The 273,123-nt window shown below is 43.7% G+C and overlaps 1 protein-coding gene across 1 annotated transcript; it reads left to right on the plus strand.

Moving 5' to 3' along the window:
* Window positions 1–28,478: 28,478 nt before the first annotated feature.
* igsf11 (immunoglobulin superfamily member 11) lies at window positions 28,479–217,697 on the plus strand. Its single transcript, XM_055644554.1, has 7 exons — window positions 28,479–28,806; window positions 147,860–148,023; window positions 165,220–165,427; window positions 187,025–187,180; window positions 198,728–198,850; window positions 203,578–203,725; window positions 209,601–217,697. The coding sequence occupies exons 1-7, from the start codon at window positions 28,743–28,745 to the stop codon at window positions 210,022–210,024; spliced, it is 1,287 nt and encodes a 428-aa protein (XP_055500529.1). The 5' UTR covers window positions 28,479–28,742; the 3' UTR covers window positions 210,025–217,697.
* The last annotated feature ends 55,426 nt before the right edge of the window (window positions 217,698–273,123 follow it).

The raw sequence follows: 273,123 nt of genomic DNA on the forward strand, positions 1-273,123 counted from the left end.
GCATGGTCTATTACATAAAGTTGTTGAAGATTTCAAGGACATGTGTCAGGTGCTGACGAGCATTGAGTTGCCTTCAACCCCGACCGTGATGCGTTCACATGGAGGGTTGTGAGTAGATGGTACGAGCTGCCAGAGGAGGGAGGTGAGGCAGGTACTATAACAACCTTTAAAAGACATTTGGACGGGTATAAGGATAGGAAAGGTTTAGAGGGATATGGGCTAAACACAAGGAGGTGGGGGATTTGTGAGGATGGTACATCTTGGTTGGTATGGCAAGTTGGGCCGAAGGCACTGTTTCCGCGCTGTATGACTCGCAGCTCTTTTGCATTGTGTAGGAAGGAACTGCAAATGCTGGTTTAAACCAAAGATAGACACAAAAAGCTGGTGAAATTAAGCGGGTCAGGCAGCATCTCTAGAGAAAAGGAACAGGTGACGTTTCGGGTCGAGACCCTTCTTCAGACTTTACTATTGTTGCTTTAACGTACGAGGGCAGCATAATTGGGTAAATAAGCCGTGGGCAGTCAGACCAGCAGGGCAAGCTGGTAGGAGAAGGAACTAGAGGTGGAGAAGACCTCCGAGTGTCGACCTGGCTAGACAAAGTTGCTGATGACCTCCACCGCTGCTCCATCACTCCGTGAAGCTGCAGGCTGTATCCGGTCCACCTGCTCGGCCACTTTGAATAATTATATTTAAGTAATTCTATTTAAATTGAGCAGCACAGTAGCACAGTTGGAGGAGGTTTAGTTTAATTTAGAGATACAGCGCGGGAACAGGCCTTTCGGCCCACTGAGTCCGCACCGACCAGCGATCCCATTAGCATTATCCTACACACTCTGGGGACAATTTACACATACATCAAGCCAATTAACCTACATACCTGTACGTCTTTGGAGTGTGGGAGGAAACCGAAGATCTCGGAGAAAACCCACGCGGTCACGGGGAGAACGTAAAACTCCGTCCAGACAGCACCCGTCGTCGGGTTCGAACCCGGGTCTCTGGCACTGCAACTCTACCGCTGCCCCACCGTGGCAGCCCACATGCTTCAGCTGGTGCTTCATATTCAGTGAATCCATTATTGTGTGTATGGAGTTCATCCTGGGATTGCATGGGCTTCCCCAGTTGCTCTGGTTTCCTCACACATCTTAAATATGTATTGGTTAATTGGCCAGAGGGCAGAAACAAGGAACTACAGATTTATTGAAAATGAGAGGAGTCAAAAGAGAAGTTGTTGAAGGGCGAGGACAAGTTTTGGCAGGTACAGGGAAAATTGATTGGGTCTCTGAAGAAGAACCTTGAAGGGCATTGAGACCTTCCTGCTGGGGGATGGAAGTGTAAATGGACTGGAAGTCCATGGTAAAGATAAGGCGATGGGGGCCCAGAAATTTAAAGTATCAAAGATTTGAAGAGTGTGTTAGGCCCTTGAAAGTCCGAAGAAGGGTCCCAACCTGAAACCATGTTTTCCAGAGATGCTGCCTGACCCGCTGAATTACTCCAGCACTTTATGGCCTTTTGGGTTAATTGGCCATCTGAATTGTCCTGAGTACATTGGCGAGTACATATCATCGCCCAGAGTGACATCATTGCTACATTGAATAAATATATTAAAATTAATCAGGAGAAATAAATGGGCAAGGTAAAGAAGGGTAAAGATAACCACAATTCCTTGAATGAGATTTTTAAAATGGCTGCTTATAAATTAGTATCATTAAAATGGTGATATTATGGGCATAAATTAGATTAATGAAAGTACTAATGTAATTAGCATAAATTAAATTAATTAAAGCACTGATATCATTACCATAGATTGCACTTATTAAAATGTAATTATTTTGGATATTGCGGAAGTCAAGCTGCGTGTGACGCTATTAAAAGCCTTGATTGTGACTGTTTTGTGTCATCTTGTGTGAAAAAAAATCTTCATTATTTCCTGATGTGAATGGCCACCAACCTTCAGAAAGGACACCATCAGGCATCAGAACCAAGCTTATTGGACACTGACTTCATGATGCACAGCAGGCAAATGGAAAGTGAAAAGAAATGACAGCTAAAATGACTAAACATGCTATGAAAATTAATTTCCAGACCCTTAATTTTGCCACGCAATCCTGTTTTTGATTGCTGTGGAGGTTTTGCTTTTTAGATCTGCTTAACCTTGTTCCCTCTTGCACTTTATAAATACGTTAAAACCTCCACTATCTAACACAACATACAGGGACCATGGTTTTTGTCCTGCAAGAAAACCATAATTTCTTCCACTTCAGAAATATTCAGCCTTTAGTTGTGGATAATATGTTATAATATAACTGATGCCAAAACCACAAATAGATATTTTCCAATAACTGTACTAATTGGGATTAAAACTCCACTGTTGGAATTTTATTTCCTAGAACTGTAGGATATTGCAGATTGCAATGTTAGTTAAAGCCATGGCTTTCAATGTTCAAAAGCTTGTGATTCCATGTTCCAGTTAAAACTTTGAGCATTAAAAACTAGACAGATCCTTCGATGTAGCCTGCTCTTCCAAAGATGTGTTTTTCAAATGAAATGTTAAGTCAAGGCCTTGACTGCAATCTCAGAAAGACATAGAATATTAGAAGAGGAGATGCAGGCGAACCTCTGTCGCACCTGGAACAACTGCTTGGGTCCTTGAATGGAGTCTAGGGGGGAGGTAAAACGACACGTGTAGCATCCCTTGCGGTTGCAAGGGAAAGTGCCTAGGGAGGGGCTGGTACGGGTAAGAAGGGAAGAATTGACCAGGGAGTTACGGAGGGAGCGGTCTTTGCGGAAAGCAGACGGGGGGGGAGATGGGAAGATGTGGCGAGTGGTGGGGTCACGTTGGAGGTGGCGAAAATGACGTAGGATTATTTGTTGTATGTGACGGCTAGTGGGGTGAAAGGTGAGGACTAGCGGGACTCTGCCCTTGTTGCAAGTGGGGGGGTGGGAGAGAGAGCAGTGTTGCGGGGTATTGAAGAGACTCTGGTGCGAGCCTCATCTATGGTATGGGAGGGGAACCCCCGTTCCCTGAAGAATGAAGAAATTTCCGATGCCCTTGTGTGGAACACCTCACCTGGGAGCAGATGCGGCATACAACGGAGGAATTGGGATTAGGGGATGGCGTCCTTACAGGAAGCAGGGTGGGAAGAAGTGTAGTCTCGATAGCCATGGGAGTCAGTGGGTTTATAGTGGATGTCAGTCAAAAGTCTAGCACCTGCGATGGAGATAGTGAGGTCAAGAAATGGTAGGGAAGTGTCGGAAATGGTCCAGGTGTATTTGAGTGCCGGATGGAAGTTAGTGGCGAAGTTGATGAAGTTAGTGAGTTGTGTGTGGGTGCAGGGGGTAGCACCAATGCAATCGTCGTTTCGGCCCGAAACGTTGCCTATTTCCTTCTCTCCATAGATGCTGCCACACCCACTGAGTTTCTCCAGCAACTTTGTCTACCTTCGATTCTCCAGCATCTGCAATTCCTTCTTGAACATCCACACAATGGCCAATGTCTAACAGATTCACACCTCTCTCGCACAATTGTACATTCAATTTTATTCAACTGCTGGGCAATCGTTCTATTCAATTGCTCAGTTCGATCACTGTAGTCAATCGCTCTGTTCAATTGTTCTACTCAATTACCCTTCACTCAACTTTCTTATCAATTTGATCTTATTCACAATCACCCATTCAACTTCCAGCCTGTAAACAAAGAACCTTCAGTCTCCCAAGCTGAGGTGCTTAATATTCAAATATTCTCAGTGGCAGTAATCTCTCCCACTCAGAACACTTTGAATTAACAAAGACAAATAAACCTGAACCACGCAAGCAAAACTATTCTCAATCAAGAAACTATTCCCCCAATTATAAGTAGAGAAAGGCACACCCTAATATAAACGACAAGCATTCACTTATTCTGACAATCACACGCTCTAATAAATCCTCCTCGTGGTGTACTCAGTCAACGGAAGGATCCCTCCCCCGACACAGCGATCGAACCACCATGAATCGGACTATATCAATACTGATTTAAACAAATCCCATATATTCCATTTAAACGCACTTTTACCCCAATTATCCAACACCCAAAATCCTTAAGCACACCCAGTCAGCCCAAGTAGCGGTTCGCGATCTTAACACACTCCCAATATGTTTTACACACAACAAAATATTTATCTACAATACACTATAGCCACAACACACTAGCACACAATTCACAAACACTTGATTTCAATTCCGCATCGCACTGTTATCACCAGTGAACCTCTCCCTCTGATATCGAAGATTTTCCCCTTCCCAGGGTACTCTTTGCTGAGGGTTACTACTTCTTAATTGACAACTTTTCCCCTTCAGATACTTTCCTCCTTCCTAGGGTACTTTTTCCCATCCAGTTACTTTTCACCAAAAAATCAGGTTGCCATCTCTCAGTTACTCTTCTCTATCAGGTACTAATCAACAATCGATCAGAAGGTTAGTACTCACGGTTGATCAGCCGCTATTCGGAATCGATCTCAAACACGCTATACAAACTTCTAAGTTCTATATACACAGAAGGCGAATTCTGCCGTACAGGTCAGAACTTCAATATGAAATTCTGTATTTAGGTACTTTAATTCTACAAATTTAAGTTTGCTCTGATGGACCAATTAGCTTTGGTGCGTACCACTCAACGTACGCGGGTTCAAATTCAAATTTACTCGAACAATGAAATCTCGAATGGACTAGAGTAATCCCAGCCAATCTATGCTCTAGCCACTGAGTCTTTATGAGAGTCCTCCCCCGTCTTTTCAGAGTTTTAGATATCTCACACAGGCGTGGCCTCTAACCAACCTAGGCTCACCCCGTCAAAAGGGCCTGTTCCTTATCACCTGCTTGGCACCAGGTGTCAGCGCCTATCCTCTTCACGCTGACAGTCGATGCCGATTTTCGGTATGCACCTCTTCAATCAGCGCTCCCAGCAACAACAGGTCAAATGCTTCACCGCTTAGCACGTATACAAGACTTGTTTTTCAATATCCCGTCAATCGGATACCAATTCTGGGTATGGCTTTTAACCCAAATCTGACAAAGAATTATGTCGTGAGGGCTGCCTTTTATAGGTCCCCGAACCTTGAGGGGCCGAACTACACTGCAAGATGCAAACCACTGGTTAGCCACAAAAATAAGATGGCCAAGAAGTTACACTTTGCCAAGAAGTACTTAAAAGAGCAACCACAGTTCTGTAAATAGGTCTTGTGGAAGATTAACTTATATCAAAGTGATGGCAAGAGCAAAGTATGGAGGAGCGAAGGAACTGCCCAAGATCCAAAGTATACTACTCCACCTGTGAAACATGGTGGTGGGGGTGTTATGGCCTGGGCATGTATGGCTGCTGAAGGTACTGGCTCACATCTTCACTGATAGTAGTAGCATACTGAATTTTGAAGTATATAGACACATCCTATCTGCTTCAAACAAATGCCTCAAAACTCATTGGCCGGCGGTTCATTCTACAGCAAGACAATGATCCCAAACATACTGCTAAAGCAACCAAGGAGTGTTTCAAAGCTAAAAAATGGTCAATTCTTGAGTGGCATCACCAGATCTGAACCCAATTGAGCATGCCTTTTATATGCTGAAGAGAAAACTGAAGGGAACTAGCCCCCAAAACAAGCATAAGCTAAAGATGGCTGCAATACCTCCGAAGGCCCGACCTCCGGAGATTCGGAAGCTGCAACTGCGGGTCTGGCGGACGGCGGCACCGGGAGCCCGCGGGTCCCTGGAGGGAGACCGCTTTTCAGGGCTCCTGCAACGGCGACTTCTCCCGCCCGAGTTGCGGGGGCGAAGAGCTCCTGGAGCGGGGCCAAACATCACCGCCCCGCGCCTTGGAATGGCCGCGGGACTCTGCGTAGCGCAGCCGGGGGCTCTAACACAAGACCCGGTGTGCGATCCAAAATTACCCGTCGTGGCTTTAATGGCCGCGGGACAATCGCCATCGCCAGCCGGGGGCTTTGACTTTGACTCTGACATCGTGGGGGGGAGAGTGCAGTGGAGAGATAAGTGTTTTTGGCCTTCCATCACAGCGATGTGATGGATGTTTATGTAAATTATGTTGTGTCTTGGGTCTATTTGTTTGTAATGTATGGCTGCAGAAACGGCATTTCGTTTGGACCTCAAGGGGTCCAAATGACAATTAAATTGAATCTTGAATCTTGATCTTGAATCTTGAATACAGGCTTGGCAGAGGATCACCAGAGAAGACACCAAGCAACTGGCGATGTCCATGAATCACAGACTTCAAGCAGTTATTGCATGCAAAGGATATGCAACAAAATACTAAACATGACGACTTTCATTTACATTACATTGCTGTGTCCCAAACATTATGGTGCCCTGAAATGGGGGGACTCTGTGTAAACACTGCTGTCATTTCTCAATGGTGAATCCAAAATGTATAACAATGGCCTTTATTAAAATCTGACAACGTGCACTTTAACCACACGTGATTTTTTCTATTACAAAGCTCAAATTGTGGAGTACAGAGACAAATAAATAATATTTGGTCTTTGCCCCAAATATTATGGAGGGCACTGTAGAACACAGCAAGGAACACACAACTTGAAAAATGTAATTCACTTCCTTCAAACCTGTCTTAAGGAATCAAATGGATGATGAATTACTTGTATTTTAACTCCATCCACATGTTGATTCAGTCCAAACACCTGTTCCAGATTCCCTTTATGCTCCCACATTACCCACAACAACCTGGATTTGTTTGTTATTCCAACCTATTCGGGAGTCTCCCACAATAGGATATAATTTATATCTATCAATCTCATCATAATTGATTTTCTGAAACGCTTCAATCGGGCTAATTAAAATTAATGATTGGAAATTGTAGTTTATGATTTCCTTCTCTGCACTATTGTCAGGCCAATTTTTACACTCGGAAGAAAACCCACAAGATTTTAAAATCAATGCAACATAGTTTAACTGATAAAAGGAATGTAAAAAAAGGCCACTTAAAAATACACGCCACAAGAAAATGCAGATGCTTGTTGACAAAAATAGACACAAAGTGCTGGAGTAACTCAGTGGGTCAGGCAGAGCATGGACAGGTGACGTTTCAGGTTGGGTCCCTTCTTCAGTTTAATTGATGCCTATTGATTAATACAAATATTATTGGAGTTTATCCCCTTTGAACTACCCATGCATTGCACTTTGCACAATTTTGTGGGTTAAAAAAAAAAATGGTCTCCCTGTGAACTTTGTACAGGTTTTTTTGCAGAGCGATTTAGTGATATGCTTTATGCAAACGGGAGACTTCAATATAAACTAGATAATAACCAATTCATTAACATTCAACTCACTCGCTTAGATTTTATTTTTAATTAATTCCTGACTTATGGAGTTAATGTGTCATTCAGTTCACCATAAGCCCCATAGAACACAAGCCCCTAGTCTTGACAATCAATGTTCAATGCTGTGTATCATTGACAATCAATGAGTGTAGGAAGGAACTACAGATGCTGGTTTACACCGTAAATAGACACAAATTGCTGGAGTAACTCAGCGGGACAGGCAGCATCCCTGGATAGAAGGAATGGGTGATGTTTTGGGTCGAGACCCTTCATCTGAGTTGTATGCTCTCAACTGGACCTGCATGAAAGGTGCTCCAAGTGACCTCTGGTGGTAAAAATGTGGAGGTACAATTGTGTGTGGCAAAGATTGGGCTCATTTGAGAAGTTGAATGCTGCGATCATCTTACTGTTCAACTTCTCTGAACCTGCACGGTCAGTCCTTGAGAGGAAGAGGAATACGAGTAAAATTACGATGGCTAACATTTTTAAGTTAGACATAGAATAGAGAATATGTAGTGTGTTAATCACATTCCACGTTTCAGCTCAAATCTATATAGAAGTATGTAGGAAGGAACTGTAGATGCTGGTTTACACCGAATATGAACACAAAAAGCTGGAGTAACAGTGTGACAGGCAGCATCTCTGGAGAGAAGGAATGGATGACGTTTCGGGTCGAATCTAAAGAAGGGTCTCAACCCGAAACGTCACCCATTCGTTCCCTCCAGAGATGCTGCCTGGCCCACTGAATTACTCCAGCATATTATATCTATATAGAAGTAAATACAGAAATAATTAGAGTTGCTGCAGCTCCAAAAGAAACATAATGTATGTTTGTATCTGTCCCTCATGACACGGTTAGTTCCTTATTTCAGCATGGGGAATAGAAGAAGATTTTGGGTTGTGTGATTGTTAGTTTTATGTAGAGAAGGTGAAAGGGGGAAAATAACAGGAGAATCAGAGGGTAAATCTCCTTGGCTTCTCTGGCATGTTCTGAGAGAAAGATGTCAGCTTACGGCTTTGGTGGTGAGAATGGTACAGATCTCCACAGTTTGGTTTTGGGCCAGAAGCTTGTTGGCTCCAACACGTTATTCAGGTTTGAATACATTAGGCCAGAGTTCCATTCAATGAATGTATAGTGAGCCTATGGTTTACCCAGCAGATAGCCCTTTCACATGAGGGACAGCACTTAAAGCTGCCCGTAAGGCTACTGAAGTAACAAGCCACTGTTCCATTGCCAGAGATACTGCCCTATGGATTAAATGCAAGATCACAATTTTGTGGCCTGTTTCTGGTGATTGCTAAAAATTACCATATACTCTGAGAAAAGTCTGATGATCTGGAGACATGGGTACAAGTCCCATCATTGTTTATTGGGAACTTGAACTCTATTGTGAAAATCATCTGGAATTTAAAAGAAAATAGTTCAGTCACATCTATTGATAAGTTGGGAGGTGGGGGTGGGGTGGGTCTCGTGTCTTCATCCGGTCTGGTTTACACATGAATCTAGAACTAATATCTAAATAACCTTCTGAAATAGTCATTCAGTTATATCAAAACGGTTACGTCTAAATCATCTAAGAAAGCAAAGGCACTGGTGCATCTTCGTTGTGACTCCATCTATGTGCTTGGCCCAGGACAGATCATCTGAATTATTAACACCCAGGATTTTGAAACTGCTTATGCCCCTGTCCCACTTAGGAAACCTGAACGGAAACCTCTGGAGACTTTGCGCCCCACCCAAGGTTTCCGTGCGGTTCCCAGAGGCTGCAGATGGTTGCTGGAGGTTGCAGGTAGTGGAAGCGGGTAGGGAGACTGGCAAAAACCTCCGGGAACCGCACGGAAACCTTGGTTGGGGCGCAAAGTCACCGGCGGTTTCCGTTCAGGCTTCCTAAGTGGGACAGGGGCATAACTCTCTCCACCACTGACTCATTGTGGTCTCCCTTCTCCATTCTAAAGTCAATGATTAGTTCCTTTGCCGTATTGACGATGAGCAAGAGCTTGTTGTTGCTACACCATTCAACCAGGATTAGTTTAGTTTAGTTTAGTTTAAAGATACAGCCCACCAAGTCCGTGCCGACCAGTGATCCCTGCACACCAACTCTGTCCTACACACACTAGGGACAATTTACAATTTTATCGAAGCTGATTAATCTCCAAACCTGTACGTCCGTGGAGAAACCAGAGCACCCGGTGAAAATCCACGCAGGTCACGGGGAGAACATACAAACTCCGTATAGACAGCACCTGTAGTCAGGATCAAACCCGGGTCTCTGGCAAGGCAGCAACTCTACCGCTGCACCACCATGCCACCCTGGTGTTCTATCTCTCTCCTGTACGCTGACTCACAACCACCCGTGATTCAGCCAACAACGGTGGCGTTATCGGCAAACTTATAGATGGCAGTGAAGCTGTGCTCAGCCATACAGTCATGGGTGGTAAAGGGAGTGGAGCAGAGGTAACGCATGCAACCATAGATTATGAAAGAATACTGGCAGGGAACATAAAAACTGACTGCAAAAGCTTTTATAGATATGTGAAGAGAAAAAGATTAGTTAAAACAAATGTTGGTCCCTTGCAGTCAGAAACGGGTGAATTGATCATGGGGAACAAGGACATGGCAGACCAATTGAATAACTACTTTGGTTCTGTCTTCACTAAGGAAGACATAAATAATCTGCCGGAAATAGCAGGGGACCGGGGGTCAAATGAGATGGGGGAACTGAGTGAAATCCAGGTTAGCCGGGAAGTAGTGTTAGGTAAATTGAATGGATTAAAGGCCGATAAATCCCCAGGGCCAGATAGGCTGCATCCCAGAGTACTTAAGGAAGTAGCCCCAGAAATAGTGGATGCATTACTGAGAATTTTTCAAAACTCTTCAGATTCTGGAGTAGTTCCTGAGGATTGGAGGGTAGCTAATGTAACCCCACTTTTTAAAAAGGGAGGGAGAGAGAAAACAGGGAATTCCAGACCAATTAGTCTAACGTCGGTAGTGGGGAAACTGCTAGAATCAGTTATTAAAGATGGGATAGCAGCACATTTGGAAAGTGGTGAAATCATTGGACAAAGTCAACATGGATTTATGAAAGGTAAATCATGTCTGACGAATCTTATAGAATTTTTCGAGGATGTACCTAGTAGAGTGGATAAGGGAGAACTAGTGGATGTGTTATATCTGGACTTTCAGAAGGCATTCGACAAGGTTCCACATAAGAGATTAGTATACAAACTTAAAGCACACGGTATTGGGGGTTCAGTATTGATGTGGATAGAGAACTGGTTGGCAGACAGGAAGCAAAGAGTAGGAGTGAACGGGTCCTTTTCACAATGGCAGGCAGTGACTAGTGGGGTACCGCAAGGCTCAGTTCTGGGACCCCAGCTATTTACGATATATATTAATGATTTGGATGAGGGAATTGAATGTAACATCTCGAAGTTTGCGGATGACACGAAGCTGGGGGGCAGTGTTAGCTGTGAGGAGGATGCTAGGAGGCTGCAAGGTGACTTGGTTATGCTGGGTGAGTGGGCAAATGTATGGCAGATGCAGTATAATGTGGATAAATGTGAGGTTATCCACTTTGGTGGCAAAAACAGGAAAGTAGATTATTATCTGAATGGTGGCCGATTAGGAAAGGGGGAGATGCAACGAGACCTGGGTGTCATGGTACACCAGTCATTAAAAGTAGGCATGCAGGTGCAGCAGGCAGTGAAGAAGGCGAATGGTATGTTAGCATTCATAGCAAAACGATTTGAATATAGGAGCAGGGAGGTTCTACTGCAGTTGTACAGGGTCTTGGTGAGACCACACCTGGAGTATTGCGTACAGTTTTGGTCTCCTAATCTGAGGAAAGACATTCTTGCCACAGAGGGAGTACAGAGAAGGTTCACCAGACTGATTCCTGGGATGTCAGGACTTTCATATGAAGAAAGACTGGATAGACTCGGTTTGTACTCGCTAAAATTTAGAAGATTGAGGGGGGATCTTATAGAAACTTACAAAATTCTTAAGGGGTTGGACAGGCTAAATGCAGGAAGATTGTTCCCGATGTTGGGGAGTCCAGAACAAGGGGTCATAGTTTAAGGATAAGGGGGAAATCTTTTAGGACCGAGATGAGGAAAACTTTTTTCACACAGAGAGTGGTGAATCTCTGGAATTCTCTGCCGCAGAAGGTAGTTGAGGCCAGTTCATTGGCTATATTTAAGAGGGAGTTAGATGTGGCCCTTGTGGCTAAAGGGATCAGGGGGTATGGAAAGAAGGCAGGAACAGGATACTGAGTTGGATGATCATTGAATGGCGGTGCAGGCTCGAAGGGCCGAATGGCTTACTCCTGCACCTATTTTCTATGCTTCTATGTTTCTATGTTGAGGGGCACCCGTCTCAATGGTATGTGGGATGCGATGTTGTTACCCATCCACACTGATTGAGGTCTGCCGATGAAGAATCCAGTGGCAACAGGAGGCACAGAGGCTCAGGTCTTGGATCTTGGTGGTGAGTTTGGAGGAGGTGATTGTGTTCAACATTATGCAGAAGTCAATGAACAGCAGCCTGATGTACATGCTCCTGTTATCTAGATAGTCCGGAGCAGAATGGACCAACGTGTGTTTCTTGGACAGAGACTGTCTAAAAATGACATGGTCCTCAGAGTCTTTTACAACACAAGGGACATTGGATGTAAGAGCAAGGAAGTTGTGCCGCAGCTTTATAGGACTTTAGTCAGGCCGCAGTTGGAGATTTGGGTGCAGTTTTGGTTGCCCCATTGCAGGAAGGATGTGGGACAGCATCTGCTATTGACCTGTTCTGATATTAGGCAAATCTAAGTTGATCCAGGTTTTCTTTGAGCCTAAACCAACCTTTGAAAGCATCTCATAATGAAGGATACACAGAAAAGCTGGAGAAACTCAGCGGGTGCAGCAGCATCTATGGAGCGAAGGAAATAGGCAACGTTTCGGGCCGAAACCCTTCTTCAGACTAATGAAGGATGTTAGTGCTACCAGACAGACGTCACTGAGGCAGGTCACCAGCTCTTCTTGGGCACCAGAACAGTGCAGACAAGCATCCGTAGTCAGGATTGAACCCGGTCTCTGGCGCTGTAAGGCAGCAGCTCAACTGCTACACCACCGTGCAGCCCACATGGAGATGATGGGGAGCTGCTTCTTGAACTACCGCTGTCCTTGAGGTGTAGTTATACCCCTAATGCTCTTAGAGAGGAAGATCCAGGATTTTGAGCCAGTGAGTGTAAAATGACTTACTGCACACACAAGTCTTTTACTGTAACTATTTATTTAGGTAACTGTTTATCACTATGCTGTAGCTGTCCGTGGTCATCACTGGAGCTAGAGAGCGAGCTAGAGGTGGGGACACTACAATTATACTGGAGACAATGGGGAGTGGTTAGTAATACAGGAGGTCACTATGGTTAAAGGAACATGCACTGATCTACATCCTTCCTCTTGGAAACAAAAGCGTGGCAGGTACTATACAGAGTGACCACGGCTCATACGCTACGAACACCAACCGCACCGGCAACAGTACAATACTATGCGAGTTCCCCGTAGCGGACAGGCGGCCTGACCAGCCGGCCAGAGCGGGTGCGTAAACCGCCCTCCTCCTCATCGTCGGGAACAGAAGGGACGGCAGCCGGGGGATGGGCAGGGGAGGCGGGCGGAGGAGAATGCGGGGCTGCGGGTGGAGAAACAGGCTTGGCAGGGGAGGGAGGTTTTGCGGGCGATGCTGGCTTGACAGGCGAGGCAGGGGAACGGGCGGACAGTTGTGAGGGTAGGGTGCGTGGCATGCGAGGTGTAGACGGGGCGTGAGGGGCAACGGGAGGTCGAGAAGAGATGGGGGGGTGAGAAGGATCCGCGGGAGGCGGAGCGGGCTCATTCACAAGGAGTAAGTGCTGGCGGGAGCGACGGTAGATAGCCCCCTCGTAGTCGACGAAGTAGGAGCGCGGAGAACCGGCGTCGCCGACTACGACGGCCAGGCGGTAGTGGCCAGTGGGGGATTGCATCCGGACAACCTGCCCCGGGAGCAGACGTGGAAGTAGCCGGGCAGATTTGTCGAAGGAGCGCTTCTGGGTGTCCTGTTTTTTGGCAATGCGCTCAGTGACAGTGGCAGGATTTTGTACGGAGGGCTTGAGGGACTGCTGGGAGACCGGCAGGGGAGGTCTGGTGGTGCGAGACATAAGGCGCTGGGCAGGGGAACCGAGCGCAGGGTCGCGGGAAATGTTGCGGAGGTTAAGCAGGGCAAGGTGGAAATCGGCACGGAACAGGCGGCAGTGTTCAAGCAGCTCCTTGGCGCTACGTACGGCCCGCTCAGCAAGTCCGTTGCTTTGAGGAAACTCGGGGCTGCTGGTGATGTGGTGAAAGTTCCAACGGGCAGCAAAGGTCTTGAACTCGTCGCTGGAGAATTGGCTGCCGTTGTCGGACCGGAGGGTCACCGGGGAGCCGAAGGTGGAGATGTGGCGGCGAAGTTTCCCGATGACGGCGGCAGAGGTGATGGAGGTCAGCTGGTCGACCTCGAACCAGCTGGAATAGGAGTCCACGAGGACCAGGAAGTGCTTTCCGCGCCACTCAAAGAGGTCAGTGGCAACGGCCATCCATGGGAGCTCTGGAGCCGGCGGCTGCAGGAGAGGCTGGCGCTGCTGATGGGGGTGCAGGGTGTTGCAGGCAGCGCAGGCGGAGACCCTGTCACGGATGTCCTGAGCCATGCCAGGCCAGTAGAATTGGCTTTGGGCATGGGATAGAGTAGCCTCCACCCCAGGGTGGCCGCTGGGAGCAGCCTGGAAATAATGATCCCGGAGTGCGGCAGGCACCACGACTTTGTGACCCTTTACCACCACGCCGGCGTGAAGCACCAGTTCGTCGCGAACGAGGAAATATGGTGCAGCGCCAGCAGGCAGTTCGGAGCGACGGTCAGGCCAACCACGGCGGATAACGTCCGCAAGTTGTTGCAGGGCAGGATCATCAGCAGTGTGTTGCACCAGGGACTGCATCTGCTGTGAAGGAACAATGTTGACGTTTAGTACCAGAAGGTCGGAGGATTCGTACGGGTGGCGGACAACGGAAGGCAGCGGAGCACGAGACAGGGTGTCAGCTACAAACATGTCTTTGCCCTTACGGTAGACGATCTGGAACGTGAAACGTTGGAGCTGCAGCATCATGCGCTGCAACCGGGAAGAAGCAACATGGATAGGTTTATTCAGGATTGTCACCAACGGCTGGTGGTCAGTCTCGATGGTGAAAGAGTTGCCGAGGATGTAGTCTTTAAACTTGGAGCAAGCGAAGACCACGGCAAGCAGCTCTTTTTCAATCTGGGCATAGCGCTGCTCGGCAGGGGTCATGGTGCGAGAAGCGTAGGAGACGGGCAGCTGAAGGTTGTCATAAAGCTGCAGACAAGCGGCACCGAGACCAAACTTGGAGGCATCGCAAGTGAGGATAATGGGTCGGTGCAGGTCGAAAAATTTCAAAGTCGGGGTAGCGGCAAGCTTCAACTTCAGAGTCACGAAAGCCGACTGGTGGTGCGGGAGCCAGACCCACGCGGAGTCCTTTTTGATTAGTTCCCGCAGGGGGGCACTCAGTTCACTGAGGTCGGGTATGAACTTACCCAGGTAATTGACCATGCCCAGGAAGCGCTGCAGGCCAGGGACGTCGGTAGGAGCGGGCATGTCAGTGACCGCTGACGTTTTCTGGATGTCGGGCTTGAGACCCCCTGCCGTGAAGACTTGGCCAACGTAAGTGACTTCCGGGACCCGGAATCGGCATTTCTTCGGGTTCAGCTTGAGGTTTATCACCCGCGCCCTGTCCAGGACTTTGCGGAGGTTCAGGTCGTGCTCAGCGACGTCCCTCCCGTACACCAGAATGTCATCCACGATGATGGCGCACGGTAAGCCGGCAAACAGCTGCTCCATGGTGCACTGGAAAACCTCGCTGGCAGAGTTGATTCCAAACGGCATGCGGAGGAAACGGAACCGGCTGAAGGGAGTGCTGAAAGTGGTGAGGAATGAGGAGCGTTCGTCCAGAGGGATTTGCCAGAAGGAGCTCTTGGCGTCTAGGACTGAAAAGACAGTAGCAGGGCCGACCTGTGCAGCAACGTCCTCTACCGTCCGCATGGGGTAGTGGGGGCGCTTGATGGCAAGGTTGAGGTCCTTGGGGTTAATGCAGATCCGGATCTCGCTTTTGTCCTTCTTGGCTGCGACGACCATGGTGGAGACCCACCTGGTGGGAGCGCTCACCTCCTTGAGGATGCCCATGGTCACCATATCGCGCAGAGTAGACTCCACGCGGCCCTTCATGGCAAAGGAGACGCGGTGTGCCGGCCGAATCACCGGGTCGACGCTCGGGTCGACAACAATCTTATAGTCGCAGGGCAGTTTGCCCAGAACGTCATCAAAGCGGTCGGGGTATTCGGTAAGTGGGTCCATGGGAGCCTGCACTAGGTGAATGCTGTGGTGGAATGAGACGCGGGGTTGCGTCGCGTAGTCAGGCGACCGGCTTGACCGGTGAAGTTAATGTCCTGGGGAGCCTGTCTGGACACGGTACCAACGGCTTCGGACATGCGTGCAGCATACATAGCATCCCGCAGTGTCAGATCGGGTTTCACTAAGAGCTGCTCACGCAGTCTATCGTTGCGGAGACCATTGACCAGGACGTCCCTAATTAATTCGTCAGGGGTGATTGTGTCAAGGCGGCAGCGCTGAGCCAGGTGATGCAAGGCGGCAATGTAAGTGCCGACAGGCTCGCCTGGCAGCTGCTGCCTCTGGAAGAATTTGAAGCGTTCGATGATGTTGTTGGTGGGTATATCACAGAGGGCAGCGAACTTATTAAGGAGACATACCGGGTCGTTGCGGTCCTCTCCGGCGGCGAAATGGAACGATGCATACTGATCCATAGCTGCAGGTCCCGCGAGGTTAAGCAATAGGTGAGCCTGTACAGCAGGAGTGGCATCAGGATGGGCGATAGCAATGTAATGCTCGTAATCGCGCTGGAACACGGTCCAGCGATGGACAATGTCCGTGTCGAACACCAACGTGTCTGGTCGACGACAGTGGTGGGACATGATAAAAGGAACGGAGGGAAGGACTGGGAGAAAGAAATAATAAAATAAAAACCGATGAACAGGAGACGCAAGTCTACCGCTGTGACACCATGTAAAATGACTTACTGCACACACAAGTCTTTTACTGTAACTATTTATTTAGGTAACTGTTTATCACTATGCTGTAGCTGTCCGTGGTCATCACTGGAGCTAGAGAGCGAGCTAGAGGTGGGGACACTACAATTATACTGGAGACAATGGGGAGTGGTTAGTAATACGGGAGGTCACTATGGTTAAAGGAACATGCACTGATCTACAGTGAGATATAAGATTTATGATACAGAACAGGCCATTGCTGGAAATTTGAAATAAAAGAGGATGCTGGAAAATGCCAAGTAGACCAGGAGAGAAGAGAGAAGGGAAGAACACAGAGTTAATGTTATAGGTTGAACTTTGATTTTTAATCAGACCTGGCTTTTTCTTGTACAAACTAGAAATCTGATTTATTTTTCAGTACAATGTTGAGTCCTGAAGTCTGCCGTGTACTTGGCTTGAAAAGCAGGTACTTTTCCTCATGACGACATTAGTTCTCTCGTTAGATTGGCTGGCACTTCTGGAAAAGAGCTGCAGGAAATGCGATCAGTTTAACTTGGCGTCATGTTCAGCACAAAGATTGTGGGCCAAAGGGCCAGTTCCTGAGCTGTACTCTTCTATGTACTGTTCAATGATACGTTGCCCATCCCTTCCCTCTGTACTGAGTTAGTTCAGCAGTTTGTGTTTTGTTCAAGATTCCAGCATCTTGGTGGTTGATCATGTTTATGACTAGTGTAGATGAGGCATCTTGGTCGGCAAAGGCAAGTTGTGCCGTAGGGCCTGTATCCATGCTATATGACTATAACTGTGGTTCTATATCCATAAAATATGTTTCTGCAGAGGCAGCAGTACATCTCTAAATTTGTGCAGCAGAGGGCAGTGTGTGAACCTAGAAGGGGTTTCAGGTGTTCCTGCATGGCTGAATTCATTTTTCTAGGTTTCAAGGTCAGTTTATTGTCACATGTACCAATTACGGTACAGTGACATTTGAGTTAATTCATTAAAATCTTTCATAATCTCCTCGCATTTATCTAGTTTTAATTCTTGCGGAACAGCAAATTAATGACACTTTAAATAAAATGCTGTATGAATAATTTTCAAAAGGCAGAGTAAATAAATGTTCAGTGCAACTTCTCTTATTTCGAGGCTTATGTTCAATTTAAGTTATCAAGTGTACTGCAGGTTGAAAATTAGAGCATCTTTATATAACTTAGAAATGATGGCTTGTGGTTTTAACATGGAACTGCTTGTTTTATGATACGATACTATACGATAAAACTTTATTCATCTCTGGAGGGAAATTGGTCACGGGATTTTGGGGCTTGGCCTTTGTCTGTTTTTGTGGCAACATTAGCCCATTTAAAATAAGTGGATTAATATGTCTGGCAAAAGAGGAGAGCGTAGGTTGACTCATGGGTGCATCAAATGCTTGCATGCAAACAACATCAATTATTGCAAGGCAAAGTGACAACTTTATCAACAAGAACTGGTCTTCTAAACTTTCCGACTTGATAAAGGTTACGTTCCGTGAACCCTTACAGTGTATAGGTGAGATTTAACGAAAGTTAGATTCACCATCACCATCCCCATCCCCATCCCCATCCCCTGCCCGAAATGGCTCACTGAGAATATTAAGTGTCTCAGTGGTGTCCGGTGGTTCCGAGGCACTTCCTGTGGTATGTAGACTTCTGGGTAAGCAACACCACCATTGCTAGCTTGTTTCCGATGTCAACTTAAGTGGTCATGCAGTATTGTGGAAATAGCAAATTGTCTTGACTACACTTAAGTCTACGTACAGAATTGTTGACATTAGTGCGATTTTACACAAGTTGCGTATTGCCTAAATTGGGGAGTGTCTGTAGTTCTTTTTCTTATCTCATACTTCGACGGAGATGCAAATATTTTCCATGTTGTATCTCCGTCCACACTGCGGCCTAACATCGAGGAGTTGGCAGCCTTTGCTGGAGGCCGACTTTTGAGAACTCGGATGCCTACGGGACTAACATCACAGAGCCCGTGATCCGTTTGCCAGGGATGGACTTCGGAGCTCCAACCGTGGGTGCTTGTGGACTTTAACATCACGGAGCCCGCGGTCTCTGGTCAGAGACCGACATCAGGAACTCCAAGCCGCAGGAGTTTCGACTGCCTCGACGCGGGTGTTTCGCTCGCCCCGACGCAGGAGTTTCGTCCGTCAGCTGCAGGAGCTTTGATCATCCCGACGGATGTTTGACTGCCCCAACAGCGGGAGAAATAAAGAGGAAGTTAATTGGACTTTTTTGCCGTCCATCACGGTGAGGAATCTTCTGTGGTGGATGTTTATGTTAACTTTTATGTATTTGTGTGCCTTGTTGCTTTTTTTTTGTATGGTTGTATGGTAATTCACATATTACTGCACCTAAATTGGTGCATATGACAATAAAAGACCTTTGGCCTTTGAGATCCAGCCAACGCTGTCTCATTAACTGTGCTGGAGACCGGATATATTGGTTGCCCTCTCCCCTCCCTGATGGACATCTACACCTCCCGCTGCCTTAGCAGGGCAAAGAAGATCACCAAAGACAGCTCCCATCCTGCGTTTGGACTGTTCGACCTGCTGCCCTCTGGAAGGCGCTATAGGTGCATCAAATCCAGGACAAACAGACTCAGGAATAGCTGCTTCCCGAGAATTATATCTACCATAAATTCAAATTCACACATGCACTGACTACACCGCCCAACACGGACTTCCATCTGTATATATGTATATATGTATGTAGCGCCGTAGAATTTGTGCACCTATCCCCCCCCCCCCATCTCCCTTCTGTTTTGTTTTTCTGTTTCTTGTTTTTTGTGTAAAATTGTATGTATGCACTGAGTACGAGCAGCTTTCAGTTTCACTGTACATGTATAGTGACAATAAATGGCATATCATCATATATTGCGAGAGTCCTCATAAAAATCTCCCCCACCTCTACTTTCAGTCTGAAGAAGGGTTCCGACCCAAAACATCACATGTTACTTTTCTCCAGAGATGTTGCCTGTCTCGTTGAGTTACACCAGCATTTTCTGTGTATCTTCAGTATAAACTAGCATCTGCACTTCCTTTCGACATAGTGAAGCAACAGTCTGGCATTGTAGTGCCTGCAGAATTATGGTTGTTGATCAACATCCCACCAGTTTTGTATCATGAACCATTTATGCGTTGTCCCATTAGCGGGACAGGTCTGAGATGGCTCTCTGATGGTACAAGGTCAGGAAGACCACACCTTTAAGCTCTCAATATTGGCAGGACTCTTGAGACATTTTATAACATTAGTCCAAACATAAAGCCAACTGTCCTCAACATAGCCCAGCTGATCACCACTTGCCATCCACCACAAGTTGATTAACGATTTCTCCTTCACATAGAATAACATTTGAAGGAAGGGCAGAGAATGAGAATGAGATTTAATATATCTGCGTGGGGTCGTCAATGCTTGCACTATGAGTGATTAGACAGCACAACTAATGACAGAGTTGTACAAAATGAAACTAGCATGAAAGTTGTTATATCCCTGGAGTGATGGACCATTGTATGTCATTGTAACCATAAAGTCATTACCAATGGCTTTAGTTTGCTCTGATGCCTCACAAATAATGAGAGCGTTTTTCCATTGACTTTAATTTTACAAGGGTTCCTTACCCAGATCTACCTCGGCACCAAATCCCCCCACAACCCCCCCCCTCTCCCATATCAACTCCTGTTTGTCAGCTATAAAAACCTGGATGCAACATAATTTCCTCAAACTCAACAGCGATAAGACAGAATTCCTCCTCATAGGCTCCAAAGCCACACTCAGCAAAATCAATAACCCCACTCTCACCATCGACGGCACCACTGTCTCCCCATCTCCCTAGGCTCGCAACCTTGGCGTGATCTTTGATTCCACCCTCTCCCTTGAGCCTCACATCCACCATGTCATTAAAACCTTCTTTCATCTCCGCAACATCGCCAAACTCAGACCCTCTCTCACACCTCCCGCTGCTGAAAGACTCATCCATGCCTTCATCTCCTCCCGACTGGACTACTGCAACTCACTTCTCCTTGGCATCAGCTCCACCTACATCAGCCGACTCCAACTGGTCCAGAACGCAGCCGCCCGGCTCATCACCCACACCAAATCCTGGCATCACATCACCCCAGTCCTCAAACAACTTCACTGGCTTCCCATCTCCCACCGGATCAACTTCAAAATCCTGATCCTCACCTACAATGCCCTCCACCATCTAGCCCCCCCATATCTCACTGACCTCCTCTCCCCCTACCAACCCTCACGGTCCCTCAGATCCACATCAGCCGGTCTCCTCTCCATCCGCAAGTCCAACCTCCGCAGTTTTGGGGACAGAGCCTTCTCCAGGGCAGCTCCCAGGCTCTGGAACTCCCTCCCCCAACTGATCCACAATTCCGTGTCCCTCACCATCTTCCAGTCCCACCTCAAGACCCATCTCTTCACCTCTGCCTATCCTTAGCCCCACGTCCCCCTCCCTTTTCATCTGTGCATGAATTGCCTCATATTGTGTTTTGTATTGAATTCTGTCTTTACTTTGTGTACTAGTCATGTCTCTATTATTTATTTCATTCCCCTTACATGTTTTTCCTCTACCTGCTAAATTTTTGTAAGATAGTCCTTGAGACTCTTGAAAGGCGCCCATAAATAAAATGTATTATTATTATTATTATTATTACTGCCACCAGCAGGCTTGGGGACCCGACGTGGGCGGACCGCCATCAGGTGGCGGAGGGAGGGGGGTGGAAGAACAAAGGAGGAACCGGCAGGGGGTGCTTTGTACCTTTGTCAGCGCCTTTTATGTGGTGACTATTTGCATATATGCAAGTGAAGAATTCCACTGTGCCTTGTCACGTGTTACAATAAAGTATTCCATTCCATCCCATCGGGCAATCTCTGCCGATATATCAAAGGTAGTTAATCTCAAACCTACGTCTGGAATTCAACTCCTTTGTCCATGTTCCGCCCAAGACTGGCGAGCTCTCTGCATAAGTTCATAAAAAAGTTCATAAGTCGTAGGAGTAATATTTAGGCCATTCGGCCCACCGTAGCTACTCCTCCATTCAATATACATTTCCCTCTCAACCCCATCCTGCTGTTTCTTCCTAGAACCCTTGACACCCCTACTGATACAGTTGCTGCTTATGCCATGGAGTTCCTCCAGCACTTGTTTTTTTACTCAATTTTACAGCATCTTCAGCCTCTTGTGTCTGCCTCCAACCTTCCCTTGCTGCAATCACTAAGGATAACCACAGTGTTGTTGAGCATTGTTTCTGGGAGTTTCAGGACTCAGGCCTAGATATACAGAAAGAATGGTACAATTGTGACTTAGACGAAAAACTGCAGCTATTGCCATTCTCATGAGCCTCAGGAAGCCGGGGGCTTCTGTAAATTGGGTGTACAGAACACCATTTGCTTTCATTCTTTCTCTCTTTATTTATCGCACTCTGGTATGCCGGCAGATGCAGATGCAACGGGCCATAACTTGTGAATATCTTCCTGTATAAGGATGTTTTCTGCAAGTTTTCTATAATTTCTCCTCATCCCTGAGATTTGTAGAGATCGGAAAGATAATGATGAGCGTTTTGCGTTCAAATTAGTCCTTCAGTGCTGGAAGGGAAAATAAATGTTTTCTCCCTTCTCCAGAATGTACACATCTAGTAACTAGATTCAATTAAAATATTGTATTTTATATAACATCCCTAATTTAGCTTGCTTTTAACATTCATAACACGGCCTGCCAATATTACCTTTCTTCAGCTGCATTTTTAAATGAGCTGATCCTGTGCCTATTGTTAGTTTTCTCTGGTAGACTGTTTTTTCTGCACTTAGAAATCTAAACTGTTAAACTTTAATGCCTTTTCATGGGTCATTTAATATTGCTTCTTTACATTCCCTTGAAATAGTTGAAGGGCCTTGAAACCATTTTGAAAATCTTCACCACGTCTTTCATCACCAAAGCCTTTTATTTTGAAACAAATTGTCTCGATAAATACTCTGTGAACAGAACCATCTTAAATTGCATTGAGATATTGGCTAGTCATGTAGAATCTTAATAGTATGCCACCCCAACGATGAACATGTCTTAGAAAAACAGAGCTGTCAGTTTGTGGGAGATTTAGTACAATAAAATGTTGTACTGATAGGAGTACGACAAAGGCTTGGTACACAATGTCCTCATCCATAAGGCTGTCTGGCTGCTTGTTCTTATCCTATGCTGAAGGTCACTAATTCAAAAATAGTTCTTTGTTTGGTTGACACCACCTGCTAGTCTGAGTCAAGATAGCCATTAAAATTGAATATTTAGAGCATCTAAGAACTTAAGCTCCTTTGTTAAGCCAGATCTTCCTTATAAGTTCCCACCTGGAAATTGCTGCCAAACGTACAGTCTCGGCGTACTCCGTCAAAAATTAACAAGCACCATCGCAGGTATTTTCAATTTGGGGGAGGGAGCGGTGGTCAGTAAAGGGCCTGTCCCACTTGGGCGTAATTTGCTGGTAGCGACTGTCGCGCGACTGTCGCACGAAAATCGTCTAACAGTACGACAGTTGCGCGTTAAGTACTCTTGAGGGCCCTGCTTCATTTGGGAGCCATTTGCGATGTCGTTCGTACTTAGTCTGATCTCTGTGACAAGGATTTTCTCTGTGAAATTCAAAGATACTATGGTGAAAATTTTTCAAAAGTACATGCGCTTTATACCCGGGTGGTCACGTGGTGCGGCGCTCAAATGAAGCACAAATCGCACGCCAGCGGCGTACGGGCAGCACATGGTTACGGACGTTGACGCACGGTGCCACATAATAAATTAGCATAGGCAAGAGGATTTCAGTATAGGAGTAGAGAGGTTCTTCTGCAGTTGTATAGGGTTCTGGTAAGACCACCTCTGGAGTATTGCGTACAGTTTTGGCCTCCTAATTTGAGGAAGGACATCCTTGTGATTGAGGCAGTGCAGAGTAGGTTCACGAGATTGATCCCTGGGATGGCGGGACTGTCATATGAGGAAAGATTGAAAAGACTAGGCTTGCATTCACTGGAGTTTAGAAGGATGAGGGGGATCTTATAGAAACATATATAATTATAAAAGGACTGGACAAGCTAGATGCAGGAAAAATGTTCCCAATGTTGGGCGAGTCCAGAACCAAAGGCCACAATCTTAGAATAAAGGGGAGGCCATTTAAGACTGAGGTGAGAAAAAAAATTTTCACGAAGAGAGTTGTGAATTTGTGGAATTCCCTACTACTGAGGGCAGTGGAGGCCAAATCACTGGATGGATTTAAGAGAGAGTTAGATAGAGCTCTAGGGGCTAGTGTAGTCAAGTGATATGGGGAGGAGGCAGGCACCGGTTATTGATTGGGGATGATCAGCCATGATCGCAATGAATGGCGGTGCTGGCTCGAAGGGCCGAATGGCGGAATGGCCTCCTCCTGCACCTATTTTCTATGTTTCAATGCAATGTCCGTGCATCACCGTGCGTAACCATGCGTCACCACGCGCTACATGTACGGCATCAGTACGTCAGCGTGCGTAAGGGATACATCACGCAGGTGGTGCTCAAGGATTTTGAGCACTGCAAAATCCTGGGGCGCCGCGCATTACCTCGCGTCACTGCAAACGCCACCATGCCTTAGGAGCTGCAATGGAGTAATTGAGCGAGTCAGGCAGCATCTCTGGAGAACATGGATTTAACACACTCCCTCTCTTTTCTCCCCAAACTGCCCCATTTCCTTCCACCCCTTCCCTCCCTTGGTGGCCCACCTGGACTCCCATCTATTTCTCCCCTCTGCACAACCCTTCCCTGCTGCTATATTCCTACCCACAGCTACACAATCCTCTTCAAACCTTTCTTACATCTATAGTTCTTATCTCTGGCCTTTGTTTCCACCCACCTGTGTTTCAATGAATCCCCCTCGCCAGTGTCAACCTATTACATATCACCCTTTGTCCTGCCTCTCCCCTTTTTCAGCTTTCTTCCACACAGCCCCTCCCCACAACCAGTCCAAAGAAGGCTTTTGACCCAAAATGTCACCTATCCGTGTCCTCCAGATGCTGCCTGACCTGCTGAGTTACTCCAGCACTTTGTGTCCTTTTGTGTATTACCAGCATCTGCAGTTGTTTTTTTCTACATCGATAGGTGACATTTTGGGTCGGCACCCTTCTTCCGACTGAAGCTTTTATGTCAAGCTTTTCAATGTTAATTCTTCAGATGTGTTCTGTCAACATTGTATTGTTAGTTAGTTCATTTATTGTCATGTCTACAGAGATGCAATGAAATGCTTGATATACATCAGATCATACTATTCATGATCCTCTTCTGGGACAGCACTCAGAGAGTCACACAATTTGGCAGTCTCAAGTCTCCAAAGAGTCTGATCTTGGCCCAGGGAGATACATGTACAGTTTCTTAATTTCACACATTAAGGTACAGTGTCCTGGTACTTTTTTGTCATTTCTCAACTTGAAAATTCTGGGAAGAATCAAAGGGTCAGACAGCACCTGCGGAGAGAAGTAGAGTAAATGTTTCAGGTTATGATCTTTTGTTGGATCTGGGAATAGTTTGAAAGTTTTAAGTTGCAGAGAGGAGTTGGGCAGTGGATTAATGGTTTATTTTATTTATTGTCATGTGTGCCTAGCTACGGTGCAAAGCTTTTGTTGCGTGCTAACCAAGTAGTGGAATGACAATGCATGATTACAATCAAGCTATCCACACTGTGCAGAAATATGATAAAGGGAAGAACGTTTAGTGCAATGTAAAGCCAGTAGATACCGATCAAAGATAGTTCTTCCGATAGTAGTTCCCTCCAATAGTAACCGTGAGCAATAGAACAGAGCAGTTGTGAAAACCTAAAATAGATTTGCTGGAAATATCCAATGTAAGAAGTAAGGGATAGACACAAAATGTTGGACTAACTCTGCGGGAAAGGCAGCATCATGGAGAGAAGGAATGGGTGACGTTTCGGGTCGAGACCATTCTTCAGACTGATGTCAGGGGAGGGGGGTGGGACAAAGATAGAATGTAGTCGGAGACAGTAAGACTGGTGGGAGAACTGGGAAGGGGAGGGGATGAAGAGGGAAAGCAAGGGCAATCTAAAGTTAGAGAAGTCAATGTTCATACCGCTGGGGTGTAAGCTGCCCAAGCGAAATATGAGGTGCTGTTCCTCCAATTTGCGCTGGGCCTCACTCTGACAATGGAGGAGGCCCAGGTCAGATTGGGAATGGGAGGGGGAATGGGGGGGGAAGAAGGGATCTGTCTGGCCCAGCACTATATATGTGATAGATACACATGACAGCTTCAGGAAATGTGCTCCATCTACCTATATCTCTACTTAGACTGGATATATTGTCCAGAGATATTTTCACACATTATCCTTCCATATCTCTAGTCTCCCTCTCCCCTGACTCTCTGATGAAGGGTCTCGACCCAAAAGTCACCCATTCCTCCTCTCTAGAGATGCTGCCTGTCCCGCTGAGTTACTCCAACATTTTGTGTCTATCTTCGGTGTAAACCAACATCTGCAGCTCCTACACAAGGCTGTAGTTGTATTTGAAGGAGCTGTGGAAAGGGGAACGGTTGGCAAGGATAGAAGAGCTGGCCCTAGATTCATGGAGGGCACAATTCCTTCGGAATGCTTAGAGTAGTTCTTCTTAGCACTCACTTATTCCACCTTGCGGTTGCAGCCCCTAGACTGTGGAACAGCATCCCCTTTCCCATCAGAACTGCCCCCTCCATCAACTATTTTAAGTCAAGACTAAAGACTTATCTATACTCCCAAGCCATTCCTGACGTCCTCTGAGTGAGGGCTACATGTATATATGTATGTAGTTTGTTTTGTTGTGCTATTCTTATAACAAATGTAAAGCACTTTGGCCAATGAGAGTTGTTTTTTAAATGTACTATATAAATAAATGTGACTTGACTTGACCTATCTGCCAATCAAATTCCCCTCCCTTGTCTGTATCCACCTATCATTTTGTCCAGTCTTTGTCCCATCCCCACCTAACTTTCTCCCCCTATTCCAATCAGTCTGAAGAAGGGTTCCGACCCAAAGTACCGTTTATCCATTTCCCTTTACAGATTCCGCCTGACCTCCTGAGTTTCTCCAACACTTTGTGTTTTCCTGGTAACATATTCTTCGTATGACAGAAAGTACCTAAACTACAATTTTCATTTGTGTAGGAAGGAACTGCAGATGCTGGTTTAAACCAAAGATAGACACAAAATGCTGGAGCATCTCAGCGGGAGAAGGAATGGGTCGTAGGAAAGAACTGCAGATGCTGGTTCTTCTCATTCCTTCTCCAGGGACGCTGCCTGTCCCGCTGAGTTACTCCAACATTTTGTGTCTATCTACAATTTTCATTTTCCTCATTCAAAAGAAGCTGTTTGAATTCAGTGAAGATTCACAGAGAACCCACTTGTCTACAAAAGGCATCTGTATATTTCCATTTCTGCATTTCTCAACTCTGTTGATCCCGACCATTGTAACAAAAAATCCAAATTATGAATTTTCAAGGCAACCAGGTTATCTTGAAATAGATGCAGCATCTATTTTGACTATAACACATGGACATTTCTGAGTCTGACATAGTGATGCCGTCTGAAAAAGAAACTTTATTTTTTTCTGCAATAACTATCGTTTAACTTTTTAACAAATCACATCAACTCAATGTGCAAAACTCGGGGTTGCCGGGGTTGTTTTTGTATTCCATGCATTTCAAGGCTAAAAATATATATAAATCTAGGTCACAAAGACTTGTTCCACCCTGGTAATCTTACTGCTCTTGTCAAACAGACGATACAGAAGATTGCAAATGTGCACCACTGGCCTCAGGAGCAGCTTCTGCACCTCTGCTATCAGGCTTCTGAACGGTCCTTCCATAAGCTAGGGCACCGCTCATTGTGAACACTAGTCTGTCTCTGGAATTATTGCACGACAAACATGAGAAATATATTCTCTACCTTTTTCCTTTGCTCTATCTATTGAACGTGAGTTTGGTTTGATTCTGTCTGCATATATTATTATCTGAATTGATTGGATAACTTGAAAAACAAAGCTTTTCACTGTACCTCAGTACACATTTAGATTATGGTTTATTATTGTCATGTGTACCGAGGTACAGTGAAAAGCTTTGTTTTGCATGTTATTCAATCAGATCAAATAATACTAGACATAAATACAAGATACAAAGTGCTGGATAACTCAACGGGTTGGGCAACGTCTCTGCAGAACATGGATAGGTGACTTTTTTGGTTGGGACCCGTCTTCAGATCGATTGTCGGGGCGGAAGAAAGCTGGAAGAGAGGAGGGGGAGGGCAAAGCCTGGCGAGTGGATACAGGTGAGGGTTTTGTTTTGATAGGCGGATAGTTGGACAAAGGCCAGAGATGAAGATAAAAGGAGTGAGATAAAGATAAAAGGAGTGAGATAAGGATAGAAAAGTTACGAATTGTGAAGCCAGAGGAAGGAATGTAGGTGGAAGTAGAATGGAAAGGGAGTAGAAAAATGGGTGCTAGTCCATTTGGGGCACAAGGAAGGGGGGTGGGGGGTGGGTGGCAATGGTGGGGAAAGTAGGTTTGGTACATAAAATTTACAAATTCAATGTTATTGTTTTGTCAACCAATATCTGCAGTTCCTTGAAGGAGCAAAGAACTGCGGATGCTGGTTAATACACAAAAGGATGCAAAGTGCTGGAGTAACTCAGCAGAACAGGCAGCATCCCTGAAGAACATAGATAGGCGATGTTTTGGGTTAAAGTCTGAAGAAGGATCTCGATATAAAACATCACCTATCCATGTTATCCAGTGATGCTGCCTGACCCAATGAGTTGCTCCGGCACCTTGTATATCTGTAGTCCCCTTGCTTTTCTCTGCAATCAAGTCAAACCCAAGAACACCAGGGAGAGGAAAAGGGAAGATAACGTGTGCAGAATATAGTTTTCAGCATTGTTGAATAAACCTAAACCTCTCCCAGCCCCGCAATGCACATTTCAGTGCATTTGACAAAGTTGCACCCGATGCCTGTTTTGATTCCTAGAGGGCGCTGACTGTGAGGGGCGGGCGAGCGTCAATCACGACAATCAAAGGCATCGCCGGGGTCTGCTGTGCAAAGTCAGCCGAGCAATGGTTGCAACGTTGCGGTATTAACTGTGAGCAAGCCGAGGGTGGCGCAGCAAGGCGAACACCTTGCATCCCCTCCCCTTCAGTGCACCCACTCTGCTACTTGAGCCTTCCATTCACCCCTTCACTTCTTTTTGCTTCCCAATCGCCCTGTCCTGAGATGGTGCTGAAACGGGCTGTCTGGAAGTTGTGCTTTGCCTGTCTCTGTACACTTTGCTTTCAAGGTAAGCAAGACTAGCTGTTCTTTTTTAAAGTGCAAGCCAGTGCCACCTCTCAAGACTGTAAAATGATTTAATGACTCGATAGAAGTGGCGAGCAAAGTTGACAAAAACAATGCAAGTGAAATCTTTCTTCATGTTCTGGTTATTTAATTGACCCATTAAAAAAAAAATTAAAGCAACAATTTGAACGGTGGCTGTTATTTACTTCATGTTTATTTCGAGTTGGTGAATATCACTTTTGTTACCAGCTGGGCCAGTGACTATCTACCTCAATAGGAGTGAGCTACTGGTCTGGGTGCCCATCGCTAGAGCGAGGTGCGAATCTTATCTGGAGCGCCATCGGACAATAATATTTGCAGGATTAGTAAAATATTTTGGCTTAGATTCAACGAAAATTCAATGTAAACTACATGCAATGATAAATAGGAGGCACGGTGCCCGCAATTTGCAAGATTGTTTAGAGGTGATCGAAGCAAAGAAAACAACGTCACGACTGATACTTAGGAAAATTGACCAAATAAAAAAGATAATTGAGAAGAAAATGATCTGTAGAGATCTGATTGTCAGTAATTTTGACTCTGACAAAACTCTGATTATTAATAACCAAATTATTTGTTATTTGCACTTTATCATTGTATTTATTCATTTGTGTATATATTTTTAATATAGTATATGGATGCATTGACCTGTTTTGTAGTAAATGCCTATTATGTTCTGTGTGCTGAAGCAAAGCAAGAATTTCATTGTCCTATCAGGGACACATGACAATAAACTCATTTGAACTTGAACTTGAATTTTCAATTGCAATATTGGAATTTCCAATTGAGTTAATTTTGCTTCATTCCAGTAGCTGACATACAAGCGTGGAGAGGCAGGAAAAACATCTTGTGGAGCTACCTTTTAAATGTTGGTAATAGAAGGACAGTAAAAAGTGAAATAAACAATGAGCATATGAAATAACTTTATTATTTTAGTTTACCAAAGTAGTGTGAGGGGAGCTTGCACTAATTTAGAGTTTTTGATGATCTGAATTATTAGACTCCAAAATGTTACTCAATCTCAGCAAGCATCTTTGCATGTTCTTTCAGATTTTGCACAAGTCTGACAAACTGTCTACGGCGAGTAAGATGTTTCATTTTTTTCTTTGGCAAATTACCAATTGTCTTTGAACTTTGTAGTTGTGACATTGGAACCGAATAGTGTGTTTTGACTTATCTTAGATAATGTTAGAGGCACGTTGCCTCTTCCCTTCGCTCCATAGATGCTGCTGCACCCGCTGAGTTTCTCCAGTACTTTTGTCTACCTTCGATTTTCCAGCATCTGCAGTTCCTTCTTAAATATCTTAAATTTGTTGTTTTGTAATATTCAGTAATGTGACTGCAGGTCTGTGGAGCAAAGAGGTGATTTAGATAAAATGGAGCAGACTTGAATGAGGGAAAAACATTTACTAGGTCAGATGCATTACATGTTTCATTTAGTGGAGACAGTGTGTTACACTTTTGCAGTGGAGCACATAACACAGTTACTACTATAGTTATTAATCTGCAGATTCAGTGACTGAAAGTGAACTTCTGTCACAGTGCGATCAACAGTGGTCATTAGAGTGCTAACTAATACCATATTAAAGTGCTTCATAGCAACGTACAAAGCATTTGTGATAAAGCTGGTTAATAGCTGGCAAAAATGGATAAATGCATTTATTACATTCACCATTCCTGAGTGCAGAATGATCAAACGGAAGAAAATATTAGCTTTAAGAAAGGACGTGCAAAATAGGCGGAAAAAATGATTGGCTTAACCCTACTTAATAAAGGATGAGATAACCAATTGTGTGAAATATGCTTAGCTCAGTACAGATAGAATAATAAAGGACAGGGTATACTGAGAATAATTTTAGATACCCTGATAATAATTGTAATGTTGGGTGATGTATAAATTATCAAGTTTGAGATAAATATAAGAAGGGTAGTACAGAAAATGACAGAAGATATCAGTCATACAAATTGGCTAAATTAAATTGACAAATCTAGTTTGGACGATAAATTTACGGAATCCATGTGCAACAGTTTGGCTCGAAGAGTGGGCTGCTTTATAATGAAGCCTGGGACTGCTGGCCAGCAAGAGTGCTTGTTTCAGCATGATCCATTCATCTACTGCTATGGACTGTGGCACGTTAGTATTTAAAGCACTATGTGAGATGATACTGGATCTAACCCCCCCCCCCCCCCCCACTTCCCAACCGGACAGCACTGAATCCAGCAAGCGCTCCATGAAGTGCTGTAGTGTAGGGTGGATACACCCTGTAACCGTCCTTCAGTTTTACACTGATCATGATAGATGTATTGTGCATGGCCCCGTTCATTTGAATAGTTCATGGAGTCAAAAAGTACTGGAAACGCTCAGCGGGCCAGGCAGCATCTATGGAAATGTAACCCGAGTTTCCATAGCAGTGGTTGAATGGACTTACATTTTAGGTCTAAAGGGCCTGTCCCACGAGCATGCGACTGCATGCGGCAAGCGAGACCAAACCGGAAGCGGGGGCCGTGCGGGGGTCGAGTGATCCCCGTACAGGGCCGGTCCCACCAGCATGCGGCGAGCGCGACCAAACCGGAAGCGGGGACAGCGCGGAGGTTGAGTGAGTGACGTGAAGTTCGAGCGAAGTCCGCGGGAAGTTTGCGCGTGACGTACAGGGGCGTCAAGATGCTGCGTCCGGCGTTGAGATGCTACGTATGCCCGTCGAGGCGGTGCATACGGCGTTGAGGCGGCTGCGGGCCGGCAGGCCGTTGCCACGCGGAATTTTTGAACACTATCAGTTTTTCGGAGTCCCGTGCGATGTCGGGACCAGCTCCGCACAACTCCATATGGCTCCGGCGATCGAAATAGGACCGGCCGTACGGCTCAAGGGACCACGTTAGGTCGTGCTTGCTGCATGCAGTCGCATGCTCGTGGGACAGGCCCTTAAGTCCTCAAAGCATCTTGGTCCTAAAACATTGACATTGATTCTATTTCTATAAATGCTGCCTAACCTGCTGAATGTTTCCAGCATTTGCTGCTTTTATTTCAGATTTACAGCATATGCAGTTTAAAAAAAAATCCTTCCCTTAAAGGTGATAGGGTTTTTTTAGCTTGATTTTTCTAATACATTTATATTTCATAATTTCAATAAGTTTTTTAAATATTTTTTAATATTTTACTTTAAATGATGATGTTTCAATGTGTGATGGGACAGAGGAAAAAACTATTTTTTTCAGAGACGTGCCGGCACCTGTCATAGTTGCAGCAGGTGGCTGAAAATGTTCAATATGTTGCAAATCCAGCGGTGACCAGCAAAAGGTACGACTCATTGGGCGACTACTCACGACCATACAGGCTTCACCCCGCGACATGTCGTGTAAGTGGGACAAGCCCTTAAGTAAGTCGACTGACTTGGCAAATGAAATTCCTCGTATGTTGCAAAACGTACTTGGCTAATAAAGTATTATTGTATTGAACTGGTACCCCTTCCACATATTACCCTTCAATGGCAGATCTCTTTGAGAATATGGATAACATGCAAGCACTGTATCTCAGTGCACGTGACAACAATAAACTAAACTAACAATCCTCTTACAATGAAAGCCAACCCATAGTTTATCTTTCTGAAGAGGGATTAAATAGAATAAGAGTAAATTAGCCAGAAACAAAGTATATTGTTTAAAAACCAATAAGTAATTAATAAGACGATTAGTGGACTTTAGCAAGACATTAGGAATTATTAGTGTTTGAAACACTAAGTGGTGTGCTCTGTGTCCAATGTAGCTCTTGGTGTTAACATACCTATATACAAGCAAATAGGCATTTGTATGGTGTATTTGTACATTGTAAGGGGGTTGATTGTAAGGGGGTTGAGTTTAAGAATTAGCCTTGCTGCATTTGAGTGAGACCACACTACTGTATCCAAGAAGGAGACGTTTTGGTCCAATGCTGTCTGTCCCGCTGAGTTACGCTAGCATTTTGTGTCTATCAACAAGGAGATGGTCTTCGTATGTGTCACTTAACTGCTTCCTGGATTGAAGTAGAGGCTGGATTTGTATTCTCCAAATCTTAGGAATTTTCAATGTGATTTAGATGTCATAGTCTCAGGGTAATAGGTGAAGGACTGAGCTAGAGATTCGTCCATCGAATGAATGTGAATCTTTGGAATCCTTTACCCCAGAGAGCAGTCTTTGCTCAGTTGACGCATTGTCAGGGGCGAGTGACGCACACCTTTTAAGACCGTGTTTTTCAGTCGAATAGTTTTACATTTTATACACTTAAAAAAAAAAAAATTACATTCTTTAAGGTTACAGCATATCTGAGCATTTTATTACTGTGGTTAGAAAATTGTTTTGTAAGTATTAAAGAGTAGTTTTAAACCAGTACAATTTAATCACCACCCCTATTTGCTGCTTGAGGTATATTGTGTATATGTCATTGAAAGTGGCCAGCCAGAAACAAAATGTCATGGTTTGTGATGGACACTTTTCTTTGTCTAGTGTCTAATAGAGAGAAAGAGATAAAAAGCAAACTACTGGAGGAACTCGGCGTGTCTAACAACATCTGCTGAGGGAAATAAATTGTCAACTACAGTTCAAATTGGCCAGAAACTGGTCAACCCAGTCAAATGGTTGTAGAATTGAAGTGCAAATTGCACCCAGTGCAATTTTTTTTAAAGAGAGAGGAAATCATAAATAAAGGTAATTCTACCCGTTGAGTTCATGCTGGCTCCCTGATTACACTGCTTCTTCCAGCTGCTCTGCAATTATTATCCTGCAACTTATTTCTTTTTGTAAAGGTGTCCTAAAATGTATTTTTGTTTGTTTTTAAATTGGTTATGGCAGGCAATGAATTAGATTCTAATTAAAAATGCTAATTGTTTTTTGTAATAAATCCATAATCAGTTGTATTCGTCAAACTGTTCTAAGATACATAGAATTATGTTCTTTTTAATGGATTTTTTTTGTGCTGAGCTGACCTTTTCTAACGCATTGCACTGGTTCATGTCCTGATTTCCTTCCAAAATGGCAGGTAAATGCTGGGATCACTGCCCCTTGGGTATGCACTGTCACTCACAATTTGGATTTGACTTTTTCTATCTCTGGTTACGATTTTTCTAGACAATCAATCTAAAGATCAAGCATCTTGTGCGGGTGTCCTGAAGAATTTGCAACATTTGCATGGGCTTCTCGATTCATCACATGAATAGCAAACATTTCTGATGATTTGTGGAATAATTAGTGTGCAAACTAGAATATTTTTCCCTTTCCGGGTTTTATCAGAAAACTCACTTCACTGAATAATTTTCACTGGGATGGGCCATGCATAGATGTTTTGGGTTTTGAGAGATGTCATAGCAACATAGGAATAGGTAGTTCTATCACTTGAGCTTGTTCCACCATTCATTAAAGTTTTGGGTGAAGATATCTCTACTTCACTTCTCTGCCACTTTTATCCCCATAGCTAATGATAAAAATGCCATTGCATGGCGATCTAACTGATGATCTTATAGAGGTGTATAAGATCATGAGAGCAATTGATGGGGTAAATGCAGAGGCTTTTACCTAGATATGGGGAAATCAAGAACCAGAAAACATGCGTTCAAGGTGAGGGGGGGAAGATTTAATAGAAACCTGAGGGGCAACTTTTTTGTACAAAGGATGGAAGGTATATGGAACAAGCTGCCGGAGGAGGTGGTTAAGGCAGGTACAATCACAGCATTTAAAAGACAATTGGACAGGTACATGGATAGGATAGGTTTAGGGGGATATGGGCAAAATGCTGGCCAGTGGGACGTGCAGATAGGGCTTGTTGGTCAGCGTGGGAATGTTGGACTGTAAGGCCTGTTCCTACACTGTATGACTATGCCAATTGACTTATCGTTCATTTGAAGTAATGAGCTTAAGATATTTTCTTATCAAGTTTAAGTTCAAGTTCATCATCATATTGTCATAAGTCCGGGGAAGTAGAGGTACAATTATAAAAATATGGCGCACACGCACACGCGCACACACACAACTTGTATGAAATCCAAAAAGAAAGATGGGCATTAGTCCAAAAACCAAATTAGTAAAACAAGTCAAGAAAAGTGTATTCGTCACATACGCATACGAAATATGCAGTTCAATGAAAAGTCTATGGTAGTGCAAGAGGTAGGTTATGGTGTTCAGTTGTCGAGGTTGGATTCATATGTAGGTTGGTTCACAATTCTGATATTTGTAGAGAAAGTAGCTTTTCCTGACCCTGGTGGTTTAGGAAAGTGATTTAAAGTGATTTCTAATGTGATTTCTAATGTGAAAAGTGATTTCTAACGTCCTACCATTTTAAAGATGTTTATCCTTGTTCTGTATGTGACAGAAAATATTTTAACACAAGATAGTTTCTTTCAACTGAAACTAAATTGGTTCTAAAGCTAAATGGTGAATATTCTTTTCTTTAATTACACAATTACAACCTTGAATGAAGACTTCTGTAGGAGATGATGGTCTATCCCAATCGAAATTGTTTTTCTTAAGTTATGTAGTAGGGCGCATTACTGATTGTGTCGGGAAATATCTCGTTGCGTTGTTACCGTCTTTGTTCCATCAGTCTGTACTTGACTACAGTCCAAAGCTTTGAATAAAATATGTTTTGGTATATTTGTTTTGTTTCATTCACTGAAATGACTGCCTTTCAACAATGACAACCATCCTTCTTTTGTGCAAACATGATTTCAACCACTGGCAAGCTTTCCCTGATTCTGACTGACTTCTGACTCGCTTAGATTTGTCGAGACCTCACCCGACCAAAATCCTTCAGTGTGTCATGTCCAACCACTCTTTCTTCATTCACGTCTTTCAAAGTTTAATGTTATTGTCCTAGTTGACCCTAGTCTGCAAACCAGTTGTTTCTGTTGTACGGTTCATTAAACTGGTACGATTACGTTTAAAGAATTTATGTTCATATGCACGGAATGGAACGATATTGCGCACATGCAGGCAATCTCGAGCACATTTCAGGCACATGCTTAAGTTGATCACGTGTTTGGAAGGGACATTATTGGCTGAAGGGCCAGTTCTTGTGCTTACTGTTCTAATTTTATAAACTAAGGCTTGATCATGCTAATTATCAGTGAAGGAAATATAATAAATAAAACAGCTGTTTTCATAGCAGTTATCAAAAGGAAACCTTCAGTTGTCTGTAGAAAAGTTCTGTTAGATACTTAACTTTTAAATATTTTCTTTAAATTTTAATCGACAACAATAATCTAAAGGATGTTCCATATTAATGTAACGTTATGCTCTATATACGCAATCACTAAGGCACGGATGCAAGATATCTATATAATATATAGATTGATATATATCAATATGATATGCATATAATGTATATTAAATTGAGGCATGCTTGGAACACACAGTCAGAACCCTTTTCCCAGTTTGGAGATGTCCAACACTAGGGGGCATAGCTATAAGGTGGTGGGGGGGAAGTTTAATGGAGATGTGAGGGGCAATTTTAGTTTTACACAGATTGGTGGGTGCCTGCAACGCATTGTCGGTGTGTTGGTGGAAGCAGATACGATAGTGGTGTTTAAAAAGCTTTTGGATAGGCTCATGGAAGTGCAAGGGCTAGAGGGACATGGATCATGTACAGGGAGATTAGATAAATTTAACATGGCATAATGTTTGGCACCCAAAGTGCCCGTTCCTGTGCTGCACTGTTCTATGTTCTATATATTTATTGTGATTATAGAGTTATACAGCATGGAAACGGGTCCTCCAGCCTAAATCATCCATGCCAACCTAGATGCCCATCGGAGCTTGGCCAATTTGGCCGTGTTTGGTCCATATTGGTGTAAACCTTCTCTATGCATGGACATGTCCAAGTATACACAAAATGCTGGAGTAACTCAGCGGGTGGAGGCAGCATTTCTGGAGAGAAGGAATGGGCAACGTTTTGGGTCAAGACCCTTCTTCAGACTGACTGGAATCAGTGTTTGGCAAATTCCTATTCGGGTTAAATGGTGAGACTTGGTGTTCTGAAGGCAGTTTGTTTGGGTGAACTCAAACTTAAAGGCCCTGCAGAAGAGGGAATATCAATTGCCAGACATTAATTGCATGAGTGATTTTGCTTGTCAATCATGCATCTCTCTCAAGAACCATACAGCTCCACGCTTTTAAAAATCATTGTTATCTTGTATTGGTGAGAATTGTGTGACACAAAATGCAATTTATTTCTCAAATGTATGTTGTCTCTCTAGAGTGAAATTGGGAAGAAATAGTTTATCACCCGGCACTGGGGACTCTTTAAATTATGAGTACAAATAATAGTTAAAGTAAACTCTCTATCTTTGCACTTTCCAGAATAAGAGAAATTTCCGATTTAAAAAATAGGACGTGCATGGTAAATGGTAGGGAATTGAAGAATACAGTTGAACAGAGGGATCTGGGTATAACCGTGCATAGTTCCTTGAAGGTGGAATCTCATATAGATAGGGTGGTAAAGAAAGCTTTTGGTATGCTAGCCTTTATAAATCAGAGCATTGAGTATAGAAGCTGGGATGTAATGTTAAAATTGTACAAGGCATTGGTGAGACCAAATCTGGAGTACGGTGTACAATTTTGGTCGCCCAATTATAGGAAGGATGTCAACAAAATAGAGAGAGTACAGAGGAGATTTACTAAAATGTTGCCTGGGTTTCAACAACTAAGTTACAGAGATAGGTTGAATAAGTTAGGTCTTTATTCTCTGGAGCACAGAAGGTTAAGGGGGGACTTAATAGAGGTCTTTAAAATGATGAGAGGGATAGACGGAGTTGATGTGGACAAGCTTTTCCCTTTGAGAATAGGGAAGATTCAAACAAGAGGACATGACTTCAGAATTAAGGGACAGAAGTTTAGGGGTAATATGAGGGGGAACTTCTTTACTCAGAGAGTGGTTGCGGTGTGGAATGAGCTTCCAGTGGAAGTGGTGGAGGCAGGTTCATTGGTATCATTTAAAAATAAATTGGATAGGCATATGGATGAGAAGGGAATGGAGGGTTATGGTACGAGTGCAGGCAGGTGGGACTGAGGGGAAAAAAAATAAAAAATTGTTCGGCACGGACTTGTAGGGCCGAGATGGCCTGTTTCCGTACTGTAATTGTTATATGGTTATTGCTGATGTAATATTTGGATCCACATTGATATAGCTTTTATCATTAAATTTGTCATGTTGATGTCACAGCACCACATTGGGAGACGGTTGTGAGCTGGGAATACTAGACTACTGGGTAGAGATCAATACAGGCCGACTGCTTTTATTCTGCGTGTTCGTGAGCCAGCAAAGACGATATTCCTCCATTACATATGGGATGCTTTTTCACTTAATCCTTTAGAAAATAAAGGTTTTGCTGCTTGGACTTTGGCAGCAAGAAGATGTTCTGCATCTCGTAACAAGGAACTGCAGGTGCAGGTTTATACCAAAGAAAGACACAAAATGCTGGAGTTACTCACCAGATCAGGCAATGTCTTTGAAGGATATGGATTGGTGATGCTTTGGGTTGGGGTCCTTCTTTCAGATCGATTGCAGGAGGAGAAATGGGGGCAGGGTGGGAGAGAAAACTGGAAAAAATGAGGGGCAAACATGGTCGGTGTTAGGTGAACATAGGAGAGGGTTTTTATTTTTTGGATCTGCAAATTGTTGGACAATGAATGGTCAGAGATGAAAAGGCAGGTGTGAGGAGCTTCTGAATCTCCTCATTTAAGGCTGTTGTTTTTATTTTAATGCCTAGAATTTGCCCAGTGGCTTGGATTGCCGATGCAGTTAGGCCACTGATCGTGATTTATTAGATTCCCTTGCGAAAGAATGAAACCATTATTCATAGCTAACTGCTATCTATTAAATATGTGTGCTACATTGTTAAAATTCAGAATAGTTTTCAGATGCCTACAATTGAGTGTTAATGGAATTTCATGCCTTGGCTAAATTAGGGAGAGAGGAGAGATGTTATCTGGTTAGAAGTGTATGAAGAGTTAATGATAAAGACTGGCCAAAATAGTCTGCTTTAACTTGTGAACTTGATGAGGCATGGAATTTAATCAGTCAGAAAATAGGCTGTTCTTCATAGAGCACGACCCGAATAATGGGAATCGTTTAAATCCCACAGTGTAAAGATTTTCTTTAATGAAAATTTTATTGCCTATCTTTAAACAGTTAGTGCAATCCTCAGTTTGAAGAGATTCTCATCCCCTCTCCAATGGGAGTACTGTGAGATACTTCTTTGCTGTTCCCCCTCAGTGATTTCTGCTGCTCTTCTGCTCATTGACCTATTACCTGCCAAGCTCTTTCCTGCCTCTCCCTTTCTCCCCCCCCCCCCCCCCTTCAACAATCAGTCTGAAGAAGGGTTCCGACCCGAACCCTCAACTATCCATGCTCTCCAGAGATGCTCAGAGGGGGTTTTGCGTCCTTTTGTATAAACCAGCATCTGTAGTTCTTTGTCTCCACAGTGTAGTCGTTGCAATTTATTGAACATCAAGTAGTCAGTTGCCTTTTGAAGCAACAATAAATGTGTAAACAATAAAAAGTTTCGCAACCTCCTCTCTAACTGTCCCCCATCTGTGATCCCTCCTGCCCTCCAACTGTACGACCACATCCTTACAACTGCATCCTGGGGGCATGAACATCGAATTCTCCCAATTTTGTTAGTCCTTGCTGTCTCCTCCCCTTCCTCAGTCCCCCTGCTGTCTCCTCCCATCCCCCAGCCTTCGGGCTCCTCCTCCTTTTTCCTTTCTTGTCCCCGCCCGCCCCCGATCAGTCTGAAGCAAAGATCTTATAGCGAAGCAAGATGGATTACTCTCACGCAAACGTGAGGTACGCTCATGGGCGGATTCATGGGTGATTATAGGACACATTTTAGCAACCTGACTCCGCCATCTTGTTCCGCCATCTTGTTCCGCTTTCTTGCTCCCGCCTTCTTGCTTCCGGCCAAAGATTGGATCCGCAGCGGGGAGAAGGAGTGCGGGGCCCGGGGCAGCGGGGAGAGAGAGTGCGGGGCAGCGGGGAGAGGGAGTGCGGGGCAGGGGCAGCGGGGAGAGAAAGTGCGGGGCCCGGGGCAGCGGGGAGAGAGAGTGCGGGGCCCGGGGAAGGAGCTGGGAGAGGGCAGAGGAGAAGGAGTGCGGGGGGCCGGGGAGAGAGCGGGGAGAGAGAGTGCGGGTTCCGGGGCAGCGGGGAGAGAGAGAGTGCGGGGTCTGGGGCAGCGGGGAGAGAGAGTGCCCCCAAGACAATGTTTCTTATTTAATGTCCCTTGTCTAGTCTGAAATAAAGTTCATTATTGGATTAGAAGAAATATAATTGTGTGTGTTATATACATTTATATAATTTTCATGTATGTGTGTTTATAAACATTTTATTCCTTAACAAGAATCAACAGAATTATGAACTAACAGAATTATGAATCTAACCCTATAATCACGCACAAAAAGTCCCCCCCTGTCAAATCACCCTGCGAGTCGGGCCGGTTCCGGTTACTACAAAATCAACTCAAACACTGTGAGCCATTTAAAAAGAAATAATTTAAAAAACATTAAAAAAGACAATTACCAGAATCAAATTTTATTCTTGACAAGAAGTTTGAACTGACATATTTATGAATCTGACCCACACAAACTGTTGCCTCGCAACATTGATTACAGTGCGAGTCGGTTCGGGTTAGGTAGGCTCAGGTTGCTAAAATGGGCGTGGAAAAATGCCCATGATCCCCTCCATAGTGTACTACACGTCAGTCCATTGCATTTAGCAGGAATAGCCTATCTTGCTTCGCTATAAGGTCTTTGGTCTGAAGAAGGGTTTCGGCCCGAAACGTTGCCTATTTCCTTCGCTCCATAGATGCTGCTGCACCCGCTGAGTTTCTCCAGCTTTTTTGTGTAACCTTCGATTCTCCAGCATCTGCAGTTCCTTCTTAAACAATAAATGTGGCTGCTTTTTCCAATTGGGGAACACATTTTTTTTTTCTATAGAAAGAAGCTAATATGTTGGGATCTTTGGGTGAAAGTGAACCCAGAGTGAGATTTGAGTGGGACTAAATTATAACAGTGCATTGTGAACTATGAATAGAAAATTATAAGGATCTCATCCATTTTAATGCTTTGCCGTCTATCTGGCCTTTGTCTCACTGAATATACATATTTGTTCTCCTTTGGCAAGAATGTAATTTACATCTCACACTGCTCAGTGGAATGGTTGATGTTCGAACCAGAATGTGTCGAGTAAGTGCAACAGTCTCGAGCACATTTCAAACGAGTCTTGTACATTTGTTTTATAAGCTCTCTGCCAGCTTTTGACATGCACTGTAAACTGGGCAGAAGACGCACAATAAAAGTGTTGAGTTATAGCTGCAGGTTTGCTGCTTTGAGCGTGCCCCGGGGAGTTAGCAACATCAGTAGTATTTTAGTTTACTGATGAGATGTTTGTAAATGTAAACGGTTTCATTATTTTCTCCAGGGACAACGAGAAAGGGCAAGATAGCTCTAAGGTTTGATTGAGTGCAGGCCTCCCTAAATTCAGTGGCGCCATAAACTGCAGACACATTGCACTATAAGCATCTTCAGCCAACTCCACTGCTTTTCTAAATTTCCGCCTTTCTATGTCACCAACATGCAGATTTGTGTGACCAGCAGCCGCATATAATGCACATGGATATCGGGCTTCTGAATGAATGAATACGTTTATTGGCCAAGTATTCACATACAAGGAATTTGTCTTGGTGCTCTCCCTGCAAGTGACAACACCATAAAGTGACAGTTAGGAATGACACATAAAACATTAAACATTAATAATAAAACATTATTGATTAACTTAATACCTGTATATTGGATAATACCTGTATATTGTATCAATATTCCAATTTACCCCCAGCAAAGCAAGCATCAGTCTGGGTACTTGTGAGAAAAGACCACCCCCTTACTTGTGGGAAACCATGTTTTGGCATCTGACCCCATGTTTAATTTGGGCGGCACAGTGGCGCAGCAGTAGAGTTGTTGCATTACAGTGCCAGAGACCTGGGTTTGATCCTGACCACTGGTGCTGTCTGTATGGAGTTTGTACATTCTCCCCGTGAGCGCATAGGTTTTCTCCGGGGGCTCCGGTTTTCTCCATACTCAAACGACGGACAGGTTTGGAGGTTAATTTGGCTTTGGTTGAAAATTGTAAGTTGTTCCGAGTGTGTAGGATAGTGCTAATGTACGGGATGATCGCTGATCGGCGTGGACTCTATGGAACGAAGGACCTGTCTACGGGTTGTATCTCTAAACTAAATTAAACTAAACTAGAGAAATGGGTATCTAGAATTAAAATCTTGTGAGGAATCGGAGCTTTGCTAAAGTTGTAGGCCTTGTACTGTGAGCCATTCCAGTGATTAGATTCTGCCCTGAACCCACCAGAGCAGATGAAATATTTCCTGATCACGGTTCTGCGCTGGTGACTGGAGTATTAAAGTGCTTATAGTTTAATGCTTCAGATAAGAAACTTCCTTGGTTCAGGAGAAGGGTTACAGTCTCTTTGGTCATATCGGGGATTTTCTACTTCAGTGAAAACTAACGAATAAGCTTGCTGGAGTGTTACTGCACCATTTAAAAAAAAATTAAAATGGTGTAACAGTTCTAGTATTTATTTACTATACACAAAGGTTTTTAAGGTTTAGTTTAAAATTACAGTGCGGATCAGGCCCTTTGGCCCAACTTGTCCGTGCCGACTAGCGATCCCCGTACACTAGCACTATCCTACACACTAGGGACAATTTACAATCTTTACCAAAGCCAATTAACTTATAAACTTGTACGTCTTTGGAGTGTGGGAGGAAACTGGAGCCTTGTGAACCCACGTGGTCACCAGGAGAACGTACAAAATCCGTACAGACAGCACCCGTAGTCAGGAGCAATCCCGGGTCTCTGGTGCTGGAAGGCAGCATCTCCACCGCTGGGTCACCGTGCTGCCCTAATTTTGAGTTGCAGAGCTTGTTATTATTGTTTGCTTCATTTTTGCGGTCAAAATGTTTTTCACGCGTTTCAGTAACAGTTGACATTATCTGTAGGCATAAAACAGTTTCCTCTGTTTCATGGACACTGTAGCAAAGTGCAGAATGAGTTTGCATAGTGACTACAATCAGGGTTGCTCATTGTAGTTAACAATTTGTTTAAGAAGGAACTGTAGATGCTGGAAAATCGAATGCAGACAAAAATGGTGGTGAAACTCAGTGGGTGAGGCAGCATCTATGGAACGAAGAAAATAGGCAACGTTTCGGATCGAGACCCTCTCGACCCGAAACGTTGCCCATTTCCTTCGCTCCATAGATGCTGCCTCACCCGCTGAGTTTCTCCACCATTTTTGTCTACCTTCGTAGTTAACAACTTTGTACGAGTGATCATTATAAAATCAGTGCTGAAGTTTACATTTGACTGCCTAATTACAGTTTGGCCTCTGGCTGTTTTCCCAACTACTCCATTCTGTTCTCCACATGAACAGTCACCAAAATCCTATACGACCACACTTGAGTTTGCTTTTCTATTTATTTCTCTTCTTCAACATTTCTAATCCGTTCTTTTGTATTGACACGGTGTCTGCTGCATTCACTAACTGTAGGCAATCATTTTATTAGCCTCGTAAATGTGCAAAATAGGACCTGCTCTGCTCTCTTTCGCAGCCTTTAATCGCCACATAATTCAACTTTGCATGCCATTTGAAACTAAAAATAGCTTTCAATGCCATCGCATTTTGAAATGTAATAATGGAGATCTTTATTGTTTCATTAGTTGGAGCAAAATTATAAATGTTGCAAATATACTGTCTGGAAATGCAAATGCGCTCAGCTCTTGGATTCTGTTTGCCTTCAGTGTGCTCCCAGCAAATACAGGTACACAACCTTTTATCCGAAAGCCTTGGGACCAGACACTTCTCGGATTTCGGAATTTTTCGGATTTCGGAATGGAAGATTTTTAGCGTAGATTAGGTAGGTAGCGGGCGGCTTGAAAAGTCTGGAGCGGCTGCCTCCTCCCCGGAGACCAGGGAATCATTGTAAGTCATTGCTTAAATGTTAGTCAGTTAGTTTGGAGGGATTTTATGTGGTGGGGGGGGGGGAAACTTTAATTCTTAGTCCCCTACCTAGGCGGGGAGCGGGCAATGACTTACTGGGTCGGCGTGCAGTAAGCTCTGGAGTGCTGTGGCCGCCGACCCCCAACATCGCGGAGCTGGGGCTGCAGGCGTCCGGCCGCGGGCGGCGCCGGTTGGTGCTCCGACCCCGGCGAACTCTACCCCTGGCTGTGCGGCGCTCCAAATTTAGCGTGACCCGTGGCCGGACGCCCGCAGCCCCAGCTCCGCGATGTTGGGAGTCGGCGGCCACAGCGCTCCGGAGCTTACTGCACGGCGACCCGGTAAGGCATTGCCCTCTCCCCGCCTCTCCGACCAGGTAGGGGACTAAGAATTAAAGTTCCCCCCTTCACCCCCCTTAACATAAAAGCCCTCCAAACTAACTGACTAACATTTAAGCAATGATTTACAGATGTTTATGTGTCTCCCTGGTCTCCGGGGATGAGGGATGAGGCAGCCGCTACAGTAGTACAGACCTGGGTTGACCGTGGGTCGTTTCGGGTCAAGTTTGGCGCCAAACGCGAGCTTTGGTGTGCAGACGACATCCTGGAAAAAATGTCCAGCGTTCGGAGTTTTCGGTTTCCGGAACACCGGATAAAAGGTTGTGCACCTGTACTGCTCTATTTCTTACTCGTGTTTTCCATCTAATCCAATCTTTTCTGAAAATTATGTAGAAACGAGGAACTGCAGAAGCTGGTTAATGTACAAAGTGCTTGAGTAACTCTGCAGGTGAGGCAGTATCTCTGGTGAATGTGGATAGGTGACATTTCAGGTCAGGACCCTGAAAGGTCCATGTGCGCCAATCCATGTTTTACAGTGATGCTACCTGACATGCTCGGTCCTGACCAGGAAAGTCACCTCTCCATGTTCTTCAAAGATGCTCCCCAACCTGATGAGTTACTCCAGCACCTTGTGCCCTTTTATGAACATTGTTTCTCATTATTTTAAGCTGTTTATATTGATTTCTCATTTAAATTGGTAGAATCGCTTACCTCCTTCCACGCTTGCCCCTCCCCAAAATGTTATGTTGGCCCCACTTTGGTAGTGCTGTAACCTGCCTTGGTTTTGCTGGTTCATCCATCTCTGAATGGGTTCCAGTGCCTGAAGCGGTGACCACCTTTCCTCCTGCACTGTCTCTGCGCCCCACTTTCATCTGTTCCATTTTCATGTTGCTCTGTATGGTACACCACTGTGATACACCAGAGTCTTTCACCTATGGAGGAACTGCTTTTTAAACTTAATCTTTCTCCTTTAACCTCTGTTAGCAGGTCCCTGGCCTACTCTCTTTCTATCCATGATGCTGATGTCAGCATGAATTATGTTCTCTAGCTGTTCTCTCTCCCTCCTTGCTCTGAGTTTCTTATAGCCGCTTAGTTACATCCTTCAACTTTGCATTTGTGAGGCTAGATACTATCATACACTACAATTAAGCAGAAATATCTGTCCGCACTCTTTACTTTTGAACCCCCAACAATTATAGCTTTGTTGATGACTGTTCCTTGTCCAAACCAAGCCATGTGTCAAGTTTTTGGCTGTGTACTCTGTAGTGTAATGATCATCTACTCCTGAGCTGAGCAGCTGTTAAAGTTCATGATGTACTTGGAAGCACGGCATACTGCCTGCATGGTTGTCCTAGTCGCCATCCTACATCTATACTGCCACTTCCGCAGAAGGTTGAGGAGATTCGGCACGTCACTGAATACTTCATCAACCCTTTACAGGTGTGTGGCATATTGATTGGTTGCATCATAGCCTGGTTTAGCAACCCGGACACCCAGAAATGAAGGAAGCTGCAGAAAGTGGTGGACATTTTTCATAGTCCATCACGGGCACTGATCTCCCCACCATCAAATGAATCTGCAGGAAATGCTGCCTCAAAAGCAGTGAGGCAGCATTCATGCTCGCGATCCCTCTCCTCTCTCCCCCACTATTTATTTAGTTGAATTTTGTTTTATTAATTTGGTAACTAAGCTTATTTGGTAAAGTTACTTTTAAAGTCAATCCTTTTTAACAAATGGAAGACACCATTTTCTGTGAATAATGCCCTGGTGGTGTCTGGGACTCAGCACCGTTTCTTAGCTTACAGATCTATTTTTTGACCATTAAGGTATTCTGACAGCTGGGCCAAGGGCTGTTTAGTGTGTCTTGATGTGAAATGCGATTCCCAATTTGGGGAAACCAGTTGGTTTATATTTAGAATGCATTGGGTTACTGTACATTGCAGTGAGGCGGAAATACCAGTCAGAGAAATTCTTTTGAAATATTTAGTTTCCTCCTTGGATAAGTGTATGATTGATCTTGATACCCATCGTGCCAGAGTGCATGCATGGTATGGGATGTTCGGATTGTGTATTCGTATCCGAATGTATCACATTATCTCCAGTTTGAGATATGGATGGTTTCTTATTTATGTATCTGGGACCAAGAGACTGTCATTCGGTTAATATAACTGAACTCATTAACAATGGGATTTAATTTGCACCATTAGTCAAAACATGCTTTTCATTCCACCCTCGTCGTTCAAAGGCATGTAGTTTCATTAGGGGCAGGTGCTGGTCGTAAAATGTGCTGAGTTCCATCTCCCCACATCTTTCTTTCTGCAATGAAAAGTGGCAGACAAATGAAGGGTGCGTAGAAATGTCTTGAGTCAGGCGCTGAATTTCGCATTCTTTTGGTGATCTTTGTTCCTGATACTAATCTTGTCTAGAGAAAATGGCTATGCTTTTAATCCCACTGGTCAACCTGCTGCATAGTTGTAATTCTGAGCTCCAGAGAAAGATCTTGAGGTGGGAGTGCATTTTGTGCTTGGAGACCAATGATCCAAACGGGTTTCCAGGGTTCAGATCAGTGACGGAGAAAGAAAATGTCAATCGTGTAAAGTTAAAGATGAAATGTCTATTAAAACAGCAGCAAAACAACAATAAAACTATGAGTCTCACAAGCTTCCATCACATGTCGGGACCTTGTGTTAATGAAGGCTTGGCTTGGTGAACTCGAGGGTCCTTGTATTGTTTCAGAATCTAATCTGCAGAGGCCCAATGGCGCAGTGGTAGAGTTGCTGCCTTATGGGTCTGTCCCACTGTACGAGCTAATTCAAGAGCTCTCTCGAGTTTCCCCTGACTCAAACTCGGAGAATTACGGTAATGGCAGCTCGTAGGTACTCGGGGCTCTCGTGGGCATTTTTCAACATGTTGAAAAATCTTCACGAGCTTACTGCGTTTCCCGAGTATCTGTCGTTAGTGTTGCGAGCCACTAAGAGACTTTGCGAGCTCTGACGTCCCCGCAATGTACATTCTACGTGCTTGCCATGAGTTAGATTTTCTTTTAAAATACGGGAGAGCTCTTGAATTAGCTCATACAGTGGGACAGCCCCATTACAGTGCCAGAGACCCGGGTTCAATCCTGACTACGGGGGCTGTCTAAACGGAATAGTATGTTCTCCCTGTGACAAGTTTTCTCTGGATGCTCCGGTTTTCTCCCACAGGGTGATCGCTGGTCGGCATGGACTCGTGAGAAGAAGGGCCTGTTTCCATGCTGTATCTCTAAAGTCTAGAGAGCATGCAATGGAGCTACAATTTGTAATAAATATAAATTAATTGAATGTAAACGTACATGGATTGGTTAGTAAGTTTGCAGATAATATCAAGATCAGAGGTTGCAGACTGAGAGCAAAGCTATCAAAGTAAACAGTGGGATGCAGAAATGGGCGGAGAAATGGCAGATGGAGTTCAATCAGGTAAAGTATGAGGTGTTCCAAGTGAAATTTGTGTTACACGTTTGAGATGAGAGGGGCAATGTTTAACATGATTGCATCTGAACAGGTGTACTGGCATTCTGGCAGGCAGATTTGCCACTGCAACACAGGAGGTTTTAAACTAAATAAGGGGGGGGTGTCAAATGGCATAGTCAAGGACGGAGTTAAAGGGAAATGGAGTAAAGGGATGGTTAATGACCCCAGAATTAACGGGAAAGAAAGCTCACAAAGGGATAGGAGAGTATGGTTAAGTGTAGTAGGAATCGATGTGAATGGTGAGATGTGTAAGGAATTAAAAGTATTGTATTTGAATGCGTGAAGTATAAGAAGTAAAGTAGATGAGCTTGAGGCTCAGATAGAGGTTGGTAGATGACATTGTGGGGATTACCGAGCCGTGGCTGCAGGAGAATCCGGTCTGGGAACTTAATATTCAGGGTTATACATCCTATAGAAAGGACAGGTAGGTGGGCAGGCGCGGGGGGGGGGGGGGGCGGGGTGGCTCTTGTGAGGGATGGAATTCAGTCCCTTGCGAGGGATGGCATAGGGACTGCCGAGGTCGAGTCACTGTGTATTGAGTTGAGGAATTGCAAAGGCAAGAAGACACTAATTGGTGTTATCTACATACCCCTAAATAGTAGTCTGGATGTAGGGTGTAAGTTGCAGCAGGAGTTAAAACTGGCATGTAACAAAGATAATTCCACTGTGGTGATGGGGGAATTTCAATATGCAGGTAGACTGGGAAAGTCAGGTTGGTTCAGGACCCCAAGAAAGAGAGTTTGTAGAGTGCCTCCGAGATGGATTCTTAGAGCAGCTTGTAATGGAGCCAACCAGAGACAAGGCAATTCTGGATTTAGTGTTGTCCAATGAACCAAATTTGATAAGGGAACTCGAGGTAAAGGAACCGCTTTGAGGTGATCATAATATGGTTAGTTTTAATCTGCAATTTGAGAAGGTTAAATCAGAAGTGGCAGTGATGCAGCTGAACAAAGGGGGTTTATTGGGGTGTGAGAGAGGAGCTGGCCAAGGTCAACTGGAAAGGGATACTAGCAGGAATGATGGTGGAACAGCAATGGCAGGAATTTCTGGGCATAATCCGGAAGACACAGGATCATTTCATTCCAAAAAGGAAGAAAGATTCTAAGGGGAGTAGGAGGCAACCGTGGCTGACAAGAGAAGTTAGGGATAGAATAAAATGAAAAGAAAAGATGTATAATACAGCAAAGAGTAGCCAGAAGCCAGAGGATTGGGAAACTTTCATGGGACAACAGAAGGAAACAAAACGGGCTGATAAGATGAAGTACAAACGGAAGCTGGCCAGGAATATAAAGAAGGACAGTAAAAGCTTCTTTAGATATGTTAAGGGGAAAAAGAGTAGCAAGGTTAAATGTGGGTCCCTTGAAGGCAGACGCGGTTGAAATTATTATGGGGAATAAGGAAATGGCAGAAGAGTTGAACAGATACTTCGGATCTGTCTTCACTAAGGAAGACACAAACAATCTCCCAGAAGTACTGGAGGACAGATGATCTAAGGGGGTTGAGGAACTGAAAGATATTTTCATTAGACGAAAAATAGTATTGGGTAGGTTAATCGGACTGAAGGATGGGGCCTGATGGATGATAAATCCCCGGGGCCTGATGGAATGCATCCCAGGGTCCTCAGGGAGGTGGCTCTAGAAATAGTGGACGCATTGGTGATCATTTTCCAATGTTCAATAGATTCAGGATCAGTTCCTGTGGATTGGAGGATAGTTAATATTATCCCACTTTTCAAGAAAGGAGCGAAAGAGAAAACAGGGAATTACGGACCAGTTAGCCTGACTTCGGTGGTGGGAAAGATGCTGGTCAATTATTAAAGAGGTAATAATGGGGCATTTGGATAGCAGTAAAAGGATTAGTCCAAGTCAGCATGAATTTATGAAAGGAAAATCATGCTTGACTAATCTTCTGGAGTTTTTTGAGGATGTGACAAGCAAAATGGATGAAGGGGAGCCAGTGGGTGTAATGTATCTAGACTTTCAGAAAGCCTTTAATAAGGTCCCGCACAGGAGACTGGTGACTAAAATTAGAGCACATGGTATTGGGGGTAGGGTGTTGACATGGATAAAAAATTGGTTGGCAGACCGGAAGCAAAGAGTAGGAGTGAAAGGGTCCTTTTCCGAATGACAGGCAGTGGCAAGGGGAGTGCCACAAGGCTCGGTGATGGGGCCGCAACTGTTTACCATATATATTAATGATTTAGAAGAGGGAATTGGGAGCAACACTAGGAAGTTTGCGGGTGGCGCAAAGCTGGGTGGCAGTGTGACCTGTTAAGAGGATGTTAGGAGGTTCATTGGGTGACCTGGACAGGTTGAGTGAGTGGGCAGATGCGTGGCAGATGCAGTATATCGATAAATGTGAGGTTATCCACTTTGGTGGCAAAAACAAGGGGCAGATTATTATCTCAATGGGGTTGAGTTAGGTCAGGGGGAGGTACAGCGAGTCCTGGGTGTCTTTGTACACCGGTCACTGAAAGTTGGCGTGCAGGTACAGCAGGCAATGAAGAAAGCTAATGGAATATTGGCCTTCATAACAAGAGGATTTCAGTATAGGAGTAGAGAGGTTCTTCTGCAGTTGTATAGGGCTCTGGTAAGACCACATCTGGAGTATTGCGTACAGTTTTTGTCTCCTAATTTGAGGAAGGACATTCTTGTGATTGAGGCAGTGCAGTGTAGGTTCACGAGATTGATCCCTGGGATGGCGGGACTGTCATATATCAGGAAAGATTGAAAAGACTAGGCTTGTATTCACTGGTGTTTAGAAGGATGAGGGGGATCTTATAGAAACATATAAAATTATATAAGGACTGGACAAGCTAGATGCAGGAAAAATGGTCCCAATGTTGAGTGAGTCCATAACCAGGGGCCACAGACTTGGTATAAAGGGGAGTCCATTTAAGGCTGAGGTGAGACAAAACATTTTCACCCAGAGAGTTGTGAATTTGTGGAATTCCCTGCCACAGAGGGCAGTGGAGGCCAAATCACTGGATGGATTTAAGAGAGAGTTAGATAGAGCTCTGGGGGCTAGTGGAATCAAGGGATATGGGGAGAAGTCAGGCGCGGGTTATTGATTGGGGACGATCAGCCATGATCGCAATGAATGGCGGTGCTGACTCGAGGGGCCGAATGGCCTGCTCCTGCACCTATTTTCTATGTTAATCCAGGCATCATTCTGGTAAACCTCTGCACCCTTTTCAAAGCCTCCACATCCGTCCTGAATTTGGGCTACCTGAATTGTATGCATTATTCCAAAAGTGACCCAACCAAAGTTTAAGTAAGCTGCATGATGATATTCCTTGTTTGCATAACACTCAAAAAGAGTAAATGGTTTGCATGGTAATGATGGATACAACAGTCAATACAGTGACAAAACAGCGAGGTGGTACATAGTGCAATAATGGAATAACTGAATGAGGTGGAATTTGCAGTGTGCAGTGCTGAATTTCATCAGGTGGTATTCATGCTCTTGGTAATTGAGAAGTTGGCAATTATATGTTTATGGTTTTACTCCCTGGAGAACGTGAAGCTAACCTTGATATGTTTCTTGGTTCATTTTCATGTGACCCTCAATCGGTCAAAGATTAAAGTATTCCAAAGTGTGCTTTGTAGAAATAAGCTTGTTACTTTTGTATTCTCGTTAGAATGGGAAACACTACTTTCATCTTAAGATAATTTTACCCCTTCAACAACAGCATCTGTTTCAGAAGCTGTTTCAAATGTATGTGTTGATTTTGGAGACATTCAAAATTGTTCCAAGGCACAGCTTGTAATGAACAGACTCCAAATTGTAACCAAATCGCTAGAAATATGGTCAAATGTACAGATGTGTAAAAGGGATATTATGTGTCTGCCTCTCATTTGACCTATATATAGTTGTAATTTTCTCCAGTGTGCATGGTTAAAGGCCATTTATAACGACTACATAAAAGAACACAAAGTGCTCAGAGGGTCAGGCAGCATCACTGGAGAACATGGATAAGTGATGTTTCGGGTCGGGATCATAAGTAAATGTTTTTTCTAATAAAAAGATCGCAATTAAATGCTTATTTCCTTTGCTAAAGTTATTTTGCCATATTTTGGCATTGGTGTCACTTCATTAGCTGGGAGTGTTTTTATTCTGTTCCAAACACTTCTAAAATGTCAAAAAAAAAGAAAAATATCATTTCCAAATGGACATTTTCCGTTTTCCTGTCTCCTTTGGTTTCGACCATCCAGGAAATTTGATGGTAGATTTTCAAATATGTTCTCTGTTATTTTAATTATTATTTTTGTATATTAAGTGATTACACATGGACTATAGTTTAGTTTACGGAGACATTATATTAACGTGCCCTTCTGCTCACCGGGTCCACGTTGACTATCACACTCGCACTAGTTCTATGTTGTCCCATTTCTCATACACACTCTACACACTCTAGGCAATTTACAGAGGTCAATTAACCTACAAACCTATTCTTCCTAGGGATGTGGGAAGGAACTGGAGCACCAGGAGAAAACCCAACCTTCACAGGTAAAACATATAAATTCCCGTACAGACAGCACCCATAGTCAGGATTGAACCTGGGTCTCTACTGCCATTGTGCGCCCCCACCCCCCCCCCCCGCAACTCCAATTCTGTTGCCACCTCCTCCCTGAAATTGCTCTTCCAGCCCCACTGTCTTTGGAGTGTAGGAGGAAACCAGAGCTCCAACGTTGTGCCAATGTGCCTCCTCCTGATCTTGAGATCTTCTGATCTTATAAAGGCAAATTATCTTTTGGGGAAAATCAATATATTTCCAGAACATTGAATGAGTTCAAATTCAGGGTAAAAATAGCAAAGCCAGTGTTCGAACGTTCCATTGACCACTGTAAAACATGTTGGAGCAGCTGCAAGGTATTTTGGACAAATGGGTGCTTCCACTTGTATTGTATTCTTGTATTCTTGTATTCAAATTTTATTGTCGTTGCCTCACTTTGAGACAACAAAATGAACGTACAGCAGTATCGTTAAAAAAAATCACAAGAAAAATAATAAAAATAAATAATAAATAAATAATAAAACATTAAAAAATAAAATTGAAATTGAATTAAAAATTTAACAAAAGCACAAACACAAAAAGTGTAAATAAATGGCACCCAGGTATTGCCTCCCCTCCGTGTTCATCCGTAGTCGGGGCCTGAGCACCTGCAGGCCCCGGGTATTTTGGACGCCGGGCTGGTGAAATGGGCATCTTCCACTTGAGTCTGTCAGCTCCCGATCCGCAGGTCGAGCTGGGCAGAGTCGCAGGACCCCGCGCTGTCCATCAGCGCCGCCCGCGTTGGGAGCTCTGCAAACCGCAGCTCCGTGATGTTGGTGCAGCAGGTCCAGCACTCCAGGCTCCAGACGGCGACCCCCGGTAAGGCATCGCCACCCCGCGAGTTCCAGGACTGTCCCGCCATGCTGTCCGGTCGTCCCGGCAGGAAAGGCCGCGCCAATCCAGGAAGGCCGCCGCTGTGGGGGGGGGGGGGGGGGAACGCGACTCGAATAATAGTCGCGTAAAAACATAAAAACACAAAAAAACACCAAAAAATACACTTTTAACATAACAAAATAAACAAAAAAACAAAAAGATACCGGGCTGTAGGTGGAGGCTGCTGGCACCAGCGCCACCGGAAGTACACTTGAGTTGTCTATCATTCAATATGATGAAAAGGAGTTAAAGAGCACAAGTACCTGAGGGAATTGTTGTTAAGGATGGAAAAAGTAATAAAAAAACATTTTTTAATTGTCAAAAAGAAATTGCTTTCAATCCTATTTTTGATTCTGAGTATAATGCAATGTGGCATGTAAGACTTCCTATTTTTTTTTAAAGTTTTTAGAGAAAGTGTTGAAACAGGCCCTTTGGCTCATTAAGTCTGCACTGACCAGCGATCCCATACACAAACGCTATCCTACACATTAGGAACGATTAAATTATTTTTACCAATGCCAATTAACCTACAAACCTGTGCGTCTTTGGAGCATGGGCGGAAACCGGAGCACCCGGCGGAAACCCACTGGGTCACGGGGAGAAAGTACAAACCCTGGACAAGCAGAACCCGTAGTCGGGATCAAACCCGGGTCTCCAGCGCTGTAAGGCAGCGACTCTACCTCTGTGCTAACCAAGGAGGGTTTTATTTTTTTAAGTTTCAGATGGAACATCGAACGTGGAAAAGTACAGCATGGAATCAGGCTCTTTGGCCCACAATGTCTTGGCTGAACTTAATACCATGTTAAACTAATCTCTTCAGCCTGAGCACGTGATCCAAACACCCCCCCCCCCCCCCCCCCCCCCACCCCCCTCCTTGCATAAATACTTTATACCAAGTTAAAAATCAAACATAATGAGCTTTTGAAGATAGACACCAAATGGTGCAGGAACTCAGCAGGTCAGGCAGCACCTCTGGAGAAAATGAAAGCAGATGTCTTGGGTCAGGACCCTCCTTCAGACCTTATTGTCCTTTTTAATTACATAATAATGATCTTTTGGCTGGTCACTTGGAGTGAACATTGACCGAAATAGCGCTTGCTCTGGTTAGTGGTTCCAAATGGGAAACACCCAGCGTTTCTGCCATTCTCATAAATGCAGTCATAAGGTCATATGTGATAGCAGAATTAGGCCATTTGCCCATCAAATCTACTCTGCCATTCAATCATGGCTGAACTATCTCTCTCTCTCTCTCCTAACTCTATTCTCCTGCCTTCTCCCCATAACACTTGACACCCATACCAATCAAGAATCTATCTTTGTCTTCAATATCCATTGAAATATCCATATCCAAGCCGCAGACATTGTGAAAGCACTGAGTCTGGAACTTGCTGATGTTTTTGAAAGTCTGAATCAATGACTGAACTGGAATTACCTCTTTGAACTATGCTGGTCAGGCCTAGCATGGGATTCATGACCCAACTATTTTAAATGGGGATTCTAGCTCTGCAAATTTGGAGGCAAGTTCGTTATTTTGCTTTAGATTAATGTTGTTAATTATCTCTTCAGTCTTTTTACATGCTTTTTACATGCTTCCCGCCTGCCTGCATTTGGCCCATATCCCTCTAAACCTACCCTATCCATGTACCTGTCTGAATGCTTCTTAAACGTTGTGATAGTTTAATTATTCACTTCGGCTTTGCATTTAAATGCCTCAGAATGCCAGATGCCATTGTTAAGATCCACGACTGCAACTGTAACAAAGGGCAATGGCCTGCTCTAAGCTTTGCTTTCTGCCGAAGGGCTTTAGTGGCAGCGCATCCACGCCCTGCTGCATGTCTCTGGAGCTCGATGTCGACTGAGGCAATGGGGATGAGGGTTTGACCCAATACATCCAGACTGGATAAGTCGGGTCTTTTAAAGACGGTGGGCGATGTGCATAGTTCAGCGCGGGCTAACCTAGTATGTGGATAATAACTCTTCGATGGACTTGTTCTGAATGGGGGAGACATGAAGTAACTATCGACCATGGAAAGTTGATGTCAAGAGAATATTCCAATTTTTCATGTAATTATGAAAACCTATCGTACTCTTCAACCCACCCTGTCCATGCTAGCTGAAAGCGACGTGAAGACTAATCTCACTTCTTGTCTCTTGGATTGTAGCTTTGTGTGTTAAGGCAAGTGAAATGGTACGTGTTAAAATGTGGTGATAATTTCAATTGTTGCTTTGGGCAAAGATAGACATAAAGTGCTGGAGTAACTCGGCGTGTCAGGCAGAATCTCTGTATGGAGAAAAAGGATAGGTGACATTTTGTCTGTGTTCGTACTGTCTTTCTGCTGACTGGTTAGCCTATAACAAAAAGCTTTTCACTGTTCCTCAGTACACGTGACAATAAAATGAACTAAATGGAACGAGTTGGGACGCTTCTCAAAAGAAACATGGAAAACAATTGTTTCTCTTGATCACACCTTCTCAAGCAACAATGGACCTACCAGGAAACACCCTGCCTGAGGTCATTTTTAGCTGGCTCTGATCTTGAAGAAACGATCTCCAGATATTCTCCCCCCCCCCCACCCCCTTCCAAACCCTACTTTCAGTCTGAAGAAGGGTCCCGACCCAAAAAGTCACACATCCCTTTTTTCCAGAGATGCTGCCTGACTCGCTGTGTTACTATAGCACTTTGTGTCTATCTTTGGTTAAAACCAGCATCTGCAGTTCTTTTGTGCACCTATTACCTTAAATCTTTACTCACTAATAATCGTGTATTCTGGCAAGGAAAAAATGTTCTGTCTCGATGCTTCATCATTTCATACATCGCCTCTTAATACTTGTAAACGTATAAAATGAAAAAAATACCAGTCTTCATAACTTCTCCATCCCTAAGGACATCTTGGTAGATCTCTGAACCCTCTGTAATGTTATCACATGCTTCCCACGTGAGAGCCTAAGCCAAACGGAAGATAATATAGCGTAACTTGCGGTTGCTGAGAGGTGTTCCTGGTTTTTAAATAAAACAGTGGTTTTCAATGTTTTTGTTTGGATTTCATCAATTTTGGAGTGAACAATGCGTAACAGCTATTTAATGTTTTCAGCGTTTGCTTGTTCCTATTTAATAGAACAGTGCATATATAATCTCACATAATATTTCACAATCTATAGTTAACAGACTACTGACCGACATCTACTACAAACCCACTGACTCCCATGGCTATCTGGACTACACTTCTTCCCACCCTGCTTCCTGTAAGGACTATCACCCCCCCAACTCCCAATTCCTCCGTCTACGCCGCATCTGCACCCAGGATGAGGTGTTCTAAACCAGGGCATCGGAGATGTCCTCATTCTTTAGGGAACGGGGATTCCCCTCTTCAACTATAGATGAGGCTCTCACCAGGGTCTCCTCTGGACTCCTCCCCCCCCCCCCCCCCCCCCCCCCCCCCCCCCCCCCCCCCCCCCCCCCCCCCCCCCCCCCCCCCCCCCCCCCCCCCCCCCCCCCCCACTCGTAATACCCTCATAAGGACTGAGCCCCCTTGTCCTCACCTTCCACCCCACCAGCCGTCACATACAACAGGTTATCCTCCGACATTTTCGCCAACTCCAACGGGATCCCACCACTGGCCACATCTTCCCATCTCCCCTTTCGGCTTTCTGCAGAGACCATTCCCTCCGTAACTCCTTGGTCAATTCGTCACTTCCCACTCAAACCACCCCCTCCCCTGGTACTTTCCCTTGCAACCACAGGAAATGATACACTTGTCGCTTTACCTCCACCCTTGACTCCATCCAAGGACCCAAGCAGTCTTTCCAGGTGAGGCAGAGGTTCACTTGCACCTCCTCCAAAGTCATCTATTGCATCCGCTGCTCTAGGTGTCAGCTGCTCTACATCGGTGAGGCCAAGCATAGGCTTGCAGATTGCTTTGCCCAACACCTCCGCTCGGTTTGCAATTACCAACCTGATATCCCGGTGGCCCAGCACTTCAACTTCCCCTCCCATTCCGAATCCGACATTTCTGTCCTGGGCCTCCACCATGTCCAGAGTAAGTCCCACCGCAAATTGGAGGAGCAGCACCTCATATTTCGCTTGGGTAGTTTACACCCCAGTGGTATGAACATTAACCCCTCCAATTTCAGGTATTCCTTGCTTTCCCCATCCTTCCTCTCCGCTTCACAGCTCTCCCACAGCCTACTGTCTCCGCTTCTTCCTTTCTTCTTCCCGCCTCCCCCAACTGCACATCAGTCTGAAGAAGGGTCTCAACCTGAAACGTCGCCTATTCCTTCGCTCCACAGATGCTGCCTCACCCGCTGAGTTTCTCCAGCATTTTTGTCTACTTTCACAATCTATAAATCGCTTGAGAAGACACAAGGTGCTAGAGTAACCCTGTAGGTCAGGCAGCATTCCTGGAGAACATGGAAACATCACCAATCCCCATTCTCCATTGATTCTGCCTGACCTGCTGAGTTACTTTGTGGCTATTTAGGAAAGCCACAACTGCAGTTCCTTGTTTCTGTCATAGACTGCTCATTTTGAGAGATATTAATGTTGATTGCTATATCGGTAAATCTGAATCAGTTTTGTTTTGCATTTCTTCTGCTGCCCTTTGTGAATGTATATGTGGTTGAACATGAATGTTCTGGATAGAAATTGGATCCTCTTATATGACAGGGTCTGGGATTGATGGGGAAGAGAGGGTGGTCTGGAAAGGTATTTTTTAAATCTGGGATTGTGCAAGCTGCAGTGCATTAAAAACTTCTGGGTAAAATCTATCACACTACATCAGAATCTGCTATGGATTCTGAACTTGATTGGTCTCCGAGTCTCCCTGTGTTCTGAACCTATGTTGCTCAATAAGGCAATCCTGTCCATATACATCAGACTCATTCTTTTCCCCTTACATCTGCATTATTGTGACATTTTAAACATACAAATCATTTCAGTTAAACAAATCTGTGCATTACATTTGCCTGATGGCAAATCTGGAATGGTGGACTGGAATGCCACGTTACATGCAATGGTTTTTTTCACTTGATGTGTAGGTCGATGGGTTGATATTTTCTTCTTTGCTAGCTGTAAGGAACATAGAGATACAGCACAGAAATAGGCCCTTCGGCCCAACTTGGACCATTTTCACAGGCCCCACCTGACCACACTTGGCTCGTACCCCTCCAAACCTTTCCTATCCATGTACCTGTCCAACTATCTTTTAAATGTTGTCATGATACCTGCCTCAACAACCCCTGCTGGCAGCTCATGCCACACACCCACCACCCACTGTGAGAAAAATTGCCCCTCGGCTCCCTATTAAATCTTTCTCCTCTCGCCTTAAACCCTATGTCCTCTGGTTCTTTATTCGCCTCTTCTGAGTATAAAGATTGTGCATTCACCCTGTCTATTACCCTCGTGGTCTTTTACGTCTCTGTAAGAACACCTCTCTGCTTCCTGTGCTGAAAGGCATAAAGTCCTATCCTGCCCAATTCTCCCTATAGCTCAGGCTCTCATGTCCTTGCAACATCCTCGTAAATCTTCTCTGCACTCTATAAGGTAATTGGGTAAATTATTTTACATGGCCCCAGTATAAATTTAATAAGGTGGTTTTGGTTTAGCACTGATTTTACATTAATATAATGTCAAAATTGCATCTCTGATGTTGCAAGAAAGGGATTACTTCACTATTAACAACCAGAATACCCTGGAACATGGTATTCATGGTATAGCAACCAGAATACTCCTGGAACACAGAACTGCACATGCTTTGTTTGCACAGAAGGACACAAAGTGCTGGAGTAACTCTGGAGAACATGGATAGATGACGTTTTGGATCAGGACCCTCCTGCAGCTATCCACGTTCTCCAGAGATGCTGCCTGATCCGCAGGGTTACTTCAGCACTCTGTGCCCTACCCTGCCGAATTAACCTCCAGATCTTACTGAAATATTTTGAATTGCACTTTGAGCTGCAACTGACACTGTTTGAAAGGTTGGGTGACAGTTGGGTAGCTGGGTTCTCAACCTTGATGTGGAGAGGAGATGAGTTGTGGGTTAGCTGGACTTCAGGGTGAAAGGTTGAGTGGCAATAATAAAACACTGGGGAGAAAGAGGTTACCTTGAGGATTGTGCTGTGTGAATCGTGTGTGGCACAGCGGTAGAGTTGTTGCCTTACAACATCAGGGTCCCGGGTTCGATCCTGACTATGGGTGCTGTCGGTACGGAGTTTATACGTTCTCCCTGTGACCGCATGGGTTTTCTCCGGTTTCCTCCCAAATTGGAAGGATGTGCAAATTTGTAGATTAATTGGCTTCTATAAATTGTACCTAGTGTGTAGGATAAAACTAATGTACGGGGGTGACCTCTGGTCAGTGCAGACTCGGTGGGCCGAAGGGTTTGTTTCCACGCTGTATCTCTAAAGTCATGGCAACTCACTCGTGCTCCTCCTGCCCAGAAACTGTTCTACAAATACTGTTCTGTCTGAGTTTTCCATTCAACTGCAATATTTCATATGACTGAGAGACTTGGATCATGAACCTTAAACTTCCAGTTTTAAACATTAAGCAGATCTAAAATCAAGCCAAGCAGTCGATGAAATATTTTATCTCAAGCCTACGTTTTGGAAATCTAGCTATTTCTCCTTTCCATTTTGCTGGTGCCAAACTGGGGAAACGGCAACCCATGCACTCTTTTGCAGTCAGTCGGCCAGTGCAAGTCATTTGGAATCGGACTTTCAGGTTGAAACAGTCAGTGTCACATTTGTCTTATTTGCAATTTTAATTTACTCTCTCTGGGTTAAAATTACAACCAAAGGGGCTTATGAACCGATGTAGGGCACTTTTTGGGCTTTAAATTTGGTCATGGACTAACATGCTACAGTAAACCACCGTTTGAATGGACGTCCTTGTAACTGATTTCAGTTGTAGGAGAAGGACCATCGACGGTCCACCCTTAACCTGCGCAGCTTCCAGGCCGAACCTTCTGCCACCACCGCTGGCCCACAGCTTCCTCAGCCGATTCCAGGCCGTGCCTGCCACCGCTCTCCACCAATCCTTGCCTGCACGCTGGCGGGCAGTGGGCCGCAACCGCTGACTCCGCCGATCCTCGCATTTTCCCCCTGCCACCAGCAGGCCAGGGCCGTCAACTCACTTGGTTTCCATGTCCAGTTCTGGAACGAGAGTGAAGAACGGTCTCAACCTGCTTATTGATAGGCCAGAGTGGAAGGGAGTTTTAATGTGTAATTAATGTGTTGTACTGGACCAGTTGTGCTTGATGATGTTCACCGAATTCACATGTCTGAAATGGAAAGAGATTGATTTCCCCATGCTAACTGCTCACTTTCCCCAAGTACTTCAAGTGAACTTTGATGCAACTACATCATTAGGAGAATCAGAACCCTGTGCTCCATAAATGTTTTCTCTGGTTCACCTCTCTCATTAACACAATTATCATAATCATATTTTATTAGCCAAGCATGTTTTGCAACATATGAGGAGTTTCATTTGCCATATACAGTCATACCAATAAAAAGCAACATAACACAAAATACATTTTACCATAAACATCCACCACACTATGATGGGAGGCTAAAAAAAGTTAAATCTCTTCCCTTCTTTGTTCTCCCGTGGTCGGGTGCCTCGAGCCTTCCATTGACGGGACAATCTTGGCTGCCGTGGCCGGCGGCATTTGGGCCCTCGCGTTGGGGCGATCAAGCTCCTGCATTCGGGGGATCCCAACTACACCGTGCCGGGCACTCGACCCCGGGTCGGGACTGGTCGAAACCTTCTGCGTCATCTGGAGCTCTACGGTCTCAACGCAAGACTGCGAGCTTCTTGATGGTGAAATCCGCAGGCGTTGGAGTGTCGATCCCAGGCAAGGGATCGGCTCTGATGGTAAGTCCAGGTCCCCGCTCAAAGTCGGGTCCCGAGCAAGGCATCCAGCTCCATGATGTTAGGCCACAGGGCGACCGGAGATACGATCCGTAAAACAATCGCATCTCCGGCAAGGAAACAGACCCCGACCCCCTCCCCCACCCCAACATAAAACAAACCAGAGAACATTAGCACAAACTTCAAGTCAAGTTTATTTGTCACATACACATACGAGATGTGCAGTGAAATGAAAGTGGCAATGCTCGTGGATTTTTGTGCTAAAGACAAACAACAAAACAACCAAACAAATTATAAACACAATCATAACACACATATTCTTTTACATAATAAATAATAGAAGGAAAAACGTTCTGTAGAGTTAGTCCCTGGTGAGATAGGCGTTTACAGTCCGAATTGCCTCTGGGAAGAAACTCCTTCTCAACCTCTCCGTTCTCACCGCATGGCAACGGAGGCGTTTGCCTGACCGTAGCAGCTGGAACAGTCCGTTGCAGGGGTGGAAGGGGTCTCTCATGATTTTGTTTGCTCTGGAGTTGCACCTCCTGTTGTATAGTTCCTGCAGGGGGGTGAGTGAAGTTCCCATAGTGCGTTCGGCCGAACGCACTACTCTCTGCAGAGCCTTCTTGTCCTTGGCAGAGCAATTCCCAAACCAGATGGTAATGTTACCGGACAAGATGCTTTCCACCACCGCTGCATAGAAGCACTGGAGGATCCTCGGAGACACTCTGAATTTCCTCAATTGCCTGAGGTGGTAAAGGCGCTGCCTTGCCTTACTCACGAGTGCTGAGGCGTTTTAAAACTTTAAAACTCTGAAACTTTTAAAACTTACTAGAGATAATAAAAAAAAGACAAATAGACAGACAGACTGTTGGTGAGGCAGCCATCATGCGGCGCCCCCTGGTGTTCTTTTGATTTCTACAGGCTACAGATATAACCTTGATTTAAATTGATTGCATATAAACAATGGTGTGATTCAATACTTAATCATCCCTTGGAGGACTTTGGTTTAGTGTAGTTTAGAGATACAAAGTGGAAACAGGCCCTCTGGCCCACCGAGTCTGCACCAACCAGCGATCCCTGCACATTAACATTACCTTACACACAATAGGGACAATTTACATGTATGCCAAGCCAATTAACCTGTGCGTCTTTGGAGTGTGGGAGGAAACCAAAGATCTCGGAGAAAACCCACGCAGGTCAACGGGAGCACGTACAAATTCCGTACACACAGCACCTGTGGTTGGGATCAAACCCGGGTCTCCGACGCTGTAAGTCAGCAACTCTACCGCTGCGCCACCGTGCTGACGACTTGAAGTATTGTGTGTTGCGGGGAATTTGGAGTCAACAAAGGGAAATGTGTTCAAATGTGTTAACGCTTGCAACTGTTATGCTTCATGCTGTATTGATACCAGATTTATGAGATTTTGGATTGAATGTAGGTTTGTACTTATTATGAAGAACACCTTTATTACTGACTGATCTTGTGCTTCTGAATAAATATTTAAATTCTGAAAGCTACTTTATGCCTGATTTCAGTTCATTCCAATCTTGTGACCGTTTCTAAGAATGCTTGTTATCTGCAGCTTGTGATCAAACAATCAACGATTTGTTGAGTGAACAGAGCGCCTGTATCTGGTTGGTCAGAATCTTCTTTTAAGCACAATTCTCTTCTTATCTTTTGACACCATTCTTCAAAGGAATGTTTTTCTTTTGCATCTCTTGAACAAATAGCAAAATAGGAAACCATTTGCAGAGATTAAGTGATACTGATTATCTGTACTGATTACTATGAGTGCTTTTCTTAATGCTAATTGTTCTAATGTAAACTCAGTGATTCTTTTGTTACATTGTGGGTTAATGTGGAAATAGAAAATTAAACCTCTGGTGTTGTCAGATGAGTTTGTTAACGTGGTCTACTTTAGCATATAAAAAATGCTGGAGTAACTCAGTGGGTCAGGCCACATCTCTGAGGAAAAGGAGATGTTTCGTGTTGAGACCCTCCATCAGACCTATAATGAAGGTTCTCAACCCGAAACTGGTCTGATGGAGGATCTCGACTGAAAACGTCATCTATTCCTTAGCTCCAGGGATGCTTCCTGACCTGCTGAGTTACTCCCAACATTTTTTGTCCATCTTCTGTGTAAACCTGCATCTGCTGTTCTTTATTACACTTGTTCATTATTTTGTTCGGACACTGCATATGAAAATGTGTAGGAAGAAGGGTTTTAACCTTAAACGTCACCTATTCCTTTTCTTCAGAGATGCTGCCTGACCCACTGAGTTACTCCAGCATTTGTGTCTGTCTTTTACTGCATAAGAAAACCTGTGGTTACTTAAATTTGAAACTCGGTAAACCCTCATTATTAGAGATCAGGAGGGAGGGAGGGAATGGTATCCGTTATTGCCGATTGTCTGCTATAACCGAGTGTAATACTGTAGATGGCATTTTGTGTGTGGAAACCCAACAATGACCTTTCGGCTGAGCAGGAACTGCAGTGACATGACAGAGATGCCATTTTTCAGCTGAAACATCAATGCAAAGCCGTACCTGCTCGAAGCCGCAAAGCTCCTGGATCTCAATACAACAATACAGGCGGTGATGGCAGGCATGGCCGAGGAAGTGGGAGGCGCAGGCTGGTGGTGAAGTTTGGTAGGTCTGTCCAAATTATAACCGGAATCCATTATAAAGAGGTCTTTAAAAATGAGGATTTACTGCAGTTGAACGTCAATGATGCTACATTTCACCACATTGGGCAAGTGTTTAATGTTAGCGGCAATGTTAGCAATGGTCTGGTTTGGTGCACAGAATGGCGGCACGGTGGCGCAACGGTAGAGCTGCTGCTTTACAGCGCCAGAGACCTGGGTTTGATCTTGACCAAGGGCGCTGTCTGTACGGAGTTTGCGTGATCGCCTGGGTTAACCCTCCGGTTTCCGACTACACCCAAAGACATAGAGTTAATTGGCTTCGGCAAAGATTGTAAATTGTCCCTAGTGTATAGGCCAGTGCTGGTGTGCTGGGATCGCTGGTCGATGAGAACTCGGTGGGCCAAAGGGCTTGCTTCCATGCTGTATCTCTAAATCAAATAAAACTAAGTGTTGCCATTTTATGGCTGAGTAACAGATGGCAAGGGTTGGACTTTGTGAATGCACCACTTAACTTAATGTATGCAATGTGATGAGTTGCATGTGCTCACCAGTAAAAGCTTCAATAATGAGCTGTCAACTCGGGCAAATTGATATCCTTAAGAAGTGCAAACATAGCAATGTTTTGAGAGCAAACTTTTATTACAGTCTTTGCTTTTGAGAGCCTGATGCAAGTTGAAAATGTAGATGGTTGTGCAGATGCAATCAATCTTAAGTAGGGTCCCGACCTGAAACGTCACTTCTCCAGAGATGCAGCAGGACCCGCTGAGTTACTTCAGCACTGTTTCTTTGATAACGTAGCATCTCCTGTGCCTTGTTATTGAAATTTGGTCAGTTTAATGGATGCTTCATGGATGTAATTATTTTGTATTGTAAGTTGCACAATCTAAATTTTGTAAACATGTGTGTTTTGGCCATCTTACTAAATAGAAAGAGACTCGACTGTAGGAATGTGTAGGAAGGAACTACAGATGCTAGTTTATGCCTAAGATGGACACACAATGTTGGAGTAACAGCAGGTCACGCAGCATTTCTGGAGAAAGGGAATAGATGACGTTTTGGATCAAAATGTGAAGATGTAAGTTTCAGTGTGACCCGAAATGTCCCCTATTCTTTTTCTCCAAAGATGCTGCCTGACCCGAGTTGATCCAGCATTTTGTGATGAAAGAATGGATCGACTGGGTATATATTCACTGGAATTTGGAAGGATGAGAGGAACTCTTACAGAAACATATACAATTCTTAAGGGATTGGACAGGCTAGTTGCAGGAAAAAGGTTCCCGATCTTGGGGGAGTCCAGAACCAGGGGTCACAGTTTAAGAATAAGGGGTAGGCCATTTAGGACTGAGATGAGGAAAAACATTTTCACCAAGAGGGTTGTGAATCTGTAGGATTCTTTGCCACAGAAGGCAGTGGAGGCCAATTCACAGGATGTTTTCAAGAGAATTAGATTTAGCTCTTAAGGCTAATGGAATCATGGGGAGAAAGCAGGAACGGGCTACTGATTTAGGATGATTAGCCCTGATAGTATTTAATGGCAGTTGGCTCGAAGGGCCGAATGGCCTAGTCCTGCACATATTTTCTATGTCTATCTCCAGATTAGGAATGCTGTGCAGTTATATTGTGGGCAGACGTGCAGAACATTGTTGAAAGGGCCATTGCTCAATTTAAGATCCAGCATTGCTGCATAGTTTTTTTTTTTTAGGTTGAACTCGTGAATGAAACTGGTTCTTTTGGTGAATTACTGAATCCTTTCTAAGTCAAGATGTACATTATTGTTGTGCAAGTGCCAAAAGGATCCTTGTTTCACAATTCGTACAATTTCCTTTTTGTTTATTTCTCTTCTTAAAAGACCCACCAGAGATTCGAAGAGAAACAGAAGGTGTAGGTTTTAAGAGAAATGGAAGCAGATTAGTCTGAGAAATGGCCACAACGTTCCCAGAGCCGCATTCCCTATCTGGCAATGCCACAGTGCAGTGCTTATGAAAAATTATTCAATTGACAGATAATGGGCCTGGCACCTGGAATGTTTCACATCTTCCACGACAGCATGATTTATAAAAGAGTCAGGAAACATTCTGAATTACAATGCAGCAAATTGTGGACATGTGAGGAAATAAACCATGGGGTAGCATCTCTGCTGGGCTTCTACTGGTGCTCTGTTTTCAGATGTAGTGTTTAGTTCAGAGATGCAGTGCAGAAAAGGGCCCTTCGGCCCACCGAGCCGTGATGACCAGCGATCGATCCCTGCACACTAAAAGCCCTGTCCCACGGTACGAGTTCATTCCAAGAGCTCTCCCGAGTTTGCCCTGAGTCGAACTCGGAGATTTACGGTAATGGCCACACGTCTGTACTCGGGGCTCTCGTGGGCATTTTTCAACATGTTGAAAAATCTTCATGAGTCTTCTCGTGCTTACCTGCCGTTAGCGAGTCTTCCCGAGTACCTGCGTTAGCGTTACGAGCCACTAAGAGACGTACCCAAGCTCCGACGTACCCGCTATGTTCAATCTCCGCGCTTACCACTAGTTTGACTTTTTTTTTAAACTCGGGAGAGCTCTTGGAATGAACTCGTACCGTGGGACAGGGCTATAACACTATATTACACACACACAAGGGACAATTTGCAATTTTACCAAGCCAATTATCCTGGAGAAGGGTCACGGGGAGAACGTACAAACCCCGTACAGACTGCACCCGTAGTCAGGATCAAACCCGAGTCCCTGGCACTGTAAGCCAGCAACTCTACCGCTGCACCAATGTTTCCCGAGGTTTATCGTGGTTTTTTTTTGGTGTTCAATTAACCACCAAACTTGCACATCTTTGGGATGTGGGAAGAAACTGGAGGTCCCAGAGGAAACCCACATAGTCATAGGGAGAATAGGTAGCTCCACAAGCATCGTCGGGTCAGTGGAGATGTGTACAAATGACCTGGATTACACAGCGTCATCCTGGATCCTCAAACCCTAAAACTTGCTGCATTTGCTCTTGCAACTGGGCTGGCGTTCACAAGAGTTGCACTTGACCTCTACGTTGCTGGGCTGCGAGGAGAAGCATTCCTTCAGGTTTCCATTCAATTGCTATCAGGTGACCATTGCACCCTCCTGGAGGCTTAATTTTGGCTGGCCTCGAATTCACAGTTGTACTCGGGAAGCCTGCCATCACTCACGAGTGAAAAATGATTGTTTGGACTAAGTACTGGCATGCCGCCAGCAACTGTGGATGCAAATCCCAACAAGAATCAGCATCTTAAAGAGCCGAGGACAGTAAAGGGCAGCGTACCGAGGGAGGTTTTGCTTGTGGGCCTCAACAAATTATCAACGTTATTCCCTTTACCACGTATCTCGACACTGGATGGCTCGATTGCGATCATGTATTGTCTTTCTGCTGACGGATTAGCTCGTGACAAAAGCATTTCACTCTTCCTTGGTATACGTTACAATAAACTAAACCCAAACTCAAAGATTGATGCTGCATTTACCACTTCCACAGTTAGCTCCAGCTTGCCCACTGGCTTGGCGCTTCCTGTGCCATTATGGAATATTTGTTTACACCTCCTTTAAGCAGATAATTTACTCCCAACATGTATGCATTTGATTTGGATATATCTGCATCTATAAAGCCACGTAATACTACCTGTCACAAATGTCAGCTGAAAGAGAGTGAGCACTCTGAAGGCGAGGGAGTTTGTTGAAGATGTCTCAACAAGATTGAATACGTTTTAAATTAGAGCTACTGTATATTAATTATCCGGTTAAATCTTCTATTAGAGAGGTATTATCATAGTCTTAGTCCTGTGCATAACCTTTCTGAGCTGATGTTTTTTTGCAGCTAACGTTCATCTCCAAATTTAAGAAAATTATTCATATCCGATTGCGTTTCAGAGCCACGAGTTAATAGGGGTCAAATGGTCAGAGATTTTTTTTGTTCCTAATAGTCCAGAACAGAACCAGTATTTGGCTTCAGAAAAGTGGGAGTGTCAGTGTTATGGATGAACAGAAGGCGCTCAGTGTGCAGGATAAATTGCCACTGCAGATTACTCTGCAATACAAAGCACTGCATCTAGTTTCTTTTGTGGTGAGATTCTCCCAGCATTGTGGATGGGCTGAAGTCGACCATCATTGTGTACAATCTTGTTGTTTTTTAGTTTTTAGAGGCCTTTTGGCCATTGAGTCATACAGCGTGGAAACAGACCCTTCGGCCCAACTTGCCCATGCCGACCAACATGTCTCATTTACACTAAATCCCACCTGCGTTTGGCCCTTATCCTTCTAAACCTGTCCCATCCATGTACTTATCTAAATGTTTCTTAAACCTACCTTCTCTGTACACCCACCACCCTTGTGTAATAAAAAAAGCTATGTCTCGGGTTCCTATTAAATCATTCCCCACTCACCTTAAACCTATGTCCACGCTGATCTGAACACATGAGTTCTTTGTTATCTCACTTTTGCATCCACTCCCTACATACTAGGGGAACATTTTAGAGGCCAATTAACCTATGTCTTTGACTCCGTACGTATTAGGGATGTGGGAGGAAACCCGAGGTCCCAGAGGAAACACGCGGTCAAAGGGAGAACGTGCAAACTCTGCATGGACAGCAGCTGAGGTCAAGATCGAACCCAGGTCTCTGGCTACTGTGCCGCTCTAACCATTCTAACCGCCCAAACTTTTCTCACATCATCTTCCAGCTGTGTGTACAGAAACAATCCTTGGACATCACATCACAGAGTTGGGCTTATTCCACATCTGCCATTTATAGAAATAAAATTGCAAGCAAGAAACAACACCCCACGTCATATCAACATCTCTGAAATTATGAAAATTAACAAACAGACCAAAGAAAACATAACACCGAAGATAGACACACAATGTTAATCTGAGGAAAGACATTCTTGCCGCCTAATCTGAGGAAAGACATTGTTACCATAGAGGGGAGTACAGAGAAGGTTCACCAGACTGATTCCTGGGATGTCAGGACTTTCATATGAAGAAAGACTGGATAGACTCGGCTTGTACTCGCTAGATTTTAGAAGATTGAGGGGGGATCTTATAGAAACTTACAAAATTATTAAGGGGTTGGACAGTCTAGATGCAGGAAGATTGTTCCCGATGTTGGGGAAGTCCAAAACAAGGGGTCACAGTTTAAGGATAAGGGAGAAATCTTTTAGGACCGAGATGAGAAAATAATTTTTCACACAGAGAGTGGTGAATCTCTGGTATTCTCTGCCACAGAATGTAGTTGAGGCCAGTTCATTGGCTATATTTAAGAGGGAGTTAGATGTGGCCCTTGTGGCTAAAGGGATCCGGGGGTATGGAGAGAAGGCAGGTACAGGATACTGAGTTGATGATCAGCCATGGTGATATTGAATGGCGGTGCAGGCTTGAAGGGCCGAATGGCCTACTCCTGCACCTATTTTCTATGTTTCTATGTTGGAGTCACTCAGCAGGTCAGGCAGCATCTCTTGAGAAAAGGAATAGGCGATGTTTCGGGTCGAAACACTTTTGCAGACCTAAACCCTCACATATTCCTTTTCTCCAAAGATGCTGCCTGACCCACTGAATTGCTTCAACATTGTGTGTCTATCTTCGGTGTAAACCTTCTTCCACAAAAAAGAAGAAAAAAAATCATTATTTAAAAATGCGTATTGTTACTAACAGCAGGAAGTTTTTCTGTGTCTATAATTAAACTAAAGCACATAGTATAAAGGATATCATGTTATAGGTTGAGATAATATTTAATTTAAGGGACAAATAATTCTCGTTGGATAATTATAGGGACATTTTGCACACACTTTGCGGAGGTGTTAAATTTGCTTTCTGCAACACTTTGCCCGTGGCGTGCTTTAATTGCCCTGCAATGTGATACATGGCATGTGGCTAAGTTCGGCGTGCTTGGGAGGAACAGGTGACCACCATCCCCAAAGCATTTGACTACAGGGAGTTTACTCATCGTCTGTCTGATCCATTGGCATGAAAGGAATCCCTTTTTACCTACATTCATATTTGAACATTGGATGAAAGAAATACTTCATCTTACTTACGTTCGTTTCTAAACTGGAGGAGAACAATGAAGGTTCAGAGGGATATGGGCCAAACGTGGGCAGATGGGACTAGTGTCGTTGGGGCACCTTGGTGGGCATGGGCAGGCTGGGCCAAAGGGCCTGTTTTCATGCTGTATGACTCCAAAAACACAACGTGCTGGAGTAACTGCGGCTCAGGCAGCATCCCTGTAGATCGTGGCTGGGTGACGTTTCAGGTCGGGATCCTTCTTCAGACTGAATGTAGGGGTGGGTGGAAAGGTGGCTGGAAGAGTGGAGGGGCAGGAGAAAAGCATAGCAGGTGATGGGGGAAACACAGACTAGGGGGTGGGTTGAGTGGGCATATGGTTGGATAAAGGCCAGAGATGAAGAGACACGAGGTGGAAGACAAGAGGATTGGGGAGTTGTAACCTTGTTTCCTTTCTCCCGCCTGCAATTGTGTTTTCTTCAAATTCGCTGAACAATCCTAATTTTCCGCAAGTGAGTGAAGTGCGAATTCTGTTAATTTTCTTCTCCAATTACTGATCGATTGCAGGGGATTGATTACTGGAGATTAATTGATTCCGAAAGTTCCACTGTGCCCATAGGAATGAGTATTTGAGAGACCAACACAATGAATTTGCACACAGGGCTGCGGGCATCCTCTGCCACGTGACAATTCTGTTCATGGCCGCATTTCTGACTTGCAGATTCTTTGGGTTGCGAGTAGATTTCAGGAAGAGGATGGATAATGATTAATAGTAAAAATAATACAAAATAATAATAGGTCTGAAGAAGAGTCCCAACCTCAAATGCCACCTTTCTATTTCCTCCGGAGATGCAGCCTGACCTGCCGAGTTGCTCCAGTGCTTTCTATCTATCTCGGGAAGATAACCCTGCTATGACCTGGTGTTCCTTTACCCACATTTCCAAAGATCTTATTTGAAAGATTCCCTTTTTCATATTGAGTGCAGTGTTAAATTTGAACACACAATGCCTTAAAAGCAAAGCAGGAAAGAGTGCCTTCGCGGGGAAAATCCAGGGACACAGGAGACACCAGGAGGATGTGGAAGGGAATCCAAACACTGACGGGGTACAAGGCAAGGCAGCAGGTAACCGACACGGACACTTCTCTCCCAGATGAACTGAACAACGTCTTTGCATGTTTTGATGCAGCAAATACCACACCCAAGGGGAGAACTAGCCCCTGCTTACAAACCAACCAGCCAGTCCTGACCATAGACTCAATGGACACACGGAGAATCCTGTCTAAGGTCAACCCGTGGAAAGCAGTCGGACCCGACAACATCCCAGGACGTGTGCTCAAGGAATGTGCTGAGGAGTTAGCAGATGTGCTAACAGACATCTTTAACATCTCCCTTAGTCAAGCCATTGTCCCCACATGCCTCAAAACTTCCACGATAATCCCCATAGCGAAGAAACCAGTGGTTGCCTGCCTAAATGACTATCGCCCTGTCGCCCTGACCCAATAATAATGAAGTGTTTTGAACGCCTGGTGAAACCCCACATTACTGCCAGCCTCCCCTCATCGTTAGACCCCCTCCAGTTTGCCTATCGCCCCAACCGTTCTACAGAGGATGCCATCTCTACCACGCTGCACACAGTACTCACGCATCTGGAAAACAAAAACACATACGCCAGAATCCTGTACATTGACTTCAGCTCAGCGTTTAACACCATCATCCCACAGAGACTTGTGGAGAAACTAACCCTGCTGGGCCTCAACACCACCCTGTGTCACTGGATCTTGGACTTTCTGACAGAGAGACCGCAGTCAGTCCGTGTTGGCAAGAACACTTCAGGCTCGATCACGCTGAGCACCGGCTCCCCTCAAGGCTGTGTGCTCAGCCCGCTGTTGTTCACATTGCTCACACGTGACTGTGCTGCTAGATTCAGGGACAATAAGATCATAAAATTCGTGGATGACACAACAGTGGTGGGACTCATCAGCGGAGATGACGAATCAATGTACAGGGAGGAAGTAAAACAACTAGTGGACTGGTGCGGCAAAAATAATCTAGAATTAAATGTCGACAAAACGAAGGAGATGGTTGTCGACTTCAGGAGGGCGCAGCCAAAGCATACACCCCTCAACATCAGTGGCACCACAGTGGAGAGAGTGGAGAGCATAAAGTTCCTCGGTGTGCAAATTACAGACAGCCTCACCTGGTCCAGGAACACCACTGGGACCGTCAAACGGGCCCATCAGCGACTGCACTTCCTGAGGAAACTAAAACAGGCCTCACTCCCCACCAACATCCTCAGGACTTTCTACAGGGGTACGGTGGAGTCTGTACTCACGTATAGCATAAATACGTGTAACTCCACCTGCAACTGATCGGAGAGGAAGGCTCTGCAGAGGGTAGTGAGGGGAGCAGAGAGGATCATTGGCGTCTCCCTACCCTCGGTACAAGAACTGTTCCAGAGCCGCTGTCTGAAAAAAGCTCAGAGAATTGCTAAGGACAAACGGCACCCCCTCCACATACCTGGATCTCCTGCCATCAGGCAAGAGATATCGAAGCACCAAAGCCCGGACTACAAGACTGCTAAACAACTTCCTGCCACAGGCTGTGAGGCTGCTAAACAGTCACTCTGTACTCACAGTTACTTGATTCTGCGGCTGGTACGGACACTTTAATAACTGGCACTGGCCACTCAAATCAGCTGCCCCGGACATTTTTATGATTGGTTTATTGTATTTTAACGTTGTGTTTTACCTGCTTTTAACTATTTATACTGTTCCATCAGGGACTGGATTGTTTTTAGTGTTATTATGCGTGAAATGTTTTAAATTTCATGTGCGATGCTCCGCTATTCCCTGGGAAACGTCTTTTCATTTTGCACTGTACAACTGTTGCTTGCAAGATGACAATAAAGGTTGATTGATTGTTCAAGTAAAATTTTGATTGAAGTATCAATTTGTCCAGCACTTAGTTTCTGCATCTTCTTCTTGCTTATACTGCCTGCCCGCTGAGTTAAAGAGTTCCCACGGTAGACTCACGAGACACTAAGGTAAACGCACGGGCCACTACGTTCTTAAAACGAGTTGAAATGTTTCAATTTTTAACTTCAGCAGTATATTTTACTCGCGGAAAACCTTAAACATGTTTGAATTTTTCCAAGAGTTAACAAGTTTCACGGGTACCTGCTGTTAGCGCCACGAGACGTTAAGTTGCGTCCACGAGTTCCGACGTTCCCGCTACGTTAATCGTACGTAATTACCACGAGTTAAATTTGTTTTGAACTCTGGGTACCTCGTGAGTCAACTCGCACCGTGAGATGGGTTTTATGGTGTGCACAGCCTAAAGTTGTAGGACAACTTGTTCTATTTGATTTTATTTGATTGTGCACGCCAGGTTGATTGCATTCGTTGAAACAGGGCGGACCACATGAAGGTTGCAATCTCCCACCCCAGCACTTAGCTGGTAGGTCGCTTATGAAACTCTTGAGATTGATGGGAAAGTATTCAACCACTCCTCGTTGCTTTCACTATTGTTTCTTGATTCAAAGCCAGAGTTTTTTTTTTCACCCTCAGAAAATAGTGCTATCTTTGAAGCTGTCCTCATGCCCTTGTGATTTCCTGACAAAGTCATCAGCCCCTCTCTACGTTGCTTCATAAAATGTTGTTATGGCTCATTCCTCATAAGATTGGTCCTGTAAGTAATTGATGCATCAGTGGCAGCATTATCCACAGGAATGCTCTCCGTGACACCCATTCAGAGCTTGAAACTTTGCGTCAATAAGACTTTGCATTATTTTTAACTGCTGTGTTTGGAAAGTAATGCAGAACAAAAGCACAATGAATTTCAGTGAAGTATGTTATTTTGTCTTTTAAAGTGATTTTGCTGCATAATCAGTGTGCAGTAAAGTTATCTTGTTGTGAATACTAGTTTCAACCCCCCCCCCTCCCCCGTGAACTTCTACTGCCTGCTCCACTGAACCCGCAATCAAATTATTCTCGCTGCTGTCATTACACTGCCACATGAGTTGCCATTAATTCTGCTCTAATTCACATTAAATTGCAGAGTAAACCGTTGCTATTTAATTTACATAAATACGAAGAGGCATATCAATTGGCCAGAGGAAGCAGCAAACAGGAGGACTGGGAGAAATGTAGAACTCAACAGAGGACAAAGGGGTTAATTAAGAGGGAGTAAAAAAAGCACGAAAGAAATCTTGCAGGGAATATAAAAACTGACTCTCAAAGCTTCTTTAGATATGTAAAAAGGAAAAGATTAGTGAAGCCAAATGTAGCTCCATTACAATCAGAGACGGGTTTAAAAGGGCATCAATAATACCGGTGCCCAAGAAGAGCAAGGTGACGTGCCTCAATGACTATCAACCAGTGGTACTAACGTCTGTGGTGATGAAGTGCTTTGAGAGGTTGGTTATGGCGCATATCAACTCCTACTTCGACAAGAACATCGACCCACTGCAGTTTGCTTACCGCCATCAAAGATCAACGGTGGATGCGATCTCACTGGCTCTCCACTCCGCACTGGACCACTTGGACAACAAAAACTCGTATGTCATTGACTACAGTTCGGCATTTAATACAATCATCCCCTCCAAGCAGGTTACCAAGTTCTCAGATCTGGGTCTCTGCGCATTCCTCTGCAATTTGATCCTCGACTTCCTCATCCACAGAACACAGTCTGCCTGTATTGGTGGAAATGTGTCATCCTCGACAACAATTAGCACGGGAGCACCTCAAGGCTGTGTGCTCAGCCCTCTGCTTTACTCACTCTATACTCATGACTGCGTAGCCGGACATAGTGCGAACTCCATCATCAAGTTCGCTGACGACACCACTGTTGTGGGACGAATCACTGATGCAGACAAGGGTCAAGAACTTCAAATTCCTGGGCGTGCACATTTGCGAAGATCTTTCCTGGTCCCAGCACACTGATGCAATCATAAAGAAAGCACATCAGCGCCTCTACTTCCTGAGAAGATTACGGAGAGTCGGTTTGTCAAAGAGGACTCTCTCGAACTTCTACAGGTGCACAGTGGAGAGCATGCTGACTGGTTGCATCGTGGCTTGGTTCGGAAACCTGAGGGTCCAGGAGCGGAAAAGGATGTAGAAAGTTGTAACCACTGCCCAGTCCATCATCGGCTCTGACCTCCCCACCATCGAAGGGGTCTATCGCAGTCGCTGCCTCAAAAAGGCAGCCAACATCATCAAGGACCCACACCATCCTGGCCACGCACTCATCTCTCTGCTACCATCGGGCAGAAGGTACAGGACCCTGAAATCTGTTACATCCAGGTTCAGGAACAACTTCTTCCTCGCAGCCGTCAGGCTACTAAACTCGCCAACAAACAGACTCTGAACTGTAACAGCCTATTGCACTTTATCTGCTTATTTATGTGTATATTGAACTGAACTGTTCTGTATTTTTGCTTTCAATACTGTTGTGCAGTATAATAATGCAGCAAGCAAGAATTTCATTGTCCTATCTGGGACACATGACAATAAACTCTCTTGACGACTTGAGGTGAATTTATAATGGAGAAACTAGGAAATGGCTGAACAGTTAAACAAGTATTTTGGTTGTGTCTTCCAAGTGAAGACAGAACCAATCTCTCAGAAATACTAGGAGACCGAGGATCTAGTGGGAGGGAGGAACTGAAGGAAATCCACATGTCAGGAAATGGTGTTTGGTAAACTGTTGGGACTGAAGGCAGAAAAATCCCCAGGGTCTGATGGTCTGCATCCCAGAATACTCAAGAAGGTGGCCCTAGAAATCGTGGATGCATTGATGATATTCCCCAGCTCTCTTGACTTTGACTACCTTCCAGTCCACAGGAACTGATCCAACGTGACTCCACTTTTTAAAGGAGGGAGAGAGAAAATGGGGAACTGTCGACCAGTTAGCCGTACATCGGTAGTGGGGAAGATGCTTGATCGATTATTAAAGATGTAATAGCAGCGCATTTGGAAAGCAGCGGATCAGTCGAAGTCAGCATGGATTTATGAAGGGGAAATCATGTTTGACTAATCTTCTGGAATATTTTGAGGATGTAACAAGTAGAATGGATAAGGGAGAGCCATTGGATGTGGTGTATCTGGACTTTTAAAAAGCCTTTGACAAGGTCCCACACGAGATTAGTGTGCAAAATTGGAGCACGTGGTATTGGGGGTAGGATATTGACACGGATAGAGAACTGGCTGGCAGACGGGAAGCAAAGACTAGGAAAAAAAAGGGGTCCTTTTCAGAATGGCAGGCAGTGATTAGTGGGGTGCCGCAAGGCTCTGTGCTGGGACCCCAGTTATTTACAATATTAACGATTTAGACGAGGGAATTAAATGTGACATCTCCAAGTTTGCAGACGACACAAAGCTGGGTGGCAGTGTGAGCTGCGATGAGGATGTTATGAGGCTGCAGGGTGACTTGGATAGGTTGGGTGGGCAGATGCAGTATAATGTGGATAAAGGTGAGGTTATCCACTTTGGTGGCAAGAACAGGAAGGCAGATTATTATCTGAATGGTGCCAGATTCGGAAAAGGGGAGGTGCAACGAGATCTGGGTGTGTTTGTACATCAGTCACTGAAAGTAAACATGCAGGTACAGCAGGCAGTGAAGAAAACTAATGGCATGTTGGCCTTCATTGCGAGAGAATTTGGGTTTAGGAGCAAGGAGGCCCTACTGCAGTTGTACAAGACCCTGGTGAGACTGCACCTGGAGTATTGTGTGCAATTTTCGTCTCCTGATTTGAGGAAGGACATTATTGCTATTGATGGAGTGCAGCATAGGTTCACCAGGTTAATTCCCAGGATGTCGACTCGTATGATGATAGAATGGGTCGACTGGGCTAGTATTCACTGGAATTTAGAATGAGAGGGGATCTTATTGAAACATATAAAATTCTTAAAGGATTGGACAGGCTAGATGGAGGAAAAATGTTCACGATGTTGGAGTCCAGAACCAGGGGTCACAGTTTAAGAATAAGGGGTAGACCATTTAGGACTGAGATGAGGAAACATTTTTTCACCCAGAGAGTTATGAATCTGTGGAATTCTCTGCCACAGAAGGCAGTGTTGGCCAATTCACTGGATGTTTTCAAGACAGAGTTAGATTTAGCTCTTGGGGCTAAACAAATCAAGGGATATGGGGGATAAAGCAGGAACAGGGTACTGATTTTAGATGATCAGCCATGATCATATTGAATGGCGGTGCTGGCTCGAAGGGCCGAATGGCCTCCTCCTGCACCTATTTTTTGTATGTTTCTATGTTTCTATAATAAATATTAGTCTTTTTATTTAAATTGCATTTTGTTTTAAATGTTTCATATTTGTTTTAATTCTGCAGTTAAACTGTTTGCTTCTTGGCACATGTTTTTAAAGGCATTCACTAATGTTTTCAGTTCAAGATGTACTCATTCGCACTCTAGACTCTATTTGACTCATTTGGATCTTTTTTCTCCCTTTTTTTTAAAAACAAAAATCCTGGACCTTTCTGCTCTTGAATATAATGCTCCACCAGCAAGCAATCAGGTCGGGGGGAGTTCCCCCCCCCGCAATGGCCGGATTTACGTATGGGGTTCATAGGCTTAAGCCTAGGGCCTCGACATCTAGGGGGGCCTCGGCAAGGCCGGATTTACCTATGGGCTTCGTAGGCTGAAACCTAGGGCCTCAAAATCTAGGGGGCCTCCGGCCAAGGTGTTTTTTTTTTTACCCAGAGTAAAAAAAAATCCAGAGAAAAAAAAAAAATGGTGCACTATCAGCGTTTCCACTTTGACGGAAATTACCCGAAATTCTGGTTCCACTAGAAGTTTTGGGGAAAGAAATTGCGACCATCGTAGCCTGCGTAGTTGGGGGAAGCTGGTGACACAGTAGCGACGCAAAATGACGCTGTCTCTCCGCGCATGCACAGTGGGCCCTGGGTGGGTTCAGATCTCCATTTGCACTCCACACAATCACCTCGATGCCTCGTGTCTACTCCAGGTAAGTAGTGGAATATTGTGTGCGGGAGTGCCCGTTTCTCCGGGCCAGGGGGCGGCTGCGGTGTCCGCGGCGCAGAGTCGGAGCCTCGCTGCGTGGGAGAGAGGGGGGAAAGGGGGTGTTGAGACAGGTGGAGCGAGAGGGGGAGGGAGAGGGGGAGAGGGGAAGGGGGATTATCTTTAGTGAAATTGCAAATTTAGGTAGGTTTTAGAGAAATTATGTTTTCTGCTCCATGTGAATAATATCAAACAAATATGAATTCCATAGTTTGCGACTCATTTTGCATCATTTTTAATGTGCGCACACTAACACAGTTGAACAGTAACAATCAAATCAACACACAAAACATTTTCTAAATTTTTTTTTAGTTTACTGTAAAACTTACATTATTTTATTTGCAGTGTTTGCATGTTCCTTTATAACATTTTACATAACATTTTACAGTACAACTTGATTATTAAAACAAGGACAGCTTCAATTCTTGATTAAGAAAAAATGTAAATCATCCCATTCCAACTACTCATTGCTCTTGACTCAACCAAAATAATTTCTGAAATATTGGTCATAAATTTGGTGCAAAAATGCTCCGAAATAAGGCTCAGAATGCACCAGGGAGCATCTAAAACCCCAGAGCTTCCAGGGCCCTTAAGCGGGCCGTGGACCCCGGCCGCAAGGGTCTTTGAGCTTCATACTTGTGATATGCGCTGCGTGCACTTATTTCACATTTTTTTGTAATCCTGCCATGCCAACCCCCTTTTTGAAAAGCTTCGTCGGGCCTGGTGTATAACATTTTTGACACAGTCATAGGCCTTTCTTACATATGCTGTCACAACGCACTGCAGTCTCTAAACAACGCCAGTAATTTTCCTTGCCCTCCTTTTCAGAATAATAGTGTTTTAAGCCGATAACTCGACACTAGCATTGGCAATAAATAAAAAGCGCAGCTTTCCAGCCATTATCTCATTGGCAACGCTCGGCTGCACATCGATGTCAATCTGGTGGACTCTTCCATCTTCCTCTCGTCGTGGAGGGGAGGGGTTGGGAGGGGCCTCACAAGTGGAATAGCCTTGGGCCTCTCTTCATCTAAATCCGGCCCTGCCCCCCGCCCCATGCTACCTGCTCCATGGTCGGATAGTCGGTGACTAAACTGCCTCCCCCACCTGGTTTGCCTGGTGAGGAGGGGGCTGTGGACCACCAGCAGGACCAAAAACAAGATCTGTTAAAGGGCAGATGAGCTAGTGAGCCAAGGGCCATCCACACTAGAGGTTGTGATCACAATCGACAAGGAATGATGATAAAGCACATACATCAAAATCCTGTACTTCTTGCGGCGGGAGTCCGCAGGAACTGGAGGACAGAGATGTGTGGTGCTTCCGTCACCGTTCCTGTTGGAAACCAGCACCATTGCGTCGCTAATTTTTTCAACGATGATGAATGAATGAAGGAAATCAACCTATGAAACCCCTTGAAGGTATTCTAGGTATTCTAGTTAGTCATCCTAAATCCATGTGTATATTTCCTTGTACTATATCCTTCCATAGCCACCTTGATCAGTCTGCAGCATTTAACGTGGTTGACTAGTCCACCCCAATGTCCTTGCCTACTTTGCTTCTGGCCAGTAGAGTGGTGCAGCTGGTCAAGCTGCTGCCTCACAGAGACGGGTTCAATCTTGAATTTCAGTTGGTGTCTGTGTGGGGTTTGCACATTCTCCCTGTGACCACGTGAGTTTCCACCCTCATCCCAAAGACGTGCGGATTTGTAGATTAATTGTAAATTGCCCCTGGTGTGCAGTGAGTGGATGAAAACATGGGATAACCTGGGATAATGGTCAATCATTCGAAAGCAAGGTTGCTGTTTCAAATTGAAATCAAGGACTGCTGTGTCCTTGTTTCACTGAGTGTGAGAGTGTCCATTTATTGCTGAACCCTTTGGCAAGGGGAGAAGCAGTGATGTCTGCTTTTTGACCATTGCATCAAGGTGCACTGTTGTAATGAACAAGCTCAATTCTACTCCTCTGATCTGGAATGGATATTCATCATTCAGACTGAATTTGACTGAATATTCAGGGGCGGCACGATGGCGCAGCGATAGAGTTGCTGCCTTGTAGCGCCAGAGAACTGGGTTTGATCCTGACTGCGGATGATGTCTGTACAGAGTTTGTGCGTTCTCCCCGTAACCGCGTGGGTTTTCTCCGGGTGCTCCGGTTTCCTTCCACACTCCAAAGATGTACAGGTTTGTAGGTCGGCTTCCGTAAATTGTCTGTAGTGTAAAGGGTAGTGCAGGTGTACAGGGTGATCTCTGGTAGGTGTGGACTCGGTGGGCCGAAGGGCTTGTTTCCACGCTATATCTCTATCTAAGTACCTGACCCATTGAGTTCCACCAACATGCCGTGTTCTACACAAAATTCAATCATCTGCAATTCCTTGTGTCTACATGATTTATATGAACGGGAGGTTGTTGGTCTGTGCAGACCCAGTGGGCTGAAAGCCCTGTTTCTGTTTTGTATCTCTCGGTGACTGTTTATATTAAATGGCAAGGCATTTAAAATTGCTTTTTTTTTTTAACAATTTCAGACTTGTAGATTAATTTTTAGGGTAATTAACTATCTGAAAAGCATTTTGTCTCAAATATTTCAATTTTAATGTAGCAAATATCCCAGCTCTACTTTCTGGGACAACATTCTAGCACACGCATGTTAGCCGAGGTCACTAGAGAAGGTATTTGATACCTTAATGTCCTGCCTTGTGTTCTTGATTGTGTGCAAGTCAAGTGACCTTGCAGGTTTCCATATTTCTGTCTGCCTTAGCAGCGTCTCATTGTTATCATTGCTGCAGTATGCGATGTCTTAGCAACGATAAGCTTATCTTGCTGTGTGATTCTTGTGGCTCAGCTGTTTTTGTTCACAAGGAGTAAAATATGTCCTTTTTTTCCCCTGTACATTTGCTTTCTGGTAAGGAGATGATGCAAAACATGGTGAGATCTTTAACCCTTTGGGATGCGCTTTTTGTAGCCGAGTCAAACTAGTTAGGAATCAATGATTTGCCTTGGTTTACTTGAAGTTACCCTGTGAGATGTTTTATTACTTAAGGTGCTCGGGCAGCTTCAAGTACTGACCCAATGATGATAAGAGTAAACAACTATAATCAAAGAGACAAAAGTGACTGCAGATGCTGTAATCTTGAGCGCCACTTGATTCTGTCTGGTATGCTGAGTTCCTCTAGTACTTTGTTTTTTTAACACAGATCAACGGTTTAATGCAGCTTCTTTTCACTTGGCTTCAACTAGCACAATGATATTCTAAGCTTGCACAGTCATGGACAGGACATTGCTTTTACAGCCAGCTATAATGTGTGTTCAGCTTGTCTTCATTAACCTGGTCTCAATGCTCTTTGAGTATAGAGCAAGTGATCTGTTCGCTGCTTCAAGACATTCCACCAAAACCCAGTGAATTTCAGAATGGCTGCAGTAATGTTAATCTGGTTTGGCTACTCCATGCCTGGATACCACTACCTTTTCTGCAGCGATACTGATATAAAAACAGGGTTACACAAAAAAGCTGGAGAAACTCAGAGGGTGCAGCAGCATCTATGGAGCGAAGGAAATAGGCAACGTTTCGGGCCGAAACCCTTCTTCAGACTGATCGGGGGCGGGGGTGGGCGGGGACAAGAAAGGGAAAAGGAGGAGGAGCCCGAAGGCTAGGGGATGGGAGGAGACAGCAGGGGGGCTGAGGAAGGGGAGGAGACAGCAAGGACTAACAAAATTGGGAGAATTCGATGTTCATGCCCCCCGGGATGCAGACTCCCCAAACGGAATATGAGGTGCTGTTCCTCCAATTTCCGGTGCTGCTCGCTGTGGCTATTTCCTTCGCTCCATAGATGCTGCTGCACCCGCTGAGTTTCTCCAGCTTTTTTGTGTAACCTTCGATTCTCCAGCATCTGCAGTTCCCTCTTAAACACTGATATAAAAACAGTTCTTGCCCCAGGGTTCCTTTGATCTATTAGATGTTTGCACAATATATCTTTTAATTTACCTATTTTGTTGTAAAGAATCAATCCCACTGTACTTTCACATTTGCAACGGTAAAGAATTTTGACTATGTTAACGTTAATACCACACTGGTCACAGGACAGCACGTTATTGCCTCGAACCAAATGACTTTTGACTATTAAATGCTCTTTGTCTAGTCACATGAGAGATGTGTGATGCAGCTGATCTTTATAATTCGGGCTTAATGAGACTTCATAAGGTGCCACAGTCATCATATAGGAAATGGTGCAGGAGTAGGCCATTCGCATTAGGTCATTCAGATCATGGCTGATCTATCAAGTCTATACTCCCCTTAGCCATTCAATATAGCATGAATGATCTACCCTCTTTTCCAGAGATTCTCTGTGTGAATCAAGTCTACTCTACCCATTCAATCATGGATGATCTATCTTTCCGCTCAACCCCATTCTCCTGCCTTCTCCCCATAACCCCTGACACCCATACTAATCCATAATCTGTTAATCTCTGCCTTAGAAATATCCATTGACGGCCTCCACAGCCGTCTGTGGCAATGAATTCCACAGATTCACCACCAATGACAAAATAAATTCCTCCTCATCTTTCTAGAGGTACGTCCTTTTATTCTGAGACTATGGCCTCTAGTCCTAGACTCTCCCACTAGTGGAAACATCCTCTCCACATCCACTCTATCCAGGCCAAAAGATTAGTAAATTATCCATGCTCCACAAGATAGATTTAATACCCAAGAGGTGGTTATCCTGGAAAGACCAGTTTATTTTCCACATTACTTGACCCACCCCGGTCATTCCTTCATCTCCCTACTTCCGTCCGGTAAAAGGTACAGAAGCTTGCAAGTACGCACCACCAAACAACTTCTTCTGAAGAAGGGCTTCGGCCCAAAAACGTTGCCTATTTCCTTCGCTCCATAGATGCTGCTGCACCAGCATTTTTGTGTACCTTCGATTTTCCAGCATCTGCAGTTCCTTCTTAAAAACTTCTTCACTTTCGTTATCAGGCTTCTGAATGGCTCTTCCATAAGCTAGGGTATTGTCAGATTCATTTTTTAGACTTTCGAGGTACAGCGTGGAAACAGGCCCTTCGGCCCACCGAGTCCACGCCTACCAGTGATCACCCCGTACACTAGCAGTATCCTACACACACTAGAGACAATTTACAATTTTACCTAAACCATTTAACATACAAACCAGTTGTGTTTGGAGTGTGGGAGGAAACCGGAGTGCCCAGAGAAAACCCAATCGGTCACATGGAGAATGTACAAATTACAGACAGCACCTGTAGTCAGGATCCAACCCGGGTCTCTGGTGCTGTACGGCAGCAACACGACTGCTCTGCCATTATGAATGAATGAATAAGTTTATGGACCAAGTATTCACATACAAGGAATTTGCCTTGGTGCTGCCCTCATAAGGCCACTCTGGCCAATTCTGGCCACTCTGCTGGTCATTTCTAGTTCTTGGTCCTCATTTCAGCATCAGGTTAATTGGTTTCTCAACGGTGTGTGCGTCCAGTGCATTAATAATTTACAATGCAGCTTTGTTCTTCTGAGTGAGGTTAGCCCATTGATATGGTGCTCTTTTCCAAGAACTGCTGCGTTCTCACATCTACTCTACCTCGGCTTCTAGTTGTGCATTTGTTTTAACCTAATGTGTTTTTGATTTGCCCAGTCATTTTTTTTTTCTCTCACTATCTTAGAATTTGTGTGTATTCATGTTTTTGTGTGTCTGTCTCAGTCCATGTACCTGTGATGCTGCTCCTAGCAACATTTACATGGTAACTGTGTTTGCCATACTTGTCCTTATGATAATAAATTGGACTTGGCACGTGAAGAATGGCTTTGTGAATTTTCCCAACACTGCAGTATCAGTCCACATGGTTCATTCACCACAAGCCATGATTCTGGGTGATCTTATCAAATGAACAAAAGCAGTCTGAAGATTTTTGCTTGCCTTTCCTCATTTGTGCTCGTGTGTTCGCTAGAGAACAAGGTCTCATACTGGTTAACTTAAAATTAAAACTTTCTTGGACAAGGACAGAGCATTTAAAAAAAAAAAAAAAAATTGATTGCTAGTTACGGCCTGGAAAGAGGCCCTTCGGCCCACTGAGTTCACAAGGGGTAAGAATCACCTATTCACACCAGTTGCATGCTACCTCACCTTTAGCATTCACTCCCTACACACTAGGCACAATTTACAGTGGGCAATCAACTTACACTTTGCCGCATGTCTTGGAAAATGGGAGGAAGCAGGAGTACCCGAGTACAAACGTACAATCTCCCCACAGATGGCACCCAGGCTCAGGATCGAACTGAGACCTCTGGCATTGTGAGATGGCAGCTCTACCTGCTGCACTGCTCAAAGACAAAATTATCGACCAGGTATTTTTAAATTATGTTTTCCTCACATAATTTAGAATGTGTTTGTGTGTGATTCTAGGCAATGTCTTCAATCACAATTTGATAATGTCTGCAGGTGCTATGTCCGAACTTTACTATTTAAAGTGAATTTAAAATTCTTGCCAGGATCTGATAAAGTCTAAGATGTAATTAATCCTAAAATTTGAACAATTTGAGCTTAATGGTACCAGTTATCACAACATTCTGTGTGTGCTGCAGCTGAATATAAAGCAGCAGCATTTTTAGCAATCTAATTTGAATATTTTGGTAATATTACTTTTACCCGTGCCATTATTTAGCTTGAAAGCAAATATATCTTCAAAATGACTGTGTCAACACATTCAAGTGATACTGAAGAATGAGAACCAGAGGACACGGGTTTAAGGTGAGGGGGGGAAGATTAAATGCGAACCTGAGGGGTAACATTTTGTACACAAAGGGTGGGGGCTGTAACGAACAAGCTGCCAGAGGAGGTAGTTGAGGCAGAAACCATCGCAACGTTTAAAAAAACTTTTAGACAGGTACATGGATAACATAGGTTGAGACGGATCTGGGGCATATTGGTCGGTGTGGGCAAGTTGGGCCAAAGGGCCTGTTTCCACACTCCATGACACTATGTAAGTATTGTCTGTGTATGCCAACTTCAGGTGGTGGTACTAATGGGTTAACTGCAGCTTGATTCAATTCATTTATAATCATTTGTCAAAAAAACTTCTTGGTGCAAATTGCTCAGAAATAATTTTTTGGCAATCAGCTTGAGTGTCACAATGTAATCTATCTCTCCAAAACAGTGGACCAAGTTTAAAAAAAAAAAAAACATGCTTATGTGCAAAGCAGAGCATTGTAGCTTGAGAGTTGCATTGTAATCCTCAGTTCCGTTTTCAAGTTTCATTTTCTAATCCCTCACCTCAGTAATTTGCTGATCAGTGAAGTCGATAGGATTCAAGTTGGCGTAGAATTGTGCTTCCTTCAAACGGAGTGAGCTCCAGGAGGCTTGTGTTTTCCATGTTGATATTTATTTTATTTGTCACATCCCTTCAAAGGGTGAGTGGCGAAAGTTGTGTAGAAAGGAATTGCAAATGCTGGTTAACACCGAGATAGACACAAAATGCTGGAGTAACTCAGCGGGGCAGGCAGCATCTCTGGATAGAAGGAATGGGTGATGTTTCGGGTCGAGACCCTTCTTCAGACTGAGAGTCGGGGGCTTTTCGGCATTTTGTGTTTATCTTTGACATGGAATCATGTTGGGTTTACAAAAAAAAGCTGGTCTACAGAAGACTAAGAAAACATGAAAGCATCAAAATTATTGCCTGTTGTATGATTATGTGTTTATAAGCCTGTTAGTAGGGGGTATTAATTGCTCTTTTTAAATAATTTAATCATGCTTTGGGGGGGGGGGGGAAATGATTTAATCTGGTTAAGGATATATTCTAATGTCATAGCTCTCTTATGGTGTGGAGGATAGATACATTTCTATTTGGATTATGTAGAGGGGGGTTTGTGTGTTCATCTGCACTCAAGATCTTGTTTTCCTATGGGAACCAATTGCCCTATTAATTGCAGCACGTACTGAGATAGCTCATTGAAAGAAAACTTGTCTAGCTGTGGTAAGGTTCTCAAACTACTTGGTTTATTTTGGCCTTGGTACACTGGGAAGAACCTCCAGTAAGAGCTTTTGCATTCGTCACTGACCCTGAAATAAACATATACTGTAGTAATTTATAAAATTTGCATTGCTATAATTACATATGGATTTTACAATTTCACAATAAAGCTCCAAGATTGTTTTTCTTAATTATGGATTGTGATAATTAATTATTGATTTATGCAGGCCTACAAGCTATTTACTCCCATTCACCAACTACTCCTTTTGCTATCTGTTTGTACAGAAATATTTGTACATCTCTTTTTCTGTCATTATATATTCATTTATCCAGCGACCTTGCTTTTCTTTGCATAATCTACATTCCAACTCTCATGTATTGGCATCTTTGTTCTAATTAAGTCAATTCTGCAGACTCTTTAATTCCTGGACTGTCTATTTGAATGTGACCTTTAAACTGACTTCTCTAGATTGGTTTAATCTCATTTAATCCTTTCCCAGTACATTGAGAACTTGGGTTATCCATAGTACAAACTTTCCCTTTTTCCTTTGAATCGCAGATTCAGTTAATAAGGCGTTCTGCATAATAACCAATGGCACAGTGGTAGAGTTACTGCCTTACAGCGCCAGAGACCCGGGTTTCATCCTGACTACGGGTGCTCTCTGTATGGAGTTTGTACATTGTCCCTGTGACCGTGTGGGTTTCCTCCGTGTGCTCTGGTTTCCTTCCACATTCCAAAGACATGCAGGTTAATTGCCTTCTGTAAATTGTCCCTAGTGTGTAGGGTAGAACTAGCATCACTGGTCAGCATGGGCCGAAGGGCATGTTTTCACACTATCATGAAGCTAACCAAAACTATATTCTGCATTCCTGCCTATTCACTCAGAAAAAGTTGTAGATGACAACTGAATTCTCAAAAACTTTTCTCATTAAATGTTTCCTGAGAAGCTAACAAGTGTGTGCATCCCCACAATTACTGGAGACTATGGACCATGATATTCCTGTAAAAAGACATGCTGGGCTATACTATAGTCGTCATCTTGCACTCACTGAACTATGAAGTGACCTTTGGAAATATATAATGAAGAAATCACCTGAAGTATCAAGTCTTGCCTGAATCGAATAAAAACTAACATTGGAACAGTTGTAACCCATTCAGCCTGATGGGAGATCATTTTTAATTTAAATGTCTTCCTGTCTTTTATTTTGTAACACTTAATAGTATTGTATGACAACATTCTATTAATCTTACTTTTGAGGTTTTCCTTTGATCCTGGCTCTTTACCTTTGTAGAGAGAAAGACTCAGAGTTCCACATATTTTAAAGAAGAAATTTTCTTTATCTTATTACTAGACTGCTTAAATTATTTGCTAAAAAAGCCACAGTGCTTGGGTAACTCAGCGGGCCAGGCAGCTTCCCTGGGGAACATGGAGAGGTGACGTTTCGGGACACGATCCTTCTATCCAAAACTATAGACCAAAACTATCATGGTTTTGGACTCTTTCAACAACGCCCTCTCAACCAATAAGAAAAATGCATCTCTTAACTTTTTTTTATCAACATAATGTCTCTAGTCTGAACCAGGGTTGAACCAGGGACTCTGGTGCTGTGAGGCAGTGGCTCTTGCAGCTGCATCACTCTGCTGCCAATGAGCAGTGGGAGGTTTCTTGTATTGTTCCATTGCACGAGTTGGATTTGTGGATTAATAATTTCCCAGTTTATTTCTCTTGCCCTTAAGTATTAGTGAGACAATGGTATTCTCCGATCCTAGCTTAAGTTCCTAAATTGAAAGAAGTTTTGAAGATTTTAACTGTACTTCTCTATTTCTTCGCAATCTTATTTTATTTTGATGATCAGCCATGATCATATTTAGTTGGATGATCAGCCATGATCATATTGAATGGTGGTGCAGGCTCGAAGGGCCGAATGGCCTACTCCTGCACCAATTGTCTATGTTTCTAATATCCTCTCTGGAAATCTTCAGATTGTGGTGACAGGTCAGACTTTCGATACTTTGTTTTTCAAAAAAAAAAGATCTGGGAGGAATTTCTGTATTGAATATTTAATTTGTTTATTTTATTGTCACGTGTACCGAGGTTCAGTGAAAAGCTTTTGTTGCGTGCTAGCCAGTCAGCAAAAAGACAATGCATGATTACAATTGAGCCATCAACAGTGTACAAATGCACAATAGAGGGAATAACATGAATAACATTTTGTGCAAGATAAAGTCCAGTAAAGTCCAATCAAAGATAGTTCGAGGGTCGCCAATGAGGTACATAGTTAGCCAGGACTGCTCTCTCGTTGTTGGAAGGGTTGTACAGTTGCCTGTTAACAGGTGTGAAGAAATTGTCTCTGAATCTTAAGGTGTGCGTTTTCACACTTCTTTACCTCTTGCCTGTTGGAAGAGGGAATGACTGGGATGTGACTCACTCTTGATTATGCTGGTGTCCTTGCCGAGGCAGCATGAGGTGTAAATGGTTTCAAGGGAGGTTGGTTTGTGAGATGGTCTGGGCTGCGTCCACAATTCTCTGCAATTTCTCGTGGTCGTGGATGGAGCTTGTTCCCAAACCATGTGTGATGCATCCTGATAAAATGCTTTATACCAGATTCAATTTTAATTCAATTTAATTGGCTCATCTGCAGAGACAACGAAATGCATACGGCTCATCTGCAGATGCTGGTAAGAAATAGAGGTGTTGGTGTGCTTTCAGGCCACTGCTTGACTGGTCCAAGATCAAAATGGGTGCTCCAGGCATGGTCTTGCTTTTCATTTATAGTTGCCTTTCTTGAATTTTGCTATTGTAGTGCAGGAAAGTAATTGTGTGTGAGGTGGACAGTTCAATAAAATACTTCCTATTTTTTATTTGAAAATTCAGCTGTGGTTGAACTGCATTATGCTAAAATAAATGTTATGGCCCTGAATTCCTTTGTGATTCTCATGCATATCATACCTTTGCACAGGATGTGCATTTTAACGTGGGTAAATGGCAAATTGTAGTTGGTGTTGTGCTAAAATCCTGCAAAATATCTTTTCAAGCTGACTTTCTTGCAGGGATCCCAGTTATTTTCAACGTCCAAGCGATCTTGCAATTAACGAACATTAACTGCTTTCAGCAGACACTGGAGGAGGTAAATAAACAATATTATTTAATCCTGCAGCGCATCTGTTTAGTAATTGCTCTTGAGAGTGAATGCACTATGTGCCGTGCCTATATATACCAAGTGGGTCAGTGTTTAATCTCCCTCTGTCTGTGCACTCGCTTAAGTTTTATCCTCCGAATCGCATTGGCACGACAACACAAATAGCAGGAAGTCTCGCCGACAACTGGTAGCCAGTTGGCCAACTTTACATTAGTTGCATTGTGTACAATGGATGAAATTTCTTCCATGTGATTTTAATGCATCGATTGTAGATACTTGACCTAGGTCATGAAGCGATGACCGACCAGAACCAACAAATAAGTTCACTGTGAGACCTAATTATAAAACTTAATTGAGTTACGAACAAGTTTTAAATTTGTACATTTCCCCATTGCTGGTCTGTAGTCTCTGGTAGCTACGTGTTCCTGTTTAAGCTGCTGCCTGACACAAGTTCAAGGGTCTATAGGTTGTAGGAGCACAATTTGACCATTTGACCCATCAAGTCCACTCAGCCATTAAATCATGGCTGATCTACCTTTTCCTCTCAACCCCATTCTCCTGCCATCTCCCCATAACCCCTGACACCCGTACTAATCAAGAATTATTTGATTTGTGCCTTAAAAATAACCCAATGACTTGGCCTCCACAGCAGTCTGTGGCAATGAATTCCAGAAATTCACCACCCTCTGACTAAAGAAATTCCTCCTCATCTCCTTTCTAAATGTACGTCCTTTTATAGCCTCTCGTCCTGGACGCTCCCACTTTTGGAAACATCCTCTCCACAGCCACTCTAACCACTTGACAGTTGACAAGCGCCTGACCCTACTGTTAAATAAGAGCTGGCCTAAAGAGAAAATAAAGCAATTATATGAATGGTAAACCACAGGATAGAGGACCCTATCTCTTTTTAGATAGAAACTCTTCTGACAAATGGGTGCAAGATGATAATGAATTGTTGCGAAATTTTAATTTCCTGTGGTCATTCTGAAAATGAATTGCAAGATTATGGTGCTACAGAATCTATATTTGTTCTGCACGTTCACTGTAAGAAGATTTGACAATAATGCTTATTAGATTTGATAATCAGCAATGGGCAGTTTGTGTTTTGAGGAAATGTTTCACAGATCAGACTTGTAGGTCGTTGATGAGGCAACTGTTTCACTGAACACTTGCGATCGGTCCGCCAAGGCTGGCTGGAGCACCTGGTTGCTAACCATTTTCATTCTCTTCCCATTCCCATGCTGACCTTTCTGTCCTGAGCCTCGTCCATTGTCAGATTGAGGCCACATATATACTGGAGGAATAGCACCTCGTATTCTACTTGAGGAGCTTACCATTTAACGGTATGAAATTTTCCAATTTCAGGGAACATCCCCCCCTCCTCCCCTTTTCCTCCCCCTCTCCTATGCTTCCTATGTACCCCACCCTGCTGTACACACATTCCTCTCACTCTCCAGTCCCTTTTCCCCAAAGCCCCTGGCCCTTTCACCTATATCCTGCTCTCTGGTTTTGCATTTAATTCCCGTTTGTGGCTCTTCTCTCCGTATCTGATGCCCTTTTGTCTCCTTGTCACCTCTATCTCATTTTATCTCTTTGTATTGTTTTCATCTAGGGCAACTGCCATCCACCCAACTACCAATCAACCCTGTGTCCACCTATCACTTGCCAGACTTTGTCTCTTCCCCCCCCCCCCCCCCCCCCCCCCTTATTTTTCCCAGCTTTCTCCCTCTTCCCCCTCAACCTCCCACCCCATTCACCCTAATACAATCAGTCTGGAGAAGGGCTTGTCCCAAAGCGTTACCTATCCATGTTCTTCAGAGATGCTACCCGACCCGCTGTGTTACTCCAGCACTTTGTGTTCCACACTAGATTGCGGCACCTGCAGTTTCTTGTGTCTCTAGTCTCGTATCTGCTGGAGTTTAGAAGTGTGGGAAGGGACTTGGTTAAAACATAAGATACTGAGGGTTCTTGATAGAGTGGATGCAGAGAGGAAGCTCCTGCACGGGGAAATCTAGAACTGGCAGAGACAGAAACTATTCTCCCTATTTAGGACAGAGATGAAACTTATATTCTCTTTCTAAGACTTTTGGGTCTTTGGAATTTCCCTAAAGGACAGTGAGTATTTTTAAGGTGGGGGAAGATAAATACTTGATATGGGGCTGAAACGTTACTGAAGACAGCTGGGAATGTTATGGTCTTCTGAATGACAGAGCAGGCTAGACGGATAAATGTCCTGCTCCTAATTCACATGACAGTGTATGTGTGGTTGAAACCGATCTTGCTTCTGGTCTTTGTTTACTTGGGGACATTTGGATTGTTTTTTTTGCCTCCAGACCTACAGACTCGCTGTAAAAAAAATTGTTAAGCAACCTGGAGGTTAATTTCACTCGCTGGAAAGATTTGAAAAGCGTTGCGCATCCAGCTATCTGCAGCCCATGGCTAATCCCATCCCTTATCTGTCACAAATTCAGGTACCTTGGGACATGAACCATGAGTTTTGTCTCAGTTGTGCCATAAATCTGAAACAAAGAAATTCTGCCATTCTCAAAATCAACAGCAATTACCTAAGATGAGGGAAGCAGATCTGACTCTGCATTTCGGAGCAATGTGGAATTTTAGATATTGAGGCAATGAGTTTAATTAATATTCATCTTTTAACATAGCAGACATAATTCAAGGTCTTCACTAGAACAATTTAATCTTAAATTTGAATGTTTTAATATAGAATGAATGAATATAGATTCTATTAAAACATTCATTGAGTAGGCTGGGTCTCTATTCCATGGAGCGCAGGAGGATGAGCGGAGGTCTTATAGAGGTATACACAATCATGAGAGGAATAGATCTGGTAGATGCACAGTCTTTTACCCAGAGTAGGGGAATCGAGGACATTGGTTCAAGGTGAGTAACTTTTTCAGATAAAGGGTGGTGGGTGTATGGAACAAAGTTGAGGCTGGGACTATCCCATCATTTAAGAAACAGTTAGACAGGTACATGGATAAGACAGGTTTGGAAGGATATGGACCAAGCGCAGGGCAAGTGGGACTAGTGCAGCTGGGACATTGTTGGCTGGTATGGGCGAGTTGTACAGAAGAGCTTGTTTCCACACTGTATCACTCTATGACTATGGTCCATTATGGTTTTGCAAGTAAAAATGTAATTGGTCTGTTTTTGATACATATGATCATTAAACACACCTTGACTGTCGGTCTCTGCGTGTGTCACTATTTCCCTTTGCACGCTCTCGCTCTTTCACACTCTCACTCTGTGCCAGAGACCTGGGTTTGACCCTGACCTCGGGTGCTGTCTGTATGGCGGTTGCACGTTCTTCTTATGAACGCGTGGGTTTCCTCTGGGTGCTCCGGTTCCCTCGCACATTCCAATAACGTGTGGGTTTGTAGGTTAACTGGTTGCTGTAAATTGCTCCTAATTATAAGGAGTGGGTGAGAAAGTGGGATAATGCCCCCTCCATCTACATTCCTTCCATTGGCTTTATAATCTGCAACTCTTCAATCCTTTGTTTCACACCCTATGTTTTTTTCATCTCCAAACATTTGCCTATCAAAACCTCCCCATCACCTGCGTTCACCTATTACCTGCCACACTATGTTCTGGTCCATCTCCCCATGTTCACCAGAGATACTGCCTGACCCGCTGAGTTGTCTTGACCAGCATCTGCAGTTCCTTGTTTCTATGTCTCTGAAGGAAATGCCGGTATCCATTGGAAGTGATGTCAATGTATCTGAAGTGAGAAATAAGAGAACTGCACCTATTCTAGGCCTCGTGGAAACCCTCACTGACCAATGTCACTGCCATTGAGAGACGTTTTAATCTGAAAGTTGCACAGAAAGACAATGTTGTAGTTTTGCTTTTTGACTTTTCATCTTTCTTTGGTACAAGAGCCAGAAGCTAACCAGTGGTCACCTCCAACACTCTCCTCTAATGCTCTATGTAAGCTCCATTCTCCACAGGGGCTCCAGCAGCAAGGTGTGGGTGAGTAGATGAGATTGAGACACCAGTAAAATGGGAAGTTACAAAGAAAGACTTGATATTTTTTATTCTGGTGGCTAGCCTGGTTACTGAGTGAGGAGCCAGTCCTTAATCACTTTGTTATTGTAAAGAGAAGTTTTTGATGCTTTCTGTTAAGTCCGATGCTTAGCCGGATTCTGTAAAATGACTTGGATAAACAAATGCTGATGTTTTCCAATATTATTATCAAAAATCCCAGAATTGTCTCTTGATGGACTGAGCAATCTGAAGAAACATGAAGTGTAGTCATAAGATAGACATAAAAAGCTGGAGTAACTCAGCATGTCAGACTGCATCTCTGGATTAAAGGAATAGGTGATGTTTCGGGTCGAGATCTATCTTCTTACACTTCTCCGGGTGGGGTATCTCAAGGTGTGCAGCATATGCTGGCAGAAAGAGCATGGTCCAAGGGCAGGACATTAGCAAACCTGAGGTTGCTGGATGATTTGCCTCAATAAATGGGGGGGAAATATTGAGCACCAAATTTCTGAAATTTTATGGGTAGGAATGAACGGCAGATGTTGGTTTACACCAAAGATAGACACAAAAAGCTGCAGTAACTCAGCGAGTCAGGCAGCATCTCTGGAGAAAAGGAATAGGTGATGTTTTGGGTCGAGGCACTCCTGAGATTTTATAATCTGTGTGGCCCATAAGTTCTGTCAATGGCGATATGTAGCAACAATTGTAAATTAAAAGGAGAAAATATACGCATGATATCGGGGAGAAACAAAGTGTACAGTAAATAATATCTGGCTTGTCATATAGTGCTTTTCATCATCAATCCTGTGGTCCAAATCCAAGAAATGTTCTTGCAGAGTCCTTCACCTTCCTCAATAATTCCCTTACAACACTCACTGCTAATTATGTTTGCTGACTTTAAAGTAACTGCATTGGCATAGGTTAAGTGCAAGTATTTTCTTCGAGTCTTAAATCAGGATGAAGATTTAAATTAAGTTGAATCCAAATTAATCCAAAAATCCAAATGAACCCATTTCAATCTATTTGTACAAGCCATTTAAATTCCAATTAATTAAATTTTAACTAGGATAATGACATTCAAGTTAATTCCTCAAGTTGGAGGTGATATTATTTACTTTGTAGATCGGGGTGAGAAGTGTGCAATAAAACTGCATTTATTTTGTTATAGCTCATAGTAACCAATCAAACATCAATCAGGGCAGCAGGGTGGTGTAAAGAAAGAGTTGCTGCCTTACAGCGCCAGAGACTATGGGTGCTTGTCTGTATGAAGCTTGTACGTTCTCCCCGTGACCTGCGTGGGTTTTCTCCCAGATCTTCGGTTTCCTCCCACACTCCAAAAACGTGCAGGTTTGTAGGTTAATTGGCTTGGTTATAGATGTAAAGTTATCTCCAGTGTGTGTAAGATAGTATTGGTGTGTGGGGATTGCTGGTTGGTATGGACTCGGTCGGCTGAAGGGCCTATTTCCACGCTGTATCTCTAAACTAAACTAAAGTTAAAGTAGCACAGTTTAATTGCATTAACTTCCTGTATCTTCAATGACTTGAGTCACCTCCATTTGAGGACTTCCTCATTATAGTTAGTAAGCTCCAAGTTCAGTTCCCCTATATCTCTCCCATCTGGCTTTACATATCACTCCTCTGCTCTCTTCTCCTATGTGACATCCCTTTGTCTCTTTTTTTTTCTCGTCTTTGTCCACCCCATCCATCTTCCCTGACCTGGACCTTAGACACAAAACGCTGGAGTAACTCAGCAGGGCAAGCAGCATCTCTGGAGAAAAAGGATAGGTGACGTTACGAGTCGGGACCCTTCCTCAGTTGCCGAAAACCTGCTATCCATGTCCTCTCGGGATTCTACCTGACCAATCGAGTTACGCCGACTAATTTTCTTCCATTGCCCAATGCATTTTCTTTTCAACAACAACCAGTTGTGTGTGTAGGCGAGTGTGAGACAGCTGGACATTTTATATCTGAAAAGGGATGAAACTTTCACCAGATTGCATGGAATGTACTGGAGGACCTTGGGCACGTCAAGGAGCCAATTTGAAGGTCAGTTGCTCGTTTGAAAAGCAGGGCTGTTTATTTTTCACCACCAGCAACTCCACAAACAGGTTGCACAGCAAACGAGAGTCATCCCACCTCGTCCGACCAGCTCTCGAATCTCAGCGAGATAAATTGACAAAACACAGAATAAAGGAGTTACTGTATTTATTTGGAGCGTCTCAGGAAACTATTGTACACTATTACAATTTATTATTTATTGCAATAGCTTTAATTGATACAAACGGAAGAAATTGTACGGGGTGTTTATGGAGGTAATGATCATAAATTAGTTGGCATTGAACAAGTCTGGTATGTGCTGCAGGCACGTGCTCTTTACAGCTGTGTGCTTTTAACTGCTGTGTAAATCAATTTTCAACAGCTATTTCATTTGTATGCAAATACCAGGTCTAACATTAACATAAATGTTAATTGTAATGTGGGGAAACAGTCATTTGGCTAAATTGTTAGTCCACAGCCAAGTAATATTTTTCTTGAAAACCTGACTTGCCGTATGTGGTGCAGCCACAATTTTGCTCGTAAATAAACATTTGCTGGTTTACATCTTTGGTTCTGGACACAGTGTTAATTATTCGTTCTCTATTCCAGGAGGCCTGATTTGCATCTGAATACCAGCTTTGTACCTTAGGCCTCCCACTGTTGTTGCTCAAATACAACAGCCTTGTGTTCCTCTGCGTGTTCAATGCCAGTGATGGCCCTCAGATGGTTTTATCTAATGACTTCGGACTAACTGAATGGGAGATGTCAAAGATCCCCGTTTTTCTTTCTTGTTTTGTCCTAGTTTTGTGAGAGTGGCAGTCCTGAAGAGGAGCTTTCTTTATTTTGCATCCAGTGACCGTACCAATGAGCTCCAATGTACCACGGAATGCAATCCAGGAGGGGCAAAGTGGTGATATTACATCCCGATGCTGGTTAAAACCTTCACACTGCTATTCTCAAGGTTGCAGGTTACTTTCTGGATTCTTCACAATCCCTCTGGATCAAAGATGACTTGTTTCCATTCTTGTTTTGTTGATTTCCAGTTGACTCAATGGCCAGTGAGGAAGCCACAGATTCTCCCAGAGTGGGACAGGTGGACGACCAAACCTGAGCTGTACCTGGCAGGGACATCTGGGACAGCCTCAAGGATACCATTGCCTATTTGCTGGATAGAGGGGTGGATGCCTGCCTGGTCAGCTTGGACCAGGAGTAGGCCTTTGACAGGATATTGCACACGTATATGATGGACGTGCTCTCTAAAATGGGCTTTGGGGAGGGAATCGGGAATTGTGTCCAACTGCCCTCCACTGATATCTGTAGTGCAGTCTAAAGCAGTGGGTGAAATTCAGATAACTTCCCCATCAGGTCTGGAGTCACACTAGGTTGCCCTGTCTTGTTTGTCTGTTGTGTAGAACCATTTGCCGAATCCACCAGTAAGGTTGGAAAAAGAGGAGGGGTGAATTTGCCAGGCAGTGGGGCACTTTGGGTTAAAACCTCCCTGTACATGGACAATGTTGCCGCCTTTTGCTTTGATCCAGCGTTGGTCTGGAGATTGATTAGCAACAGCAACCAGTTTGAGTCGGGAGCCAGAGTCAACCGCAGGAAGAGCGAGGCCATGCCCTTTGGCCTGACCCATCTTCTCTCCCCTTCACCTCAAGTCTGATTTCTTGAAGGTGCAGGGGATCTGGTTCAGGGCGGCCGAGGCATGTGACAAGAAATGGATGGATCAGATAGTCAAAGTCAGAAAAATTGGGTTAAATGTGGTCATCGGGTGTGAGGTCCTCCCAGGACTGCTGTAATTGGCCCTCGTCCCTATGCCTCAGCGATCATCCAGGCTGTCATCCAATTCATCTGGGGTTCAAGGATGGGGAAGGTCCGATGGGTCACGATGCACAAGTCAGCAAAAAATAGGGGCAAAGGCGTGCCCAACATCACCCTCACCCTGATGGCCATTATCATGTGTGGCTGCATCAGGCTGTGTGTAGAACCAAAGCACATGGGCATTGAGTGTCACACCTTTGACCACATGTCCAACACGCAGTGGTCAGCACGGAACATCCTAAAGGAATAGCAGGAAAAGAATTAGCTGGATCTAGTGATGTGGTTCACTGAGCAGAATGTCACACCTTCGCTCAGACCAACATGTCCAACACGCAGTGGTCAGCACGGAACATCTTAAAGGAATAGCAGGAAAAGAATTAGCTGGATCTAGTGATGTGGTTCACTGAGCAGAATGTCCATTGAAATGCCTCATCACTCAGAACTCGCCAACAAGCACCAAGACTTTGCTTGGCTGCATTGATGTCATCTCACTGCCAGCGCACGTGCCCTTGGGACAATTTTGGTCTTATTGTCAACAAAATAGGAGAGGAGACTGTTGCCCAGCAACTAAGTTACGCAGAGTGTGGTTAGGGCTTTATTCTTTGGAGAGACGATGCAAAGGATGAGAGGGATCCATATCAAGCTTTTTATTCTAAATTCAAACAAGAGGACAGATCCGTAACTTTACGCAGAGAGGCGGTGTGGAATGAGCTGGTCAACAGGTGGAGGCAGGTTCTGTTCGCATTGGATACATTTGGAGACTGACGTCAAGTGCTGCTCGAAGGTCATCAACTTGGTGAAAAATGCTCAAAACTGGTGGATCTTCCTGCAGGGTGAGAAGCCCTTCGGGGAATGTTGCCCGCTCCAGACTGCAGGAGTACCTGCTGAGAGACGCACTGAAGCTTGGTGCAGCCAGGTCTCTGGGGGTGGATCATGGTCTCGGGTCCTTCTGCAGTGTGACTTAAAGAGGCACGATCTGGTGGAAACACCCCTCAAACAATATCCTCAAGGGACATCAACAAAGGGAGCCACATGAGTGGGAAGTGTGCTGGGTATAAGGATAGTTTGTGAATGCAACCGAATATAGCACTAATTAATGTAGAAACGCTGAGAAGGATGGAAGATTTTTTGAACTGGTCTTGTTTTGTACATTTTTATTCGGAATACATTTTATTTTTTGGGAAAAGAAGGTGGATGGGCAGCTTGTGAGCTGCTTATGGTCCTTTTGCCTTTGTGCAGGGCATTCGGTTCCATCCAAAGCACAGACCACTGGTTCCTGACTTCATTGCTGAATACACCCATGCGCTCTGATGGTCAGTGGGTGGGTGGACATTTCCCAGGAGTGGGCAATGCTGCATTTCTTCAAGGAGGCTTTCAGATTCAGATTCAACTTTAATTGTCATTGTCAGTGTACAGTACAGAGACAACGAAATGCGACGAAGAGCGACATAGAGTATGATTTCAATAAATAAATCTATTTACATGCATACAGTCATAGTGTTTTTCCTGTGGGAGGAGTGTCCGGGGGGGTGATTGTCAGTCACCGAGGTACATTGAAAGGTTGGGAGAGACTGCGTCCGGAGCGAGAGAGATGAAGTAGTGGAGGGGGATCAGGATCAGAACATTGTTGAGGTGGAAAATGCAGGGCGAAGTGATAGAAACATAGAAAATAGGTGCAGGAGTAGGCCATTCGGCCCTTCGAGCCTGCACCGCCATTCAATATGATCATGGCTGATCATCCAACTCGGTATCCTGTTCCTGCCTTCTGTCCATACCCCCTGATCCCTTTAGCCACAAGGGCCATATCTAACTCCCTCTTAAATATAGCCAATGAACTGGCCTCAACTACCTTCTGCAGCAGAGAATTCCAGAGATTCACCACTCTCTGTGTGAAAAAAGTTTTCCTCGTCTCGGTCCTAAAAGATTTCCCCTTTATCCTTAAACTGTGACCCCTTGTCCTGGACTTCCCCAACATCGGGAACAATCTTCCTGCATCTAGCCTGTCCAACCCCTTAAGAATTTTGTACGTTTCTATAAGATCCCCCCTCAACCTTCTAAATTCTAGCGAGTACAAACTGAGTCTATCCAGTCTTTCTTCATATGAAAGTCCTGACATCCCAGGAATCAGTCTGGTGAACCTTCTCTGTACTCCCTCTATGGCAAGAATGTCTTTCCTCAGATTAGGAGACCAAAACTGTACGCAATACCCCAGGTGTGGTCTCACCAAGACCCTGTACAACTGCAGTAGAACCTCCCTGCTCCTATACTCAAATCCTTTTGCTATGAATGCTAACATACCATTCGCCTTCTTCACTGCCTGCTGCACCTGCATGCCTACTTTTAATGACTGGTGTACCATGACACCCAGGTCTCGTTGCATCTCCCCCTTTCCTAATCGGCCACCATTCGGATAATAATCTACTTTCCTGTTTTTGCCACCTGATGATGGTGGCGGGGGAAGTAATAAAGTCCTACAGCGTGCAAACATGCCCTTTGGCCCAACTTAGTCCATGCTGACGAGAGGTGTAAGGGAAATTTAAGGGTGTTGGAAAAAAAAAAATTGCATCCAGTTGTGGGTGAAAGTACAATCATTCGAGAAAAAGACTTAGTTGATGCTAAGATGCCTCGCATGTTTCTTGTAATTTTTTAAAAATCTTTTTTCCATGATAGAACTTCCGAAACCGTTGCCTAAACACACTGAGGAGAGGGCCAATATCTGTTAAAGATAGACACAAAAAGCTGGAGTAACTCAGTGGGTCTGGTAGCTTCTCTGGAGAAAAGGGACAGGTGATGTTTCGGCATGGGACCCTTGTTCAGACTCTGAAGTTTGAAGAAGGGTTCTGACCCGAAACATCACCTATTCCTTTTTTTTCCAGAGATACTGCTTGATGTGCTGAGTTACGTCAGCTTTTTGTGTCTATCTTCGGTGTAAACCAGCATTGCAGTTCCCTCCTTCACATCCAGTATCCGTCGTTAGCTTTCCCTGTGCCGCCTGGAAATTCTTTGTCTATCTAACTTTTCTTGTTGGAGCCCTGATTAGTCATGTGAACACTGTTATGTAGGCCAGGATTGTACTTACAGTCCCTGAATTGCTTTTGTTGTAATGTTGGCAGGACTGCAAGAATCTTGGAGATGCAGTGTAAAAAAGGAAAGGTTACAGAGGGTGGGTGGGGGAATGAGAGGTCCTGGACAGGAAAATGAATTTGAGGTTACTGAGGGGGTGGGGTGGACAATGCCGCTGCTCTGCAGTGGGTGGGAGAGGGAGCTGGAAGAGTAATTTAAGGGAGGAGGTGGCAACAGAATTGGAGGGAGTGGGACACTGATGCAGCGGTAGAGTTCCTGCCTTGCAGCCTTTTACAAATTTTGAGTAACAAGAATAGTTAACAAAAATGCCATGGCAGGCACTTTACATGCAAAGGAGGCAACCTAAGACTGTGGTAAGTAATAATCAGCAGAGAGACTGGACTGCCCTCTTTTTAGTTTGAGCTTAGTTTAGACGGGCTGCACAGTGGCACAACAGTAGAGTTAATACTTTACAGTGCCAGAGACCCGGGTTTGCTCCTCGCTGCAGGTGCTGTCTGTACGCAATTTGTACATTCTCCCGGTGACTGTATGGGTTTTCTCCGGGTGTTCCGGTTTCCTCTCGCATTCCAAAGACGTGCCAGTTTGGTAGGTTAATTGGCTTCTGTAAATTGATCTCCAATGTCTAGTGTGCGGGTGATCGTCAGTTGGCGCAGACTCGGCGAGGAGAAGGGCCTGTTCCCACGCTGTATCTTTAAACTAAATGAAACTAAAACTAAGAATTTGTGGACCAGATTCAAAGTGAAGCCAGTCATCTCCTCTAGTGGATGAACATGCAAGCGTTGGAGAGGAGCTTTCAGTTTTCGTTATGAAATACGAACCCTTGATGTGAAGGAAGGTGATTTGTAAGATGAAGATCACTGGAGTGTAGTTTTCTCTCACGAGCGCTGTTGAATCAGTGGCAAAGGCAGAGATTGAAGGCAAAATTCACCAATTTCAATACATCAATGCAGGCTTTGGTCAATTGTCGTGTGTTCTCCCAGTTTTGTGCCCCTGAGAGCTGGACTATTGACAACCTGGGCTACAGATCTCAGCAGCAAATAACGAGGGGAGAGTGCTTGTAATTATATATCATCAGCATTCACTCCCCAAAATCCTCAATTCACAGGAAGATACGATGCGATACGATGGCACTTTATTGTCAGACCGAGGTCTGAAATTTGTGTTTGCATACGGCCGTACAATAAAATAAAGAACACGACACAATAGAGTCCAACATAAACATCCCCACACAGCAGGGTCGAAATGTTTCCCACCGTGAGGGAAGGCACCAAAGTCAGTCATCTTCCTCTAATGTTCCAGATGTTCACCCGTGGTCGGGGCCTCCGGAGCCCTCTGCAGTTGCCGCTACGGGCGGCCTGCTGCTCAGGCCCACTCGCCGGGATGTTGGAACTCCGATGTCGGGACTGGAGGACATCTTCGGCGTTTTAGAGATACACGAGTCCACACAGACCAGCGATCAATGTACACAGATTCTATGCTGTCTCAATTTCGTGTGCTACACATGAGGGGCAATTTACAGTATCTAATTAACCTTCAAAACCTGCATGTCTTTGGAATGTGGAAGGAAACCAGAGAACCTGGAGAAAACCCATGTGGTCACAGGGAGAACGTGCAAACTCCACACAGGCAACACCCGAGGTCAGGATCGAACCTGGGACTCTGGTGCTGTGAGGCAGTAATTCTACTGCTGTTCCGACGGCATCTAGGACTGAGTTGGGTCGGGACTCTTCTTGAGTCTGAAGAAGGGTCTTAACCCACAATGTCACCCAGATTTTTTTTTTCTCCAGAGATGTTGCCTGACCCTCTGAGTTACTCCAGCAATATGTGTCTATCTTTGGTATAAACCAGCATCTGCAGTTCTTTGTTCCTATATATTGTGAGCTGAAGAGCCAGTTTCCACGCTGTGAGTCTAAACCAAACTAAACCTTCAGCCCATGCATTGGGCGAATGCAGAATTCCCAGTAATTGTCCACACATCCACTCCCTCTTCTGTGGATGACCGGGGTTCCCATTTTGGAGTCATCAGTTTCCTTCGGACCCACAAAGCTGGAGTGGAAACAGGACGTCCTTGAGCCCAAGGGACCGCTGAAGATGATGGCCAGCCCATCAAGGTTCTGTTGGTGAGTGGTCAATGAACTGGATGAGCAGCCAAGGGCATGTGTAACAAAAAGCAACTACCATTTCCATTGAACTACTTGGGTCAGTCTGAAGAAGGGTCTCGACCCGAAACGTCGCTCCATAGATGCTGCCTCACCCACTGAGTTTCTCCAGCATTTTTATCTGCCTTCGATTTTTCCAGCATTTGCAGTACTTTCTTAAGCATAGAAGTGTTACACGGTGTTACATGGAATAAGCATTTCTAGAGATAACAAAGAAATAAAGGGCACCAGCAAGGAGCCTGAGGAATGTCGACCACATCCAAGGAAGGCAGTAGGTGTGTGGACCCGATAGGTTGAAGGACCTGTTTCCACACTGTATCTGCAGTTCTTTCTTAAACATAGAAGTGTTACATGGTGTTTTCCAGCTACTCGATCAAACAAAGCACAACATTGAAAGGATTCGGGTCACTGGCTAAAAGCTTTATCAAAAAGGAGTTGTTTATCGAGCTCAAAGTAAAAAGTGAAGGGAAGGCCTTCACAGGTTTGGGTGGTGGGAGGGAGGGGATGGGGGGGGGGGGGGAAGTTGTAATTGCAGACCTCAGCAGCTGACATTGGGAGAGCAATATTTGAAGATGGTCTGCAGGGCCAAAATAGAAGAGCTCATGTATCCTGAATGTCCAAGTATCTTAAGGGCTGGCAGCAGTCCAAATGCAAGAGTACAGAGGGGGTTGAAAATACGTATGCGACTTTCAATGGGCAGCTAGCATAAGTTGGCAATACTGCTGAGTAGATGTGATTTGGAGCTGGTTAGGATGGGGGGGGGCAGCAGAAATTTGGATGACAGCCAATTGATATGTAGAATGTAAGGGAAACTGGGCCAAGAATGTGTTGGAATAAGCATTTCTAGAGATAACAAAGCAATAAAGTGCGCCAGAAGGGCAAGGAGCCTGAGGAACGTCTACCACATCCAAGGAAGGCAGCAGATGTGTGGAACCAATGGGCCGAAGGGCTTGTTTCCACACTGCATCTCAATTCTAAACAGCTAGATGAATTAAGGAGGGTGGATCAATACAAGGTTTTAGAGATGGAGTAGAGAGAGCTTATTGATGCCATGGATATGTGGATCCTTGCTGATCAGTTGGTCAGAACTTGCAAGAAGTTGACCACGGGATTGTGGATCTATCTTGAAGCTAATAAGATTGTTGCTGTCGACCTTACGGGGACTTCAAGATCCCGGACAGTTCCAGTGAGGCAGTGATGCACAATAGTTCCGACCTGCAAAGCCAGTCGGCATCTCTGGAGAAAAGGAACGGGTGATATTTCGCGTTACGACCCTTCTTCAGACTGAGAGTCAAGGGAGTGGGGAAACTAGAGATTTGAAAAGGTACAGAACAAATCAGTGTCTGCACCGAGGTTTTGGGAAAGATGGAGCCCACAATGGCCCATTATTGGCTGTGGATGAGGTGATAACGAAGGGATGTGAACAGTGAAACTAGCAGGATGACTAAGGTGGTGGAGGGACGGAGAGAGAGGGAAAGCAAGGGTTACTCGAAATTAGAGAAACCAATACTCATACCGCTGAGTTGTAAGCTGCCTAAGCAAAATATGAGATGCTGTTCCTCCAATTTGAGTGTGGCCTCATTCTGACAGTGGAGGAGGCCCAGGCCAGAAAGGTCTGTATGGGAAGGGGAGTTAAAATGTTTGGCAACTGGGAGATCGTGTAGGCCAGAGCAGTGATTGTCAGGAAGAGACTTTGCTTTGCAAGCTGGGAGCCATTGGCTAATGTAGTATGGAAGTGGCTGCAGTTTGGAGGTTTTTTTTCTTGCTGATGTAGTAACTTGTGACCAGTGCCTCGGGCAGACGCATCGGGTCCCAGATAAATTTAACTTCTTGTTGTTTCTCATGTCTTCCACAAATGTTTTTAGCAACAAGAGTCTTGGCTATTATTCCATTTAACTCCATGTATGCGGGACATGAAACACGGGCGCAACTTAACTCGATTAGATGCGACTGCCGTGCATGATTTTTCTTCCTCGAAGGGTTTTATAACAGAGGAATGCCTTGTGACTCGTGTTCTGAATTTTGTTTGTAAATCTGCTGTTATTTTGGGCTTGTTATCCAGACAAAGTCACTATTATATTGGTGGGGAGGGGGGGGCGAAGAAACAAAAAGCTTTTGTACACAAGGAGGGCATAAATAAAAGATCGTTGAGGCAGAGAGACAAATTGAAATGTGGGAAGTAAGAAAACGGAATTAAAAATCAAAGAAAAAGAACTAACATTTTGATTGAAATCTAGAACAATTTATTAATAAATAATTTTGATTTTGAACTTTTTGGATTCATGTTTATCCTTCAATTTAAATTTAATTAGATTGATTATCATCATGTAACTTGCTAAAATCTAATCAAGTCTTATCAGTGGCTTCTATTACTGAGGAGAACGGAGACGCAAGGAACTGCATTTTCTGGAATATTAAGCAAAACGCAAAGTGCTGGAGGAACTCGCAGGTCAGGCAGCATCTGTGGAAGGAATGGATAGATGGCCTTTCAGTTTGTGCCCCTTCTTCAGACTGGAAGAAATTATTAAGGAGAAAATTGGCCAACTTCTCGTGGACCTCCTTGAAACTAGTGAAAGGTCTGGATAGAGTGGATATGGAGAGGATGTTTCCACCTGTGGGAAAGTCTAGGACCAGAGGCTCTAGTCTCAGAATAAAAGGTTGTACCTTTAGAAAGGAGATGAGGAGGAATTTCTTAAAAGAGGGTGGTGAATCTGTGGAATTAATTGCCACAAAGCTCTGGAGGCCAAGTCAATGGATATTTTTAAGGCAATGATTGCTAGATTCTTGATCACAGAAACATAGAAAAAAAAGGTGCAGGAGTAGGCCATTCGACCCTTCGAGCCTGCACCGCCATTCAATATGATCATGGCTAATCATCTAAAATCAGTACCCTGTTCCTGCTATTTCCCTATATTCCCTGATTCCTTTAGCCCCAGGAGCTAAATTTAACTCAAAAACAGATGCAAATGTCAGGGGTTACGAGGAGAAGGCAGGAGAATGGGGTTGAGAGGGAAAGATAGATCAGCCATGATTGAATGGTGGAGTAGACTTGATGGGCTGAATGGCCTAATTCTGCTCCTACAACTTACGAATTTATTATGAAATCAGAGAGCATTGTGTCAGCGATCTTTCTTAACATAGTCTCAGAGCACTGCACAAACCATTAATTTTGTTGGCGCCAAAACGTAGCGACACTTGCGTACTTGTGGAAAGAGGGCGGTGCTGTAATGGCAGTGGCGCCTGCAATCCGTCTGTCCTTTTAAAAAAAAATGTTGTCCTGTTCAGGCACGGAAATCGCTATCAAAATATGGAGTGGACGGAGGGGGGGGGGACACAATTTTTTGGCACTGGCGGCTGCACGCGCGTGGCTTCGGAGGCTCAATCCAGCGCTAAATGCAACTCAACACTGCCTGTCTCGCCGGGTTAACCTACAGCCCTGCCTGGACTGACGGGAAATCAGAGCCGCTTCTCCACGCTGGCCATATTTCCCGCAAGGGGGCGGGGGGAGGAAAGATTCAATAGGAATCGGAGGGGCAATTTGTAAACTTTTTTACACAAAGGGTAGTGAGTATATGAAAGGAGCAGGCATTGAGCTAGGTACTATTGCAAAGTTAAAGAAACATTTAGACAGGTATATGGATAGGACAGGTTTAGAGGGATGTGGGCTAAACGCAGGCAGGCGGGACAAGTGTCGGCGGTACATGTTGGTCGGTGTGGGCATGTTGGGCTGAACGGCTTGTTTCCACTTTCTTTGACTCTAAGAAAAGTCAGACATGATAGGAAATGGCAGAAGGTGGGGTGGAAGGAAAGTGTTGGAATTTAAGGTCTGGAAACTAAATTAAATTGAGTTGCTTGCGTTATGGAAACAGATTGTGAGGTCAGAAAGACCAAAATTGGCCTTGGGACCGTGGTGAACAATCTGTATCTGTCCGAACAAATTAAGATGCATCAAAGTTCGTTGTCAGCGTTTCACATTTAAAAATTCCTTTTAACTTTTGATCCATCTGTTTTCTGAAACGTTTGTAGAGAACTCTTAAGATCGGTGCATAATTTGAGTTGCTTGATGAAAAGGTAAAAAATAAATAGTTGCGCTCAAATACAAGGATGTTGGGACAGCAGCTTCAGGATTTGATAATTGCATCAATATTTTGTCAGGAAACCAAGACTTCTTGAGTGCATTGACAAGGAAAGACACAAAATGCTGGAGTAACAAAGGCTCAGGCAGCATCAATGGAGGACATGGATAGGTGATGTTCCCCTTCCCACCAAAACCACCCCCTCCCCAGGTACTTTCCCCTGCAACCGCAGGAGATGTATTATCTGTCCTGTACCACCTCCCCTCCCTTCCATCCAGTGACCCAGTAGTTATCCCAGATGAGTCAGAAATTCACACGCATCTTCTCTAACCTCATCTACTGCATCCGGTGTTCCCAATGTGGCCTCCTGTACATTGGCGGGATTAAGCTTTGATGACCACTTCACTGAACAGTCAGTCTGAAGACAGGTCCTGATTCAAAATATCACCTATTCCAAGTTCTCCAGAGAAGCTGCCTGAGCTGCTGAGTTACTCTGGCATTTTGTGTCTTTATTTGGTAAACAAGCATCTGTAGTTCTTTGTTTCAACATTTTGAGTTCATTGGCAGATCTATTCCGTGAATGAGACCTCCAATTCACCTCGCAGACTTATTCGATGACCATGTCCACAGATCGGGTTTGGTTTCTGGTCTGTTGTGACATGGCTGATCTCCACCCGGTTGGACAGAGATGTTCTGTGTTTGGAGGTTATACTGGGAGATAACACATCAGTGGCATGGTGGTGCAGTGGTAGATCTGCTGCCTTACAGTGCCTGAGACTCGGGTTCTATCCTGACTATAGGTGCTGTCTGTACAGAGTTTGTATGTTCTCCCTGTGACTGTGTGGGCTTTCTCCGGGTGCTCCGGTTTCCTCTCACATTCCAAAGACATGCAGGTTTGTTGGTTAATTGGCTTCTGTAAATTATCCCTTGTGTGCAGGATGCGAAATTGGGATAACATAGAACTAATATACGGGTGATTGTTGGTCAGCGCAGACTAGGTTGTCCGAAGAGCCTGTTTCCACGCTGGATCCCTAAAACTAAAACTAAGCAGCCACGGGTCATTTACATTTCAGTGAATGATCAAAGATTCAACAGAGTGGAAGAAAATGATATGGACATGGTATCTTTTAACCAGCTTTGATGCTGCCAGACTCAGTGACACTATAATATTGCATGAGTTCTTTTCATCTCGCCATTGAGATATTGTAGGCAGTTCTTAATTAAGGAGTAACAGCAAAGTTTAAAGTTGTTGTAATCGTGTGTAACTGTTTGTTAAAAGGAGTAATATTGGAGGAGTAGGCTCAAAAATAATTTGTAATGAATTTATTTAATTGCATGAGCAATTGCTCGGGGCGGGGAGCGGATAGAAGAGAAACCGTTAGCCGATCCCTGTTTGATGATGGCCATTACCTATTTTGTTGCTTAAAACCATGTCAAAAATTGACCCAATTACATTTAACATGCAAGCATGCAAATGTTCACTGTCCTGTCTGCTCTGCATGATATACCCGGGAGGCTCTAATGAGGAAACTCACTTTATTTAAAGCTGTATCTTTTTTTTTCCATGTAATCCAGTTCAGAGGTTGCTCGGTTTCCTTCTGGGCCACAATAAAGCTAATTGTTAGTCACCCGCTTATAATTAGATTTAAAAAATAATAATTTTGGAACTTTTTGACAATTTGTCCCACATTCCAGATGGCTTCTGAAAAGCAAGAAGAGGGATTGAGAGGATTTAACTTTAAAGTTAGCAAAAAAGGAAATCTGAATACAGAGGGTTAAACCCTTTTACCACACGCACACACACTTTAAAGTTAAACCATAAATATATTGAAACCAAAATGTACATTCAACAGTGATGAATAAAATAAATGCATTGACCTCAAATGCACCCATATTTGTCACTGTTGTAAAATATTTGTGAAATCTTTTCAATACCTTCACACACACACACACACACACACACACACACACACACACACACACACACACACACACACACACACACCCACACACACACACACACACACTAAAGTATATTGTGGTCAAGATCGTTTAACATCAGAGATGCTGCCTGTCCCGCTGAGTTACTCCTGCATTTTATGTCTACCTTCCATTTAAACCAGCATCTGCAGTTCTTTCCTACACACCAAGTTTAATTATATTAGTTTAATGCATGCAGAGAATGCTGAGAATAAGCAGATGTTAACTTTACTATGAATGACAACTGTGAAATCATGAAAAAGTATAATTTCATTTTTTTATGAATATGCAGTACAGAGGAATCAATGTTTATTTGTTAAATTGTAATATTAGCTGGTGTTAGTTTTACTAGCATTGAGTGAATGTTACCGATTTTGTTACATTCTTTGGTTCTTGGATTTATCTTGCTAAACGCTATAATGGACGGCATTGCAACCAAATGAATTTAGTTGCACTATTGAAATCAATGCCTTGAATCTGTGGCTTAGCTTGCAGCTGCAATTGAATCTTAACTGTTAACAATTGAAACGATAGCTTCAAAGCCATGTATTGACTTTTGTCAGAACTTTATCAATGTAGCAATCTAGTGATGAGCGTACTAGCCTCAGTCTCGATTCAGTTGACAGTGGTACTTAATGAAGATAGTGTTGCATTTTCTACATAGGAATTCATAGCAACTGTTATTAATTACTCTGAGATCATTTTTTGCAGTAATTATTAGCTAGCACATTAAAGCATCAAAGATAACATTGATTTTTTTGCTAATGTTTCTTTTAACAGATAGTCAAGTGACATTTTGGGAGTGATTATTAGCTCTCAATGAGGAGCAGTGTTATAGCTTTAGTTCTAAGTATGCTGCTGATGATTACAGGCACCATGAGCATTTATTGCTGGTTCGTAAATGCCCTCAGGAAAATGGTCGTAAGCGATTGCTACTGTCCTTGTGGTCATTGTTCATCTGCAGTGTTATTGGGTTGGGATTTCAGTATGCAGATGCAGCAATGATGAAGAGAACAGTGATTTGTTTCCGAATCCAGAGTGGAATGTGACTTAGAAGGAAAACAGCAAGTGGCGAAGGTCTTGTCTTGATCTTGCTACTAATGCAATAATGTCCAGGTTCAGGAACAGCTTCCTCCGGACAACCATCAGGCCGTTGAACACCACAAACTCCGTCTAAGCTCTGAAATACTACCTACCCCTGGTTGCACTTGGGACTTTGGGCTTTATTTTATTTTTGCACTGTAATGGATTTTTTTCATTTATTGATTTTTTGGTTCATTATATTATAGTGTCATAAAGTCATACAGCATCGAAACTGGCCCATCGGCCCAACTTGACCAACATGTCTCGTCTACACAGTCCCATCTGCCTACATTTGCCCCATATTCCTCTAAACCTATCCTATCTATGTGCCTGTTTAAATGTTTCTTGAACGTTGCCATTGTACCTACCTCAACTACTTCCTCCGGTAGCCCGTTCCATACACCTGCCCCCCTTTGTGTTAAAAAAAAGTTGCCTTTCATGGAATAGAGTCCTAGCCTGCTTAAACTCTCCCTATAGCTCACGCATCAAGTCCTGGCAACGTCCTTGTAAATCTTTGCTGTACCCTTTCCAGGTTCACAATGTCTTTCATATAACATGGTAGCCAAAACTGAACACAATACTCAAAATGTGTCCTCACCAACATCATATAGAGCTGTAACATGAACTCCCAACATCCATACCAAATATGACTTATGAAACTGAGAAAACGTACACATACACAGCAAGAACGTACAAACACCATACAGACATCACCCATAGTCTGGATCGAACCCGGGTCTCTGGCACTGTAGGTCAGAAACTGTGCCACTCTATCTTACATTGAGTTATCCAGTCCCTGAATAGTGAAAACTATTGTTCCTGTGTTGGGGATAAAAGGCTTTAACCGGGCATTCAGATTAAATGCAGTCTTTTATTTCTGCATTTAATGTAAATAATGTTTTCTCGAGCTGTCCCCATGCCATGAATGAATCTCGGCAGACAGTTCTGTTGTGTCCTGTTTAATTTCAGTAAGAGGTAAAGCTGTTTGTTTCTAATGCTGGTTATTGCTGATGTTCATCGAGCTAGAAAATATTACACTGCAATAATTAGATGATAAAACAGCCAGGCAGAAATGGTCATGAACAAAGTGCAACCCTTTCATCTTTTCTCATTTAATGTGATGAAAGCTGAACTCCAGTGACTATGAATATCTGAGTGTTGATATTAGCAGCACATCGAGGCTATGCCGTACAGCCGATCTTCAATAGCGTTGTTGGTGGGCTTTGTGGGACTGTAGTTGTGCAGGAAACGGGGGAGTAATTCTGTGACATGGCTTTATGTTCACGGTTTGGATTTGAATGCTTGGTTAATAAACTTGTGGTTTTTGGAAGCTGTTTCACTGCAGTTCTAGATTCATTCTACATTGATGAACTGAGCCATAACGGACAGTGTGTTGTGATTATTTTAAATGCAGCCCAGAGCAGGAAGAGTAAGATAACGGTGGTTAATTTCATAGTTTGACATTCCTGGTTGAAGGTATGGAAAAGATTTCACAAATATTTTACAACACCAGTGACAAAATATGGGTGCATTTTAGGTTAATGCATTTATTTTATTCGTCACTTTTGAATGTACATTTTGGTTTCAATCCCTATCAACCAAAGGTCTGAGGAAAAGCTGAGGAATACCTGGGAAGCGGAGGAGAAAGTAGGGACTACCTGAAATTGGAGGTCAATGTTCATACAGCTGGGGTGTAAACTACCCAAGCAAAATATGGGGTGCTGCTCCTCCAATTTACAGTGGGCCTCACTCTGGCCATGGAGGAGGCCCAGGACAGAAAGGTTGGATTCGGAATGGGAGGGGGAGTTGAAGTGCTGAGCCACCGGGAGATCAGGTTGGTTATTCCGAACCGAGCGGAGGTGTTGGGCGAAGCGATTGCCAATCCTACGCTTGGTCTCACCGATGTAGGGCAGCTGACGCCTAGAGCAGCGGATGCAGTATATGAGGTTGGAGGAGGTGCAGGTGAACCTGCCGCACCTGGAAAGACTGCTTGGGTCCTTGAATGGAGTCAAGTGGGGAGGTAAAGCGACAAGTGTAGCTTTTCCTGCAGTTGCATGGGAAAGTGCCAGGAGAGGGGGTGGTTTGAGTGGGAAGGGACGAATTGACCAGGGAGTTACGGAGGGAGCGGTCTGTGCAGAAAGCTGACAGGGGAAGAGATGGAAAGTGGTGGGATCCCGTTGGTAGACAAAGCTGGAGAAAATCAGCGGGTGAGGCAGCATCTATGGAGCGAAGGAATAGGCAACATTTTGGGTCGAGACCCTTCTTCAGACTGATGTCGAGAGGGGTGGGGGGGGGGTAAAAAGGAATAGGCTGAGACAGTGGGCTGTGGGAGAGCTGGGAATGGGAGGGAAAGGAGGGAGAAAGCAAAGACTACCTGAAATTGGAGAAGCCAATGTTCATACCACTGGTGTGTAAACTACCCAAGCCAAATATGAGGTGCTGTTCCTCCAATTTGCTGTGGGCCTCACTCTGGCCATGGAGGAGGCCCAGGACAGAAAGGTCGGATTCGGAATGGGAGGGGGGAGTTGAAGTGCTGAGTCACCGGGAGATCAGGTTGGTTATTGCAAACCGGGTGGAGGTGTTGTGCGAGGCGATCGCCAAGCCTGCACTTGATCTCACCGAGGTTGATCATACGCTGAATAATCCAACCGGATTTTTGATTGGAAAAAGAGATAATAGAAAGTGCAAAAATTACAACGTGTAAAAAGAGTTGAGATACTGTATTATAATTTTGCAGCATGTCATTGTGGTATATATCATGTCTTGATTGGTGAATATGTTTAGTTTGCGACTTTATTTGAAGCAGAAATAATACGTGAATGCTTCATTGACCATAATTCCGACTGGTAACTACGCACTTCGTCCGAGCACATTATTGCACACGTCATGCAAGCCGTCTTAAATGACCACCTAAACTGTCTATATTTGGCAACCTAAAAAGCTGCCGAGGTTGCCCGGCTGGCAACAGGGAAAAAAAGTTAAGTGAGAGCCCTGCAAGGTAGAAACGTTATTGCCATTCATCATCATACTTTATTGATGTTTGTTTTATTTAATTTGTGCATAACTTTGATTGATGGAGATAAATTTACTTTTAATCTTGTATTGCTGAATTGAAGTTTTATAAAATATTAATGATTTAATATTTTCTGCCTAGTGACAGGAGATTAATTGATTTAAACCAGAACATAAATTGACATTTCGATCTGAATGCTGCATTAACTGTCGGGTATATTTTATGAATACAGATGCAAGTGAAATTATTAACACCCAGAAATTGTGTTGACCTGGTTCGAGTATTCCTGTTTCAGTGGATCAAAGGAGAAGTAAAAGCTAATTATGAAACTCAAAAGGTTCCACTTGAAAGAAAGTTGGAAAAGTTGAAATCCATGCAAATACAGCAGCATCAAATAATACAGGATTCGGTTCAAATTGACACTCAATTGAAACTTTTTTTTGAAGTGTGTCTCCTAAGGCTTCTATTATTTATATTGTTAAAGTACCAAACTTGTTTAGAGAGAAATTAATTCAAGCTTTGTTAACAGTGGTAACTTTGGTTGCATGAAGTAGGACAAATCCATTCCTGCCCGTCTGTCTTGATTGTCCACAAATGCTGGAAAGTGTCTTAGACAAGAGAACCTCCTTATTGTAAACATGTTCACTGATGCTGAGTTTGGGTTCTGCTAGGACCACTCGCCTCTACCTCACTGTAGTTCTTTTACAAACGTTGGCAAAGGAGCAGAACCGGATGGCGCCCGTAATGGCTGCCTCGCCAGCAGTCTGTCTTGTCCCTTCTCTGTTTTTATTATTTTAAGTATGTCTTGAATGTTTGTTTTATTGTCTCTTGGTATGTTTTATGTGGAGGGTAGGGGGTGATCGGGGGAAACTTTTTCCAGTCACTTACCTCGACAAAGATATGCTTTTTCTCCGTGTGGCGTCTCCGTGTGGCGTCTCCGTACCCCCCCCCCCCCCCGGCCTACAACGTGGAGTGGTGCGGCATGGACTTACCATGGCAGAACCTGGCATCTTTGGCCGAGGATCGCCAGTGCTGGAGCTCCGACCGCGGGGCCTGTGGACTTTAACACAGTGAAGCAGCGGTCTCCGGTAAGAAGCGGCCGTCTCGGGAGCTCCATGTGCGGATTGTTCCGATCCGTCCCAACGCCGGAGATTCGATCATCCCGACGAGAGGGCTCGAACATCGAACTGTCGGCAGCGGCACTGCGGAGGGTTCAAGGCACCGACCACCACGGGTGAACAAAGGAGGAAGATGACTGATCTTTAACGCCTTCCATCACAGTGAGGATGTGGATTTGGTGGATGTTTATGTTAAACCTCCACTGTGTGGATGTTTATGTTAAACTTTATTATGTGCTGTGTGTATTTTTGCGCTTTTACTTATTATGGCTGTGTGGTAACTCAAATTTCACTGTACCTTAATTGGTGCCTTAATTAAATTGAATCGTGAGAATTCAATTATACTTTATTGTCACATGTACCTAGGTACAGTGAAATTCTATGTTTTTGCACACAGAGTCGCCACATTTCTGGTGCCGACAAAGTTACACAAGTTCTCCTTAGATTTATAGATAGACACAAAATGCCAGATTAACTCAGCGGGGCAGGCAGCATCTCTGGAGAGAAGGAATGGGTTAGGTTTCGGGTCGAGACCATTTTTCACCAGAAACATCACCCATTCCTTCTCTCCAGAGATACTGCCTGCCCCGCTGAGTTAATCTGGCATTTTGTGTCTATCTTCGGTTTAAACCAGGATCTGCAGTTCCTTCCTACACTTTAGAGTCATGTTGGTCTCTCTTCGTTCTCAGTAGCCTCCCACTGGTGATATAAATGTGACTGGCCTTGAAATCATATCAGACCTTTTTAGTTGTTGGATGTGTCATTTAAGAGTGTCGTGTGCAATTGAAGCAAATCTGAATCGGAGGGTATCATCTACCCAATCAAAAGATGGTTGCGATTGTTGAAGGTCGGTCATTTCAGTTCAAGGACATTGCTTCAAGCAATGTCAGCTGCTTCATCAACGTCATCTCCTATTCCGTACAGCAGCTGTTCCACCTTCACCCTCCGCTGCACAGCACCTGGTTCCATCTGTCTTTTTTCCTCATTGTCTGTTTCCATCCATCACGAACCCTCCTTTTGTCTCGCAACTCTACCCTTCTCCCTCCCCCACCCTGCTCCATCTGCTCATCATCCTTTACCCCCTCCTTGGTCCACCTATCTTATCACCTGCTGGCCCCTGCCCCCTTCTTCCCTCTTCCCCCTCTCTACTTTACCCTCCCTCGCGCCCCTCTGTACTGACGCAGGGTTTCAACCCAAAACACTGGCAAATCCTTTTACCTTCAAGATGGACACAAAATACTGGAGCAGCTCAGCGGGACAGGCAGCATCTCTGGAGAGAAGGAATGGGTGAAGTTTTGGGTCGAGACCCTTCCGCAGACTGAGAGTCAGGGGAAAGGGAAACGAGATATAGACGACGATATAGAGAGATATAGAACAAAGAAATGAAAGATATGCAAACAAAGTAATGATGATCAAGGAAAAGGTCCATTGTTAGCTGTGGGCTGGGTGAAAACGAGTTATACTGACAATGAAACTCACCTGGATGGCAGTGAAACTAGTACCACGACTAGGGCACATGCACAGATGCTGCTTGACCCACTTGATTCTTCCGGCAGTCTCTTTTGTGCTCCCATTACATGGGGTGCTCCTTAATGATTGAATGTGCAACTTTTTTAATTGATAGTCATAGGGTCATATAATGTGGGAACAGGCCTTTCGGCCCAACCTGCCCGCACCGACCAACATGCCCCGTCGACACAAGTCCCACCTGCCCGCAATTGGTCCATTAACCCTCTAAACCTATCCTATCCATGTACTTGCCCAAATAATTATGTCTTATCAAGACCCAGACACCATTCAGGTATGGGCTATTATAGACGAAACAATGGCACTGTCCCTGATATTCATTGGCTTGATCCTCACTATAAATAAACAAGCATCATTCATTGATTGGATGCTTGGCAGAGCTAGTCGCACACACACACACACGCAAGATGCCGTGTTCTGCGGCTATTGATTTGCCACCTAATTTCCCATGGATTCAGGAATGATCTGGGTTCACTTCAATTTTGCAAACTTTAGTTTAGCTTATTATTGTCCGAAGTCCAGTGAAAAGATTTTGTTTGCATTCTATCCAGTCAAAGAAAAGAATGCCGGCCACAGATAAAGGATAAAGGGTACAAGTTTTTGTGCAAAAATATAACATTGAAGTCCGATTAAAATCTAGTTCAAAAGTCTTCAATGAAGTAGATGGGATGTCACTCTGTGTCCTTCAGTGTCATGGGTTGCTGCAGGAAAAGGCAGCCTCCATGTCCTGTTAATGGTCTGGAACAGAGATTGTCCTGGTCATATTGTCTGATAGACTGATTAAAGGTACTTCAAGGTCTCCAATGAGGTAGGTGGGATGTCTGGGCTGCTCTCCAGCTGGTGAGTGAACTGTTCAGTTACCTGATAACAGCTGGGAACAAACTGTCCTAGAATCTGGAGGTGTGCGTTTTCAGTTATGTACCTCTTGCCTGATGGTAGATTAGAGAATAGGGAGTGACGGGGGTGAGACCGGTCCTTGATTGTGCTGGTGGCCTTGCCATGGCAGCGTGAAGTGTAGATGGAGTCAATGGAAAAGAGGTTGGTTTGCGTGATGGTCGAGGCTGTGCCCACAACTCTGCATTTTCTTGCGTTTTGGATGGAGCTGCTCCCAACCCGATAAAATGCTGTGTATGGTGCGTCTGTAGAACTTAGTGAGGGGTGTTGGGGACATGCTGAACTTCCTAAGCCTTCTAAGGAAGTAGAGGCATTGGTGTGCTTTCTAAACCATTGCTTTGATGTGGCTGGTTCAGGACAAGTTGCTGGTGATATTTATTCTAAGGGATTTGAAGCATTTAACCATCTCTACTTTAGCTCCATCAATTTATATCGGGGTGTGTGTGCCGCTTTGCTTCCTGAATTTGATCACAAGCTCCTCTGTCTTGCTGACACTGAGGGAGAAGTTGTTGACTTGGAATATAGGAACATAGGAATGCAAGAAGTTGCAGAGAGTGGTGGACACTGCCTGGCCCGCCACAGGGACAATCTTCCCATGACTGAAAGCATCTGCATGAGCCGCTGCCTCCAGAAGGTGACATCTATCATCAAGGATGCCCACTATATATTGGGCCACGTCCTCTTCAACTTCTACAGTTGACAAGGTGGTGCAAAAGCCTGAAGTCCCACACTACCAGATGCAAGAGGAGCTACTTGCCTACAACTCTCAGGTTCTTGAACTGACATGTACAACCCTAATCCTATCTCGACAATGGCACATTGCGGATGACGTATGACACTACCATGGACTTCTTTCTAGTTGCGTTTTGCCCTTTGCCTTGTTTTTGAGCAGTTTCTTTTTGCATGTAAGATTTTCGTGTGTGATTTATGTATGGTTTGCTTGTAAGCTGAAGCTAAGCGTCTTCATGCAAGATTTCCATTGTAACTGTACCTCATCGTCCTTATGCATCTGATAATGAACTTGAATTGACCAGCCCTTTACACTATCCATGGAACAAACATGTCAGGCGGGTGCAAGAGTACCCTTCCACTTGCCTGGATATATGGATTACCAGAAGGTGGTCAACTTTAGAGATACTGCATGGAAACTGGCTTTTCTGCCCATCGACTCCGTGCTGACCAGTGATCACCCCATATCCTACACACCCGGGATAATGTACAATCTTTCCCGACGCCAATTAATCTTCAAAACCTGTACATTCTTGGAGTATGGGAGCAAACCGGAGCACCTGGTTTGCTCCCACGCATTGCTGGCACTCCACGCATTCACAGGGAGAACATTCAAACTCTGTACAGACAGTACCTGTAGTCGGGATTGAACCTGGGTCTCTGGCACTGTAAGGCAGCAGCTCTATCGCTGAGCCATGGTGTCGGCCAGAGGAGCACAACATTAAGCACCCTAAATATTCTCAAACTGGACTTTGTGATTGTAGTCTGCATCATGTCCCTTATTTGTACAATAGTGTCATTGTACTGGGTCAGTGCAGACTCGGTGGGCCAAATAACCTGTTTCTATAAAGTCTAAAGAATTGGGGATCATCTGCAATGGAGCTTTCAAAAAATAAGGAGCATATTTTCAGAAGTCTGTAACGCCTGTGGCGTATTCGTTCAGGTCCGTTGCCGAGTCCCTGAACATTGCCCAGTCTACAGTCCTGGAGTTGTTCCTCTGCCCCTCTCGACCAGCTCTGAACAATCCTCACCTCTGGGGGTGCAGGAAGAAGCAGAACTGCGGAATGGTCGGATTTACCGAAGTGAGGGCGAGGGATAGAGCGATAGGCATTCTTGATGGGGGTGTAGCAGTGGTCGAGGGTGTTTGGTCCTCTGGTGCAGCAGGAAATATGTTGGTGGAAGTTAGGGAGTGATTTCTTGAGGTTTGCTTTGTTGAAGTCCCCAGCTATGGTGGTAAACTCCCCTGGGTAAGACGTCTGGTGTTTGTTGACCACAGCGTGCAGCTCCTCCATTGCCAGAAGGACGTCTGCTTGGGGTGGGATGTAGATGATGTAGATGGAGGTGAATACCCTCGGTAGATAGAAGGGACGGCACTTCACAGCCAGATGTTCGAGGTGTGGAGAGCAGGAGTTGGACAGGACAGCCACGTCTGAGCTCCACGCAGTGTTGACCATGAGGTTGACCATTTCCCAGATGCCTGCATACGGTCCATACGGTGGATGGAGAACCCTTCAGGCTGGGTCTGGGGAGCTGGAGTGAGCCATGTCTCTGAAACAGAATACAGAGCATTCCCTCAGCTCCCTTTGGTAAAGCAGCCTTGCCCTAAAGTCCTCCACTTTATTTTCTATTGACTGTACGTTGGCCAGTAGGGTAGTTGGGAAAGGGGACCGAAGAAGGTACAAGAGCCTGAAATCTGCAACGTCCAGGTTCAGGAATATGTCTTCCCCACAGCCATCAGGCTATTAAACTCAACTCAAACAAAACTCTGATCATTAATAGCCCATTACACTTTGTGTGTGTGTGTGTGTGTGTGTGTGTGTGTGTGTGTGTGTGTGTGTGTGTGTGTGTGTGTGTGTGTGTGTGTGTGTGTGTGTGTGTGTGTGTGTGTGTGTGTGTTCATTAGTATATGGTAACATTGATCTGTTCTGTTCTGTATTTATTTATGCCTACTATATTCTGTTGTGCTGAAGCAAAGCAAGAATTTCATTGTCCTATCTGGAGACTCTCTTGAATCCTGTATCTTGAATCAAAGATGCAAGTTCAAGTGTTAGATCCATTGTGGCCTTTGTGTGCCTGCAATTCTCCAGAGCTATTCTCTGATGTAGTTATAAAACCCAAAATCACACTCTAAACAAGATCAAAAATGTTCACGTTATAGTAGGATTAGGCCATTCAGCCCATCAAGTCTACTCTGCTATTCAATCATGGTTGATCTCTGCCTCCTATTCCCATTTTATCCTATCCCTGACCAGCGACTTGTAGAGTCTCAGCATTACATCTCTGTTTGGGTATTCCAGTCCTCGTGATCTAAATGTTAGCATTGAATACAAGGTATTGCTAAGTATTCAGTTTTCCATCAACCCGTAAAACAATGAACCTGCGGGGGTATCCAGCAGGGTCAGCCAAGAACGAATGGGGGACCCTGTGAGGGGCCGTCGAGAGCGAAGGAGACCCGGCAGGAGGGTGTCTGCTGCCGTGTATGGCAGCAGGCAGAAGATAGGACTGTTTGTTGAATCTTTGTAATTTTGTCAGTGCCAGAAACGTGGTGACACTTGTGTACTGCCTAGGTGAGGTCTGCTGTATAATTTTACCGGGTTGTACACAAAACAAAGCATTTCACTGTACTGAGGTACATGTGATAATAAAGCATCACTGAATTTATTGCAGTCAGTTAAATTCCTGTTCATGGTTTTAGATTAAAATTGCTATAGCACAGTCACATGTGCACATCAATGCTGAAAATCTATGTCATTTTATTTTCGGACATGCTTGAAGCTGATTCTAAAATGATTGTTGGAATTGGGCTAAATAACCAAAATGTGGAACGGTGGGGAAATCTCAGGGTTTCTAGTTTTAGATTACCACTTGTTTTATTTAAGAGTTAATTTTATCTGTTCATTTCTAAATTTAGTTATGTCAGCCGAGTTTAGTTTTCATGGACATTCCTTGCGGAACTCTGAACAGATGGGAAATGATTATGTGAGCACAAGGCATTGTGTAGGAAGAATTTTAGCGTGATAATTTCAGAGGTGTGCGAGATACTAAAAATAGAACTTTTCTTTGCCGGGAGTGGAATGGAATTGTGACACAAAGCACAGATTAAATGGACACAAATTTAATTTGCTTCACTTAAATGGATCAAACAGCAAAATCATTTGAGTGGAACCAAATACAGAATCAAAGACATTGCAATTATATTTAAGACATTTTATTAAATTGGGATAGTATTTGAATTCTTGGCATATTTAAGCATATTTAATATGCTGTTTGTTTATGCGATGTAGAGATGAGATGTAGAGACAATGTGGAACTACAGTAGCAGCATGGTGGTGCAGCGGTAGAGTTACTGCCTTATTGTGCCTGAGACCCGTGATCGATCCTGACTACGGGTGCTGTCTGTACAAGTTTGTCCCCGTAATTGCGTGGGCTTTCTCTGGTTGCTCTGGATTCCTCCCACACTCCAAAGACGTACAGGTTTGTAGATTAATTGGCTTCAGTAAAGATTGTAAATTGTCCCTAGTGTGTAGGCTAGTGCTAGTGTATGGGGATCGCTGGTCGGTGTAGACTTGGCGGGACAACGGGCCAGTTTCCGCGCTGTATCTCTAAACTAAACTCAACTCAAAAACTAAACTTAGAATGAGCTGTTTAAATTAGCGATGCGTTGGTTTCAAACGGTCTCTCATATTAAAGCCTCCCTATCTGTACTGTTGCCACTTATAAACCCAGCATCGCATTCTGTTATTGACTTTACAAAACTTTTATTTAAGACGGCCAAAAACACTATTCATTTATTTATTTATCTATGTATTAATCTATTTATTTATCTATTCAAGTCAAGTCAAGTCAAGTTTATTTGTCACATACACATACGAGATGTGCAGTGAAATGAAAGTGGCAATGCTAGCGGAACAACAAAACAACCAAACAAATTATAAACACAATCATAACACACATATTATTTTACATAATAAATAATAGAAGGAAAAACGTTCTGTACAGTTAGTCTCTGGTGAGAAAGGCGTTTACAGTCCTAATTGCCTCTGGGAAGAAACTCCTTCTCAACCTCTCCGTTCTCACTGCATGGCAACGGAGGCGTTTGCCTGACCGTAGCGGCTGGAACAGTCTGTTGCAGGGGTGGAAGAGGTCTCTCATGATTTTGTTTGCTCTGGAGTTGCACCTCCTGTTGTATAGTTCCTGCAGGGGGGTGAGTGAAGTTCCCATAGTGCGTTCGGCCGAACGCACTACTCTCTGCAGAGCCTTCTTGTCCTTGGCAGAGCATTTATTTATTTAATGCAACAACACCATATTTATGAACTGTCCTGTTTGTGAAGGAAATGTTTCAGAGATTGATTCATCTAAAATTATAAATAGTGAAAAAAAAAAGTATTGCTGGGATGCTTTGTTGCTGAACTTCCAATGAAACTTGCAGAATCTGAGCAACAGAAGGCAATAAACTGTGACTATAAAAGACTTAAAGCTTGCAATCCAACATCTAGTAGTTTTTATATACGTTGTAGAGATATAGTGTGGAAACAGGCCCTTAGGTCCTGGATAGAGTCTGTGCCGACCAGTGATCCCCAAACACTAGTTCTATCCTTCAGACTAAGGACAATTTACAGAAGCCAATTAACTGACATACCTGCACATCTTTGGAATGATGGAGGAAACCGGAGCACCACACAGTCAAAGGGAGAATGTACCAACTCCATACAGACAAGCACCCTGGTCTCGTGCTATAAGGCAGCAACTTTACTGCAGTGCCACTGTACCACTATTAGATCAGCAGTATATATACCGTCATAAGTCTGTCAACGGTAAACACAAAATGCTGGAGTAACTCGGCAGGCCAGGCAGTATCTCTGAAGAGAAGGAATGTGTGATGTTTCTGGTCCGACTGAAGAACAGTCTCAACCCGAAACGTCACCCATTCCTTCTCTCTAAAGTTGCTGCCTGGCCTGCTGAGTTACTCCAGCATTTTGTGTCTATCTTCGGTTTAAACCAGCATCTGCACTTTCTTCCTAATCAGTCAACAGTGTTTAGAGGAGAGGATGGTGATGAATCAGGTAGTTAGGATTAAATTGCTACAATGTGTTCATCTCATTTTGTTTGACCCAGCGATGCAAAGATAATACTTAATGATATCTCCTTTAATTGATCCAGTTGTAGAATAATCAGGGCAAGGCCTGAACGTGGATGGATTGAATGCAGATATTTATGTTATAACAAGATAGTTGCGTTCTGAAGAAACATTCTGCTATAGAAAATGTTGTTATTAAAACAATTGTGTCAATGGAGAAAAATGGGTTTAGGGGCTAAACCGTTTCAAACTGGCAGGACTTTCAAAACTAAAGATATTTTCAATTGTAATATGTTTTTTATTGCTGTCAGCTAAAAATACTAACAGCTGTATGTTACATTATTGAACAGAGTATCATTGCACAAGTGTCAATAGAAATGCTATGTGCACATCTTTGGAATGTGGGAGGAAACCGGAGCACCCAGAGAAAACCCACGTGGTCACGGGGAGAAAGTACGAACTCCGTACAGACACAATCCCTTTGTCTCTAGCGCTGTAAAGGGCCTGTCCCACTTTCACGACCTCTGCCGAGCTTTCCCTTGACTTGTACTCGCAGCATGGTCGTTACGAGGTCGTAGATAAGCCGTGATGTTCGTCGTAGATACTCGTGGCATCAAGTAGGTCGGGGCGTTTTTCTAGCATGATGAAAAATGTCCACGAGTGAAAAAGGTTGTAAATTAGGTCGCAAAAGTGGGACAGGCCCTTTAGTCAGCAACTTTTTGTTATGAATTTTTCTATTGTAGCATCAGCTTGACAACTATCTTGTGTGAAAGATATCACAATAACATATAACATTCCACTGCACAATATTACAATGCCAATGTGATAAGATAAACAGTAACAGTTCACAGTAAAAGTGGCACAGGCAAATTTCCATTGTTATGGAGGCAAACATTCTCCTCTGATGGGCTACAGGGTTTTCTGCCATGACTGTTATAAATGCTCTCTCTGCCATTGTGTTGGTTGATGAAATGCATTTTATCTTCTCCAACTATACTTTGGCTGAAAACATTGTGGCATGCATGATAACTTTCTCATGTATTGAAATCATTTTGTAACTCCTGGAAATTAATAGAGATAAGATAAATTCCTATGAGTGCCTGCAGTGAATACTGATCGATCTAACTAATCAATGATGCCCACTGAGTTACTCCAGCATTGATGCCCCCTTAGTTACTCCAGCATTTTGTGACTATCTTCGGTGTAACCCAGCATCTGCAGTTCCCTCCTACACATAAACGCTGCCGTACGTGGAATTAATTGCCACAGAAGGGCGTGGATGCCAAGTCGTCGGATATTTTTAAGGCGCAGATCGACAGATTCTTGATTAGTATGGACGTCAAGGGTTATGGAGAGAAGGCAGGAGAATGAGGTTGAGAGGGAAAGATAGATCAGCCATGATTGAATGACGGAGTAGACTTGATGGGCCGAATGGCCTAATTCTGCTCTTATAACTTATGAACTTACATGGGTAAGGGCATTTTAGAAATTATACAAGTTAAATTTAATTAATAAAATATTTGTGCTCTCTAGTTTATTTCTCTTTTTTCTCCCATAAATCACTGATGAATTGTAATGCTGTTCATTTCAGGCTTCTGATTACCGTGCTATCAGTAACAAAATCATAAATGTTCCTTTGTTCTTTTCGTTCCAATTGTTTTAGTGCAATTGAATTAATTGATTGAAAGGCACAGCATGGAAAGAGGCCATGCCAATCATTGAACACCAGTACTCACTGGTTCTGTGTTCTCCCACTCCTCAACACTAAGGGCAATTTACAGAGGCCAGTTAGCCTTCAGTCCAATGTCTTTGTGAAGTGGGAGTAAACGGAGCACCCGGAGGAAACCCACGTGGTCACCGGGAGGATGTGCAAACTCCACACCGACAGCACCCGAGATCAGGATTGTATCTGGGTCTTTGGTGCTGTGAGGCAGCAGCTTTACCAGTTGCCCCACTTGGCTGCAAATGGATTGCAATGAATAATTCTGTGTGAATCATTGGGCCAAATTTTGAACACCTCATAGGTTGCATGTTAGTTTTCCCTCTTGATATTGCCAAGTTCCTCAACACTGCTAATTTTGTTTCATCTGAATTTATAAGCTTTAAAGTCATCTCTGTACTTTGGTAAATATTCTCTTGATCAGTAAGCGAATGTACACCTCAGGCAGGTTGGTATAAAATCAGTGAGATCAAGCTCTTGTATAAGACTCCTCGCCAAAGGCTGAGGAGCTCAGACTGATCATGACAATGGGGTTTTAACATCAGTTTTAATCACAGAAAATTAGCATAGAACTATTGGCTGTACTGAACAAAATTTATATTGATTGATGCATGCAAATCTCATTGCGTCTCTGTTACGCCACGGGTACAAGAATTGGAACCACACGGTGAATGATTGTGAATTCTTGACCTGAATGACAATGCATGAAGCCATGCTTAATGTCAAGAATAATTGCCCAGGATTAGTAAATGTGCTGATATTTCTTTGAAAGCTCACTTTGCTTACTAGTGTTGTACTACAATTTTAAGAAGGCTGCCCTCCTTTAGCTAACTGTTCCGATAGGAGTTTAACAGATGGTTTTATTCTGTTTTCAGAAACCAATACAGGTCCACCATAGTTTTTGTTCGACAACTGGTGGTCCACTCCTTCTCCTTTAATCCTGACAAAATCTCTTCCCCCCCCCCCCCCCCCCCCCCCTCCCCCAGACATCTCCCTGAAAATGTGACGTCCAGGCCGGATGAGACAGCTGATCTCGACCTAACCAGGACTTCCGCAGCCGATCGGCGGGTTGAATTTGTCCCCTGCAGTCTGAGCTCTGGAACTCCTGCCCGGCCGGAGCCGGCAGATCCGTTCCATAGCCGACTTCTGCGGTTGTCTCTGTGGACCGGCGTCTCGACCCCCAAAGGCCGTGATCTCAGTTAGTCTGGAAAAACAGATAATCCAGAAAGGCTCTGGAACCAGGATAAATTGGTGGTGAAATTGTATTATGAATGGTTGTTTCACCTTTTTAAGACTGAGTATCTTTTAATCGGGCATCTACTTTGTCTGAGCAACTGTGGGATTTCTGTGTCAGTATTGCAGAGAAATGTGTCAATTTTGTTACATAACAGCCTTTTTGTAGCTGTTGCTTCCAATCCACTGCTTTCCTCTGAGCTGGGAATCAGCAGCTATATTTATTGTCAAGAACAAATGCACTAAAAGCTCTTCTTTTATCACCCAACACATCCATCAATGTGGTGAATGTGAAATTTAATTCTGCAAGATGTGCAGTATTTTCTGCTGTAGGGACGAAAGATGTTGTCACAGTCATCGACAATTTGGTGGACAGCACATGTCAGCATTCATTGACAAGGATCAGTGCATCTTTGGCTTCGCTTGTCAGTACACTTGCACGATTCCTAAGCCTGTTTAGACACTACAAGCTGGGTCAACTCAGCGGGTTAGGCAGCATTTCTGGAGAACATGGATAGTTGACGTTTCGGGTCTCGACCCTTCTTCAGAAGAAGGGTCTCAACCCGAAAACATCACCAATTCCTTCTCTCCAGCGATGCTGTCTGTCCCGCTGAGTTACTCTGGCATTTTGTGTCTTTTTCAGTGTGTAATCTTGTTTCACTAGATAGGAACATTTCCACAGCTGACAGTGAATTGCCAGTCTGAATGGAATTGGGAACTGCCATTCATCATCTGAGGTCGGGACCTCTGTCTGAAGAAGGGTCTTGACACGAAATGTCACCCATTCCTTCTATCCAGAGATTCCGCCTGTCCCGCTGAGTTACTCCAGCTTTTTGTGTCTATCTTCGGTTTAAACCAGCATCTGCAGTTCTTTCCTACACAATTCCTAAGCCTGTTTACTGTTACCCTGGATTTTGGAGGAGAATGTTGCCACTTCTCTACATAACCAGTTCATGTCACTCATGTCACTCACTCCAGCATTTCTCCAGCATTTTTTTTTTTGTGTACCATAGATAGATGACAGTTTTGTTCAGGACCCCTCTTCTGGCAGTTATCGGATCAACCTGAAAAATGGTCCCAACCCGAGACATCGCCAATCATGTTCTCCAAAGATGCTGCCTGACGTTTTATGTTTAGTTTAGAGATACGGCGCGAAAACAGATCTTTCAGCGCACCAAGTTCACACCGACCCCGCACATTTACACTACATACACTAGGGACAATTTACACTTTTACCAAGCCAATTAGCCTGCAAACCTGTAGGTCTTTGGAGTGTGGGAGGATACCGAAGATCTCGGAGAAAACCCACACAGTCACGGGGAGAACGTACAAACTCCGTACTGACAGCTCCCGTAATCGGGATCAAACCTTCGTCTTATTCCAGCATTTTGTGTCCTTTTGTGTAAACCAGAAATTGCAGGTCCTTGTTTCAATGGATCTCTGGGTTTAATAAGAGAGCACAAAATCACTGCTGTGTCTGTACGTTTAAAGTGACAAATATGTACAATCACCCTGTACTGCTTGGTCACTCCAGTAACTGTGTTAAATCCCATGTTACATTGTACTGTATTGCTGATAATTGCAAAGCCAATCTTTTGTCAGTACTTCTCGGGAAGAGTAACTTATTGAGAACTCTTGTGGAAGATTGGTGTTTCTTTACAATCTTTATTTATGAAAGTGTATACTTTAGTAATTTTACATTCACTAAGCCAAGGAATAGATCCTTTGTGGCCAAGTGAGACGCTCAGTGCTCATGTTGAATTTAGTTAGCATCTTATTTTCTGATGTGCATCAGTGTTAGGACTGCATTGCACCTGGGCCTTAACAGATTGAGGCAAGATCCTTATCAGCATTGTTGTGCAGTGGGATTTTAGAGTCCCAAGTTCATAGCTCACTAAAGGTGGCAGCACAAGCGGATAGGGAAGCAATGAAGGTATGGAATGCTTCAGTGTTGGGCGATATTGAGCTTATGGAAGGTGAAGAATGGCAGGCCGACAAGTAATTTGGGAGATATCACGACTGGTTTTCAGTGGCAGAATTGCTGAAGAAGATCAGAGCTCGATAATGCTGAGATGAAAATATGTATTCTTGACGTTTGCCTAAATAAGTGGCTGGAAATGCACCTCTGGACCAAAGATGACACCCATGTTTGTAGATTCTATTTTGGCCACAGCTAGTTGCCAAGGGGTCAGTCATCAACAAACTGAGGCTAAGGCAAGGACCAAAGATGTCTATTTTGGTCTTCCCTTTCTCTAGTTTCTGGAAAGTTGTATTCATCCAGCACTGGATGTCGGCTAAGCAAGCTGATTAATTAAAGGAGGTGGGTTGGTGGGTGGGCAGAACTAGGGAGGTCATGTTGCAGTTGTATAAGACGTTGGTGACTGCATTTAGAATATTGTGTTCTGTTCTCAGCACTATGTGACAGGAAAGATATTGTCAAGCTTGAAAGGGTTCAGAGAAGATTTAGGAGGATGTTGCCAGGACTAGAGGGTGTGAGCTACAGGGAGAGGTTGAGTAGTCTGGGTCTCTATTCCTTGGAGCACAGGAGGATTCAGATTCAGATTCAACTTTAATTGTCATTGTCAGTGTACAGTACAGAGACAGCGAAATGCAGTTAGCATCTCCCTGGAAGAGCGACATAGAATATGATTTCAACAAATAAATCTATTTACATGTATACAGTCATAGTGCTTTTCCTGTGGGAGGAGTGTCCGGGGGGGGGGGGGGGGGTGATTGGCAGTCACTGAGGTACATTGTTGAGTAGTGTGACAGCCGCAGGGAAGAAGCTGTTCCTGAACCTGCTGGTCCGGCAATGGAGAGACCTATAGCGCCTCCTGGATGGTAGGAGGGTAAACAGTCCATGGTTGGGGTGAGAGCAGTCCTTGGCGATGCTGAGTGCCCTTCGCAGACAACGCTTGCTTTGGACATTCTCAATGGAGGGGAGCGAGGAACCGGTGATGCGTTGGGCAATTTTCACCACCCTCTGCAGTGCTTTCCGGTCGGAGACAGAGCAGTTGCCATGCCATACTGTGATACAGTTTGTAAGGATACTCTCGATGGTGCAGCGGTAGAAGTTCACCAGAATCTGAGGAGACGGATGGCCCTTCTTCAGTCTCCTCAGGAAGAAAAGACGCTGGTGAGCCTTCTTGACCAGAGTTGAGGTATTGTGGGTCCAAGAGAGGTCATCGGAGATGTTGAAAGGTAACTTTTTCACTCAAAGGGTGGTGGGTGTATGGAACAAGCTGCCAGAGGAGGTAGTCGTGGCCGGGACTATCCCAATGTATAAGAAACAATTAGACAGGTGCATTGATAGGAGGGATATGGACCAAACGCAGGCAGGTGGGACTAGTGTAGTTGGGACATGTTGGTCGGTGTGGGCAAGTTGGGCCGAAGGGCCTGTTTCCACACTATCACTCTATGACTATGACTCTATTTGGAACTAGGTGATATTTCACATCATTCAAGGCCTGACTACTCCTGTGGTCCAGCATGTTCTGAATCTGTAGTGCAGATCTATACTAATTAGCTAGGATCTGAGATCTGTACTCATCTGTAGTTATTAACCCTTGAGTGGAACTTTTGCGATCTCAGTGGACTTCAGGTGTGTGGAAACGTAATGAGCCTGAAGAGTTTTCAGAACCATTGTGTGAGTCGGGAAGTACCTATAATTAAAGAGAACATTTATTCTGTTCCGAAAGATGATCTGGGTAATTTCTTTAGTCAAACAATATTCCAATCCTTAAGCTGTCAGGCTAGACAGGTCCAACTGCAGTGGATTTACGGGTTTGACTAACAATTGGCAATGGAGTGCCTATGAGGTCCCTTCAAAGGAATTGTTTTTGAATGCAGTGGACCAATACGTATCTATAAAAAGAAAAGGTGATAAGCACCCCCAGATTCAGGAGTTTCCTCCCAGCTGTTATCGGGCAACTGAACCATCCTTCCACCAATTGGAGAGCAGTCCTGAGCTACTATCTACCTCATTGGAGACCCTTGGACTATCTTTGATTGGACTTTACTAGTTTTATCTTCTTTACGTTATTCCCCTTATGTATCTGCACACTGTGGATGGCTCGATTGTAATCATGTATAGTCTTTCCGCTGACTGGTTAGCACGACCAAAAGCTTTTCACTGTACTTGGGTACGTGTGACAATAAACTCAACTCAATCAATGCAGAATTGAGTGGGTTTTGGAGATAATGAATGAAAACATTGATTGTCTATGAAGGAAATGCTGCGCAAAAGAGATACCAAACCACTTACCTAAATTGTGAAAAGGCATTAGAATATTAAATGGAAATATAGGATTGAAACGGCTGCAAAAGGTTTATTTTCCTTTCTTTAAATATACCTTTCTTTAAATTTCCTTTCTTTGAATATTCTCTAAAGGTAAAATGAAACGTAATCCTGTTTCTATGAGGAATAGTTGCCATTTTTACTTATTATTATTATTATTATAAGGTAAAGGCTATGTATTTTGTTTTAATTAGATGTGTCCAATTGTGCATCATTATTTTACAAAGTGAAAACAAACAGCTAAGATTTGTAGCGATTTGTCAAAATTAATTGTGGTCGCAATTCACTCGTAGTAGAAATCTCCGTAGATCGGATGGATCTTTTCCGGCAATGACCTCCCTTGCATCAAAGATGTGCGTTGTCTTTTGCCCTGAATTAATCTGCACCATCTGCTGGATCTCTTGTCAGGCCCAAATGGGTCATCTGCTTCTCTTAGCTTTGCTCATTCACTGAAGCAGAAGCACATTGTTTATAATCTTAAATGGATTCTAGAAGATGTATTGGACAGCATTGCATTCATAAACTGTTCCATGAAAGCTGAAGGCTATGTTTTGCTGTCAGGCTGAATTATTTTAATGGTGGTTTTCTGTGTTGAAGGTGAAGATGACTTTTGATGAGGGTGATGAAGGTCTGCTTTTACCTGGCTCCAACCTAAGATGACGTTGTTTTATTTTGCTATGTCTCATTAGTTATCTTGTGGTGAATTCAAGTTAGTTCAATTAAAAGCAAAAAGTCGCAAGGAAGTGCAGATGCTGGAATCATGAGCAAACCACAGTGCTGGAGGAACTCAGTGGGTCGGGCAGCATCTGTGGAAGGAATAGTTAGGTGATATTTTTGGCCAGGATCTCCTTCGGACTAAATTGGGGGGGTGGTGGGGGGGGGGGGGGGGGGGGGGAGGAGAAGAGAGATGGGAGAGAATTAAAAGCAGTTTTGTAACGTGTTCGTTATTTTGCTTGCAGCCAAGATGAGACCATTTAAAGAATCTAATATATGTGCCAATTATATATTTGTAGGAGAAGCTGATATTGAGAAATCCAGTCTAGGTAAAAACGTTATCTCTCAGCACAGTGGCGCCGCCTGCCTAACAGCACCAGAGCCCCAGGTTCGATCCTGATTACAGATGTTGTCCGTACGGACATTGTACGCTCTCCCTGGGACGGTGTGGGTTTTCTCTAGGTGCTCCGGTTTCCTCCCACATTTCCAAATTTGTTAGGTTCATTGGCTTCCATAAATAAATTGCTCCTAGTGTGTAACATGCAAGATTAGGATAACATAAAGCTAGTGTACAGATGATCGTTTGTTGACTCGAACTCGTTGGGATGAAGGGCCTGTTTCCGTGCTGTATCTCTAAACTCTGAATTAACTAATTAAAAAATAAGCAGAAAATACCTCATATTGCAACTTTTCTTATTTGCTTAAGTTAACATACCAATGAAGATGAGCCTTGGTTAACAGTGGTGAAAATACATTGTTTACCCATTACACTAACATGTATGCACATCAAACCAGCAATATTATTTAGCTATTTGTATATTTTTCTTTAACGTAGCCAAATAAAAATCTTGTACGTTACATTATGCGCAAACAATTGTTTTGTTGATTGCAAATGTATTAAAGTGACACAATGTTACATTCCCTGTATTTAAAATTCTGTTTAAAGGAAAGTCATTTGGATCCTCTTTGTCCATCCCTTATATTTTAAATAATTACATCAAATCCCTTCTGTCTTTTCAATCTGATCTGCTTTCCTCCAGCATCATGCCATTAATTTCTGGGATTAACTATGCATCCTCTCTTAACCCTGACAAGAAATAAACATTCTTTTTTAAACAATAGATTAAAACTGCAAATACTATTCCATGTGTAGTTTTGCCAAGGCCATATGTCATTGTGATGACCCCTCTGACTTTACATGTTTGCATCTATGCTTTCCAAAAGTTGTATTTCTCCCATCCTTCCCTCTCACCGACCTCCAGCCAACCCCAAAGCCCTCTTCTGCATGTCCAGATATGCAGCACTGAAGCAGTTCAGGGAAGCTTACTGCATTGTGCCCCTCTTGAGATCACACCTTCCCCAGCCAACTGTGGGTCTACCAGGGCACCACCCAGCCTGAGGTCATTTGTAGTTGGCCTTGATTGGACCTGGTCGTTTCTTGCCTCCAGCACTTCACCTCCCCCTCCCCTACCCCACTCCCTACTTTAAGTGTAAGGAAAGATCCCGGCCCGAAATGTCACCCATCGTTTTTCTCCAGTGATTCTACTTGACCTGCTGAGGTACTTCAGCACTTCGTGTTCTTTCTCAGGGACGGCTCTTATTCCCCTTCATCAGAGTAGTTCACACTCTGAAGGGAGCTTGCCCCTCAGCTGGTTTTGTGCTCCAACTTCTTTTCTGCTTTGAGCTCATCACATGCAAAGTGTCAGGAGTACAGAATGATGATTTCAAATTAATTAATGATTGATTTTTGTCAGCTTCTCATCCCAGGGGCAAGGGCAGTCCTCTGATGCTGACTCTTTCTCTGCCCCATTGCTGTAATCATGACGTCAGCTTATATACATATATCAGGGCTGCCAACTCTCACGCTTTGAGCGTGACACTCACGCATTTCAGCTAATTCTCACGCCCTCACGCTGAAGACAGAATTCTCACACTGACAGGCTGTCTTCAGTCCCTGCACAGCAAAGATCCTATAGCGGAGCTATAGCAGAGCTATAGGAGCTTTGCTGCACAGTTTGTCTCAAGTTTGAGCCGCATGACAGCGCTCTGCATGGATTGGGGAAGCGCGTCGGTCCCGGGCAGCGGGTGTCAGCGCTTTTGTGAGCCGTCTGCGAGCGCTGCGCTTCCGGCTACCGTGGCAACCTTGCTCCCTCCCTCCCTCCTGTCCTTCAACTCGCACGGCAGTGCCCAGTGCCGCCAATCCACGCTACACCGTGCCCGCCAGCCCTGATATATACACTTGTATATATACACTTATATATGTACATATATACACACGCCACAATATTAGAAGTCAACAAATTTGGCATGCATTGCGACAACTGGTGGTGGCGCAGCAGTGCAGTTGCTGACTTGCAGCTGCAGAGACCCAGGTTCGATCATGACTCCGGGTGCTGTCTGTACGGAGATTGTACATTCTCCCTGTGACCGCATGGGTTTTCTCCGGGTGTTCCAGTCTCCTCCCACACTCCAAAGACGTACAGGTTTTGTAGGTTAATTGGCTATTGTAAATTATCCCTCGTCTTTAGACTTTAGAGATAGAGTGTGAAAAAAAAGGCCGTTCAGTCCACCGAGTCAGTGCCGACCAGTGATTACCCTGTACACTAGCACTATCCCACACACACCGGGACAATGTGTCTCATGGTGCTAATGTACGGGTGATAACTGGTCGGAGTGGCTTCTGGGTCTGCTTCTGAAGTTGAGTATTATGATTTTGACAAGAGACAATATGAATGCTGGATTATGGTTACAGGGATGCAACTTTTAATTCTCTCCATCAATCCTGGTGGTGTTTATTGCTTTCAATCAGATAAACTAAATTGCTTGTTGGGGAGGGGAGGGGGTCTAGATGAAATAAATGGGCAGGGAAGTGGCGAGTCCCATAAAAGGGACCTTGAGTATGTTTTCCATGCTCAAACGAGCATGTCCATAATTTAGCTTGACAGCGTGAAGAACAGCTTTGTGATGCATCTGACACGAAGCTACTGAATAAGGAGATTTCAATAAAAAATGTTGTTTAATAATTCTGCACATCCATAAGTTCCACAAAAGGCACAAGAAACTGCGGAGGCAGGAATATTGTGTAGAACTCAGTGGGTCAGGGAGCATCTCTGGAGGACATGGATGGGTGATGCTTCGGATCGGGACCTTCCAAAGGCAAGAGATTGCTGACTTTAGTCTGATTTGGCAGTGGTTTACTGTAACAGGAGCAGAAGTAGGCTATCCAACCGTACGAACTCACTGCACCATTGATTCAGATCTTGGCTGATAGTTTACCTTGGCATCATTTTCCAGGGCTGCTTTAACTCTCTTAATATCCAACAATCTATCTGTGTTTAGAATGAACACAGCGACTGAGCTTCCAAAACACCCGAGGTGGAGAATTCCAAAGCTTCACCATCCTTTGAGTGAAGAGTTCTCTCCTCATTGCCCGTAGAGGTTGCTTGCACTGTGACTATTTCCCCAGGATATAGTTTGCCTTTTAATTTGGGGTTCAAGTGCTTCCATTGAGGATAATCTGTTGAATGAACTGCACCTCAACTGTCCTCAGTCTGTGAAAACATCTTCCCTACATCTAGACTGCACGTTTTGATGGTTTCTCCGCTCCTTCCTGAAAACTCTAGGCAATATAGTCCCAGTCTCCTTGTTACCTTCTCATAGAGCAATCACAAAACCAGCCTAAATAATCTTTGCATTTTAATCTTTAATTTTAATTATTTTGCCATTTATTTAGTTACAAAGTTGGAACTTTTTCTTTCTTATTCTTTTTATCTGAAGAAATTTGATTGTTTTATGACATGGCTGTGGACATAGTCATAATGGTCCATAATGTTCATTTCTTTTTAACCTTTAGTTATAATGGTGGTATGCATAGCCTTTTCTAGATATGTAGGGTGGAAGAGCCTTATCTCAGGAAGAGCAGCTCAAAGGGGGGGCAGAAGGCTTCAGTCAGTACAGTCTGTGGGCCTGCTCCTGGAACATCATGGTGCTATCTCGGGCGGCACATTGGTGCAGCGGTAGAGTTGCTGCCTGACAGTGTCAGAGACCCGGGTTCGATCCTGTCTGTGCGGAGTTTGTACTTTCTCCCTGTAACCACGTGGGGTTTTCCCCGGTGCTCCGGTTTCCTCCCACACTCCAACGACATACAGATTTGTAGCTTCATTGGTTTTGGTAAAAATTGTAAATAGTAAAAAATATATCAATTGTAAATTGGCCTTGGTGTGTAGGACAGCGTTGGTGTGCGGGGATTGCTAGTCTGCACGGACTGGGTGGGCTGAAGGCCAGTTTCCGTGCCGTATCTCTAAACTAAGCTTTCGATAACACGTTAGCTACTGAGGAATGTTTCTCAACTATTTTTAAATGTCTCTGATGCAAGCAGAGCTTTTAAAATCCATTCCAATTGCTATAATCAAAAAGTACTTTCAAAATTTAAAGCCAACTTCCTTTTGGCATGGGGCTTTCATTTTGCCACAAGGAAAATGGATAAGGCCTTTGTCTTAGTTTTGTTTACTTTAGAGATACAGTAAGGAAACTCAGCCCAACGAGCCCACGCCAGCCATCGATTGCCCATTCATACTAGTTCTCCGCAGGAATGAACTGCAGATGCTGATTTAAACCGAAGATAGACACAGAAAGCTGGAGTAACTCAGCGGGCCAGGTAGCATCTCAGGAAACGAGGAATAGGCGACTTTTTGGGTCGGAACCCCTCTTCAGTGGTGGGTGGAGAGAAATAAACTGGTGAGAAAAGGCCAGAACATATCAGGGCTGTGAACATGGCTCTGGAAAGGTGGAGCCCATAATGGCCCATTGTTGGCTGGGGAAGGTGTGATAAGAAGAGGGATACAAACTGTGAAACTGGTAGGGCGCTTAAGGGGGGGGGGGGGGGGGGGGGGGGGGGGGGGGGGGGGGGGGGGGGGGGGGTACTGGACACGGGACACGGAGATAGGGGAAGGAGAGCACGAGTTAGTTGTCATTGGAGAAATCAAAATTTTTACAGCCTAGTTGTAAGCTGCCCAAGCGATATATGCACAAGCGAATTGGCTGATAGGTGATGGTTTCTGAATGAATCATTGCCTGCCAGTCAAGTGAGATTTGGCTCGGTGCAAGTTTGCCGTTTAACTTGTGGGGCTCAAGTGCTTCTGTTGAGGATAATCTGACAAATTAACCATTACGTTTTCTCAGAACATGTTAAAGTGGATAGTGCAAAGTCGTGGTAATTCTATCTAAACAGTCGGTTGCCTATTCGGCTGCCATTCACTTCAGCCCTAATTTTGACAAGGTTTGTAACGTATAAACAGATCATACACAGATGTTCTGGGAACCCAGCTTTGAAAGGCTGTAAACTCTCACTGGTCAGCGCCTAATGCAGACTTGATTCTATGTTGTCTGCTGCCCTCTGCCTCTCTCAAGATTCATAACGAGAGGATTGGAGTATAGAAGTCCTTCTGAGTTGTACAGGGCCCTGGTGAGACCACATCTGGAGTATTGTGTGCAGTTTTGGTCTCCTAATTTGAGGAAGAACTTTCTTGCTATTGTGGCAGTGCAGCGTAGGTTCACGAGGTTAATCCCCAGGATGGCTATATTTAATTGGCCAGTTCATTGGCTATATTTAAGAGGGAGTTAAATGTGGCACTTGTGGCTAAAGGGATCAGGGGGTATGGAGAGAAGGCAGGTACAGGATATTGAGTTGGATGATCAGCCATGATCGTATTGAATGGCGGTGCAGGCTCGAAGGGCCGAATGGCCTACTCCTGCACCTATTTTCTATGTTTCTAAGTTTCTATGTTTCTATGGCGGGACTGTCATATGAGGAAAGATTGGAAAGACTGGGCTTGTATTCACTAGAATTTAGAAGGATGAGGGGGATCTTATAGAAACACATAAAAATATAAAAGGACTGGATGCAGGAAAAATGTTCCCAATGTTGGGGGAGTCCAGAACCAGGGGCCTCCTCCTGCACCTATATTCTATGTTTCTATGTTACAACTGTGGACCATCTGTGTATGTTTCAGACAAAGCTGTTGATGTTTTTGAGCAATTGGGCTTAGATTTTGGCTTTACACAGAAGCGTAGAAATTGTTAACTGAGTTGTCAAGTGTGCAATTCCCTCAACTTTTATTTCTAATCGTTCGGCTTCATCAACAGCTGTTATTCGCTCTCAGAAAGCACATTGAATGCGTGCTGACTAGCAATCACCCGCACACTAGTTTATCCTGCACATTAGGGACAATTTACTGATGCTAATTAATCTACAAACCTGCATGTCTTTGAAATGTGTGAGGAAACCGGAGCTGCCAGAGAAACCCACGCAGTCACAGGAGATGGTACAGACACTGCAGAGACAGCACCCACAGTCAGGATCGAACTCGGTGGGGCTCTAGCGCTGAGAGGCACACATCTACTGCTGTGGGGCTGTAATGATGTAGTATAAGAACTATTGAATGATAAATTATGCATGTCTGTGCGAGCCTGCCTTGTGTAATCTAGGGCAGCATGCAGCTTCTGAACCTGTTCCAGACAGGATAAACCATGATCAGTCACAAGGTGAAAGGTCCATCTGTTTAACATTATCCTCAATCTCAAACACAATTGCTGCCTTGAATTGCATTTCCTTGATAGTAAGAGTTAAATGTTTTACTTTTATCCTTCACATTGTATTGTGATGAGTCTGAATTTGATACCTGGATTTAATTTACCTGTGATGTCTGCGTTTCATGTTAGTTATATTCATGTGTTAAATCACGGAAAATAAGTTTGCTCCAAATAGAACGTGAAGATTTGCTTTGATAGGGTCGTTACACTTGGAGACATGAGGGACTGCAGGTGCTGGAAGTTTGAGCAAAAGATAAAGTGCTGGAGGAACTGGAGTGGGTTAGGCAGTGTCTCGGGAAGCAATGGGCAGGCGATGTTTCAGGTCGGGACCTTTGTTCAAACTGGAAAGGAGACAAAATTGAAAAGGAGACAGAGTGGCGCAGCGGTAGAGTTCCTGTTTCACTGTGCCAGAGATCTGGGTTCGATCCTGACTACAGGTGTTGTCGGTAAGGAGTTTGTACGTTCTTCCTATAATGTGGGTTTTCTCCGGATGCTCCAGTTTCCTCCCACACTCCAAAAACGTGCAGGTTTATAGGTTAATTGGCATTTTGTTAAATAATAAATAGTCCCCAGTGTGTGTAGGATAGTGCTAGTATTGGAGTGATTACTGGTCGGCATGGAATTGTTGTGCCGAAGGGCCCGTTTCGATGCTGTTTGCCTCAAAAGGAGAGGCGGGGGCGGGGCAGAGTCTTGCAAGTGATGGGTGGATACAGGTGAGGGGGATTTGATTTGGCAGATAGGTGGAGTAAGTGCATTGGTTGGATGATAATAATAGCATAAATGTAGCAATACATGTTGGATTCATTATGTTTCCTTGTAAATGTTCGCAGTGAAATATTGATTCATTTTACATTGCTCTGCACTGCCACCTACATTTATAGTGTACTTTAACTGTGTCACATTCCTCTATGGGGTTCTGAAGGAACAGCCTCTGTGTCATTCCCCTCTACTTCCCCAGTACAGTCAAATTCTGATAGTCAGGCACCCGTAGGGCTTTGACAGTGATGGACCAGCAGATTTTCTGTCCCATTGGATGTTGCTCCGGTTGCTACTCGTTCACTTTTCACTTAGTTTTTTGCCTGCATCACGGAAGTGTGATAGATTTTCCTGTGAACTTGGTGGGTTCATAGGACACAGGCACTTGAAACATTAGCTCCAGATACAGAACTACCTCAGTTCCTGACCCCTGATGTTCCAGATCTCGACCCCCATCTCACTGTGTGGACCCTGGCCTCGCCGCCCTCTGGACCCCTCCTGGCTCACATGGACCACTGAGTGAGCACGAGGCCGAGCATTGCGATTTCCAAGCATTGAGATGTTGAATTATTGGACAGAAATTGAGGAACTCGGAGGGTTAAGCTGCATCTGCAGAGGCAGAAGACTAGTCGAAGTTTTGGATCCTGACACAGGGTGTTGACCAGAAACATCAACTATGCTGCTGCCTCCATACATGCTGCCTGACTGGTGTGTTCCTCCAGCAGTTTTGTTTCTATGCTCCAGATTACAGCATTGTAGTCTCTTGTATCTTTGTTATATTATTGTAATTTCATTATATTCTATCATTGGTCTTTTGGAAATATTTACCTGTATTGTATTGTGGATGTTATTGTATATTTTATTTTCATACTTCAACTATTTGCATGACCCTTTATATATTTATTTTCATTCTTTCCCCAATTAAATACCGGCTCAACAAACATTGCTGGTAAGTAACGATGAGTCAAGGTTCAAGAGGGAGATTGAAAGTCTGATTGAATTAATAGTGCCAGAACCACAATCCTGTTCTCAAAGCTAGCATGACCAAGGAGCTGATTGTTGACTTCAGGTGGGGTAAGACAGGGATAAACGGACCTGTCTTCATAGATGGGATGGCGGTGGACAGAGTCAACAGGTTCCTGGGCATGTGTATCTCTGAAGATCTGCCCTGAGTCTAGCACATAATTACCATCATAAAGAAAGACCATCAGGGGCTTTACTTACCCACTTAGAAGATGGAGGAGACTTGGTATGTCAACGAATACTCGATCCATTTCTGCAGGTGTGTAGTAAAGAGCATGTTGACTGGTTGCATCGCAGCCTGCTCATAAACTTTGTAATGGGACGGAGAGTTAAAATGGTAAGCAGCCGGTTTGTCCTGTATCCACCTATCACTCGCTGGACTTTGTCCTGCCCCCACATCATTTTCAGCTTTCTCCTCTCTACTACAATCGGTGTGAAGACTGGTCCCGACCCGAAACATCTCCAGAGACGCTGAGTCACTCCAGCACTTTGTGTCTTTTTTTTAGTTTTCTGGCCACAGCCAAAGCATTTCTAATTGTTTTTGAATTTCACAAGATTTTTTGCTCTGCACTATAGGATCTCTCATTTTATTTTATACTTTATTATTTTTCCACCTGTAGTTTTAGCATTTTCTGAGATGACTGTATTCCACCCAAAATATATTCACAATTCTCTTCAATTGATTTCTCCATTGATTGTCTGTCTTGAGTACTATTCTGTTTTTTTGAGGCAACTTATTATCCCCTTAAATAGCAACACTGAGGATTTTGATATAATGACAGAATTTGAGAACTCCTAACCAGAATAAACTATGAGACAGCCCTCAGAAAACTGTGGCAATGACCTGTCACCACCTTTCCGCTATCCTGGTTACTCTCCTTCCATTCTTTCTCACCACGGGGATGAAGAAGGGTCTCGACCCGAAACATCACCCATTCCTTTTCTCCAGAGATGCTGCCTGTCCCGCTGAGCCACTCCAGCATTTTGTGTCTACCTTCGATTTAAACCAGCATATGCAGTTCTTTCCTACACATGTAATCATTCTCTGTTTGTTTCAAGATTACTTCACAGTGTGGTTTAGTTTCAATGGGTTAGGAAATTGATAACTCAAATAATCATGGAACAAGTAAAAAAACATCAAGCACATTCCTTCCATTTGCCAGACCATCACACAAACCGACCTCCCATCCATTGACTCCATTGACAGCTCACACTGCCTCATCAAGACCACCAACAAAATCACTGACTAGTCTCACCCCAGTCACTCCCACTTCTCTCCTCTTCCATCAGGCAAGAGGTTTTCAACAGTGAAAATGCACACCTCCAGATTCAGGGACAGTTTCTTCCCAGCTACCATCAGGCAACTGAACCATCCTATCAACAACAGGTGAGCGGTCCCGAGCTAGTATCTACCTCATTGGAGACCCTCGTACTATCTTAATCGGACTTTATCTTGCACTAAATGTTATTCCCTTTATAATTTATCTGTACACTGTGAACATGGTTGTCACCTATCCTCTCTAATTGTGATCGAGGACCCAGCTGCAGAGGGGAGAACTGAATCCTAGAACAAGAAGTTTGTGAATGAGTTAGGTTGGAACGATGATGTTGAAGGCAGAGCTATAGTCAATAATAATAGTCTGAGGTAGGCGCACTCTTCATCCACATGTTCCAGGGATGAGGGTAGGGCCAGGGCAATGGTGTCTACCGTGGACTTGTTTAGGCTGTAAGCTAATGGCAGTGACTGGGTGGCTTATGTGCGCCATTACCAGTGTCAAAACGCACTGGAGGATGGTGGTTGGCAATGCCACTGGAAGTAGTCATTAAGGCAGGCTACCTTGTGTGCAATATTCCTTCTCTTTTCTCCATCCCCTGATTCTCTGTGCCTGAACAAGCAATTACAGTTATGATTTAGTTTCGTTCAGAGATACTGTGTGGAAACTGGCCCTTCGGCCCATCGAGTCTGCGCGACCAGCAATCACCAATGCAATAGTTCTGAGATTACTCTTCGGACTGAAGAAGGGCCTCGACCCGAAACATCACCTATTCCTTTCCTCCAGTGATGCCGCCTGACCCGCTGTTACTCCAGCATTCTGTGTCTATCTTCGGTGTAAACCAGCATCTGCAGTTCCTTCCTACACAGCTCTGAGATTAGTTAATCTTGTTGATCCTATTTTTCTCTCTCCACCTCTCCCTCCCTCCCACCCTCCCTCCATCCTCTCCCGCTTAAACTGCTTTGTGCTCCAGGGCTTTCTGTTTTTGTTTTGGATAAATGAGGATTTAGACAGAGGATTATAGACTGGCATTATGAATGTATCTCTCAGTTTCCCAGAGAGGTGATGTCATTATGATGAGTTGGTTGCAGATTAGTGCTCGTGGTGCTGTCACAGACCGTAAGAGCAGAGGCTGGAGTCTCATTTATATAATTAAAACAGAAGGCAAAATATCATTTATTGAAATATTCAAGTGTTGAATTGACGGCACATTTATTTTTGGGGTTAGAAAGTATGATGAGAATGAATTGGCCTAGCATTAAGTTCAATTAAACAATTAAAAAAAAAAAACAGTGACAATTCTACAGTTTTTATTCAAGTGGGTAATTCATAGGTCCTTGTACTTTGGTTCAGTTCAAATGATTTCTTTGACTTTTCTGGAAAACTGGTTAACTGCACCGCTTTTGGAGAAACCTTGAATAACTAACTGTGGGCAACATTAGGATGTTCATGTTAAAATCAGAGTTTGTATTGGGGATAAATAAGTTACATCAATGTTAATGATATCCAACAAAGGTTTAGTTTAGTTTATTGTCATGTGTACCGAGGTAAAATGAAAAGCTTTTTGTTGCATGCTATCCAGTCAGTGGAAAGACTGTACATGATTACAATCGAGCGGTCCACAGTACACAGATAGAGGACAAAGGTACTTTATTAAGTATAAAGTTTATTAAAAATAATGTATAGAGCATGGTAAAGTCTGATTAAAGATAGTCTGAGGGTCTTTACTGAGGTAGATGGTAGCTCAGGACCACGCTCTAGTTGTTGATAGGATGGTTCAGTTGCCTGATGACAGCTGGGACGATACTGTCCCTGAATCTGGAGGCGTGCGTTTTCACTGTTGAAAACCTCTTGCGTGATGCGAAAAGAGATAGTGGGACTCATCCTTTGTTTATGTTGTTGGCCTTGCTGAGGCAGTGTGAAGTGTAGATGGAGACAAAGGAAGGGAGGTTGGTTTGTGTGCTGGTCTGGGCTGCCCCCATAATACTCTGCAATTTCTCGTGGTCTTAGGTGGAGTTGTTCCCAAACCTGATGTGATGCATTTCGATAAAATGCTTTCTACGACCAACGCATCTGTAGAAGTTGGTGAGAATTGCAGGGTACATGCCGGATTTTCATAGCCTTGTAAAGATGTCGGGGTGTTGGTGTGCTTTTTGGCAATTGGTTTCATATGGGTGGTCGAGGACAAGTTGCTGGTGACATTAATCCCCGGAACTTAAATTTCAAACATTACTACTTTGGCGCACCAATGCACGCCCGGGTACATGTACTCTAGAATTTACAACTGTTCCAAGACTAATCAGGCCCCAAAATGCATTTCTGAAAAAGCACAATGGAAGCCAGGGCTGTTTGGGAACGTGAATAGTTCAGTGCTGACCTTCCTCGTAAATTTTGAAAGAGTTTCTGTCCCTTAATGTGGCTTGTGAGAGGACTGCTAGATCCGAATCTTTCTCACCCACAATCTGCCGAGATATTGACAGATTGATGTACCCAATTAAGCAGGTTCATTAAGCTATCGTTTGCAGTGACAGCTTTTGGAGTCCTGGCCCGATCCTCTGAAGAAGACTCCAGTTTATTTCCTTCAGCCACATTTGGGAAAATTGAGCAATAGACTGGCATGTGTCCCAGGCCCTTTCCCATCCCTCCACCTGGCATTCCCTGGTCTGCTCACTATGGTGAGTATCTGATGTGCATCTCTTTGAAGAGTCCTTTTCTGCAGGGTCCGTTCCCAACATCACTCGGCAGCCGATTCTGGTACCATGTTGCAAAAAATATGTCTAAATGCTTCAATTTAAGTTAAAAGACTTTCTAACAGTGCGCCCAACAGGCCCAAAATGAAATGTCACAAGATCTGATATTTCTACAAGAGAAGCTTTAACTTGCTCTTTCAATGGTGCTTTTATTGTCATTGTGCAAAGTGCCAACACAGTCAACTTATTTTTTCCTTACAAACAAACCAGTAGATTATTGCCCCGATTAGCAAGTGTATAGAAATAGTCTACTGAGCTCGCATGCAAGAGGCGCCATGTTTTGGCACCATTTTCAAAGTCCATGCTCCAGTTCTTATGAGCGGTGCCCGTTCTAGGCCAACCCCAGGCTTTTGCAGGCCTCCAGCCACCACCTTCCTTGGACGTCACGTCCCTCTCTTCGCCTGTCCTCCTTTGTACCCCGGGGGTGGTTCGACCCTGGTTCCCTCTCCTCTCCCACCTGCCTCGCTCCTCGCCCGTGGTTGTCCCCGGCTCCCTCCTCCCGGTTTCTTGTCCTGGGTGAACGAGCAGGGGCCGGCTCTGCGGGCTCCCCCTTCCAGGCCGGGGATCCGCTGGGTCCAACTAGCAGATCCTGGGAGCCCTCAAACACGAAAGGCCTCTGAGTGTCTGAGTCCTCGTCTAGCATTCAACCCATAAAAAGTTCATTATGTCTACCCCACAGTGGACATTGGACTTTATCTAGAGTACGATACGTTACAATAAAACTTTATTTATCCCAAGAGGAGGGAAGAGACAGCAGCCCTAAGATTTTTGCCTCCATCACAGTGAGGAGGTGCTTGGTGGACTCACTGTGGTGGATGTTAATTTGTGTTTACTGTCTGTTCTGTTGTTTATTATTGTATGTATGGCTGCAGGTAACGACATTTCGTTCAGACCGTAAGGTCCGAATGACAAATAAAGGATCTAGTTCTAATTCTAATCTGCCTACAGACAGGAAGTGTCACAGCTGTCGTCCTGGTGCCATCGCAACAACCTGGAGCTCAATGCTCTTAAGACAGTGGAATTGATAGTAGACTTTAGAAGAGCTCCCCCTCCCCTCACCCCACTCAGCATCAACAACACCATAGTCACATCTGTGGAGTCATTGAAGTTCCTGGGAACAATCATCTCCAAGGACCTTAAGTGGGGGGCTACCATCGATTCCACAGTCAAAAAGGCACAACAGAGAATGTACTTTCTGTGGCAGCTGAGGAAGCACAAATGATGGTCCAATTTTATACGGCCATTGTAGAGTCTGTCCTCACCTTCTCCATCATTGTCTGGTTTGGCTCAGCCACCAAGCACGACACCCGAAGGCTGCAGTGAATCGTCCGATCAGCTGAGAAGGTTATTGGCTGCAACCTTCCCTCCATTGACGAACTGTACACTGCAAAGGCCAGGAAGCGAGCGGGTAAGATCATCTCTGACCCCTCTCACCCTGGCCACAAACTCTTTGAATCACTTCCCTCTGGAAGGCGACTCCGGACTGTCAAAGCTGCCACAGCCAGACATAAAAACAGCTTCTTTTTTTTCCACGAGTAGTAGCTCTACTCAATAACCAAATATCGGTAGCCTCTGGTATTTTATTTAATTCACACGTTGAATCAATAATATTTTATTATTAATGTTTAATGTTTTATGTATCATTCCTAACTGTCACTGAATGTCATGTTGTCACTTGCGGGCGGAATTTTCTGTCCCATTGGATGTTGCTCCGGTTGCTACTCGTTCACTTTTCACTTAGTTTTTTCCCTGCATCACGGCAGTGATAGATTTTCCTGTGAACTTGGTGGGTTCATAGGACACAGGCACTTGAAACATTAGCTCCAGATACAGAACTACCTCAGTTCCTAACCCCTGATGTTCCAGATCTTGACCCCCATCTCACTGTGTGGACCCTGGCCTCGCCGCCCTCTGGACCCCTCCTGGCTCACATGGACCACTGAGTGAGCAAGAGGCCGAGCATTGCGATTTCCAAGCATTGAGATGTTGAATTATTGGACAGAAATTGAGGAACTCGGAGGGTCAAGCTGCATCTGCAGAGGCAGAAGACTAGTCGAAGTTTTGGATCCTGACACAGGGTGTTGACCAGAAACATCAACCATGCTGCTGCCTCCATACATGCTGCCTGACTGGTGTGTTCCTCCAGCAGTTTGTTTCTTTGCTCCAGATTACAGCGTCTATAGTCTCTTGTATCTTTGTTTTATTGTGGTGGATGTTAATTTGTGTTTACTGTCTGTTCTGTTGTTTATTATTGTATGTATGGCTGCAGGTAACGACATTTCGTTCAGACCGTAACTGTCACTGAATGTCATGTTGTCACTTGCGTGCGGAGCACCAAGGCAAATTCCTTGTGTGTGAATACTTGGCCAATAAACTTATTCATTCATTCGACAAAGCTTTCAGTGCTTCGGCATATGTGACGATAATAAAGGTGAACCCAGAATTGAGGAATGTTTGTTATAATTTATTGAAAGTCCTGCCTTCCTGATTATGTAACTACTTGTGTTATTATTCCGAATGATAATATATGTTCTAAATGAAAGCAGACGATGTATTCCAGCATTTGATTCTGTAAGATATAAAATGAGAAAACAATGCTGCTTTACTTGATCCACCTGATCATTTGCACTGTTTGTAGAGTTTGAATTCGGTTCCATTTGTAGTTATTTTAGTGTTTCCACTTTGAAGGAAATTACCTGAAATTCATGAAATTCTGACTGTCTTCGAGTAAATTTAGAGAAATGAAATAAATTTCAGGAAATTTCCTGGTCCGGTAAGCCTTCCCCAACTGCGCACGTGCGACTGCCGTCCACAACTGCGCGCACGCGGAATCCGGGCCCACTGCGCACCCTCGGGGAGACGCCAAAGGGTCGAATCAGGCCCGCGGGATGATTTGCGGAGAAAAAGTATGCACCTGTATATTTACGACCATTTGGGGGAGGCCCGTCAGCTGCGTCACAATTGAAAATGGCGGCGGTGACGCGGTAGGGCATGCGCAGTTGGTCCGGTATCTGCGTGTGCGCAGTTGGGGAAGGCTACCCCGGCCGGGAAATACCATAAAATTACAGTTAATTTGTAATTCTATTTCAGGAAATAAAAATGTTGAGGTGTGGAAGCACTGAGTTATTTTCCCTGTTATATGTTGCTTTTAGCGGGGTTTTGGGCGATATTTGATTTTGGGTGTTTTTTTTTCCTCTCTCTCCACATTAATACAGCATGACTCTCTGGTCATGTCCCACAGCACAAAGATGCATAATCACTGCCTGACCTCCATTAACCCATTTGGCGTGGTCTCACCCTGTCATAAACATTCACTTTTTTCTATCAATCTCTCTTCCCCCCCCCACCCCGCTCTATCTTCTGCCCAAGTTCAAATTATCTCTCTTTCCAAAGTTTGACAAAGACTCTGAAAGAGACTTTGCTTCTCTGTGTGCATAAGCTGCATGACCTGCTGAGTATTTACAGACTTTTCTGTTTCTATTTCAGATTTACAGTAAATGCAGATTTTAGACTTTAGAAATACAGCCCTATGGCCCACTGAGTCCACGCTGAACATCGATCTCCCTGTACACTAACACAATCCTACACACTAAGGACCATTCACAATTATTTTTTTTACCGAAGCCAATTAACCTACAAACAAGATGTTTTTGATTTTCCTTTTCCTTTTCATTTACATTTTTTTTGTGGTTGTCAGCATTTACCTCTTTCCTAGTTTGGGATATTGGCACTTTAACCTGGCAGCATTCAAACAGGCTATGTACATGCACCATGTTAGTGGAGATACCTAAAAATAGTTATTAAAAAAATCAGATTACAGCAGATTGTCTCTATAGCAACAGAAAACACCTGATCACCTCCCTCCAGTCATGTTCTGCAGTGACAAAGGACACATACCCCTGGCAGCTGGGGCCATCTTAATCTGCTTATAGCAAAACAGAATTAATCACTCTAAAATGGCATAAGCAATAAAGTACAGTCATTTCATAGCTGAGGTAATGTGCTGCAGCATTTTGCTGTATCACTTCATGTACTTTACATTGGGAATTAATGCTATCACTGTAATACCATATCTAACATCTGTACTTATAATACAAGTTAGCAAGGAAATCTGATTCCGGTTTGGTTTGTTATTCATCAAATTCTGTGCATACATGTTTATGTAAGTATGGAAGAAAGAGTTTGTTTTTTACCAAGCAGCATGCTTTTTATTGAAATGATCTAAAAACAAACTAATTCCTAAATATTTTGGAAAGATTACAATTCATGGTGCAGCAGTTTTATTTTCTTATCTCCTCAGTGCAGCAGGGAATATTTAATAACTTTTAAGTGCAGACAGAGCTTAATTAGTGAAATAAGCCTTAGCTTAACACTGATGGATGAGCCTCAGTGAAAAATTGCTGCTTGTGACCAGCATCAGAGAACTTGGTTTGAGGAACTGTATCCAGCCTGAGTTCTTTCGGAGAAAATTGGAAGGAATGGAGGGTGAAAAATAAACGGGCAGCTCAGTGGCACAGCGATAGAGTTGCTGCCTTACAGCGCCAGAGGCCCGTAAGGCAGCAACCCAGATCCTGACTACGGGTGCTGCCTATGCAGAGTTTTTGCATTCTCCCAGTGACCACGTGGGTTTTCTCCTGGTGCTCCGGTTTCCTCCCACACTCCAAAGACGTACAGGTTTGTAGATTAATTGGCTTTGGTAAAAATTGTAAATTATCTCTAGTGTGCAGGATAGTGCTAGTGTACAGGGTGATCGTAGGTCGGTGCGGACCCGGTCCGAAGGGCCTGTTTCGGTGCTGTATCTCCAAGGTTTAAAGTCTAAGGCAAATAAATAAATTGAACCCAAAGAGAGAAACATTTATCTTTCAAGATCTGCTGAATTAAATACCTATTTTGTATCACCGAAGAACATCAGAAGCACTGCTTTTCCAGCAGATTCACTTTATTTGATTTCTAAGCATGTGTAAGGTAACTCTGAAAAATCCCTTGGCAGCTCGTCATTCAATACAAGCTATCTTTAAGCATCAATCTACAAATCCTAAGTAAATGAACTTTGGGGAAGTACACAGCAGCCTATACACATGGACATGTCATCAGCATTTAAGGATTACCAAGCACACTTTTATCCCTATTATTGTCAGCAATAGTTATATACTTTTTTTCAATTCCTTTTATATCTAGGTGGAGTGGTTTGGCGAAATACATTAATTGTTACGACGAGAATATTAAAATGGAATTAGCTTTCTCATGAAGGAGAAAATTGTTGGCAGATAAAATGCAAAATGCAGTGTCTTGCAATTTATGAAATTTAAATTTTACCTTATTACAAAAAATAATACCTTTAGCTAAAAGCAGCTTCCAATTGGGATGAAGTAATAAAGTTGCAAGAAAGTTTGCTGGAAAAGCAGCGTTTAGTTTTAGTTTAGAGATACAGCACAGAAACGGGTCCTTCAGCCCACTGAGTCCGCACCGACCAGCGATCCTCGTACACTGACACTATCCTACACATTAGGGACAATTTACAATTTTTACTGAGGCCAATTAACCTACAAATATGTACGTTTTTGGAGTGTGGGAGAAACTGGAACACCCGGGGAAAAACCCACACGGTTACGAGGTGAACGTACAAACTACATACAAACAGCTCCCATAGTCAGGATCGAACCCAGGTACCTGGTGCTGTAAGGCAACAGCTCTACTGCTGTGCCACCATGCTGCCCAGTGGCTTTGATGTTTTTCAGAGACCGAATAGGGATATAATTTTGGAGATCCCGAAAGATAAATAGTATTCTCTTAAGGTTGCATCTGCATTTATTTGAAATGGACTTCGCCATTGGACAAACTCCATACAGACAGCTTTGTCTTGTGTGGTGATATGTGTTTTATTTGATCGCTCAATTTTTACTACCGAGTTGAAATTCACAATGTCAAAGTTCATCATTTGATTTTGTTCGTTACATAGGTTTATAATACATTTCTAATATATCTTGTATTCTGTGAACAGTTCATCACTAGTTCATATGAAAACAAAGTATTTAAACGTGATTAATAGTATGAGATGGTTGTACTGCATTGGTGTAATATTAACTTTTTCTTGGCAGGTTGGGTGGAGTTGTTAGAAGTTACTGTGGGTAGTGCAAGTGTAACGGTTGCCAGAGGTCAAACAGCTGTACTAACATGTACCTTCACAACAAGTGCGGCGTTGAATCAACTGAACATCATCTGGACTGTGATACCTCTCTCCAACACCAATCAGCCAGAACAGGTTGGTTTCTTAAAAATAAATATTCAATTTATAAACTGATATATTTGCACATGCCTGCATTCTTTAAAATCAGTTTAAGTCCACCTGTGATAGGCACAGTGGTGAAAAAGGATGGGCGACATTTTGGGTCAGGACCTTTCTTCAGTTCTGATCTGAAATGTCACCCATGCTTTTTCTCCAGAGATGCTGCCTGACCCACTAAGTTACTCCAGCACTTTTTTGTCTATCTTTGGTATAAACCAGCATCTGCGGTGCCTTTCTACATATTATGCCGATGTGTGTAGTACATCCTTGAGGCTGGGGAGGTTATTGGTAGAAGCAGTATCTAGGAACTGCCTTAATGGCAACTGCTATAGACTGGGATAGCCTGTCTCATTTGACCAGAGCAAATCCTCTGTTGAGCCTCATAACATGTAGTGTTGTTATCACTTGGAAAAGGCGCACGAGGTCCTTCACAAAATGGCAGCAACTCGCGTGAGCTTCAGGATATTCAGTGAGCTTTACTGTTACATTCCTTGAAAACAAAATGTATTGAGCTCTTTGCTTCCCCACCAGCCGTCCGTCGGGTCATTTGTTGCTGACTGTGATTTGTCTGGCCCTCTCTTATCTCCCAGTTATTTTTCCCCCGTTCCTCCTTGCTAACTGTCTGAAGAAGTATCCTGACCTGAAACGTCATGTTCTCCAGAGTTGCTGCCTGACCTGCTGAGTTACTCCAGCATTTTGTGTGTATCTTTTTTTCAGTTGTGCAATGCTGAATGAGTAGTGCTGTGTGTTGGGAGTTCCAAGTAAATGATCCTTAAGTACGTTGTGAGATTCAAGAGCAGAGTAAAATTTAGAAATCCAAGGAAAATGGATGGAGGATGAAAGATTATACTTGACTGGAAGCTCAAGGTCACATTTACAAACTGTATTTGGTCTTGTTATTGATACTGGTTTATTATTGTCAAGTGTACCAAGATACAGTGGGCTATCCAGTCAAATCATACCATATTATATACGACACCAATCAAGCCATACACAAGTGCAACAGGTAGAGCAAAGAAAAAAATTACCAGAGTGCGAAAGCATAGTATTATAGCATTGCAACGTTACAGTTACAGAGATAAGTGCGGCATCTGCAACGAGGTAGGTTGGAAGGTCGGGAATACACCTGGATCCAAGTAAGCGGGAAGGAAGAGGAGTTGCCTCAGGGAGGACATATCTACAGTGCTGAGCGTGGATATTCTTGGGGGATTGTCCAGCAAGGCAAAATGGGCATAACTTAGAAAGAGGATCGCACTTAGGCCTCCTAACCGTCAGCATGAACTAGAAGAGCAGATGTGTAGGGAGATTGTAGAGACCTGTAAAAAAATGCCCTTCTTTACGAAGGAAGTCACTAAGTTGAAACAGGTACTAAAAAGATGCATTGGGATGTTACCTGGACAGGCAGCTTGAGTTATAGGGAGAGGTTGGATAGGCTGGGTCCTTTTACTTTGGAGCGTAGGAGGCTGAGGGTCACGTTAATGAGATGTAAATGGGGCATGGATAAGGAGAATGCACATGGTCTTTTATGCAGGTTAGAGACAGTTGGAGGGCATAGGCTTAATGATAGTGGAGAGAGACCTTGAGGGCAACATTTTCACTCATGAGGTAGGCCGTATCTAGAATCAGCTACCAGAGGAACCTTTTGAAGTGGGTGTAATTACGACTTTGAAAAGGCTTTTGGACAGATATATGAAAAGGAATGGTTTGGAGGACAACCGGCCAAATGCAGGCAAATGGGGACTATCCAGGATGCCAACTTGGGCAAGGTTGATCGAAGAGCTTGCTGTTTGTGGTCTATAGCTCTATGATTCTATTTATGTAGCTTGCATTTACATAATATTCACTCGACCTTCAAACATTCCCAAGGATTTTACTGCCAATGGAGAAATTTGAAGCTTATTCATGATTGAAGCGTGGAACATTGTCATTTAGGTTGTTTCTCTTCATTGATCCTGGCTCTGCCTCATTTAGAATTTCAATTTATCTGTTGCACTTGAACAGGTAAGATTTTGGCTTGTGCTTTGGCTGACACTTGCTTGCAAATTTTCTTTATTCAGATTTATTCCTATAGAACACAACATTCATTGTACTTTTTATCAAATGACCAAAAGTGCAGGTACTGGACTGGGAATTGCTTGTCACCACCATTCAACATCAATGTCATCTACATTGCTGAATATTAATATACACAAGGCACTAGGAACGAGCAATGCATTCTACCATTCTGTTGTTCTTCAATCCCCCAGAAATTGCGATGTAAATTCAAACTCCATGATGAAGCTCCATAGGATTTTGGTTAGGTTGCATTTAAAGTACCGTATGTCGTTCGAGTTCCCCCATTACAGGAAAGATGTCGAGATTTTGCCAAAGGTGCAGATGATGTTTACTAAAACGTTGCCTGGATTAGCGGGATTCGGATACATGGAGAGGTTGGATAGACTTGCATTTTTTTTTTCTCTCGGGAACATCAGAAGTTGAGGGGTGACGATGGAAGTATATAACATTCTGAGAGGCATTAACAGGGAAGACAGTGAGAATCTTTTTTTGCGGGGTGGAAATGTCCAATACTAGAAGGCATGCTTATGAGGTGAGAGGGGGAAGCTTTAATGGAGAGGTGCAGGGCATGTTCTTTTACACAGAGTAGTGGGGGGCTGGAACGCATTGCCGGGGTAGGCAGATACGATGGTGGCATTTAAGAGGCTTTTAGTTAGGCATGTGGAAGTGAAGGGAATAGAGGGATATCGATGATGCAGAGGCAGATGAGATCAGTTTAACCAGGCATCATGTTTGGCACAAATATTGTGGGCTGAAGGGCTCATTCCTGTGCTATACTGTTTTATATAATATGAACAGCACGTCATATTCACCTTGCGCAGCTCACAACCCAACAGTATGAACATTGAATTTTTTTCAATTTTAGGTTACTCGTACAAATCCTGTGCTGAACCTGGACTCTCACCTATTTCCCTTCTCCCCCTCCCCTTTTCCCTCCATTACTTCCTCTGGCTTCACTATTCGCAACTCTTCAATCTTTTCTCTTACACCTTTGGTTTTAATCTCTGGCCTTTGTTCCAGCCGTCTGTCTATCAACCCACCCCCTCGTCTGTATCACGCTCTGTTCTGCCTCTCCTCTCTCAGTTCGCTTCCACCTCTCCCGCTCCTCCACACAGTCAGTCTGAAGAAGGGTCCTGCCCAGAAACGCCACCTAACCACGTTCTCCAGAGATGCTGCTTGACTGGCTGAATTATCACAGCATTCAAAGGATTGAGAACGTTTCAGATATCCACTAGGGTTGATAAAAGAATCTGATAAAGAAGGACAAAGTATAATATGATTCGATGCTGCCTGACGTGCTGAGTTACTCCAACACTTTGTATCCTAACTTGCTATGTTTGTTTGGACCATGCTACCTTGTGATGGACAAGTTGTATCTTGCTTGTCTGATCTCTGTTTATGGTTCTGTGTGTTCTGCAAACACGTTCCAAGTCTTATCCAGCATTTCCCAGGCGAACACAATCTGATTCTAAAGTACTTTTCTCTCCTGAGAAACCATTATTTCTTTGGGCTCCTTTCAACCTTGAAAATATCTGGCCTGCCCATTCCATGTTTAATTACGTGATCCAAATCTCAGTTTAAAGAATGCTCTTGCAGATCCTTCAGCCATCACAGCTTTGTGTACCTGGCCATTACATTAAATGGCACTGGGTGAGTTTAGTGAGGAAGATCAGCATTATTTTAATTACAATTTAGAAGTTTCAATGGCATCCTGATTAGAAAACGGGTAAGAATGTCCTCCATAATCCTATCTGTCTGTTTGGGAAGACATATTACCAGCATATTCTCTAGTGTAGTTTATTTTGAGTCTTTGTTATTTTGTATTCCCTTGGATTTAGAAATTGCTTGCATCTTTAATTTGAGCTTACTTTAGAGATACCGTGTGGAAACAGGCCCTTCGGCCCACTGAGTCCACGCAGACCAGCGATCCCCGTACTCTAGACTATCCTTCACACTAGAGACAATTTGCAAACTTTACCGAAGCCAATTAACCTCCAAATCTGCACTTCTTGGGAGGAAACCAGACCACAACGGCAGCAACTCTACCGCTGTGCAATCCACAATAAGATTGAATTAATCTTCAGTAAACAACTTGGACTGTTGTGTATTGTCCACGTGTCCTTTCTCTTACACCATTAGCATTGTCTTTTACTGTTCAGTGAGCTCCTTCCCCCCTTTCCCCTGCATGATCTGTCATAGGCATATTTATTTTTATTTTGCCTTAAAAACCTTTAGAAATTTACCTTAACTACTACAGTTGCAGATAAAGTGGTTGCGCACAAATTTAACATGTCTAATCCAATTCAACTTTAATGTCATCGCACAAATACAAGTATGAGTATGAATCAGATTGATGATTGACTGGAATTTATTTTGTTGTTCCACTTTCTCCCTTTTTTGTTGCAGAGATTCATTTATTAGTACAGAGCAGTTGAACCTTCCTCAAGTGTTAGCATGGGCAGTGAATTCAGTTTAAGTTAGCAATACAGCATGGAAACAGGACCTTCAGCCCACCGAGTCCCTGCCGACCGGTGTCTCTGTACTGTACACTGACAATGACAATAAATTGAATCATTTCATTTTTTTTTTTTTTATCACCCATAAAATATCGTACACCCTAGGGACAGTTTACAGAAGCCAATTAACCTCCAAACCTGCACGTCTTTGGAATGATGGAGGAAACCAGAGCACCCGGAGAAAACCCACGTGGTTACAGGGAGAACATGCAAACTCCATACAGACAGAACCCATAATCAGGATCAAACCCGGGTCTCAGGCATTGTAAGGCAGCCACTCTGCCACCCTTTAGTGCTGTTTAATTTCCCTAAATAATGGCAGCATCTATCTAATTCCATTTTATTCCTCGTGACTGGCATTCAAATTAACTTAATTTCTGAAGCTGTCCATGACACTTGTGTGAACTGCGAGTTTCTATAGACTGCTACTGTTTTCAGCATTTAACCGATTAGAAATGTTCTTCTTTCTGCTTCTTGTCTAATGTCTATGATTTTAATGTTGGTAAGTACAAAGTCAATTTACCATAGTTCTGCCTATACAGTTACTTCACTGATCTAACTTTCAGTTCCTCCCTCCCTCCCTCTCTCATTTTTTAAATTATTACTTTACATTACTGGCTTTTATGGCCCTGGATATGAGCATCACCTTTGCTGATAAATGTGGATAAATAGCCGAGATCCCAGAACACTTCCCTGCAGCACACTATCAGTCACGGCCAACAATTATTCCACCTCTATCTCTTGCTGCTTTGCTCATTTCATAAGATCGATAATTTGCCTTCAATTCCATGAGCTTCAGTTTTAGTTTATGGACTCTTATAAAGGCCTTTATCACATGCCTTCTGGAAGTTCATATAATATCCATAATCATTCTCTTTCCCACCTCTTTAATCACTCTTTTGGAGAAATCCTGAATAAGTCATACGGTCTAGCCTGATAAATTCTTTTGTTCAAACGCAACAAATTTTCATCTATCCTAAACTTCATTTTAATATTTAGTAACTCCCCGACAAGAGATTTCAAACAAAGTGATCTATGATTCTTATTGCCACCGGTTGCATTTCTTGAATGGCAAAATGACATATTTTAAAGAAATAAATTCAGAATGTTCAAAGAAAATTAGTAACGTACAGTCTCAATTTTCCAGTTGCCCAAATAGCACCTGACCACCATGTTTTGTTGGTTTTTTTTGCATTATTTTAGTTTAGTTTAGAGATACATCATGGAAACAGACCCTTTGGCCCACTAAGTCCACGCCGACCATCTATTGACTTTTGGTGTGTGGGAGGAAACTGAACCACCCCAAGGAAAGTCATGAGGTTAGAGGGAGAATGTGCAAACTCCACGTAGGCAGCACCCGAGGTCACCATTGAACCTGGGTCTCTAGCGCTGTGAGGCAGCAGCTCTGCCAGCTGCAGTTCTGTGCTGCCCCTTATTTCTGATCTTCTTTGCAAGGTTTCTATGGGAGCAAGTATTTCGTGTTCTTTGCTGGGCAACATAATGCTATTCGGGAGGTTGGAATAAAGAGAACTCATTCTCTCCAAAACCGCTTCCATATTTTGCTTGGGCAGCTTACAACCCAGTGGTATGAATATTGATTTCTCTAACTTCAAATAACCCCTGCATTCCCCCTCTCTCTGTCCCTCCACCACCCAAGTTACTCCAGCTTCTCATTCTGAACTAGCAAACAGCTAAAAAGTGGCTTGTTTCCGTCATAATTTCGTTCAGACCGAAAGGTCTGAATGATAATAAAGGAATCTAATCTAATCATCATTACTTTTTTGCATATCTTTCATTCATTTGTTCTGCACATCTACATCACTGTCTATATCTCTCGCTTCCCTTTCCCCTGACTCTAAGTTTAAAGAAGGATCTCGACCTGAAACGTCACCCATTCCTTCTCTCCAGAGATGCAGCTTGTCCCGCTGAGTTACTCCAGCATTTTGTATCCACCTTCCAGTATATCGTTTCTTAAAAAGAGACAGACATGGAGTGTGGAAGAACCGGCAAAGAGTTAATTCCTTGCAGTGGTAGGACAATTTTTCTTAGTTACAATCAGAAAAAGATCCAGATTGTAGTCCATTATTACCTATCATTTAAGGCTGAGATTTACAGTTATTTGAGCTATATGAGAGTCAAGGAGGTATGACAGAGGGGAAAGTGGTGTTGGGCCGCAATAGGATCAGCCGTAATCTTATTGAACGTAAGCTCAGACTCAAGGGGCCGATTGTATATTCTTGTTCCTTTTTTTTGACGTTTTTATTAAGTTCTTATTCTGACCCTTTCATTCAGCGGTTGTTTAGGGGGGTAACCTCACTTCTGTACATCAACAGGATATTGAACACACGGAAGAGCATTGCAACTAAATGTATTCATGGTGAAATACACTGAATAGCAATTTGGCTCCTAGACAAAGAGGCTGACTTCTTGCAGTGCTAAATCTGAATTATGTGGCAAATATTACCTGTGAATGTTTGTCCTTGTCGTTGCAAAATCAGAATTTACACAGAAGTATTGCTTAATGCCACTTGGGTGGGGGGGAAGAGAACAAATATCTCAATTTCATTTAAAAAATGTGTTGATATCTTTTATCCATGCCAGTAACAGCACTCATTGAGGCTTTTGTTTAATTTTCTTGCTTATGCTTAACATTTGCATTTTTTGCATGTTTCTGGGTTACTTTTCTTTACGGTACCGTGTTTATCATTTAGCGAGTTGCCAGCTACAATTTATATTGGAACAGCTATGGTTCTGATTTAGTCTTTAGAGATACACTGTGGAAACAGGCCCTTCGGCTCACTGAGTCCGCACCGACCAGCGATCACCCTGTCCCAGTAGCACTTCTCTACACACCAGGGCCAATTTACAATTTTACCGAAGCCCATTAACGTACAAACCCGCACATCTTTGGAGTGTGGGAGAAAACCGGTGCACCCAGAGAAAACCCACATGATCACAGGGAGAACATACAAAATCTGTGCAGACAGCACCTGTAGTCCGGATCGAACCCAGGTCTCTGGTGCTGTGAGGCAGCAACTCTACCAATGCCCACCGTGCCACCCCTGTTTGGGAACAAAGTAATCTCTCTAAATACCTGCTTTGGAAGAAGACCTCGGATTGACCTACAATATCTGAACCCAAGGCTGTCTGCAGACCAAGGTCGTTCTACTCTGCTATGTTAGTAGATAGCTGCCTTTGCTGGCTGGAAATCAAGATTTTTGCAGTCTCAATTCCAATATGCTGCTTATCATAAAACTACACTATCCCAAACGACCATTATCGTCAATGGGAAGTTGTGGCCTTGGAATTTAGTGGGCTACACGACACTAGGGGTGCCCTACACTACACCTTACACTCCCTACACTAGGGGTGCTGCACTGAAGGCAGCCTCTGCCTACAGTCTGTTTGTTTTTCGATTAAAATTTTTTTTTTCCGTTAGTTTTAAAAGTATGTTTCTTTAGTTTCTTTAACTTTTCTATGTGGGGGAGGGGGGTAGGGTAAGGGGGAAACTGTTTCCCAGTCACTTCTTGGCGAGGATGTGGATATTCTCCGAGTCGCGTCGTCACCCCCTTCCTCGCGGCCTACCACCTGGATTGGAGCAGCCTTTCCTGCCGGGGACCCGGATCAGAGCTCCAGCAGCAGCGGTGGCGCAGCGCTGGATTCACTGCGGAGCGGGCGATGCCTTACCTGGGATCACCGTCGAAGCTCTGGAGTGTTGGGCCTGCTGCAACAACATTGGAGCTGTGGTCTGCAGAGCTTCCAGCGCGGCCGGCGCTGTCTTCAACATCGCGGAGTCCTGGGGCCCTTTGCCGAGGGCCGCCAGCATTGAATCTCCGCCCGGCGTGGCCTATGGACTTCGGGAGCCGCGGACTCTGGTAGGAGGTGACCGTTCGGATGACCGAGCCACGGAGGATGTCCTCCCGTCCCGACAACGGACTTCCATCACCCCGGCGAGCGGGTGTGAACATCGGGCCGCCCGTAGCAGCAACAGCGGGGGGTTCGGGAGCCCACCGACCATGGGAGGACAACGGAGGATGATGACTGAATTTTGGAGCCTTCCCTCACAGTGGGAAACTTTGATCCCGCTGTGTGGGGATGTCTGTGTTAAAAATCTATCGTGTTCTGTGCTCTTTATTATTCATATGGCTGTATGGCGACCACACATTTTACTGTACCAATAGGTACATGTGACAAATAAATGTATCTTGTGTCTTGTACACTGTGGGTAGTTCCCTTCTCCTCAATGTCCCTGCATCCGACTTTACATTAAACCCCTCCTCGCGTTTACCTGACATTTTTTTGTTTAATTTTCATCTCTAACTTTTGTCACTTCACATATCTGTCGATCACCTCCTCCCCTCGCCTGTATCCACCTATCATTTGCCAGGCTTTGGTCCATTCCCCCACTACACCATATTCCTTTTCCAGCGGTTTCTTCCCCACCCCCCATTCCATCAGGTCTGAAAAAGGGTCTCAACTGGAAACGTTGCCTGTCCATTCCCTCCACAGATGGCCTATGCTATGCCGAAGCGGCTGAGTTCTGAATTCCTCCAGTACTTTGTTTCTAGCACAAATATCATGCTCATGCAGCTGCAACCTTGCTAATATAGTCACAAGAACAAACACTTCCATGGCAACCGAGGCTCTTGCTGATGCAGCCTTGAATCCCAATCATTTTTAGGTGGTCACAGTCAATAAAGTAGAATCTTTACACTGAAGAACATTTGCTTACTAGGGTCATGGTCAATATAATGTTGAATATTAAAACAATGTTTGAGATGTTTGAACAAACTAGGGGTGGAGGGTTATGTAACAGTCCTCTATATGCTCTCAAAGAGCATTGTAGGGTATTACCAGTGGAATAACGTTCCCTGACGTGCAGCAGATGCAAGATATATACTCGCTTGAGCCCAGGGGCGACTCGCTGAAGCGCTTTTGTGAGCTGTAAGATGTTTGCAGCAGGGTTTGCAGCAGTGTTTCACAAGCCTTTCACTCGTGTGTTGATTCTGTGCCTGTCAAAAGTTGTATGTTGAGATATATATATATATATATATGTCAAATCAAATCAAGTCAAGTTTATTTGTCACATACACATACGCGATGTGCAGTGCACATACACATACATATATATATATATATGTACGTTTGTGTATGTGCGTATGTATATCTATCTATAATATAAAAGTGTGTGTGTGTATTTATATATATTATATGTATGCGCGCACACCCACACACCCCATCATTTCATTTATTTGCCCTCTGTACTCCACAATTTGAGATTTGTAATAGAAAAAAAAATCACATGTGGTTAAAGTGCACATTGTCAGATTTTAATAAAGGCCATTTTTATACATTTTGGTTTCACCATGTAGAAATTACAGCAGTGTTTAGACATAGTTCCCCCCCCCATTTCAGGCCACCATAATGTTTGGGTCACAACAATGTCATGTAAATGAAAGTAGTCATGTTTAGTATTTTGTTGCATATCCTTTGCATGCAATGACTGCTTGAAGCCTGCGATTCATGGACATCACCAGTTGCTGAGTGTCTTCTCTGGTGATGTTCTGCCAGGCCTGTATTGCAGCCATTTTTAGCTTATGCTTGTTTTGGGGGCTAGTCGCCTTCAGTTTTCTCTTCAGCATATAAAAGGCATGCTCAATTGGGTTTGATTTGGGTGATTGACTTGGCCACTCAAGAATTGACCATTTTTTAGCTTTGAAAAACTCCTTTGTTGCTTTAGCAGTATGTTTGGGATCATTGTCTTGCTGTAGAATGAACCGCCAGTCAATGAGTTTTGAGGCATTTGTTTGAACTTGAGCAGATAGGATGTGTCTATAGACTTCAGAATTCATTATGCTGCTACCATCAGCAGTTGTATCATCAATGAAGAAAAGTGACCCAGTAGCTTCAGCAGCCATACATGTCCAGGCCATAACACCCCCACCACCGTGTTTCACAGATGAGGTGGTATGTTTTGAATCTTGTGCAGTTCCTTCTCTACTCCATACTTTGCTTTTTGCCATCATTCTGATACAAGTTAATCTGTGTATCATCTGTCCACGATGTTTTTCCAGAACTCTGGTTGCACTTTTAAATACTTCTTGGCAAACTGTAAACTGGCCATCCTATTTTTGCGGCTAACCAGTGGTTTGCATCTTGCAGTGTAGCCTCTGTATTTCTGGGGGGGGGGGGGTCTGACTATTTTCTATAAATCAGCTGTGATGGTCTCGTTTGCGATTAGTAAACACCAGCTGTAATTTGATTTTGGTAAGCATGGTGAAATCTCTAAAAGTTGTATAATAATGGCTTCTTTGATGGCAACTTTGGTCCTCATTAAAACAGCTGACAAATGTGCACTTTAACACACATGTGGTGAAACCAAAATTTTTTTATTAAAATCTACAATGTGCACTTTAACCAAATTGCGGACAAACAGAAGGAAAGGAAATAAATAAATTATGGGTCTTTGTCCCAAACATTATGGAGGGCACTGTTTATACACACATACCTCACACACAAAATCACACACGCACGCGCACTAATAGCGCAAGAAGACAAAACCAATGCCCCCAAGTCTATGTAGTTCAGAGGTTATTTGGAGGTGAACGTGTTTAATAGCCTGCTGATGAAAGCAGCCCATTGCCCCATCCCCTCAGCGGAGTTGTTAGAGATACCTACACCAAGCCACTCCTTCACCATTTGGTTTTATTCCGCTTACTACAAACAAATGATCAAGACATAACAGTAATTAAATCTGTTACTTTCATTATTCACAACACCAAATACTTACTTGGTATTCTTGCACAAGTGAGTGCAACTCAGAGATAAATTTCTCAAAGCAAGAGCAACACAAGATGCTGAATTCTTTTTATGTGCGCAGGTAATGCCTAATTTGGCAATTGGACAAAATATATTCAGTGGAGCAAAAATAGGCAAAGTCGGCTTCCAATTTTAACCTGATCTTCCACCATTTTGAGACTATAAGTCACCGTTGTGTTATATAAGGAAAGTTGTTCATTTATCCTCGGACCATTCACTGAAGTCTTTTAAAAATTCAACCTGCACATATGCCCTTTGTGTTACAGTTTTGTCAATGCCTTTGGAGAGGTCAATGTCTTTATTATCGTTGGCCTGCGTGACTGAGCACAGTCACTTGGAGCATACAGAAGTAATTATTCTCAGATAATTAGATTTTATTGCTGGGCTCCATGAGACACTCACTCCTGAGTTGTGCAGAAGAATGAAGCTACCTCTGGAAACAGCAAAACTTCAGCAGTTCAACTGTCAGTTTCCCATGCTCTTCTCAACTAGCCCTGTCACCAACAAAGTATTAATTCAATCTCTCCAAGGCGTTATAACTAACTCTTGTGCTTGTCAGTGTGGGTTTGAGAAAATACTGATCTCGCTCTCTGAGTGCACCACCTCATGGACTCCCAGGAGATCTGAAGAACACACACTTGCTTGTGAGCCGTGCCTTCAAACAGCATTGCATGAATGGAATATTCTAAAGCCCTGGGCCACAGATGGGGATTCGCACGAAGCCTGCAGCTTCCTGAGAAATGTCAGTTTTCTCTCCGAGACTGTCAAAATTGTTGCAGTGCATCCGTGATTTTAATACCATCACCTGCAGCCCATGAAGAAGGCTACAGTGTGGGGAAATTGCATTTCCTGTGGCTTATCTCAGATGTATCGTGTACGTGTGAGCCAGAGAAGGAGTCTTTACTCTAGTTTACAGATACAGTCTGGAAACATGCTCTTCAGCTTACCGAGTTCATGCCGACCAGTGATCACCCCATATGTGAGCACTATCCTACACGCTAGGGACAATAGAAACTTTTACCAATGCCAATTAACCTACAAACCTGTCCATCTTTGGAGTGTGGGAGGAAACCGGAGCAGCCGGAGTAAACCCACGCAATCACAGGGAGAACGTACAAACTCCGTATAGACAGCACCCGTAGGCAGGATCATACCCGGGTCTCTGGCGCTGTAAGGTAACAACTCCATTGCTGCACCGCTGTGCTGTGAGTCATTAAACGCAGAGTAAAATAATAGGGAAAATTAGATCATTTCTTTGTGTGGGGCAGGAGTTCAAAATTCCTCCTCCACAATCTATCATGTGCAGTGTTTAAAGATTACTCTTCTGAAAAAGAGCTTTTGAACTGTTTTTCAGAGTTGTCTTCAATCCATGTTTCTTTGTGTTTGCTTTCAGAGGGGTCTTTCTTGAACATGTACCTGCCATGAAAATGTTTTATACTTGGAATACCAGAGATGCTCTCATCCATGGACATGCATTGTGTGTATCTTCAGTAAATTTTCAAATGCACAGACTATGATGGTGATACTGCAATTTGGCTTCATTGTAAAATGTATATGTGGCATGTGACATTGAAAGCATGGCAGCAATAGGAATGTATTAGTTGGCTGAGAGATTGCTTAAGTGACCGCACTGAAGGGAAAACTGATCATGAAAGCTACTGTCAGCCTTTGGTGCACACTTAAAAGTTTGTGAAAAAGATGATCTTATCTGGGTAATCCACAAATACAAATCAATTAGTTTTAGGTTTATTATTGTCACGAGCACCAGGATACAGTGAAAAGCTTTATTTTGCATGCTATCCAAACAGATCAAATATACCACACATAAAGACAATCAAGTCGAGTTCAAGAACATATAAAGCAAAGGGGAAGATGCAGAGTGCAGAGTATAGTTCTCAACATTGTGACACATCAGTTCCATAGACAAAGTCCATGGCGGTAGAGATGAATCAGATCTTAACAGCTGATAATTCACCAGATTTCTTCCCATCGCAGCCCATGATCTCCTTTGTGCATGAGGCAAACTGTGCAGAGTGGGTAGATATTCTTTGGAGCTAATACATGTGTGGCAAGGTGACTCCCCAAGATCATGAAAAAGGATCCCGACCCAAAATGGTGTCTGTCCATTCCCTCCCCAGATGCTGCCTGACCTGCTGAGGTGCTGTGGCACTTTTGCTCAAGATTCCAGCATCTGCAGTCTCTTGTGTTCCAAATGCACTATTCCATTTGGTTTTCTGATCTTTTTTGGTACCATTCATGACGAAAGCTATTTTAATGTGTGGTCATGATTCCTTTCGAGTCAATGGCAAATTAAAAATTTTAAACAATTCTGAGTGAAACCAGTTTCGGAAATAAGAAATAGAAATCGAAGTAGGACCAGGCTATTCAGCTGCTCATATCTGCCTTGCCGTTCACTGAAACCATGGGCAACACCTCCACACATTCCAGGAATTAACGTGGTGAACCATCAAAGGATCCCCATTTTCACAAGTATATCCATCCTAACTTGAGGGGAAAACCAGATTTGAACACAATATTTCTGGAACAAAAGCAGAAAACGGCAGAGGAACGAACTCAGTCAAGCAGCATCTGCGGAAAGAGAAACCAGTTATTGTTTTGGCTCGCCGATCTTTCTTCAGACAGGGTGAGGGTTAGTGGGTGAGTTACAGCTACTGCAGAGAGAGTAGAGAAAGGAGTGAGGTGCAAGACAAAAAATAAATGGCTATTTTTTTTAATAGGTGGTGAATTTGTCCAATTATTTGCCACGGAAAGCGGTGGAGGCCAAGTCAGTGGATATAGTTAAGGCAGAGTTGGATAGATTCATGATTAGCACACATTAGAGATGGATAGATTCATGATTAGTACACGTCAGAGGTTATGGGGAGAAGGCAGGAGAATGGGGTTAGGAGGGAGAGATAGATCAGCCATGATTAAATGGCGGAGTAGACTTGATGGGCCGAATAGCCTAATTCTACTCCTGCTCCTTATGACAATATATTTCTAGTGCTGTCTCATCAAGGCTCTATTAATTACAGTAAGGTACCTTTGCTCATGTACTCTAATCCATTAGGAATAAAATTGAACATATAATTTGCCTTACTAATTGGATACTATACCTATGTGTTAACCTTTAATGTTTTGTGTACAAAATTATACATTAGGAGTGCTTTATTTTGGAGGATTGTTCAACTGCTCTGTGGAACAATGCCCAGGTTTCATAAGTTCATAGGAACAGAAGTAGGTCATCTGGCCCATCGAGTCTACTCCGTCATTCAATCATGGCTATCATTTGCTCTCAACCGCATTCTCCTGCCTTCTAACCCTTTGCACCCTTACCAATCGGGTATCTGTCAATCTCCACCGTAAAAATACCAGTTTGTAAGTTTCTTTTGAAAGTGTGTTTATTAGTTTACGGTTATAATACCAGCCTTGTCTAAGAATAGGTAGCACAGCTTCAGGTTGGTGAGAGAATACATTTAATAGTGTGCTCCTTTTGAAGTCAACATGTCCACTCTGTAGGACATTCACACCAGGCAGCGAAGCTTTCTATCAACTATTCTGATTGAATTGTGTTAAAATGAAAGGAAATGGGAATTTTGTGTTGAGAACCCAACCCATGTCAACTTTAATGCGCCACTGTGGCAGTCCGTACAGCAACAATGGGGACGGAGGGACCAGAGAAAATCTATCGTCGGGACTCCGAGGTGAGAGAAGCTGTTCCTCATCCTACTAGTACGTGACCTGAGGCTCCTGTACCGCCTCCCTGACCTGGAGGAGGGGCAAAACAGTCCATGGTTAGGGTGTGAGGGGTCTTTGATGATCTTTGTGCTCCCTGACAGCACCAGAGACCCGGGTTCAGTTCCTGACTACGGATGCTGTTGGTGTGGAGTTTGTACGTCCTCTCTGTGACCGTATTGGGTTTTCTCCGGGTGCTCTGGTTTCCTCCCACATCCCAAAGACATGCAGGTTTGTAGGTTAATTGGCCTCTGTAAATTGCCCCTAGTATGTCTAGGGATGTGATGTGGAAAGTCTGGGATAACTCCTTCGTCACGAGGACGAGGTTATTGTTGGCACACCAGGCTGTCAGGTGCTGCGCGATGTCGCGGATCAGTCCTGATCAAAAGACATGGTTGGGGGCCTCTGTAAATTGCCCCTTTGGACATAGAGTGGTCCAATGTACCTAGTGTACAATGCTGTATCTCGAAAACTGAACTGAACAGAGGAAAACGTAAATCGAAACATCCAAAATTAATTGCACTTGAAAGTAATTCCTTTGTATTATTGAATGTGGCGTATGCTTGTTGGTGCATTCTTGTGGGGCTAATGGGAATTTGAAGGCAATTATAACACATTTTGCCTCGTTACACACTAGAGATTCCATCGTCTTCAGTCGAAGGATTTACACAACTTGTTTGAATCTAACAAACTTTTTTGTTCTTACAGAAGCAGTCTTGTAAAGTCTAGCTCGACTGATTGCTGTCACACTGTTCCTATATCAATAAATCCTTGAGCTATTAGTTTGTTCTTGTCCTCAAATGTGTGCAGGCTGCTTTCAATAATCTGAAATGTCTGGCATGTTTGATAAGTGATATCAGTGATGTACACACACCCATTGCTTCTCACTGTAAGAATGCTCCAGTCAGCTATAAGTGATTGGGGATCATTCATTATGAAAATTGTCTTAAATGGGCCAAGACTTTCCTCCATTTGGAAACTAGTTCTTCGGGGAAATACAGTGGGGTTGGAGAGCCTGTTTTGAACTGAATATTTCCACAGATTCAAAGATTTCCGCAACATAAGTTGATCGGAGAAGTTTGGGTTGTTTGTAGAGCAAAGGAGACTGAGTAGAGATTTGTGAGAGGTGTGCAAGATTTTGACAGGTTTAAATAAGATAGACAAAGAAAAGTCAGTTTCCATCAGCTAACAGTACAGGCAACTCTGATTTAAAGTTTTGGGCAAAAGATACAGGGGAATGTGAGAAGAACTTTTTATGTAACAGAAAGTAGTGACCTTCAACTTACTTCCTGAGCAAGTGTTGGAAGTGGACATAGTTAATGATCCCAAAAGGAATGATTAGTCACTTGGGACAAGTAAACTTGGAGGCCAAAGAGGTTCAGCGAATGAGAATGGTTTGATCTACAGAAGAGTCACTGCCTTACAGCACGAAAGATCTGGGTTCGATCCTGACTACAGGTGCTGTCTGTACGGAGTTTGTGCAGACAAACTCTGTAGTGTGTGTGCAAATTAAAAGTAGTGTACAGGTGATATTTGGATGGCACTGACTCGGTGGGCCGAAGTGCCTGTTACCAAGCTGTATCTTTAAACTAGACTAATTTAAACTAAAATACATCTCGAGTCCTAGTTATACAGTGTGGGAACGGGTCCTTCAACTCAGCTGGCCAAGATGTTCCATTTGGGTTTGAACCATTTGGCCATTATCCCTCTAAACCTATCCTATCTTTGTATCCGTTTAAATGTATTTTAAACATTGTAATTGTACCCACCTGTACATATTAATCTGTCAGCTCCTTCACTATACCCACCACCCTCTGCTGCACATTAACATCTACCTGTGGACTAAACCTGATGAGAGCCATTGTGTTGCAGAAATCAGTGCAGTTTAATATAAACTGATGGCTATAATTTCCATGTGTTTGAATTTGTACTTTGTGATAAAACGAAATGTTAGTACATGCAAGCAATAAGATGGACATTTTTGTTTTAATTGATCCAGACTTGAAATGGATGAAATGGTTTATTTTCTTGCTTTCCTCTGTCACAGGTGATTTTGTACCAGGGAGGCCAGGTTATCAGTGGGGCCAGCCTGTTTAATTCCCGTGTGGGATTTGTTGTCACCATGCCCAGCACCAGTGCCTCCATCTTCATTAATAACTCTCAGCTATCGGACACGGGGACGTACCAGTGTTTGGTGAACAACCCGCCTGACAGAGGAGAGAGGAACATCGGTGTGCTTGGACTCTCCGTTTTAGGTATTATTTATCCTTCTATTTTCTATCATGACCGTTCGAGGTTCACGGTGGTGCAGCGGTGGAGTTGCTGTCTTGCAGCGCCAGAGACCCGGGTTCGATCCTGACTGCGAGAGTGTCTTTACGGAGTTTGTACCTTCTTCCTGTGACCGCGTGTTTTTTTTTTCCGGGATCTCCTGTTTCTTTCTACACTCTAAAGACGTGCAGGTTTGTAGGTTAATTGGTTTGGGCAGTGTGTCAGATAGTGCTGGCCTGCGGGGATCACTGGTAGCCGTGGACTTGGTGGGACGGAGGGTCTATTTCCGCACTGCATCTCCAAACTAAACAAAAGTATTTTCACAATTTGATTAATATCTTTTTGTCCCACAGTTTGATTTAGTTTAGTTTCAGGATACGGCATGGAAACAGGCCCTTCGGCCCACTGAGTCCATGCAGACCAGTGATCACCCATACACTAGTTCTATCTTACACCTTGGGGACAATTTACAAAAACCTAAAAACCGACATGTGTTTGGAATGTGGGAGGAAACCTGAGCACCTGGAGAAGGTCACAGCAACTCCACACGGACGGAGCAGGAGGTGTGGATCGAACCGGGAACTCTGGTGCTGTAAGGCAGCAACTCTACCATTGCACCACAGTGCTGCCCCTTTACTGAATTGCCTTGATGTCAGCTGATCTTTCTGACAACACATCTTATTACTACACAGAACTGGTGGGTGGCCCCAGGGGTGGTGATGGCCGATGCAACGATGACACTGAGGAGATGTTTAAATAACACACGGATATACTAGTAATGTAGGATAATAAGATTATGTGCATGCAGATAAGGATTGGTCGTAGTATCATGTTCCGCACAGACATTGCGGGCCGAAGAGCCTGTTCCTATGTTCTACAATGGTTTAATATTCGAAAGAGTAGGTTTAGAGGGATATTGGCCCAAAACAGACTAGTGGGACTAGTGTAGATGGGGCATCTTGGTCGGCATGGGCAATGTGGGCCGAAGGGCCTGTTTCTGTGCTATATAACTCTATGAATCTGTGTCATCTGCCCTGAAACTTCAACTACAGAGTTAATGTTCAGTTTGAGACTATATGGACGACTTGAAATTACATTTTCTAGTTTGGCCTTTAATGTTACAAGTCAATCTGAGCCTGCCATTTTCAATCCTATTTTCAATTTGGATCAATCCATCAAATCATGTTCAGGTTCAGCCAAGTTGCACTGGTTTATCAATTCCACTCAACAGTTTGTTTACAATGTAACATTTACTGAGATGTTCTTCAACTCCCTTCTTGTGTTTTGCAATCAAGGCACTGTCATCTTTCAAAAACCACATTAAGTGTACGTTATGAAACCCGATGCCTATGAAAGATGACAAGCGACACATTGTAGTGCAGAAGTGAAGATTAACTAGTGAATGAATTTGGCTTTCATTCCCTCTCCTGCCCAGAAGATAGCAGGAAAGATGGTAGATTCGGATACCAAGATCTGTGTCACTCTTCTGCTTTGAGTTAGATTTCCATACCCTATTCTGCACTGAAACGGGCCCTTCGGCCCACATTGCCCATGCTGACCAATATGCCCCATCTACACCAGCCCCGGCTGCCTGTGTTTGGCCCATATCCCACTAAACTTACTGTTTTGAATGTTAAGCCATTGTAGGACATGGGAACAGGCTCTTCGGTCCACACTGTCTGTGCCGAGAATGATACTAAGACCAATCCTTACCAGTCTGCAGGTAATCTATTCCCCTACATACCTGCTGGAGTTACCGCTGACCAAATTCCTCCATCTGCGGTGGTTGAATACCAATGGGGGAGAAAGAGATCTTAACACTGGTGATTTTACTTACTGGCTGGCTCTCATCGTTATTGGCTGTAAAATGGGGCACGAGACTTGTGGTAATGGCAGTGATGATTCTGATTACCATGAATGGAGCCAGAGGACTCGGTAGAGGCCACCGTCTCCAAGGCTGTTCCACCTCCTTAGTACCTTCCATCATTTTGCTCGGGTGTAGCTGCTTTTTCACCTATGGCGCTGTCATTTCTATCTCAACCATTTGCATCAAATGATTCCCATTGCAAGGGTCTGGCAGTGAATAGACGTCAAGAAGGATGGGTATTATTTACAATATTTAGTTATTTTTAAGTAGCTGGAATTTGAACATAGAACAAATAGTACAACACAGGAACACTCCTTTCAGTGCACCATGCCTGTTCTGATCATAATACCAAGAACAAAACTAATCTCCTCTGCCTACACATGATCCATATCCCTCCACTCCCTGCATATCCATGTACCCATTTAAAAGCTTCTCAAATGCCACTATTGTGTCTGCCTCCACCACCGCTCTCTGGGTAAAAAATAAACTTGTCCCGTACATTCCCTTTATACTTTGACCCTCTCAGTTAAAATGGCATTTTCTCTACATATCAAAATAAGTAGCAGGAAATGGCCAAATGCCTTTTAGTCAGAAATTAAGAAAATAAGTAAACTGATGTTTGGGATACCCCAAGTTAAAATGTGTTAATGAACTCCACAGATCTGGATTTGACACGATGGATGAATGAGCTGCATGAGTGATTTCTCTGGCTAAGAACTTAGAGGTTAATTATAAAATGCTTTTTCAAATAAGTTGCTTTGCTTTGATGTGGACAAGAATTGAAAGTGCTTCGAAGGTGATTTGAAATGTACAATATTTCTGAATTTCCAAGTGTAGAGCATTCCGATAAGTGGGATCTTTTCATAGACAATTTTTGTTTGTGTCTCTAAAACATAAAGGATTAACTCATGCTCAGAGAATGATTTTATTCTCATAAATAAAGTAAAGCATTCTTAAAATTACGTTGCAAAACGTGCAATATTGGATGAAATGTATGCATCTGAGAATAATTCTGAAACTGCCATATTTGATCATTTTATCTCTCCATTCACAGCTTATAGCTTGACCTTGATTGTGTTTTGACTTTTGGGCCTCTGTTAGAGAGCTGTTTGTGCTGACAGCCAGCTGGTTGTTGTGTGAGGTATCCCTGTCTAAGCCCAGTAGGTGTGCTGCTTGTTCTAACATTCTGCACCTTTGCAGTGGCATGCAGAAGTTCAAAGCTTTCTGGAGCTTGGATGTGGGCACATCAGACCACCCATTGTAATGCTGGACTTTAGACTTGAGAGAAACAGGCCCTTCGACCCGACCGAGTCCACGCCGACCAGTGATCAACCCGTGCACTAGCGCTATCCCACATACTAATTTTTCCGAAGCCAAGTAACCTACAAACCTGCAGGTCTTTGGATTGTGGGAGGAAACTACCCAGAGAAAATCCACGCAGTCACATGGAGAACATACAAACTCCTTACAGACAGCACCCGTAGTCAGGATCCAGCCCTTGTCTCTGGCGCCATAAGGTAGCAACTCTGCCGCTGCTCCGCACTTAAGTTATGGCAGTGAAAATGGATTTTAACTGGAATTATAATTTAGCGATTTTTAAAACCTTTAATTGTTTCTAAATGTCTCTGATGAGCATTTAGATATCATGAGTTATCAGATGACTTTTATGATGGTACAGGGAAAATCCAAGGTTTCTGCCATTTGGTCCCTGTTACTACCAGATGCCAGAGCCTGACTGTTTGAGACAAGTGGCAATGTTGGCAGTGCATTGGGAGCTGCATGGCTGCTAAAGATGGATTCAGTAGTGGAATGGTGGTGGTGGTGGTATTAAGATTGTTGAAGTGGCTTTGGATGGTCAGGCAGTATCTGTGAGGTGTGGGTCAATATCAATGTCACCATGTCAATAGATGAAGAACATTTGTAAATCATGCGGGTCCACAAAAATGCTGGATAACTCAGTGGGTGCAGTAGCATCTATGGAGCGACGGAAATAGGCAACGTTTCCCATCCTCACATCCACTCGCTACACATAAAGGGGCAATTAACTAACAAACCCGCACGTCTTTGGGATGTGGGAGGAAACGGGAGCACCCGGAGGAAACCCTCACAGTCACAGGCAGAACGCGCAAACCTCGTGCAGACAGCACCCGAGGTCGGGATCAAACCCAGGTCTCCGGCGTTGTGAGGAAGCAGCTCTACTATACTGCCCCAAAATCCTATCATTTTTAAACTTTCATCCTTGTGCTTAAATCCCCTTTTTATTTTTACCACCCTAATCACTGAAATCTCTTCTCAACCAGACAGTTTTCCAAGAAGATTTCTCCACCTTTGTGCCTGTGTGCAAACATAAAGGGCCTGTCCCACTTGGCCATCATTTGCGCATCATATGTAAAATAGGTCGACGTGGGGTCCGCATGCATTGCACACGGTGAGGCGCGGATTCGCATGCGGTGGCGCGCGGTATTGCGCGGCTCTGCGTGATGTATCGCGTACGCACACTGAAGCATTGGGTATGCACGCTGACGCATTGGCGTCGCACACTGGCGTCCCGACGTCTCGCGTGTATCGTGTGGTGAGGCATGGTTATGTCACCGTACGTCAACGTCCGTAACCATGCATCGCCATGCGCCATAGGGTATTCTAATGACGTCAAGCGCACCAGACGTCTGTGCTGACGCATGATATGCGCGCATCATGACGCGTCGATCTATTTTACATATGACGCGTAAATGAGGCACAAATGACGGCCAAGTGGGACACGTCCTTAACTCTCCTTGAAACACCAGGGTTTTTGTGCCTTTTGCAACCTGGTCTTTGAAGTGCTTTACTTACCTCCCCCCACCCCCTCTCACTTCCATCTGCTCCACGTGGTACTGTATGAGGGAAGGCTGGAAGGCATAAGCTGCTGTCCTGATGGTATTTGTCGGTTTATCACAATAGCACTGGACACTCATGGATTGCTTGCACGGGGAAGTTAAGAGAAGCTTGCAGTTCACAAAAGCCACAAGAGATGGCAACAGTCATCATAACCATAGTCTCGAGTTGAAAATCATCTCACCAAACCTCCAATCCCTGAAGATAGACACAAAATGCTGGAGCGTCTCTGGATGGAAGGAATGGGTGACATTTTGGGTCGAGACCCTTCTTCACACTCCAATCCCTGTCTGCCTATCAAATTAAAAGGAAACTATTCAATTCATTTTTTCTGCATTAATTAATTAAATATCATCAGCTTTGGATATTTGTTGTTTCCCCCTGACACATTTAGATTAACAAGCAAGGATTACCACAAAAGCTGTGTCTGTTGTATGACCTTAATTTGACACCAAGTACACTTTTTTTACAGTGCAAACTAGTATGCTGGGAGATTATATCCAATTAAAATAGATGATCCTTTTAATTGTTTTAGAACGTTATGAACCATTCCATTCCTATGAAATCCAGCAGAGGGTGCTGTTGTGACATTTTCTAATCTATTTGTTTGTGTAATAATCCAGCACCATAGTTTTGCCAAGGATAGTTTCTAATATGGCCACTAAACGCTGAATAATGGGACAGGCAGCATCTCTGGAGAGAAGGATTGAAAGATTTCAATCTGAAGAAGAGTCTCAATCTGAAACATCACTCAATCCTTTACTCCGGAGATGCTGCCTGTTCCACTGAGTTACAATAGTCTGAAGATGGGTTTCGACCCGAAAAGTTGCCTATTTCCTTCGCTCCATAGATGCTGCCTCACCCGCTGAGCTTCTCCAGCATTTTTGTCAACCCACTAAGTAACTCCAGCTTTTTGTGTCTATCTTCGGTTTAAATCAGCATTTGCAGTTCCTTCCAATACATAGTTTCTAATAGTTTGGAATGAGAATAGTCACATCAACTCAACCAGTGTGGAATTGAGATCAAGGAGACTAAGTCTTAAAATTATAGAGACACAAAGATCTGCATATGCTGGAATCTTGAGTAAAGACTTTAGACATTGGAGATACGCCATGGAAACAGGCCCATCGGCACATGGGTCCGTGCACTAACATCATCCTGCACACTGGGGGCAATTTGCAGAAGGTAATTGACCTACTTACAGGGCTGCCAACTCTCACGCATTTCACAAAATTCTCATGCTCTCACGTTGATCACAAATTTCTCACGCTCAAATTCTTTCTTAAAAATATTATGAAATAAATAAATAAATAGATTAAGTCACGGACAATTCAATTCGCCCAGCGCTTCCAGATCTCCTCCACACTCACCAATGAGAATAGTTTTCTATCGGCGGGTTTCCCGTAAAGAACGAGCAATTTGATTGTCTTAGACTCTTACGCACACTATTAAAAATGGCAAACTGCAGTACATTTGACATTTATAGAACCAAACTCTGCAGGTGCTCGAAATTCAAAATAAAGCAAACATTTTAGCAGTGAGTAAAAACCATGAGGGGAATATATAAGGTGAATGTCTTTTTCCCGGGATATGTGATTCAAGAACTAGAGGGCATTGGTTTAAAGCAGGGGAGTCAAACTAACGGCCCGCAGGATGATTTGGGGGAAAAAAGTTGTTTAGTTTCTCCCGTGCAGATGGTGTGATAGGTGAGACACGGCGATGGTTCCAGCACCGACCCCTGAGGCACCGCTCACACCTCCCACCCTCACCTCCGGCAGCGCTATATCCGTCGGCTGCTCTGTCCACACCCCACGGAGTTTTAACCTATGTCCTGTGATTCTTGATGCCCCTACTCTGGGTAAAATATACCGTGTGTTTACCTTATCTGTTCCTCTCATGATCTTATACATCTCTATGAAATCAACCTCATCCTCCTGCACTCCAAGGAATGGAGTCCTTGTCTGCTCAACCTCTTCCTATAGCCTAGTCCCAGCAGCATCCTCGTAAATCTTCTCTGCATCCTTTCCAGCATGACAACATATATCCCATACCAGGTTGTCCAAGGCTGAATGTTCTACTCTATAGGTGGCCTCATCAATGTCTTGTACAACTGCAACATGACCTCCCAACTTCTAAACTCGAAACTCTAATGAATGCTCTCCAGAGTATTCATAGGGAGAAGACAATTGAAAATGTGTTGCTGTGTCTTTTCTACACTTAAACCTCAGTGTGGCATTTACACAATTGCAAATTTTCTTTAAAGAAATCATTACTTTACAGGTTTCTGACTTCCATACCCCCGTTGGCTCACAGGAGACAATGATAGACATAAGAGAAATGAAAATGTATTTGTTTTTTCTCAGTGTTTGTGATAAATATCACTTGGGTGTGCTGAAATATTTTCAGACAGTATTTTCTTTGCAGTAGATAAATCACCCAGCACCTTAGGATTTAAGGAAATATAAGATCAAGGAGACTCTGTTGTATGTTTGGTAAAGAGGTAAGGAGGAAAGATTTTTTAATTCTCTGGTGTTAACTCGATTGTATGGTGGATAAAGCTGCTGTACTTGTCAGTGAAACAAAGGCAGCTTCTGCACCATAACCAAAGATAAACCTCCTGAAACTATGTCGCTGTCACCACAGTGAAGTCCTGTGTAATGAAGAAACTGATGAGTGAGACAAGCTGCATTGAAATTAGCCAAGTGATGCATTGGTAAAAGCACGCTGTACCAATGGCACTGGGGTGCAGCTGTTGGAGCAGCTGCCTCACAGCGCCAGAGACCTAGGTGCCAATGTGTAGGAAAGAACTGCAGATGCTGGTTTAAATCGAGGGTCTCGACCCAAAACGTCACCCATTCCTTCTCTCCAGAGATGCTGCCTGTCCCGCTGAGTTACTCCAGAATTTTGTGTCTTCCTGGGTTCCAATCGTGACTTTGTGTGGAGTTTTCACGCTCTCCCTATGGATTTCCTCCATATGTTCTGTTGTCGTCCCACGTCCCAAAGATGTGCAGATTTGTTGGTTACAAGAAAGGTCCAGACCCGAAACGCCAACTATCCATTTTCTCCAGAGATGCTGCCTAACCCACAGAGTTACTCCAGCACTTTGCGTCTGTCTAGGTTTGCAGGTTAATTGGCACTCCGTGAAATTGCCCTTGGTGTGTGGGTAGTTGATGAGAATGTGGGATAACTTAGTGTCTAGTGTGAATGGATGATCGGTGGTCAGTGTGAACTCAGTGGGCTGAAGGGCCTGTTTCCATTTTGGTTCTCCAAACTAAGCTAAATCTATCATGGACTCCATTTCTAATCCTTTTCTTAAAACAAAAACAAATCTTTCTTATTGTGGTACCTTTTTTTCGATGGTCCATCCTTGAGTGAAGAAACTCCCAACAAAACTAGTAGTTTCCGATTGTTATTGCCAGCTGCTGAAAAAAAAGTATTTCAGCATGGGTCACTCATACCCTGCTTAACCTTTCTCTGTCTTCACACTCTGAACATTGGCCTCTGATGCCTATTGTTGTAAAATAGCAGGAATTGATCTATGCACCAAGCTTTTGATCCCATAAGATACTCCATAGCCCCAGTTTATTAATACCCTGGCATTCCAACTTTTGAAAGGTTACCAGCAAAAGCTTTTTACAATCTTGTGTATAATTTAGTGCAAAGTAAAGTCCAGCGAAGTCTGATTATAGATAGTCCGAGCGCCTCCAATGAGGTAGATCGAAGGTTTAGTTGATGGGATGGTTCAGATGAATGATAACAGCTGTGAGGAAACACTCCCTGGATCTGAAGGTGTGTGTTTTCACATTTCTGTTCTTGCCTGAGGGGAGAGGAGAGAAGAGGGAGTGAGGCTCACCCTTGATAATCTATTCTGAAATTTGTGAAATTCTACTCTGATAACTCATATAATTACAATCCAGTGGCATGAATATTGATTTTTCAAACCCTTGCATCCCCTCTCTCTCCCCATCCCTCCCCCAACTCTGGTCATTGTACAAGTTTCACTGTCCTCCTACTGAGTTCTGTAGAACTCGTTTTCACCGTGCCCACAGATAACAACGGCCCATTTCCTTTATCGTCAATACTTTTTGGCAGCTCTTTCATTCATCTGTTCTATATCACTGTCAGGGCCGGATTTAGATGAAGAGAGGCTCTAAGCTATTTCACTTGTGAGGCCCCCCCCCCATGACTAGAGGACCATGACTACCTGACAGTGTGGCATTTTTAGATCCTACTGTATGTTGTCATTAAACAGCTGGTTTTAACATACATATTGGATTCATCGCCGAGCGAGCGATGCTTTACCTGGATCGTCGTTTGTAGCTCTGGAGTGTTGGGCCTGCTGCTTCAACATCATGGAGCTGCGGTTTGCGGAGCTCCCAGCCTCGGGCCGCGCTGGTTTTAATATCGCGGAGCCCTGGGAACCCTTTGCCGAGGGCTGCCAGCGTGAATCTCCACCCAGCTCAGCCTGTGGACTTCAGGAGCCGCGGTCTCCGGTAGGAAGTGGCCGATTCGGAAGCCCAAGCCGCTGAGAATGTTCTCCCATTCCGACGTCGGATGGTGACCCCCAAATTTCATTGTACCAATGGCCAAGAGAGAGGAGGAGGTCCGTTGGAGATGGGAAAAGGGATCATCAATGGGGGCGAGGACTCCTTCCCATGGAAGAACGGTGTGAGGCGGAGGCGACGGAAGAAGAGCTCCAAATCGCGGCGGGCGCGGAACTCATTGAGGTGGGGACGGAGGGGGACAAAGGTGAGACCTCTGTGAGGCCAGACCCGTCCGGTATCAGAGAGGGGGAGGTCAGGGGGGGGATGGTGAACACACGGCAGGGATCGTGGTTGGGGCCGGAGGAAGGCAGGTGAGTGGACTGAGGCCGAGGCGATGTCTGGTGGGGGGTCAGGGAGGAGGGGCGTATGAAGACTGTAGTGTGGGTGGGGAAGAGCTGGGGTCACATGGTTTGAGGGGAATGGGGAAGACCCAGTGGAACAGCCACTGAGATTACCAGAGTTGGGGAACTAGCACTAGGACCCAGCGTAGTCAAACCCGGGGGAGTGGGAGTCTGCAGCGTGGAGGCTTCAGGCCCGGTGCTGAGTCCAGGCTGCAGGTAAGGCGATGGCTGCGGCTGCTGGAGGGCGTTGGAGTGGCAAGGGTCAGCGGGCAAAGAGTAGGAAGTCTCGGTGGGCGGATGGTCGGTGGGGCGGCGAGGTTCGACGGTCCGGTGAGGTAGTGGGGTGAGTAGGCCCCCCTAGATCTCGAGGCCCTAAGCTTAAGCTTGTCTAGTTTATGCGTAAATCCGGCCCTGATCATCGTCTAAATCTCGTTTCCCTTTCAACCCGAAACGTTACCTGTTTCTTTTCTCCAGAGGTGCCATCTGACCCACTGATTTACTCCAGCTTTTTGTGTCTATCCAAGGAATTACTATGTCAGTGGGGTGTAGCTTCACTTTTCTCTCTGGGAGTGGGTGTGGGGTGTAGTCTCTCACTGGCCACTCTGTTATCTGCCACCTGATCTTGAATCTGCACTTTCCCTGCATGTTGTTCTGGTGCCAAGAACCAGATCTCAGCTGAATAGCGAGACTCAGAGCAGTGTCAAATTCCACCCACCTAAGTTGCATTAACAGCCAGGGAGAGCCCACCCTAAGAGATAAAAATATAATACAAATGAACTGCAGATACTGGTTTATACCAAAGATAGGCACAAAATGTTGGAGTAACTCAGAGGGTCAGGCAGCATCTCTGGAGAAAATGGATAGGTGACATTTCTGGTCAGCTCCCTTCTTCAGACTGATGTTTTGGGTCGGGATCCTTCTTCAGACTCTGTATATCCAAGAGAACTGGCTGCAGGTTATAAGAATAATGTTATTCAAATTGACTGACAAGAATTGAAAATTATTTGCACACAATTATAAGTAATCAAATAGATTTGAATCAACTCAGGGAAGGTGTAAAATGGAAATTAACACGTTGCTCTTCTCTTCACGGTGATTACTTTCTCTGATAAGGAGCTGGGTGGCAATGTGGGCTGAGAGGATGGGAACAGGCTTCAGGGTCATGGAGATGAGCGAGTGGGCAGCAGGCGAAATATAACGTGGAAAAATGTGAAGACATCCACTGCGGTAGAACAATAGACAATAGGTGCAGGAGTAGGCCATTTGGCCCTTCGAGCCAGCATTGCCATTCAATGTGATCATGGCTGATCATCCCCAATCAGTACCCCCGTTCCTGCCTTCTCCCCATATCCCCTGACTCCGCTATTTTTAAGAGCCCTATCTAGATCTCTCTTGAAAGCATCCAGAGAACCTGCCTCCACCGCCCTCTGAGGCAGAGAATTCCACAGACTCACCACTCTCTGTGAGAAAAAGAGTTTCCTCGTCTCCATTCTAAATGGCTTACTCCTTATTCTTAAATTGTGAGCTCTGGTTCTGGACTCCCCCAACATCGGGAACATGTTTCCTGCCTCTAGCCTGTCCAAGCCCTTAACAATCTTATATGTTTCAATGAGATATCCTCTCATCCTAAACTCCAGAGTGTACAAGCCCAGCTGGTCCATTCTCTCAGCATATGACAGTCCCGCCATCCCGGGAATTAACCTTGTAAACCTACGCTGCACTCCCTCAATAGCAAGAATGTCTTTCCTCAAATTAGGGGACCAAAGCTGCACACAATACTCCAGGTGTGGTCTCACTAGGGCTCTGTACAACTGCAGAATTACCTCTTTGCTCCTATATTTGATTCTCTTGTTATAAAGGCCAACATGCCATTCGCTTTCTTCACTGCCTGCTGTACCATTTTTGGATGGCAAGAGTTTGAAAAGTATTGGTGTTCCAAGGGATCATTGAAGACCTTGTGCACAAATCACTCAAGGTTAACCTGTAGATGCAGCAAGCGATTTGGAAAACAAGCAGTACGTTGGTCTTTTGCCGCACGAGGACTCGAGTATAAGAATAGAGAGTTAGACTCTTTTTCCCTGAGGAATTCTGAAGAAAGTTGACCTATTTACCTCCATTCCCTGATCACATGGCCTGCTCCATAATACACCATGGTTGGTGAAGAACCTTTTTTACCCACAGCAGATCTTTAAAGTAGGAGCTGATCAATATCGGCTAAGGATATACTTTGTAATAAAAAGATTACTATGAAGCCACACTGGACACGTTCCTAAGGCAGCAAGTTTGGTACATGGGGAGAGCTGAAGCAGATGGAGCCCCTACCCTTGAGTTTAGAAGAATGAGAGCTGATCTTATTAAATCTTTAAATATTCTTACCGGTTGTTACTGGGTGATGTTGACCTTGGATACGACAACTGGTCTTAAAATAAAGGGTCTGCCACATTGGGAAGAGTTCGGAAGAAATTTCTTCATGCACTGGGGGCATGAATCTTAGGAATTTACAACACACGAGGGCTGTGGGGGCTCGTTTGGGGTGGTGCATCAGTGGAGTTGCTGCCTTACAGCACCAGAGACCCGGGTTCGATCCTGACTATGGGCGCTGTCTGTGCGGAGCCTTTACATTCTCCCGGTGATTGAGTGGGTATTCTCCCTGTGCTCCGGTTTCCTCCCACACTCCAAAGTCGTACAGGTTAGTAGGTTAATCGGCTTCTGTAAAGTGTAAGTTTCCCCTAGTGTATGGGATAGTGTTAGTGTACAGGATGGTCACTGGTCGGTGTGGACTCAGTGGGCCAAGGAACCTATCTCCACGTATGTGTCTAAAATCTAAAGTAAAGTTTAAAGTCTCTGAGATCAATAGATTCTTAGCTCAAGGAATTTGCCAGATATGGAGTTAGTGCAAGAGAATGCTGATGAGTTAAAAGTCATCCATCGTATTTCTGAATGACACAACCGGTTCATGGGCCAACTTTTTCCATATTTTTACGTGCTTAAGATTTCTGGTCTGACTAAGGTCTCTGTCTCTCGATGAGTCCAACAGTGTGGTGCAGGTGCTTTGAGAGGGCCACCTAGCCAGGATGGAGGACTGGATTTCAACCTGTGTTCAGCAGACTGAGCATCCACTCAGTTATGGCTGCAAATGCTGGGCAGATCAGAACTGATATATTGATCAGCTCTTGCTTTAAAGAACCGATGTGGATAAAGCTTCTTCACCAACCATGGTGCATCATGGAGCAGGCCACGTGATCAGGGAATGGAGGGAAATTGGTCAGCTTTTCACTCTGAATTCCTCATACTTCCGGGTTACCGTAAAGACTTATTTTAAAGGCCAAATGCTCTTCCAGAAGTTGCGCCAAGGGAATTCCACTTGAAAATAAAAAGCATGTAGTTAAAATTGTTAACGTATACTAAATGCTATAATATGGATAATCCAAGCAAACTGGAAAGTGGAAAAATAGAGGTTAGTGCAATAATACGTCAATATTGGATATGTTTAATCATTTTGCTTCCATGATTTGCAGAGCGTTTGGTACATGTGCACTGCCTCTGTGTTGTACGCTACAGTTGATAAGTATGATTATAGATTGATTTAAATTTGAAGTGAGATATAATAAAGATTTAATTGTGAAATGATGGAGTATTTTGGATCATTGCAGTAACATTGCCTTTTACCGGTGAATGCACAAATGATACAGTAATTCATTGCTGCCAATGAACTACTCAACGTTAGCATAACGAGGTTTGTGCAGGATCGTTATTCAAGATCCCAGCAAAGATATCTGTCTGCATGTTAAATTTTTAGTTTCATTAGAAATTTAAAATCCGCAATGCCTTGCAGTTTCATCCTTCCATACTAACTTATCGATTTATGGGGCCTATTCTTTACAATAAAATTGTGAAGGTCAGTGTATTATTTTTAAAGAGGAAGCTGATAATGATATCAGTTCTGATCTGCCAGCACCCTTAACTGAGTGGGTGCTTCAGATTGGAGATGTTATGCATTAAACTTTAGAGATACATCGCAGCAATAGACCCTTCGGCCGACTGAGTCCTCGCGGACCAGCAATCACCTCCCGCAATCGCACTATCCTACGCACCAGGCACAATTTTACAACTTACCAAAGACCATTCACCCACAAATCTGTACGTCTTTGGAGTGTGGGGGGACCCGGAGAAAACAGAGACAATGTGCAAACTCTGTGCAGACAGCACCTGTAGTCAGGATCAAACTCGGGTCTCTGGCGCTGTAAGGCAGCAACTCTACTGCTGCACCGCCGTGCTGCCGCTTGGCTGACTGTTGAGCACAGGTTGAAATCTAGTCCTCCACTCCAGCTGAGCGGCACTCTCGAGACACCTATACCATATCATTGGACTCGTTAAGGAAGCAGAGACCTCAGCCTGGTGAATCTGCCCACTGGGCCTGGCACAGATGCAGTCACTACCTTGCCATATTAAGCACATTAAAAAATGAAACGGGCGTTGGCCTGACATCCACTTGAAATTGTCATTCAAAGGATCATGGTGATTCTTTAACTTCGCCATTGTCTCGGACTAACTCTATATCTGTAGAGGAGAAAGAGCTGGGGAATGTTGTGAAGTGCTCTATGACCAAAGAGTGTTCAGTGTACAATAGATAGGCATAGCTGGGGTCTACGAGAGTGCACATGCTATTCACTTGAAGAAAGTAAGAAGAATCAAAGGAAAAGTTGTTACAGGTGAGGCCAAGTTCCACCAGGTAGAGGAGAATGTTAGCTGAGGGGGCCGGGGGAGACGGGAGGGTGGGGGGAATTTTTAATTTTCCTTTGCTGCTTTTGGACTTTCCTGAATATAAAATAAAACCCTGTGTGATTGGAACTTTCGGTTGATGTAACAAGATGATAATCCAAAGCAAGAATTTCATTGTCCAATACAGGGACACATGACAATAAACTCACTTGAATTTGAACTTGAATTGGATTACAATGTTACTATTGGTGTAAATATCTATGGCACCAATTTGGATTATTATTTTGTTAAATTAACCAAAAGTTCCAATCACACGGGGTTTTATTTTATATTCGGGAAAGTCCAAAATCGGCAAAGGAAAATTCAAAATCCTCCCCCACCCTCCTGTCTCCCCTGGCCAGTGGTGTGATGGACGCGGGGGTCTGGACCAGTCGCTGATAAGGTCTCAGACACATCCTGTCCCTGGAGACGCCATGTCTGTTGGGCGGCTTTTCGACGTCATGTCCGTTCTGTGTATTGTCCTTTTGTCCTGGAGTCCGTTCGGGTTCGTATCCTTTTGGTGTCATGCCCTTTCGATTAGTTGGCTTTTGGGCGTCGTGTCCATTCAGTTATATGGCTCTTGGGCATCGTGTCCGTTCGGTTATTTGGTTTTCCGGCATCGTTTCCGTTTGTTATCTTGGCTTCCACTTCTTCGCTTCAGCTTCTCGTCCACACACGCATTTTCTCCAGAGATTCTGCCTGACCCGCAGAGTTATTCCAATATTTTCTGTCTATCTCTCCTAATGTGGGATACGGTACACCGCAAAATATCTTATGACTACAAAGATCACATTAATTGGTGTTGTTCATTGGTCCTGTGGACAAATTGGGAGTGAGAGAGAAAGGAAATAATGCATTACCAATTACCACAGTGCAGCAGAAGTCACTTTTAAAGCTGCACACTAAGTAACATTGAAGGTAACGTTGTTAGTCTGGAACATGCTGGAATACTTTAATTGTTAAGTCCATACACAGAGATCCTTGAGGCTGCAACACCCTTTTAATGGAAACTGAGAAAGAATGGTGGCTTGGGTACAATAAGTTTGAAAGGCAAGTTAACTTCAATAACTGGATTGAACAAGGCTTGTTAATCATTACATCTGTATGGAAAGGATGAAATGTTTCTCCTGCCCAATACATTACTCGGCAAAATATAGATCTTAAAATGCTGAACATCAATGCCACAATGGGCAACAAAGGAATAAAGTCCTGCTGATTGGCCAAACAGCAGAAAGCACAATCACTAACTGGGCAGCTTTGAAGAAAGTTGAGGATGTGCAGTTTGTAAAAGTTCACTGAATTCTGAGGGACATTTGAGGAAATAATACATTGTGGGGAAGGAATGTGGGTGATGGTGATATTCGAAGTACAGGCATGAACTAGATGGGCCAAAATGATCTCCTCTTTGCTCGTAAGAAGATATATAAAGAATGAGAAAATGGAGGCATAATGATTCCGTAAAGTGATTGCGATCGACAGGGACTTTGTTCCTTGGCAGTATATTGACAAAGGTTTGGAGAAGGACATGACAATGTGCATGGTTTGTTTGCAATGAAGAGCAATTAATGCATGAAAGGAAAGTTAACTTGCCCGTGCCGATTAGATGATAGGATCTGACGTGTCTAAAGTTGTCAAAGTGATGATAAATCTATTCCTGATGTTGACACAGAGTTATTACCATTGAAGAGTTGCAGATAGACAGCAAATTAAGACAAGATGCTTAAAGTTCATTCAAGGAATAAATACAACATCAGAGACGAGAGCTTATTTGAGGAGGTCAAATCGATTAAAGAAGCCAGTCAACAGTGTGAATTTACAATGACTTGGCAACTGTGCAAAGAGTAATCATGTAATTCTTTTTGAATAGAGAAAACAATTTGGTGTATTCACGTATAACATGAAAATTAACCGTATGATGCAGTGCACAATGAGATCTTGTGTACATATATTGTAAGTATCATGTGCAAAGCATCCAAGCTTATTGTGAAACTCTTACATCCTGAGTTATTATAATGGCTTATCCCTGGTGGAACTCCCAATATAATCCAAGGTAGGCACAGCGTGCTCGAGTAACTCAGTGGATCAGGCAGCATCTATGAAGAAAAAGGATGGGTGACGTTCCGGGTCTGAACCAATCATCAGACTAAAAGTAGAAGGGGGGGGGGGGGGGGGGGGGGGGGGGGATGAGGGAGGGAAGAGAACTGGAGGTAGGGAAAGGTCAGAACAAATCAGGGTGGCAACAGCTGACCATGGTAGGTTGGAGCCCATAATGGCCCAATGTTGTCTGGGGAAGAGGTGAAAATGAAGGGAGAATGGGATGCAAACAGTGTTGGACAAATAGTGTGCAGGAGGTGAGGGAGAGTGGAAATGTAGGAGTTATTTCAAATTGGAGAAATCGCTTTCATACTGCTGGATGGACACGAAGTACTGGAGTAACTCAGTGAGTCAGGCAGCATCAAAGGAATAGATGCGTCAGGTCACAACCTTTCTTCAGACCCTTTCTTCTGAAGCAGGGTTTGAAACCAAAACGTCACCTATTCCTTTTCTCCAGAGATGCTGCCTGACCCGCTGAGTTCCTCGAGCACTTTGTCTATCTGCCATGTAAACCAGCATCTGCAGTTCCTTCCTATGCATTTGAAGGGTAAATGTACTTGCTTTTTCAATCAAGTAAAATCTTCTTAACCTGCTATAAAAATTGCAGTTAATTCACAAGTTCCATATCGCAGAAGGTAAAAATCTCCATAATTCCTCAAATGCTGGGAGTTATACTTGAAATTAGAGAAATCAAGATAGTCCAAGGTAGACTCCAGAATATAGTACATGCACAGCTATTTACCTTGCAATAAAATTAAGAATTGCTATTGGCAATAAGTCTACAGAACAGGCATTAAACAGAAGAAACACCTCTGCCAAGCAAGTTTTCATAATTTACAGAATAATTTTGATGACAAGTGCACCAGTGAGCACCATATTAATCCAGTCAGGATATCAGGTGGATTTGGAAGTCTAACGTGCATCGGTTTAGTTTTAAATTTAGAGATACAATGTAGGAACAGGCCCTTTGGCCCACCAAGTCCGCGCCAACCAGCGATCAACCTGTCCACTAGTTCTATCCCACACACTAGGGACAGTTTACAGAAGACAATTAATCTACACGCTTACACATTTTTGGAATGTGGGAGGAAACCAGAGCTCTTGGAGAAAACCCACCGGGTGATGGGAAGAACATACAAACTCCGTACAGACAGCATCCGTAGTCGAGACCAAACCCGGGTTTCTGGTTTCTGCAAGGCAGCAACTCTACCGCTGTGCCACCGTGCCATTGGGATCTGTAGCTGAAGTTGCAGACAAGATGTTGTTTTTATTATTTTGCTGTAGTGGTATAGTTGTCGCTATTTATTTTGGATCATCACCACAAATGCGGTGCCCTGCTGCATCGCTCTTTCTAGTGAGAAGTTGTCGGAGCTGCGAATGGTGCAGTGAAGCACATCCACATGGATTTGTGTTGGTTCACTGGCTGTGTCAATAGACAGCCACAAGTCCAATAAAAAACGAAGGGAAGAATTTGCGGCGTTCAGATTGGACAGCTTGTCAATGCAATAGAAGATAAAAGTATTGATGTCCTGCCACTAAATCTTACAAGCATGTTTATTATATAATACCCCGTATCAGAAGATCACGGGATAGATGTGGACATTGTCAGTCCTTTTGCCTGATTGATGCTCATCTACCCAGAAGAAATCAACACAATAACCAGATAGACACAAAATACTGGAGTAACTCAGTGGGACAGGCAGCATCTCTGGAGAGAAGGAATGGGTCGAGATCCTTCTTCAGACTGGTCCCTTGTCAGTGCCTAGGTGCTTATTGTGTTAAGGAGATTTTACTTGATTGAAAAGGCAAGTACATTCACCCTTCAAATGCATAGGAAGGGACTGCAGATGCTGGTTTACCCGATTGATAGACACACAATGCTGGAGGAACTCAGTGGGTCACCAGCATCGGGAGTTCCTTGATACACAATAAGCAGCTAATTTGCTGAGGCCATGCTGGTAGTAAGCACGGATTGCAATCCTCCAGCCCACCATGGATATGGAAGCGGTGTGAGAGTGACGCTGGATTGTTGATGTTTCTCAACTCGTAGCGGTTCAGTCTCAGCAATGAAGGGACATGACAAGATTAATAAGCACTGAGACAAATGTGGGCTAATAAATGAAAACTGCATGACCTTATTAAAAGCAAATCATTTTTCAGTTACTTGGACTTCTTTCAAATGACCGAGGAGCTTCAAGAAAGTAATTAGGACGGTGTGTGTGTGTATGAGCACCAGTGAATGTTTAAAGCAGTACCATATCATATACTTGTTAGCAAAATTGTAATCCACAAAATAAATGTGAAGGATTTAAAATTGTCCAAGGGACAAAATGTGTAGTGGTAAGCAATGAAGGGAATATTTCCTTCGCTCCATAGATGCTGCTGCACCCGCTGAGTTTCGCCAGCATTTTTGTGTACCTTCAAGAGGGCATAGACGTAAGATAGCTTGTAATTTAATGGAAATTAATATCAATAATTCTGGTCTTATTGTGAAGTAAATACCCCGGTAGATATTTTCAGGGAGGAGGTTTGGAGTAGGAGAGAACTGGATGTATATCTGTCAAAAATGACAATAGCAGGACAAGTTGAGAATGGTGTTAAAGAGGCACAAGGAATTTGTGAGAGTGACGCTGGATTGTTGATGTTTCTCAACTCGTATTCCGCCTGGGTTGCTTGCATCCGGATGGCATGAACGTTGAATTCTCCCAGTTTTGCTAGCCCCTTGCTGTCTCCTCCCCTTCCTTAACCCTCGAGCTGTCTCCTCCCATCCCCCCGCCCCCTGGGCTCCTCCTCCTCCCTTTTTCCTTCCTTCTCCCCCCCCCACCCCCCATCAGTCTGAAGAAGGGTTTCGGCCCGAAACGTCGCCTATTTCCTTCGCTCCATAGATGCTGCTGCACCCGCTGAGTTTCTCCAGCATTTTTGTGTACCTTCGATCTAACAGCATCTGCAGTTCCTTCTTGAACACAAGGAATTCTTAGCCTTGATAACATAAGTGTAGAGCACAAAAGGAAGGAAATTAAGTTGCACCTTTACAATACCACAGCTTGGCTGGAGTGTTAAAAGCTGCATATCATGCATTAGAAAATATGTCAAGACTTTGGAGGTTGCAGGAGCAATTTACTGCATATGGTTCCAGGCATGGAAGCATTTCATACAATACAGATTCAGGAAAACAAGCCCAGAATGTGGTGAGATGACAGTTGATTTCTTTACACAATGAGATTGCTTTGTCTGAATGCATTGTCTGAAAACAAAGTCAGTAATTTCAAATGAAAATTGTGTAGACTCATAAAGAAAAATGGTATAACATTGTGGGATGACCAGGAGCTAAGCACGGACACAATGGATCAAATAACCTTCATTGTCTTGCCTGGTTCTGGGTTTTTTTTTAACAATACTTAGGTTTTTGTAAGTATATTAAGCCATGTAGCAATTCTGTTGTGTTATTAGTCCTTATGTTACTTTTACTGACTCGGTGTTCCTTAAATTACGTGGTTTATTTAAGATAATATCCTGGCTTCATCTTTTCCCTGCTGGTTAGTAATACACGGAACTGTACCGTATCCCTTCATGATCACAATTTGTCAGGGACCCTATCATCAGGGACAATATCTTCATGACTTGAATCTGAAATTGAATTCTTGACATTCAAAATCTTCCTGTTTTGTGATTATAGATTGGTTATTTCCTACTAGCCAATTGTAGTGCTTGTTAGTAGTTGCTCCTCCTAATATGCATTTTATATTAACAAGCTTGCCTACGCCATTCAGTATGAGTAGCTGCTTGGAACTGTAATGTCCTGCAGATCGATGCTATATGTAGATTTTTTTGTTTTTTTTGTTGTTTATTTTATTAGAAGTTAATACAGCACAAAACAGTACAGTGGCACCTAATTTTAGGTGCCAACTATGTAATACCGTAATCCATTCTATGTACAACCTCTAGTTTTATGTTATAAGAAGGAAGTAAGCAGGACAAGAAAAAGAAAACAATAGAAAGGGGAAAAAGTGGAAAAATAGATGGTAGAGAGTAGAAAAACGTGAAGTGTGTATATAAAAAATATATGTAGATTTAATAAACATGTGTTGTATCTTGATATGTGTTTGGCTCAACTTATTACAGTGAACATACCACAAAATTCTGAATGGAAGTAAGTGTGTATCCATACGTTAACGGGCAAAGTGTCAGTGTGATTGTACTAGTATTTAGGATTGGAACTATGGTGCAGCCCTACTTGCAAACGTAGAGTAAACTGTTGTAGTCTTACAGAGTGTGTAGGAAAGAACTGCAGATGCTGGTTTAACTCGAAGGTAGACACAAAATGCTGGAGTAACTCAGCGGGTCAGGCAGCATCTCTGGAGAGAAGGAATGGGTGATGTTTCGAGACCCTTCTTCAGACTTACAGGGCTTTGGTGTATAGGACCGTCTGGAGGAGGCCCACGAGAGACCAATTACGAAGAGCTGGCCATGTGCTGCCATAAGCAGGGCTGGAAGGCAAGGTGTATGCCCATCGAGGTTGGCTGCAGATGTTTTGCAGGGCAATCGCTCTACAAAGCCTTGAATGCACTGGGCATCAACGGAATGGAGAGGAGAAGAGCCATCAAGAACACCACAGAGGCAGCGGAGAAAGCCTCGAGATGGCTCTGGATCAGGAGAGGAGGTCCGTGGGTAGGAGCGAATGCCACCTGAACACAAGTCGTGGTCTGATCAACCACGGCTGGGTCGACTGGGTGAGGGTGTCTGATGTTGAAAGACCCGAAACACCCAATGACCCCAGGTTACATCACTGGTGATGTGTTCAGGAACATCAATGGATGTATTTTTATCAATCAGCCCCTGACACGCAACGTGAATTTAAATGGGAATGCATTTCTGGAATATCGGGAACAATTATTTTGTCAAATCTAGAATTTGATTTTGCTGCTATAGATATTAAGGATTTTCAGGGGCACCATAAACACCATTCGGAATCTTGGGAGAGTTTGAGTCTTTGTGACTACATGTTTGCATCTATCTTATCCATAGTTTCTTGTTAAGATTTGTTCATGTTGCATTCTAAGTTGCGATCTGTTAGGCCTAATACCTTACGATCTGTGCTTGCAGTCCCACCCGCCATCCCACTGTGCCGACTTCAAGGAGATGTTGCTGCTGGAAACGACGTCACTCTGACTTGTAGTTCGGAAGAGGGTCTCCCACTCCCGTCATTTTCCTGGCAAAAGCAAGATTCATTTGCTAAACTACCACCACTTTCAGTACAGGGTAAGGTCCATGGTCCGATTTTTATCAGTTGTCTAAATAAGCATATTTTTGTCATTATTATTCTGAATTTAAGAGCTTTATATAAAGCACAGGGTGATTTTTTTTAGTTTTAGAGATACAGCGCGGAAATAGGCCCTTTGGCCCACTTGATCCGCGCCGACCAGAGATCCCTGTATACTAGCACTATCCTTCATACAGGAACAATTTAAATTTTTTACCGAAGCCAAGTATCCAACAAACCTGTACGTCTTTGGAATGTGGGAGGAAACCGGAGCTCCCGGAGACAACCCACACAGTTACTGGGAGAAATTACAAATTCCATATAGACAGCACACATACTCAGAATGGCACTGTAAGGTAACAACTCTACCGCCGTCCTATGAGGTCCATGGTCTGATTTTATAACTTGGCTAATTAAACATTTTTTATTTTTTTGAGCTTCATATATAGACAGTGCTTTTTGTGGTGTAATAATGAGTGATTTCTAATTTAAATTGTAATTAAAACCTTATTTATATGATTATACGTTAACTGAAGACATCTCTGACTTTTAATGCCAAAATCTCAAATATCATGTTTGCAATATTATCTGGTCCTGTGCAGTATCTTATAGAATTTAACTACTTAATTAAAATTGAAGATGGTTAAGTGTACGCTTCAAGAATAATCACAGTAAAATAGTTGCCTCCTTTATTCTCACACACACACGCGCACACGCGCACACACACACACGCACACGCACACGCACACACACACACACACACACACACACACACACACACACTCACAATATATATATATAAGACATTGTGATGTTTTGACTTACAAGACCTTTTTTTTTTGAAATACAGCATAGGGAATATTGATAAAAATAAATCATCGCGTTCCGTACAGAAACATTGTTGGGCTATAAATTTTTGCAAATGGGAACAAGACAAATGACATAGATTAATGGGGAGGCCATGACTGGGGAAGAAAAGATCAGACAACATTAATCAAAGGAATAATGAAATGGATTTGTGTAAAATAGCAAGATATCATGGTGAATAGTGATAAACCCAGAATCTATTCTTAGTTGGAAACTACATTAATATAACAGATATAGATTCCAGCATTGAGTTAGTACATTGGCATGCGACATTGTTGTTCACCTCTTCAGACCTCTTCATTCCTGCTGCTAAGGATAACAAATGAAGAAAATTCCTGCAGTCTAAGGCCCTTTATACTGTGAAAGTGCGTTTACAAGCAGAACATTTATTTCCTGAATGAGCGCTGTCACCTCTGGAAAATCTCGGCTCAATGTTTGGTGACCTTGCATTAAAGAAATATCAACATTGGTAGGAAAACAAAATAATTCTCTGCGTTTTGCTAGGGCCTCTGAAATTATGCCACATATGCAGCAAGAAAACAGAAGGAACAGAAATCATTGGCAAATACAGTATGTGTGTGTGTGTGGTTGTGTGTGTGTGTGTGTGAGAGAGAGAGAGAGAGAGAGAGAGAGGTCATTTGGACCATTAAACCAACTATTTACAATGCATCATGTGCAATTCACACTGCCAAGGCCCCAGATGGAACTTATTTAATCTCTTCAGGGAAGGAAATAACCAGAAAGGAAAGCACAAAGGCAGAGTTGCTTGAAATTGCTCTTGGAAAACAACCTGGAAAAATTGTGCGATATCAATCTAATATATTGCGATCTATATTATTCACCCGCCGAGTTGTATTTTATGCCACTTCCAACGGGCCTGGAACAAACATGCAGCCTGGACTTATTCAACTATTAATGCTTAGGGGTCTCCTGATCGCCTGTTTCAAATTCAGATATTAGTTTCTCTCATCTTCAAGATGCTTTATTAATGCACTGTTGTGACTTGTGATTTTGGGGATGAAAAGATAGGAGAGATCTGTGATGTTATAATCCTGATGCATCATACTTTAATGACACTTGTCATTATTATAAATGTTTACCGGACAGCGTGATATCGTTTAGAAAAGCAGGTCGTAGAGTCACACAGCACGGAAACAGGCCCTTTGGCCAAACTCGGCCATACCGACCAAGATGACCCATTTATGTTAATCCCAATTGCCCTGCCTTTGGTCCATATCTCTCTAAACCTTTCCTATCCATGTGCATGCTATTTGTTAATATCAGGTATTAACCAAAGACAATCAATATGGTAAAAGCAATCAGTATCAGTCAGAAGAAGGGTCCCGACCCGAAACATCACCTATCCATTTTCTCCTGAGATGTTGCCGAATCTGCTGAGTTACTCCAGCATTTTGTGTTTATTTTTTATAAAAACAAGTCCAGCTCAGTAAATGTAATAGATTTCCGATGAAAGGAATGGGGAGTTAAAAAGAATGCTGTAATTGTAGAGAGTATATATTTTTAGAAGATGCCCAGTAAGATACTGTATGTGAGCAAATGGTGGAGGCAAATGATATGAGAGTGAGGAGAGAGGATGAGAGGAACTTTTTTTGCACTGAAGACATTCCCAAGGGAAAAGTTGGGCTAGCAACACGTTTATAAGTTAAAAAATTGGATAAATTACACAAGAGGATTATGGGCAAAAAGGACATGACAGTGTGATTAGTTTTTGCATTGCTTTAACAAAGAAGTCATGTAATTACAAAAGGCCAGATGGTCTCATTTTGTACAGTAAATTCTGAATCAATGGTTGTACATTTAAATTATTTGGTTGGAATTTCATTACTTGCTGATTTTATTACTTGATTAAAAAAATATCAGGCAGAGCAATTTCACCCATGTTCTTTATTAATATTGTAGGACGTGTTTTCATTCCAATGTCGATGTGTTGACACATTCCATTGCAAAATCCATATGGCAAATACTGATCATCATCCATCAGCTTCTTCTGATGGGAGCTCATTCCAATTTATTATATTGTGCGGCATAAATTCATTGGAACTTGGCCTTGCTTAGAGGCAGCAGTGTAAGAGGCGGCAATAAATATTAGTTCCCACTAATATAGTAGGGCAGCACAGTAGTGCAGTGGGAGAGTTGCTGCCTTAAGGCCCTTTCCCGATTTCTCACGAATACTCCCGAGTTTTCCCCTTGATTCAAACTCGGGGAATGTCCATAGCGAGTCCGTAGGAGTCCGTAGATATTTTGTAGCGGCTTGTAATGCCAGCCGTAGGTACTCGGGGCATCAGGTAAGCCGGGACGTTTTTTCAGCATGTTGAAAAATGTCCATGAGTAAAAAAAAAAATAGCCCCGAGTACCTACGGCCAGCATCTCCGAGTTTGAATCAGGGGGAAAACTCGGGAGAATTCGTGAGTAACTCGGGAAAGTGGGACAGGGCCTTCACAGCTCCAGAAACCTGAATACCTGGTTTGATCCTGACCACGGGTGCTGTCTGTACAGAATTTGTAAGTTCTCCCTGTGACCGCATGGGTTTTCTCCGGCTGCTCCGCTTTCCTCCCATACTCCAAAGATGTGCAGGTTTGCAGTTTAATTGGCTTCGGTAAAATTGCAAATTGCCCCTCAAGTTGCTGCCTTATAGAGCCTGAGATCCAGGTTCAATCCTGACTACGGGTGCTGTTTGTGCAGAGTTTGTACATTCTCTCTCTGACTATTTGGGTTTTTTCTGGGTGCTCTGGTTTCTTCCCACATCCAAAATACATGTGGGTTTGTAGTTCAATTGGCCTCTGTAATTTGTCCCTAGGATAGTGTTAGTGTATGGGGTGATCGCTGGTCGACGCGGACTTGGTGGGCCAAAGGACCTGCTTCCATGTCCTACTCTGAAAGTCTACATTTTACTCTTAAAGTCTAAATGTGCTTGATTTGGGGCTGAAGGCATTCCTTGGATAACGAAGCAGCAGTGGACAGCTTCCAAGGATGTTGGTGAGGACTGAACGTGAACGGCCCCAATCATGCCTGTTTGCAGTCGATTGTTTTTATTGCGGCAACACTGACCTTTGATCATTTTGTGGTCAGACACCCTACACATACCCCTCATTCTTCCACGCATGCACACGTCCAAAGCATCATGAGGGTAAAATGCTACTATGCCTTACCTGCTACCCCATTGCTGTTCTCGCATGTGTCTCTGCTTTGGAGCAGTGATGAGCTGAAGAAGATATGAGGTTGCACTTTCCTACCAGCCTCTCAGCCCTGCATCAGGGAGCACTGGTATATAAACCTCAGCCCCATTCACTTGAATGGGTCTCTGACCCTGTTGTAAACGGTCTTGAGATGCTTTGTTTTATTTTAATGTTTTACTTTTTTTTAAATTATTTAAATCTATTTGAAATTTGTTATATGTTTTTGGCTGAGGCTGGCTCACTGCCTGGAGCTAGTTATACCATGCCAGTTATCTTTAGTTTAGTTTAATTAAATTTAGTTTAGTTTAGAGATACAGCGTGGAAACAGGCCCATCGGCCCACCGAGTCCACACCGACCAGTGATCCCCGTACACTAGCTCCATCCTATACGCACTGGGGACAATTTACAATCTTTACCGATGCCAATTAACCTACAAACCTGTCCGTCTTTGGAATGTGGGAGGAAAGCGAAGCAACTGCGGAGAACCCACTTGGTCACAGTGATAATGTACAAACTCTGTACAGACAGCACCCGTGGTCAGTATCGAACCGGGGTCTCTGTCGCTGTAAGGAAGCAAACCTACCGCTGCACCACAGTGCCGCCCAAATGAAATGACTAGGTATCACTTGGTGCAAAGGCTGGCTGCAATTGTAGCCAGTGAGCCAGGCAGTGGGTTAAGTCCAGTGCATTCACTACCAATGGCCCTCCCAGGACTTGAATCGTTCACCTTAATTGTTTTCTGAACTTTAAAGTGATTTTGTTTTAATTCAAATGGCCTCGCCAAGGAATTGATTTGAAAATGTGCAGAGGCCGACGTACTTAATGTGTGAAGGACAAAAATCATTGAAGTGTTGTGGTTAAATTATTTTCAATAATGTCCCTTCAGCTTCATGACGCAGCAGACTGCTTTGAGGATTCTAATGGCATAGTCAATAATTACTGTTTCAATAAAAAAAAGCAGGAATAAAAATTGATAAAGACCGCTAGTTATAGGACAGTCCTTTGAAAGGGTTTGTCTCATGTCAATATATGTTGTGATTTAAAAAATATATATTTTCTCTTTTTAAAATAAAATTGTTGATTTACTTTTAGTAATTAGACTGCATTTCCACCGCTTCCAGTAACAAACCCCCTGATTTTTGCATCAAGCAAAATCAGCTTAAATATTCAAATGTGTTGCTCCTTCTGTAACACAATTTCTTGTAAATTGGTGAGGCCTGGATTGAAGTCGGGTTCATGGGTATCTGTTCCACATATACTATTCTGATCTCAGATGCATTCATTTACTTTAAAGCAATCGATGTGGCAAATCGATCTAAAAGATTATCGATAATTAAATTACTATCCACCGTTAACATGTGGCTCACCTCTTTGGAGACCTCAGTCCTAAATGTAAAATTACAAAATAGAAATAAATGCTTATGATTTGTTTTGTCTGCAGTTTTACAAACACCACGTCCTTTCACCGTCTGTACTAATTTCCAACGGCTTACAAGCTTATCTTGGTTTCCAGCAGAAATACCTCAAGCACTAAACTGTCACACAAAAAGGCACCAGATATCAACCGATGACCTGTTCAAATGAGATAGGATAGTTGAAAGTTGGTTATTCCCTGTGTGCTTGTATATATATAACAAGGAGTGAGTGAGCCTGCTATTTGTCAACCACATTTAGAAGTGAAACAAAAGGCTGATTATGAATGGACTGATTGGGCAGGAAGATTGACTGGGATTATTGCCATTCATCTTAGCCATGAGAACAACTGCTGGAGTTCCTTAGAGAACATGGATAGGCCACATTTCAGCTTGGGACCCTTCTTAGCCTAATTGTGGTGTGGCAGGGAGAAAGCTGGAAGGGATGAGGGACAAGGAAAAGCTTGGCAAGTGATAGGTGGATATAGGTGGTGTGGTGGGGAGGGGGGGGGGGGGGGGGGGGTGGGGTGGGTCCTGGGCAGGTGGTGGACAGAGGCCAGCGATGAAAAGACAAAAGGTATGAGTTAAGGATAGGTGAGAATTCAGACATCATTCTTTGAAATAAATCTGACTGTTTTGACATAAGACAAAGCTTTGATGAATATAGCCAAGCTTCCAGCTAATTGACTGGAGTGATGTAATTCTCAAGGCCTGACAGTGCAGGGCAACATCCCTCCAGGTTGTTCCCATCCCTGTGTCATCAATTCATGCCGAGTTTATTGTCATCTGTGCAAGTACAGGTATAATGAAATTCTCCTTATACTATGAAACTCCTGTTCGGTGACAGGAAAACTGCTACTAAAACTGACCATAGGGTTAATGAAGAATTCTAGTAGTTATAGGATGCTCTGTATTTCTGGGAGCCGTGCAGTTTGGCAAAGCCTATGTGGCAGGAACAGCTGATGCCTACATTCTACAGGGGAAAGTGATAAATGTCCTGTCCCCATTGGACAAGATTTTTGTCACGAATCAACGTGTCTTTGGACAGCCATATGACAGATTTAACATTCATCACTGGTGGCTTGAAAATTTAATGCTGTGTTGACATTTACCAGCATATGAAGCAACATCCCTGCAGTAAAAAGGCTGGCAGCAAGCCAGGCTCAGAGCACGCGGTGTGACTGCCTTGCTTGTGAAGCTGAGATTGGAATCAAGACAGGTTTGTCTGACATGAGGTTAGACACAATGTGTTGGAGTAACTCAGCGGGTCAGCCAGCATCTCTGCAGAGAACGGATGGTTGAGGATCGGGTCGGGGACCCTTCTACCCTTCTTTAGACTGAAAGTAAGGGGGAGGGAACTGGAGGTAAGAAAAGGCCAGAACAAAGCAGGGCTGGTAACAGACGACCAAGGAAAGGTGGAGCCCATAGCAGCCCATTATTGGCTGGGGAAGAGGTTATAACGAAGGGACGCAAGGATGCGAACAGTGGGACAACAAGGTGGGGGGGAGCGAAGGCCGGGGTTACTTAAAATTAGATAAATCAACGTTCATACCGCTGGATTGTAAGCTGCCCGAGTGAAATACGAGGTGCTGTTCCTCCAATTTGTGTGTGGCCTCACTCTGACAGTGGAGGAGGCCCAGGACTTGTCTGGCGATCCTGCAAGTGTGGACCTGGACTAACGGCAGCACTGTCTCACAAGATCAGAGCAATTGGCAGGGATTGGCAGTCATTATAAGGTGAACAAAAGGGTGTAATTATTTTGTGTTTCCCTTATACCCACACCATCTTGGCCGCACTCTCATTTCTCTTGTACAGGAGTCTGAAAACCCTGACCATTTGGTTCAAGAATGGCCTCTTCCCAACAACCATTCGGCTCTTGAATACAAAACAACACTACCTGATGAATTTTGAATTGTAGATAGACACAAAATGGTTGAGTAACTCACCATGTCAGGCAGCATCTCTGGAGAAAATGTTTAGTTGACAGTTCGGGTAGGGACCCTTCTTTGGTACAAACCAGCATCTGCAGTTCCTTTTTATTAAGTTATGAACTTTTTTTTTTGCACAAATTACATCATGCTTTTTTTTTTGCACTAGTACTGGGGTTATTACTTTTTTTTTTTTTGTTTATCATTACATGTATAACGTTACAGGCTTGTTACACAAGTAAGAATTTGCTGCAAATGAATTTGCTGTAATTGTTCTGCGGTAGGTGGGTGATTCTTCAGTAAGTGAATCCATAATTCTATTACATTTCTTCTTTTTGTATATTGTTAATAAACATATTCCTCATCAATAAAGATCAAACCCTAAATGAATAAAGTGTCATTTTTTCCATTATTTTCCCAATGTTCGATACCCCCCCCCATTCCCCCCCAAAACCGCATGTCCCGATGGTAACCAGTGAAATTTCAAGTCGGCATATTTATTTAATGGGGGATCTATCTGGACTGAAAATACTTTTAAACGGTAGATATTAATAATTAAAATATTTATCACCCTTAAAAAAAATTCCTCTATTCTTGATAAAATTATAAATCTCAGTTATTTTCAAAAAATTCTTGTCTCGATGATTGGAGTCATTTGCCGTCACGCACCTTTGTTGAGCAATTCCACATGGCTATAAATATAGGCGTGAACTTCCGACCTCAAAAGACCGCGGAATTCAAAAGTTCCCTACCTTGTGAATTTACAGGATGCGAAGCGTATGAAAACTCAGTTTTCTGCTGCATAGCAGGTACATACCTTTATTCAGCGTCATCGCCGAACGGTGCTCAACTCTTAGGGGAAAAATAAAAAAGTTATTTTTTACTTGTTCTGGAGAACAAATCGTGCCATGTGCCATTCGGGAAACGATATGGCCAGGCATGGCCTTCCAGCGAGGCCATCCTGGACTAAAGGCTTGGGCCACCATTCCCGTCATGGCCACATACGCAACTTAATCCCCGATCTCCATCCCGCTCCAGCTGAACACGCAGCCGTCACATCTTCCCGTGACCCAATGCCCTTCTCCACGCCCGGCCCTCTTCAGCCCTTGTTTCCCCCCTCCCCCCAACCAGGGAACAAGGGCTGAAGAGGGAAGATGCGATGGCTTTGTGTCCGGCTGAAGCTGGAGATCGGGGGTAAGTAAACCTAGCCCCAACCCCGGCTCCAGTCCCAACCTTAGCCCCAGCCTCAATCCAACCCCAACCCCAGCCCTAGCCCGAACCCTAGCCCTAAAGATAGTTTTAGTCATCTCCATCATGTGACGCTCCCAAACTCGATCATCTCCACCATGCTGTCAAATCTGTCACATGAGTATTTTATGCTCATAATGTGTAAAATAATACAATAATTACCATATTTATCGATTGTGATTGACAAATGAACAGTATGGCTCTGCCTAATGATCTGAAGTTAATATTGTTTTAGAGGAAGTTGGTGAAAAGTTATGAGAAGGTTACCATTCTTGCTGAAAATCACAAATTTTTTTCGGCAGTAAGCTGTTACGAAGGTTTAAAATCACTGCGTTAGACTGAAAAGGTTTTATTTTTGGTGGTTTATTTGAGGAAGATACTCTAATTTCAAAGACTGTGACAAAAATTTGATTTTATATTCTTAAATCAGTTACATTTGCAGTGTTGTTCATCATAAAAATATGATGGATATGTCTGAATGCAATGGGCAACCTGGAAAAAGCCAAGGAAAAAATAAATTAAATTCTCTAAAAGATTCTGCCAAACATATTTTTCCCATAGTAGAGATGTTCATCTATGTGAAACAACATTCAAAGTTGCAAAAAACATTATTTTCGGGTTTCCAGAAACTTAAATGTAGATATTTACTGTAGAATCACCCAGTTACATATGACAATTAAACAGGTTCCTAGTGTTGAAAAAAAAATGTTTTTTTTGTCCACGATAAATGAATGCCCTTCTATCACAAGGACAAAATCAACTTGTTGCAGTTTTATTTATTTTATAATTTGTTTTAGAGTGTGGAGTGGATTAACTAACAATCTTTCTCCCCACTCAACCTGGTTTGCCCAACTTTTGGTTCGGGATGTTCTTATCAATAAATAAGCAGTACATAACATTATAACAAGAGTTTAAATTATTAAAATAACCATAAAAATCACATCAGGCCATAAAATATAGAAAGATAGGATAGGAAAACGTTGGACCAATTATTAAGTTATCTAGAGACTCTTCTCTTGAAATTCTATTTTGAAGATATTAATAACCTGGCTCCAACTAGTAGATATTAAATGTTGAGGAAAATATCTATGTAATTTAAATTTTCTTGAGTACGTCCAGCTAAGCTTGCTCCCTGCTTGCTTCAGTGGGGATAAACCTGGACTGATTGGGAAAGGGGTGACTAACCTGCTGGGATCCCGTGTTGCAGGTGTAGGTCTTGTGTTCAATATCACACAGCGACAGATGCTTGCTGTTTAGCCTCACGATGTATCTCTAGGTTAAGACCCTGAACTTACAAACACTTATGAGTCCAGCCAAGTGTACCGCTTGATTATGATATTTAATGTTGTCTTGAGTTATACCAAATCCACATAAACTTCCCTTGTTAATTTTGGCTTACAACGCCAAAGACCGGGGTTTGATCCTGACTGCGGGTGCTGTTTGTACAGAGTTTGTACGTTCCCACCATGATCGCGCGGGTTGTCTCCGGGTGCTCAGGGCTTCCCCCCACATTCCGAAGACGCACAGGTTTGTAGGTTAATTGGCTTCGGTAAAGATTGTAAATTGGCCCGAACGTGTCGGGTAGAGGTAGGGTAAAGGGTTTGTGATTCGGGGTGGACTCGGTGGGCCGAAGGGCCCGTTTCCGCGCTGTATCTCTAAACTAAAGTAAACTGAACAACCATTCTTATTATGGATACCAGTATTGCAGAGATATACACGCATACTGATAAAATACTACTGTATAGTTCTGAGTTGCGCCCCTAGCACTAACACTATCCTACAGAGTAATGACAATGCACAATTTCACTGAAGCCAGGTATGCGTGTATTAGTACATGCATAGAAGATATGCATCTTAAAATAATAATTCTTTTTCTCAGAGGTCCAAAATTGCAGATGCACGCAGGCAACATTGCCAATAGTGCAAATCGAAGCATGGCTGTATCCATTGGTACTATATCAGCACTGAAACCAGTCTCTGTGGGGTTCAGTGTCTTAAACAGGCAAGGAAAATTAGACTACATATTGACCAGAGACCTACATGTGATTGCTTATTCTGCACTTCTTCTCCCAAAGCCCTGTTGCTGGACAGGAACCTTGTGCACAGGGTGCCGAATCTAACTGTAAACTTCCTTCTATCCATTACCACCTCTGTTCTGGGAAAATGTTGCAAGATGCTTTGTAGGTGCTTTATCAAACAAAATATGACCAGGACCTTCTCTGTTCCAGCCCATTAACAGGGTGTAGAGGCTGCCTTTCCTTGTAGCTACAACTTTTTAGTTTAGTTTCAGTGTGTTGCAGGCACCCACCACCCTCTGTGTAAAAAAAAACTGCCTGAATGTAGGTGCTGTTTCTTTCAGTATTTCCAGTGTCCGTAGGGTTTTTTTTCACATTTAAGGTGCAATGTGAAAAGCGTTGTTTTGCATTGTATCCAAACAGGTCAGATGCACAATACATGGATTAGATAGATAGAGCAAAGTGGAAGATACAGAGTGCAGAATATAGTTTTCAGCATAGAACAGTACAGCACAGGAACGGTCCCTTCGTTCCACAGTGTTAGTGCCGAACACAATGCCAAGTTCAACTGATCTCATCTGTTTCATCTTAATTAAATAGAATGCACTGTAGCTTTCTATTTAATTTACAACTTTTATCAGCAGCAGCTAATTTGTAACCTGTGGTCAGGTAGTAAGATTGTCAGGGATTATGGGGAGAAGGCAGGAGAATGGTGTTGAGAGGGAAAAATAGATCAGCCATGATTGAATGGTGGAGTAGACTTGATGGGTCAAATGGCCTAATTTTTCTCCTGGTATTTATGAACATATAACTCTTTAATAATGGTCTTTAAATATCAGTAGATTTTTGTTCACATGTTCAATGTTTTTTTTTCCAAGATAAATCGCGAGGGACATTGTTTCTCCGGAATATCAGCTCTGCTACAAATGGCTTGTACCGATGTACAGTTACCAATGTGATGGGATCCCACACCTGTGCCATTCATCTCCAGGTTAACGAACGTAAGTACATTGTCATCGCCAACTCTTTGCAGCACTTGTGTTTAACTTGTGTTTACCCTCCTGTGTGTTCAGAATTCCATTTGACACTACACGATTTTCAATATATCCCATCCAAGACCTACCGGCAAACTGAATGTTGCTGAAAGAATCTAAACATGAGCCATCTCAGCATTGAGAGGATTCAGCCACATCATAAATCTAGCAAGAATTAAAGAATTTCATAAACCATATAGGGTTTAATATTTATCATGCAAATCTTCTTATCAATTTAACTAAGAATTCAACAATTCTCTTCAATAACCTGGGTGGCATGGTGGCGCAGCGGTAGAGTTGCTGCCTTTCAGCGCCAGAGACCTGGGTACGATCCCGACTACAGGTGCTATCTGTACGGAGTTTGTACGTTCTCCCCGTGACCATGTGAGTTTTTCTGATCTTCGGTTTCCTCCCACACTTCAAAGACGTATAGGTTTGTAGGTAAATTGGCCTGGTATAAGTGTAAATTGTCTCTAGTGTGTGTAGGATAGCGTTAATGTGTGGAGATTGCTGGTCGGTGTGGACTTGGTGGGCCGAATGGCCTGTTTCCGCACTGCATCTCTAAACTTAACTAAACCTTTGTCAAATCTGAGTAATATTTTTTGATGCAAAAGAAAATGAGCTGTATAATGCTTTAGGTAATAAAGCCAAGGTCACATTTGATCTCATTCAGACCTATCCTTACCATTGTCTCATTGCAGAGTCCACATCCCTCGACAGCTTCACAGCACCTTGGTTTAAATGACTCTTTTGCTTCGACATGCAGCAAAGTTTCAATGATTCAATTCAATGATACTTTGGTGTCATGGATACCTAGGTACATTAAAATGCTTTATTTTGCTTACAACCTGGTAAAATCATACAACAGACCTCACATAGGCAGTAAACAAGTGTCGCCACGTGTCTGGCACTGACAAGTTATAAAAATCACTGAACATTCCTATTTACCGCCTGTGGCTGCACGTGCAGCTGACCTATTCCCACCGACGGCCTCCCGCTGGGTCTAGCCTTTAGTCTAAGGGTGCTGAATCTGTGGAAATCTTTGCCACAGAAAGCTGTGGAGGTCAAGTCAGTGAATATTTTTAAGACATAGATAGATTCTTGATTAGTACAGGTGTTGGAGGTTATGGGGAGAAGGCAGGAGAATGGGGTTAGGAGGGAGAGATAGATCTGTCATGATTGAATGGCGGAGTAGACGTGATGGGCCGAATGGCCTAATTCTGCTCCTTTTCCTTATGACACCCCCTTCAATTTCGACAGGAGTGCCAGTTAAGACTGTCCTCCAGTCCTGATTTGGAGTCTGAATCTATAAGTTAGGGAACAAAAGAATGACTACTGCAAATCAAATCAGATGTTTTTTCTGAATTCTGTCAACACACTCAACTATTACACAACTCCCAATCCTAAAAGGCCTGGATATTGTACCTTTTTGCCAATACCTTTGCCAGATGTCTTGTCCGATTCCTGATTACAGGTGCACATTTGTAGCTCTTGAAGACCTCTGGCATCAGATTGAAATGACCCTTCAAGGATTCTCTCGTGTCCTTTCATGAGACCTTGTGGTGCTAATATACATCTAGTACGCCCTTGGCCCCACCACATGCAGCGATATTGCAATGTCCTATTGTGTGTGACTGTTTCTCTGTTCTGCACCCTCTGAGGAACTCAATGATATTGATTGTGTCTATGAACTCTCTTGCTTATGCTTTCCAAGTTTGCTGACGCTGTCACTGCCTGCCAACATCACAGCTCTATTCAGAGAACCCTTTATCTATTTACCTCACACCAGATTATTGCCACGTTACTCCCTTTAGTTTATTATTGTCATGTGTACTGAGGTACAGTGAAAAGCTTATTGTCGCATGTAAACCAGTTAGCAAAAAGACTATACATGATTACAGCCAAGCCGTTCACTGTGTAAAGATACAGCATAAAGGCAATAATGTTCAATAACATCCAGTAAAGTTTGATTAAAGATAGCTCGAAGGTAGATGGAGGATGAATACAGGATAAATGGTATAACGTTTAGTGCAAGATAAAATCCAGAAAAGTTTGATTAAAGATAGATGGGAGATCAGGACAGCTCTCTAGTTGGTGAGAGAACAGTTCAGTTGCTTGATAACAGCTGGGAAGAAACTGTCCCTGAATCTTGAAACCCTCAATACCAATGTACCAAATTAGATCCTAATATAGTTTCTGACAGTGTCGGAAATAAACAGAGGTGGAGCTATGAGCAAGTATATCCTGGTGCATGGTCTTGACCTAAAATCCCAATGATTCCATGGATGCTGGATGAGTTGTCCAGCAGATTGTTTTTTTACTGCTTCTTGCTATGCATATGAGATTATCTCCAATGGGAATGAACATAAAGGTTGTGGCTATCATCATGAAACTGCTCAAAAACAACAAAGGTTAAAGATTGCACACAAATGGTGATATAATTAGCATTTGTTTCTGCCAAGATGGATAGAGCTCTGGTCTATTAGATGCTGTTAAGGTTATCATGTAAACAACACACTTGGGAATCGATCAAACGTATTTATGAAATGTATCATTTAAAAATTCTATTTTAGAAAAGTCTGCTGTTTGTTATTCATTGGTTGTCATTGGATCTGTAAAAATATTATCAGTGAGGGGACAGTTTGATGGCATGTGACAATCCGAGCCACATAGGTGGAATGAAAGTCACCCCTTTCATGGTTGTTAATGGTCCTAAGTGAAATTAGTTCAGGCAATCACAACTCTGTTCTCTGGGGACACGGGTCCACAGCACAGACCCAGTTCTCTGTGCTAATTGACACTAATGAGGCAATTTCACAGAGACATTACAGGCTGACTAATGTGAAAAATGGAAATGTCACGCTAATATTGTGATGGTAGGGGGAGAGAATACCAGGAAGGTTTCTGCAACAAACCTTGTTTGCAATGCTATACAAAAAAAATTGTCCCTACAAGTGTCTTTTGAAAATTTTATACAATGTAATTTCTAGAAATATTGGACGATGTCCCACTGATTTGCATTTTAAATGGCTGAAAGGCGTGAATATTTGGGAAGGCTTTGTCAAAGGCAGACAACCAGGATTTGCTGACAGATTCTAGAGACTGAAGCTATTTCAATTTGGATGGCTGTCTAAAAGAATGGTTGGCAAATGGGAAACCGTCAATTTAAAAATATCCTTTTATATTATTAAATTGAGTATTATTTGGTGTTCCGGATAATTTTTTAAGTTTTCATATTCCTAACTTTTTTTTGGATTAAATTGATTGAAAGATAGGGGTTCGAATACCAGAGGACATGGGTTTAACGTGAGAGGGGAAAGATTTAATAGAACTCGAGGGGCAACTTTTTCACACAGAAGGCGATGAGTATATGGAACAAGCTACCAGAGTGGGTAGTTGAGGCAGGTACTATAACAACATTAAAAACACATTTGGATAGGTACAGGGATTGGAAAGGTTTGGAGTGATATGGGCCAAACGCAGACAGGTGGGACTCACATAATTGGGGCATTTTGGTCGGCATGGGCAAGTTAGCCTGAAGGGTCTTTTTCCATGCTGTATGACTCTTTGATGCAATCCAGGATGGAAACAGGCCCTTAGGCCCACCAAGTCCACGCTGACCATCAGTCAGTCACCTGTTCAAACTAGTCTGGTTGATCCCACTTTCGCATCCACTCTATGCACGCTACGGGCAATTAATAGAGGCCAATTAACCTCCAAGCCCGTACATCTTTGGGACGTGGGAGGAAACTGGTGCACTTGGAGGAAATCTCCGGTCACAGCAAAAATGTGCAAACTCCACATAGACATCTCCCAAGGTCAGGATCAAACCCAGATCACTTGGCGCTGTGAGACAGCAGCTCTACCCGCTGCACCAGTATGCCACTCATACCTTCATTTCGTGCTTAATGGTTCTCAAAGGTTAAAGGGATATTTCAATGACATGTTGTACCATTGGACAATGATGGGGGAGGAGGCTTTGACAGGTGTCAAAGATATTGGTTGCGTCATACTTGCTGCATTCTTGCAGATTTCAGAATATATTTACAGGATATAGCTGCAGGATTTGGGGCGGCACAGTGGGGGAGCGGTAGAGCTGCTGTCTTGCAGCACCAGAGTCGCTGGTTTGATCCTGCCCACAGGTCCTGTGTATGTGGAGTTTATATGTTCTATCTGTAACCACGTGGGCTTTCTCCTGGTGCTCTGGTTTCCTCCCACATTCCAAAGACATGGGTTTGTACATTAAATGGCTTTGGTAAAAATTGGAAATTGTCCCTGGTTTGTCAGATGATGCTAGTGTACGGGATGAATGTTGGTCGGCACAGACTCGGTCAGCCGAAGGGCCCGTTTCCACGCTTGCATCTGTAGTCTACAGATATGCCAGAACCTGGAAGTGGAAGCTGCACTGATGAAATGGTCACAAGCCCTCATTTCCCATCATTGTACTTTGTCAGTAGAGTCCAAAACATTCAATGTGAATGGTTTATCAGAAAGTCAAGGAGTCCCTGCACAGTTGGCCCGTATCTATCGGCATGTTCCATATAGGTTCAGGTAACATTACACTTATCCAACAGTTCTCTGATTTTAGCTTTCCTCTAATTTGGAGAGTGTGGGAAGCCCTCAACAGGGAACAGTTAAATGGGTGCCAAAATGGGAAATAACATTAAATTGAAAATTTTCTTTTGTTTCAACAGCGCATTTCCAGAATGTTGGAATTATAGCTGGAGCTGTGGTCACTGGAATCCTGGTGCTTCTGCTTGGTGTCATTTCTATTATTGTCATTCTGTTTTACCGGAGAAACAAAAACAAGTATGAAGAGGAAGAGATCCCTAATGAGATACGGTCAGTACTCTCTGGCATTAAAACGTGGAATGTGGCATATTTGCTGCACTATTCATGGGGTATAAATATTTTAACGACTCACTGCGTCAGGCAGCTTCACTGGAGAACATGGATAGGTGATGTTTTCTGGTCGAGAACCTACTTCAGTTTGAATGATTCTGATTGATCATTTTCCTAGCAATTTTGTTCTTGTTTTCATAGATGTTGTCTAACCTATTAACCTACTACAGAGTCAGCCAAGCAGCATCCTTCGATAACCTGAATCGATGACATTTCGGGTAGGGACCTCTCTTCAGATTGAAGACAGGTCTCTACTCGAAACATGACCAGTTTATGTTTTCCAGAGATGCTGTCTGACCCGCTGAGTTACTCCACTCCTGTGTGTCTTTCTTTTTGTAAACCAGCATCTGCAGTTTCGGTTTTTTTACATTCTGGATATAAACGTTTCTTAGCCTCAAACAACCTGGAAAATAATTCTCAATTGGAATGTTGGCCTGCAGATGAACACAGGCCTCAAAACTTTAGAGTTACAGCGTGGAATCAGACCCTTTGGCACACTGAGTCCGTGCCAACCAACGATCACCCCATACACTATCCTACACTCTAGGGACAATTTAACATTTTACTAAAGCCAATTAGCCGACATCAATTGTCCGTCTTTGGGAGGAAACAGGAGCACAAGGAGATAACCCTCGGGATCATGGAGAGAACAAACAAACTCCGTACAGACGGCACCCGTAGTCAGAATCGAACCCGGGCCTCTGGCGCTGTGGGGCAGCAACTCTACCGCTGCGCCACTGGGGAATAGTACTATTAGATTTTTGATATACAAAGTAATCGGCATCCAAGACCTCAACTTAATGACTCCCAAAAATCCACCTCTGACAACTGGATATTCCTTCTGTAGTTTATTGGCATTTGGACGGAGGAAGCAATGCTGGATCCCTGTGAGAACTGTATGGATGGATATCTGCCGGAGTTCAGTTGGAAGCATGTTTTAGTTTTAGAGATGCAACGCGGAAACAGACACTTCGGCCCACCTAGTCCGCAATGACCAGCGATGTGTAGGAAGAAACTGCAGATGCTGGTTTACACCGAAGATAGACACAAAATGCTGGAGTAACTCAGCCTGACCCGCTGACATACTCCAGCAATTTGTGTCGATCTCAGATGGAAGCATTCTCACCTGCTGAGTCAGCAGGTTTTTAGCTGAAGCCACATTCCACAGATTTGAGCACAAAATCTAGGCTGGCATCCCAGTTGCTGCCTTTGCACTCTCAGACCCCCCCCCCAGGAGTTAATTTAAACAATAGAATGCATGGATCATTTATTTGGGATGTCCTGGTCAATGTTGATCCTTGAAACATAATCACCAAAGCAGATTGATCATTTCTATTGCAGTGGTGTAGAATAATTGGAAAAGATTGATAATTTCTTTGTCACTTTGACTGTTGTTGTCTAACTTGCTAACTATCTCCCTGCATTCTCTGGTGTCATTGCTGATCATTATCTTTGCTCTACTTTGCGATCTTCCTCGTTGGAAATAGGCTCCTCTAAAGCTTTCAGCCTGTTATGAAAAGCTTCTAGATGTCCCCAGGTCGTGAAATGAGCTATGAAAATACGCAATAATGATGCCTTAAAATAACTGGCCCTGCCACCCTGACAATCAGCTGGGTACCTTCCACCGAACGTGAAAGGCCATTTCCTACAGTTTTCATTTTCTAATTCATCACTGCAGCGATTTAAAGTCCATAGTATTTGTATTCCATGAGTGTTTAATCTTCATTTCAATATAGGCCTCAGCATTGTGATCCAGCAAAAGCTGCTGAGGAAGCAGTAGGTAACCGAGGCCAAGCAAGCTTAAGCTAAAGACACCCAATGTTATGGGGTTGGAATGATTAGCCTTCCAGCACAAAGCTGGCTGCACTCCAGCAGCTAATGAGGTTTGCACAACGTCCGGCCAGAAATTAGATCTAATGCAGTGCCCGTTGTTAGGGCCGCCAAAGGTGAATAAATATTATTTCAGACTTCCATTTGAATTTTAAATATTTGCCAACATTAGCCAAACTGCAGAGGAAGGGGTGAGCTGTTTTTGATGCTAATACAATGCAAGTAAATATAACGAGAGTGCACAAAATGCAGTGTCTGGACAAAGGCAGCTTGCACCACCTGCTTGCCTGTTTGCAGCTGAAGGAAGCATACGATGGAGTGTGGTCTGCTCAGCACTTAAATGTTTTCCTTGGCGTGTGGTGACACACACACACTGCCCATCAAGAGGTGGTAGAAGTCTGTGCAGTTGTGATTCACACAAGGCAATTATTTTGGTTGCAGACAATACAATATACTCTCAGGCCATTATCCCAGGCCCAATCATCATCAGTTGCTTCATCAGTGACTATTCCTTCACCGCCAGGTCCGCTGAGGATCTTTAGTTTAATTCAGAGACACAGCGCGGAAACGGGCACTTTGGCCCACCGAGTCCACGGCGACCAGCGATCCCCGCACATTAACACAGGCCCACATAAACTAGGAACAATTTACACTTATACCAAGTATACAAACAGAAGCCAATTAACCTACAAACCTGTACGTCTTTGGAGTGTGGGAGGAAACCGAAGATCTCGGACAAAACCCACGCAGTCACGGGGAGAACGTACAAACTCCGTGCAGGCAGCATCCGTGGTCGGGATCGAATCCGGGTCTCTGGCGCTGCAAACGCTGTAAGGCAGTAACTCTATTGCTGTGCCACCGTGCCATCCATCTGATGTTTACATCCACACATGCTTTGTGTACATGCATTGTGTGTAGATGTATCTCTTTAGATAATGCTGCTCTGTGTCATCATGGATAATACAGGGCTTTAATCCGATAGGTGGCTGGCAGCAACTGTGTCACAGTGGACCAGCTGAAGACTATTTCCATCAAGAGTTTAACTACCTTTTAATTCAATTTCCATCGTGCAGAACACCTGATTCATTGGTTGTAATTTTTTGAACCATTGCTAAATCTCCCAATCTTATCCTAAAGAAAAGAGTGCTACATCTGGTAGAGCTGCTGCCTCACAGCACCAGAGACCCGAAATTCGATCCTGACCACGTGTGTTGTCTGCGTGGGGTTTGCACGTTCTCCCTGCGACTGCATGGCCTTCATCTGGGTGCTTCAGTTTCATCCAAAGATTTGTAGGTTTGCGGCTTCTGCAAATTGCCCCTAGTCTATAGGGAGTGGATGTGAAAGTGGGTTAACATTGAACTAGCGTGAACGATTGACAAATGGTCGACGGTGGGTCGAATGGGCCAACCGAGTCCGTGCCAACTAGCGATCCCCGCACACTAACGCTATCCTACACACACTAGAGACAATTTATAATTTTTACTGAAGCAAATTAACCTACAAACCTGTATGCCTTTGGAGTGTGCGAGGAAACCGGAGCTCCTGGAGAAAACCCATGCAGGTCCCAGGGAGAACGTACAAACTCCACACAGACAGCACCCGTTGTCTGGATCAAACCCAGGTGTCTTACGCAGCAACTCTACCGTTGCGCCACCGTGCCTAAAAGGGATGCAGTGACCAAAAACTGATCACACATGTAAGGGAGTGCTTGGGTGAATAATCAATTGTGAATCAGATGGGTGCTGCATACGAGTACTTCTCCATCATTTGCAATTACAGTTAGGTCCATAGATTTCAATCACTGTAGCCTTCAATATTTATATTTATTCATTTAACCCAATTTCTCCATCCATGTGTGTTTCTATGCCTACCCTTATTTTCAATTCTAATCTTCCAGGAATAAACCTTGTACTTGGTTTCCTTTAGGTATCCAGCCTTGCCAACTTGTGATAACCCAGAGATTTTATCCCAAGATCATTTTGTTCCTCTACCTCACCTAGACTTGGACCATCAAAGTAATAATGCCTCCATATTATTCCCACCAAAATGTGCCATCATGCAATTATCTTAAAAAATCACAAATCTAATTGCTAAGGAATTAATTTTCCTTCAACAATTTGTGATTGCAAGACGTTTGAATGAGAATTTCAGTATTACCTTGTGACTGACATCAGGTACGGTACTCTAAAATTTATTGTTTCCTATTACATTCTGAAGATGTAAATTTATTGAAATACACGTTTTCATTCTATTTCCATTGTGCAGAACACCTGATTTATTGGGTTAAATGAGTGAATGTAATTTTCAGTTTGAAGGCCAGAGCAGTTGCATTAGTCATCCATTAAACTAAAATCTACGGCTCTAATTATTATTCCAGAAATTGTACGAAATTTGAATTATGAGGATTGATAGATTATGGAAAATGTTTTGATGTCAATCTTTGTCCTCCATGGCTGTCGCTTCAGTTCAACAGTCATGTGTAATTTGGTGAATTAAGGAAACAAGTTTAAAAAATCGATTTTTGAAATGCAAGGTTAAACTGGTTAAAATATTTTGAATGATGAGCATGAACGCAATGCTGGGAGATAGATTTGATTTTCACAGATTGTACACTGACGTGCTTTTATTCACAGGATCATCGGTGTGTTCTAATGCTGTATTCTTTGTGCTCGTGCACGGGATAAAGGGTTTGTTGACGACACCAGCATTTATTACCCATCCCTCATCACTTTTGGACAAGGTTGTGTTGTGTCTGCACATTGAACCAGTGCAACACTTTGCAAAACACTATTTTTCCCAAGCAGGGACAGTGTACGATTTAGTGGTGACCTTGAAGATAGTGGTGTCTTGAAAGTAACTTCATAAATATCTGATTGTCGGGCTAAAGAGACAAATGGATGATCAGAAGATTATACCTTCACATCTTGTCTGTGGGTTTGAAAGTAGGCCAGACTTTTAGTGCTGGATTCACTTTGATTTGCAAGTTGCTAGGCAACTTTGGAGATGATATTAGTGTAATTTACTTCAAGATCTGTTCTAAATCTACAGAATATGGACATGGCAATCAACACGCAGTGGAATTAATCTAAAGGCTGAATGGTTTATTTTGCAAAACAATGATTTAAAAAAAAATTGGAATTAAATTGAATTTGTCTATTTATGTCTATTTCTTAATCATAAATAAAATGCACAGTTTTGTGGGGTCGTGCGTGAGTGTGCGTGCTCGAGTGTGTGCTTCCTTGCTCGAGGTCTGCCCACTCGAGAGTGTGTGCACAGTGTGTACACAGTGTGGGTGGGCTAGGCGGGATGTACGTACGTGTGTGTGTGAGAGTGTGGTCGGATCCCTCTTGATAATACGTTTTATATGCTGTGTTAGTTTCACAATGATACTATGAAGAAGGTTAACCTTCTCTGTATGAGAGTTATAATGTGATTGATTTCTACCTGTGGTGCAAACAAAACATGGAGAACAAGCGACACATAGGGAAATTTCCTCTGCTGCTCCACGTACAAAGAGACTAAAGGGCCTGTCCCACTTGGGCGTCATTTGCACGTCATTTACGCGCCATCATTTATGCGTCACGACGCACGACGTGCACATTGTGATGCGCACGTGATGCGTGCATTATGCGCGCATGGAGCGCGGTGATGTAGGCAGTGACATGCGGTCAAAATCTTCGCACGCCATCTGCGTGATGTGCAAATGACGCCCAAGTGGGACAGGCCCTTAATAGAATACGAGCACAATTTGGAATGTTGAATTTGAAGACTCTGGTTATTTCCAGCACAAGATCAATGCACTGATCTGTTTAGTTGATTAAATTTTAATTTCATGTGACACTTTAAATACATAAAATGTTCATACTTATAATTACATTATTTCTTAACATAAAATTAAGTTGCATCAGGTTATCTGATTTCAATATTATTATTATCAATATTATTATCAATATCTGATTATTTTTTTAATCAATATTCTCTTCAGGGAGGATGACATCCCACCATCATCGTCCGTCAAAGGCTTCCATCAAGATGGTTCCTCAGAGAATGATACCCTTGCCTCCGCAAACACGTACAGTGCCCACTACTGGCAAAGGAAAAATCCGACCTACATATCTAATGCCTTCAATCGATACGATGGTCACATGCCCCACTCAATGACGATGTCGAGCAGTCAACCTCAAAGTCACCGACTGCATACAAATGGGAGCCACCACCCCACCCCAAAGGCAGTGGTCATCACCACAAGTTCATCTCCATCTTCACAAAACTTAGCAAGATGCAATGGGTCTCTTGGTGGGAAGACCCCTCCACAGCACCACTACACCGTGAGTCATGCAAACCTTCAACGGATGGGTGGCATACCAGTCATGATACCCGCACAGAATAGGGCCGGATCACTGGTGTAGGCAACATCTGACTCGTAGAACGAAGGCATTTGCTTGTGACCTAAGCCTCAAATGTAGACTGATCTTTTCCATGTATAAAGTGTAAACATGCCCTTTCTCACTGGGTTTTTGATCAGTGAGATATATAAACGCAGAGCCATTTGCTGCCTGAGTTTGACTTCTCTACAACTGTGTTTTGTCTTAAATTAATACATTTCTGAAGTCTTACTTTTTGGATAAAATTGTGGGTTGACATTGACACACCATCACAAACTTCAAGGAAACAAAACAGGAGTACACATTTTCCAGAAGGAAAAAGGAATACATGTTTGAAATTGAAGATGAATAAACCAAGTATATTATTGGAGTGCATCATCTTAACAATGAATGAACGACTGAATCGATGTTTGAAAAATGGTTGCGTCCCTTTGAGAGACGGTGGGTACCTGGAGGAATATTGCCAAGAATTCCAGAGGTTCGCTCAACTATTTCAAGTGCACTAAAATGGGCGGCATGTTGTATAAAATAGCAACTTCATCCACGGGACCTGATTTTGGAAGAGTACGGTTTTCTTTGAAGAGGAAAGTTTGAGTTTTTTTCTTCCGCCATTCTTTTCTACAGACGTGCTGGAATTCACAGTGCATTGCGTTTGCTAAAGTGGTCATATGAAGTCTTATTTTAGGGATAAAGTTGTGGATTGGCATTGACACATCATCATAAAGTTCAAGGAACCAAATGGGAGTGCAAATTTTCCAAAAGGAAAAGAGAACACTTGTTTGCAATTGAAGATGCATGATTCTATGAGCATAACAGTGGCAGCCTTGACTGTGAGAAGACCAAACTGCTGAGGTGAAACAAAGAAGAAAATATTTAAGAATGGAATGAAAACACTGAATGCCATCTTTAATTAATGATACACCAGGACTGCACATGCAAATGTCTTAATTGTTCTGTGGAGCAATAAACCTGTGCATTTCCCACTATTTGTGTTTAAAGACAACATTGAAGATGATGGTTGTTGTAGGGAAAGTAAATTTAGAATGACTGAAGTTGATTCTTTGGCATTTTGTTAGAGCTTTGGAAAAATTACTAACAGAAGAAATATTTATTTGATTCCCGATCAGTATTAAGAGATTAGGTTACACTTGTGTTGGAATGCTTACTTATGTTTACATTTTTTTTAATTGGTATCTAAGACCATCGCGTGTCAGGTAGAATTCTGTCGTTGGGAATTGCAACATGCTACAAATTCCAGGTTTTTCCCATTTTTTTCGATATTGCAGAGCTATGGTTAGCTAGCAGAAGACCTCCACTTTTATCAATGTGGAAGAGAGATCAACAGCTGTTACTAAATCCCATTTTAATTTGTCAGCACTTACCGATGTATCTCGGTACTGAACTGGGAATGATGACTGATTTCAGCTAATCAGCTCTGCCTCAGTTAATGACGTAAAACATTTGACTACTGTGCTATAAAGATGTTTGAAAATGATTGAAGTTCTACGTCCTTATATATTCTGTAAAGATTGCAGGTTGCTCACGACAACGGTGCCAAAAGACCTTCCCCAAAAGTTACTGAGCAAACTGGCTTCAAAACAAGTCTGAAGTCCTGGGTTTTACTTTTATTTTTCATATCGCAAGACAGTTCTCCTTAAGTAGCTTGGGAGATTAGATTGAAAACAAACCCAATGTCATTGGGATAAGAATGCTGGTCAGCAAAAATTAATTACAGGGAGAATTGAACAAAAAATGTTGTCAAAAATGCCACTAATTTCCAGCTGTTTGCACTTGATTTTCATTTATTTGACTAATCCTTTAAAATACTCCAGAATCAGCAACTTCTGGTCTTTTTGGTTCTTGTGCACTTGTTTAACTCTGTCATCGACAATAAAAGTCAAATTAGTTTGCAGAATATTGATTTTTTTGATTTTGTTTTAATTTGTTTGGGAGGTACGGTGGCACAGCAGTAGAGTTTCCGCCTTACAGCGACAGAGACCCGGGTTCGATCCTGACTGGGTGCTGTCTGTACGGAGTTTGCACGTTATCCCTGTGACCCGCGTGGGTTTTCTCTGGGTGCTCCGGTTTCCTCCCACGCTCCAGAGACGTGCAGGTTTGTAGGCTAATTGGCTTAGTAAAATTGTAAATTGTTACTTGTGTATGTAGGAAAGTGGCAGTGTACGGGGAACGCTGGTCGACGTGGACTTGTTGCATGCTGTATCTAAATTAAACTAAACTAAGAGATGTCTGTTTATCCAATTTGGAGTCAACTGTGGAGAAAGGAAGATAGACACAAAATGCCAGAGTAGCTCAGCGGATCAGGCAGCATCTCTGGAAAAAAGAATAGGTGACGTTTCAGGTCGCGACCTTTCTTCAGAGTCACGTGAGAGCGAAACTACAGGTATGAAATAGAACAGGACGTATCAGAGCCACCACCGATAGCCAAGGAGCTACAATGATCTATTATGATAACGAAAGGATGTGAACAGTGAAACTATCAGGACGACTAGTGGGGGAGGGACGGAGAGCGAGGGAATGCAAGGGTTACTTGAAATTAGAGAAATCAATATTCATGCCACTGGGATGTCAGTTGGAAAACTGCTTTGAAGAAAAATGACAAAAGAAGCAGTAATTTTAGCCTAACTGAAGGATGTGGAGGAGTAGAGGTCATTTGGAAAAGCGCAGTTAGCCTACAGACAGTGGGTTGAAAATAATTACTTGGCCTATTTTTGATCAGCCGTTTCTGAATCTTTTATGTGCTTGCTTTTATTGGCCAACAGTGGAATGCTGGCAGCATTATTGCTGCAAAGAACATGTAATGCAATGTTTAGGTTAAATTAATAGCGTGTCCCTAATCAGACCTTTTAAAATACCCACCCTACACTTATTAGCTATTCTACACTGGAAATATCTTGCTCTCCATTCGTTCTTAAATATTCTTAACATTCTCAAGTGGGAAGCGAGTTCTGTGTCTATTTTGCAGAACTACTTTGAAATGCACTACAGACGCCCCCAGACTAAGGCAATAGGCGATTCATGGAATCTCGTACTTATGTAAACAATTCAACACTCAATCCCTAGTGCATTCAAGGCAGTTTGTTATTTCCACAACATTGTACGATCACTCAAGTTAACATCGAAAACAAGCCGGCAATGGCGGTGATGCTTGTCCAGAAAGCCGTGCACTGCAGAAAGTGCTCCGGATGCCACTGAGACAATTAATACTCTAAAAGGCCTGTCCCACTTGACTGTCATTTGCGCGCCCTTTACGAGACCTCCAAAAATGTGGTTGTCGCGTTGTGATGCACGGGTAGCGTGTGGGTAGCGCGGGACGGGCACATGGAGAGGCATGGAGGAGTGTGGAGTTGCGTGCGGTTTCACGCGGCGCTCCAGGATTGCGTACGCACGCTGATGCATTGGGTATGCACGCTGACGCATATGCGTCGCATGCTGGCATCCCGATGTCTCACGTGTATCGCATGGTTACGTCACCATGCGTCGCCACGCGCCGCAGGTTATTATATTGACGTCACGTGCACCAGGCAGCATGATGACGCGTGATTTGCGCGTGATGTCGACCTATTTCAGGCAGTAAGAGAGGAGGTGTAGCACCAAGTGTTACATCTCCTGCGGCTGCAGGGGAAAGTACCTGGAGAGGGGGCAGATTGAGTGGTGAGGTATGAGTGAACCAAGGAGTTGTGGAGAGAGTGGTCTCTGCGGGGAAGCTTGACTGGTGGTGGAATGACATTGAAGTGGCGATAATGTCGTAGTAGGTGTTGGATGCAGTGGCTGATGAGGTGAAAGTTTAGTTTAGTTTTGGCTTAGTTTAGAGATACAGCACAGAATCAGGCCCTTTGGCACACTGAGTCCGCGCCGACCAGCGATTCACGTGCACTAACTCTATCCTACACACAATAGGGACAATTTAAATATTTTACTGAAAATTATTAGCCTCCAAACCTGTTTGTCTTTGGAGTGTGGGAGGAAACCAGCGCACCTGGAGAAAACCCATGTAACTCACAGGGAGAATGTACAAACTCCGTACAGATCGCACCAGCAGTCAGGATCAAACCCGGGTCTTTAGCGCTGTAAGGCAGCAACTCTACCGCAGCACCATCCCTAAAAAAGGTAAGGACCAGGGGAACTATCTCCTTTCTGTCTTGGGGGAGTGGGCAGAGCTGCAGGACGTAGAGGAGACATGGGTGAGGGTTGCATCCACAACAGCAGTGGAATCCATGTTTATTGAAGAAAGAGGATATCTCGGATGTCGTTGAATTAAAAGCCACGCCTTGGAAGCAGATGCAATGGAGACGAGTAAGATAATTCAAGGGCTTTCAGCTGTGCAGCCAACTTTCTCCGACAAGTAGTCAAGTTTCCTGAGTGTTGAGTTGAATTAATTCTAGCAAGTGCAGACTATGCAGCTACATTCCACACTTTGGTTTGTTTTTGTGATAGAAAGACATTGGTTTGTCAGGAAGTATTTCATCTTCATCCCAGGATACCCAGTCTCTGACCTGCTGTTGTATCCACAGTCTTAAGTGACTGATCTAATTATGTTTCTGGTCAGTGGTGATCCACAAGATTAGGGTATTCAATTTTTGTCCTGATGGTCTTATCATTGGCACAGTGGTAGAGTTGCTGCCATACAGCGCCAGAGACCCGGGTTCGATCCTAACTACAGGTGCTGTCTGTACGGAGTTTGCACATTCTCCGTGACCATGTGGGTTTTCCCTGGGTGCTCAGGTCTCCTCCCATATTCCAAAAATGTACTGGTTTGTAGGTTAATTAGCTTTAGTGAAGATTATAATTTTTTCCTGGTATGTAAAATAGTACTAGTGTATGGGGATCGCTGGTCGGTGTGGACTCGGTGGGCCAGAACGCCCGTTTCCATGCTGTATCTCCAAATCAAACTGTGCTTTTGTGGGAATTGCAGATTCCATAATATTAGTCCTCTTGGTGCATTTTTTCAACTGGTTCCTCTGTGCCTAGTGTTGCCCTGTCCATGGTTTCATGTGCTGCTTCTCTCCCTCTCCCTCCTTTGTAACTGATGCAATGACTGGAAAGGGCAGAGATATATGGCTGGGCGGCTACGATGGTGGGGTGAGGTGGGAGTATGTGGTGGACCAGGTCACCAGCTGTCAGAGAGTGGGGGCAACACTTGGTGTGGTCTCGTCACACCAGTCATGGGCTTTGGTGACGGAGAGGGTTCGGTTCCATGGGCGTGAGGTGATTCCAATTGTCGGCTGGCCGGTGTGCCGTTTACCCACTCCTCACCTCCTCTCCCTTCAGGGTTTAGAGGAGCACCCCCATCTCTGCTCAATGAACGTCTCCAATGGAATCAATGATGCCTTTGTGCGCATCCACGCTAATGTGTGTTCTCCTACAGGCCTTGCGACTCCCGTGGGACTCTGCTTCCAATCTGCATGTGATCACCACCCAGGGATTTGGGACGGGGAAGTGGGGGTGGATAAGAAGTCATGCACTGCTCTATTTCAACAGGGTTTGACCAATGAAAGAGGAAACCAATAAATACATACACTTCGAGTGTTGAAGGAGCAAATGAAAAGGACACGTTGATGTTCTAAGACTAAGTAATGGGCGATTACTCAGTACTAAATCTGGTGCTCACCAGGAGACAAGCTGATCTGCCTTTATAGACAAGAGTGTGTCTTTATATTCTCAGATGGCAAGGTTACACAGAGACTTGATTAACAGTAAAACGGGATATTGATTACAGATTGGAGCTCAGAAAGACAATTAGATAACAGAATGAGATGATTATCCACAAGTCTAACCGTTAACAGTAGATCTAATTTTCAGTTACATTGATGGGAGCATGCTATAGCATAACGAAGTTCCAGAAACGTGGGTGTTGTCACTGCTACATTCCATGTCTCCACTTTCAGGCTTTGTCTGCAGTTCCCTGTCACCACATTAGCACAATCCACAAGCCTATTTACTGGTTATTAGCCCTCACTATTCTCACCCCTCTCACTCGATCCCCGCCACCACTTTTCCACCGCACGGTGCCTGCCAATTGCCACCGTGACCAGACTCCTCATTCTGCTATAACTGAAATCCATTGTAAAGAGGTCTGTAATAACGTGGGTAGACTGTATGTGCTGGTTTGTGAGGCCACTGTTCAGGTGAGGATTGCAGTGTGGATGGGGATGAGGTGGCATCGAATCTCCAGGACATTGTCTAAGCAGTCCTTCTGGTATTTCCAGCCCACAGTACCACTCAGATGTTTAAATGGGATGAGTTTGCATTGATGTCTTAGGATGCTCACTCCAATGAAAGTGCTCAAAGTGCCTTGAGTATAATGTCAGCCGTAATAGCAATACTGCAGTGCATGAAGCAAGAGTTGCTGTTGGCACTTCAGAACCATTCAGTGCAATGTGAATGCAGGATTACGATCATCAAGCAATGTAATAGGAAAGATCTACAGCTACAGTCCGGAGGGAATTTGTTTTCCTCATCATGATGCCACAGTGCGTGATAAATTTTGAAATGCTGCATAGCACGGTAACTTTTTTTTAACACATTGTTGGTCGTATCAAAAATCCTGTTGCATAAATCACTGCTACAGAACAGCACTCTCTTAATTATTGTCATTTGGGAATGGATAGGTAATTGTAATGGCATTATTTCAAACTGATACAGTCTGCTAAAAATTACTTGGATTTTTATGCATCAGATTAAAGCCTGAATTAATTTCCCGACTTAATTCTAGATGTGACTTTGTTTTATATTGAAAGGCAAGGTTAGCCCCAGGAAGCAGGACATCACCAAAGTTAAAAAGATGATGCGAATTTAAACAAAAGAAGACATGAGGAATTGTAGATGCTGGAATCTTGTGTCAGTCAACCTTGTGTTACTCGGTGGGTCAGGCAGCTCCTGTGGACACGGATGGGTGACGTTTTTGGGTCGGGGAAATGTGGAATTTCTGAAGAAAGATCCCGACCCGAAACATTGTTTACCCATTTCCTCCAGAGATGCTGTCTTGACCCACTGAGGTACTCCAGCACTTTGTCTCTGATTTTTTTTAAAAAAGGAGTTCTTCAAGCAATGAGTATTTTTGAGAGCAATATTAAACAGGCAGGAGTTTTTGGGTTGGATATAGAGGTCACTGGATTAATTGGGAAAGGGGAAAATAAAATCCAAGGAATTATCAACGAGTTAGAGGGAGAAATGTAATGGGGTACTGGTACCTCCAACAAACATTGGTGGGAGACCATTTTCAAAACACTCAAAGCTCTGGAGAAGTCAATAGCCTTCCCTGTTCTCCGACCAGCCGGACTGTCTCCCTGATTGAATTTTATCTCTGCTTTGTTGTCACCTCTTCGCTATCAATGATCTATTCTACATTTTCCTTGATTCTCGTCTCTTTTGATGTCTCATTCTGACACCTTCCCCTTATCTCTGTGTCTCCCTCTCCCCTGACTTTCATTTTGACAAAGAGTCTCGTGCCGAAACGTCTCCAATTCTTTCTATCCAGAGGTGCTGCCTGTCCCGCTGAGTTACTCCAGCAATTTGTGTCTATCTTTGACCATTCATTTGACACAGCATTAAAGAATTGCAGATTTTAGTGATGTAATCAATGATGTTATTGATCAGCGATTCAGCAAGAATTTGCAGAATGCAATGCCTGCTACCGTTCACAAATATGTTAAATGCTGAATAAACAGTAGTTTATACATTGATCGGCAAGAGTGATCATTTAAGAGAGGGGAGTGGGGGTAGGCAGGGGGCGAGGGGGAGAGGGGAGGGGAAATACGTTTTTATACTTGGTAAAATGGAGAACTGAATTTGCAGGAAGAAAACTGGGAAAGGTGCCTTGGGGTCTGGGAAATTCAGCGGCTCCCTGCTTCCTGTCCACGTGAGAATTGTGCTCTAACTGAAGTACAAATTAATTATACAGTCCAGAGTAAAGGAAAATAAAACTCCACATTATTCAAAATAATGATACAGAGTGAAACAATCATTAGTGATTCCTTATTGCAATCAAATAGAAGGAGGAAAGTTTACCCTCTAGTTATTGCTTTGGTAATGCAGTAGAATATGCTATCTGGTGGATAGAGTGAGAGAGACTACTATGGTCAACTCATCCCTCCCCACCCAAACCACCCCCTCCCCAGATACCTTACCCTGCAACTGGAGAAGATGCAACACCTGGCCCTGTACCTCCTCCCTTGACTCTGTCCAGGGATCCTGACAGTCCTTTCAGGTTACGCGGAGGTTCGCTTGTGCCTCTTCCAACCTCATCAGCGAGACCAAACGTAGACCAGGCGATCGTTTCGCTGAACACCTTCGCTCAGTCCGCTTGGACCTACCTGATCTCCTGGTTGGCAAACACTCCTTCCCATTCTCACACAGACCTTTCTGTCCTCGGCCTCATCCATTGACAAGAGTGAGGTTAAACACAAATTGGAGGAACAACATCTCATATTTCAGTTGGGCATCTTATAGCCCCGTGGTATGAATACTGATTTCTCTCACTTCAGTAGCCCCGGCATTTTTTTTTTCTCTCTCCCTCTCCCTCTCCCTCTCCCTCTCCCTCTCCCTGTGTGCGTGTATGTGTCTATATAGGTGTGTTGTGTGTATGTGTGTATAAAGGCGTGTGCATACACGCGCACATATACTGAACTCTTATTTTTTTTATTATATTGTTTACAGCATACTATGTTTACATATTATTTTGTGCTGCAGCAAGTAAGGATTTCTTTGTTCTGCTTGGGACACATGAGAACAAAGCACTTGACTATATTGTTCAAACAGTTCGGTACAGCTGATAGTGGAAACTAATACTCAGGAGATAAGGTACTAGCAAGACTGGTGACCTATGTTGGATTTTCTGAAAGGCAGTGGGGCTTTTGAAGGTAAAGGCAATGCTCGATCTGATGGATGGGAAGGAGTGAGGGGCAGGCAGTGTGTAACGTATCACTTCCTCAACTGGCACCAGAGAAGGACAGCAACAAAAGTAGCCATCAAACCTGCAAAGGCAACGATTGCACAGTCAACAATGATGCAGTTAGGTAACAGGACAGCACGGTGTTGCAGCGGTGGAGTTGCTGCCTTGCAGTGTCTGAGACCCAGGTTCGATCCTGACTACAGGTACAGTCTATACGGAGTTCGTACGTTCTCCCTGTGACCTGCAGGAGCTTCGGTTTCCTCCCATGCTACAAAGTCATATATGTTTGAACATCGAATTCTCCCAATTTTGTTAGTCCTTACTGTCTCCTCCCCTTCCTCAGTCCCCCTGCTGTCTCCTCCCATCCCCCAGCCTTCGGGCTCCTCCTCCTTTTTCCTTTCTTGTCCCCGCCCACCCCCGCCCCCGATCAGTCTGAAGAAGGGTTTCGGCCCGAAACGTTGCGCATTTGCTTCGCTCCATAGACGCTGCGGAACCAGCTGAGTTTCTCCAGCTTTTTTGTGTACCTTCGATTCTCCAGCATCTGCAGGCTTCTTAAACACTATGTTTGGGCTAATTGGCTTTGGTAAAATTGTAAATTATCCCTAATGTGTGTAGGATAGTGCTAGTGTGCAGGAATCACTGGTAGGCACCGACTCGGTGGGTCGAAGGACATGTTTCCACGCTGTATTTCTAAACAAGACTAAGCTCAAGAGTCAAATGTGTTTTAATGTCATGTGCCTCAAAATGGAGCAATGAAATTCTTACTTGCAGCAGCACAACAGATTGTAAACATACTACTCTGTAAAAACCATAATAAACAACCACAAAAAAGTTCAGTGTATAAACAGTACAATGCCCGTAAGTTTTCGTAGTTTAAGTTGAGTGTAGTTTATTGTCACAAAGTTGTGTGCTAACCAGTCAGTGGTAAAACAAGATGTGATTACAATCGACCCCGTCCACATTGTACAAATACATGATAAAGGGAATAACATGAATAACATTTAGTGCCGATAAAGTCCAGTAAAGTTGAATCAAAGATAGTGCGAGGATACGAGTTGGGAGCCTATTTGGAGGTTGTAGTGTTTAAAGGTCAAACACTATGGCTGATGTTTGCAGGGAAGAAGCTGTTCCTGAATCTGAATGTTACAATTTCCAGGCTCCTATACCTTCTTCCCAATGGCAGGAGTGAAATGAGAGAGTGGTCAGTGTGGTGTGGGACTCTGATGATGCTGCCTGCCTTTTTGAGGCAATGCTGGAAGAGACCTCAATTTGCAGCTCAGTTTATTGCAGGTTAGTCTGACGGATTAGTATGAGCAGGTTGGAAGTATCCACCGCTGAGGAGGGAATGACGACATCACTTGCTCTGGTGCTTAGCAGGACCTTCAGCTGAGAAATTGTTGCTTCATTCGTCGTTGATAGTCGAGGTCTCTGGTTCTCAACTGCTGGGGTTACACAAGCAGTATCTGCTGGGTACATTTTCCGTACAGTATAAGATTTAGGAATATAGAAAAATGTTTGTCTGTCTTAAGTGTAGAAAATATAAATCTGGACTGGTTCTAAGTTGTTTCAAGTTATTTGAGATCACAAAAAGCTTTGAGCAATGGTTTAATGGTGCTTTATGGTCATGTGCGCACTGCACCAGTTGCCATATTTTGCACATCACTCATGCACCAGTTGCCATATTTTGGCACCATTTACAAGAAGAAAAAGTCCAAAGTCCGGTCCACGTGCTCGATGTTCTGGAATGGCTCCTGATCCAGGTAAGCCCCAGGCTGCTGTGGGGCCTCCTCATCCTCGACCAGCTCGGATCACGAACTGACATCCCTCCCCACGCCCGACCGCCTCTGTGTCACGGGAGTGTCTCTTGCAGCCAACCTTTTTGTTTCAGGGATGCAAAGTGGAAACGGGCCCATCGGCCCACCAAGTCCACACTGACCATTGATCAGCCTCACACTAGTTCTATCCTCCACATTGGGGGCAATTTACAGAAGGCAATTAACCAACAAACCTGCACATCTTTAGAATGTGGAAGGAAACCGTAGCACGTGGAGAAACCCTGGGTGGTCACAGAGAGAACGTACAAACTCCGTACAGACAGTATCCCTAGTCAGGGATGAACCCAGGACTCTGGCACTGAAAGGCATCAATTCTACCGTTGCGCCACTGAGCAGCCCCCTTATTGTGACCTTACTTCTGGCTCTTTTGATTCTTTCCCAATGGTTATTTGCATTGGATCAGAAACATCCTCCAATACAAATTAATGCTGGATCCATTAGCCCAATAGTTCTTGGCATTCACAATACACAAAAGTTAACCTGCACCTTCATTTGCTGTTTATTTTCTATTTAAATTCCGAATTGACAGCTTTCATTTTGCAGCACAGAGTTGAAATAATCTGGGAAGGAGATTAGGTTTTAATAGCATTCATTCGATCTCACAACATTGATTGAGAACAATCTCATGGACACTCCTGACAATGGCAGACTTGAACACTTGTACAGCTGTCACCTCTTGGGAATGGATATTTTGACGTCGACACAGTAAACCCTCATTATAATGGATCATGGGGTGGGGATGGATGGAATGGTGTCCATTATTGCTGAGTAATAGTGTGTCATTGTATAAGTTGAAACGAGGGATTGCAGATGCTGGTTTATACACAAAAGGACTCGGAGTGCTGGAGTAACTTAGCAGGTCAGGCAGCATCTCTGGAGAACATGGATAGGTGACGTTTGGAGTTTAGACTCTTCTTCAGATTCTCGGCCTGGAATCCAGGTGTATTGACGGCCCCGGCCTGCTGGTGGCCGGTGGAGAGGCGAGGATCGGTGGAGTCAATGGTTGCGGCCGGCAGGCGGATGGAGTGCAAGTGACGGTTGACAGTGGCGGCGGCAGGAGTGGCCTGAAAGTGGCCATGGAAGCTGTGTGGGGAGGTGGTGCGGGCCGACATCGGCAGCCTGGCCTGGCGGTGAAGGTCAGTGGACCTGGCTGCTGTAACCGAGGATAGACACAAAATGCTGGAGTAACTCAGCAGGTAAGGATCAGCAGCATCAATTGAGAAAAGGAATAGATTTCAGATTGAAACCCTCCTTTAGAATGAGGCTTGAACCAAAAATCCGTTTTCAAGAGGTCTATAACCACGAGGGTTTGCTGTATCGCTAATTTGCGTGAGGCATCTCGGCAGGCGATGGGGAGTTTAAAGAATAATGTGGTGGGTATAACTTCTGGAGGGACAAACCAGAATTGGAATGCCGTCTTTGTAGTGAGCTTCATCAACGAGAAAGAGCTTGTCTGTCTTCTCAGCGACTCTGCAGAAATACTGAACACCTTATGATCCTTCAGCTCATTATTACCATGGAGACAGCACACCACTGGCATCAGTGCATACCCTGTAGCTTTGGAAGCTTCAGATCTTTTGACTCTGTTCTGAAGAAAGCCCTGATCTGCCTTCCCGCAGAGAGTTGAGCTGAATCCTCCATGTGACTTTAATAACAGGTCGGGAGGGGACAGGACAAGGCTGGATCGGCAAGGAAGACTAACTCCAATGGAATCCTCCTCTTTGTAAAATGCTTAGAGCAGGGACTCAACATAACAGTTGCTGCTTAGTCAGGCAGTAGTCATTGTGGCAATGCTCCAGGTCCAAGCACTGGTCCCATTGTCCAAGCAAGAAACTGCAAAGATGTTCATGTCATCTGCAGGATGATTGGTACTATTGATTGCTGAGATGACCATCACCTAGTTTGTTGTATTATCACCAACATCCTGTTCCCAAAACATCGGTATCAACAGAATCGTTGCCGCAACAAGATCATCGTTGAAGCTTTCAAGGACCTTTCTGTGAGGTTGTCAGGTCTCACAGACGACCTATTATCACCCAGACCATGTGAAACGTGACACGTTCCTTTCATTTGGCTGTCCTGAAGTCTACTATAATTGGCACTCATGAAGGGATGCTTTGCTTCTTCTCAAGAACACCCTGCAATGGGCATCAGGCAGCATGGTGGCGCAGCAGTAGACCTTCTGCCTCACGGTGCCAGCGATACGGGTATGATCCTGACCTCGGGTGCTGTCAGCATGGAGATTGCATGTTCTCCCTGTAATCACGTGGGTTTTCTCCGGGTGATCCGGTGTTGTGGTTCACTTTCTCTTAAACAGACAAAAATGCAAATTAAATCAGTAATCAAGCAGTAAAATCTTTATTTTGCCAGGCGGGTGTGATAGTGACTCTTACAGTATGTAGATACAGACTATACAGAGCAACTCTGACTCCACACAAAGGATCAGTGATTAAGTACATACATTTATACCTCAATAATCAGCGATTCAGCAATATTTTATCTTACAAAGCATAGTACAATCTCTTGCATTTTAAGATTGACAGCTTGTTAAGATTGACAGGTTCTTCCGAGAGAGGAAGGGTTAGCCATACATGGTTATGATGAGAAGGCTATTTTGGACTATTGCCGACCCCTCTCCCTCATCACTGGCTTTGTCTTGTCTGGGATCATAGCCCAGGAAGCTTCCATCATCCAGTTCCATTTCTGCACTGATACACAAATATCGATGAATAATATGGCCGATCTATTCATTTGGTAAGTCTACATGCAAACATTTGATTTATGTTGTACTTCTCTGACTTATTGTCTTTGTGTGCAGTTTGGGGCCGCGGGGTGGCATAACGATGGAGTTGCTGCCTTACTGAGCCAGAGACCCAGGTTCGAACAGAGTTTGTTCGTTCTCCCCGTGACTGCGTGAGTTTCTCCCGGTGCTTCGGTTTCCATCCACGTTCCAAAGAAGTAAGTTTGTAGGTTAATTGGCTTCTGTAAATTGTCCCTTGTGTGTAGGATAGAACTAGTGTATGGGGTGATCGCTGGTCAGCACAGACTCGGTGGGCAGAATGGCCTGTTTTCACGCTGTATCTCTAAACTAAACTAAGCTAAAATAACTTTGGCACAACTTCTCAAAACTTACCTTGATTGTTATGCTTTTCATTAACTGCTACAATGCTTTCCTGAATCCATTTTACTGAAGATTGTTTATTTGCCTTGGAGTAGTGTGTAGGTGGAAGTTGTGAATTTGGTTGTGGGAAGTGATGGAGACTTGTGTGTAGGTGGAACAATGATTTGGTGTGGGAGATGGGGGAGACTTGCTATCAGTTAGAGGCGAGAAAGGGAAGCATTTGAATCAGGAACTGATTAAGGGTGGCACAGTGGCACAGCAGTAGAGTTGCTGCCTTACAGCACTTGCAGCGCCAGAGACCTGGGTTCGACCCCGACTACGGGTGCAGTCCGTACATTCTCCCCGTGACCGCGTGGGTTTTCTCCGAGATCTTCGGTTTCCTCCCACACTCCAAAGATGTGCAGGTTTGCAGGTTAATTGGCTTGGTATACGTGTAAATTGTCCCTAGTGTGTGTCGGATAGTGTTAACATGCTGGGATCGCTGGTCAGTGTGGGTGCGGTGGGCCGAAGGGTCTGTTTCTGCACTGTATCTCTAAACTAAACTAAACTGGGAAGCAGAAACTAATGTGAAATAAGAAAAAACATGTGCTGAAGGTGACGGGGACAACAAAACAGTTTTTCAATTCAGAAATTTAATTTACTTGCTGAAATAATAATTTACCAGTTCTGCACTGATACGCAGATACCAATTAATAATATATTTGGTCTATTCATTTGGTAAGTCTACACACAAGCATTTGATATACGTTGTACTTCTATGAATATTTTTTTTGTATGCAGTTCTCATAAGTTACAGTACATAGCCGACAGAGGAACAGGCAAGTCTTTAACTATTCACTTATTTATTACGTCATAAAATATCCTCTAATCATCCAAAGCATTATGTCCAAATGTAACTTTCCTTTTATTTTGTGTGCAGTTGTGAAGTGCATGAATATATCGTTCAAGAAAGTATTAAAATATTTATGATAGCTTCTTACCAGCTTAAGACAGACACAAAGTCTGGAGCAACTCAGGGGGTCAGGCAGCATCTCCGGAGTCACAGAGTGATTCAGTGTGGAAACAGGCCCTTCGGTCCAACTTGCCCACACCGGTCAACAATTCCCAGCTACACTAGTCACACTTGCCCGCGCTTGGTCCATATCCCTCCAAACCTTTTTGTTCCTCCAAACCTAAATGCAATTTAATGTGGATACATGTGAGGTTATCCACTTTGTTGGCAAAAACAGGAAGGCAGATTATTATCTAAACAGTGTCAATTTGGATAAAAGGGGAAGTACAATGGGATCTGGGGGTCCTTGTTTATCAGTCACTGAAAGTAAGCATGCAGGTACAGCAGGCAGTGAAGAAAGTGAATGACATGTTGGCCTTCATAACAAGAGGAGTTGAGTATAGGAGCAAAGAGGTCCTTCTGCATTTGTACAGGGCACTAGTGAGGCCACATCTGGAGTATTGTGTGCAGTTTTGGTCTCCAAATTTCAGGAAGGACATTCTTGCTATTGAGGGAGTGCAGCGTAGATTCACCAGGTTAATTCCTGGGATGGTGGGACTGTCATATGTTGATAGAATGGAGCGACTGAGCTTTTTCTCTGGAATTTAGAAGGATGAGAGGGACCTATAAGATTATTAAGGGCTTGAACACGCTAGAGGCAGGAAACATGTTCCCGATGTTGGGAGAGTCCAGAACCAGGGCCATAGTTTAAGAATAAGGGCAAGCCATTTAGAAAGGAGATGAGGAAAAACTTTTTCACACAGAGAGTTGTGAGTCTGTGGAATTCTCTGCCTCAGAAGGTGGTGGAGGCCGGTTCTCTGGATGCTTTCAAGAGAGAGTTAGAGCTCTTAAAGATAGCGGAGACAGGGGATATGGGGAGAAGGCAGGAACAGGGTACTGATTGTGGATGATCAGCCATCATCAAATTGAATGGCGGTGCTGGCTCAAAGGACCAAATGGCCTACTCCTGCACCTATTGTCTATTGTCTGTCCTATCCATGTACCTGTCTAACTGTTTCTTAAACGATGGGATAGTCCCATTCACAACTACCTCCGCTGGCAGCTTGTTCCAACCTTTGTGTGAAAAAGTTACCCCTTGGATTCCTATTAAATCTTTTCCTGTTCACCTTGAACCTATGTCCTCTGGCCCTCGATTCCCCTACTCTGGGCACCTACTTGATCTATTCCTCTCATGATTTTGTATACCTCTATAAGATCACTTCTCATCCTCCTGCGCTCCATGGAATAGAGACTCAGCCTACTCAACCTCTCCCTATAGCACTCAACCTCTCCCTATAGCACACACCCTGTAGTCCTGGCAACATCCTTGTAAATCTTTTCTGAAACCCTCAAGCTTGACAATATCTTTCCTATAACATGGTGCCCAGAACTGAACACAATATTCTAAATACAGTCTCACCAATGTCCTATATAACTGCAACATGGCCTCCCAATTTCTGCACTTAATATTCTGACTGATGAAGGCCGAAGTGTCAAAAGCCTTTTTGACCACCTGTGACTCAATCTTCAAGGAACCATGCACCTGTACTCCTAGATCCCTTTGTTTTAGAACCACCCAGAGGCCTACTATTTACAGTGTAGGTCCTGCCCTTGTTTGACGTCCCAAAATGCAACACCCCATACTTCTCCGTATTAAATTCCATCAACCATTTCTCTGCCCACCTGGCCAATCGATCCAGATCCTACTGCAATCTTTCACACCCATCTTCACTCTGCAAAACCACTCACTTTTGTATCATCAGCAAACTTGCTAATCTTGCCCTGCATGTTCTCATACAAATCATTGATGCTGATGACAAATAATAACGGGTCCAGCACCAAACCCTGAGGCACACCACTAGTCACAGGCATCCAGTTCGAGGATCAACCTTCCACCATCACCCTCTGCTTCCTTCCATGGAGTCAATTTGCTATCCATTCAGCTATCTCTCTTTGGATCCCATGCGATCTAACCTTCCAGAGCAGCCTACCATGCGGAACCTTGTCGAACGCCCTACTGAAGTCCATGTCCACGACATCTACAGCTCTGCGCTCATCAACCTTTTTGGTCACGTCTTCAAAAAAATCAATCAGATTTGTGAGTCACAACCTCCCACGTACAAAACCATGCTGACTGTCCCAAATCAGCCGTTGCCCATCCAAATGTCTGTATAACCTATCCCTCAGAATACACTCTAGTAACCTTACAACCACAGATGTTAAGCTCACCGGCCTATAGTTTGCAGCATTTTCCCTGCAGCCCTTCTTGAAAAGAGGCACAACATTTGCCACCCTCCAATGTTCCGACACCGTTCCTGTATTTAAAGACAACTTGTAAATTTCAACCAGGGCTCTCGTAATTGCCTCTATAGTTTCCCTGCAATGTCCTTGGTTATATCTGATCAGTCCCTGGAGTTTTGTCTACCTTCATACACGACAGTACCTTCAGTACTTTTTCGACAGTAACACTGACTGCCCTCAAGACCCTCTCCGTCTTACAGTCATTCTCCTCGGTAAATACAGAGGAGAAATACTCATTGAGGACCTTGCCTTTCTCCTGTGGCTCCATGCAGAGGTGACCGCTTTGATTTCTGAGAGGTCCCACTCTCTCTCTCTCTAGTTACCCTTTTCCCTCTTATGTATTTATAAAATCTTTTGGGATGCCCTTAATGCTACCCGCCAGAGGTGTCTCCTGGCCTCTTTTTGCCCTTCTGATCTCTTTTTTCAGATTACTTCTTAGCTCTTGAAACTCCTCCAGGGATGCACTTGATCCCAGCTGCCTATATCTGTCCCATTCATTCTTCTTGTTTTTGATCAATGCCTCAATTTCCCTCGTCAGCCAAGCTTCCTTACGTTTGCCTGCTTTGCCCTTCACTCTAACGGAGACAGATATATCCTGAGCTTTCGTCAGCACACTTTTAAAAACATCCCACTTGGCCGATGTTCCTTTCCCCTCAAATAGCCTGCTCTACTCAACTTGAGCGAGGCCTTCTCTCATACCCACAAGGTTGGCCTTGCACCAGTTGAGCATTTTAACATGTGGACCCTCTCCGTCCCTATCCATAACTATCTTAAACCTAATCGAACTGTGGTCACTGGTCCCAAAAGACTCCTCCACATTTTAATTTGCCCTCCCAATTTCCCAATAACAGATCCAGCATTGCCCTCTTACGTGTGGGGGCCCCTACATACTGCTTAAGAAAACTCTCCTGAACACTTTTGTGGAATTGCACACCACTTAAACCCTTCACATTATGATTTTCCCGGTCTATATTGGGAAAGTTAAAATCCCCTACTACAGCAACCTTATTTGACCTGCAGCTGTCTGCATTCTCCTGACACATTTGTTCTTCTAATTCCCGTTGACTATTCGGGGGTCTGTACTACACCCCCAACAAGGTGATCACCCCTTTCTTGTTCCTCAGCTCTACCCATATAGCCTCACTAGACGAACCGTCCGTAATGACCTCTGATCAAAGCCGTGACATCCTCCTTAACCAACAATGTAACCCCCTCGTCTTTATCCCTCACTCCTGTCTCTCCTGAAGCTCCTTTACCCCAGAACATTGAGCTGCCAGTCCTGTCCCTCCCTTAACCAGGTTTCAGTCATGGCTACAACGTCCAAGTCACTCGTACCTATCCACGCCCCAAGCTCATCCGCCTTACCCGTCAGGCCACTTGCACTAAAATACGTGTCGTTTAAACCAACCCTCCTTCCTTGCTCTCCACCTTTCACCTGCCTATTCTGTCCACTAACCTTTCCCACGCCACCCTCCATACCAACTTCCAGCCTCTCATGTGTCTGTCCCGTACAAGATCTCACCCCCCTGCCAATCTAGTTTAAACCCTCCCGTGTAGCATTAGCAAACCTGCCCGCTAGGATGTTGGTCCCCCTCCAGTTAAGGTGCAACCCGTCCCTTTTGAACAGATCACCCCTGACCCTGAAGAGATCCCAATGACCCAGAAATGTAAATCCCTGCACCAATTCCTCAGCCACATATTCATTTCCCCTATCTTCCAATTCTTACCTTCACTAGCACGAGGTACTGGCAGCAATCCTGAGATCACTATCCTGCGGGTCCTGCTTTTTAGTCTTCTACCCAATTCCGTAAACTCGTGTTACAGAACTTCCCACCTCTTCCTACCTATATTGTTCATGTCAACATGCACAACAACCTCCGACTGCTGCCCCTCACCCTTGAGGATGCCGTGCAGCTAATCCAAGACGTCCCGGACTCTGGCACCAGGGAGGCAACACACCATCCTGGAGTTTCGCCTGCTGCCACAGAATCTCTTGTCAGCACCTCTGACTATCGAGTCCCCCACCACTATGACTCTGCCTGATGTCACTCTTCCCCGTTGAGCCTCAGCACCAGGGTTGGGGTCACAGGTCTGGCTGCCACTCGATATTGTCTTGTCACCCGCTCCGACAGTTCTCTAGATGGTGTACCTGTTTATCAATACGTGCAGCCACCGTGGGCTTCTGCACTCCATGTTTACTTCTCTTCCTCATTGTCACCCACCTTCGCTCTTCCTGTATCCTCGGTGTGACAACGTGACTGTAGGTCTTCTCCAGGAAACTCTTGGTTTCCCAGATGGTCCTGAGGTCATGCAGCTGCTGCTCCAGTTCCCTGACATGGTTCTTTGGGAGCTGTACCTGGACACAATTTCCGCAGGTGTAGTTGTCAGAGACACCAGCAGTGTCCCTGACTTCCCACATCCTGCAGGAGAGACACTGTAACAACTTGCCTACCATTACTTCAGTGGACAAAATTACGAATGAGACACGCTCAGAGTTAAGTGAAACCAATTCCCTTCTCTGCTGCCGATAGCCTCCTCCTGCACTGCAATATGTCGCAAGTTTAAATATCGGACACACGCAGAAGTGATTTACGCCTCCTCGCTGAAGACTCTTGAGCCAAAGACTTACACTTTACCTCCCAAGGCACTTCACCTCAACAAGGCAGCTCCCAACTGAGAAAAGGAACCCCTCTTCAGACTGAAAGTGGAGGGGTGGGGAGAGGGTAGCTAAGCATGATTGCCAATAGAAAGTAATCTTATATCAAAGACTTAGGTAAGTCTGTGAGCACCAGTGGAGGTAATTGAGGCAGTACTGGGTCTCATTTTAGTTTAGTTTAGTGATGCAGCATGCAAACAGGCCCTTTGGCCCAACGAGTCCATGCCGACCAGTGATCACCCCGTACACTCATTCTATCCTACACACTAGGGACAATTTATATAGAGAGGCCAATTGACCTGCAAACCCGCACATCTTTGGGATGTGGGAGGAAACCAGAACACCCAAAAAAAAACCCCCACACGGTCACAGGAAGAATGTACAAACTCCGTGCAGGCAGCACACGTAGTCAGGGTTCAACCTGGGTTTCAGACGCTGTAAGGCAGCACCTCTTCTGCTGTGCCACTGTGCATGTAGACCAATGCTTAGCTTTGTTAAAAGTTTTGTGTGCAGTTCTGACCCATGACTTTTCTAAGTTAAGGGCCTGTCCCGCTTTCACGACCTAATTCACGACCTTTTTTACTCGTGGACATTTTTCATCATGCTACAAAAACGCCCTGACCTACTTGATGCCATGTGTACCTATGACTAGCATCACGGCCTGCTACGACTTAGCTACGACCTCCTACGACCATGTTGCGTGCCAACCATGCTGCGAGTATGAGTCAAGGGCAAACGGCAGAGGTCGTGAATTAGGCCGTGAAAGTGGGACAGGCCCTTTAGCCTTCTTCCTATGAACAATATTTACTGATTTTGGTTGATTGAAACATAATGTCCAATTTTCTGATGTGTTCCCCTGCTGCAATACACCCTGAACACCTCATGATTGAGACAATTTCATGCAAGTGTATGGGAACCATATGCAATTGCAGTGATATTTGAGAAGATATCTGTTGAGCAGTTAATATGTTCAGCCCAATATTTATTTCCTGACAATTGCGCCACAGCATGTTTGAAGGAATTTATTTTTGCCATCTTTACCTTCCCTGGAGGTTGCGACTCTGATGTACCATCTGCTTCAGGTTGACCATGCAAGCAACTTCAAAACTTCTGTAACTGTGAAGGTCATCGCTACATCAAGCTTTTATGGATTCAGAGATGGTCAAAGGGACAGATGCTGCATTGAGCAGAGGAAACATTTATGTAGCTACACAATCTTTCTGAGGGGACTGCTTCCCCATTGACACTTTGCTTCATTCTTTCATCTCCACCAACATCCACCACACTCAGGAACAGCTTCTTCTCCTCTGTTATCAGGCTTCTGACTGGTTCTTCCATAAGCTCGGGTGCCGTCCGATTCATCGGTACCCCATTGTGGGCATTGGACTTTGTCCATGGAACTGATGCACCACATTGCTGAGATCTATATCCCTCTGTATCTTCCCCTTTACTCTATTGTACTTGATTGTATTTATGCATGGTATATCTGACCTGTTTGGATAGCATGCAAACCAAAGCTTTTCACTGTACCTTTTTCATGACAGTAATAAATCTAAACCTAAGATGGGAAATATTACAAATAACTTGATTCCTGCAGTCTAATGTAGGCAAATTGGCATCTGATTTTCTTTTCTTGGATGCAAAACAAAGGTTTTCACTGTAACTTGGTACATGTAACAATAATAAACCAAAAACCAAGACTTCTCCTTTTCATGGCATGCCTTTTTTCCCCTCTCCCCATATTCCAGAGACTCACACACTCCTTTCTTCCTAGTGTCAATTAAACTGTACCTTGCCCAATTTAGTGTATGGCATTCAATGCTCATGATGTAGTTTCCTCGATTTTACAAAAGACAAATGCAGAGTAAGTGGCCAGTTTACATTTTACTAGTGTACAAGTTACCTGTCCCTTCAATTCTCCATCCCACCCAGAGTTTCACTTCATTGTCTTATGCCTTGAACACTGTCATAACACAGCTCAAAATAATACGAAAGAACGGCATCTCATTTTCTGACCAGCTCTAATACAACTTTCTGCACTCATCCGATAACCAGGCTTTCTAGTTTGAATCAGAACTGACCATTCCTGAAAAAAGAACATCACCGTGAGGGCGGCACGGTGGTGGTAGCGATAAAGTTGCTGCCTCACAGCGTCAGAGACCTGGTTTGATCCTGACTATATCGGGGTGGCCCGGTCCGGGGGGAGAAGCGACGCCCAAGTCGGGGCGGCCTGGTCCGGGGGAGGTTCGGCGCCCAAGTCGGGGCGGCCCAGCCCGAGGCTGAAGACGGCACAGTACTCACGTGAGGGTGGCTGGGACGGTGTTCTGGTGGCGGTGGCCTGAGTCTGGGGTTCGGCCGCGGGCCAGCAGCTGTTTCTGCAGGACTGGTGGGCGGCAGCTTCAACCACCCCGGGCCGCAGTGTTTGAGCCGCGGGACTGTTTTAACATCGCCCGGGGGGGTATCGCCCCAGCACAGAGGGAGAAGAGGAGGGAAGAGACTGCGACCTAAGACTTTTGCCTCCATCACAGTGAGGAGATGCTGGGTGGACTCACTGTGGTGGATGTTAATGTGTGTTTATTGTTGTTTTATTGTATTGTATTATATGTATGACTGCTGCAATTTCATTCAGACTAAGTCTGAATGACAATAAAAGGCTATCTATCTATCTAGATGCTATCTGTACTAAGTTTGTAACCCGTGACCTGTGTGGGTTTTCTTCGGGTGCTCCGGTTTCCTCCCACACTCCAAAGATGTGCAGGTTTGTAGGTTAATTGGCTTCGGTGAAAGTTGTAAATTACCCTAGTGTGTAGGATGGTGCTAGAGTTCGGGGTGATCGCTGGTCGGCGCAGACTAGGTGGGCCGAATGGCCTGTCTCCATGTTGTTTCTCTAAAATAAACTGAAGTCAAGTAAACTGGTAATGTTTCTCACTCCAGGGTTTCTTTGAGAGCTGCTGAGTATTCTGTTTTTTATTTCATATTTCCAGTATCCTTTATTATTTGTTTTGCCTCTTCTATTGATATTTGTTCCTATTTACTTTTTCACCAGATTAAAAATTCACCCAGCTTTCAGAGCTAGTCTCTTCTCATCTCCATCCTGTGGTGACATTCTATGTGCTCTTTCAATCCCTCTCTGCAGCTTAAAATTTCTGAACAGTCTTCCCATAAAACTATAGAATAGCCATGATCATCCATGATCATCCAACCTACTTCATTGCAGGTACTGCCTTTTTCTCAGGAACTGTAAAGCTTCTATGCTACAAAATTATATTCTCCACTCTGGTATTTTTCACTGCCGTCCTTGTGTGTGGCTTGATTATATTCATGTATAATATTATCTAATTTGTTGGACAGCATGCAAACAAAATCGTTTCACTATATTTCAGCGCACTTGACAATTAGGGCCTGAGATTTAGGGAGAAGTTGAGCAGGATGGGACTTCATTCCTTGGAGTTCAGGAGGATGAGGGGTGATCTTATAAAGGTGTACAATATCATGAGATGAATAGATCAGGCAGACACACAGAGTCTTTTGCCCAGATTTGGGGAATTGAGAACCAGAGAACATAGGGTTAAGGTAAAGGGAGGAAAGATTTAATGGGGACCTGAGGAGTCATTTTTTTACACAAAAGGATAGTGGGTATATGGAGCGAGCTGCCGGAGGAGGTATGTTGAGGCAGGCACTATCGCAACATGTAAGAGACATTTAGACAGGTACCTGGATAGGATAGGTTTAGAGGGTTATGGGCAGGTGGCACCAGTGTAGATGGGGCATATTGGTTGGCGTGGGCAAGTTGGGCCAAAGGGCCTGTTTCCATATTGTATGACTCTGCATTAAGCCAATACCACTATCACCGAATTATATTGCATTTCTATCTTGTTTCAGTAATGGTGAAAGTAAATGGGCTTGAAATATTAATTCTGTTTCTCCCTTCACAGGTGCTGCCTGACCTACTAAGCTTTTCTAACTCTCTTTTTTCCACGAGTGTAGCGTTCTTTGCTGGAAGGAGATTGGAACTGGATGAGGTCCGACACTTCCTTACGAAGAATCCAGAACAATATGAGTGGCAAACAGCCAACCAGTCAGTACCAATCCTTGTGTAAGGGCATACTTGCTGTACCTAATGGAGCATTGATTCAAAATACAATCTTTCACTGCCAGTTATTAGTTGACATCACTAGAGTCTACCCTAGATTTTTAGTGATGGATAAATAAGAATGCAATATTTACATGCATTGCTTGCCATGTCCCTGAGGATCCAGCAACTCATTATTTATGTTTAGGCTGTGCTTTCTTCGCCCAGATAATAATGGTGAGAGACTTAATTGGAGACTTCTCCTAATCTCATAGAAATGCTTGATGCCAAGGTTTAATAAAGTGCAGCAGGAGAGTTCCAGGGCTGGAGGTTTCTCTTACTCAGAGCTCATGTATAGTTCTTACCTTATGTTGGGGAAAATAATCGTCAGATATATTTCCACCCTCCATCTTCCCCCGCCTATCCTTCTCCTTTATCCAGACATGCAGGGAAACTTTGGAAATTGGCAGAAACGTTATTGCTGGTTTAAAGAGGCAGATTAGTTGAATCATTGAGGGATTTCATTTTTATTATTCCTACGATTCCTTTGGACTTTAGACTTTAGAGATACAGAGCAGAAACAGGCCCTTCGGCCCATTCAGTCCATGCAGACTAGCGATCCCCCTACATTCACGGGCCTGTCCCACTTGGCCGTCATTGCGCCTCATTTATGCGTCATATGTAAAATAAGTCGACGCATTGTGACGCGTAGGATGTGTGTGGGTGACGCACGCATTGCGCATGGCGAGGAGTGGAATCGCATGCGGTGGCGCGCGGCGCTCCAGGATTTCGTAGTGTAACAAAATCCTCGCGCGCCACCTGCATGATGTATCGAGTAAGCACGCTGACGCATTGGCATCGTACGCTGGCAGCCCAATGACTCGCGTGTATCGCGTGGTGACGCATGGTTACGTCACCATGCGTCTACGTCCGTAACCATACATCACCGTGTGCCGCAGGGTATTCTAATGACGTCACGCGCACCGATGGCTGTGTTGACGTATGATTTGCGTGCGACGTCGCACATCACGACGTGTCGACCTATTTTACATATGAGGCATAAACGACGGCCAAGTGGGACATGCCCTTAACACTCTCCTACATATTAGGGACAATTTACAATTTTACTTCGGAGTCACGTGAGTGACTACGTGAAGACCCCGCCAGTACGCATGCGTGTCATATCGTCTATCGCATTGCGTGACGACTGGCTGGATGGACGTGATTCTCCTGCCAGCAACAGACCTGAGGTAAGTGTTTAAAAAACTTTTTCAGGTTTTTCATCTTCTTGCAGGAACCTCCACTTAGAGGTCCTGCTAAACGTCCGGGGCAAAGTCGGGACTAGGGGGAACCCCAGTCACAAACTTCCAGGGAACCCCGGTCACGGGGATGCCTGCCCACGGACCAAGCCGCTCGGGAGACCGCAGAATGCGGGTAGCGAGCGGAGGTGCATTCGCCTTTCGAGCCGCTGGTTGGTGGAGCCAGCGGCTTCATATTGGTGCCGGGGGCACCTGGAGAACCGCTCCGGAGACCGCGGAACGCGGGGAGCGGGCGGCAGTGGATGCACCTTCCAAGCCGCTGGCAGAAAACCAGTGGCTTCATATTGGTGCTGTTCCCCCGCCCGACATTGCAAATCGCGGCTATCCCTTTTATAGTGACCGCGGGTATATCCTGGCTACAGTTACTGCGGGGATACCCAGCCCAGGGGGTGTGGGGGGGGGCGGGGGGGGAAGCCCCGACTGGAGAACATCGCGGAGAAGCCCTGCTATAGGGACCGCGGAGGTAATGCTCGGGGGAGAAATACCCGACATGGATACCTTTCTACAAGGACCACAGAGGGAACCCCAGCTGCAACAACTAAGACCAGGAGACCAGGCTCGGGAGGAGCGTTGCCCCTGCAGCAGAAGGTTTAAAACAGGACATGCAGGTAAAATCCTAACTCAAAGGTTGTTTTGTGCTATTTTATGAGAATGTTACAGGAATGGACCGCATCCAGACTGACTGCGGAGGACCGCGGAATTGCGGGCAGTCAGCAGCGGTAGGCTGCACCTGGATCGCTATTGATCAGCAGTCTCCGACCTGGCACCTGCACAGTCGGAATCGACGCCACAGACTGGTGGGAAGGCCAAGCAGAAGTCAGATAGGCCCGAAGACTCGGACAAGTCGGGCTGTGAAGACTCACACCCGGCGGGAATGACTGTGATCGCATATCCCACATGGAGCGGTTGATGGAGCTGATGCTGCAATGTGACATGCTCCGGTATATGGACTTCTAGTCACCAGGGGGTCCTAGGACGCCCATGGCAGCACCTTATCGAGGGCTGCATAATGCATCTCCCTCGACAGAGGGGAACAATAGGAGTCACTTCTGGGCTAACTCTGAAGACGGGTTTGGCTGAAGAAACCGCAAGTGTGCTCGGGGTGCAGGAACAACACAACCAGCAGTAGGAGAAGGCTGTGAATAACAACTACCAAATACCCAGCACCAGGGAACTGTATTTCGCTCAGTGTCCCTGCGGTGAACAGCTATCAGGGGGATACTGCCATTTGGGCAACCTGATGAAACAAGTCAAGAAGCTCGACAAGGGCCTTTGGGCTCATGAAGGCCACATCATCACGCAAGACCTCACATCTCCAGCAGCAGCACCCCTCCGCACCCACCAGCAAACCACGATACACTGAAGCTGGTGAAAGCTTGAAGGCCGTACAACCAGGACAAAGGTCTTTTTAGGCCACAGCCCAGAACGGCCTTCCTGGAAGATGCACCAACCCCGTACTCGAGCTCCTCTACCTCCCAGGAGCAGAAGTGCAAAATCATGCACACATGGTTGAGGCAGCTCCTGGGTCGGGTTGCATAAGTCCTCCCATTCGGATGTGGAAGGATGAAGCTGATTGAGGCAACTCCTGGAAGTTCCCCATCCGGCAGTGTGAAGGTAGGGAGCCACATCATGATGTCTCCTGTCACGGATACAAGTTGGTAATATTTACACTGGTTTGAATATTTACCCTGGTTTGGGATAACATAAGATTAGTTTATACTGCACAACAGGTATGGTTGGAGTAGCCTTTCAAGGCAGGCTCACAATTATGGAGATGTGGACTGATCATTGTCAACAGCCTCAAACCACAAGTGCAGTATAGACATTTCTGAAGAACTTCCATGTGATCATTTCCGCTCACAGGGTTCAGAGATAATTGATATGAATAATTATCAGTTCAGTCATGGTATCAACTGCCAATGGACACCAGGTGCGTTCTGTGCATTAAAGGGTGTGTGAATATGCATAATCTGCATGCACAAGTCCTAGGTGATACACTTTGGTGGTGGAATATGGTACAATCAAATCAAAGTATCCGGTGATAGTTTTACCTAACCGCATTTAGCACTGGTGTATTATCATGCAAATCAATGACAACACAGAATGAATGTGCGATCACAAGGTATTTAATGACATTGTGAATCGATGGAACACTAACGATCGAGATGCTTGCATCCAGGCTCAATCACCAGTTGCAAAAATACGAGGCATATCAGTGGCGAAGGGTGCATTCTCGCTACACAAGGGAGGAATGGTCTTTTATGTCTTCCTCCATTTGGCCTCATAGGACGGGTCATGCAAAATTCCCGCTTCCGGCTTTTCATAGTGCCTGCCTGGGTGATTTACCCATGGCTCCCGCTAATGTGGGGAATGAGCATAAAACCTTACATGGTTATTTCTGGGCACAAAGATGCTGGTTCAGTTGTGATGTTGAAACCATCCTCTGCATGATAGAATCAATTCATTGACTTACAGACTCTGAGAGACCGTTCCTGCGGCTCTGGTTGACAAACCTAAAGCATTGGGAGTGCTCACTGCAGATTGCAGGAATAGCATCAAATAGCAGCATTCCTCATAGGAGATGGGAAGTATTGTTTATGCTTCTTTACGTTTAACTCAGCACGGATGACTGACATCTTGAAATTCAGTCTTATGGGATTATAACATTGTTAATATTCCATTTACTGCGCCTGAAGTACCTCCTCATCATTTGGCTGCGGTGAACATAAACCACTCTGTCCGGTCTTACCCTCTGACATCTAGATTATGAAGGGTATCATCAACTTAAAACCTCCCAGGTCTAGGGATGCAGAGATATGGGTTGTTAACATTGTGCTACGTCACTTCGCCGATGGACACCAGCAACATCCCTGTCCTTGGTCAAACTCACTTACTAGTGGTTATGCCATGATGCTGAGTACAGCGCTACGGGTCCAGTCATTGCTGCACTGGATAGGATGCTCATATCTGTGGGCTATAATAAACATGTTTTGTTCATGATTAGTCAAGCAGAGTAGACAGGGACATAAGACCAAACTAGATGTTGCATATCCCATGGACCTTGGCTTGCGTGTAATCACGCATCTACACCTGTATGTCAAGGTCTTTAAGAGTCTTATAGACTCTGACTAGCTATATTGTTAGTTACATAAACCTCGTTAGAAGGAATCACTACAAACCTTCTCCAGAGGATTAAATGGGTCTGGCATATACTGGAGTGAATATTGATATTTTGAGTCCACTCCTCACTATACCTCAGCAGCAGGGTTATGGACCACATCCTAGCGGCTGCAGGATGGTCAAACTATTGATCTGTCCAAATATTCAGATCAACCTCATTGCCAGATTGGGGGTATTTGCCAACTCTATGTTAGGTATGTTTCCTCCCGGTTGAGGGAGGTTACTATTGTTCATTAATAGCATCAACATGTCTATATCAATGTCAAGTCTGAATGCAATATTAATGTTCACTCATCATTGGCCTACTGATGCAGTGTATGACACCGGGACTCGTTTTCCACGGCATGAAATCACAGAGCTTTAAAATCTTCACGTAGTCACTCACGTGACTCCGAAGTAAAATAGTAAGATTAAACGAGAACTTACCAGTTTGAAGTTTGATCTTTATTTTATGAGGAGTAACGTTGAGGGATTACGTGCCCTCCACTCCCAGCCCTCTATCATAAAGGTCAATTGGTATTATGGTTCTCTTATCTTACTATGTTCAGTTCAATAACTGTTGTCTGTGATTTCGCACCGCTGCTTTGAAGATGGACACGCATGCGTACTGGCGGGGTCTTCACATAATCCCTCAACGTTACTCCTCATAAAATAAAGATCAAACTTCAAACTGGTAAGTTCTCGTTTAATCTTACTATTTTTTACCGAAGATAATTTTTTTACTGAAGCCAATTGACCTACAAACCTGTACGTATTTGGAGTGTGGGAGGAAACCGGAGCACTCGGGGAAAACTGACGTGGTCACAGGGAGAAGGTACAAACTTTGTACAGATAGCACCTCTAGTCAGGATCGAACTCAGGTCTTTGGTGCTGTCAGGCAGCAACTCTACCGCTGCACCTAGTGTGTAGGGAGTGGTAGTGAAAGTGGGATAGCATGGAATTAGTGTGAATGGGTGATCAATGGTTGGCATGGATTTTCGTGCCGAAGGACCTGCTTCCACGCTGTATCTTTCAAATCAATTCCAAGCACAGTCTTTGAGCTGAAATACTGTGTAATTCCTGAAGATGGTAGCAATGAGATGTGGGAACACACAGCATGGAAGTGAGTTTGGAGCTTTCCATGGTGTAAAATGAAAATAAATCATTTATTAACAGGTTAATAGAGAGCTGAAATGGAACTTTAAAAAAAATGACAGATGTACCATTTAAATATTGGCTTCGCCATTTCTGTGTTCTACTTCCCGCATGCTGTTACAATTGCAATGACACTATATGTCACATTTTCAGAGAGGATCTGGAACTAGCCTTGCATATTTCACTCCACTCTGCATGATGCCCAAACAGATCCATCTGCATTTACATAGAAAGCTCTCATTTCACAGCTCCACACTGCATACCCGAATATCAACCTCCTGGGAGCAGACGTCAACGCAGTCGGATAATCTGCTCCATATTTCATCCTGAGAGCATGCACCATCTCACCGGACTCATTGGGATCACGCAAAGGGACTGACATCCAAACACAGTGGAATTAAATTCTGATCGGAAGGAACTTGTCACGCAAGCCTGCAAATCAATTTGAGCTCCTGGATCCGAGAGATTTCCTCACTGGAGACTTTCACTCCCAGACCATGGGCTTTCTCTTCCTGTGCAGCAATCAGTTTTCTTAGTCATTAGTCTCCAGGCACTGCCAAGTGTAAACACTCCAATATAACTCCAGTCAGAGTGACATTTCTGGGGTATGATGGTGCATAGGCACAATGTAAATGTGGCTACATGTAAAGTGTGTCTCCAATGTTAATTTGTTCATGAAAATCACTTTATTTTAACTGCGAAAACCAAAACGCCATGCTGGAATTGGAAATAATAGAAAGCTGAATTATTAAATGGTGCTGATCTAAGTGTACAATCCTCTAACATTTTGCAACAAACCCGACTAACTTGGTTGTCCCAAAACAGGGATTCGCAACTGGGGTCCAGAACATGTCAAAGGTTCCAAGAGTCAATAATGTTTTATTGACTTATGTGCAAAAGGAACAATTAAATTCTTACTTGCAGCAGACGCACAACAGGGTTTGTGAACACAGTTCCCATTGCCCACAGTATTATAATAAAGATACAAAAACATTCAATAAAAAAACCTCAAAAAACAATTTTGTGCAAAAAACACAACAAAGCACCAAGTCCCTGGTGCAATGCAGGCAGTATGGTTGGGGGTTTAAAGTGGGCTGTCAAAGATAAATGACTTCATTTTCCTTTCACTTTTGCTGGGGAGCTTCAACTCTGCTCTCTCCCATTGGATTTGGATCTCCAATGTTAGTTTAGTTTAGTTTCACAGTATGGAAACAGGCCCTTCTGCCCACTGAGTTCATGCCGACCATTGATCGCCAGCTCACATAATTTCTATGTTGTCCCACTTCCGCATTCAAGCTCTACAAACTTGGGGCAATTTACAGTAGCCAATGAACCTTACAAACCCGCATATCTTGGGGATGTGGGAGGAAACCAACAGGGAGAACAAACAAACTCCATGCAGACAGCACTCAAGGTCACAATATTCTCACTGGACTGGACAGAATTTCATTTTCCTGTTACTTGCGTGTTAAACCTCATTCAGACTATTGCACAATAGCATTATGCAGTTAAAGCATATTTACATGTCGAGTCATAGCAACAAAGTACTGCATAGGCTGGTTGACACTAAAGATAGACACAAAGTGCTGGTGTAACTCAGTGGGTCAAGCGGAATATCTGGAGAAAAAGGATGGGTGACGTTTTGGGTTGTGACCCTTCTTCAGACTCCCGACCCGAAACATCACCCATGCTTTTTCTCCAGATATGCTGCTTGACCCACTGAGTTATACCAGCACTTTGTGTCTATCTTTACATGTCAAGCCCTTGTAGATCACCTAGTGGAGGATTGTACAAATGCATACGTACATGTGTGCACCAGGTTGATTTAATACATATATATGATGAACTGAGATTGTTGTTCATGGTTCAGTGATGTTTGTATGGTGTAAGGGAGATCCTCAGAAACAAAATTCTGGAGTTCATCTGCGCAGACGTTGCCTTGCATATTGGAGGTTTTTTCTGATGCCTTGTAGACCAAGTGATCAATGACCTGATAGGCCTCCAACTTTCCCAATCTAATACATTGGCTACATTTTTTGAAAATCTCTGCACTTGTGCTATCAAATCTCATCCGAACATCAAATTGATTAATTCTGAGTTATTAATGCAAATCAGAATCCTGTGGCAATCATCGAGCTGTTTTCAATCTAAATCTTAAATTAAATTCATATAATTTTACCAATTTTATTAATTTTATGCTTGGACCAAAGCTTGTCTTGATGAAAATTTGTCAATACATGGTTTAAAAATGTTTCATTTCTCAGGAGTAATTCTGGCTGTAGTCAAACATTGTTCTTCTTTCTGTAGGAAGCTGGATGTTGAAACTGGATGTTGAAGCTGGATGTCATTAGAGTCTAGGACCAGAGGGCACAGCCTCAGAATAAAAGGACGTACTTTTAGAAGGGTGATGAGAAGCAATTTATTTAGCTAGAGGGTGGTAATTCTGTGGAAATTATTGCCAGAGATGGCTGTGGAGTACGTCATTGGGTATTTTTAAAGCGGAGATTGATAGGTTCTTGATTGGTTCGGGTATCAACTTTAAGGAGAGAGCTAGAGATAGCTCTTGGGGCTAATGGAATCAAGGGATATGGGGGAAAAATCAGGAATGGGGTCCTGATTTTGGATGATCAGCCATGATCATATTGAATGGTGGTGCTGGCTCAAAGGGCCGAATGGCCTACTCCTGCACCTATTTCCTATGTTTCTTTGGTTCTATGGGGACTAGGCAAGAGAATGGGGTTGAGAGGGAAAATAAATTGGCCATGATCCAATGTCGGAGCAGACTTGATGGGCCAAATGGCTTACCCAATCCCGATGTCTTATGACATGCTCATGATCATTAAATCGAACCATAAAGATTTTAGGGTGGAATTACCATTACAGTTTACTGCACACTGTGGATGGCTCTATTGTAATCATAGTGTTTCCGCTAATTGATTAGCATGCAACTAAAGCTGTTCACTGTACCTCGGTACAAGTGACAATAAACTAAACTAAAATACCGATGGATCTAATTATTGCCCTTCCCATGTACAATTAACCATTATTACCCTTTGGTACTTTTTTGCAGTTGAGTCGGAGATGAGTTTCGAGAGGTACTACAGTTCCAGATAGGAAGGGAAAGTTTACTTATCATCTTTATACATTTAACACAGTCAAGCAGGCGCAACACTTACTCAGAATTGCAAAGATGAAAAATGAAGGCAATATTTGAAGGAAAAGTTTCACCATTGGGAAGGGAGGAGTCATAATCATAGCATCATAGAGTCATACAGCACAGAAAAAGGCCCTTTGGCCCAACTTGTGCGTGTCGTCCAAGATGTACCATATACACTAGTCCCATTTGTCCATATTTGGCCCATATCTCTCTAAACCTCTCCTATCCATGTACCTTTTAAATGTTGATATAGTACCTGCCTCAACTACCTGCTCTGGAAGCTTGTCCCATATACTCACTAACCGCTGTGTGAAAATGTTGTCACTTAGGCTCCTATTAAATCTTTCCCCTCTTGCCTTAAACCTATGTCATCTGGTTCTTGATTCCCTGAGTCTGGGTAAAAGACTTCTTATCTCAATGGTTCAATAGTTCTTTATTATCACATGTACAGAGGTACGGTGAAATTCTTTTTTGGATACAGTTCAGTAAATTAGGCTACACATAAACACAATCCCAGATTAAGTACAAAGTATATAGAAGTAGTCCACCAGGACCATATCCAGGAGTCTCCAGGTTTGGTACCATTTTTAAAGTCCAATTGAGGGCTTACCAGTTCATGGTTCTTGCGTCTGCCATTGCCGACTCCCTCCACTGTTCTCTCTGGCACTCCGGTCCTCGGTTCCAAGCATGGTTTTTTACATACCCTATAAAATCACCCCTCACCCTCCTGCACTCCACAAGAAATAATTCCTAGCCTGCGCCACTTCTCCTTGGAGTTTGGGTCCTTGAGTCCTGGCAACATCCTTGTAAATCTTTTCTGCACTGTTTCCAGTTATATGACATAATGGAATCAGAAATCATTCAGTAAAATTCCTTCTCAAAGGACTCTGATTTGCATTTCTTATTTACTTGAAAGTGTCTTCTTCACCTCAATTATTCTTCCACTTTGTACAATATTGAAAAATCCAGCAAGTATGAATCTATAATCCCAGGTAGTTTAGATTGACAGTGGTTGTCAGTTACAACAGCAATCACACAACTAGGTGCCAAACACATCGCCGCACTCAAGCTGTAACAATAACCATCATTAAAGTATTTAAAAAGTGGAGCCCATGAGGGATCTCCACTTAACTATGTAAGTCAAGCATAGCATTTCCTTCAAATTGTTAAATAGTTTTAGTTTAGAGATACGGCGTGGAAACAGGCCCTTCAGCCCACTGAGTCCGTGCCGACCAGCAATCACCCCATATACTAGTTCTATCCTGCACACTAGGAACAATTTACAGAAGCCAATTAACCTACATGACTTTGGAGTGTGGAAGGAACCAGGAGAAATCCCACACGGCTATAGGGAGAAGTTACAAACTGCGCACAGATAGCATCCATAGTCAGGATCGTACCCGGGTCTCTGGCCCTGCAAGGAAACAGCTCTACAGCTGTGCCACTGTGCTGCCCACTTGCATAGACTTTGCAATAAAACTACATATATCTATCAGAGTGAGGTTGTGCAGGGGTACGGTTATATTTCTCTTTGCACCACGGGGAGCTGATCTTCCAGGATTTTCTCTGGAAACTCAGTGCCCAAAGGTAAGACATGCAGTTGGGGTCCAGCTGGGACAGTGTGGGCTTGATAGGAAATCATACTGATGGTTTTTCTGTTGGACCCAATAAGCATGGAGCATGATCAAGATAATGATTTTTAGGTAGCAGGATTTCAGTCTGTTTCTCCTAATTGACCATGCTCGGGATTCTGACATTGACAACTGAATGCTGATAAAATGACGTATTTTAAAAAGGAGACGAGGAGGAATTTCTTTAGTCAGAGGGTGGTGAATCTGTGAAATTCACAGACGGCTGTGTAGGCTAATTCTTTAGATATTTTTAAAACGGAGATTGACAAGTACTTGATTAGTAAGGGTGTCAAAGGTTACGGGGAGAAGGCAGGAAAATGGGCTTGAGAGGGAAAGGTAGATCAGCCATTATTGAATGGTGGAGTAGACTCGATGAGCCGAATGGCCCAATTGTGTTCCTATGTCTTATGAACTACCATTGGCTGAGAGGAGATAATACAGAACACAACCTGAGTTTGGCCTGTGTTCCTGCTCATCATATATGGACTATCAGGGAAAACAAGGCATCTTTAATGCAGTGGAAATATTAGCTGATTAGTGGCACCCTGTTGGATTTTAGGTTGTAAAGGATGTCCATTTTGAATATAGAGTCACAAAGAATTGCAAATACTGGAATCTTGAGGAAACAGAACGCAATGCGTTGGAGGAACTCAGCAGATCAGGCCACATGGAGGGGATGAATAGATCATATTTCGGGTTGGGACCCTGCTTCAGACTGATTCGATTAAAAGCGGGGTCCCGACCCAAGATGTTGCCTGTCCATTTCCTCTGCAGATGCTGCCTGAACTACTAAGTTCCTCCAGCAATTTGGTTTTGCTCCATTTTGATAAATTACTAAACCTGCACTGAATTAACACCCTTGGTACACCTGGAACACCACAATTAGCATAATTTCAAAATCAATATATTTATATAATTTTGGCAACAGGAGGAAGTACGTTTTACAGAATGGATATGCAGTGGGGATGGAAATAAATTAGTCTTATTGAACAATTTAATTGGCCACTAAACGACAGTTTAAATCTCAGTTATCCTTGGATTATGGAGAAATGCGGATATGGGGAAACTTGGTATGTATGTGCAGAATTAAATTGGTTATCCATTTCTCTTTAGACTCATGCCAAATGCTTTTTATCATGAACATAAATAGTAAATAGATCTTGTTTAATATGTTCTCTTGTGCGTAGTGTACACATTTGGAAATCTTCACCAGGGATCTCAAACCATATCCAGCTGGCCACATTAAAACATCTTGGCGGAAACAGCAGATATCACTTTAATCTGTTGGTTGTTATGAATACATTATATAATCTTGTTCTTGATTTGTGTTATTTCAATAACAAGAGGATAAAAATAACTAAATAAAGAACTTGGTCCAGTGGTAAATTATAATAACCATATTTTTTCAGAGATATAAGGAATAAAAGAAATACCACAAAGCGACATGGATGGAAAATTACACAATTCTAACTTGCTTCTCTGTTTAGCTGTTGCCTCGTTCACACATATCCTCCCTCCCCTCTGATTCCCCTGTCTGGCCTCTCCACCTCTGCTCAATAATTCTCTGTCCCCTTGTTCCCTACACCAATCCTATCCTTTCTCTCACATTGAACCCCTGTTTTCTCTTTGGTTCTCTGTCCCCACACCATTCCTCAGTCCCCTGTCCTCGCTCCTTTTTTTCCCCTTCTTTTCCCCTCTTTCCCCTGCTGTTTACCCGTGTTCTCTCCCACTCCAATCTCCAGTCGAGCAACCGATTTCAAACAATCGGTTAGGAAGGGGGAGGGAGGCGTTGGCTGTGGGCTGCATGCAAATGTGATGTGGTGCTTTGATGGTTAGTGTGGAGCAGAGCAGTATCTGGATTCCCCAGTCAGGCACAGATGCACGTGATGCCACGTTATCCCAAAAACCAGAATTATTACTGGTGAGCCCTAACCAGTGATCAAGATAATGATTTTTAGGTAGCAGGATTTCAGTCTGGTTCTCCTAATTGACCATGCTCGGGATTCTGACATTGACAACTGAATGCTGATAAAATGACGCACCTTTAGAAAGGAGACGAGGAGGAATTTCTTTAGTCAGAGGGTGGTGAATCTGTGGAATTCACAGACGGCTGTGTAGGCTAATTCTTTAGATATTTTTAAAGCCGAGATTGACAAGTTCTTACAGTCTGCACAGATACTGGTTAGGGCTCACCAGTAATAATTCATTACTGTTGAGCTGTTTAGAGCATAGAACATACAATTGTGCAGCACAGCAACTGGTCCTTCAGCCCACAATGTTTATGCCAAACATGATGCCAAGTTAGACACAAAGTGCGGGGGTAAATCAGCGGGTCAGGCAGCATCTCTGGAGAAAAAGGATGGATGATGTTTTGGGTCAGGTCCCTTCTTCAGACTTTGGGTACTCCCAACCCGAAATGTCACCCATCCTTTTTCTCCAGAGACGCGGCCTGACCCGCTGAGTTACTCCAGCACTTTGTGTTTATCCTCGGTGTCGTCTGCAGTTCTTTTCAGCACGTGATGCCACGTTATCCCAATTACCTCCGGCTTCACATATATGTGAGAAGTTGATCAAGGATTTTATTTTTCCAAGTAGCAATGTAGATCAAATAGATAATAAATACTCGTATTATCAATTTGCTCAAAGTTAATCTTGCACATCACTGGTTTCTGGTTTGAAGTTGACAATCAGTTAGATAATCTACAAATAAAGTCAGAGAGTAATGCAGCATGGAAACAGGCCTTTCGACCCAACTTCCCATGCCAACCAAGATGACCCATCTATACCTGTCCGACCTGCCCACATTTGGCCCACATCCCTCTATTTGAGTCATAGCATCATCTGATCTATCCATCTCCTCCTTCCCCTGGCACTGACCAGCTGTGGAGTTAATAAACCCCCTATTATCTACGTGACGAGGGGAAATGGATTTGAGTGTCCAGATGCAATTCTGAAGAAGTTCCACAGGACCTATTATGAAGTAAAATTTTATTGTTATTTTTATTTCCATTATGCATCCATCCACATCCTGACAAAAGGATATTAGAGGAAGCATCCTGACAGGGCAGATATGAGGATGCTCCCTTTTATTGGTAACATCTAGAGTTAACGGGCACAGTGGCACAGCGGTGGAGTTGTTGCCTTACAGAGCCAGAGGTGCGGGTTCAATCCTGACTATGGGTGTTGTCTGTACAGCATTTGTACGTTCTCCCTGTGACCATGTGGGTGTTCCCCGGGTGCTCCGGTTTCCTCCCACAATTCAAAGATGTGCAGGTTTGTAAGTTCATTGGCTTCTGTAAATTGTCCCTAGTGTGTAGGATAGAACTAGTGTATGGGTGATTGCTTATCGGTGTGGACCCGGTGGGCTGAAGGGCCTGTTTCCAGATTGCATCTCAAAACTAAACTAAGCTCGACTAAACTAAAGTAAACTTCAGTATAAAGTGTTGGTAATTCACAATGCAAATGAGGAGGGAATGCTTATCTTAGATGGATGTGAATCCTTTTGGCAACCTCTACCCTAGAGAGCTGTAGATTCTGAACGATATTTTCAAGATTTAGGTAGATAGATATTTGGACAAAAGAGGATTGTCCAGGAAAGTGGGTTGATAGAAAGCTCAGATTTAATTAAATGACAAAGTTGATTCAAGGGGCTGTGCTGCCTACTCCTGCTCATTTTCATTTTTAATTCATTTTGAATTTCTACAAGTGCACAGCACAATTAATTTTGCAATAGTTAATGACATGATAGAAGTAACAGGAATTCAACTATCTTTAAAGTAACACTTACACTTCACATTAATATTTGAAATATACACTGCTGTTTCTTGAAACTAAAGTGAATATCACAGTACAACAGGGTATCAGCAGGAGGAGGAAATAATCCATTCCTAACTGGAAATAAAATCAGTATGTACCTTTGAAAAGGCCAACTCGACCAATTCCATGTATCTCTTTTAGCTCGGGAGGTTGTGGCTTGCAGCCCTGGAATATTGAGCGTGCATTAATCACATTCTCAATGTGCTAGTTACTACTCAGCCAGCATGTGAAACTCCAAGCCATAGCCTTCACACACAGTCTGTGGCTGTGTGCTCATTAACGTTGCTAAGAACACATCACTGCGATGCTTTTGGAATAACTATTTGATGGCATCACGTCCAGCAACCTCAGTTCTTGCTTCCTCGTCCAGAGAGTCTAAATGTCCTTGCTTATGCCCGCTGCTGATTCATTGCACCTTGCCCTGAAAAGTTAATGCAAGATGAATGGAAATGAATGCTGCTTATTGAAAACAATGTTCCCGAAGAAGTAGAGATAGTTTTCATTCAATGGCCTTTAACTAAAAAGTAGTTGGTAATAACGTGTTGTAAATTAACTTTTCTGGTGTATCTCGTGAAGCTGAATACATTGTAGTCATTAATTAGGTTGCAGCATCTTGCCCTGAAAAGATATTGCACGATACATGGAAATGAATGCTGGTTCCTGCAGACAGTGTTTCCAAAGCAGTAAAGATAGTTTTCTTTCAACGGCCATAACAAGAGGGTACGATATTTCATCATGTGACTATGATAGTCTTATACACTATAAATTGAAACTACCCAGTGGTAATTTGCTCTTCCTGGTTTTGCATGTAATCCACAATGGACCATTGGCATTCTGTATAGAATAATAACATTGTTAGGGAACACAGCCCAGCGTTGAAGCCATTAATTTGGCTCATTGAATCAGATTCTGATGGTCCGTTGCAGCCCACTGTCAGTGAATAAGATGGAAGGCGTTTACACCATCTGACCCCTGAATTAATAATCTGTACATACTGATGTTTAATAAGTGTTCAATAAGTGATGGGGGGGGGGGGGGGGGGGGGGGGGGAGAGGATGGTGTGTACATGAGACATGTTGAATTGTTGCCTCACAGCGCCAGAGTCCTGGGTTTGATCCTGACCTCAGATGCTGTCTGTGTGAAGTTTACATGTTCTCCCTGTGACTGTATGTGTTTCCTCCATGTGCTCGGGTCTTCTCTCGCATCCCAAAGACATGCTAGTTTGTAGGTTAATTGGCCTCAGTAAATTGCCCCTAGCGTGTAGGGAGTGGATGTGAAAGTGGGATAACATGGTAGTGTTAACGTTTGTTTGATGATTGTTTTGGACCCGATGGGTTGAAGGTCCTGATTCCATGCTGTATCTTTCAATCAATCGATTATGTGAGTGGCAGCTCATGATCAGACACCATCTCATGCATGATGACAGTACCGATCCCACTGTTATGTGTGCTTCACGTGAGTTTCAGTGCATGTGTGAGATCATATTGATAAAGGAGGTTGTTGCTGCTGAGACTGGCCTTATCTCTCTCGTAAAGCTAGGAAAGGTGTAGAAGGATAGAAACAGGAGTAGGCCATTCCGCCCTTCGAGCCACTCACTGTGATCATGGCTGATCATCCAAAATCAGTACCCCGTTCCTACTTTCTCCTCATTTTCCTTGATTCCGTTAGTCCTAAGAGCTATATTTAACTCTCTCTTAAATACATCCAGTGAACTGGCCTCCACAGCCTGTGGCGGAGAATTCCACAGGATATGGTCCAAACGTGGACAGGTGGGATTAGTGCAGATGGGGTATCTTGGTGGACGCGGTGTATGACTCTATAACTCTATGTCAATCACTGCCATTCATCTTGGAATCAAGGTTCATCTTTTACAATTTACTGTTTTTACCAAAGCCAAGTATTCTACAAACCTATATGTCTTTGAAATGTGGGAGGAAACCAGAGCACCCGGTGAAAACCCACTCGGGTCACGGGGTGAACGTACAAACTCTGTACAGACAGCAAGCAGATTCGGGATCGAACCCAGGCCTCTGGCGCTGTAAAGCATCAACTGCCATCCAATTGATATAATAGGGATAGCACTGAATGATCTAGAAAAGATGAAGTGTTAAGGTAGCCGGAAGAAGGACTGGAACATTGTAATCTTACTGAGTTTTCCAGCATCCAGCCAGCATTGGCTTCAACTTTGAGTCCCAAGTTTATGAATTAATCTTGCATGAAAGCACCATTGCTTCAATTAAATACTGTGATAATGCAGCCTCATGAATAGTTCTTCAACACTTTCATGTTCTCCTGCATGGATCAATATATTCTGATTACATTTCCAATTTTTTTCCATCATGTCCCTATCCTCCATATCCCTCCAATCCCTGCATATATATGTACAGCACCTCATATTCCGTTTGGGGAGTCTGCACCCCGGGGGCATGAACATCGAATTCTCCCAATTCTGTTAGTCCTTGCTGTCTCCTCCCCTTCCTCAGCTCCCCTGCTGTCTCCTCCCACCCTCCCGCCTTCTGGCTACTCCTCCTTTTCCCTTTCTTGTCCCCACCCACCCCCACCCCCGATCAGTCTGAAGAAGGGTTTCGGCCCGAAACGTTGCCTATTTCCTTCGCTCCATAGATGCTGCTGCACCCGCTGAGTTTCTCCAGCTTTTCTGTGTAACCTTCGATTCCCCAGCATCTGCAGTTCCCTCTTAAACCCTGCATATCCATGTGCCTATCCAAAAGCCCCTTAAATGTCCTGAAATATTTTGGGGCTGTCTTTGCTCTGCATTGACAACTTTTCACCATCATATAGCACGTTCAATGCCAGATAGCACGGACTTGCCGCTTCTACATTCTTTTATGGGACAATGTCAATTTAGAGTAAAGTTTGTTCAGATCAGCTTCCATATATAGATTCAATGATACTGGCATAGACTGGCATAGAATCATTGCTGATAGTCATCTCTGCCATAGCTGCACTGTTTTGTCTGGGTTTGCTGGGTTACCCACTGACTTTGCCTAAAGGGTTTCATCCTCAATGATACCACTCTGTGACCATCACGTAAATTTTCATTATATGCTGACAATTTGTCCAACCCTGATTGTGCTGAACTTAAACTCAAACTGAGGAGCATCTCGGGCAATACAGTTCACCCCTTCCATGGCACACTGGTCAACCTGAGGAGTACCTTCAGCAACAGACTTGGTTCCACCAAGATGCAGGACAGAACGATGCAGGAGATACTTCTTCCCTGTGTCTGTGAAACTTTACAACCCCTCGCCCTTCTGTCATGGGGTAGACCGAGACTGACTCCCTCCCCCACCTCTTTCCACAACCCCCAAGCCTCCCACTCGTCATTTTAATTTCATGTTTCATTTTTATTTTGTGTTTTGTGTGTCTTGTGTTTTAAGACTGTTGGCCGATCAATTTCCCTCCTGGGATAAATAAAGTTGTATCGTATCGTAAACTGCCATTGCCTGCTCAGTAAGATTGTACCTGCAGCCAATTTCTATCCAGTTGGTGTGGGTCACTGTGAATTATTTGCCTAAAAACCATTAGTGATGTTATCAGGTTACCAACTTGCCGGGTTCTCCAGGTTCACCGCTTTCCATGGGTAAACATGATCCAGATCCCTCCATTCCATGCATATCCATGTGCTTGACAATACAAAGAACGGCAGATGCTGGTGCACAAAAATACCCACCTATGTGGGTATGTTTGGAGTATGTTATCATCTAAGGCCAATGCACCTTACTGTATTGACACTGATTTACATCATGCCCTATTTCTGACTGGTTCACTGGCGTATTAATCAGTGTAATGGGCCTGTCCCACTTATGCAACCTTTTAGGCAACTGCAGAAGACTTTGCAGTCACCACATGGTCGCAACAAGTTCGTGGATGGTTGCCGGGGAGTTGCCTTCATGGTCGTGAGGAGTTCCTACATTTTGGGAACTAGTCGTGGCTTCATTATGGTTGTCAAGAAGTTTTCAACGTGTTGAAAAATTAGCGGCAACTAGAATGAAGTCGCCATGGAGAGTAGCGAGAATTCTCGAGCCGTAGGTGGGTCGGCTTAGGTTGTTGCCAGTGCTGACCGATGATTGGCTCATTGGGGTAAAAAAAAGGTAAGCAGTAGTTTTCAGAACCAAGGAACCGACCGGTAATGTTTAATGTCCGCCGAACTTCACAGCCGTGTATCTCTGACTTCTTAAATGTTGTCTCCACTCCTTCTCCCCCCTTCTCCCACTCTCTTTTAAAGGACTGTGCTTGGTATTCTGTGCTTGTCGTAATTACAGCGCCTACCTTCCTGTTCATCGCGGTGTGTGTCTGTATCACCTTGGTTTTGCACCATGGGAATTTTTTAAACAGCGCTCCTCCGCCTTTGCGATGTGTTTGTGTGATCCACTCTGACAGTCGCCGTTCCAGTTCCCGGTTTCTCAGGCGACTGCCGGCAACTTGACAGTCGCCAGCAGTCCACTGAAAAATCGCCTGTGGGACAGGCCAATTAACATGAGATTATTTACCATAATGCTGCTTTTAAAATTGTTGCTGTTTTCTACATGGCCGTTGAGTACATGTTATTTTCCGTGAACAGCTCCTGGTCTAGAACATAGAACATATAACAGTACAGCACAGGAAGGAGCCATTCTGTCTACAATATCCATGGCAAACATATTGCTGATTAAACTAATCTCCTCTGAACTAATTTATCTCTTTTGCCCATTAGTGGCAGCACAGTGGTGCAGCCTTAGTGCCAGAGACCTGGTTCGAACCTGACTACGGGTGCCGTCTGTACGGAGTTTGTACGTTCTCCCTGTGACTGCATGGGTTTTCTCCAGGAGTTACAGTTTCGTCTCACATTTTTAAGATGTACAGGTTTGTAGGTTAATTGGTTTTGGTAAGAACAAATTGAAATTGTCCTTGGCGTGTAGGATTGTCGTAATGTACGGGGCGATCGCTGTAGAAACTCATAGGCCACAGTGCTGTACAAATGTAATCTTCCTGTAAATCTGTCTCTCTCCCTCCACCCTGATACTCTGCTCTATCAATGTTCCACCTGCTCCAGAATGCACATCTGCAGTGGCAGGAACACTTAGGGCGGCGCAATGGTGCAGTGGTAGAGTTGCTGCCTTACAGTGCCAGAGACCCGGGTTCCATCCTGACTACAGATGCTGTACGTTCTCCCTGTGACTGTGTGGGTTTTCTCCAAGTGCTCCTGTTTCCTTCTACGCCCAAGGACGTGCAGGGTTGTTGGTTAATTGGCTTTGTTAAAATTGTAAATTGTGCTTAGTGCGTAGGATAGTATTGATGTGTGGGGTGATCGCAGGTAGGCCTGGACTTGGTGGGCTGAAGGGTCGGTTTCCGCACTGTATCTTTGAACTCTAAAGTCTAAAGTAAAGTCACTTCCTCTTCAGCTTCCACCCTTTGCAGGAATGGGAGATGTTATAAGAAGGACCTTTGTATAAATGTTCTCCCTTATGGCTTGATCTATCAATCTTCTAGCTTTACATTATGATTCGTCCAGGCACACCAGACGATGTCCAACCTGACGACGCATTGAACTGCACATGCTGGTTCACAAAAAAAGCACAAAGTGCTGGAGTCACTCCGCAGGTCAGGCAGTATCTCTGGGGAACATGGATAGGTGATGTTTCGGGTCGGGACCCTTCTTCAGTTTCAACTTGAATTAGTTGACAAAATTAAACAGCACAAAGGTCTGCATTGTAGAATCTAAACTTTCTTTGTATGTAGCCTAAGCTATCTACATTGCACCCAAAATGGCACCTATTCCTTTTCTCCAGAGATGCTCTCTGGCCAACTGAGTTACTCCAGCATTTTGTGTCTATCAACATTGCACTCTGCACTTTGTTAAATTTCAGATCAGATTTGCTGAGGCAGTAAAATCTCATTCAAAGACCACCCGCAGATACTCTGAACAAACGGTGGCACGGTGGTGCAGCGGTAGAGTTGCTTGCTGCCTTACAGTGCTGGAGACCTGGGTTCAATCCTGACTGCGGGGTTCTGTCTGTAAGGATTTTGTACATTCTCTCCGTGACCATGTGGGGATTCCCCGGGTGCTCCGGTTTCCTCCCACACTCCAAAGATGTGCAGGTTATCAGGTTAATTGGCTTTGGTAAAATTGTAAATTATCCCAATTTACCAATGGAAATGGTCATGCTTGTATCTGCACCATTCACAATGCTGCCTGCGTGCATCTGCAACTTTGGGCCTCTATGAGAAAAAGAATAATAATTTTAAAATGCGTATTTTCTGTGCATGTATTTACATGCATACTTGGCGGGTAAAATTTTAAATTGTTCCGGATAGTGCAATTGTACGTGGATTGTGGTCGGCATGGAGTTGGTGGGCCGAATGGCCTGTTTCTGCTTTGTATCTCGAAACTGAACTAAACTAATGATCTAAACTCTAAAGTTGAAATAAAATAACCTACAGCTCCATTAAAAAAAACGATCATAACAATCTGCAAATTCTATAATCAAATCAGAACAAATATCACCCATCTTCTCATTACCTTTAAGTTAAACTCATGAATGACAATTTCAAATGCCTGCCATGGGTGATAAGAGAAAAAGCTTTTTTCATTCATTTCTCCCTTCTTTCAAAATAATTATTCCTCCTTGCAAATATATTGAATTTTATAAGTAAAATGATAACATGCTACTTACAATCACCATAGAGCTCATTTTGTGTTGGGAAAGGGGTGAAATTCGACACATGAGGTTGGTTTTGTCATTATAAATTACTTCAGAAGACCACAAGGACCTTCAATAATGCGTTTCAAGAAAATAAATGGCTTCTAAATTAAGCTTCCGACATACATGAGAGAAACAGTAATCCTCCCTCTGTGAATTTTCAACCACGAAGCGACTATTTACTCTAATTCAAAAATCAAACCCATATAACATGATATTTGAAATTATGTTTTTTTTTGTAGGTCAAACTGACAAAAAGTCTTTATTGACTTTATAAGTATTCCATCCTTTGCAAAATAATTTACGCAGTATATTTCACTCCAGTACCAGGGGAACCTGAGGCAACCAGACACTATTATTTTTACTTGCCGCAGAGTTTCAATGTGAGAAAATTGCTTGGATCGACTTTGATAGTTGCACTGAAATCCGTCTGTGTTTTTATGACAATATGGTCAAGCAGTATGGACTAATGAGAGTTTTGGTGGACCTGCTCACAAATTGGAGTACCGCTGCATTTCACTCGCCTTATTCTGCATTTAATTTCCAGTAGAAATAGCAATGCAGCATTTCAGAAGAAATGTCGACACCTCGCAGAGAAACTTAGAAATTGCTCTGCACTCATTTAGGGATCAATCCAGCAAAAAAATCATTCAAATCATCTGCTCATGCGATCAGCCAAGCCACCTTCAAGGTAGAGTGTGTAGCTCTACCTTGGTGCTGTTTTATACTGAAGCTTGATACAAAATGCTGGAGTAACTCAGTGGGTCAGGCAGCATCTCTGGAGAAAAGGAATAGGTGGCATTTTGGATCAAGACCCTTCTTCATAACATAATCAAAAAATGAGCCTCCATGAGATAGGAAATTCCAAAGGTTCACCATCATTTACTCCTAAGTTAGGTCTCCTCAGTTTTGTTCTGAACGCTCACCTCTAATTTTGAGATGCTGACCCTTAATTTTATTTTCCTTGGACAGGAGAAATAATCATCTGACATTGATGGTATTGAGCTCCCAAATAATTCTGTATTTTTCAAAGAGATCCTCTATACCCTGAAGAACACCGATCTCGTCCACTCACTTTCTCTTCCTTTGACAAATCTGTTGCCCCAGGAGCCAGTCTAGTGAGTCTTCTCTGCACTCCTCCTTCATCAAGCAGAATCTTAGTTAAGGAAGGGGACCAAGATTTTACATAACATTCCCAGTATGGATCAACAAGGTCCTATTTAAAAAAAAAACTTTAATCCCGTACTCATTTTAAACATAATTTTCACCATTTTCATTTATTGTTTTAAAAACAACCCATCGATTGGATGATCAGCCATGATCATATTGAATGGCGTTGCAGGCTCGAAGTGCCGAATGGCCTACTCCTGCACCTATTTTTCTATGTTTCTATGATTACGAAGAAGGGTTTCGACCCGTTGCCTATTTCCTTCACTCCATCGATGCTGCCTCTCCCGCTCAGTTTCTCCAGCATTTTTGTCTCCCATCGATTATGAAACTCTCTTTGGAGCACAGTCAAAGACTGAAACTCCACAGGATAAGAAATTCCAAAGACCACCTGTTTACTTCTAAGTTTAGGTCTCCTCAGTTTAAGTCTGAAGGCCTACCTCACGTTTTGAGGCAGTGAAGGATAAGCGAACATACAGCCTGCTTCACCAGAGTCCTGTGTACCAGGGCTCACAGGTCCCGCTGAGCGTTAACATTTCCCAGTCTCTCGCTAAGCTTGTAACACAAGCTTACACCTTCCTCATTGTGTTTGTGGACAGCTATGTTCATAGGGGATTGCATTGCATTGCAACAAGTCACCAATCTGCACGCCAACTGCAGGTGCCAGGGGTTCACTGAAGCCTCTCTCATGCTGGCAGTACTTGTAACACTGGCAGTGCTGCCATGTGCCAGCATGCTTGCTGTAAACCTGCCAGACCAAGCTGCCGCATCTTCCAGGCTCAACACTGTCCACCAAGGACACCTGTATTGTCCTCTATTGAAAGGCAAAAGTTTTCCCCAGTCATGCTGAAGCCACTAGTGGAGGGATTAGTCCATGCACCACGTGAATGAACAAGAGTAATTAGTGCCTATTTGTATGTTAATTGGATGGTTCGGTACAGATCTGGTTGGCAGTGTTGATTTTCCATTAGCTTTTATTCTGACATTGAAGTTCTACACTGTGATGCCAACAGAGGAGAGGACAGATGAGGCTGTTGGTGAATGTGTAATTGAGGTGGTGTTTATAGGTAGTGAAGGGAAATGAGTCATTTGCAAGCAGCTGAGGCAGAATGAGCTTGCTGCGATGTCTCTGATGCTCATTCTTCGACTCTTCCTCCTTCCTCCACTCACCGTTTAGCGGGTATAATAAAAACAAACTGCAGATGCTGGTGTACACTAAAGATAGACGCAAAATGCTGGAGTAACTCGGTGGCTCAGGCAGCATCTCTGGAGAAAATGGAGTGAATAGGTGACCTTTTGGGTTGGGACCCTCCTTCAGACAAAAGAAGTCTGGAGAAGGGTCCCGACCCAAAACGTCACCTATTCCTTTTCTCCAGAGATGCTGCCTGACCCGCTGAATTACTCCAGCACTTTATGTCTATCCCTCGTGATGTTGACACAGTTTTGAATAGAGCAGTAATGTTGATCTCACCACTACTGACCCGCACTGGATTTCCGCAATCTGGACATGGTGGCAAGCTCATGGCTTGAGAACACCAAAGGACTGCTCTATTACACTTTGTGCAGCAGCTTGGTATTCATTATGCAATGTGAATGATGCACGATGGATTCGATATCAAAGTCCTTCTTCAATAGATAAGCCTTGCTACATTTTACTTTGTTATTTGGGCTCATATGTGTGAGAAATGGACTGTCATAGAATGAAATGAAATGCTAGGCTGGTGGGCACTGACCTACATAATGCACTGTTTGTAGGCACTCACTAACTAGACATTGAGTCTTTTGCATATCTAAGCATACAGCGCAGGAACGGGTCCTTCAGCCTACAATGTCTGTGCCACATATGATGCCAAGTTAAGTTAATTTCCTGTCTCTATCCCTCCATTCCCTGCATACCAATATGCATATCCAAAAGCATCTTAAATGCCGCAATCTTATCTGCTTCCAACACCACCCCTGGCTGCGTGTATTAGGCATCCACCACTGCAAATAAAAAACTTGCCCCGAACATCACCTTTAAACTTTCTCCCTCTGACCTTAAAGTTATGCCATCTAGTCGTTGACATTTCTCCCCTCCCCTTCCCCATCAACCTACATTCCTTCCTCCAGCTTCACAATTCTCAACTCTTCAATCCTTCTGTCCCTCACCTTATGTCTTTTTGTCCCTGGCCTTTGTTCAACCATCAGCCCATCAAAAGACCCTCCTCATCCTCTGTCAACTCGTAACCTTGTCCTGCTCCTCCTCCCTTCCAGTTTTCTCTCCTCCATTCCTCTACGTTCAGTCTGAAGAAAGATCCAGACTTGAAACTTCACCAATCCATGTTCTCCAGAGATGCTGCCTGACCCACTGCGTTACACCAACTCTTTGTGTCTTCTGAACTTAAGTGCTCCTGGCAAAGAAGTCCCTTGCCTGTACTGAGGTTGGAGTCACAGCTGGATCATGCTTTGCTGAAGTTATCCTTCATGTATCATTTCTTGCACTGATTGACACAATATATTGAACGGCCTGGTTGCCATTGGTCCCAGTCGAGAATACCTCTCCCTACGCCCACCACATCTACACCCAATTTGGAAATGTGCAACAATGCTTGAAATGGTAATACCATTGGTCAAAGCAAACCACCCTCCAACCCTATATATTTTGGGTCCCTATTGATCTTCAAAAGCTCCTACAGTTTTGTTCTTCCTATTACTAAACATTGCCATCTTGCTTTGCTTTCCAAGATACACATCCCAACTAAACAAACAATTCTTACAACCTGCTTTTGCACATCTGATGTGTATGTGACGAATGAACTTGACTTGCCTTGACTTGACCTTGAGTGAGCTACAGCAAACTGGAGGACAGCACCTTTCCATTTGGTTAGCTAACAGAACCAACTTATGTACGTCTAGTTTTAGTAACGCCCAACCTTTCCCCCCCATCATGCCCCCCCCTCCCCCCTTGCATTAATCAATGATATTACTTTCAGACACACACTGTGTGAAAAGTATTTTCAGCAAAACCTCAGCACATTCTCCTCAACATGAAAGATGATGTTATTTTATTTGCTGGGCCATATACTAAACTTCAGATGATCAATATTTCTGGTAGAAAATAGGAAAAAAGGCAAACACGTTATTTTCCCAACAATGTCCCATGCATTTTTTCTGGCACTTATATTTTATAGGAACATATAGATTGCTAGACAAATGAAGAATGATATCCAAAAACAGATACAAAATGCTGGAGTAACTCAGCGGGTCAGGCAGCATCTCTGGAGAAAAGGAATAGGTGACGTTTCGGGTCGAGACGTTCTTCTGAAGAAAGGCTCAAAACGGCACATTCCTTTTCTCCAGAGATGCTGCCTGTCCCGCTGAGTTACTCCAGCATTTTGTGTCTATCTTTAGTGTTAACCAGCATCTGCAGTTCCTTCCCACACGATTGATATCCATATAATGTGCATTGAAGTGGTTGCTGATTAATCATCAGTGAGTCGCTGATTAATCATGAAAATCAAACTCCATCAATTTGTATTGAATAGTTTCATAAACAACTTGACAGAAGGTCCAGTGGTGGAGAGCTTTGGGTACCATCGAGCATATTGTAGAACGTTACACCACAGAAACATAAAGTCCATGCCAAACATGATGCCAAATCAAACTAATCTCCTCTGCCAACATATGATCTATTTCCCTCCATTCACTGCATATCCCTGGGTCTATCTATAAGCCTCTTAAATGCCCCTATTTTATTTGCCTCCATCATCCCAGGCACCTTATTCCGAAAAGCCTTGCCTTGCACATCTCATTTAAACTTTGCCCCATCTCACCTTAAAGCTATACCTTCTAGTTTTTGTTATTTCCACCCTGGGAGAAAGGCTCTGACTGTCTACCCCATCTATGCATTTAAAAACTTGATATACCTCTCTCAGTTCTCCCCTCAGCCTTTGGCGTTCCAGTGAAAACAACCCAAGGCCCGTCCAATCTCCTTTTATTTCTGACACCTTCGAATCCAGGCAGCATTCTGGTAAGTTTCTTCTGCATCCTCTCAAAAGCCTCCACATCTTTCCTGTAATGGGATTACCATGCATTCAAAGTCACCTTCCTCCTCTGAGGACAAACTACACTTAACATTTGATTTCTCAAATTATTCTTATACTGAATCCTAGATTGCAATTAATGATAGATTACTTTGTTATAACATTTAATGGGAATTTATCCAAAGGGGTGAGAAATGCTCAGTTTCCCATGTACTGTAGGTTTGCACTGTGCAAATAATTGAAATAAACCAGTGTGTGTTTTCCACGTACACAGGGTACACTCTTTCAACTAGGGGTGGGGTTGGCAAGGGATTGCAAAATGGGCTTTCACTAAAAATGAGAATCCTATCGATGACCTCCAACGATGTTGCCAGACCTACTGAGTTATTGCAGCACTTTGTGAGGCGGCACAGTGGCACAGCGGCACAGCTGGTATTGATGTTGCCTCGCAGCACCAGAGGCTTCAATCCTGACTCTGGGGGCTGTCTATGGTGGAGTCTGTATGTTCTCTCTGTGTTCTGCGTGCGTTTCCTCCGGGTGCTCTATTTTCCTCCCACGTCCCAAATATGTGTGGGATTGGAGTTTAATTGGCCATCTGTAAATTATCCCCAGTGTGTAGGGCGTGAATGCAAAGGAGGGATAATGTTGAACTAGTGTGAACGGCTGATCGATGGTCACTGGACTCAGTGTGTTGAAGGGCTTATTTTCATGCTATATCTCTAAACTAAACTAAGCTTTGTGGTCTTTTTAATAATGTGAAATCAAACGTTTTGTCTTGACTCACCCCTGGCAGAACAACATCTCATTGTAGAAACGTAATAAATTCCTTGAAATTCTCCGAGCTTCTCTACACCTTATTTGTAATGCCCTTCCCTTCCCTTCATCTTTGGCTCCGCTAGTTAAACCTCCCACTAGAGGCCACATTGCACCCCTGAATCACCAGTTGCAGTTATTTGACTATGGAGCTAATCAGCTCTCAGCTGACCTTCAATTGCACCTCATCTAGATATAACAATGTATTGCAGATTGCAGTCCAGAGTTTTGGTTCCATTTCACTGCAGAACTGCCAAAGGCTATTGAGATGAGTTAGGACTGAAATGAACAAGGGTCAATGCGATGGAAAATTATGTCAAAGGTCTGGTTCAGAGAAGCAAATATGACACAATTTGTCATGTCGAATAATGTGACTATATATGATATTTGGATATTACATGGTAGAAACATTAGTTACATCACATATACAGGTCTGTTTGAGACATTTATGGATTTATTTTTATAATGAGAGCTGAATAAATACATTTTAAGATATAGTAGATAAAATGTAGCTTTCCTTGAAAAACAATAACAATTTCCTAGTTCTAAAACTATTCATATATTGGAACAATTTATTGTTGTGTTTATAATTTTGTACCGTTAAATTAAAGACCTGAAAAGTAAATAAGTTTACTTCATGTGCCTTTCATACATTGCCATCATCTTAATCATTTGTTTTTTTTAATTACCTTAAGAGAAAATCCACTCCATCATCTTTACTAATCAGTTAATATTAATATCTGAAACATTGTTCTTGCCTCATTCATTTCCCCCTGTCTCCTTGAAGTCCCTCTGCATGCTCATAGTCCCCACTGCTATCCAGTTCAGTATCTTAAGCACACTTGTACATATTTACACTCAATCTCCTCAAGCAAATAATTGATAGGAGATTTGAAAGTTGGGGCTTCCACACAGATGTCGATGGCTCTGTACAAGGCAGAGCCAAACTGAAAACGACCCATTTATTCCTACACTGCTTTCTGTTCGTCAACCAGTATTAAGCCCAAGTAGTTGTAGTAACTCAGCGGGTCGTAGAAACATAGAAACATAGAAAATAGGTGCAGGAGGAGGCCATTCGGCCCTTCGAGCTAGCACCACCATTCATTGTGATCATGGCTGATCGTCTCCAATCAATAACCCATGCTTGCCTTCTCCCCATATCCCTTGATATGTCAGGCAGCATCTCTGGAGAAAAGGAATAGGTGACGTTTCAGAACAAGGTCCTTCTACAGCCAGTATTACTCTGTGCTGTAATTTTGCTCAGTAACCTCCTGTATGGGTTTTCTGACCTCCAGTTACACTGGTTGACCTGTATCTACTCTTCTTGCTACAATTTCAATATAACTCTATCAGATTTATGAAATCCAATTTCCTTTCCACAAATCCATATTGGCTTTTCTCTAACCTAAGTGCCCTTAAAAAATAGATTCCAGCTCTTTCCCTATTACTGATGTCAGGCAGGCTGAATATAACTCCCTGTTTTCTCTATCTCTCCATTCTTAAATAGTCTAGTCACATTTCTCACATTCTAGACCCTATGGAATTTTGAAAGACTGCAACCAATGAATCCATTATCCCCACTGTCACCTCATTCAAAACACTAAAGTGCAAGTCACCAGGTGTTGGGACTATATAGACTCTCATTTTCAATAACCTCTCCAGTATGTGTAGAAAGCAACTGCAGATGCAGGTTTATGCTGAAAATAGACACAAAGTACTGGAGTAACTCAGCGAGCCAGGCAAGATTTCTGGAGAAAAAGGATGGGTCATGTTTTGGGTCAGTCTGAAGAAGGATTCAGACCCAAAACATCACCCATCCTTTTTCTCTAGAGATGCTGCCTGAGCCACTGAGTACTCCAGCAGTTTGTGTCTAACATCTCCAGTATCATTAATTCACCAAAGCTAATTTATTTATTTTCCACATTCTCTCTACAGTTGTATAGCTCCAATATTTCCGGGAGTTTTTCTGTGTCTTCTTCCTTGAAGACACGGCCGTATATAGTAGTTTAATTTATTTGCTGAAATCCTCCATCTCATGTATAGCTTCACCTGTCTCAGGAGAGACCCAGGTTGAGGGTTAGGTTAGTAGGTCAAGCAACTTTATTTCAGTCAATTAAAGTGTATGGAAGTGATGGATGTAACCTGGCCAATTTCCCCAGGTAAACTAGACACGCACAACTGTTGAACATGATGTCATGTTCACAGTGCTGAGCCTGCAGTTCTGCATGGACGTGACAAATACATTCATGCTACACTACAGCGTTTTGTTATTCAATGTGATATTGGGGTATCTTTGTAAAAGATTTGACGCAGGGCATAAGGAATGGGGGATGTGAAATCTGGTAAAAGAAAGCAGCATGCTATAAATTTTGAAGCTTTTACTTTGGTGTTTTATACAGTCAACCTGAGAATTTATTGGGCAGGAAATATATATAGTATATGTGTTTGAATGTATATGTAGATACCTTATCATATAAGCTTATAAGATTTATCATATTGTATATATGTGTGTGTGTGTGTGTGTGTAACTCTCTCTTTGTTTGTTTGTATGCGTGATGTTTCAAAACTCTGCCAAAACGGTACATGATAGCGCTAGAATTTTTGGCTCACCTTACTCACCATTGCCCTGGGATGTAAAAGCAACACGTTTCATTCGGATTGATGTAAGATTGTACAAGTTATTGTCATTTTAAACTTTACAAAAAACACTTTTCAAACCACTTTTCCATTTGCCCTGCCTGTCAGCTGTGTCACAATGGGATCAAATTCCATTTTAATCAAATTATTTTACAGGTTATTGCCATTTTGAACTGTAAAAACATTGCAGTCACGCTACCACTTTCCAGCCGTGCCTGCGCAGTTGGGGGAGGGTTGCTGTGACTCGCGTCACAACGGGGATCTCTGGCATCATAACGGGAACCCGTCAGCTGCACCTGCGCAGTTGGGGGCTATGGGTCAGTGGTGGAATGTTTCTTTGGGGATGAGCCTAACAGAACCGCACCCGGTCTAGTATTCATTCCATCCATCCATCCATCCACCCATCCATCCATCCATCCATCCATCCATCCATCCATCCATCCATCCTTGCTGAGGAAGGCAAGGGGAGTGCTGGAGTCTTACGCCTCACATGGAGGCTACGGGTAGGGAACGGGTGCGTTGGGGGAGCAGACCCAACGGCCTGCACTTGGTCCAGTACATAACTAAAACCCTGATCTTGTGCTCTTCCGGTTTGCGTGGTTTTTCTATTTACGCAAAAATGGTACGTGATAGCGCTATGATTTTCCGCCAGCTCACTCACCGTTCTCCTGTGCTGCGAGTGCACCAAGTTTCATTCCAATCGGTGGTCTATTGTAAAAGGTAGCGAGGATTAAAAATCATAAAAACCAAGTGTGCGCAGATCGATCTCTTCTCCTGCGGGTCAGTGCCGCGCGGATTGGTCTCTTCTCCGCCCCTTCCTGTGCCATCACGTCTTTACTGGAGCTGAGGTTGGCCGGTGGAGATCTCCAACTGGCCACCATTTTCGGAGGGACCGGAAGTGGCCCGACCCGACCCAGCCCGACGCGGGAGATGTCGCCAAATTGAAAGCAGAGAGTCTAGTGCCAGTGAGTTGTTTTACTGACCTGTCAGTGCCCTTAATGTGGTTTGAAAATGTAGTTTGAAAATGTGTTTTGGTTTGAAAGTACTAAAGCTGTGTTGCCTTTGATTTTGAAAGTGCTAAAGCAAGTTGCCTTGCTTTTGGTTCTGAAAGTGCTAAAGCAAGCTGCCTTGCCTAATCAGAGCTGCCTTGCCTTCTATATAATTAAAAGTCTAATCTTGACCACTTCCTGTTTGCGCTTTATATTGATTTTAATAAGAAACGCTACCACGTACGGCTGTGATTTTTGGCCATCTTACTCAGTCCCCCTCCACTCATCAGGTGCTGAGGATTTTTCCCATGAATGAAAAATAAAAGTCATTAGTGTTTTAAAAATGTTGAGATTCTCTCTCCTGTCAATCATGCCAAGAAGGCCACGCTCCTACTGGTGATAGGGGGAGGGACTATAAAATCCGGAAGTGTGGGCGTGGCTCAGTCTCTGCAAGATGGGATAGGGAGAGGTTATGACTCGCTGTCTTTAGTGGCCTTGCACCCTGCTTGAAATCGTATGAAACTGCATTTGAATTTGAGTGAGTGAGTCAACTGCGAGCCCACCAGCCGTGAGTGAGTGAGCTGCCAGCACAACAGGCTTGAGTGAAAGCCGCCAGCCCAAGAATCCATTTGGCCCACAATGTCCATACTAGCCCTCTGGAAACCAGTCCCTTCAGCGCACAACACCCATACTAGTGCTGCAGAAAGCCCCCCCCCTCCCCCAGCACTGGCCACCAATATTGGAATTGGTGGAGAGGTGGAATATTGCGTTGGGGGACCAGCCCTCCCGCGTGATGCTGGGACCCATTGGGTCCCACTTAGTCTAGTGTATATATATATATTTATGCATCCATACATACATATATCCATACACACATAGATAGATAGATAGATATTATTAAATCATTGACTCTCTGTGAATAGGCACAGTAATGTCCTTAGTTTAATTGGCATTTAAATTATTGGCTATCCTCCAGTCCCCTGGAGGGACTGCTGATGAAAATCACATATTAAAAATAATAAGGTATGCCTCTAAGGTATGTCTCAATGTACACGCTGCAAAATAATTTAACTCAGTGAGAACTGCAGAAAATTGATAAGCAGCGCTATCTGAAGCAGGGCTATCAGCCATGATCACATTGAATGGTGGTGCTGGCTCGAAGGGCCGAATGGCCTACTCCTGCACCTATTGTCTATTGTTTATCTGATAGAACGTCATTGCAGCGGGATGAATTGAATCAATGCACATTTAGTCCTGTAGTTGGTCATATATATTTGAAAAAGGTTTAGCAGCTAGGCTGGTGGAAAATAATTGAAATTGAACTTGCATCTGCAAGGAAATAGTATAATGGGGCTTAAATCACTGGAAAAGATTGATCCCGAAACAGTCATCAGAAGTGCATGGTCATAAGCAAGCAACGAACTATCTAGAATTCTCATTCCTATCGATCAATGCGCGTGCACTGGGACATTTTAACCCCTGGATCTCATGTATAAGCCCCAATGCTTCCTGCGTTATCCATTTATATTTCTAGTCTGATTTTTTTAAATCATTGCGATTAAAATGGCTGGTTTATCCCAATGAAATAACCATGATGCACCTTTCCCATTTACATCACATCTCACCCTGTCAGGAGTGGATTATGACCTGAAACTCAAATTGTGAAACAAAGATCATGCAACTCCACACACACTGCAAATACACGCACGCACGCACACACGCACGCATGCACACACACATGCACACACACACGCACACACACACACACACTCACACACATGCACACACATGCTCACATGCACACCCACTCTCACACACCTTGTAGGAGTGAATAGAAGAGATCCATCCTATGGTCTATCTTGGAGACACAAGAAAGTGCTGATGCTGGAACCTTGATCAAAACACAAAGTGCTGGGGGAATTCAGTGGGTCAGGTAATATCTGAGGAGGGAATGGACAGGCAATGTTTCAAGTCAAAACCTTTCTTCAGACTGATGGGTGTGGGAGGGAGAAAGCTGGAAAAAAGAGGTGGGGCCAGGTCAAGGCCTGGCAAGTAATAGGTGAATGCAGACAGGGTATTTTTTTTGTCCCCTTTTTGGTTAAACATAGAACAAAAACCAGACAGCACAAGAATGTGCCCCTACGGCCCACAATGTTTGTGCCAAACATGATGTCAAGTTAAACGGATCCCATCTGCCTGTACATGATCCATATCATTCTATTCCCTGCACTTCCACGCCTATCTAAATGCCTCAAATGCCACAATCGTATCTGCCACCACTATCACATCTAGCCGTCACTATCCTTTGTCTAAAAAACTTGCCATCTCCATTAACATTTTCCCCTCTCACCTTCTAGCTGTGCCCTCTAGTGTTGGACATTGCCACGCTGGGAAAAAGATTCTGACTGTCTAGCTGTGACCCAACTCACAAATTCAAAGTTAGGCACAAAGCTGGCAAAAGCAAAGTTGCACTCCTTAATTATTTGTCTCTTACCTTGTTAACAATTCATTGGATGTTAATAGTCCTGTGCGGTTGCTGTACGGTGTGTATGAGTCTCATGTTATTACTCGTTTGAAGGGGAATGATTAAGATTGCTATTACTATCCTCAAACAATGTGCAAACATGTGCAAACTTCCAGCAGGGAGTGATGCAAAATGGGAAATCTGGCAATAATTTTACCCTCTCCAGCTGAAGGCTGTTAAAAGCTAACTACATTACTCCCACTGGCTAAGGTTAGTTACAGTAGCTCAGCACCTAACATTGATTGATGATGATTCCTTTGTGGTCTTTCTGTCCCAGAGCCATAAAACTTGCTGTACTGACTCTCTTAACAAAACTTAACTATCGATTTTCATGTGCAGATTTTTTTAATCATGCAGTCACAGATACAATGCAAAAACAGGCCCTTCAGCCCAATGAGTTTGTGCCAACAATCAATCATACATTCACATTCATTCTACATCGATCCCATCTTTCTCACATTCTATTTAACTCCCCAGATTCTACCACTCACCTGCATGCGAGAGGCAAGTTACAGCAGCAAATGGACTTACCAACCAGTGCCTTCCTGGGATGTGGGTGGAAACTGGAGCAGATGGAGGAAACTCATTCAGTCACTGGGTGAGCAGCCAAGGCCAAGATTGAACTGTGGTCTGTAGAGTTGTGAGACAGCAGCTCTTCTGACTGCATCATTGTACTGAGGCCATCAGGGATACATTTTCAAGCTTGATTTATTTCCAATTTTAATTGCAATTTCTTCAAAAAGGTTTTAAGATGTAATGGTTTATTTTCAAGCTAGAACACTGAACCTATTTGCATGTGGGTTTTTATGGTCCTGATTCAGACTAATTGTGACATTGTTCAAAAGCAGGCACTTTATTTGACTTTATAGGAGTGATGCAGTGTGGAAACAGGTCCTTCGGCCCAACTTGCCCAACACGTCCCTGCTACACTAGTCCCATCTGCCTGCGCTTGGTCCATATTCCTCCAAACCTGTCCTATCCATGTACCCGTCTATCTGTTTCTTATACATTGGAATAGTCCCTGCCTCAACTATCTCATCTGGCAGCTTGTTCCATACACCCATCACCCTTTGTGTAAAAAAGTTACCCCTCAGATTCCTATTAAATCTTTTCCCCTTCATCTTGAACCTATGTCCTCTGGCCCTCGATTCCCCTATCCTGGGCAAGAGACTCCGTGCATCTACCTGATCTATTCCTCTTGTGGATTTTATACATCTCTATAAGATCGCCCCTCATCCTCCAGCGCTCCAAGTAATAGAGTCCTAGCTTACTCAGCCTCTCCCTATAGCTCATACCCTCTAGTCCTGGCAACATCCTTGTATTGTCCAATCAGATCACATGGATATACAGAATATACAGATAACCACCTTTTCATGGTTAAAGATGCAAAACAGAGCTTTCTTTTAGAGAAAGGTAATTTAGTCTATATTTTCAACAGTCAGCAGCCAAAAAGGTATCAACAAAATCATTTCATGATTAGCAACTGGAAAATGAATTCAACAAACAGATTTTGGTGTCTCCTGATCCCCAAACAGAAATTGGTATTGGATGAATTTTTGAACTCATTGTTGCTACTGTTTCTTTGTTGGACTTGCTTGGGCTTGATCCTTCACTATCTATAGTTTGCATTGGATCCATGTTGGATACATTTTGTAGAAACAAAGAACTGTAGATGATGGTTTATACCAAAGATAGACACAAAGAGGTGGAGTAACTCAGCGGGTCAGGCGGCATCTCTGGAGAAAAAGGATGGGTGAGGTTTTGAATCGGGATCCATCTTCAGTCTGAAGAAGGGTACAGACCTAAAACATCACCCATCCACTCTAACACTTTGTGTCTATTTCTGGATGCACCTTCATGGTTGAGTGGGTTAACACTGAAAGTCCAACCCTGGTTTGACCTCAAAATGCAATACCTCGTACTTATCTGTATTGAATGCCATTTGCCATTCCTTGACCCGCTAGCTGATCAAGATCCTGCTGTAATTTTTGACAATCTTTTTCACTGTCTATGATACCTCCTATTTTTGTCCCAGCTGCAAAGTTACTAACCATGCCTTATACATTCTCCTCCAAATTGTTTAAATTAAAAAACAAACAGTCAATTCCTGTGGCATAAGACTGATCACAGGCCTTCAGTTACAAAAAGCAGCCTTCCATCATCACCCTCGGCTTCCACCTTATGTGATACTTCACATCCTGTAGTTTGCATTGGACCCAACTCGAATCCACCTTCACGTTTGAGGTGAATCCACCTTCATGTTAAATGGTTCATCTCTAACAGATATAACTTGATTTACACAAATGGGTAAGATTTTGTCATTAATTCCCTCCAAATGACTCTTAGTTCTGCAAACCTTTTCTACAGTTCCTCCCTTGCTTTTGCACAACCTTGACTTGCTACATTGATCAAGGACACAAACTCCTTTTTGAATAAAACTGCATTTTTTCTGTTTGGTGACCTAGTGATGCGTTTGACTCAATTTCTTCTGTTCGACTCTACAAGTCAAAGTTTGGTTGAGCTATGTTCAAGCATGTTCCCAATCATGCCCATTTAAAGAATACTGTGGGATTACATCCTGCGGTAGCCCACACACTTGTATTGTACTTCACCAAGAAATTGTCCAAGCGTTGCTTCATGCTGAGTTTTGAAACATCCTGCATGCAACTTGTGAGCTCCCTTAACTATTCGATTGAGACGACCTGTCCACTGTTCCATTTGAAGCTGGATGATATGAAGGAACAAAAGTATGTTTGATACTACTTTTTTTCATCGTATGCAAACTGAATAGATCGAAACTGGGGCCCATGGTTCGAGGCAGACTCCCCAAGCAATTTGTGACACATTCATTTGAACTTCAGCTCATCTATAATGCTACCCAAACCAATGAGTCTCGTTACAATCCACTATCGATGAGAGCCACAATTGTCATTGCCTTTGCAACAAAAACATCCATGTACTTTCTGATAACATGACCAAGACTGCAAATTATTTTCTCTTGGCTGCCAAATTATTGATTTAAATCGTGAACAGCTGGAGATCCAGCATCAATACACAAAACAGCTGATTCGTTACAGCCTACCAAACCAAAGTTAATGATTTATTCCTATTCTTTCTTTCCTCTGTGTTAACCAATCTTCCAACCCAGCCAATATATGATGCCCGTGTGCTCCATTTTTGCTTAATTACTGCTGGCAAAGCATTTTGTCAAAGGGCATTTTATAACAGTGCAATAATTTCTATCCACAACACAAAATGAGTAACATTTCAACTAATGTTCAAGAAGGAACTGCAGATGCTGGAAAATCAAAGGGAGACAAAAATGCTGGAGAAACTCAGCGGATGAGGCATCATCTATGGAGCGAAGGAAATGGGCAACGTTTCGGGTCGAAACCCTTCTTCAGACATTTCAACCAATCTCAGTTACAAACACAGTGGGCGGCACAGCAACGCAGCAGTAGAGCTTCTGCCTCATAGCGTCAGAGACCCAGGTTCAATCCTGACTACACATACTGTCTGTGCGGAGTTTGTGTGTTCTCTGGGTTTTCACCAGTGCTTTAGCTTCCTCACACATTCCAAAGACGGTTTGTAAGTTAATTGGCTTCTGTAAATTGCCCCTAGTTTGTAAGATGTGAAAATGGGTTAACATAGAACTAGTGTGAATGGGTGATAAAAGGTCGGCATGGTCTTACTGGGCCGAAAGGCCTGTTTCCACACTGTATCTCTAATTATTCAAATATCTTTTATGGATATTCCTTTTGCTCTTGATATAACACTGTTTCCCCCTTATTTATTTTTGCTAGTTATAATGTCAAACAAAAAAATTGTTAATTACAATTTCCCTTTCATATATCCATGTTAAGGCCACCAAATCCTATTATTCTTTTTTAAGTGTTCTGCTGCCACTTTCTTAATTATACTGATGTCAGGATTACATCTTTTGCTCCTTTCTTTAAATTGAGGGGCTATATTTGGTACCTTTCAATCCTTGTGCAAATCTATGGGACTCCATGGAATTTTCAAATATATCATTTTGGCAATCCATCATTACAAGGCAACTTTTTTCAAAACTGCAGGCCATTAGGTTTATTCCCCTTTCGTCCTACGAAATACAACACTACTTTTATTTTTAACATATTAATTTCCTCAAGTTTCTCATTCTCTATAAATTTATTGAAGACATACCTCCCAACATGCCCCATCTACTGGTCCCACCTGCCAATGTTTGGCCTATATCCCTCTAAACAAATCCTATCCATGTTTGTTTAAACGTTGTGATAATACCTACCGCAATCACCTACAGTAACTCGTTCCATATACCAACCACCCTTTGTGCAAAGAAGTTTCCCCTCAGGTTCAGATTAAATCTTTCCCCTCACTTTAAACCTCTGTTCTCTGGCTCTTGATTCTCCTATTCTGGGTAAAAAACTGTGTGCATTTATCCCATCTAACCTATTTATGCACCTCTATAAGATCACCCTTCTGTTCTCTCAGAAATAGCCAGCTCAGACTCTCCCTGTAGCTCAGGCTTTCGAGTCCTGGCACCATACTCGTAAATCTTCTCTTTACCCTTTCCATCTTAAAAAATCTTTCCTATAACAGGGTGATCAAAGCTGAACACAGTACTCAAAATATAGCCTCAGCAACATCTCGTACAAGTGCAAATTGACCTCCCAGCTTCTGTACTCAATACTCTGAGTTTTGGACACCAATGTGTTGCAAACCTTCTTGACCACCCTATCTACCTGTGACACCACTTTCAAGGAACTATGTAGCTGCACTCCTGGGGCCCAATGCTCCACAACATTCCCCAAAGCCCTGCGATTCGAAATTCTATCCTGCCCTGGATAGATTTCCCAAAATGCAACATCTCGCAATTCTCTGTATTAAATTCCATCAACCATTCCTTCGCCCATCTGCCCAACTGATCAAGATCCTGCTGCAGTTTGCGACAACTATCTTCACTATCTACAATACCACTATTTCTAAGAGCTTTCTGGTGCCTTCATCCGCAATGAAGAGGTGAAAGATCTAATTTCTCTACATTTTTCTTGTCGCAGTCTGTCAGGGACGCGTGAGCTTTTGCTAATTAGCTGTAATTTTTGGCTCAGCAGTTACACAGCCACTGGCTGTGCCAGTCCCCCGGGGAAATTCATATGCAAGTGATATTTAGGGATTGTATACTGGGATTTTATACAGCGGTGGAGAACCTCAACATATACCCTGGCCAGGCTGACCCCTGGAACTCCGACCCAGTATCACTGCCAGGACAGGACTATTTGGCCAAGTCATTACTAGCGTTTAGAACAATTTTGGACTTGAAAGGTACAAAATGGCAGCTAAAAGATGGTGACTCTTTCCTATTGACTCAGTGTGGTCTACGACCTTACACAACCTTACCTATGATTGTGCCTAATGTATGGCAGGATTACCACTGAACTGTTTGCAAAAATAGGTACACGTGACAATAAAATATCATTGAACTGTTTGCAAAAATAGGAACACGTGACAATAAAATATCATTGAACCATTGATTAATACCAGTTTCATACACACATCCTCTTCTCTCACACACAAGAGGTTTGCATAACTGTAAATTGCCCCTGGCTTCAGGGATAGTGTTAGTGTCTTCAGGGATTGCTGGTTGGCACGGGCTCGATGGGCCGAAGGGCCCGTTTCCACACAAATCCATCTGTAAACTAAACTAAACTCTAAGATTTCTGGTGATTGATTGTGTTTTCTTCGTTTTTAAAGTATCAAATTCATTGAAGACTCTCCCATCCAACATCATCGTCTATATCTCTCGTTTCCCTTTTCCCTGACTAGTCTGAAAAAGGGTCTCAACTTGAAGCATCACCCATTCCTTCTCTCCAGAGATGCTGCCTGTCCAGCTGAGTTACTCCAGCATTTTGTTTCTATTTTCGGATTAAACCAGCATCTGCAGTTCCTTCCTACACAGGTTCCCAGATAGACTGAAGCAGTCGGAACAGCTGACCCAATGGGCAGGGTGGATGGCTGTGGAACAGTAGGGAAACTAGATGATAAGGGGAACAGGAGGGAGGTAGGAAGCGTTTTGTCAGTAATTTTCAGCCAGGCTTAATCGTTCAACCAGTTCCTTCCTGCTTATGAATCTGGCATGTTCATAA

This window comes from Leucoraja erinacea, chromosome 13 (assembly GCF_028641065.1).
Source record: "Leucoraja erinacea ecotype New England chromosome 13, Leri_hhj_1, whole genome shotgun sequence".
Lineage (NCBI taxonomy): Eukaryota > Metazoa > Chordata > Chondrichthyes > Rajiformes > Rajidae > Leucoraja > Leucoraja erinaceus.

Coding starts and splice junctions, on each gene's coding strand:
- igsf11 (XM_055644554.1), top strand. CDS start 28,743: ATGGTGCTGAAACGGGCTGTCTGGAAGTTGTGCTTTGCCTGTCTCTGT. Junction 165,428..187,024: donor GCTTGGACTCTCCGTTTTAG/GTATTATTTATC, acceptor CTGTGCTTGCAG/TCCCACCCGCCATCCCACTG. Junction 203,726..209,600: donor GAGATCCCTAATGAGATACG/GTCAGTACTCTC, acceptor TATTCTCTTCAG/GGAGGATGACATCCCACCAT.